Source organism: Sparus aurata, chromosome 5 (assembly GCF_900880675.1).
Source record: "Sparus aurata chromosome 5, fSpaAur1.1, whole genome shotgun sequence".
Taxonomy (NCBI): Eukaryota; Metazoa; Chordata; class Actinopteri; order Spariformes; family Sparidae; genus Sparus; species Sparus aurata.
In genome coordinates, this window is record NC_044191.1 from 27,690,439 (window position 1) to 27,966,519 (window position 276,081).

A 276,081-nucleotide genomic window follows, 5' to 3' on the forward strand; every position below is an offset into this window, starting at 1 on the left:
ACCCAGCCGTTAAGAACAATACTTTTTCACGTTTTATTAGTATCGGTACTCTATGAACTTAGTGCGACAGCGGGTCAGCGTGTCTGTGTGCAGCTTCTCTCTGCTTCCTCACTGCCTGCAGCCACAGTGGGAGTGGTTTCACAGTGACAGACAGTCACAGAGCAGAGCGAGACAGACGTGTTGGCTCCTTTGGTCATTACGGATTTAAAGCATCGTTTACTGGCGGGCTTTGTGGTGTCCGTGGGCTTGCCCTTACTGTCAGCTCCGTGCGTCTGCTTTTTCCACAAGCTTAGGACGGTCGGCAGGAGCACTCATGGCACTTTCAGCTGACAGACATGCGGACTTGTTCAAAGAGTTCAAAGAGCCGCAGGTTAGCGATAGATAACGTTAAATATCCCCCGGATGGAAGTCAAGCGAACTTTTTTCACCATCAGAGTTGCAGGAGGCAGTCAGGGGTAAAGCTAACTGTTTAACAGTCCGATGTGGTTCCACACATCTCTGTATGTAAACACAACGTTCACACTGGTAACATGAACTTCACCAGAACATGCGCTGGTGTTCTCAAGTATGCTGATCAACAACACCACGTATAAATGATCTGTTTTGAGTCCATCAGTACTAGTAATATAATCATAGCATGTACATTTTTGTCAGTAATTTATAATATATATTGTAATTTATATTATTAGAAAATGGTCTGGTTAGCGCACAGACCTCCACCAGGTCTGGGTCATTTGTGTTGTACTTTAGTGCACTAATGTAGTTTGCAGGCTAATTTTATTTATTTATTTATTTATTTATTTTATTTATGTTGTTTGTTTCGGACATGTCAATTCATAAGCATCACATTTCATCATTGTTCAAATAATACAACACACATGGCCGAAAGGGAAAAGCAGGAGAAGCCAAAGCTTATCAAGTCACGCCCCCATTACCCACAGTATAAAATCTTCATTCTGATCTTTTCTTGTCTTTTGCAAATTACTTTTTTCTTTTCTTCTCTTTTTTTTCTTTTGTTATGACCTTTGACAAAACATATTACAGCAGTAGCATATAGAGCTGAATTCAAGCTCTAGACAGTACATACAGATTACATGTGTGTCTGCACATGTGTCCATATTAGTCCATCATGAGTGAACAACAGTCTCATCTTATGGCCTCATCTTATAGCCAGGCTTGCCACAAAGTCAGAATATCCAATTGAGAGAGAGCAAAAGTCCAGTGTATTTATTATTTGTTGAGATGGTGTTGGGATGGTGTAAGAGCCCTTTAATGCATTTTCATGTTATTCATCAGTCTCCTCTGCAGCTTTTATGGCTGCTAGCTTCGCCATGTCCTCCCGATTGGTGGCTACATCAACTCGCATCTGTATCACGAAGTCGCGGATTGTTGAGATGTCAGAGCGTATCCCGACCACAGCACTCCGAGTATTGGCGTTGTCCGCCCTCGCACTGGTCTGCTCAGTAGCGATCTTTCTCATTTTCCAATATTGCATAAAGATTCCAAATCCCAAAGCGATCGTTCCAATTGTCATGAACGTGAACATGTACACGTCCTCGACATCTTCCACATCCAGTGCGGCAAGGCAGATGACTCTCCACTTTCCCCAACCATCCATAACGTAGCCGGACATAAAGGTCCCGTCCGGGCATGTCGGTTCACCAGAACCCGCACGCCGTGTTGAGAACACTCTGTCGATGGCATTCATTGACCAGCTCAGCAACTCCATCGTGGATTGATCGATTGATTGATTGGTTAAGAACGTAGTTGGACAATATTAGACGAATCTCAATCGAATGACTCTTGTGTGCCGATTTACAGGGTTGAGTCCTTCACAGCTCAGAAGAACTTGTGATAACTCACAATAGTGGCACAGTGTTCGTACCTAAGTTATCTCACATTGTTGATGCACATTATAACAACATCCTGCCATGTACAACTGGCATTGGCCTTGGACCATACAATTTTCTCAGGTTCAACTTATTGTTTGGGTACAGAATGGTATTTGTTATGCTCACATGCCGTCTCAACAAAGTGTCTGCCCAGTGTCTGTTGATTCGTGACTCTGACCTTTATCAACCCTCTAGTATTGATCTGTACTAATAATCCAGGGTTTGAACTTTATCAACATGAAATGCAAATTGCAAATTTCCCCTTTGTGGGACGAATAAAGTATTATCTTATTATATGAATTGCCAGACTTACAGTTAATGTCATTGATGTTCATTATTTTTATGCCAAATACAATTGGAGTTAATGTGCTGTTAATTTTTTTCTACTACAAGCACTGAGCTTTTAATGGAAAATCAGGTTATTTAATAATCTGTGAGAGCAAACATGACAAATTACCAAAACAAGAAGACACTTGTCTTCTTGGATACAGAAGCTATAAAGCTCAGCAGCTTTTACAAAATGTATATTTTTATTTTGACTTTTGAAGTGTTTTAATTAATAAAAAGAAATAAATCATTTTAAGTTCCACATTCTGTCATCTGATATTTTATTCCATTACTTGTGATGATGTTTTAGTTTTCCGCCGTGGTATCGTTTCAGTATTGGTATTGAGATATTTCAGGCAGGTATCGTACCGAAGTCATAATTTTGGTATCGTAACAACACTACAGGCAACACAAAGGAAGGCAAAGGGGAATCCAAGAAGAAAATAAAGACAAAAACAAAACTGAGAACGAACTAGAAAGCCGCGGGGACACAAGAGCAGGGACACAGAGAACTCACAAAGAGCATCGCAGGACCTACATTTTCTGGATACCCCCTATTTTCTCCTCACTGCTCAAATGAGTACATACAGGTGTAGTTTCATTTTCACAGCCATTTATCACTCTATTAGGCCTGGACTATATTGTTATGTTTTTGCTAATGGACCCACACACAAGACACTGAGGCAGGCAGGTTCTTAAACGATGTTAACAAAGCTTAAATCTAATCGATCCAAAATGCAGGCAAAACAAGGCAGGCAAAGGAGAACCAAATAAAGAAAAAATAAAGACAAGTACAAAACTTAGAAGGATCCAGAAAGCCAGAAGGAACAAGAGCAGGGACACAGAGGACACACAAAGAGCAAAGAGAAAGTGTGGCATCAACATGACTGAGGCCGGGTCAGAAATGAACAGAGCTTGGAGGAGAAAGTGCCCTGAATGCTAACGAACTTCTTTCATAACCATAACCTCTAACCCTAAACCGTACCCATGGGCCATCCCTCTGGTTAAATATCAACTAATCATCAACTGGTTTTCACCAGAGATCTGTAGGAACCTCAACTGCAGCAATCCTCCAAACATGTCACGCACATTTCTAGCAGGTGGGTGGCCAGGAGCTGAATGCAGAATTAACATTCCGGGAATCAAAAGGCATCAAAACAAAAGACAGTTACACAGAGGGACAGGAAGGAAGACAATGGAAAGGAGGGCGAACGAGTGCAGGAGGAGGGTGGGAAGAAAAGAAGAAAAATCATATCAGTATTCAACACCGAGAATCACACGCTCACACACATTTAAAAGATGATAAAGGAGAGCCAACTCCAATGCAGCATCACAGACTGCCATAGCACTTTTTTGTACCAATCAAGGATTGTGGAGTTCCCGGTGCCTCCTTAACCCGTTTGAACAACAGATATCCAGTTGCAGTGCTGGATGCTGTATGAAAATGCAACGTCCGTACAGTACACACCGCTAAAAATGAGAAATTATTATAATATCCATACATAACAACCTCTATAGACTGACAGTAGCTTTTTGACTTGTGAAGCGATATCTACTTGTGACCCCTCACCAAAGACTAATTGCACCACTGATAGTTTCATCTGGATGATTTTTTAGTTCAGTTCAGTTCAGACTTCCGTCGAGAGCTTAACAGATATGGATAAAGACACAGAATAAAAGAGGACATGGGACATCGCCACAGCATACAACCCAGAGAAAAGAAAATGTATCTGTCCACTGGAGTGGTAGCAGTAATAATGAAGTGCTGCATTTATTATAGGAACATTTAAACTTACCACTCTTTGCATATCTCCGTCCAGATGGGAGGAGAACAAATTCTTCCAAGGTGAGAATATTCTGTACTTCACACACAATAAGAACCAATAACAAAAATATTAAATTAAGCAGAAACATGTACAGTTTTTCTCTCTTATGCCTCTAATAATCTTGGTACCCATCAGACTTGTCTTGGGATCCTTTTGGGCAGGCCATTCATTACTTTTGTGGAACAGTCAGCGCCAAGGGGCCAGATATTGATATTCCCAGTGTCTGACCTGCAAATCTAGAAATTTGAATAAAAAACATAACTTTTTCTTCTCTTGTTTTATTAGTTTAGACAATCTAGAAGGAGATATTATGTATAAAAAATGTGCAGGAAACACAGACCTTTTAATTGTTGGAAGAAGCCATCAGTTTAATTCTCTTACATGAATTAAGAGGACTTCTGTGCCTGGCAACAGACATGAACAGGCCAATTAGCCTACTTTAAAATGATCAAAGGGCCAAAATTACATTGTTAAAGGTTTGCCAGTTGAATGGGTCCACTACAGGGTATTGCTCACCTAAGATTCCTGATGTAAAAGCTTACAGTAAAGTTCAAATCTTGAGGATTATGAGACCGACCTAATGTATCTCAGAGCTCCACAAAGAACATGCACATCAGTATCTTAAACATAATCCACTGTCGAGTGATAAAGAGTTCATACTGTCGTGATGATTTGCATTGACATCATGACAGATTAAATGCAATTTAAGCTTAATAGACACCCCCTACTGTGTGAAACAGGCAGCATAGTGTGCATAATATCATAAGCAAATGCTGCTGCCGATCAAATCCTGTCTTTACTCGTAAATCCCACCATAATGCAAAAATTGAAACCGCAGGCAATCAGGTAATCCAACAAGGTGTTTGGACCTCCGGGGCACTCACAAATCTCTTGTTGAGGATTCCTCCCCATTGTGGGAGTCTGACAGCTGACGTGTGGGAGCTGGAGGCAGCCAACAGTTTTGCGGAGTGCTATTCACTCCGTGTTGAAAATTGGAGGGTTACTGCGCTGTTTCTGATCTTAAAAATAGGGTGAAAATGTGAGCCGCTTCACCGCCGTGCACCGCATTTCATTTCTGTGATTAGACGGGGATCATGATGCATGAGTTGTACCATGTTATAAGCATCATTGTGCACCTATTCGAGAGAAATCCGTGCATAATGTTCACGTGTGCAACCATGTAATCGGTTTCCCGATTACTGAGAAATTATGACAGCATTGCCATCCAATATTAATCAACCACCAGCAGAGAGAGACAGAGATTGAGCAAGATAGAGGGGTCGAAGGGACAGTGGGAAAACACAAGGACGCGGTGTGTGTGCGTGTGTGATGGTGTTACACTCCACTTACTCCACTCTCTGATCACGCACTCCAGTTACAGGTACTTCAGTGAACCTGGAACCACACTGTCAAACATCTGTCAAGAGGCTGACAGCGTGATTATAGCGAGCTGTATCAAACAAGAAAAACCTCACAGCCATCATCTCTCCGCCGTGCCAAGTATTAACACCATCCTATTAAGTGTTGTGAAATTAACCAATGACAATTTTATCTTAGGCTTTAGTGGATGTCACACAGCTAATGACTATCAACACACACACACACGGATAATGAAGTGGAGAGTGAAGCCACGTTTCAGCTACGCCACGACACTCTCGCAGTTGTGGTTTGGAGATGTGCCAGCAAAGTGTTACAGCAGCAGCAGCAACAGCAGCTGAGCGGAACTAGGAAGCAGATAAACCCTCGGCTGACCTGCTGTTTTCTACACGGGGGTGGACACAATAACAGGGACACCTCCGTAGTATAATTCAATCCATTGTATCCAGAGCGCCGCAGATAATAGAAATGCACCAAATGTTCAGTTTTGGTGGCGAAGGTATATTGATTCAAGCTTTATGGTGATTTCTCTCTGAATTGCAGCGGGTTGATTTTATCACATCGCGTAAGATGTTCCAGTAACGGTGTGTGTCCCTAAGATCGGTAGATAAGCATCTGCTCCAGGGTAATTTCATTACTGGTGTAAACATGGGTGGGGAGTTTTGCCACCGAGGTGTCACACTGCCGCCACTGTCCGTATCCAAACACAGAAAATTGCAATTTTTGTGTTTCTGTCACTGTACATAAGATAAGACCTGTTTTGTGAGTGTGTTAGTAAGAAAATGATTCACCGACAGGTTCAAACTATCTTTTCAATTTCTGCTACTGTGTTTATAATTCTGACACGTGTTTCAGTCTGTGTGTCGCTCTGAAAATGTGTTTTCCTGAATTTGACAGTGCTGTCATCTAAAACCCTGTGTTAGACAACAGCAGCACTGTTAGACAGGTACTGTATGTAAGTCCAGTTCTGTGCTGTACTTGTACCTTACTTGAGTATTTCCATTTTTATTTTTTTACTACTTTTTACTCCACTCTACTACATTTTGGAGGCAAATGATGCACTTTTTAGTCCACTGTATTTAGTTGATAACTTGAGTTACCAGCTACTTAACATTTACTTTGCTTTAAGTGCATCAGAGCCAAAGTAGTACATATTTTAATTAATTTATTTGCAGATAAAAAAAGAAAAAACACCCATTCCACTGACTAGAAAATATTGGATCTAATGATATTCCAGATAATCGGTTTGCACATACATTTACTTGTACTTTTGGTACTTAAGTACATTTAGATATTGAAAACTATTAGAATTTTTCTCAAGAGCTTTTGATATGCAAGACTTTTACCAAAGTAATATTTTAACGCTGTGTCTTTACTTTTACTAAAGTAGGACTCTACTTTTTACTTTCTGCATGACACAACATAAAAGAGCAACACGACAAACTTGTTTTATTTGTCTTAAACTGGCTTTAACTCTGACCCAGTAAGATCTATACTGATGATTGCAGCTCTGCAGAGTTTTTTCATATAGACCTTGTAGTTGCAGAGATGCACTCTAGTCATTCTGGGTACAGAATTTTCTGAGATTTCTTTGAGGCCAGATCTTATCGGGATGACCGGACACCTCCATTTACTGTGTGTTTGCTGCTGTATTTGACTCCTGTGTTGTGTACAGCCGGAGATGAGCAGACTAGATTGTTGAAAAAGGGGGAGGTCATTAATCCTGCGACAACAACTTCCTCACATTTACATGCAGGACTGTAATTCTCTTCCAATTTTCCTGTGCTTACGCTCACTTAATTCAAGTGCCTTTTCTCTTAATTCATCTCTTTACTAATAGCCACTCAGTCTTAAATTTACATGAATAACTTGCCCAAACACACACACACACACACACACACACACAATCCTGAGAATCAGTCTTTCATTGTTCCCGCTCTACCTTCTCTGTGCATTCCTTTTTTTTTGCTTTATTCACCTTGCACAGAGTGCCATTAACCACCGCATAACCGATAAGAGGACATTTTAGTTTTATAATACTGCTGATAAGAGGCTGTTGCAGTCCTTTAAGATAGAGGCCTTATCTACTTTCCTTTATGGCTACCGCTTATCAATGATTCCTTTCCAGACATTTCAGAGGATTAGGCCAGATTTACTTTCGGATTATTTCTCTTCCAGAATTCCATCCATTTACACTATCATGTCAGGGACAATATGATAACGCTGGCAGCCTGAAACATCTATTTGCGGGAGGAGGAACTCGGATGGATTTGTGCTTAAGGCAAACACATATCCATTCTATTTCCCGTGTACAGAGAAACCGACTTAACCCCTCATTGCAGAGACGATAACGGTTGGTTTGTCCATCTTTAGAGATCACAGAGATCCGTGGCTTCTCAAACCAAAGCACTCTTGACAGGCTTTTTTAAAGTTGTTTGCATGAGAGATATGCACTTCAAATTGTGAATGACATTTACCCTCTTGTTCTCATTGAGTCATTTTGGACAAGAGCATCTGACAAATATCTGATGATGCACCACACCACCTACACCTTCTCGGCTTCTTTGCTCCTCATACAACAGAACAACACAGCCCAGACTCCAAAGTGCAAAAATCTGTCCAGGTACTGAATCTCCTTATAATTGCTGCTCAATTGCAGTGAATGAAAATTAAGGAAATTAATGTTGTAGAGACTTCACTCATAAGGAGCTTTATAATCAAATTAGTAGCTACTATAATTACCATGCACTGCATGAGCCTGTTTAATTAAAGCCAGACAATTTGCTCATTTGAGCTGAGCCAGGTCTGCACGGACTCAACAACTGACAATCAACCCACGACGCACGGACGGGTTGATTCTGTCTGACTTGAACCTGACGTGTTCTCATGTCATGCAAACACAAACAGCAATTACCCTGCAAGTCCACTGACTGCACAGCCTCAGGGCATGATGGGAAATGTCTGACCCTCCCTTTGCATTAAGAAATGACTGGATTAGATGACAGACAAGATCATGACTTTTCATTTTTTGGTTAATTGGACAAAACTTGATTTTATTAGTCAGATGCTGCACTGTAAGGATTTTTTAAATGTGTGGTCGATGGTGACTTTTCTCAGTCAGAAAGACCAGATAGATTCAGCATTTACACAGATAGTTGTAGTCCATAATGTCACTGTTAACACATGGTATGTGAGGATTCTTGAACTAGCATCTGATGTTAAGCCTCGAGAGTCTAAATGTCTGCAGACCAAAGATGCAGACTGCGCAAAGACACGCCTGAGACAGTCCAGCGCTTAGTGGCAACTGGGTGTAAGATGCTAGAAATGTACACTGAAGGGCGTAACCAGGTGGCTGGGATAGTGTACAGGGTTCAAGACTGACAAGCCGTAATCATCGGCGTAGAAATCCAGAGAAATGGCAACATCGGGAGAAAAGAGCATGAGTGGCAAAGTGAAAACCAGGAGCTCGGGGAAACAATTTGAATGGATGTGGAAAGTGAAAGGAGCAACATCAGAGGTATAAAAGAACTTAGTCACTGCTAAGATACTTGACACCACAAGGGAGACACACACCACCCGAACAAAAGTATACTTAATACATATTACAGATATTTTCACATGTATCAAATAACATTTTTAAGGCACATTTTTTGATACCTTCAGAGTCAGCCGATTCATCGGATAAAGACTTATCGAGACTGATTAAGACTGACTGCTTTGTCAATATCCAATTCAGTCTGGTGGCAGTTTGTTTGACATTAGGACAAAGGAATGGGATTATTGTGTTGAAAGCACAGATCTCTTGTGGCGCTTCAAAGTGATACGGACAATGAGCAACTCAAAAGACCCGGCGATGTGTGCTGCAGAGCAAAAGCGACGGATAATTGGTTTCTGCCTAGAAACATATCAGCGGTCGATGGAAATAAGGGAACACATGGGTCAACAGGACCCTCTCCCCTTATAGAAAATCAATACAGTGGTCAATTCCATACATCACCCTCATATATGGGCCCAAAGCGCAGTAATCTTCACAAAAGCAAATTTTTACTGGCAAGGCTGTGAAGTGAATTATAAGAAAACACACCTTTAGGCATCACTAGGACCGAGTATCAACAACAAATCAAGTGCATTTATATCAGAAACATTTAAAGAAAGAAGAATAAAAAAGGACTAAAATCTGAGTGTTTTCAAAGTTAAGATAATTCTCAAAAGGCGCGCATGGTTGACATCAAGCCGCAGGCACCACCTCGAGAAGTGTTGAGTCACGTCTCGAGAAAACCGGCGCAGGGTTGATAAGAGGAATAAAAAAAATAATAAAATGGGCCAGTAATCTGATGTGTAGTAGCAGCCTGGTTTACATTACATGAGCAGGAGACAGACAGAAAGAGACTTCATTATAAGCCGAGGAACACCAAGTGCCCACCTGTCTGATTAGTATTGGCTGCGCTCCCCACACCCTGCAACACAATAAGTACTGTAATGCTCTGAGATGAGAAGTACATTCAGAGAGCGTCTCCGTCTTCTGCATTCCTGTCCCTCCTCTGCCACAGAATATGAGCAGAATATTTTAGTCGTGTTAACACTCTCTCATCTCCCAGTGGTTTTACTTTTCATCTTGTGTTTATTTGCATTCGGTTAGGCTGACACACCGCTGATGGCGAGCGCAAAAGAACAAGTTGTGTGATAGCTTTTTGGGGTGATGTATGAAAATCGGCTCTGTTAGGAACTGGGGATTCATGTCAAATACTTGCCAGGGAGCCCTCAAGCAATTACATTTTATACCACCGAGAGCAGCAAAGTACGGCTGCACTAATGATTTATCTCTGCGGATTAATCTCCTAATCTTCCTTACATCTTCCTAATCAATAGATTAGACTTGTTGTCTATAAAATGTCAGAAAACAGTAAAAGTTCACATCACAGCTTCCTAAAGCTTAAAGGGGCTGTCTGATTAACATGTAAAAAAAAAAAAAAGAATTTTCAGTTAATTATTAGAGAAGATTGGCACCTCATTATGTTTGTCTGCTGACGGGGCCCTCAGGGGGCACTTTATCACATTTTCTGCACTAGCAGGGCACCCTCAAGGGCATTTTATCCGTTTTCTCCTCTGGAAGGGCCCCCTTGAGGGCACTTCTCAAGTTTTCTCCACTGGACGGACACCTTAAAGAGCCCTTTTTTATGTTTCATCCAGTGGAAAGGTACTTTATCACGCTTTCTTTCTTTTTTAACTTCAAGTAACATCTGGCTTTGTCTGTTAACATTGAAGACACACTCACACACACACACACACACACACACACACTCTCTACATTGTGTCACTTGTGTCTCGTGTCAGTGCTATTCGACTACAGCCACAATAGATTGTACAGTAAGTCGCCTCAATGCAAATGTCTCTCTTAGGCTGTGAAACTCATAAATCAGTGTGACACTTTAATCAGCGGACTTTTCACAGCACGAGAGAGAAGTTGCACGGAAGAAATCGGGTTTACACATGGACATTTAAGCTCGACTTCACTTGGTACACATACACCTACTTGAAGGGACGCTGTAGAGCCACGTAATGATCGCACATGCTCCGAACCTCAGGTTTTAATTACAGGCTTCCACAGAAAGACAAGAGCCGCCACTACTAATCAGAATTGATACACTGAGACAAATAGGCACTTGCCCACGCACTGCCACTGATAGTTTACTGCTACAAAAGCCCTCACACAGTCAGAATGACAGGTAACTGTCACAGCACAGGAAAAGGAGGACACACATGTGGCACACATGGGAATGGCAATTGAAATATTTCATAGACGGGCATCATATTGTTGATGCTGCTCTTTGAATAGCGGTTAAGGAGACAGATGTTGCCGCGGATGTAAGAGGGAAGACAACAGGTCGTTCAACTGAAACAAACAAACAGGATTTAAAGGTTTCAAAACTAATAGTACACACTTTGGACTTAAGTTCAGTCTGTACAGGTATCAGCAGCATTTGGGTGCAAGAAAGTTGCATTGACTTAAAAGGGTTTGTACATTAAAACATTGTATCTACAGAAAAAAAAATGGTGGCAAGCTACCTAGAGCCATGTATCAACATGCCTTAATGGCAAGGAAAAACACTGACAAATGTCCATTAACGCTGGTGCATGAATAAGAAAATCAACAAACTTGGAAACTGATTCAATGAAGAGGGCATGTTAACATTTAAGAGTTCATTGTGCTACTCTCCTTTGTCATGCATTTCACAGGATAATTAATACCTCAGCGTCACTGATGGTCTACCTGTGGCTCTTATCCATCTCGAAAAGAGTGCTGTTAGCAAATGTAATGAGAGTGAGGATGAAAGACAGCTGGAGAAGAAAGTCGTGTGGCAGCACCCCTTGGATTGATGGTGCTGTGGAGCCGGAGATGGTTGCAGCATCCTAATTCACCTCTATAAGCCACTAGAGTCACTAGTTCCTAGAAGTACATTCATTCTCGAGCACTTAAGATAAATAGGTCAACGCTGGCCACTGTTGCCTCTGTTTTGGGGTAGCATTCACATAACAATGCAGATGTTAGTGTTTTGCTCAAAACACAGTCACACTTCTCATATCTCCCAATTATGTAACCGATCATCGTTCTCTGAGGTCACTCCCGTAGCTTGCTTGTCAAGGATAATGCATGCACAACCCGGCAGTATGTTTGTGATGATGTTGCTCTCTCTCTCTCTCTCAGTGCACTGAGATACTCCTCCTCTCCCCCCTGCTATCAGCATTTAACTCCTAAATAGAGCAGTATCTGGGGTAACAGACAGACTTCAAGCCTATCAGTCAGTTATTAACCTTAATAGTAGTGCTAGTGCCATGTTGTCCTGCTCGGCTTGAAATAAATACACACTTCAAATAAGAGGTGAGCAGAAAATACACTTTCCGAGACATTATCGATAGGATTGGCGTTTCCCACTTATAAAACATCCTGAACTCAGTAAATACACAGACTTGTATTTTGGCTGATTACTGCACTTTATTGAAGGCTTTGGAAAAAAAAGCAACAGATTTCTCATCAAAACGTACCCAAACTTATAACTCAAAAACATTTCTCTACTGCGTGTGTTGTGTTCTAAACTTTTTAATGACCATCATAAACAGAGTACAAGTACAGAAATCTTCTACTGTTAAACTAGGTAAGAAATGAACAGAATAGTAAGAAAGGTCTTGAGTTTCAAGGATAGGTAAGGCTGAAAGCATAAGGCCGTAATTCTGACTGCTACTCAACTCTAATCACAGTGTCAAAGGAGCTAGTGTCAGGATTATCTCCCTCTGAGGGAGGTTGACCAACCGGATGAGAGCAAACAAAAAACCACGAGGTCCACATGCCAATAGTGTAAATATATTCAATCAACTATTAGAGCACCAGCCTGTAGGATTTAGTGGCATCTAGAAGTGTCGTTTAAGGTCGCAAGCAACTAAATGCTCGTCTCACCCTACAGTGGCTGCTTAAAACACAACAATAATAAAGGCCCTCCAGTTTGGACTCATGATGGAATCCGTAGAAGAGATTCCGCTCGGTCTTTAGAAAGGCTCAATCTTAGGTGACAAAAACACAATGATTCTTAGTTTCTGGTGATTTTACACTAATGAAACATGTTTATGATTATTATGTTCCTTTTCTGCCCATAAATCCTACACATTGGACCTTTAATGCCAAAATGTAAGTATTTATTTTCTTTCTTTAGCATATAGGTTTGGCAGTCTTCCAAGTTATCTGGAAAAAAATAAATGAATCACAGCTTCATCATCACATTAATTTTCGCGTAGCTGTCCCACTGCCCCGACAGTTTATGGGATTTGACAAGTTATTGATGACTTTATAGTGGTAGAATAAAGTCATCAATGACTTGTCAATTCCGATGAACGGATATGCGAAAAATAATGTATTTTGACTCACAGTGGCACCACATATCAACTCCTTAAACAGCCACTTTGGGTCAGAATTGATCAAATTCTTTTACCAGTTCAAAAGAAACAGTAGAGACGCAAGCTAATGGCATGTCAAGTTTGCAATCAGTCAGTATTTTTATACGAGTTAGCACTGAGACATGAAATACAGCAAGAAAATCAAGATGAGGGTCTTAATGCAACCAATGCCTAATTTTAGCCACAATCCTGCTGACCTACTCCGAGCCCTTCTACCACTGCGTTAAAGTCCAACGATGTGAGGGAAAAAAGATGAGAACATGTGAAACAATTTTTGGTTATTAAAGTGCTCCGACACACACCTTCAATTAGCAGCAGTTTGTATATATATATACACACATATAAATGTGGTTCAGCAATCTTACAAATCAACCATTTAAAAATCACCCATTTTACAGTCATGAAAAATTCCCTCTAAACCAACTCAAATGGAAAAAAAAGAAAAAAAACTCTCTAGTTCTCTCAGTAGTTACTTCAAACTTGACCTCTGACTATGACAAAATTAGATTTTTTTTTAAAAATGGAAGAGAAATTAAGACAAAATAAAAACAAACTAAAAAGTAAAATATCGTCATGCAGAATATCATCCATACTGTACTTTACATACATACAAAATTACATTTCTTTTTTTCATTTTTAAGAATATATTCTGTAAACACTGTTTTAGGTCCTTCAGGTGCATTTTTATCCACATTTCTGCTACAATCTGTATGTTTTCCGTATATAAAATAGTCCGAGGCTCCAGCTGTGGCACCTGCAGGCAATTTTTTTTCCTTTATACTCGTCAACCCCCTCAACTTTCATACCAGCAGTCACATTTTCTACCCACTCCACGTTTAAACCACAGAAAGAGAAGAAACTAGAAGAATTGAGTGGAAGCTCTAAGTGATGTTTTTTTTTTGTGTGGGTTTTTTAAAAATGTGATGGTACTCATTTTGCATTTTTAAGTACCCACATAGACCCCATCTTGATTTAAAAAAAAAGGAAGTAAAAGAATTAGGATAATAGAGAAAGGGATGAAGGGGGGTTAGCTGAGGACAGTAGACAAGGCTAGGTTTGAATATAGATAAGGCATAGCATGGGTAGAGGTTGGGAAAGTTTGGATTAGGAGTCCACACGTCGGGCAGATTCTTAGCTGTTTCAGTACGTGTTCAAAAAGGAGGGAAGGTGTTATACTGGGCAGAGATGTTTGTGTAAGGTAGGGAAGGACTGTAGATGTGATTCAGAGTCCTTGGAGGAACTCCTGGAGCTGCCTGACGAGCTCTGTATCCACGGTCTCCATCAGGACCCCGAAGCCTTGGTCCCCCATCAGGGCCTGCTGAGCCTTCAGCTTCTCATAGACAAACTGCTGGAGAGAAACGCTGTGCACCGGGTCCTCCAGGGCCAGCTGAGGAGGGACAGAGAAAATAAAGAAATTACAGTTAGGATGGCGTCTGAGGGGTCTCCAAGTCAGCTCTCTGAGAGAAAGATCACAGGTTACCAAAGATATTAAATGTAGTGACAGTAAACAAGCTGCTCATATTCTTTATCACAAACTGTCTGTCAAAACTACTTTGTTTTCTTTAAGAGAAGGTGGGAGACACGCAGCAAACGGCCTCGGTTGGAACTGAACTGGGGCCTTTTTGGAATTATCATTTCGCTTATTCCTCCTTGCAGATTTTGCTCATTGAAGCTGGGACATTTTCTGAGGGGACTCTGGTTTAGTTTTGGCTGGGTCAGATTGGGCAGGCAAAGCTCAAGGTGTGCTTCCATATCCATTCTCTACAGGCTGGTTGTCCAAGGTTTTTCCCCAGAGTTCTCGTCTAAGCGGATGACAGAATCTTTTGCCACATGCAATCAGTCATGCCTTTTTTTTTTTTTTTACAAACTCCAGTCTGCTGTTTTTCCTTCATCTGGCCAATCTAACCATTCCAGTAAGATCTTAGATTCAATACATGTGGGTCCAATATTATGAGGGTGAGTAAACACTGACAAATTCAATCAACTACTCCCTGAAATTTCAGGATGATTAAGGAATCCAGTGGTGAAGGTGTAAGGATGACTGAAACTATGCTGATTTAAACAAAATCCCCAAAAATGTAATTTTCTCGGTTGGAAAAATAATGCAAAAGATGCTGAAAAGGGACATTCAATCACTTTTGACAAAAAGGGAAAAGCAAGCCGGACAAGTTACCATTTCCAACTCTGACGAATACTACACAACACAAAACTTGCTCTAGAGGCAATGATTCAGTGCAACTGCTGCCATTCATCTTACACAGAAGACAACACAGGAAAAAATAATCCGTAACAATAGAGTAAAAAAAGAGAGGAAAAGTTGGATGGCTGAGTAGAGCTGACACATTTCTGCAGGCAAAAACACTGTCATTTATTTTCCGTGGAGTGAAGCAGGGGCCGAGTCAAACACAATAGGACGGAAAAGTTTGAAAGCCGGCACAGTTTGCAAACAAATTAGAGGAAAATACTTGTACCAGCAAAACCTTCCTATCGACAGCACAGCAAACTGTTAAAGCTGGTTTGTGTTGAAAATAAATTAAAACTATGACTTTTCGTTTTTTTAAATTATGGAAATGATATTTTCTGATGCACCCAGTTTCATGCAGCCAGGCTTTTAGGCACCCACATACTGCAGCTTGATTCTTGCTCATTCCTCATATATTTGCTTTGATTTCCCCACAGATTAATTATCATTATCATGGGATGCCACGTGACCCTCCCTCCTTCGACCAAGCAGGTCAGTGTCCCTAACCAACACAGACTCCCTCAGTGAGGGAGCCTTCCTTTCTGATCATAAACTAATTTGACATTTGGGCAAGCTTGTGCAGTCCCACAGGAGTCCACACAAACCCCCCAGAAAAAAAGAACAAACTTTGGGTCCTTTGAGAAGGAGAATATTGTAATGACAACTCCTGGTCTCTAGCCAATCACGGGAAAGAATACTTGTCATGCTAATTAGCTCTTTGTCATTGCAGTGCAATCAAACTGGTAAAGAGTGTCTGTTGGAGAGTGGCTTAATCGAAAAGCTGTCGTCTAACCTGCATAATTACCTTCAGCACGAGGACCTGCTAGAGTTGTGTGTGTGTGTGTGTCTATGAAAGCATCGCTGGAGCCCAATATATCCCAGTGATCCTCTTAAATATGTAATCAAACTAGGATAAAACAATGATACACATCTGCATGAATCACAACGAATATGTGGAGAAACTGGCAGTTACAGCCTGTAGCTCTAGTGTGTCTCAACAAAACTAAAATGTCCAATTATAGGGGACAACATCTATATACAATTCTACACAATGCTAGAAAAAACAACATTAAAACAAAGAGACAAAAGTGTCTGCATGAATGAGCATTTCTGACAGTGTTTGCAGAAGTTGTGAGAATTGAAAAAGATTACACGAGAAACAAAACCAGCATAAGACGATTTAAATTAAGAGGAACGGCAAAATGTATACAGGATGTTAGGGTAGACATGAGTTTAAAGGCAATTTGTCTTAGATAGCTGAGGAAACCTGCTGTGCTGAGACTCAGAATCACAGCACTGACATAAATCAATGTGACGAGTGGAAGCATGATCCACTATCATCCTCAGGGAAATACACAGGCAGACAAGAAGAAGGGAAAGAACAAAAGAGGCATGAGGCAAGAAGAGCTGGGGATGTTTGATTGTTCAGCAGAGCAGAAACGTGAAAAGGAACGTAAACAAAATGGAAACAAGGAGAGAAAGTGCAGGAGTGCTGACGATGGTGGGAAGGATGTCAGCAGGAGCTGGCGTGATGACGTCCCGGCAGAGAAAGAAAAAATGACGAAAGCGAGGTGACGTGGGACGGACGCCTAGAGTGGGCAATCACAGCTGTACCTCATTGTTCAGGACAAAGAGGAGCAGCAGGAGGAGGAGGAAAGAGAGGAGCGGGCAACATGAGAGCAGAAAGATGAAGAGGAATAGATGAAATGACAGGACCCTCATCTCTAATGCAATCCCTGCAGCAGACAAAGTAACCCGTGTCTTTACTGTAAAGACATCAGTGTTGTTTAAAATTGGCCTGCACCAGGGACTTTAAAAATCACACACACGCACATATATATATATCCACATGTGTACTGACAACCGCTTGCTGAATGACAAGCCAACACAAAGGCACTTTTGTATGAAAAACCCAGCAACATATTGCTTCTTTTACATCATTACATCTGAGGTTAAACAGCTGCCTTGAACTCACCGATTATCAATTTACAGAATCAACACAAGCACGCCTATTGGGAATCTATCGTCTTAACCTATTGTCAAGTCCTGTTTCCTCACTGATCCATTTCTCTCGCAGTCATTTGCTATCCGCACTCGGCTGCTCTTTTCAGCGAAGAAGCAGGTTTGCAGAAGAGGGACATAAAAGGGGAGCCAAGTCAGGCAGGCTGTAGTTAATGATGAAGCAACCTGCACTTTTTCAGCCTTTATCTCATATCCCGTGGTGCCCCGTCTCTAACTGCAAACACACAATTACGGTGTATGAATGTGTGTGTGTGTGGACCCGTACAGTACACTCACTCACAGTGTGATGTAATGAGCTGTGGGGCCGTATGATGTACTGAAGTGTAAACTAAGGGCTGTATTGTGTAAGGATGCTGACAGTGTGGGGTTCAGAGGAATACACTGCAGGCAGATGTTAATTTCATCAGCTAATTTATGACACATCCACAGGCCTCGCCAGCCGGTCGCCTTCGGCAGTGCTGACTAGACATGCAAGCTGCTCTCCAATGGTCAAATTTGACTGAAAGTATCATGGTTTTTTTTCAACACACGCTGTAATGGCTTCACACTTATGTAAGAAAGTAAATCAAGGTGCTGTTTGAACATGTAATGAGACTTTTTAACAGTTTTGTGTGAAGATTCTGTCCTGGTCATTCAGGAGATTAAAATAATATATACATTTGTGATTTTGAATGACTTGATGCTGCCTGTCATTCTGTTTACAATTATTAAAGACTAATATTCTTCTTCTCTAATTACTGATGAATCATATATTCTATAAAATGTCAAAAAGCCCTTTAAAATAGCTTTTTTTGTCCCATCAACAGTACAAAACCCAATGACTCTGAATCTACGATCAAAAGCAGCAACTCCTCATATCTAAGAAACGGGAATGTTTTTTTCCCCTAAAAAATGAGTGAAACACTTAATCGTTTATCAAAATAGTACACAATTTATTTTACTTACTAATTGATTATTGACTGGCTGAAGACTGTGCACAAATAGCAAACTACAGTGATGTGCCATGAGTGAGAGCACCTGTAATTCTAGGATCCATTAGAGTGAAGAGCCACGATTCACATGAAATTTGCCCTCATCTCTCCGTCCATTACCTCAACCAGTATTCCCCCTGAAGCTTCATGTGGTTTTCCATCAGTATTTTAGAATCAGTAATTAGCAAGTAAAAGCTTTCTTATGAATGACCATGAATTTCTGAGGAATTCCGTTTTGGTAAAGGATTATCAATAATCTGTCAACACCTGTCCCTGTTTCAGCAGTTGCATGGAGGTGCAACCATAACAACATCCTTTCTCTGACTCTATGGGTTTTCTTTAGATGTACTCAGTCGTTGTGCGTGTGCATCTTTTTGACTGTCAAGACAAAAAAAAGAATCAAATCTGTGCGAGTTGGTGGAAAAAGCCTTCAGGGATATTGAAGCTTTGATACAAGGTCAGCTCATGTCAACACATAGCAGTGCCTCAAGTGTTCATCACTTGATTCAGACAGTAAATACTGATGTGATGTTACTTCTTAAAAGATGTAAAAATCTCTACACGCATACAAAGCACCAATCCGATGCAATGATTAATGTTTCATAAAGTGAGCTCCGGGCTGTCTAGGATTTCTCATTCTGTCTTGTAAATGTACTTGTCTTTCTCACGCACAAATCAATTAATCAATAGCCTAATTGAATGACACTGTGACCTATAAAACCTGCTGCTGTCACGCATGGATGTCATGGTTACGATGGTGTCTTCATAGTAATTTCTCCAGTGCTACTTGAGATAAAACAAATACTCGGTCAAGCTCTTTTTCCTGGGACATGAGGTGGATCAATCAATTAACTCTCTGAGATGTAATATAAGGTTAATGTGGTGCACACCACAATGGTCATGTAGACGGCATGCAGCATGCACCGACACATACTGAATTACACCTCTGCTCAAGCCGGGTATTCTCTTATGTAAAAATAAAAAGGTAAGCGTATAAATGAAAATGAAATTTGTGTACAGACGTTTACATTGAGCATGAAACTTAAAAAGAGAGATTAAAAAGTAACATACAATGGTAACGTTTTTTAGGTCACAAATTAAACGCATTAGTTGGATTTCCAGGTAATTTGAGCCTACTCCCTTGGTGGTCGTTCATAAATGTTCTACATTTCTAAATTCTTTATTACCAGGCATGTTAAGCTGACATTTCTGACAGTAAAAGAAGTGACCATGAATCAAAACAATATCAAATTTAAAATCAAAGCAACTCTTAACGGAAAAAACACCACACCTTTGTTCATCAGAAAGCAGTTCCTGTCACTTACTTTTCTGTAACCTATAAATGTCTTTTACAGCAAAAGTAGGCTTCCAGAATTAATGATCTTGGCAGTTGATGCTGATGGCTGATGCTCAGGTGGTAATGGAACAAGAGAAAGACAAAAGCAATATTGCATCTTTACACATTCCATTAGAATACAAATGTTGCAGGATGAAGGGAATTTTATAAACTGAAGGTACATATGTTAATGCAAGTTAACCGTTGAAACATTTTTGTTTCGGGTCACCTGAGGCTAGATGTCCAAGAGAAGTAACATCTTTGCATTTTGGAGTTTAGATTGTCGGGAAGATAAAACAGGAGTAATCAGGGCATGTGGATGTGTGAGGAAAAGATAAAGGCAACAGTAAGACAAAGGGAGGAGTGGACGTTCAATGAACAAAGAGAAGTGAAGAGTGTTTTTCCCTGTAGAGAGCATGTAGTTACATACTGAGTGGACTAAAAACAAGAAAGTGAAAAGATGACCAAGCGATGAATTGAAGGATAAGAGCGATCTGCATGGACTTAAGTAGCAGAGCCTGCCTGATGGTGCACAAACTAAATATTCCTGTCAAGGCAAAAAAAAAAAATGCAGGGGAAGCAAAGATCAGGCCTGTGTTGGCTTGAGGAAGAAGAGAAATGGGACTGATGATGAGAGGAAAGAAGTGATGATGAGAGGAAAGGATAGAGGGAGAGTGACACAACCCCTGCTGTGGCTCAGAGATAAAGAGGCACTGGTCTTCATGCCTCGGAGAGAGTAGAAGATAAATGAGAGGCAGGATGAAAAGAGAGACAGATGACGTGAAGAAAGTGGATGAGGTTTGGACGTTGCCTGGTGAGCAGATGAGGAGAGAGAAAAAGCAGAGAAGACGGAATAGAGAAGTAGGCGAGATAGGCTAAGAAGAAAACTGTAATTATGACAATGATGATAATGATGATGATGATGTTTGTGCCCGCTGCAGTAAACGTCTGGCGGGTTTTACCTTTTGCAAAATGCCCATTATAATAAGCACAGGTTAAAGTTGTTCCATCTGTACTGATATTATTAAGGCTGTCCTGAGGTTGCCAAACATTACTGTGTGCTTGTATTTCTTCTGGCCAGGGTTCTCGCACAAAAAACAATCGTAATATGCAATTTAGTCTTGGATCTTGATTTACATGCAGGGCTACTATAAGTGTGATCTGTTGTCCTTATATTAAGCCTCTTAGTGGCAAATGGCTATCGAGGAACACAGCTTGAGAACATTCTAAGAGTTTGTTTCCAAGAAATTAGGTTTTGAAATGACCACAGTAATTTCAGTCTGTCCCCGTTTTGAAGATTGGTACCAGTATCATACATGCTGGTGTGCTGGTTGGGCTTAAACTGAACAGAGCTTTAATTCATGTTATTAGCTGTACCTGTTCGTTTGGTTGGGAGTAGCTTTTTCCAGGTAGGGGGTTATTGTATCTTCATTAGTTAGACTCATAGGTGCGACAGACCTTCATTGTTGTCCTGTTATTGAGATATTACTTCATAATCATACAAGCAGTTTATTTTGGGTCCATCCCACATGCATCACCACAGCACCAAATCAAGGGCTGAAAATAGCCCCTGATAAACACACTCTTTAGTCTTGTTTGAGCAATAATTACTGATAATTACAGAGCAGAGCTGTTTTAGGATTAAGACTTTTGAAAATTGTACTTGTGACCAGTCATAAAAGATTTATATCTTCCTAGCGCTTTGGTGGTTTTGCTTTATTTATGTGGTTTGTGAACAATGCCAGCCTTATCCTTTGAATACTCTCTATAACCATGACAGCTTAAACATTTGAGGTAGCAAGATAAATTAGAACCTCAGAGGTGTGACTCTGTGATAGCAAACATTGAAGAATCGCTGATGCAATATATTGTTCATAATCACGTATGCTTATACTTATGGCGGCATATGTGAGGACATTATGCCTGACAGTAAAAGTCTCTATGTGTGTATGTGTTGGCAGAGCTGCACTGGCCTAGTGGGAATGGGTCTGCTGAATATCAGAGTTTCATACAAATCCTTTTTCCTCAGGGTTCTCTCCTACTACAACTCATGCAAATGTCAGCCATCTACTGTTCTCCCCAGTTAAAACAGACGTGTCTCAATTTGATATATTTTCATCAATTTGCATGCTATATAAGCAGATATAGATACAGCTATTAAAACATAACTTGAATCGTTGTTCACGTTCAGTTGCAGAGCAATTGACCTTGCACTGCAGACCACAGACTCTTTATGCCCATAAAAACCGAAACATACGGCACAGTATCTTGGCCAAGGAACTTCTCAACTTGGGACCACTCATTCTTGCTCTCTCGCTCTCTCTCTCATAAAATGCAGCACAGTCTCTTCAGCACAAAAATATGCTTCGTCACACTTACAAGGATAGTCTACATGCAATAGATGCATGTTATGTCCAGGATGCATACTGAAATCAACATTTCACACAAACCTTCAAGTGGTGGACAACTTCACCAAAAACATTCCAACGAGATACTGGATGATCTCACTTCTGTGCTTCTGACCACATCTCTAAGGGTAAGCTCAGTCACCATGTGGAGGAAACTCATTTAGGCTGCCTGCATCTGAGATCTTATTCTTTTGGTCACTGCCGACAGCTCATTTTCAAGGTGAAGGTTGAACTCCAGTCCCCAGTGCAAAGAACCACTGCGTCAGAATTGGAGGTGCTGATCCACATCCTAACTGCTTCACACTCTGCTGCAAACTGCCCCAGTGGGTTCTGAAGGTCACCGCCTGGTGTATCAGGACACATGAAGACAGATCAAACTCTCTCCACAACCACACCTGTCTGCCACTTTAGAGGCATTGGTCCCAAACTCCATGCAACACTTAGGAGACATGTCAGCCAAGACAACCCAATAATGTCAAGCACTCTGCATTTCAGGGTGAATCTCATCTACATCTGGCTCCTTGTCACCTAAGAGCTTCTTGAACACCTCAGAGATATCCGCTAAGGATATGAGTGAGGCTTTCCTCAAGTCTTTAAACACTGCATCCTTCACAGAAGTTGTGGAGTAGTGTTTTTTCCACTGCAGGACAATATTCCCAGTCCGGTTCCACAGTTCTCCTCCCCCACTCAACACAGCTAGAGTCATGCCAGGCCTTCCCTTCCTGAGTTAACTAATGGATCGCCAGAACATCCTCAAGGGTAAACAAAAGTACATCTTGATGGCCTCTCATACTTGAGTTATTGCTTTGCCGACTACTGAGGCCACAGCCCTTCTGGCCTCCTGGTAACATCCGCTGCTTCAAAGGATCCCTTGAGCAACCTAGGCCTAAATGGCTTTCTTCTTCAGCTCTATGTTCACCCTCATCACTGGTACGCACCAGTGGGTTCTTAGGTTGCTGCCAAGGACAGGAACCTTCATACCACAACACCTAGCAACTAGGAGTGGTTAATCGGCCCAATTTCCCGATTCGATTCAATTCCGATTATTGAAGTCTCGATTCGATTACAAATCGATTTTCGATTATTAACGATTATCGATTCGATTTTCAATTATTAACGATTATTGATCTTCCATTTAACATCAGTCAGCTGCTGAATTATTTTACTTCTCTTTTGAGTAACACCTCACAGCACCTTCAATATTGTATAGTGTAACTGTAATATCAAAATTATTATTTTTTAATTTGTTTTAAATGTAGTGTTACACTGTTAAAAGAAAGCTGCCAAGCTCAGCAGCCGGACTCATGTTAGAAGCATTGTTGGTGACGAGAACCAGGGCGTGTTTCTCTGTTCCCCACTCGTCTGCCATTGCTCTGAGAAACTCACACATATTTGCGCTTGTGTGGCTATCATCCATAGCTCTCGTCTGAAGTACGTAGGACATTAGCTTCCATTAACTGCTGACATAATGAGCTGTAACGGTCACATATGAGACTGTAGCTCTGGATGTCCAGGCATCGCAGGTTATTGCTACCCTGTGAGCAGAGTTGAGGGACCTTTGCACGGAAATGTTTGTCTCCTTGTAAAGATTTGGAATCGATTTAAGTGTGAAAAAGCTCCGGGATGGAATAACATATCTTGGCTACAGACTGTGGACCATGTAGCGGAAGCCAGTAAGAGGAGGACTCCAGTTTGTATTACTATTTAAAAAAATAAAAAATAAAATATATATATATTTTTTTTTTTAATCGATTTTTGGAAATTTAATAATTGAATCATAATCGTCAATATTATAATCGCGATTAATCAATAATAGATTTTTTTCACCACCCTACTAGCAACCGCTTTTACAATAGTAGTCCAAGTTGGATTACTGACACAGTAAGAAGCACACTTTCAAGACATAAAAATATAAAATCAAAAGTTGTAAGAAGTGCAAGTTGTGATTAGTTCTATTAAGTTAAGAGTATGTTACATATTCACCACGGAAAGTATTGCCCAGTGCCGTTAATAAGATCCCATTATTGCACAACCCGTGTCCCTCGCCAGGGTTAGTAATCTGTGTCAACAATCCATGACTGCACGGTTGGGTATCCAGGGCCATACAGTGCTGGACGGACTATATATGTTAGCCAGCCTGGGAACGCTTTGTGATCCCAAAAAGGAGCTGGAAAGCGATGCTGAAGAGAGGCACATCTGGACTACCTTGCTTAGCCTGTTGTCACCGTATCCAGGATAAGCAGAAGAAAATGGATGGATGGATGGACTGTACTTTAAAAAGCAAAACAAAAAACACAACAAAAAACATCAGCCAGAGGTTTAAAGCAGCACACAATTAATGTAATGTTCTTTGAATAACACTGGGGTCATTTCTTCACACTTAGAAATTCTGAGCTGTAATAGACATTATAAAACTGCATTACAGGACTTTTGAAGTTGTCTCGATTATAACTTAGATTATCATTTCTAAGATGCCAATCACTTAAATGATTGCAGCTCAAACAAATACAGCTTCATGGATATATGTGGCAAATTAAATTTTGTGTGTGTAAATTACTAATTCTCTGTAGATAATTCACAGTCAGACAAGAATGTTGTTTTCTATCACAGAAAGTTGAAAACCAACATTTCCCGTAGTGCTGCTTCATAATAAAAGCTTTGAAATGGCTTTTAATTTTTATTGTGAAGAAATTATAGTAAATTAAACATGTTTGTGACTGAATTAGTGGAGCCACTTTGTTAATCTCAGCAGAATCCCAAAGCAACAGGCACAGTTGTCAGAAAATGGTACAGTCAAAACTTGTACTAGTTGGCTAATGGGCATCTCCCTCCTGTGGCAAAGTAGTACTTCAACCTGATCTAAGTTCACAGCCTCACTCAAAACTCAAGGGCCACTCTGAGATCACAGACTTCTGCATTTTGAGCAACTAAATGTGATAGCTACCCCTGAATATGGATTGTGATATGGAGTCAATTTATCTCTACAATTGGCTTTGACATAGCCACTATATTTAACAACTATCTTTACTACCATCTTCTGGATTTTAACATGTATGCATTTATTTAGCAGAGGCCAAATGTAATGTTTTGAAAGTAAATAAAGATTATTAATGTATTGTCCGCATGATTTGAATCTGTTCAAAAATGTAATTGGTTCTTCCTTTGCTAATGATTTACCCATCCACAGATTTCATGAAAACTGAGCCAGTAGTTTTTCCCCATTTCTGCTGATAAATGAACAAATCAAAAAGGAAAACATACCATCCTTGGCTGAGAAAATTAAGAAGAGGCTATGTTTTCCAGTCTGGGAGAGCCTAGAGCAGCAACTTAACCATGAATAAGCAGACTTTTACTGGCCTCTCTGTTGGTGCATTTCGATTGTGTTTCACCTCTGATCTAAACACAGTATTGTTGGTGTACCCACATCCAACAATGATGTCACAGTATACTTACAATCTGGAGTACACTGCTGTGGTTTCACCACTTTTTGGCAGTAAAATGTTTAACTCATCAAATCACAATTTTATTGTTTGTGCATTTGAGTGTTAAAAAAAAGGAAGACAGAGAGAAACACCCCTTTAAATACGGATGGCTATTTGAATGACAACAATGACAGTAAATCACACAGTTGGATTCGGCAGAACAAAGAAAAACTGGTAGGACCCAGCAGAGAGACCACCCATGTTTGTTAAAACACCCAATCTACCAACCAATGTTTTTTGGCAGATAGTAGCAGTAATAAGAAGCAACACGTTTCAACAAATCTTCCTTTGCTATGGTATTCCAGTGTTGGCAAGTCCTTCACAAACACTGAAAAATGATTTTGTGGATGTTAAATGTTTCAAGTTAATGAACAAAAAGGTTCAAACGTATTCACATAGGTGTGGACATGGGCGAAATATCAAGTGGCTCCTAATCTGCACTGACCAAATAGAACATGAAACAAACAAGGTGAGACCGAACAGTCCGTGAGAGATAAGGTCATGTACATTCATCAGCGTTATTATACGTAGGGTTGAAGATTGATTAACCATACAGAAAATAGACAGTACCATTCAATAGCCATCAAGACGGACACGAGTGGAATTTAAAAAGTCTGAGATAAAGGAGGTCAGATCAACAGTTTTAGAGAAATAAGGGCAAGAACAGAGAGACGGATTACATAAACTGACGCCCCCAAACACAGCCCTCTCTCCTTTTCTGAGGTTTCATTAGTTCATGGTCCCTTGACTTGAGGGAGGATTAAAACTTGATTGCAGTAATTTTCCTCACTAAATGAGGCAGCACCAATTGTAATACCCTAATTAGTATTGTAGTAGAGGGTGTAAATGTAAGAGCTCTTTAGCAGTCTATCATAATGGTGCATATTATCAAACATACACCCTTAAGTGTAGGAGTGTGTTGAGGCATGCATGTACAAACACACACACGGAAAACATGGAGGAGCAGTATATACGCCTTAAGCAAATACCAGCCTCAGAAACTGAGCATTAGTGTTCAGAAGGACAGTATGTTGGGAGGCTTCCAAGAGATTTACAGGATGTTCTTTAATGGCGGTAACAAATTAAGGAAAACAAATAATTCTGAAAATTTTAAGGAATTTTTCTTTTTTTTTTAATAAATGAATTCCCTCGCAGTGCTCTAGTGGATAGAGAGATTGGCGGCGACTGGGGCTATGAGCAAACAAGCTGGGTCTAAACAGCAATACCCAACATCCTGCTTGAAATCTGCTGTGCCATCTGGCAGGCACCGAAAGACCAATTCATGCATGTGTAAGATGGGCTTCCGAAGTGGAACGATGCTGTCAGCGGCTTTTGCAGCATGGACCTTTTGAAAGTGTAATAGTTACGAGGATGGAATGCACAGCAAAAGGGAAGTACTCAAACTGACAAAAAAGTATCCTCAGGTACATTTTAAATCCTTGGTGAAATGAAGGTGATGTAAACTTTAAACTGAGTGTATTGGCCTAAGAAGAGATGTTCCAATATCTTTCACGATTGATACTCAGATTTGTTTTTCTTTTAGACCAACAAGACAGTTTTTTTTTATTTAACTCACTAGTTCTTAAATCAACTTTGCAATGCAGGCAATACATATAAAGGTTAACCAAATTGAGCACAATGAAAAGGTTGCATCATTTTTTCATTAAATCAATATTTCGTGCCTTTGGAAAATCTAAAAAAATGTAAGCATGGTCTTACAGGTATCATCAGTCAATCATTGGTGTCTAACTTTACCCAATAGAAGTCTCTCTAGAAAAGGTCTCTTGGGTGTAGGCTTGCTGCTGTCTGAGAAACGGACCAGTTATTTTGACTGTTTGATGATTTCAAAATGGTGATGAGCGTTCATGTATGTTTCAGGCACTGTAGAAATAATCTATTTCATGTTTTAACATTATTATGCTGATTGACAATTGGTGGCAGCCAAAGCCAGGAAACAACTTGTTGCAAAGTGCTAACAAAGGCAAGGAGGAAGACTGCACATTAACAAACATGGAAATAAATGATAAAATTAAATAGAAATCGTCTGTCATATTTGATTAGGAAGGAAATGCATTCAACATGTTTGTTAGACCCAAAGGATTATTATTTTTGTCCATTTTAAAATACAAAAACTCCCTCCACAACTGACTTTTTTCTGGTGTAACAGTGATCTAAGAGGTGTTAAATTCAATGAGCCAGTCAGATCTGAAAAACTAGTTCATAAGCAGCTGAAGGCTTTCAGTTTACCACCTCAGGTCAAAGTTTGCATTAAGGATTCAACAATGCTGGTGACCAAAACACTTAATGTCAGATAGAGGATGTGTGCAAGTGTCAAAGGTTTGCTCACATATTGCCAAATCTCAAGTCATGACACAGTCTGTGAAAACCCCATATGAATAATTTTGATGGCTTTTATGGATCAAGATCTGAAGAGGAAAAAAAAAGAAAGAAAAAAAGATATGACTGAGGATTTTTTTTCCTTTAACTTCCTTCACTTCCATGCAACATACTGTGAAGGGACATGTTCGGTGGGTAGCACACTGTGCTCAGTGAGGGTTGCTAGCTGTAAAATACACCTCTGTTCCCTCTTGACAAACAACTACTAATAAAAAATAAAAAAATGAAAGGCAAATCAAATGCATGCAGACTCAAGTAGAAACTGTGCAAGTCTGACCTGAACTCATTATTTGGTATCTCACCAAATGTTATGCTTCGTAGTTTTGATCTATTGGATCCATCCGTCTATTGGACAGAATTATTTACAGTGCACACATTTTCAAAGTCTGAAAAATCCAGACTCCCAACTAAATAATCCAATTTTGTCTAAAGTGTGAAAAGTAATCTTCAAAGTCAAGATAAAAGTTTTTTGATTGCCTGCAACACGGAGCTGGTTCGCTCACAATGGCATATTGATGGTATTGTAAACAAAATCAAGAGAACACTGCACGCTTGGACTCCCTCTTCTGATAATACTTATCAGCTGCCAGGAATGTGCCAAGGGCTGATGTACTGTAGATAAACATTTGCTCTACTTGATTAATTAATCCACCTGTCCCGAGCAGAGACAAATACGTTAATCATTTTATCACTTGTCTGACAAGCTTTCAATTTGATTGAATAGGGCTGAGGGTGAGAAAAAAGTAGCTGGAGTAATTTCTTCTCAGCTCTTCCAGCAACCAATCAAAACCACAGAGATTAGTTTCAACTGTAATGAGCCACAAACTGAATGAATACGCTTCACACTGGTAATTAAGATGCATTAAGATCAATTTAACAACTGAGTTGTCAGACCGAAGATCAATTATTCTCATTACTTGAATAAGACTAATTAACTCACAGTAAATCCAAAGAGCTGACAGGTGAAAATCCTGAACACACTTTTGGCTGCATTATCATCTGATCTGCACAGCTGCAACATTAACACAAAGACAGGCAGACGTGTAATAAGGCAAAGTGATTTAGCATTCCCTGTGGTGCATGCTTTACATTTTAATATCTGGCTGCTCTTTATAACAGCAGGTTGCAGTTTTGGTAAAATGCCGATGGGCGGTGCTGTGAAGGAATTACATGAGCTCTATAGACTCAATGTACTTCTTAAGAGTGACAAAAGTATAATTGTCCTGCCCCAACAGTTGAAACAAAATGAAAGAGCATGTCAGGCAGATGTCAATCATGCACAGTCTGTTTACCACTGATGTGAATGGCATTTAATTAAATGTTTCATGCTAGATATCAACATGTCAGAGCAGTAAAAGCACAGGTGTAATGTGCATAGCAATAATGATGACTGCTTTAAACTTGGAGGAGATCCTTGTATGTCTTGGTGTACGATTGCTTTCTCTAACAGCTTACTGCTATATAATCATGCTAGATTTAGACATGTTCACGAACTTCCTGACTCATCCTCTGATGTATTGTCTGATATTTTCCTGGAAGTTATAGCAACCAGTGACTAAATGAAAAGAGGCACTGTTACTTCGAATAAAACTAATGATTTCTCTGGGTTTGGAAGTTGTTGGAAATATATGTGATAATGTAAGCATACAACTCAAGAAAATACATAGCATAGCTCTCATATTTTATAAGACATTTTAATACAGAAATGTTAAATATTTTCTGTTGTCACAAAGTCAAAATCACCATGAAGGAAAGAAAGCTGTCATGTCTGTGAAAACACAACATGGCAAGTTGCTCTTAATTAGTTTTAAAACCAAATCAATCTGAAGATTTGCTTGAATCTTGACACTGAAATATATATTCTTTAAATGACAATGACAAACCTGTATACGTTCAGGATACAAGCTTCAAAGTCCACTCATGCACATTATACAGAGATGTTGTATATTACATCATTTACCTGCTGTGGTCAACTTTTGGTTAATTCTAAGAACCTGCAACTCCTGGTGCTCTCATGGACAAATGGCTGTAAAGCTGAGAAGCGACAGAGATGGAAACTAATTTTGATAGCGCAGTGCACCTTAGGCAGCACAAAGGCAAATCTTTATATCTTGTGCTGCAAAATAACACCGTCAGAGAGGTCTGTTATTCAGGAAAACCAAATTATGCTGACACTGATGGTCTGCTTGAGACTAGGAGCAATAATAAAGCAAGAATGGCAAGTCTTCATTGCTAATGCTTTGTGTTGCCCAGAGTGAATTGATAACACAGCGAAACTCATTTCCTATAAATATATACCTCCAGAGGATCTCTGGACTCAGTATGTTTATTAACATGAAATAATAAAAAACTGTTGAAACAATTTCATGATTAATCGACAGTTCATCAAAGCATATTATTTTCAGTTCACTCTGAGCTATGACAGCCACTGGGTAATAATGTAATAGATATAATTTTCCATAATTTCCTTTATTGAACATCAAAGCATGTGCGTTTAATATAATTGTCGTTCAAGGGAGCTAATTCTTATTTTACTCCTAATCATCACAAAATAATGAAAATGAAGGGATAATTTGATGACTCATAATAAGCGCTGGAGTAATGTTCACATTCACTCTGATCAAGAACAGCCACGGGGCAACAATGTGATGGTAGAATTTTTGATCTTCCTCTTCTCAATTTTCAAGGCATGCACAGTTAATGGGATGCCCTTTCAAAGCCTCCTTCAATCAGCAAAAGTTTTACTGGAGTAGATCCTCTGATTGGAAAATTTACATGAGCCTCATTTGAAATACAGGGGGAACGTATTTGCCATCCTCGACTTGGCTACTGAATAGATTATAGTTATTCTGATACTAATCAAAACCTGTAGCTGATTGTATTTTGTTAGAACATAAAGTAAAATATGTTGAAAATAAGTATCCACTACAAAGAAGAGTGTAAGTTGAATATTTGGTTTCCAACACATTTGCTGATTTCAGGCATACTGTTACGGAAAAAAAGGTCTATATTATTTTTTAGCTTTCATTCTTGTCTCTTAATAAACACAGAAATTCCTGCAACTATAAGTCCAAGAAGTTTTTAGTCTGAGCTGCAGCCAACTTCTGCTGCTCTCAGAATCACCATATGTTCAGTATACAGACTTTTTTTTCTTAATTTCAAAATCAGCACGATCATTAAAATCTGAAAACAACTGTTCTGTGAGCCTGATGTTTCTGATGCCATCATAGGTACCCACTATTACCATTATCAATGGCTGCATGACGCACTTCTGAAAACCAATTCATTAGGCTAATAGCCTGGAACAAAAAAACTCATCAGTTACACATCCTGAGCAAATGCTATAAATGACTAAACCAAGCATTCTGTTTAAATAAATCGAAACTACTTAAACAATAAACAAAGTACACCATATGTGCCTTGTAAAATGAGGGTATGTCGCTGGGAAACATCTATACAGCTGTGATATAATAAACCATAAGGAAGCTGTGTGCCAAGACTTGGAATTACAGAGTGAGTGAGGCTTCTTGGGCGAGGAGAGAGGAAATGGGGAAAACAGAGAAATTACTGTTGCAAAGGTACCTTTTTAAAGCAGATTTTGGGTCGCTTGGACTGCAAGACCTACAAACTATGCTGCAAAATGCTGTGTGTGATGCTAGTGTAATGCTACATGTCGGGCTGGGTGCAGCATCAAAACCTTGACATTGCTGAACAACTTCAGACTGAAAGGATAATTCTGTGCACATTAACATCAATACAGCCCTTCCTTAAAAACTACTATTGCGAGTGCAAGGGTTGTTAATGTGAGTAGTGTGTTGGGGTGGAGATTCAGCTTGGTGGTTTCTAGCTATACAAAACATTTTGTTTTGGATATATCTGCAACCTTTGGACTCAACAGTAAGGTATCTTTTTACAAAAACCAACATGCATAATATATAGACCTGGCTGTCTACGCCTTTCATTTGTTTTTGTTTTTTTAAACAGGAAAGAGTCCCCAATGGAAAGAAGAACAAGGTGTGGGGAGTTATCGAAGAAAAGAGGAACATTGTATTTATAATGACATGCTGCTATTGAGCTCTCGAGAAATGTAATTTTTCAGTGCTTTTTTCCACTTTCACTTTTCACACTTTTTTTTCCCCCAAAATATTTCAGCAAGATAAACAATTAAAAATCTAGAACTGTCTGCATGGCTGTTTATTATCTATTATCGATTCAAATCAACCTATTCAATCAGTAGAGACCTGCCCTCTAGCTTACATACAGGTAGTTTAAACCATGATGCACTAGAGAAGTGTGAATTTGGTCCATATTTGGTCATGATTTAATACATGATACCTTTATACAGCCTCTATCACTATTCAATGATCACATTTAGCGACCCACCCCCTCATTACATCCCATTTCTCCTGTGCAATTGTGTGTAATGGGGCACCTTTGTCTTCTATTTTTATGTTGGAGACTAATCAGTCATTGGCAACTACTCACACAAAGGCTGCACAATAACCTGTATTTGTTGTGCATGTCCTTTAGTGTAAAATAAAGGAGAGCAAAATAGGCGCGAATGGATGTGTGCCATCCACCACAGCACAACAGACGGAGCCCTTGTCATTAGTACCCAGTGGAGAGAGTCTTTGATGTCGCCTATCCTTCTTCTTGTTTGATGGTGCTGGCCTTGTAGATGAAGCACAAGAATCAAATGATGCATTGTGTACTGCAGCCCAAACACAGCATCAGTTAGCCTGGAACACTCAGATCAAAGTGAGGGACCCTTACAAATCCCAGACAAGATAGAGTGGAACAGTCAACAGCTTCCAAAACACAAAACAAACTCACCCTTCATGCGCAGAGAAACATGACAGGTCGAATTTAGGAATAAATCAGAAGACGGTAGCAGGGGTGAGGCAGCTTCTCCTCCCAGAGAGACTATGGAACATGGGGCTGAATATATCCTCTGAATGGATTGATAGTTCAAAAGTAACGCTGACCGGATATTGTAAGGCAAAACTACCACACATAGTTAAAGCCCGACCATTTAGAGTTCCTGCGTTTGAACTGTAATCATGGTTAATAGAAAATGTAGTCATAACTTTCATAGCCAAGGTCAACTGTGGTGCTTACTTACAAATGCACATCAGACTGTTTAGTGCTAGAGGGACACGCTGACACCACGGGAATTCAACAGGCTTTCAAAGATAGCCGCTCGCAGCCCTTTTCTGATCGGAGACAGATGGTTGAATGACCATGTCACTTCTGGGCACGTAACCAAAAGGATACTTTGTCCTCTGCTTAATATGTAGACCATAAAGACATTCGATAACATCTTACGTTTGAATCCAGAGGTTTCACTTGGAATTCAAATGAGGTTTCACTTTGAAACTGAAGCACTTTCAGAGTCAAAGACTCACTGCAAGATATGAGGAGCTTATAGGGTATGATAGGACAGAGTCCCACACACATTTTTCATTCCCATTTATGTAATATTAGACACCCAAATAATCAAATACTGTACACATGTACATATGTATACAATGAGCACCGGATGGGTAGGTTCTAGTCTATGGAGCTAGTGTTGGTTCAGATGCCTAAAAGAGGAACTCCACACTACATTATACATATTTTTTGGCCAGCAATATATACATTTTCTATGGAGAGAAGGTGTTGTACATAAACAAGATTTATTGCTCTTCACCGGTAGTAACACAACACATCAGCCGGCTGACAACTGTGCTATATTTAGAGCTCAACAAGATATTTAGTGCTGATGAACAGTAAGGCCGACCTTGAGAAACAGTGTGGCGATGTCTGTGCTGATCCTCCCTGACAGACACGGCTAGCCTCTCTTTGTAGAACCGCTAGCCAAGCTACAACACAAGAACCTACACAGTGTCTTGCTCAACAAGCCATAATAGTCCTTCTTGAGACTGAAAACACCACCGTACTCCCTGCCTTCTAGCAGAGAGACAGAAGTTCCTCATGGTTGGTTAGCTCTGACTGACAGTTCTACACCACTGTCCATGCTACACTAACCGTTGGTCAATGTCTCTACAACTCTTGTACCACACATACCATGTAGTACATACCCTGTTCAGTACAACACTGCCAACAGTTTCACTTAATGGTTGTCATTCATCATTAGCTTTAATATTGTCATACGTGACTGACTAGAATTAACCAGAGGGGCCATCAGTCATTATAAAAATACAGATGATGTCAATTTTGACTGCCAGGGGGATTATGTTTTTTAATTAAATAATGTCTCTTACACTTCTGTGCTGTCTAAATGATAGCTAACCTATAGCTTAATTAAGATAATTCTACTATCACCATCTCATAAAAAGCCACCAAAACCATTTAAAAAAACTGTAAATAAATATTTGTTCCTATTCATGGACTAATACTGGAGAAACATTAGAGTGCAGTAAAAATGTGTCATTTTGTGAACAAGCTGGTGATAAAATCCTACAATTAGGATACAAAAAATTATATGACTGCCTATACTGCTGTAAAAAATCTCACTGACACATATGATACATTTAAGCCAGCAAGGTTGTAATTAAAACATTTTTTATTACCGTCTTTGCAGCACAAAAATGCTTTAAAACCACTTAATTTCTACCAAAGTCAGCAAAAGAGTTTCTTGTTTTTCTAGAGTCAATTTTAATGCAAAGTACATGCATATGCAATAAGATACATTTGCAACTTTAAAAGTTGGAGGTCACAGCCTTTAAAAAGCTTTACCCTGGAAACATTCAAGTTAGAGTTGTTTGCTGAGGGTTGTGAGCTGCAGTGCAGTCACTGTCGTCTGAAAAGCAAATTATCCTGCACAGTATTTACGAGATACCAGAGAAGCCAGACAAGGTAATAATTGCCGGTGGGGAAAAGATCTCAGAGGTCAAACTGGACATACACTAAATTAAAAGAGAAAATAAAAAAAAGGAAGAGCTAACAGCTAGGAACTGAAATAGTGAGCGGTGAGGGAAAAAAATCTGTGTAATACAAGGACCAGTAATCATGGTAATTTATCCTTATTCCTGGTATCCACTCTATTCATCCGTTGTGCCGTTTTGTCTGGTTGAATTAGATTTTGCAGCACCCTTGCAGGCACCTGCAATCTTGCATAATCATACACATATCACCTGCAGGGAGGCAGACTGTGATGAGACTGCTTGATGAAAGGAGGCTACACAAGTAGACTGTGAGGAGGTAAGATGAGGACAGCTTAGGGGAACATACCAGAAAGTAGATGGATGGGGGTGACAATGTGTGCAGTGTGTGTACCTAGGTGACTTCAGCTTCAGCTTTAGCTTCAGTTGCCCTTTCCTGAGCTTTCAGTCTCATCACAAGATCTTCTTCAGCAGATGAGGGTGTCATGTCCAACAACTAGGCAAACTCTATCTGCATTAGTGATGCCATGGTAACTACAATTATTGACTGGTTATTAATATAGTTTCACCAAATACATTGGTAGGGGTGTCACAATTTCAAAATCGAAAGTGGATGTGGAATCTGATGTGAATGCAGCACATCAGTCAGGCTCTAATTAACATCTTTGTCATTTCTCTCTCAAAGTAACTTTAGCATTCAAAGCAACACAGACAACAAGTAAGTAAGTACTCCACCTTTATTATTCACATGCTCAGTCAGGGAAGTCGAGACTATCCAACACACCTGCCCCCACAGGGACTCTGATTCAAAGAGCAGTACTGTGCAAAAAGGTGAATCCAACTTTATCTATTTGGTATTGCTTCAGCTCCCAGACTAACTCAAACTTCTTCAATCCCAGAGAGGTGACATTTTATGTCTCAAGTGACAGTTTTCAGACCTACTGCCCTGACTGGCAATGCAGCAGACCCAAAGAACTAACCTTGCAGATGGTGGGCATACAAGACAGTTTCTGATGAAACTTGGTTGAACAATGGTTGCCTGCTATTGAGTGCAAGTACACTTAAATATTATACTATTAACGACGAGAAAGAGTGAGTTTCTCATTCGCTCCCTCAGATAAGCACAAACATACACATTTTTATTCACATCAATGCTTTACACAGCCAAGCATTGATTGTTTACAAAGCCAAACAGGAGGAAGGAAGGAAGGAAGGAAGGAAGGAAGGAAGGAAGGAAGAGGAGGAGGAGGAGGAGGAGGAAATGTTCAAAAACGCCACTAGATTCCTCCCTCATTAACTTTCTCCTCAAACTGAGAACCGCTTCATGTGGACACACCCGTCACCCGCACACATGCATACAAGCACACACACCCGCATGCATTAAGAAGCAGAGAGAGGTGCGACTTTAAGTCTCCGCTTTTCAATTCCCTTGAGCAAAAAAGTCTGGGTCTGGGCTGAGGTGATAAGTGCACTGGGACACCGCCCAGCAAATATACACACACTCACACATAGAAAGGAAAAGTCACACAAAGTCACACTAGAAAGTCAATGCAGCTTCTTTACTCATTCAACCAATGAAATTGTGTATGAATCTAATTTTTTTTTGCTGTGGAATCCATTTGTAGAAGGCCACACACAACAACATAATTAAAGAATATGTTTACAATGTAAAGTAGTATTGCAATTTCTGAGCTTCCACAGTGTCACAAGGAAGCAGAGGAATGCACCATAATATGGAATACATGCTCATGCATCACTGTACTGTATAATTAGTATACATCATACACCTGGAGCCTTTTATAGGTCCTCAAAAACATCCATGCTTACCGAAAGTGACTCTAAGCATGTCACAATGACACACGCATGTGTCCACAGGCTGTACTTAAAAGTGATTATGTGGTGCTCAGCATGAAAAGCTGTAGCAACTACTGTAGCTGAGAGGTGGGACTGAATAGGCACTTGACTAACAGGTGTATGAAGTGACCACCTTTTTCTATGCTTACTGGAGAAATGGTTGTTTTTCTAGGCTCTTACTCATGTGGTTTATTTTTGTAGAGTGTTTTAATCTTTCTGCAGTGGCGGTGTAGCATAAAGGATACCACAAAGGAAGGGGACTATTTTTGTGATCACAGTACCGACAGAAAGACATTTCAGTTAAATGATCAGAAAGCATTACTCTATCGAAGCAATTTGTGCAAAACCTAAAAATGAGAATCGAACAAAAAAAAAAAGGCTTTCATGATTGCAAAATTAGATCTTAACTATGTGTGTGTGTGTGTGTTTGACTGACCATTTTTTTCCTCTTGTCCTGCTCAGTTGGTGGCTCCTCATCATCACTAAGCTTGGGCTCCTCAAAATGGCTCATCAGCATGCAGCTGCAAAGACAATAATATTCAACTCAATATTAATAACCACACAAATCTGCACAGTGGGAGACAATTTCAGAAATGGCAGCACACACACACACACACGGAAGCTGAACCGTCTGGCACTCTAGTTCACAGCTCTGCCTGCTATTCATATTGGTTCACCTGCATGCACTAAGAATTAAAAGCAAAACCTTTGTGCTTGGTCCAAAGAATGTGTGTGGTATTTTTATTTATTTTGTCCTTGTTACTTGAGTCAAGATAGTCGTGGGAGTCTTGAATGTCACATTTTGTAACTTTGACCAGCAGAATTTGATAACACGTGATCAGAAATTTTAACTAATTTCTACCCAAACTTCAACATATGACACTTAAACTAAAATATGGGACACACCGTATCCATCTTCAAACTCAGGTCTTTATTATGATTTCAACTACATAACTATACATTTTAATGGCTTCTTCTTAGACAGTTGCGATATTACCACGCTGACAAAAATACGTCCACAAAAAGACAAACACAAACATATTAACATCTAGTAAAGTACTAAAAACCGCTTCTGCGATAGTTCCTGATAAAATACAGTACGTGTCTCCAGGACCATATCTTGTCATAAAGGTGAAAACAATACCAGCTCCTTGCTGTCATTGCTTGTAAATATAATAAACCATTAGAGAATTATAACCTGCATCTGCAGCCCTGGCTTTAGAGAACTTATAGCCAATTCGATCACTCTCACTGATCTCATATTTATGTGTTTGGATGTTTCTGTGCAGGCTGCAGTTTCCAGTAGCCAAACAGGAGACAGATACAGTTAGAGACCAGCTGGTGATAATACTGAAGCTTTTAGCAGCTCAAGAGCCAGGTATTTCCCTCTGCAGTTGTTAAGCCAAAACAGAGCTAAGAGAAGGTGAATGTTAGACTCAAATTCAACCAGTGGCCTAAAACACGACTCCAAATGAATGAAAACATTATACAATATCTACTTCCTTCTACAGCTTTAACTTTGCTGAACTCTAACTTCTGATTCTTCATTCAATTCCTGTCGTTTTAGGAATAAATTGTTGCATATTGGATATGTACAGTTCAGTACAAAAATACATTTAAGCTTTCTTTTGTAGTTGTCAATGGATGGTGATTGAGTTTCTACAATAACAGTGGAGTGCAATGTTGAATTTGCTTGCCAACTGGCATGTTGCTTCACTTATCCATGGCAGCAATGTGTTTCATTCTTATTCCACACCACGCAACAACAATTCTGAACCACTTACGACAGATGAATAAAAGGAAAGTCTGTTTATTTGAAACTTCACTTAATTCTTAAATAAAGGCAGCAAAGTTACACTACACACTGTGGTCTGTCTCAGTTGATCGCATTTACAAAATAACAAATAAAACTCAGAGGAAATGTACATTGACAAATGTGTTTTTTGTCCATTTTAAAGCACAACAGGGAACCAAAACAATTCAACACATCACTGGCAAATAAAGAAACATTTACGCTAACCCCTTGTACCCAACTTTTCAGTTCATTGCACACTGGCACATCTTAGGAGGGTGCCAAGTGTTTTCGACAGCAGAGAAATGGCTTCTGCATGTAGGTTAACATTTGTTAAGAAGTGAGCACCATGCTACTGGGACGGAGAGCCAGAGGGGAGAGTGATGGAGCCCAAGGGGAGGCCGTGGTTAGCGTCTCCTTCCACAGTGAGCAAGTATTTTCTGGCCCATTTCACAGGCCATCATTTTCTAAGAGAAATGTGTCCTGTCCAACACTCCCGCTCAGCCTCCTCCAGCACATCATCATGATCCATGAGTGAGGGATTACTTTTACATCATTAATTTTAAAACTTTCTTCAAAAGGTTTGTTTTTAATAAATTCAAGCTCCAGAAGCAAATCTGCAGTTGCAATGGCTTCAAGTGCTTTCAAAACACATATTTCAACCGCTGTTTCATCATGCACAAATGTTTATGAACTTCATTCACTTGTGAAAGCACTGACTGGAAAGTTTCAACTTTATGATTTAGAAGTACTCATGCATTTGTTTTTTGTGTTTTCAATCAGAACCCCAATTCCTTGTGTAAGACGTAAATAAAACGGTATGCAATCATCTGCAAATGTACTGTTTACAGAAAACAAATACAAAGTATTCCTGAGCATTTTTTGTTGCTCCAGTCCTAACTTAGTTGAGAAGTGTTGCTGTATCAATTCAGAAAAAGCATACATTCAAGTTCATTCAATATATATTTACTCTGTTTTGTTTTTAATTGTGTTTAACTAACAAATCCTCACACACTGTCTTATGATTTACACACCATCCCAACTGTTTTGGACTCGAGCTTGTAGATAGACACATGTATACTTACTCTTTGAATGTGCCCGTTTCGGAATCTTCTGTCATTACATCGTGCAGCGCCTCCACGCAGATGTTGATGATGCCACAGAACTTGTCCTGGATCACACTAATAACACAAAGACAGGGCAGACTCATTACTCATGTATTCATTAGTTCAACAGCTGTGTGTTTGTGAGATACACAGATATGGGTATTTGTCCAAAGGACCAAATGGTCATCGAGAGCATCATCCTCCACAGAAAGCAACAGAGGAGGCTAAATCCTGGCAACACTGAAAGTGATAAATTGTCTGTCAAAGAAACATATGGCCATCCAGAGAAAAGGGTATGCAATCCATCAACGCACGTCATAGAACACATGTCCAGATTGTTCTGTCTTTATACATCTCACCCTCACTATTTCACCTTTAGCTTTTGGGTTCAGTACACCAGATAGAACCATTTTACTACAAAAGAGTGAGAGGAAAATAAAACAAAAAAGGCAGAATCGTCTTGTGGGTAATAATGCATTGAAAACATTTGCTGTTTTTATGATCCTACAAAAAACATGTTCCAAGTCAATCATAAGGGTGATTTTCCAGCTGTTAAGTCACTTGTATTGTCTCCAAGCACACACTCAGGTATGAAAAATAGAAAAATCAACAATCAGTTTTGTCTTAGCACACAGCCTTATAAGCTGAGTGGGTTGTGTGCCACGGATGAAGCATTATAGTCTAGGCTTGCGGGCTTCCTTTACCTGAGATCTTTAAAACATGCCAGCTCACAATATCTGCCACCGAAAGCTTGGAGACATGCATTGATGAATTATATGAGTCATTCTTTGAAAGCACTGGAAAGGAAGTAGGTTTTCCCATGTCAATCAGAATAAAAAGCAGGGAGAGAAAAGAATACAAAGACACAAAGAGTGAGTATGTGTGGGTGTGGGCACTGATGCATCAAAGGGTCTGTCACTTCAACTACTTGGCTAGGTAGACCCCAGGCAATGCAGCATAAAGCTCACTGAGCAAAAAATGGCAAAAAATGAAAAATCGGTGCATGACAGACACATACCCAGACAGTTAGACTTGTCTCTTATTTTTTATGACTGAGAACTGCAACCTTAATATAAACACATGCCTTTAAAATATTGTCATGAAGACTGAAATAATGTGGAATCTGAGCTACAGTGATAGAGGATCCAATCCAGTCAACATGTGACCGTGCACTACAATCCTATTTTCTACACTGTCATTTGAGAACATTTCTCCAACCTACTCGGAAAATGTACATGCACATACCAACACTATAATGAAGTCCCAGGATGAAATTTTTTTTTTAAAGGAAATAGTATACTTAAGGCTAATAAATACTGAGGTGAGTTTTTGATTTGATTTTCACTTAGACTACTAATATGTTAGGAGAATAAAATACAACACTGACAACTTTGCCCTGGATTTCTTAATAATAGTGCCACATTGGCAGCCATAGCAACAACAGGATGCAGGTATTGTATTAAAGATCCCCCGTCACATTTAAAAATGTCTGTCAATTCTAATTCTATCCAGCCCAACACCTCTCCAGAGATTACTTTCTAATGGCTGACTAGTGCTGCTGCTTCGTGCCTGCCATTCAAATCAACACAAGTGGAAACCTGATCTGAAAGCTGACGGGCTGTGTGCTAAGACAAACTCATCGCAGCAACAAAATCCTATGGGAATGAAGTCTCTTTATATCATCCTGACTCCATAAACAAAATGAAGGGCTGCAGGGACCAGTAAAGGCTGCACACATGGGCCCTATTCAGACCCGGTATGTACATCTGTCCTGAGCAATCCGATCACAAGTGGCCAGCTCCAAGTACAGGTGTGAATGCCCCCCTTGATGCACTGAGGTTGCAAGTGATATCCTATCACTCAGACCACATTCAGAGGCGTTCTGGGTCACATGTGACGAAATTCTTCAAGCAGGAGGACTGCCTACTCAACTGATTTCCTTCATCAAAACACGTCCTGTCTGCTACGGTGTGTCTTAAGTGTCTCTTCTCCCAAAATGTATCAGCTTTTTTGGACACACTCTTTCAACCAATTTCACCACTGACACCAAATTTATAGGGACGAAGGATTTCACATTTCCTGCTTGTAGTTTTGTAGTCAGGAGAAACTCTATACACTTTGTGAAATGCTGGCAATGACAAATTCTTGATTATTTTGGGCCTTTTGTTAAATAGCAAATGCTATGCTAGAAGTTATCTATTTTGTGAAGGAAACATTTCATCTGTTTGTCCCAGTGATGTATTTATTTAAATATAGAGCAAGGAAGTAAGATCGATGAAAGGTGGTCTTTAGAGACCTGTGTCAGGACACACTTCAATTCCAGGTGTGAACTGACGTACTTAGAGCTGTTCACTTGTGATAGGATCACTCAGAAGGTATGTCAACACTGCCACAATGACATTTTAATGTGGAATTTCTTCTCCACAGCACATTTATCCAAAACTCAGTGCCTTATTTCCACAGCAATTAAATTTTTCAGCATTTTAGTCACAGACCTTTTACTGTGTTTAGAGGCAATTACAGTTTAATGGCCCATGATAAAAAATCTTCTCTACTTGGCTACTTGGAGAGCCAGTGCCACCCTGCTATAATACTACATCTTGACTCTTATAAAAAGGCACATATACTCAATGTTCCAGTTGAGTTTGGTGCAAATGGATTTCAAATAAGCATCACTGATTACATTTGATGCTGTTGAGCATCATTGATTGGGATCATTAGAGTAGACTCTAAATAGCCTAAGTGCTTTGGTTGTGGAAGTTGTGTGTCACTCATGCCAGGACAAAAAGAAAATGTAAAAATTCAATGTTGCTACAACAGTTGCATAAGCAGATTGAAACCATTGGATATGCACTTTACATTGCAGTTACCAATTATGTTAGGAAATATTCTAATGACAGTACACAGACAGAAAATGAAGACCAATCATAATATATACTCAATCAGTTGTCATTTCCTAAAAAACATATGAATCAATAAAAACAATTAAAGGTTGTTAAAGGCAATGACTTAAAATGGAGAAGAGTTTGATTTACTAAGAATAATTCACTTATAAGAGTAAAGCACACATGTTTGCATGCATATGTGTATGCTACTACCAGGTTTACATTTCAATCTTTATGTGATGAGTGACATCATTTCATTTCAACCTTGTGGTGCCAGAGTGGCAAAAAGGCAAGTTAACAGCGCAAATACAAAAGTCTAAATTAAATATAAAAAATATTTAAGACTTTTGATGAGGGAAAAAGTACTCATCATATGCAAAACAGAGTATCTAATTCCTCTCAACATGAGGTACCAACACGGAGAAAACACTGTTATTATCATGATTACAAATGCTATAAGGAGCGTGGGAGATGCAGATTCACGAAAGAAAGATGTGCATATATTGATTCATTAGGGTCCTTGGCATTGTTGAGTATTGACATTTCTGAACAGAGGCTTTACCTAGGAACAGCAAACTGTCAGTGATGATGAACTGGGACTGAGAAAAGAAAGGCTGAATAAGAGGTTCTGATGATTAAAGCAGTCTCCTATGAAAATGACCTCCTGGCTGTGCATGTTAAATACAAAATGAAACACAAGTGGCATTACTTCGCACAAAAGTTTCACAAAGCTACGAGTACTTTATCTAAGGACAAACAGGACATTAATGCATACTGCAGAAATCAGTAAATGTGACAAAGGTGACAGATTCAATAAAAATCAATCAAAAGTGAAGTAAAAAAAAGTGAGAAGGTAACATCCGTCAAGGGGCTAAGGCAAGATTGCCTGACAACAATGAACAACAACGCAGATCATCTAAGAACAGAAACCATGCTAATGTATTCAATGTCAGCACCTGACAGCACTGTATACTGTGTCACATGATGCTGGGACAGAAACAAAACTATAAAACAAAGTTGATTAATCCAATGTGATATTCTTTTATTGTTTACAAGAGTTTAGCACCCTGTCCAACAATGTGTAGTAAGAAAATGAAAACTTCTGCATATATCACATGCCTGAAGATGTTTCACAGACCTCTAGCAGCGCCTTTTTGCTTTATGCCTTGAAGCACATTTCCAGTGGTGCATTCTAATGTAGCTCTTTTTAAATGCATATTACTGCTTAACATTCTCTCTTAAATGATCATTTGAAAAGCTTAATTAAAATTTACTTTGTAAGCTGTTTTTACTGATTTTCAGTAATGCATGCTACTTTGAAGTCATTTTAACTATTAGGGTGAAAAATCATTTATCAGTTGAAACATTATGATTTGAGGTTCATTTTTTAACGCCTGTAAAGCGTAAAAAGTAAGGCTACTTCCCAATTTAAACTTCAAGTGTGATACCGTCCTACATTTATTAGAAAAATGAAGACTGTTGGATAATGAAAACATGGACCTCTTCTTTTATAAATCATGACTGTATGTGGGAAAGTTGATTTGTCATGCAGCACTTAAACAGCTGAGGCTGTCATAATCAATTGCTGTTGGAGACCAAGGATGGGGGCGTAACAAAGGATTTCATGCCTGTCTACATCTTTGATTACCATATCTGGATTGCTGAAAACTTTGCTTCCCAAAATCTTGATTAAAAAAAAAATAAATAAATCATGCATCACCATAAACTGAAATGGGACAAGTTTATCACTAAACTCCATAGTGACTCATTTGAACAACTTCAAGAGAAGTTTCATCCAGAAAATGAAATGAGAAAGGGCTCTTTTTTGATGGCAAGTGAAGAACATTCATTGGAAATAGTTTGCTAGACCGCCTCTCTGTGAACCTGTCACACTTAGGAGTAGATAAAAGCCTCATGTGTGATGACTGAGGCAAGAGAAGAAAAAAACTGTCTTATAAAATGTCAGTTTACCTTTGGTATTTGATTTAGTCTAGTATAAGGTAACAAAGGTGCGAGCACAGTTTAATGTTTTCACCTTTTAAGGACGTTGCACTGAACTTTTGGAAATAGCTGCCCTTTCAGCCAGTCAAAGGAATTATCAATTTAAACCACTGCCCTTGTCCAAACACCAACCACCATCATCAGCCACCATACATGGATCCTACTTACATACTCTACTTATGGTTACTTTCCACCTCAGATTCAATCTACAGAGCTGAATAAATCTTTTTAAGGAAAGTCACCCTTTCAATGGGAATTAGCCTCTAAGTCTTTTACACTGAACAACACCAGGAGTTTTGATCTAAGAGGGACTGTCTTCTGTGTGTGGGTGCGTATTTGCCTCTTTACTGACATGGCTGAGAGATTTTGGTCCTGATGGTGTTGCCTCTCTGCACAGCAATCAACAACAATTAAACTAGCTGTGGTAAACACCTGTGGTTCCACACACACAAACACTGGCATAAGTGGATGCATTCACTTACCTCACAGAAGCAGCGGCACACACACACGCACAGAGCACTGTCTCATGCCCTCAATATGTCTCTAATGATAGACTTCGGATTTAAGTTCAGAGGTGGAAAGAGTGCATGACGTCATGTACTGCATCCTGCACGGGCCGAACTAAAACCTTGCCCGAGGATGGTGTCTAACATTGTTTAGTCATTCTTATCACAATAATGCACATACAAGTTTTTTTCTGATAACTTTAAAAGTTTTGTCTATTGATAAAAATGGGGTTCCCACTCTTATCTAGAGATCATTTTCCAGGACATTTTTTATCCAGCTGGTATGACAGACAGGGATCACGGCCATACATCAATATGATCCTCTCTGTGGAAGTCTGATTTAATAGATGTCTGACATGCTTAAAAATTATGACAAATTGATCACAGAATAATGCAAATAAACCTGCAGATAAACACTTCACTTTAAATCAGGAACATCAGTGTACAGAGTTATCTGATTGGTTACACTTCACAAGTAAAAGTCAACCAACACTGAAGGCTGTGTCACAGACAGGCAGGCGGCTCCGGTCAGTGACACCATCGGACAATAAACATCCCAATCTCATGATCCGTTTCTGCGATGAAAGGTTTCCCAGCTATACCACTGAAAAAGGCCAAAGTCATAACCTACGGTATTTCACTCAATGGAGGCGAAGGCCTTTTTTTTTCTTTTTTTTTTTTTAATCAGTCGCTGTGCTTTTTTTTTTTTCCTTTTGTAAGACTCCATGAAACACAGTGTTGTCCTTCAGAGTAAAACACAGAGCGCATCCATCTTGTCTTTTCACTGCAACTCTGCAGTAACATTTACCCAATCATTAATATAAAAATAACAACAGTGGTAAATCTGTATTTCACACTATGATGGTCGAAAGCTAGTTGAGTCCAGTTTACTAGAGGTGTTACCTGCCACTGACTCGTATCAGTTCATCACAAGATACATTAGCCCCTTTTCTAGTAATGATGTCTTTAATTAGGCTAAACGCTAACTATGAGACACCACTACAAAGGTTAATCATTTTATTCCATGTTAAGGTCCATTTAACCATAACAGTACAGCATTGTGTAGAGATAATGATAGCAAGGTAAAAAAGTACCGTAGCCAGGATCAAGCCAGTGTTTGAAACGCATTTAATTGGGCTACAGTGGATTGTTTTAACCCCAGCATTCATTAATATCCAACTCCCTCAACATTGCCCAATATACATTTGAAACTATTGGTCCTGGCCAGAGTTGAATCACAAACCTTAAATCTTTGTTAGCAAAGGTTAGCACATAGCCATTACATGGAAATGCGTTGTTCATCTTAATAAACAGTCTTAGGCAGCAAGTGGTCTCTACTTCCCGTTGGCACAATGGAGAGCATTTGTGAAAACTGCCAGCCTTTGACTGTATTTTGCATATATGCATATCACTGTCATCCATAAGGTGTTGAGAGGAAACTGGTGAAGCTGTTGATTTAGTGCAGCATGATATGGCTGTGGGTTAAATATCTGGTATCTTTTTAACAACAGCTCATATTCTCTGTTGTTCGTGACAAACATTCAACAACAAAGACCTCCCAGAGAAAAATGGTTCCCTCAGCTAGTCTATAAGGATAAATAAACACTGAATAAATCATTTGTCTTCCCTGTTCCCTCATTTGCCCTTATGTCAGTCGACAGCTGACAGAATGGATGCTACCCACTTTTTACCAGCTCAAAGACCCATCTGCACATAAATGAATGATAAATGTTTCTCACCTGTTGTCAGATGGTAGGAGGGAAAGCAGGGCCAGTGATGACAGCTTCCTCCTTTCAGGCTGAGTGATGTTGTCCATGCGGTCAACCCACATCTCTATCACATTGCCCAACAACTGGTCCATCTGATGATACAAGATAGATGAGGGAAGAAGGCAGATTGACAAGAAGGAGGGGAGAGAAGGAGAGTTTATATAGAGGAAGACAAACAGAGGAGCATTAAAATGTAGAGACAAGGAAAATAGAGTTGCAAATTAAGATGCAGTACACCGATTTTGTTTTAATGCTTAAAAATGTGTGTCTAGTGCTGTCATAAAAGTCAGCAAAACTGACCTTCCCTGCTTGTTCAGTCTCATTTACCTTACTGCCTTGTCCTCTGTCATCAAAAAAAGAAGATGACTGAGAGACAAATAAGAGACATCTCTGGGCTTTTCATTAATTTAGAAACAATGCCAGAACAAGGCAAAATCAATTTTGCTCTGGGTCAGACAAAAACAGCAATGTCAGAGTCTGAAAGTGAAGAGGGGACGACTCTAAACTTAAGGGGCTTGAGAATGTTACCGTTTGCAATTCCTTGGCTCATTACGTTTAGCCTCATTCAGAGTGATTCCCTTTTAACAGGCACTTTGCAGTTATGTCGCTCACAGACATTCAAAAGCGCCTGTGCTGAGAAGACAGAAAACGAAGGGCGGACAGCGCATCTCACCTTCTGACTGCACTCAGAGGCCATTTGAGTGAGCAGAGAGTAGAAGAAGCTGGAGTTCTGGAGCAGAACACGGCCCAGGATTCCCAGGTAGGTGGACATAACAACGGGATACCTCTGTACAACAAACACAACATTAATGCACAACCACACATGCAGCTACAGCATAGATTTTACATTAAGTAAAGGTCATTAAGCATGATAAGGCAAAAGATGATAGGTCAACTGACACAGCAGAATCCTGGTACGGCAGCCTGATGATCAATAAATGGCACTATATAGTCTCAGTAAGAATTAATTTTTACATGACAGAAAAGGACAAACTGAGAGAACATACAGGAACACCCTTACATTAAGAGAGTATTTAAAGGTTTGATAAGGTTAATTCTTTAAACATCCAGCAAATAAATGAAAAGAATTAGTCTAATCCCAGTCCCAAACTGTCTGAAGCATAAAGGTAAAACTCACCTCGCCGTCCACGATACCTCTGAAGACAGCTGGCAGCAGGGGCTGGAACATGTGGGCTCCCAGTATAGGGCTAACCTTTAAAGCTATCTCTACCACCTGCCGAGACACAAGGAGAGGGAGAATAAGGGACCGTGCTCGGAGAGGGGAGTAAAGAAAAGAAGCAAGGAGAAACAGACAAGGAGGAGATTCTCGTGAGAGAACCAGAGATGGATCAAAGAAGAAGTGTGCACAAAGAGAGACAGTAAGGGTCAGACACAGGATGATGTAAAGACATCAGCAGAGAGGACATACAGGGGCAAAAGGGAGTTAGTAGAAGCTTCTTTTTTGAAAGATAATGAAGTGCAGAAAATCCTCCTTTTAATGAAGAGCCTGACCTACACTATGTGGCAGACAAGGTTAGTCCCTTAAGTTTAGTTTCCCAAGAAATTTGAATGAGCTCTCTGTCAGACGTCTACGCTGAAATTAAAAGAAAACTTGACCTAAAAAAATACCTGCCGCTTAAGTGCGACAACAAAAAAGAAAAAGATAAAAAAAGAGCCATACTAAGATAGATTAGATTGAATAATACAGGTTTACCCTCTCTTTTAACCCTTACCAGCGCTCGTTATACCTAATGAGGTGTCAGTTAATTCAAAGGAAAGCCTGCATTTTCCCTGTCATTTGAAATTTTTAAGCCATGGCTGAGAGGACGGCTTGCTCATTGTATCCCTGACCAAAACAAAGTTTAATGAGGAAATACTTGCCGGAGAAGGGTGTGTGACCAACACCTTAAATTTGCACTACTTTGTTAATTGAGCTAGATTGTGGTCACATACAGTCAGTAAACTCAGACAATTTTTTAAGCAAAAAGGATGTGTCCCAACTGTAATTTAACAAAAACATCTGTTTCTTAACAAAATGTAAAGTAATTCCTGTGGACATTAGATTTTCCTTCAGGTGCCCTTTGAACGGACACTGCAATACTATAAACATAAATTCAGCCAAGAAAAAACTAATCTGACAGAACAAAAGAGCAAATAAAGGATCATTCCTTCCTTATCAGGCTTCTCATGATTGGATGCCAACATAATTACAGACCACACTAATGATTATGTAACACCAACATTAAAAATGGCATTTTCGCAAATTAATGCCTGAAACAAGAATTTTTAACTCAAAGGTCAGCAACCAAACACGAAGCAGGAAGACAGGCACTGAGATGCTATATCTGTTTATATCATGCATATGAACTTTCCAAAGAAAAGCCTACTGATTACTTTGATCCGTCTGTCCTCAGGATGACTATGTGTGGTGAGCGGCATTGTGCTCGTGCTGCGTAAATTGTCAGGTTTATTGTCTGCCTGCTCTCCTTTTCTGAGAACAAAGGATTAGCAGGAGCCAGATGTGCAGGGATGCTGCTGAGTTTTCTAAAGCTCAAGCTCTACAGTCTTATGGCAATTCTGTGTACATATAGTACTCAAGAAGTGCTCTCTTCACATGTGCACACATAACACACCTATTGTAAGTCTGAGAGTCAACCAAGAGAAATGATAATTCAAAGGATGGACCTGAGCATCTGAACCCATCATTCATCATGCCTACTGACACAACAATTGCACAAGCAGAACACAGTCTTAATGCTGCACTAAATGCTGACGGCATCTAATTGAAAATCAAATAAATTTGCCATTAATGAAAATCACAATCACAGCTAATTATCTTTTAGGGAGAAATATGCAAAACTTTCTAAGGCCAGATTTTTATTTTGTATTATTGTATAAAATTGAGCATGGCTGATCACAGAAAAGCCCTAAAACTAAACAACTAAGGAGACTCAAACAGTAATAAGACAATATCTCTAACTAAGGGGGATTTAATGTTCTACAGACACTTAGATCAATCAAAACCAAAGCTGATATCAGCGTTTGGTTGATTGTCGTTAAGAAGATTTATCAGAGCAGTTTTGGTGCCATTATGTGATCAAACTGAAATCTGTCATAAAAAAACATCTGTTGTATAGATATGACTTTCTGAAAAAAAAAACTGATAGTTAACCGTATTGTTTATCTAAAAGCCTAACTATCTTTCTATCCCAAATTGATTTGATGTTCAGATAGAAAAGAAAGCTGGCAAGACAAAGATGAAGAAATTGCCTATTTGAGGTGCCCTCTAGCACGGTCTCAAATAATTTATTAGAACTGAGAATACCAAAGCTCCTCTTGCATTATAATCCAGTGTCAAGTCACAGGCAGCACTGTCTGTGTCTGCTTATGTTCATGTGTCTGAGTATACAGCACTTAATGCCTCTTCTGCCGCACCTGCTACGATCCAGGCCACACAGACAAACCAAACAAACACTGTGGTTGAACTTAAGGAGGGAGTATGAGAGGTGAACGATGAAAAAAGAGAGAAAATAAACACACAGAATTTAACTGTGTGTGAGAGGGATAAAGTGACAGTACCTTGAGTACTTGGACCTGTCCCTCATTCGAGATGTCTTTCAGCAGATCACAGAAGGATCGGCACAATGATTCTGCATAGTTCTGTGAGAAACAAATAAAATAAAAAATATATATATGTATATCTGAATCAATCTTTATAGACAATGGTCAGTTGTATACAACATATGTGTGTTTGTCTCTCACCTGCAGGAACTCTGTGGCAGACAAGTATATGTAGGCATTAACGATCTGAAAGCATGTGCGCATGTTCTCGGAGCTCATCTCTGGAACAGAACATCAGATGTATGTTAGACTTCAACCAAGTTAGAGAAAAGGGTTGACATGATCGATGCATGCAGAAACAGGAATACAGAGGCAGGCAGAGAGGGAGGGCAAAGGGACTTGATAAATGATCCTGCTAAACACATTTAGACTGAATTGCATACTGGATGGATGGTTTTTACTGGCTTTGTTTGCTGGGAGTAATCATCAAACACTTACGCTTTGCCTTTAGAAAGTTTCAGTGTTTATAATTCACTGTGACTGAAAAATGCCTAACTGTATAGTCTGTATAATCTTTAATATCATGATGGAAGACATTAAATGTTGGCACCACACACCAATAAACTAATTAAAAGAAATGTCTAGGAAAAAAGGTGAAGTATCCATTTTGTTTTTCCACCTAAGACAATAAGCTCACTCCATAATGGTATAGTATGGTGTACAAGTTTAGCTAGAGTAAGTATTGTTACAACAATGAAAATACCTTCAAGTACAATCATTTTTTCGTTCTGCAGAGGGAACTTCTGATGTTTTATTAAATCATTCTTTTGAGAGCATGGAGTGTTGCTCTTACATGCTGAACAAAGTTTGACCCAACACAAAAAATTAAACACAACTGACTTATCATGGTGATTTTAAAAAAGCAAAGAATGCTGGAAGAGCTTTTTTTTCCAAGCCATCCCTTTCAACATATCCGTGATGCAACAAATGAACACTTCAGAAAAAGCTTTGTGGCAAATGGCTGCTTATCTGACAGCAATAATGTGAGGTTGTGAGGATCTATCAAAACGAACCACAAGCTAAATTATTAAGCATGCTGCTGCCTCTGGAACATCATTATCCCAGCTTTAAATATTTTCTACTTTGTCTCTGATGTTTTTCTGACCTTTGCTTTCCAAGTTCATTTTAGCACAGACCTAGCACAGCCTCATATATCAAGTGTTAGATGAGACCCATGAATTTGGTGTGTATAAAATGTATATTCTCACATTCTGTGCATTTTTTAGGACTTTAGGGGAAAGAGGTTATGAGGTATGAGGATGCAATCAAACAAGATTCCAATAAAACCATAGCCAAGCGATAAAAGCAATAGTAGAGATGAAGACAACAATGACGTAAAGAAGAAGAAGCTGGGACATTTTATTATAAGAGCTCAGATACGCCCCAACAACCTCAGCAAGTGAAACCTCAAAAACAATTTCGTCTGTAAAAGTTGAGACTTTTTTTAAGAGATACTGTACGGAAATGCATAGAGCATGGAAATGCATAGAGATGAAAAGGTAACATTATCAAACACATTTTGGACCATTTGCAGACAATCATACACTTGAGGCTGGAGTGCAAAGAATTGACTTAGACTTTCAAGTGTGCGTAAATGCAGGAGTATGATGCCACTGATCTACCATGGGTTTAATTGTTAATGGCTTCTTCATCCATGGAGCAGAGAGGCAACAACCCTCACTGACATGATCAGTTGTGTAATTTTGGTGGTAAGTTGGTAAGTTTGGTGATGGAGTCAAAAGTGGAGGTTGAATGAACAAAAGGCACTTCAGAAGTACAGTGGGATGTTCTGCATTGTGTTTATGTGCAAATGTGTTGAGAAGGAGAAAAGACAAAGTTTGCAAGTTTAGCCAAATTCTAAGGTATTGAGAGCAGCTGGCCAGGCTGCCAGCAAACATAGGGTTCAGCATAGAAGAAAAACAAGAAAAGGAGAGGAGTTTTACACCATAACTAACATTTACATGGTAGGAAATCAGTTTGACAGTAATATAAGCTGACACAGTAACAGACCTGGAAGTATATAGGGACACAAACACTTACACATTGGACACAAAGAGATGAGAGGTGAGGAAGAAAAAAGAGGGGACTTCAACACAGTTTCTCGGGGAGAAGGACAAATGGGAACTAAACCCCCAACATACACACACACCTGCACAAACACCCCCCTAACAGTCAGTGACACAGCATCTATACATACACCAAGACCAACATCTACATAAATAGGTTGAGAGTAATATGGGCTGACAGTGTAGCTGACTCCAACACCTAGAATAGTTGTTTACTTCATACAAGTTGACAGGTTAACTAATTCCATCACCCAGGATAGCAGTAGATGCACACAGGGGGCAGATATTATGGATATACAGGCGTTTTATGAATACAAACATGACTTAAACATTATGTTGATGTTTAGTAAAGAAAGATGTTCAAATTCAGCAACTTCTCTTGCAATAACTGTCTTCACAGTGGTCAGGACCCATGGAGATCCAGGAAGAATGAGATTGCCATCAGATGATGATTCAAGGGATATATAAAAATATGTCTAAATGATTTGTAGTGCACTACTGGTGCACTATTTTTTTATATTAAGGCCCTCTAAATATTGTTCAAATGAAACACTTCGGGAAGAGAAAAACTGGTGTTTGATTGATTGCTCACTTAACTCACATCTGGCCATTATTGTGAAGAGAGGTTAATAGTAGACAGTGCTTCATTTTAAGTGATCACAAGAAAAGAGTTTGTGATGTGAACTGTTTTCAAGTCAACCTGATATTTGTTCAAACAAAAGCGACATTCAAAAATAGAAGCTATTAACAAAAACTGGTAACTTGGATCGGAATTGCTGAAGAAGTAAAGAACTTTCAGGAATAAGTGAGTCCCTAAATTAAATAGAGGGACGGAACGTCCACAATGACCACTGGGGTTCAAACAGGTGATATTAACGCTGATGCATGCAATATGTTTTCCCCAGCCATCTGCCAGCTACAGTAAGGTAATGAAGATAATGTATGCTACCATCTGTTATCTGGGCTAGAACATAATGTATTCCAGGGGCCTATTTAGTCAGCATATCAGCCGAGATGAATATTCAACATAACAGAAGACAATGAGTGCATTTTAAAGCCACAAAGATGTGTGCTAAACAGGAATAGGCAAAGAAAATGAAGAGTAATGGACCAATAAGTAGAAGTGACATCACATGTGCAGTAAAGCAATTGTTCTGCTGTTTGCATTCTCATTTTGAGCACCACAATATGGTAGGGGTACTACAATGTAGAGTGTCATGAGGAAACAAATGAAAGCTCCACTACCAAAGAAGGTTCTCCTGTCGTCAGGCCAGGCTGTACGATTTCTAAAGAATAAAGGCAACAGATTGCTTAACAGTGGGTGAACAAGGACACAAAGTGTCATCAGACAAGGAAAACATGACAAGTCCACAGCGCTGCCGAGAGGGTGAATGGATGATAGTGGTTCTTTGTAGTGTGTGCAGACACAGAAATGACTTTAATGGGGTAGATATGGGAGCTGTGAAGAAAGAGTGAGTGCTTCATATTTCTTAAACTTATTTAGAGGCTGCATAATCAGCACCTGAGCTGGATTTAAATTTTTTTCTCCTATGATAGAATTTTAACCCCTTAAAGGAGAACTTCGGTCGATTTAAACATGCAGCTTCATTGCTCAAGCTACCCTTGACTTGCCAGTACCGAAGACGCGAACAAATTTGGTCCAGCCATTACAGAGCTCCGTGAACGGAGACTTCGCATTGAACGCTAACAGCATGGGGTCAGAACTTTACACTGTGTTTTAAGCGTCTTAACATGCTCCACATCTCACACCAAAAGTTATGCAACATCAGCAGACACCTTAGCACACAGCACTGTAGCATGTATGACTCAAACTGAATAAAAAAGTAGTTAAAACAATGTGTTTGTGCAAGGAGCTACTTACCTGTTTGTTGACATCGGCGTCTTCCGGTAGCTGGACCAAGCTAGTCAATACGTCGAGCGTGCACTTACTCCCTCACTGGCGGAGACGGAAACGTAATCCAGCATTTTCGTGTTTATGTTCATAATGTACATGTCCATGTTACAGCCTGTCAGGAGCCATGAGCCTTACAATAGCCTGTTAAACCTGTTAAGTGCACACTCGATGGATATGCTAGTTTGGTCTAGCTACCGGAACACACGGATGTCAACAAACAGGTAAATAGCTCCTTGCACAAACACACTGTTTTAACTACTTTTTTATTCATTTTGAGTCATACACGCTACAGTGCTGTGTGCTAAGGTGTCTGCTGAGATGTGGAGCATGTTAAGACGCTTAAAACACAGTGTAAAGTTCTGACCCCATGCTGTTAGCGTTCAATGCGAAGTCTCCGTTCACGGAGCTCTGTAATGGCTGGACCAAATTTGTTAGGTCTTCGGTACTGGCAAGTCAAGGGTAGCTTGAGCAATGAAGCTGCATGTTTAAATCGACCGAAGTTCTCCTTTAAGGAACACCGTTCCAACATAGGAACACCCTTCACTAAATGAACACCCTTCGTAAAAACTAATAGTTTTTTTGCTAATAGTTTTAAGCATCAGATCTTAACAGTATATACTCACTGTTGGAAAGCTGAGACTGTCGTGATTATTTTAAGCCCAAAAAACAAAGGAAAAAAGTTATTTCCAGACCATGTAATAGCCTTCTAAACTCACCATGACACAACATTAGAAAGAGCCCTCTACCGCAAGAAGCAAGAATGCCTACATACCTTCGGAATGTTCCCTTTTTCCACAGCTATAACGTCATGCCAACAATTTCTTTTTCATAGTTCGCCAAGAGTCCATAGAATGGGAATATCCATGTCATTTTACCCAAAACTAGCTACAAGTGTCGAACAAGCAAGAAACCCCAGGGTCTTAGCTTTCATTTGAGACCGAGATTATGTTTCTAGGTAAAGTGGTTCTCAAGTTATAAGCCTTTGAATCTCAGTAGGCGCTCTTGGAAAAAAAGGACCCAAGCAAAACGCACAGACATGCCTTTAGAAAAAAAATTGTGAAAAATCAGTTTTTTAGTCTTTTGACTACAAATTGGCTGTGGCATGTGGCTATGGCCTAATTGTGTCTGCTGTGTCCATAGACATACCTGAACCCTTATATCTTAGTCAGTTTATTGACATTTGAATTGGACGGAAATCAAAATCTGTGTTCCAACCTCTGTACCTCTGTGTCAGTATGTCATAGAATCACACATCTCAAACTATGTGGGAGCTGTCATGCTTTTAATTTCGGTATGTCGTTTTGGCCACAGCTGGCCACAGCTAGCCACAATCCGTCTTGTTACGTACTCACTTTATACCTGAAGAAGTGATAGTGAGTCACTACAGTGTCCTGCCAGTCCAACAACACCACAGTGGTTTTCTTGCCTAATTTGGTTTCTGGCAGTGCTGGACTGATCCAGCAAAACCCCTGCTCAGGCCTGTCGGTTTACTCCTGTGCTTTCCTGTCATTTCTGGAGTCAGAACCCTTGTACAAGACACTGTAAATCACTTTGTTACTGTATTCACTGTCTTCAGTCCCAGTCAAGCTGTGTTCACAAAGAGGCTGCTGAGCCTCAACGGCCAGACAACCTCCTCCTCACAGCAGAGATACTTTCAGGGGTTTACTGACATTGTAAATAGATAACCAATTAACTTTAGTTCAAATGACTATATAATATGGACATGTGCCTAACACTCTGACACAGCTCTCATAGCTTTTCATCCTGTGCTGCGATTCCTAAATATTTTTTTGCCAGCCTCAAGCGACAGCTTATCAGCATCGAATATCATTGCTTTGAGCATGTTTATGAGTGAGCTACAAGCCAAAATCCCGAGCACATTAGAAACTGTAAGAACCCAAAAGTGCGACCTTTGCATAAGGATCCCCAGGAGACCACCTCAGCCCTAAAGTCATTTTTGTTTTTTAGTTGGTCTATCTCAGTTGTCAAAATTCGTGCTACAGGTTAGCAATGCCCTAGTTTTCAGAGTCTTTTGTGCATTATCTTACTCGATTCCTCCCCTGTATGTTTTCAGGATTTACTGTTAATTCCATTACATCCATTCACCTTTATTTTTTTTCTTTATACAAATGATACAACCGGCATCTTCAAGTGAGTAAGAGGGCCGCAGACCACAAACATTTTGCCGTTTTCAAGTGGCATCTCAAAAAGCACGCATTGACAACTGCTAATCAAGTAGGAAGGACTACAGGAAGCAAACATGTATCTGAGAGCATGTTGTACACTGCTCTGTGGAAGTATTAGCAAAGATTTTATCACATCTGAGTGAGGCAACATGATTACACTCAAAACTACTTCATCTTCTACCTCCAAGTAGAGTTACACTTGCTATACTTGTTTTATTCCAAAGGCAAGGAGGCAAATGCATGCTTATGACAGCTTTCCAATCTCTGGCCTTCAATATCACTACAAGCACAACCACTGTCATTACTTGCCTTGCTGATAAGCTGTGCACATGCTGTAGTAATATCCTCAAAGGGAGAGTTTCGTATAAATAGTAACACAGGGAGGGAGAGGTACAAGTATTCGTATAAAAAGGAAAAAATGAATTGAAATCTCATTCTGGGCTTGAGGTCAGCCAGCTCAGAGGCCAGGACTTGATAAGACCTTTCATCATCTCTTCCTCTCACTGCTGCAAATAAACCAGAGGCTCCCAAAGTGTCCATGTATGATGAATACAAAAACCCTGTCAAAATAACTCTGCGTATGGAAATTGGAAGTAAATCACTCTCATTCCCATACAGTATCCCCCCACTTTTTCAACGTGACAGGAATACGACACAGACAATTGTGGGCTGGATTTACTGTGACTCTACCCAACATCAGCATATCCTCTTCTTTTCAGCTGCACTGTGAAAACCTGATAAATGACCATTGTTATTACAAAGTATTGGAACTAAGCTCTGTGCTGCGACTGGTCTTTCCTTTTCACAATTTAACCATTTTAAACCAAGTGTATTATTACAGACAATATTACAATTTTCAGACCAAAACGTTGTCAAACCTGATTTTTTAATTCCTTTCTCAATACCACCAATTAATTTGAGCAAAATAATGCACATCCCAAAATACACACCCAGCATCCAAAGTAGTAAAGAAAAAGTTTGCGCAATGTACTGCAATATTGCTTTTATTTAGGGCTGGGTATTGTTAAGAACCTCACAATTCGATTCGATTTTGATTCTTTAGGTCGCCATTTGATTCCATATCGATTCGATTCAATATTGACTTAAATGCTTTGATATCGACTCAGTAATAAGTACTAATAAACAAATAATTCATTAGAATACCTGTTGATAATTTTTTTATTTAAAAAAAAATAATCTTAAATTATAAATCTTTCCTCTAGGATGTTCTAGTTCAAACTGAAATGTAAACAAAGGTACTCAGTGTGTTTAGTTATAAAATAGTGCAACCATAGTTAAGCTGAGAAAGTGCCATTGTTTCTGGGACTGCATAGTACTGACTTTAATGACACTTAAATATTGAATCTGTGTCTATAATAACCACACCCTGACATGTAAATGTGACATCTGTCTTGGTTCATTTAATTTAACTTAAAATTTGGACAACTGACTGCATAATATATGAATCAGAAACAGAAATGCTTTACAGCAGATCCCATTCAAAGTCAAGAATATGTAGAAAAATAGTAGTAGTAATAATAATAATAATAATAATAATAATAAACTATATATATGCTGCATATTTATAATAGAAGTCTACTGCAACTGTACTTTTTTGTTACCATTAAATGTTATTTTATACATTATCATATTCTATAATGTTCTGTCATGGAGTACATCACTTCACTGCTAAAAGAAAAGAAAGCTGCTCACTGCCAGTTGCAGCTTCTTATCGTGATCTGCAGTCTGTTAATTTTTTGTCATAATTGTTATTATTAGTTCTTAGATTATCAAAAATCACAGTTACATGTCAGGATGTGGTTATTATAGACATATTCAATATTTAACTGTCATGTATCATCACAGTAACAGCGTTACATACATTAGCAGCTGTAAACACAAACACATTATAAAACACATCATGTGGTCCCCTTTAAGCGCCGGGTGAAGGTGTATATTTTGGTAAATAACCGCCGGTTCCAAATTAATGCAGAGTCTAATTTATTTTTTTTTAAAAAACATCAAGGAAGAAGACGTGACCACTGACACTGCACAACTTTTTACTTCGCCTTTTTCACGTATCGTGCTTGCTTTCCGTCAGTCATCACACTGATGATCGCCATGGCTCCGGTGCAGCAAACTTTCTGTCTTAAAATATGCAGAGGAAAACTCGGGAGAAGCAGCCACTAGATGTTTCTCCGTTGACCCCAAGAGAGGGAGAGATTGGCGTCTGTCTGAGGAGGACAGCAACAGGGCCAGGCTGCCTGCTGGAGGGAGGAAGAAGGCTAGCGAGGAGCCTGAGATAAACATGCGGGAATTAGTTATCAGCAAACAGGCACGCCACGAGAGAGTGTCCCGCAAAATGATCAGGGCGACGGAGAAACAATTGTCCGCCACCTTGAGTGACAGCAGAGATGAGGAGTTTGCAGCGAGTGCTGGTTGGATAAATCGTTTTCTCCGCCGCAACAACCTCACTTGCAGAAGACAACTATTGCCCAGCAGGATGCCGGAGATTTCAGAGAAGCTGGAGAAGTTTGTGACATTTTCATCCCGGATTTTTGTGTGGAGGGAATTAAACGCCTGTCCCAAATAAACACCTGGTCTGTTAAAACCTATTGGTGGTTAATGGCGGCCTGGCGGTCCGCCGGTCCTTCCCCCCCCCCCCCAAAAAAAAGCGGATTTTTCATGATTCACGAGGGTCGCATTTTCATGTCGAAAAATCCGGATTTCCGGAAAAATCACATGCCGGTATTATCTAAAATATTGGAAGACTATTATTATATTAGTGAAAAACAGAATAGTGTTTTGCTGCCACCACACACACACACACACACACACACACACACACACACACACACACACACACCACACACACACACACACACACACACACACACACACACACACACACACACACACACACACACACACATCATTTGTTATAATCAAATAGCCACAAAAACAGCTGCTAAAGCCCTGATTAAGCTTTAGTCAGTACATCCTTCACAGCCCTGGGCATATGCCGCACAATCCGCTTTGGTTATCAACATTAACAGGAAAGCGAGCTCCGCATCCGACTGTGATAACATCCTCTGACGTGCCTCTAATGGTTGTTCGGGAGACTGCTAAAATGTCAGTCATCTCCCAGCCCAATTTTTGCTTCACAGTAGTACTCAAAAAGAAAGCTGTGCCAAAATCTGTACTGGTGCTACAAGGACAAGCCAGTGCTTGTTGATAACATTCAAGCCAGCCAGCGACAAACAGCTTGAGCTCAGTAAAGCTCTAAGGTTGGAGGTTTTACAGCCATAAAATGCATTTAACAAAATGGCAAACTGACTATTCCCATTTTTATTGTTATTCAGAGGACAACCTCTGGAGTGAAGCCAAAGCATGTTTTATTACGGAGTGCTGATGATAGCCGCAGAGCACACCTTATTAAATCGAAACTACTTAAAGACTTCTTTAAGAGAAAGAAAGCATCCCTGCAGCTCGACGGAGCCAGTTTTACTGTCCACAAAGGACTTCCTGTAAAACACAAAAAACAACATGGCCAACTGGAGCCATGGATCCTGTGCAAGATGAGAAGTCCCTTTGCTGCTCAGGTGACTTAGGCTTTGGAAAGTCATGGATGAGTGATCGTGCTTAATAGAAGCGAACAAGCTCAGCAAGGGATTCAATGAAGTGGCAAAAATCAAGTTTACAGAGAGACCCCCATGTATCAGATTACAGCCATGAAAACAGAGCAGAAACCTCACAGCGCCATAGGGAAAATCTTAAATCACTTGAGTTGATGCAATATCAGCTCAAATTTGAACAGATCAAATATTTCTTAAGATTTAGGTGACAAAGCGGAGGGGATAATGCACAGAATCACCATAAATGAAGTGCGATAAATGTCATATAATCTCAGGATGTGTTATTCAATTTTCTTCCATCCCTGTTCTTAATACGGCTAAATATGTCTTAACATCAGTGAGAGCCACAATCAGTCCTTACCTGTAGTTAATAAGCGTGTAATAAAACGGTTGTCCTCCAATGGGGATGTCCAGATTGATAAATGGGGCACATTAGCAGGGCAGTCCACTGCGAGACCACATTCTGAAGAATGTTAGTGATTTCTTCAGAGAGCATTCACAGGCTAACGGTGAGGCTAAAAGCTCTCTCAATACAGTATCACTGATCTTTGTGGGATGGTCTGACAAGTCTGGCTGCACCAGTAATTGCTTCTGATGGGATGTTCATTAAAACAAAGCATTGCACTGTCCAATTTTGTTCTGTTATTACTTAAAAGCAAGGTCATGTAAAAACTGTCTTTTCGCATTTCTCTATCTTAAAATGGAGAGAGTCAGACAATTAGAACAGCAATGAGTGAAGAAAATTAATAACCAATTGTTTAAACACTTGATTTGTCGTTGAGGTCAAGCAAAAAATCCCAAACTTTGACCTGTTCTGGGGTTTATCATTGTTAACGGGTTAACTTTGAAATTGGAACTGCTGTTCACAATTTTGAAGGATTTTATGGACAATGCCATTAATTAAAAAAAAAATCAGCAGATAATAATGCAGACTAAAGGCTATTGAGGGCGACAGACCTTCATTTCTTAACTCCCATGTTTTAGAGTAATATTCATGGTCAATGCTGGATGGAAACCGTAGACTTGAATCATTCATGTGGGATTGGTATCTTTATTGTGCGCCTTGTACAGACTAATTGTGTTTTATAGTGTGACAAGGCTGTGGTTAGGCTCTACTTAGGATGGTAGGGAAAGGGAAAGATCATGGTTTGGGTTAAAATGATCACTCTCAGATCTTTCAGATGCTGGAGTTACTATCTAAACATGATCCTTTATCAAAGTTTAGTAAGAACACGGTTTTCTTATATCTTCCCATTGTAAGCCAACACTACAAGATTCTAGCGCTAATGCTTCACTCGCTGATGGTTCTGGGAGATCGCCACCAAATGGCCCAAGATCACAGGCATCATAATGATCCAAATGTGTGAACTGTTTAAAGACACGATAAAGGAGCTAGCTGACAGCTTGTGGTGCGTCATCAACACCTGCTGGATTTCAAGCAGACTAAATATCCGGTTAAATTCTTGACAGGTCTGGGAACCACGAAAGGGATACAGCCAATGGGAGCAGACATTCTTCTCCTTTCTCCTTCTCTCCTCTCCAGTCATCAGCATTAGCTCTCTGAACCCATTCTTATTGTGCATTTAATTTGATGGAGTGGGCACAATAGGCTATTTTCTAGTTTCTATCTCAATACACACAAGCTTTTCAGTATGTGTAGCACATGTACGTGTACCTAACCCTATCCACAATATGAGTAGGCAGTGATACCTTTTCAGTGGAACAATAATCCTTACTGGATCTTATTCTATCCTCTCACCCCTATTAAATTATTTTTGTACAAACAACTTGGACTCATCTCATGTCTCAGGTGTGCGATCTTGTAATGTCTGAGCTTATGTCGCTGATCAGTGACATAATGTGAAAACCAATGACTGTAAGACTGATTACAAGACAGAAAGTTGTGTAGGTGGTCTGCTGACTATTAAAGTTGTCTAGTCGGAATAAAGCATTGATTTGTCACTGCTGGTCTTTGCTCTGATTGAGCCCCACTAGCAGTTCGGAAACCATCACACAGTTTGTTGAGAAAAACAGCAAAGTAACACGAGATGGCATAGAAATGCATGGATACTTTAGCTAAATAACTTTCATACACTAATCAGTGTAATGGCAAGTAGGTAAGAAACTTCCCTGCTGCCTCTTCATCATCACTAGTCAGTACATCGCACGCGGCTGAATTGTGTCCTAGTTCAGAGTGTGGTGGCAGTGATACAGAGCGTAGAGCTAGTCTAACAATTTAGCCAAAGCGAGGCTCTTGACACTCTAATAAGGGAATTTGCTGCTCCAGTTTAGTAGTGATGGAGCGGGGGTCTTTATCAGGCAGGCCAGGCCATACACCTGGCAAGCTGCGACACCATACTGAGCCAGACTCTCTCAATGGCCCACATCCCTCTACTGCTCTCCACGGACTAAATAAATGAACCACCGGATGTTCTAGTGAAAACCAGCCAAAGATGATGACTGACCAAAGTTTTTAGGAAAGACAAAAGCCAAGTTAATTTGCTCTATGAAATGTTTCATCAATTTATGCAAATAAATGCATGAGTGCTGTATGCAAACTTTTCCTCTACTTATTTTCATGTTCAAAGGACAAAATGTTGTTAAAAGTGTGTGCTCATTTGTTCTGACCTGCAACCGTGCCTCTGAGCTATCATCTTTCATCACAGCAGCTTTGGATTTTTCACTCAAATGCTTGCACTGATAACCTAATTATATTCTATGCAAGTAATGTGCTTAAAATGTGCAATTGTAGCCTTAAGAAAAAGGTGTTTTTCACAAAAACAAGAAAGAGAGGGAGAGGGTACAAAGCGCTGAAAAGTGGATGCATTGCTCAAGGTGAAAACATCCATTGATGTCAATAGATGACAGAATTATGTTTAAATGAGGGATAACAAGAGAAGGATAAATGTGAAGTCACAGAGGTGGATAAAAGGTGAGCTCTGATTCACTGAGGTTCAAAGGTCATTATTGATATGAACCAAAGCTCCAAAACAGCTATGGATGTTTGAATTATCTTTTCATCTGCTTTTCAGAAGACCAAGAATACACTTTGAAACTCGTCTTTTAAGTGAGGAAGGCTGAGAAGTCATAGAAGTCCATAGAAAGGATAAATGAAATGAAAATTACACTTTTATCATCTATAATTCCATGACAATTGTTGATAGAAAAGATAATGTAGTATGATTGAATGCGACTAAATGGGACTTGTTGTGAAAATGTTCCCTCGATTCTGATATAACTTGCATCATTGACATAATTGATGATATTCTAACTAGCACCTGAGATTAAGAAGATGTTAAGGAGCTTAAAATGATTTTGGAGACACGATATCATTTAAATATTAGGAGATGACAAATTTTGTGAGGTTGAAATGACATTGGCAAACAATATTACAGTTATTATGACGCAAGTTAAACATCAGAACATGCTCAATGCATATTCAAGCACTGGACGATGCTGCAGTGAATATGATTAAATGGAGATGACATTTTTTCTAAATGCACCAAACAGACATGCACAAAAAAAAAACGCTGAGAAAAGGGACAAAATATCCCCGACATGCATTTACCTATTACTTCCTGTTTTTTTTTGCTTTACTAATGGAAAACTGTTTGCTTGGACCTGGAGAGGTGTGAAAGCTTTTTCCTTTTCTTTGCGTTAATGTGTCCGTCACAGCCAAAGAGAAAAAACACTTATCTGCACTGAATCAAATACTGTGAAAAGACAGAAATGCGAGATGTCTTTATAGTAAATGCATGAGACGATAACAGTAAGCAAAATCCTGTCACAAAATGAGCCTATTTCTATGATGCTCTGTAGACCAAGCTGGACTTGGGCAGAGGGAGAGCAATATCATGTCTCTGTTGTCGTACCACATAATTCTAAAGGTAAAAGTATTTTCTGAGATTAACTGTTTGGTCTGTAAAGCCTCAGAAAACTTTGAAGCTCCAGGTGACTTCAGCAAATATCTTGTTTTGTCCAGAAAGCAATCAAAAACTCAAACAAAGGAAATAGATCATTATGTTGTCCCAGATTTGAAGAAAGTCCCTCAAAGCATTTCTAATACAAGGTGTTGCCGAGAATGGGACGCCATGAGGTCACAGTGACCACGAGCATTGACAGCAAAAACTTATCGGTTCATCACTGAGTCCAAGTGGATAATGGTGCCAAATTTAAAATATGAACTTCCATCAATGCTTTTCTCAGAGTCAGATGAACGGACTGTCAAATGGGAAAGAGCATGTCTACAGGTAAGGCTATCACCAGCGCAGAGGCATAGAAAAGCAGCCAACGTCCCATTTGAGGAGCCAGAACCAAAGTTTCTTTAACTACATGCAATCTCTAATTTCAGCAGGTGTTAGAATAGCATATCAGACATCTGAGATATATCTTTAGCTGAACTCATCTCTTCTAAACGGCCTTCCAACCCAGATTCTGTGCTTTGCCACTCCAACCTTACATTTTTCTGTTCCTTAATCTTACAATCGTTCATGTTTTACATTTCTTCCTTTGATCCATCATTAAACTATCAACGCACATCGTCTGATCACAGTGCACTAATTACTTGACAGATCTTCATCAATCATGATGAATAAATGAGGACAGAGGTTCCCCCAGTCCAGCTGTCAGACTATGACTGGAAACATAATGCTATTAGTCAAGTTGTGTTTCACTTTTATCTTAATATTTTTTTCCACCATTCTATAGAAACAGAGGAATACTACACAAACCTTAAATTGAAGCAAAAAGTAATAATGTTTTGCCAACACTGGGCTTTCATACATGCCTTTGTGCCGGGGTTACATAGCTGTGGTAGTTATGTTTGATCACCTCTTTTTGATGGTTGTGACTGCTCTGAAATTCAACATGACTGGTTGTACTGCTTTATCTTCTTCTGTTCAACAATAGATAACAGCATGAAGACATCACTTATCCTTCCATGTCCAAGCTCCTCAGAGCAAACCTCTGACATAACATTTCTTTTCATGTCCTTTCTCATTCATTTTCCTGCCATCACTTTCTAAACTTGTTCCGTTTCACCAATCTTCCCCCCTTTGCTTTATCCACCTTAAATCCTTCCTCTTTTATTGCATCCATCCATGACCGTCTTACTGAGTCCTTTACTCCTCTGAGTCTCATGGATTCCGAAACCACACTACATGTGATCAAATGCTCCAGTAAGCCAATCGGGTTACACAAGTGTTCATATTAGTCTGACTCACTCATTAGGTGTAGAGGCACCAAATCAATACTGTTCATCATCACAGCGAAGGCGCCCCACACACGCACACACACACACACACGCGCGCGCATGCGCGCGCACACACGCGCACACACGCACACACACGCACAGGTGTCCCTAATGCTCCAGGCCGGTGATAAATCATCCGGCCAGTTCCATTCAATCTGCCACCACTCACAGCTGCCTGCAGACACGGAGCAGTGGCCACGATGCCTTGAGGCTTCTGCAAAGCTACAACTGTGATCTTTACAAGCTACAAGTGCCTGAAGTGATAAAACTATGAAAATGAAGCCGGTGTCAACGGATTGCATCAACTTTTTACCCTCATTCTCTGAGTTTCTCTGTGATTTGAAAGTATTTGATCATATGATGCTGGCTTGTTCTTTCAGATTTTGCAGTTTTTTTCCCCAACTCAGACTTTTGAAGTGGAATGTTTTCTTTGTCTCTCCTCTGAACCAGTAACACCACAGGCCATCCATTCGACCTCGTGCTAACCAAACCATCCAAAATGCATCAAAGTAGCATTATTCCTGAATCCTGAAATAATGCAAAACACTGTGATATTACAAAAGAGGGAAAACACACACAGAAGTACAAATATGGACACACAAAATTCCAGAGCGACAAGCACACAATGAAATCTGGTGTATGCTCACCCATCAAAGCCGACATGTTCTGGAAAATTCGCAACAGCTCTGGGGTGATGGCTGGGCTGTTCTCCAAAGTCACCAACCTGCACAATGAGAGGGAGTGAAGGATGAGAACAGGAAGAAAGACAAAGTAAAAGAAAAGATGAAGAAGAGAGATTAAAACACAAAAAGGGGAAAGTTTTGAAGGTGGGAGTACAGAAGAAATAGATTAAAGGTGGTAAAGAGAATGGGAGGAGATAGCAGGACAAATTATAGAGACAGGGAGAAGAGAACATGGGCATCACAAAAATGGTAAAATGGGTGTAAAAGAAAAAAGGAGGAGGCAGAGGAAAGCAAAGGAAAATCTGATAAAAGAGACACACTGCAGAAATCTGAACATTCAAATATGATGACATGAGTAGGCCTTCTCTCCCCATCATATGGCGGTGGACTGTCAAAGTACTATGTTCAGCAAGGTATACTCAAATACTTTAAAATTCTTCAAGTAGGTCTGTAAACTGGAACACCTTTATGAGACCTCACATTTAAAAATGACATAGTAGAGCTGAACGCTATGCAATATCTGTCGATATAATCACAACAGTGGGAATGGTATTTTAAGCATTTCACTTGGATCAAACGTACAATATGTAGCTACTGTCACAATCGAATTCTGCTCAGATCATTTACTGACTGGAGGAGAGCTCAGAGGTAACTCTTTAACTTTTAGAAATAAAATGTGGATTTATCTTCATTCCTGTTTATCACCCTGACGGCAGCAGCAACCTCCTACATTGGTGACCTCCAACGTTTGGGATGATGTAAGAACACAACTCATCAATATCTATAACAAAGCTCTAGTCATTGTTGGACATTGAAGAAAAATATTAAAATGATTGATGATTTGATTTTGCTTGGGTCTGTACATTAACTTTGGAGAATACGATTTCTCAGTAGCATCACATTTCTTTTATATCAGTACGTTGTTGACACATCATGGCAACTTCTGTGATATCGTACCGGCCAGTATGTGATTTCAATAATATTCAAATTAATACAATAGTACAACTACTGAAGAATATGAGACTGAATGAATGACTGGATACATGCTCCACAAACAAAAAAGCAAGATAGACAGAAACTGAGAAGGACTTAGAGGGAGGCAGAACCAGCTGATGAAAGATAAATGTCAGGACAAAATTACACTGACAGTGTGAACAAAGCAAACAAAAATATTTAGGGCACAGCTGTTTATCAGGCAGGATAGGACTGGCCTTAACACTGCAGCTCTCCACAGCCAGGAATAAAAAGATTAATGCGGGAGTTGAAAAGCAAAGAGATAATGGGAGAGGAACAAAAGGTAACCTGGCATATTCTCTATGACTAAACCAAAGCGTTTGCTAATTAAATAAATTTGCAAATGCCAGCATGCTTTTTTATAGCAGATTCTTGAGACTGTAGTGTGTCCAAAAAAAAAATTTAAAAATAAAGACAGAATTGTGAGCGACATGAATAATCAGCAGCATTATCACCCACCTAACAGAAGAAGTAAATAATATCATGGTGGGCCCATTTACAACTATTTATCTGCAAACATTTCCGTTTGGTTCCTTTTAGACACCGAGTCATTAAATAAAACTGATGACTAATAATAAAAAAGGATTCATGAGTGAATTGAGCCACAGAGAGGAGGGGGAAAGAGAAGAATAAACACTGCTATAGTCATAGTATGGATGAGTAGATCTTTGCATGAGGGTGCGCTGAAGTTCGAGGAAGGAAATGAGATCACCATGTGCTTCCTAAATGTTCAGGGAGTTTTATCTAAAACTTATAAAAGTGTATATACGTGTGCGTGTATGCAAGTGTAATCATGTGTGTCCGTACCAAAGCTCCAGTCCATCCTCCAGCAAATACACATGCGGCGGCTGTGAAACGTCAGTGCTCAGCTGGATGACAGGAAGAAGGAAAGGGTACAGATTCTTACTCTCTGCCCCCAGGCCCTGCGAGAAAACAGAAGATACAGAAAGTAAATGGCAAATTAGCAAAACCTGACGAAGAATGCAGACAGGGGACTTTAAGGGCTGTACTTAATGTTCTTTAGCTTAATGGGTGTTTCGTGCAGAATATCCGAGTAGAGCGGAGATCGCAGACACGTAGAAAAGTTTAATATGCCACTTCTCTGACTCACCCATTCCGAGTAACTCATACCTTTGTCAGAACACGCTGTCCCCATACTCCACTAATACACTTATAATAGATAGGATGCGTGTGGCAGGGCGAGCACGCTGCAGGGTGGCTTTCAATAACAGCGAGATGTCATGAATAGTTGCTTTTTGGTACTCAAAGGACTTATGTGTGACTATAAAAATACATGCCTCAGGGTGTGATAGATGTTTAGGGATTTTTTTTATGTTCACTTTATGGCACTTTTTGAACAGCATGGGTAGAGAGAAATCTTCAGTATAAGTGCAGGATCCAACTTAACGTCAGTTTAATGGTCATACAGATTTTCATCAGGTGTCATGCGGGGCATGATGGAATTTTCTTTTGGTAACTGATTTGTTACACATGGATATGCACTGTATGAACATGCTCTGTATGTGTCTACTAGGGCTGCACAAATAATCGCAAATTAATAAAAATCACAATATGAATACATGCAATATGTAAATCGCAAAAACCACTGGGTAAAGTAAACGGTCACAAAACAGTGTTTTAATGAAATGTTGTCGTTCTTCAGAGATGCTCTGGCCTACAGAGCTTGCATAGAAGTAGATTGTACTCTTTCAATATGAATTAAGAAAGAGGTACTTTGTAGTGCAGGTTAATGTTACAACAGTTAACATTAACAACGTTATGCCATATATACCCAAAAGTTTTACGCCAAACAGTGCTTAAACATTTTTGAGCAGTCCAGTCTTTGCATCAGTTTGCTCGGGCGCTGGGAGTGACCATTTACAAACGCACTCTATATAGAGATGATGTTCTATTACTCTTTCTTCATAATATCATCATTATTACTGTAAAAACACTGTATTTATTCAGCTACTTAGGAAAAACTCTATACTGTTTTTTAATTAATCTCAAGATAAGTAAGTCTAGAACTCGAGCCACATTTTTTTTCGTTTCCTTAATGTCAGCACGATATTGTATATATTAAAGTCTAAATTAGTATGTGGTTACACGGTTTGCTAATCTAAGCCCTTTCAGCCATACGCCTTCAGTGCCTCCCACTGTTCGCCCAGATGTGAACTTGTGTTACTTTCTCAAAGGGAGAGTTTCTCGATCACCAAGCGTTTCATCTCCCACTGTGAGGTAATGCAGTGGCAGCCACATAGGGGTCTAAATCTTTATACAGGCTGCTTCAATGCTGTGGGGGAATGGAGCTTTCTCTCAGGCTATTTTCCTCTTAACTTCCGTTAGTGATAATCATGATTGATATTCATGCAAATTAGTGAAAATAAAATATCATACACCCCGAACAAGACAGCAACTTCCAACGCTAAAAGGCAAAAAAATATGTTTTAATCCATAGTTTAATCTGGGTGTAATTATGTGAGCAATTTAATTTCAAATGAATATGACCAGGAAAGATTGACAGAACCTCTCTCCGTGTTGATTTATCCGGTGAAATCAGAAGTTTTGGCTGAAAAACAAAAACACTAGATAAAAAAACAAAACAAAAACAAACACACAGATCTGACCCAGGTCTTCATATCAGACATTTTGGAACACAGCCTCAGCAACATGTGGCCGAGCACGCAAACACACACTTGCTGCCAGATCCACTGAAAAGCACCACCTGTCACACTAAAGAGCCCGGCAATAAAACGTAATAAACTCTACATGAATGGAGTATCAATCTTTGCAATAGCTTTGTGTTAATGTTTTGCTTGTTTTAAGTCCAATAGTTTTGTTAATGGGCTATTTTCTTGTGATCCTGAGAAAGAGAGGAGAGCTGGCCCATTGCAAACCAAGGGGAAGAGAGCCAAATCTGTGCTGTGAAGTAGTGACTGGGGAAGTAAGCTGACAGTACACTTCTATCAGAGAACAATCGTATTAAAAGGTCTGGCACAGACAAATATCTAAACATGAGCAGCTCTGCAGTGTTTTGTAGCATAATCAATTGAAGCCCAACACTGAGGCCTTGTTCCACATTTGATTAGAAGGGAAACACTTTTAGTGTTTTACAGCCACTAATGAATGCCATCTTTATTTGTGTATTATTTGTGACAATGATATTAATTCTTTGCATTATTCAATCTTAACAGGTGGTTCAGGTGTGAATCGCACACCTCACACTCACGTATCACATTAACAATACAATATCAAGCTACTGCCCAACCCTGATTAAAACTAGTACATATGTGCCTTCTGTAACATGAAGCAGAAACAGTGGATAGGTTGGTGATGCGTCGTACCTGAACCAGGTGGATGAGTGTGGTGAGTATGGCACATCGAAGCATATTGTGTTCTTCGGATTGCTTCCAGAGCAGAGGCAGGTACTGAACCAGACAGCCTACGTATGGCCGGATCTGAAGCAGAAGGAAAAAGTGACAAATCACCAAATCACTGTGATATTCAGCCTGCATCTTTCACAGATTTACTATGATTAATTACTATAAAACTTATTTTAAGTGACTACTGTGGGGGATGCAGAAGTCCCTTTTAGGAACAGTGACAAGGAAAAAGGTTTTCTTCCTGTCTCAGCAATGACTTAAACCAACAAACTTAGACAACTCAAGTTAGCCTTAGCCCCTATCAACCAAAATCAGCTGGTTCAAAACGTGCTCCAGGAGATTAACTGTGGAAGGAAAATGTTAGACAGGTAGACAATTCAGAAAAGATTTCCTTCAGAACTCTGATGGAAGCAGGATGAGAATGAGCATAGAGCAACTGCAGTTGAAGCAGCAACACTCAGTACTGAACTGATGTGTAAAGTCAAATAATGAAGTCCAGTTGATCTGATGGATTTAGAAATCATCTCAGCTTTGCACATAAGCCTGTCTTAATACTCATGATGTGTCGTCTGGATCACACAATGGACTTAAATTGAACATGGCTTGTTGAAGGGGGAAACAGATGGCCGAGTTATGGTCTCACACTTAACCCACTGCAAACAAAGTTAGGAAGTGTTGCATCTCTTCTGCTCTGACCAAACCACAGCGAATACTTTTCATAGGTATTTTAATAGGTAAAATCTGTCACAGTTGATATTACTCGAAATTACTTTATTTGAACCTGTAATCCAAGATACAGCAAGTACAAAAATTATTGAAAAACTGGGCTGCTCTCTCTAGCCTATGTTACATATTATCTACATTTTTCATTGAAATCAAGTTACAATGGTGTAAAATGCGGGTGGTCTGACACCAAATGGATGCCATCAGTCTCAATCCTGCTTGAATTTGGAAAATGTGATTTTTGGTGCAGTTGCTGTGCAGCCAGCCAACTCTAAGACATCCACTGAATAACAGACCTCAAAAATGTTCCTGCCATTTTCTTGTGTCGATTTGCGCTCACCATTCAGATTCCCTAAAGTGGCTACATGGCCGGGCTGCAAACGCCACACTGAGATTTTTTGCTTGATTACACCTTTGATAAATGAGCTGGTGAGGAGTGGAGGGAACAGTAAAGAGAGAAACATGACATACAGCCTTGAGGATAAATATAAAAAAGTGAGAAAAGCAAACCACAAACAAGCCAAGGATGACATCTGTGGGACTGATCGCAGAAAAAGGCCTCAAATCTCATAATTTCTTTTATCATGTACATTTCAACTCAAGTTGCACTTGTGACTTCATTGACTAGCTTTCTCAGCTGCTGCCACTCTTTGTGGGTTTGAAATCCCTATTGAGAAGCGTTAGAATATTAATGGGACTTCCACTGACTGTAGAAGTTGAGCCAGGGCCGGCGACTTGGGAAGATTTAACCAGACTGACAGTTCACAAGGATGAAAGCTATTTCTGTGACAGATTTAAGTGAAGGGATCGTTTAAGGGAAAAGTGCTTAAAACAGATCTGAAAAGAGCCTGAGGGGGTCTTGAGGAAGGTCAATTTTTGAGGGTTGACAGTTAAGTGGATTAGAACGACTTATTGGATGCTCAGAAAAAAAAAGTAAATCCATATGGTCACAAAAGCCCTGTAGTGGTAGAGGGGAGAGTGTGTCATCATGGTAAATGAGAGCAGACATCAGAACAAGGGCTGCCTTAGGCCTTGAGATTTACAAAGAGTCAAGGATAGGACTCACTGCTGCTCTTGCCAGTGTCTCAGGATCAAAGTGAAAAATAATTAACGCCTATCTTCCATCTTTGAGGGCAGATGGTTGTTTTTCATTGTTGATCTTGGGGCTTGTGCAGGGTGACAGATGTTTTGTGTCCGAGTTATGTTTTTTTTATTAACTTTTTAACATGTTCCCTGAAGAGTATGAAGCACGAGCTAGACACAAGTTTGACTCAACTTCACTTTACATACTGTAGAAAAGGCAATGTGTTCCCAGCTCTTTGTAGTTTGATCGCTCAAATCTTACCTGGATGTTAACTCTCTCGATAACACAGGAGATGACATGGAGAACCTGCATTTTGGTGTCACACTCCGTCACCTGCTGCAACAACTGAAAAAGCAGCCCGAATATCGACTCAAGGTACTACACAGAGGGAAGAGAATTTAAGAGTTAGAAAAGGGGAAATGCAAGGCTTAAAATGTTAATTTAATCAGGGATTATTGTGAAATTTTGATTCTTTTCATTGCATATTTCAGCATTGGTGGTATAATGACTTACTGGGAGGAACTGCTCTGTCCGGAACTCGAAGTCATCAACAGGTGCTCATGAGTTAAGGATGAAATCAAACTGCTTAGGGTAAGTATGAATAGGTATAAATATGACTTGCCATTACTATGGACTGATAGATACAGTGAGGTTAATACAGATAAAAAAAATTATGCCCAATATGATTTAAAAGTGGGGGAAGGATATTGAGCTTCAGAGTTGTAGCTGTCTCAATCCGCACCTATAAGAAAAAAGAAAAGAAGAAGAAGATGAAGATACAGTTTATTTTGAAAAGAAGTTTCGAAATAAGGCATCATTTTAACCTCTCTATCAAGGCATTGGGATTGTTAGCTAATCAAAGCCACAGAGGAGAAATATTTAGTTTGTGAGTATCTAAATAAAAGAAGGAATGTGTAAAAAGATGAACAAGGACAGACGATCGCCAAAGCTGCGCATACAGTGATACAACGAGACACAAAAAAAACTACCATTACATTTTTCTTTAATGCCATCCTCAGAGAGACACGACAACATAGCTTGGTATAACACTGTACTGTAGGAGTGTGCACCTGCAGCAAGTTAGCTAGATACAGGCTGTCTATTGGCATAAACCGAAGCAGCCTCTCAACTCTTATAGACTCTAGCAGTGTAATCTAGCAGTGTCAGAGTGATGGAGGTAGAAAAGCCCATGAGGGAGAAAGTGATCAGATGGAGGAGATTAAAGAAGGTAAACGACTGAAGACTGAGAACTCAATTACAGCCGGCCTTTGCCTCTCAACAGCTTCAAGTCACACAAAGTACAAAAAGGCATGAGTCTCTACATAGGCAGACAAGTGAAGGTGAGTGTTGCGGCAGACACATGTTAGCAACACCATCTAGTCTATGAGGCAAGCTTTGCAATGTTATCTTAATCCAAACAGCAACCATGTATTTGACCATTTGTTTATTTCCTGACACAGCTACGTTATTTCTTTAGGTGCTATGACTCACATCCTGGTCTTTACACACAACATTTTAAAAGTTTATTTCTTCTTAGCCACAAGACTCACATTGACTCTATTATTTACTTTTGTGCTCATTTTCACATCTATATAATATGATAAACCCAATATTTATGTAATTGTGGAGGATGGAATACATTTGTAAAAAGAAAATGTGTTACATATTTTATTTTTAGTTTATAAATCATTAAGACACACACATTTTAAGATCAGTATCTCGGAACACACAAGTTGTCTCCATTGAAGTGGTCTCTCTTTTTGGACTTTTTATGCCAATCAATTCACTTCAAAAAGGTAAGCCAGCGGTCTGGAGGAAGTTAGTTAATTGGCCCTGTGCTTATATTTTTGTGCTTCCGTCCAAAGCATAAGATCAGTAGCATCAAACTTCACTATCAACTGACTGACTTAAATATGCAGCAAGCTTTCAAAAACCTCCCACAAAAACATATTTGATGCACAGGATGATAACAGTAAAGTGATTTCAGCTTTAAGCTGCATGACAACATTCATACCTTTTATGACAAACTAAAAACAGTGCTTGTTTATGAAGGACTGAGAGCTAAACAGACTCGAAGGGTGCCACGATACCATCCGTCTGAAACAACCAATAATACTCGAATACCAAGATTGATTTGGTTTTGGTGAAGGAGTGTAACAATCAATATGCAACACGTTCAACTACAGAATTGATTTCTCTTGTAGTGACTCAATTATTAGTTCCTGGGAACAGAGGAAAAAAAATACAGCCACTTTTCAATGGAAGACAGTATGAAATAGAGTCATTAAAAACGCATTTGAGACATTCACAAGGATTACATTTACCAAAATGATCGATATTGAATGATGTTTCAATTTGTGTAAGACTCTCACATCTAAAAACTTTACAGGCTATGGGTTTGGTAACAATCCTCTCAACCAGCTTTATCTTCTCTCCAAGGCAAAGTCATTCAGAATTCATTCAGAAAGAAGAGAAAAAACAATATTTCAACATATCTATGAATCCATCAAATAGATCCAAACTGACAAATTTTCTTAATCGTCCTCCATTCATAAGAATTTCAAACACTCGTCCTCACATGAAGTGGAGCAAGACTACTGTAAAATCTACATTCAATATGTGAAATTGCTTTAAGTTCAATTTGAGACACAGTTGGATTTAGAGATGTGCAAATGTTCCCCTTGTGTCTCCAAGATCATAAAATACAGAATAATGTTTCAGTAATGCTGCATACATTAACCAGCAACAAAAGGAGACTTATGATGAACGAAGCCCATCAGTTGCCATCAGCACTGGCCTTGTTGGCAATTCAGACACTAATGAGAGAAAATGCATTTCAATTCCACAGCAAAACGTAGAAGATAATAGACTGCTTAATGAAGTACTCGGGCGGGTCTCATAGCATGCACACACGGCCTGACAAAGATTCAGTCAAATACATTTGCTTCCCCTTATCATTCAGTCTCACACCGTCTTTGAGGAATACTGAAAAACAGCAGGTTCAGACTAATTTTCCATCAGTGATTAAGTTTAATCAGTGAAAATTACATTGAACCATCTCACTGAATGAAAACAACCCAAAGAAAAGCTTAAAAATTGGCAACAACTCTGTTAAAAAGCAAAAGCAGATCCCAAAAAATTGATATGCCAGTGGATTACAAACTGATGTATGCAACTATGTCTAGGAATATAGATGCACCGTGCTCTTCCTTCAGGAAAATAATTCAACCAGCGCCCCAGTGGTTATTACTTCAGTTAAATGTAATACAGATGGCATCAGCTATTAGAGCCCAGGAGTGGGTCAAAGTTTTATTATGGCCTCATAGACACCAACCACAAAGGCAGTAAACAAGCATTATCTAGAAATTAGAAGAAGCAGATAATCAACAATAGTTTGCACAATTATAGCTACAGCTATTTTATCACCAGAACCACTTGAAAGAGAGCTATCTTATAATAAGCTTTTTGGAAAACAAAGAAATAATTTGTTGGAATTTACCTGTGTGTTAAATTTAAGTTATCATTTTTCAGAGATTGTAAGAGTCACAACAATGACAATTATGTATGTTTGGCACAAGCAAATGTGATAAACTTTGTCTCAGGCTATGATCTTTTGATTACAGTAGTAATTTATAGTTAAAAAAAATGTCTCTCATAACAATGCATGTACTGTACAGTAACCAGAAACATGATTTCTCAAGAGTCGGAGTCGGATTATAATCATGAGGCACAAATACATACTTAACAAAGGTATAAAGGCTTCCAGCAGTCGAGGGAAAAGTGAGAGGAAATGGGACAAACTGCTGACTGAAACATTACAGCTTGATATCGTTAAAGCTGATTTAACAACATATTTGGGAAAACATTTTTACCTCCCACTGGGCCAAAAGACAGAAGGAGTTAAACTTGCCACCAAGATTATTTTTAGCACTCACTCAGAGTCTGTGAGTAACCGTCAGTGGAGAGTGCAGTTGTAGAGGAGAACATATTAGAGGAAATGTGGATTCAGATCATGAGTGTTATTTATAGATGCCAAAGAACTTTTGATGTGTGTGCAGGCACGTCTTTGTGTCTTTGTTTCGAACATGCAAAGCTTCCATAGGGTGTATGATTGCCATAAAATTGTACATTCATTGTCGACAAATGCATTTCTCAAAAGGCACAATAAAGATAGATATATTAAGACATTTGATAACAACAAACGCATGTATAATGAGTCTGGCTTGCACCTGCCATTCCTTATCTGCCCAGCAAAACCCTCAACAAACTTTAATTAACACAAAATGCAGCAGTCAGGCTCCTCAGGAAGAAAGAGCATAAGACACTAATTTCAGCCACTTAAGGATTTTTTATAAGATTTCACTAATCACGTTTAAGGCACAGGCTTGTCCATCAGTTATATTAACAAGCTCATAACTCCCTTTAAGCCTATTTGTTGCTTAAGGCAGACACACAAAACACCTAAGTCTAATTTAATGAGGCAAGATGACTGCACCTCCATTATTAAGGTGCCAGGCTCTGCTATGATCTTCACAGGTTATTACCTTCAAGACCATTAGGGATTAGGGAAAGGAATTTTGGTGAGTCACTGATGTTTAAGTGAAATATGTTTAAAAGACTGATGATTAAAAAAGAATGTGGAGATGGGGTTGGGGACGGTTACAAAAGTGGATAAGACATCAGAAAATGAAATACAGTAAATCAAAATCAATCCAGCTGTCATAGTGTAATGAAAAGATGTTCTCTCTTACACAAACTATGGATCTCCTTATAAATCAAGACAAATTAAAACCCCAGTTTTAGTTCAAATAACACCCTGTTATAAACTGTCATACACAGTCCCATTAACTGTAACCAATTTAGCCCGCATGCAGTTAAATTACAATTTTAATAAAACAACAATTCTACCCACTCTACAGTTTTCTAATTAGACTACATTACTGAAGATACCCCTCTACCATTTAAAATAAGACAATAAAGCAAGCCTAAGTGGCTGAGCTGACACACAATCACAGGAGCAAATCAATAAGACAGAGAAATAAGCAACAGAAATATCGATAAGCAATTGCACTGATTGATAGGGACAGTTTTCTCCATTAGGACATTAAAAGTTTATGATCAATAATTAATTTGGCCAAGGAGGCTCTAATAGGCCCAGGCAATATTGATCAGGAACCTATGATTGGTGATCTGCTCATTGATGTAAAAACAAGCTTGATTTAAGAAAGACAACTGAAACGAGCAGAACAACTGAAACTGTAAGAGCCATTATTCCACTGGTAAAACTTGAGTTCCAATACATGAGATTAGATTATAAAAACTGTGTGTATTCAATCTAATCTTATCTATTAAAAGTATGATACTAAATCAAATAACTGTTTTAGAATTGTCATCTCCTTCCCTAACTTTATGTATGTGGTTTACCAGTATTATCTGTATTTTTTTCATAATTTCTTCTTTTTTTGATTTTCTTTTTACACTACAAGTATTAAAAATATCTATGAAAATGGTTTGGTGGCCTGCTGGCACACATCGTTATGTCAAACCAACAATATCTCTAAATCATAATATTTGGGGATAAAATAAAGGGAAAAGGAAAAACCCAATGGTGAACATAATTGAGTAAAAATGCCTAATAATTACAGATATATAAAATAAAATTATTTTAAGACTGAGCTACTGAATGTGAAATACAAAGCGAGAAAACTGTGTGAAAGCATAATGCTCATTAGATACATTGTGAGGTGCCTGTTCATCATTTTACTATAAAGCCCGAATAATTAAATGCGAGAGATGCGGCTTTCTGCATTTAACTGGCATCCATAGCAACAGATGGCATTAGGTCCCATAGAAGTATGTATGTGAAAATTAGGAAGCCCATCTATACCATTTCATATCATGTATAATGTGTGCTTCTGAATGTATGTATTTTTTCTTCCATCACATTAATATTAGAGCATAATGTTTGCGTGGGCTCTACCTTACAAATATTATTATCTTAATTATATTTTAATCCTAATTATATCATAATCACATTAGGTATGCATTGCCGTTAAGAGGCCTGCAAATAAACAAACATCTAAAAAGTTCCTGCGCACAAAGATGGATTATGAAATAAGAAAAGCAATTAGACGCGGAGAGACTGAACCCACTGACTCACTAGGGTTCAATCTAATGGTTAGATTATGCTGTATTGCATTATAAATAATGCACTGGATTTTTCACATTCCTTTATATAAATTCTGTTGAAAGAAAACACATCAATCAAGTGCATGGCTCACGAGGCAAGAAAACCAAGGATGGTGAAATGCAATTTGAATTGAGGTCGACTATGGCATAATAACACCTACTTTACCACAAACAGGATCACAAAGGGGTTTATTAAGGTCATGGTGGCTGAATAAAAATGTCAATGAGTAAATAAAAGATTTGGCCTTTTATTCAAAGCTATTCTAAAAGATGACTTCTGTAAAACATACACAGAGTATTTTGAGAAATCAGATGGTAAACCTTCCCACAAACCCTGACTAACTACTTTGGCAGAAGGATGGCAGCATAATAGCCGTGGTTCCATGCTGTTAAGCCGAGAACTGTGTTTATGTAGCTGACTGTGCACTTTCACTTGCATCCCAACTCAGTCATTAGAAATTTAATGTTTTCTGGGAAAGCTGGCACTCCGGCTACGATAAGCAGTTTATGAAAAAAACAATGACTTTGTGTTTTTAGCTGTCTTACCACCAAGTCGGGATCCTGCATGAGGCTCAGGATGACTTCGTAGAGCAAAGGTCGAAGGTCAGATTTGAACTTGACAGAGATCCACTGTCCTATTAGCCAGATGACTCGTCTGCGAATCAACTTGTACCTGGAGAGGGAGAGGGAGAGGGAGAGGGAAGGAGTCAGTTATTCTTGCAGAGAAATACTTTCACAATTTAGAGAAATCAACCAGCTTATCTCCAAAATGTAGCTACAGTGATGGTATCCATTAAAAACAACTTTGCCAGCTATTCAAATGATGAAATCTGTCATTGCTTATGGCTCATCTTGAAATTGCTTTTATCAGTAGTTTACGTATGAGACTGCAGCAAAATGTGTGCTCTGAGGGAGGGAGCCCATATCGCTGTCCGTCTATTGCCCATATCCAACTCAAAGACCAAGTCTAATTCAACCCACACTGTGGTTGGACACATTTCCGTGTGCATCTGCACGCCACCAGATTAAAGTCCCCGGAGAGATAGTTACACAGGATATTGAAGACCATGGCTGTCGCCACGGTTGAGTCAGTTTTTCACATAATGGTCTCAAAACACAATCCAAGGGACAAACTGAGAAAATGGAAAAGAAGGTTAAGAAAGTATTTTGAAATAATTATATAGCAAGGAATCTGTCTGTCTTTCTGCATGTCTGTTATTTGCATATCTCAAGTACCGTTCATCTGATCTACTTTGCAAGAACTAATATGTTTACCATTGTTTGGCAGCACCATCAGTTCCTCCAGGATACCTCACTCATTGGTTGGTGATGTTTGGCTTGAAAAGTACCAATGTAATCATGCAGATTTCAAATTATAAATATCAAACATGTTTGATATTATCTGAGCAGCCCCTAGAGTCTATGAGCAGTTCAGGAGGCTTAAGAGTGGATCTGTGAACACCTGTCATCAGGGCTAAATAGTGTGTGATGTAAATACTGAGCTGCATGTCCCAAAGTGAGGCACTACATGTTTGGACCTGATGATTTTTCAACACTTGTATCAGGCTGGCGAGACATGTCCCTAAGCATCTGCCCTTTTTTCTATCAAGGCAGAAACTGTGTAAGGACTGCCGTGAGAGAAATGAGGGGATGGAGGAACAGAGAAACAAGAGGATAAAGGATAGGGGGATGACACTCTTGTTGGCTTCTTGTCAAAAATCCACAGGGACCCAGAGACCAGTCTGAGGCACTAGCCAGAAGATACTAAACAACGGCATGACTAAGGACTGAGACAAACAAAACTGTGTGCTCTCCGTCTGTGTTTGGGTACGGGTGTCTAAGTAAAGAAGAAAAGAGTTTGCTTGTGTAAATAAGCAAAAAAGCTTGTTCCTGTGTTTGGTACAATTGATTTAATTGATTTTCCCAATAGATCTCAAATAAATGTTAGCCAAAGGAATCTTGTAAATTAAAACTGACCCTGTAGATTACCATCACCATCAACGTTAAGCTAAACACCGTTTGGACCTGAATTCTAATCATCTTAAAAGCACAAGATGGCACTTAGACATTCTTGGACCGAGATACTCAGAAGCAGTGGAGCATGCAAGGAGAATAAACTAGGATCCAATTACTTTTAAAGGCAAACAAAGGCATCCAGAGCAATCTGATTTTCAGAGAGCTTTTACAAAGGCAGCAACATATGGGATAGTTGAAACATGATAGAGCAGGAATAGCAGTCCTAGTGGACAATGGCTGTGGGCAAATTACCAGAGCTCTCTTTGCATTCGGGCTCCAAACAACAGCTTGGCACCAGAATATTGGCACTCAGATAACAAAATGGTGAAGATAAATGATCAAATTACAGATGATTATCTGTTGTCCCACCAATGTTGTAACAGGGTCGATCCACAGCACACTTCCGTGTATCATTCTTATACACATGCCCATTTTTTCTGGCATGGTTTGGATCTACTTGTCCTCTTAGAGGGAAGGGTCACTGCAATCCAATACAAAGTTGCCGTGAGTGATACGCGGCATTAATCTGGAGCCCTGGTCAAGGTACACAGAAGCTAATCTGGCTGTACGTGGTTGCCCAACACCTTTTTAATGTACACTTCATGTTGGTTTTCCTTTAATTTGCTACACATCTGTATGTTTAAGATTTTATGCATGTTCTGACTTGAGTGCACAAAAAAACAATGATGGCAGATGTCAGCATATGGATTATGATGTCAGAAATAATGGCAGCTGCTGAAGTGACTCAAAGATTAGTGTTGCCAACTCTGCATGCTATATAAGAATGATGTATTTGTGCATGACTGTGACTGACAAATGCAGGCTACAGGCTACAGCTGTGACAGTGTGTGCTGGCAAAGTGGTAGAAAAGGATGAAAAGGCAGATGGACAGGCAGGTAGACAGGGGTATTTGTCTGTCAGTCAAAGGTTAGACATGACTCATCCACTCTAAGCCCACTTCCTCCATGCAGCTGTCAGCGAACCCTTCTCATCCTTCTGGCAAACACATGAGAAATCCATGTGAGCAAAATATGAACTAAATGAAAAGCAGAATACCAATTATCTACAAATAAGTCCTAACACACACACATGGAAATTGTTCCATTTCAGGCCAGTGTCGTAAAATATCTAGCTGGGAATGCCGAGGATTTGTTTGTTTGTTTTTTAATGAGAGTATTCAAGATATTCAAGAGTAGATATTATCACCTGGTCATAACTCATAACACTTATGTATAAAAGCATGGAAATTGACAGTTTAAAGTAGGATCTTTGTTTTAGATCAGAAGGTGATGGAGACCTGTTGTAATGTGGTAATTACTGTATAGTTATTCATGCAGATTCTACAACACTTGTGTGTTAATGAGGTCAACCACAGGTGAAAGATCTTGGGAGTCACAAGGGGAGCTACAAGGGGAGCAGATACAAGAGAAAAAGTAGTAAACACTTACACTAGCATAACTGTAAGAGGGAAAGCCAGAAAAAACCCACTGACAAATTGTCTGGGGAGCTCATGAAGCCAGACGTGATAGCAAGCTATCAAAGACAGAGTTGGTGCATCTCTTTGTTTATAAACACTTTAAAATGTGTTCAGAGTATAGAGCCAACATTAATCCATCCCTGGTGCCAGAAAATGAGGGAAAATTAGATGACCAAAGCACATTTTACAGTATCCATTGGCCACCCAGGGAAGGAACCAGCTTTTCTGTCAAAACTCCTCACAAAAGGTCAAGCCACAAAAGACAATGTCAAAATGCCAGAGTGTTTGTGTACAGAGTATGTTCTACCATTTCACTGTCAGACCCTGTCAGCATACAGCAATCTTATACTGTGTTCAGACCAAACGTGACTCAAATTATTCACGCGACTAGATTACATACAAAGTCAATGATAAGACGCTCAGAGCGCAGTGAATGACGAAAATTGTGTCAAGCAATAATCGTGTGAGCTGAAAATATTAAAGTCAAGCACAATTTTTGCGTAACACCATGTCGCGAAAGCCTATTGGCATTTATGTTCGCATTGACATCATGTCATTCACGCAGATGATGTCCGGACTCTGAACATGAACAACAATGGAGGAGAGGATAATAATCACTCAGAGCTGTATGATTACACATCTACTCATGCGGAGACAGAATAAATAAGGAGCTGCCGTGAAGGGAAGTGAACGAGAAGGTCAGGCTACTTGGTAAGTCATGTCAGCACGGTCTAGCTCTCCATTCAGGGAAAAGGCTTTTTAAAAGTTATTTACCTGTCATCAGGCCAACAGACCTGACGAAGCATGAATTTAGGCTTTTTACAAGGTGGCATTATGATGTTATTTCTGTGTCCTTCTGATCAATTTATTGCAGTCGGATGAGAGAAAATGGCTTTTTTATGGTGTCACGCGATTAGCTAGTAACTTCAATTACCTTCAAATTAATAACTCATGACCAAATGCAAGTAACTGAACGCAAATAATTCCATTCTGATTCTTCCAAGTATGCTCAAACTGTGTGCAGTGAGAGCATACCTGGGGCCTGTTGATATTGGGAGTGTGTGCCTGTGTCCAAGTTGGAGTCATGTATTTTGTATGAGTACATGTGTATGTGTGCACAAAGACGACTTGTTGTCATTACAGGTAAGACAACTGTTTTGTTTGAGACAGAGGAGCCTGACAGCAAGTCAGAATCCAACTGTGTGTTCCTGTTAGTGCACAAGACTAAGTGACAAGGAACTCTTTTTTTGGAAGTTACTTACTTATTTACCGATAGCCCGAGGATAAGCCAGAGATGCAAGTCAGCCACAGTAGTTCTGCTGACAGATATGGTTTTTAATATTTAGACTGCTGCTGCTTCATATTGTGTAATAAAGACATATTTACGCGGAGCCCGTCTTAAATCTGTTAAACCATAAAGAAGCTTAATGACACTATCGAAGCCCAATAGAAAAAGTTTACCAAACCTGTGAGCATATAAGTTAACACATACATGGCTTTTGCACGTACAGTAAGGGATAACACTAAACAAATGTTCTATTCTATGACTGTAATGGATGACGCAAATGCTTAGAATCACCAGATGGGAAGTGGAGGATAATTTGCCACTATGATGTACTATCCTGCCCATATCACAGCTAACCGTCAAATTAAGTTTCATAGATTGGATGCTTATGTAAGCAATCATGATACTTATTTTAAACATCAGTAAAAATAGCTCTTAAGCCTGAGAATGTCTTGGTTTTGCATTGCTAGTTAAGATCTTGCTAAATAGCCATTGGGCTCAGAGTAATGGCTTTGAAAACTCTGTTCCACCACAGCTCCTCTTACTGTTAGTTGATTTAGATGTCCAGATTCACAAAAATGCCCCTTTGTTTTGTAGTGTTGGTGGTTGTTCAAATAGCTGCCTCAGCGTTGCTTTCCTAATCAACAGATTACTTATAATAAAAAGCATGAATTTAGAACTGTAAGCAAACACTTGGAGCATCAATTGACAGCTTCCAGCCAACAAAAACACTGAATTTTAAGTGGCAATGGTGTAAACTGCAGGTTACTTAAAGAAACAAACACGAGTTGGTACAAGGAATTCCGTAACTCTAAACGTCATCATACTGATCAGAGACAATTTGAATCAGTCAAGTCACAAGCAAGTCCCTATCCTTAGGGACAGTTCATCAACCAGCCTGTCAACATTGAAGGTCCACAGACAGTTGATGTCATGTGGAGCACCTGGCTCCCCATCTGGACTTACATTAGTCCATTTTATTGTCTCATTGTCTCTTCTAAAACAGAGGTCTGAGGTGTGTGGCAGGACAGCCTGCTGTGGGCCTTCAACAAGACCCACAGCAGATGATGCTTCCTTTCATCTTCTTTGTTATTCTCCCTAAGGCTGAATGGAGACATGAACAGTCACTGCATTGTGATGCACATTTGCAGTGTATGTAGCATAGCCATATGTTTGCATGTCATAACATATCACACTCAGACAAAAATGCAATGCTGAAAAATAGTATTTTTGCAAGTCTGGGACCACCAAGCTTGGGTAAAACAGAATTCAATATATAAACCTTTCCACCCATTGTAACATTTCCTGATTGCTGGTGAGCTCTTGCAACACCGAAGAATATCACAAAAAATGCCCCAGGAATTGATTCAGAAACAGGATTTATGTTCATCAGGATCAATAAAATTAAAATGACACCCCACCACAGGGAAACAACATAGTGACTAAGACAAATTGTGGGCTGAGAGGAAGCAGAAAATCCTGCAGGTGTGGGAGCAGGTGGATGCAAATCTCTAGTCCACACAACAGAGACTGTTGAGGACAAAACTAATTTCGCAGCTTTAAATTACACAGGTTTCTCAAGAAGAAAAGTATTTACTTTTAAACTCTTTTTAAATGTACATATCCTGCTAAGCATATTGCTGATGTTTAGTATTTCATCGCTCTTTGTGATGTGGATCAAGTTCCAGGTAATATAGCTGTATCAAACACTCCACAAACCAAGAAGGCAGGCAGTGCAACTTGATCTGGGAATGCTCTGGTAACAGCGACAAATATGCACTAGGCGAGCATGTCGGACAGAAAATCTGCTCGTAGAATGGATTCTGGCAGATGTCAAAATAGGTATTGCCCTGAGATACTTCTAAGTTGGGAAAACATTTCAGGCATGTCACTTTTGTTTTAGCCAACCCGTCCGGTTTCATGCTCATAAATGAACACACTGACAGCCTCTGTCCCCACTGTTAGATTAAATGTTATACAGAAACTATACAGTGAAGTTGTAGTTTCCTTTTATCACTGGTTTTCTATACTTTTATATAGAAAAACAAATTCTATAACAGCTTGTGATCTCACAGTATCTGCTCACCTTTCGTATGTGCAAACAGCAAAAATGCAAAAGAGTGGCTCCAGCAAAATGCCTACATTAGCTAAGAAATATTGCAAAAATCTCTTCAATAACATAAAGAGATAATGGACAAACAACCAAAAGGTGGAATTTAGATAGAATTTGGACCAGGGCTTCACCCCAGCATACTCAAAAATGCAAAACACACAAAGAAAAAATACATACACATATTTGTTGTTGATTGCTTGCTAACCTTAATTTTCAATATCACTAACAACACACTGTCTGCCCATGGAGTATAGGGTACAGTGCAAGTTTATTTTGCTTTGGCTCCCTTTCCCTTTGGTGTAATCATGGCACTGGCAACCTACCAGCTTCTGTCAATCAAACAAAGACCTTGACATGCCCCACTGGCCAGCATTGCTGATATTTCCTCCACAAGACTTTTTTTCTCTCCTTTCAATAATTAAAACATATTAGCAATTAGATTTAAAAACACATTGACTTTGTGTAAGTGTTATCAAGCGGAAAGTATTGTTGATAAACATTGTTGTGTGCAAGGAAGGCTGATATGAAGACTGAACATTTGTGGCATTTTTATAACTGTACCAGTATAAAGCACTGGACCAAAGCAGAGATAAGTCAGCAGGCACAAGTCTACAATATAACAGTTAACGGTCCCACAATTCCCTGACTTCAATCCACCTGAACACCTTTTAGAATGAACTCGAAAGTGGCATCAGTAAAAATAACATCCACCTATAAACCTTAAGCAGTTGTGCTAAGCACTGATGCTTGCATGGTCAGCTTTGATACCAAATCACTATACAGGTCCCCCTGTTCAGCTCTTTAAAACGAGGTCAGGCACACTGTAGAAAAGGGATTTAGAAATCTCCCCAGCAAATGAAATAGAACTGCAACGCATACAGATAATTTAAGTATACAGACTGCAGCACATGGAGGGGAAATGGGGTGTTACAGTGCTGTGGCTGTGCTGAAAAAAAAATGGCACTTTAAAATAATTTGTTTTAGATGACATACATACTGTCTATATAGACAGGGTCATGAGAGGGACAAGGGTAGTCTTAACTTTACATGAAAGTATTTTTTTCAAACATCAGAGGAAGTATATTCTTGTGCCTGGGGTGTACAGAATGATATATAGAACTGTGACAAGATGTAAAACATGATGACAAACTGACTTGTAGACAAGTACACGTTTGAATCTAGCCTACAAACATATGCACGCAGAAACACATACACAAGGGAAAAAAACAAGCACAAGCCCCTGATTGCTTCAAAAAAAGGAACTCCACTCAGTGATGGACTTCATCAAAAAGCACCCATGCTTTTACATCTATATTCTCCTTACAGAAGCCTCTTCAAAAGACTGTGGGTGAGCAGTGAGAAATCAAAGAGTTGAAAAGTTTATCTGCTGTCATTTATATAACTGACCATGGCTTTACTAAAGTAAAACAAAATCCTCTTAGCAGAAGGCAACAGGTTATCAGCTAAGGACCTCTTTGTTGTCTTTTAAAAGACATTCTTTGGCAGTTTAAGGATAAGGCTGGACTTATCTATTCATGATCAACAACATCACTGGAGACTAAACCAACCATGTATTTATCCTGCTAATATCTATTAGCTGTATGGCCACAGGCTGACAAACAGTTATGTCTGGAGCCAGAGCTCTGCACTGGGTGGCATTTTTCTTTTGCTATTAACACACCAAATGTATTTCAATTCAAAACAAATCCACAAGTACATATTTCTTAATTTTTTGGGTAGAGTTTAGGATAAGAGGTTAAAAAGTTAAAAAGAAACTCTGACTGAAGAAGACAAAGAAGCAGATACAAAAGAACAAGAAGCAAAACAAGAACAAGAAGTAGAAGAAGCAGAACAAGAGAAATGAAAAAACAGAATGACCTGACATCGAGTCTTGGCTAGTTTTATTGGTTTGTTTTTATCTAACTTTTTTTACTTTCATTGTATTCATTTCCATTTTTATTATTTTCTTCTGTTGCTGGGGGAGTTAATAGATGCAAATGTATATACATGTGTGTATGTGTGCGTGTATACGCATAACAAACCAAGAAAGCCCCACATTTGGCATGTCGCTACATCCCTGTGTAGTACTCTCATTTTTATTTCCCAGGATGTTCTATTCATGCACTCCAAGGATGAGGCATGACTGGAATCCTTAATCATTGTCTCAATAAATTGAGTTTGTTTAAATACAAAGAAATTAAGTAAAACTTTGAATGTCAAAAGGAAAACAGGAGTCACGTACAGTGGAGGTGAACTGAACCTTTGAAAAAAGTAATAAAAGGACTCTGGTACAACGTTGAGGGGTTATTCACACCTGCACTGTATGGAAGAGGGGCCACAGTGACATCAGAACGCCGGCATTCTGACGTCAGCACTAACCTAAGAGACCGACCTTTTGAGTGCTGCAGGCTTTTTGTTTTGATTGTCTTGGGGTCTGTGTGCGCAGGGCACTTCCTTTGTTCTTCATATCACTCTCACCACTTCGCCTCTGGCCACTCTCCCATCAATTTTAAAATGCATTCATCCATCAGCTCTCTGTTTATTTTCACTGCATCTGACTGTGTGGAGTTTGAGTTTTGTAAAGTTTATGCTTGCAGTGGTAGTTGGTATTAGTGTTCAGGGATACACCGAATACATTACCTCCCCATTGCTCATGCTGTTGCATTTTGTTTTCTATCAGTCAATGCTTGGTTAGACGAAGGACGCTATAATTATAAACTAAAAGTGTCTGCTCCATGCAGCAGCCGCACCAGCGGCGGATTCAAAGCACAAAGTTGCAGGAGTCATATTTCATTTATAACATGACGATAGTAAGGAGAGGTGACCAACCTTAGTAGAGTTTTCTTTACTGTTTTTCTACTTAAACAACACATTTAATTGCTGCTTGTAGAGTGATGGAGTGAATGAAAGCAGTAGTTGTTAATGTGACCATGACAGACATTGACTTAAATCTGCTGGCTGATTATTAGCCTTTTGGCATCCATTGACTGCGCTGTTGACTGTGATCAATAGCTAGGCAGAGGTTAATAGTCAATTAGCTTGAGTTACAAAGTAAGGAATTCTAACTACGGAATGGATCAGACACCACTTATGTCTACAAGTGAGCTCACACACAGTAAAACAAACCACAGTCTTAGTTTATCAACTATGGTTTCAAGAGTAAATGACATTTTTAAGCAAAATGTGACACTAATGCTTTGCAGTATTAACACTTTCAGAAGGCAATCTGATGCAGTCCAACTCTCACTCTCTGTTTGTCCAGCTAGAGCTGGTTAATTTGATTGGTATAAACCAATACTTAAAAAATTCGTTAGAAATGAAATACGCATACTGAAAAATGTGTGAATGTTTCAAAGGAAATGCAACCCTTGCAGCAATACCTGTGATGGTTGACTTGCAGCTCTCCAAGAAGCTGATTCTTGAACCACTGGTCAAAGTCCACATTGTCAAACAGCTCATAGGCTGCCAGTCCCACTGCATTGTAAACTGTGGACAAAACAATCACAACACAAGTCAAAAAAACGTCATTGTATATTACCAACGTAAAATTTAGTATAGTAACAAGAATAGGACTACTACTATATGAAATACAACAGCTTTATCAAAGAGAAACTATTTCTTATCGTCCCGAAATGAGACACAGAACACCAAAACCAAAGTCATCAACTCCTGCATTTTACTGGATGTTCTTGTTTCAGGGTCTAATAGGGTCTAATAAATCACACTATAAAATGCATCACGTCTCAGTTTTTATTTCAATGTTTAGAATTTTATGTTTCATGTGGCTTTAACTTCTTCAAAACTCGTCTCTCCAGTACAACAAAGCAGTGACAGAACTACAGAGTGCATATTTCTCAAGGGGTGTAATTTGTGTCACCTTGATTTCTACACCATGACAGGGAGTGGGCCATGTTGAATATATGAGGCTGTAAAAAATGCACCTGTTTGTGGTGTCAAAAGGCTACACAGCAGGATAAAAAAAAAAAAGAAGTCACTTTTATGTTATGGCTCCTGACATTTCAGGTCTCTGTTAACACTAGAGTCAAAATGGCAATTGGGTGGCAATCCTTTTACTTTGAGCCTCATACCGCAAAATGTGTCAGTGTGTTTGCTTATAATGATACATTCCTTGAAAAAGGGTGGATTTCTCTAAGTTTTAAAGACATGTTTTATAAAGAGCAGCAATTCTGGGAGTAAGTGTAAGTTTAACAGCACGACCAGACCGTTTAATGTAATCCTCTCTAACACAGAACATTCCCTCTCTTCTTTTGAATCTAAGGTGGTCTTCGTCTAGAAATTGGAAAAAAAAGTAGAGGGGCTTAAAAACTGATAAAATATGAGAATAGAAAAATATGATTGTATAAGAACAATATTATAGATGAGAGGAAAAGAACAAAGACAGAAAAGAGGGGAGACTTAAAGGAGAGAAACATTTTGCCATTGCTATATTTCTCTAGTGTTATGCTAGGCTGGCACTCGGCGTGGGTATATATGACTGTTTGAGAGAGCGAAAGGCCAGAGTAGAGAAAGCTACAAGGAGATGTATAACACTGCACAAGTCTCAGCAGAATTATCTCAAAAGTTATGCTGCGGCTAAACGCCTCTCAGACATATCATCTCTCATTTATCATGAGAGAGAGTTGAGTGGATGGATGGACTCGGCAGAAAAGATGGATGGTTCAAAGCCCCAAAAACCAAAGCTTTGAGGAGTTACAATTTATATATATAACTGACAGGAAACTGGAAACTCAGAGAAACATACATTTTCTTTAGCTGTTAAGAGGCCAATAAGCACTCAGTAATGTGTGGATTGATTGTTCATAAGTACTTTAATCATCATAATTTGTGTTGTTGTCTTATGTCTGTTATCACTTAGCTTCCCTTCGAGGCAAAGCATAATTAGTTCCTGCTCTACAGCTCTGCTATATTATTCTGGTTCCCCTGAAAGAGATGTTCATGAACTTTCAATTGCATTTTAGTGGTCACAAAAGACGGCTCGAAGGGCAAGAGTGCAGCATTATATACTTACTCATTTCTAATGTACAATATTTAATGCCGCTATCAGTGCTGCATTAAAATGACAAATGTGGGACTGATGCAGGGGCTGCAAGAAATATAGGAAATCACAGCTAAAACTTGGTTGAATGCCAGTTAGGAGTGTTTATCAGCTATTGAAATAATCAAAGCATATGGTCTTGATTTTGCAGCAAATATGAGTTTTTCATATTACATATGAAAAATGTGTTTATAGCATAAAAAAGCAAAGCAAACTCACACATATAATTTTGGTTCGGGGGCACAAAAAAACACTAGACCCTCTTCTTACCGTTTTTTTTTTTTTGGGTTTGGTCTATAGTTGCATTAGAACTATCATAATTATTGACGTATCTTTATTTTCTTCAAGGGAAAAATCAGCACCTGCTGTTATCAAGCGCCCCCTTTGGCTCTTCAACCAGCTCTCACAGCCAGAATTATCAGCCACTCCCGCTACCACAGCACAGCTTCATCATCCAGTGATGTCTGCTGTTTTATCAACACTGTCAACAGACTGCTGAGCTCTCTACTGGCATCCAGCTTTAACAGAAGCCCTCTTAGCAGGCAATCCAAACTGTCTGTGATTTACTCGTGTAGGCCATAAAACCAACCGTGTGGCAGCCCTGACCTGCCAGAGAGTTATAAATACTAAAAGGAGGAAGAGAGAGGAACAAGGAGGAAATAGGAAAGATAAAAGAGGGCAAAAACACGATGAGGGAGTAGCATAGCAGGAACTGATCACATTAAAAACAATTCAACAAAATGGGAATCTATGGATACAATTTTCATTTTTATGATCAGATCACCCAGATCAAATGCTAAGAGCTTGTGTGACTTACCTGCATCCTTCATTAGCAACTGAACAGGGTCTTCCACACTGGTTGGACCTACAACAGATACATAAACTTGATATAACAAACTGCATTCATAAAGATAAATGTTATTGCAATATGCATGCACTTGAATGAAATTTCAAAGATAACAAAAGACTTCCAAATTTAATGGACCCAGTGACCGCATAATTGGACAGCTGCAACTTAAAAGAGGTCTTCACAGTATCAGTGTTGTCTCAGTTAACTCACTGGTCTGTCTTCCCCTCTATTAGTCAGCGTTGTGAACTCAAAAATCAATAGCTGCCTCCCTTCAACCATAGTATTACCCAATCTGGCATCTTCTTTGCTCCAGCGGAACCCATCGTGACAGGCTCGAGGCAGAAAGTGTAATCTGCCCGTTTGAGCAACGACGTCGCTAATTCACTCACAGAACAATAACTACACTCCAGTGCCATCAGAGGACCACAGCTAGTGTAGAGTAAAACTTTTATAACGTACAACGCCCACCTATAGACACATCCCACTAAAGTTCTACTTGAGTGATGTGTGTCTGTACTTGACTGACTAGGGAGTTGAGAGTGGTTGTAATGGTGAAGTCCTTCACAAGGGAAATTGAAGGTGCTGTCAAGTATATAGATTGCATGATGCACATTCTTCAATATGAACAAATGCTACATGCTTTGCTTGTTTTTTTTTAAATATTAAATATGTATCGCATACTCTCGGGCAAAGCCTAATTTCAAGACTAGAAATATAGATGATGAAGAAGACATTGCAGGTCAGTTTTGTGTTACAGGAAACTGAGGCAAACTGTATGTGCAGTCTGTGGCGCAGCTTTCACAAACAAAGGCAATTCAAAGTACTTTGCATAAGGTTTATAAGCCAATTTAGAAAACAATAACAAAAATCACAGGTGAGATAGAAGCAACTTTATGATATCATTGGGATAGACTGATATTAGACTGACAAAATAATTCCAAAAGCTCCACAAACAGCCTCCAAAATGGCCATAAAATTGAATCTAAACAGCTTCAACAAAAACTGAATTACTCTGCAGAACAATACTTTTAGCCAGGTGTGAATAATAAACTGAAATGCATGTTTTCCTTGTAGTGAAAGGGTTTGCTGAAAAGGGAGCCGACTGTGCTTTTAACACACAATACATTTTTTATTGACATTTAACTGACCCTGGAGATTCTGAACCATTTCCAGTAGCACCGGTGTCAGTGTCTGGCTGTAGTTGTGGAAGATATCCAGGAACAATACTTCTGTACAGGGCTAAACAGTGGAGAAAGAGCACAGGAGATATGCAGGAAAATGGTTAACTGGTGGAAAAGCTGGTACACTGCATGTGCATTTCATCACAATCATTCTTTTTTTCCTCCCCCATTCTTAGCAGCCTACTGTGTTTCCATTGTGCACTCAGCGGAGTGGAGGAATATCACATGAACAAGTGACATAAGCGGTACCCTCTATAAACACAAAACAGAAAATGTATACAAAGAGGTGTGTGCACAAACGTACACACAAACAATGGCAAACAATGCTTTGAGCTCCCGGTTCAATAAAAAGTCAATGTGACATTGTCAAGGGATTCCCGTGTTTGTGTTTTCAAACAGAGAAATACGAGTCCGCCCACATTCAGTTGTTTATTGGTTTAAGCCATCACAAAAATCTATATTGATAAGAGGTGTAAGAAATCTGACAGCAAAGGCTAAGCCAGTTAATAAACGCACGCTGTGGGCTACAGCATATATCCATGTGTCTGTGACATCTTGCATCATATAGCTTTAACCTTTCTGCTCTAGTGGCAAAAGGTCAGAGGTCAGATGACACTTCTAAATAGCCAATCCAGCGCAAAACCCTTGTACTGTTGGGGAAATATAGACAGATGGTAAAATGGATAGGCAAAGGTCATTTATAATCAGCAATTAGAATTGGTGACCATGTAAGAAATAGATTGCCAGTGACATTAGATCTATGAACTATCCTGAGCTCTGCGAGTCCAGTGCTGCGTTGAAGGTCAAAAGAGGGTTTACACTGTGAGGAAAGGCTTTTGAATTGTTCTATACATAAATGGGCAGATGTGTGTGTGTATTTAGATGCAGTGTTGGTACTGGATGTAATCTACAATTAGCCCTGAAACCTACATAATTAGCACTCTCTGCGTAGACGCTTGCATGCGTCTACGCAAACCTCCAGCCTCAGGGACTGTGCTCATTTCTGAATTATAAACTCTGTTCAATAACATGAACTCATGTCTTTAAAAAGTATGTGAATAAGCAACATGAACTTACACAAAAACACAGTGTTGATTAAAACTCTATTTCTAATTAAATCACATTTAAATTGAACAGCTGGTTGATAGACCAAAGAATTTATCACCGTATTTGTTCTAACAGAAAACAAAAACTGGAGGCTGAGTATCGATAACTAATTGTGAATCAGCTCACTTTAACCTCTAATACATTTCAATAGTTTGCTACAATGCTTGATATACATTAAGAGACTAAGGTCAGATGAAGAAAATGCTTTATTCTACCTTCTAAGAAACAGCAGAGCAGAAGTCTGACATCATCTGAAGTGATTTAAGTAAATAAATGGGGCTCAATGCAATTAGGGAAGGGATGAAAAATAAGGGGTACACAGACGAAAATAAAGACATTGGATTAGAGATTATGTCGTGACTCATAAAATCAGCTGAGGACAAGCCATTGCCAGTTAACTAGATGCAGCCACAGAGCCAGGATCCCTTAGGACCACTCACTGTTTTATGATGCTGCAATGCATACAACCTGCCAGTTATGCCACAACATAAAACAGCGGTTTGATTTTTTGAAAAATACAGCACACACTAAAGAATATTGGTGACAAGAAATACTTTAGAAATTCCATTACACCTAAATCTTCTGCTGTTTCAGCATTTAAATCTACATTTTTATGGTTTCAAGAATAGAATTTCACATAGTTTTTGTTTTTTTGTTCGAAACTTTTACATCTATGTAACTTCACTGTTTCCAATCTAGAGATTTTAAGAATGATGATTTTACCCTTGTTGAAACACAGGTGGAGAGATGATTTAAGATTTAATAACGTTCCTCTCCTCACTGCTTCTAGATGTCGTCAAGCGAGGGGGGTTATCAGAATGGAGCTGCCATAACTGTTTTGTTGGAAGGACTGTGTGTGCAACCATTGTTAGGAGCACTGTCAAACACAGAACAACTTGAAATCCTACTGCTTTTGCGCAGACACATTAAGAACCCCTCTCCAAATCTAAACCCCTCCAAAAAATAAATTTAAAGTTTACATGATTACACTTTGTTAGTTCATAGTTTTAATTTTGAGTCTACTTTTTTGCTTGAGTGAATTCTATTTGCTCTTTAATTATTACTTCTGTTTGGGTTATCATGTTGCCATAAATCTGATTACACCCACACACATACAAGTAATCAATATAAAAATACAACAGGATCATTATTAGGGTCTTTACTTACCCGTAGACTGTATTTCCAGGAGTCACCACCTGTTTCTTCAACAGCTGGGGGAGGAGAGGAGACAAATCAGAATCGAAGAAAACACTATAAGTGCTATTATTTACGTGTAACACCTTGCTGTATGAATTCACTATATACAATAAATTCTGGTGATACTGGCAACCAGAGTGACCCTGCTCGCTCCATGCTATGTGGAACTGGCCAACTCTCACTATTCTCCACTTCCCTAGAACATGCCTTTGTTAACTGCCAGTCTGCAGGTCCAGATAAGTCTCAACATTTGGATTTAGCCCCTGCATCTCTGGGTGCGTTATTACCAAAGCTCTCAGGGTCCTCTTCCCACATTGCCAGCTCTTCCTCGGTGAGAAGGAAGTAGTGTGAGACGAGCCTGCGTCCAATCTCTGTCAGCGTGGGGTGTGTGAAGAATGCTGTCTTTATCTTGTGAGCCTCCAGACTCTCTGGTTTACTGTCTGAGGGAGGGAAGAGGGAGGGAGAGCAGAAGATAGAAAAAAGGATATTTTTTCCATTAATCTGTCAAATAAAAAGTCTAATGGACCACCGGAAATTACCCATACGTTACATTGATATACGCACTACTATATTTTGTTTGCACTGCAGTTCACAGCTTTATAGCAAATTTATAGTGCAATTCCCACCTAACTGTAGATTTATACTGCATCTTTTAATTGCTCGTAGTAAGGTCATATATTGCAGCTCATTTTGATTCTCAGATAAAATGTAGATGATTTAAGAATTCAAGATTAGTCTCAACAAAAAACCTTGATATAAAGATCGCAAGAAGACCCAACTCTACTTCCAGGACTAAACAAATATTCAAAACAACATTATTCAACATCACTCTACTTTCAAATCTTCCCTTTAACTGTGACCCCTGACCCATATACAACTACTGGTTCAGTACTAAGGGCTCTGTTCTAGTATTCAGATACACATGGGTCTAGCTGCCGTCTGTCTAGCTGACTGACAGCATGGGCCTACTAAATAAGTCAGATGGCTGCACTGACCTGAGCTATGTCAGTCAAGGCTCAACTTTACATTTAGCTAGGTAACCTTACTATTCTAAACATATTTTCCTGTTTGGAAAAAGAAAGCAAACGTAGGGTTAGACTGGTACGACAGCAAAATCACACATTCAAATAAAAACTAAGGCCTTAACAGAAGAACCCAAAAAATGGGGCTTCGCTCTTTGACAAGCAACGATGGCTTCAGAGAAGGATGCTCAATAAAGCACACCAAAGACCATGCTAGCTGGCAGAACAAAGACAGTATGCTGTGCTTCACAGCTAATGAAGCACTGGAGGCCTCTGACAGCTTGAAATAAACATGAGCCATGGCCAGGTACAGTGGCGCTGATGGTATTTCAGCATTGTGCTTCTCAAAACACTGTCGATGATTAGCTTTGAAGAGCTGGTGCCGTTTTCCACTGGTCTACGAATCATACACCAACAATTCTAAACTCGATTGTTAAGCTTGCCTTTATATCTCCTTTCTCCTTTTCCATGTCTGCAATTATTATAAACTGTCATTCCTGCCTTTTTATTCCTTTCTGTCATCATTTCATTCATCTTTTATTCCCCGGTGTTCCTGCTTTTCTTTCCCAAAGCCCTCATAACCTACCATCAATGTTCTTGGCAGGTTTGTAGGCATCATTCTTTACAATCATCTTGATGAGGTTCATGCACTGAACAATGAAGCGTTCAAAGGTGACTCCCTCCCCTGCAGGAGTGAACACGTAGCTGACGGCGAACTCCAGGGAGCGCTGGATTAGGGGTATAAATGCACAAGGGTGGTACTCCAAGAAATCTAACAACTACCGGGAGGAAAGAAAAAAGAAGACAGCAATGAAGGAGGAGGAAGAATGGGGGAAAGATTCAAATTAGTCACACACTATAGTTGGTCTGCAAAGTCCAATAAAACAAAGCTAACACCTCTGTTATCTATTATTATACACTAATATACAAGTCAACTCACAACTTTAGTGTACAGTATGATCGTCTTCTCCAGCTTTTCTCTGCATGTACAATCTGGACCAACTTGCCGACCTGAAACACAAAACAACCGTGCAGTGTTGTTACTCAACCACGCAGAACATGTAATAACATAAGGCATCCTCGGGATCATCAATAACATGCACTCTTAAATTATTCTTGCCATTTGGTTGCACAGAGATGGTCCATAGTTATTTAATTGAAATACAAGCAATTCAGTTTGTCAATAACGTAATATAATATAGAGTAATAGAAATAAGGAAATATATTGCTCTAACATTCACACATGATATCAGTGCAAATATTTACAATCACCTCTTTGATCCTTTGTTAAACAAACATTAACGATAGATAATCAGATTGAGCAACTTTTGTATCAAAGAATTTGAGTCCAATGGATGTTAAGTTATGGAATAATTTGACTTTGTGGAAAATATGCTAATTCACTCAACAGGGTTCAACTTTATAGAACCAATCACAGTGTTCATTTACACTTAAAGGTAGAAAACCTCTGCATCACACAGCTAACAAAAAATTTTATTATCTTTTTCACAATGTTATTGAGTGTACATCTGCATCATCTAAAATGTAAGTTTGAGGCTTTTCTTTTTAATAACAATGCGTTCACTAATTTTAGGTCAGAGACATAATTTACCGGGATGGCCAGAGTTTTTAAAACATGACGGCTGAAGTTTACCCAATCCTTGCCGACAATCCGCTCGACGATGAGATGTCTTTGTTGGGTCAATTTGGTTTATCAAACATACTAGCAATGGAGATCAGATAACACTGTTTAACGATATATATCTTTAAACATACATTTAAAGCTCAAAATGACAACTAAAATGTGCCGATTTCACATATCTCTGCAATGCAAATAAACTGCAAGTTGTCTACCTAGAAATTACTGCTGATGTTTGCCTCCATAACAATTATTTGCTGGAAGTTAAAAAAATAAATTCTGAACTTTCAAGTATCAAGCCTACGTCTTCATAAAAAAGTACACTGCATGAAGCCCACATAAGAAACGACTGTGTCAATTGTTGATAATGAGATTTTAGTGAGTCATAATTAATTCAAAGGAAACCTTTTCAGTATAACATGAAGCATTAGATGAGAAATTATCTTAACTTGTGTCTAGTCTTGTCTATTAAATACAATCATGATGGACCTTATGTAAAAGCGGTATTAATGCGTAGGAGCAAGATAAGACGAAAAACAGAAAGAGAAAGGAAATGTGCAGAGAATTAATTTTATCTTGGCCTGAGTTATTACAACAAACTTTATTTAAGGTCAAATGCCCACTTCACCTGGCTGCCTTGTGAGAGTCCCAGGAGCACATTAAAAGCTGTGGTGTTTATAATAAAGTACAGTAATAAAAGAACTCAAAGTGACCATGAATGACTCACTCTATGATTTAAATTTTGGCTCGATAAAACCACCCATGATGCTAGAGCCAATAAAGATGTCCCATGTTGTTTAGTTCCTTGTCAACTTCAATAATGAAATCAATTAAATCTGCAGACACCATAACAACTTCTGGCGTTCCTCCAATCATTTGTGAACAAGGGGACTTCATTTTCTCTCCCCTTATATACACCCATTCATATCTATCAGCAGCTACTAATTGAAAGTGACACTAGACTGATTAAAAAAGGTAAGCTAGTTCAATATTGCTTTGTCGAGGAATATAGAATAATCAAGGATTATGTAAATCAAAACACTGCCGCATTTGAGAGGCTTTTTGTCGATGCCTTTGTTTCCTTGTTTGTATGTGTGCAGCAGCTGGTAATGTAAGCAGACGTTGTGTAAAGTCATCAAAGTCATTGAGGTCAACAGAACCTGGTAACTAAATCCATAGACTCTCTTTCAAGGCAATGACGACAGAAAACAAAGAAAAACTGAAACGAAAGGCCTTTCAATATTTCTCCTGACAGGTATGTAGCCTGGCAAAAAAAAAAAAAAAACTTTAACGCTGTAGTGACTGACAGAAACAGAGGTGACCTCAGTTGGAGGAGAAACATCTAACAGGAAGAGCTAGATATCTCTATGGACCACAAAGACAGCCTGAAAAAAAAAAGTTTATAAAGCTGACCTTATCAGGCTGTGCAGAGCTGATATTTCTCCCCAGCCCACCTGAGCTGCCATGCCGTTTTCTGCTATCTGCCAGGCCAAAACACCAACAGGACCCTGACCCTGTCTCCACTGCCATCAGCAGAGTAAATATTGGAAGTGATAGTTGGGGCTGATATCTCAAATGATATTTTATTTTGTGATGCTAGTATGGCAGCTCATGGAGTTGTGTCTGACATTTATCTATCACTTATTAAGTGTTGTTATGAGGAAGCTCTATGGAAAGAACAAAGGACCACTGCATACCAAGATCAGACAGTGAAAGTAAAGTACGGTAGCACTTTAAGAACGCTCCAAGGTTACTAAGAACTCAGGAACTCAACCAGAGGAACCAGGGATTAAATCAGGTTGCAGTAGTCCCCTGTGCAAAAAACTCCCTGCCCAATAGAGAATGAAACTGGTTCAAGAAACATAAAACAATTTAAGTGTATGTGAGCATCGACCAATTCCTGTTAAAGCAGCTTTTTTCTGAGACTCAATACAGGAGGGGAGCATTTTCAGACCATTGCATATTAGTGGAGGAGACCAACATTAGTTATGACGGAAAGGAAATAAGGGTGAGAAGATTTAATAATGATTTGACTGTTTTATTTCTTGAATTTAATGTTCACACCTTCTGGTGGAGGATGAGATCACCATCAAAGATTTTCCCACAAGACATATTTCAAGGCGTCTTTAAACTGCTCTTTAAAGATTTAACAACTACAAAGATGCTAAGTCCTTGGGTCATATTTTGAAATAATAGTGCAGTGAGAATAAGCTGTTCTCATCGGTTGTTTTCTTTCTTTTTTCAGTCAAACTATCAATTCAAAACTAATCCCCTTAGGATGACACAGCCTGAACTTCAATTTGAAACATACATTATGCTATACCATTGTACGTCTTTGTGTAGCAAAAAGTATCGTAGACTTTTAAGTAGGTGTCTTCAGCATGCACTGGATCAGGCACCGGTAACTGTTTGTTTACTAAAAAGGAGAAGCTTAGGATCAGACATTCAGGACAGAGAAAGAGACGAGTACTCACAGCATTCCAAAAACTGTTTTAGCCTTTCGAACACTGCATTCAGGAAACCCTGGAAAAGGAGGAGATGACGAGAGGGTGAGATAAAGTTTAATCTCTTTGACATTTCTTCAGTAGAATCATTCATGATTGCTTCATCAGTATTGCCCAGAAGCAGATATATTAACAAGAGAATAACTTTTCTACGTGTGTGCATGTTGCGTATGCGCGTGTACAGTAGGCACATTTGCTTCAGTGCTCAGGAGTATAAATAAAAGTGCCAGTTACACAGTATGAAAGAGAATCAATTTTCTGTAGCCTGGTGTAGACGCGTCTTAGCATGGGAAATTAGATGATAGATGGAGATGCAATCTGTTTAGTTCTGCATTAATGTTCAGCCATGAGGTCAACAGCAGTGTCATTAATCACACCACACAGCCCAGCCAGCGACTACAGCTACTAACAGAATTAGTGAAGAAAGAGGGGGGGGGGGGGGTCAGAAGGGGAGCACAGAAGAGGAGGTGGGAGATGACAGGTAACAAAGTTCAAGCAGGCATTTTTGAGGCTAATGATGGGATTTAGAAAATGTGGAGGGGGGGACGAGGTAGATGAAATAAAAGCAGGAGAAAGCATGCGGGAAATTGGAAAGGACTAATGCAAATGGGAGTGCAAAATAGAAATTTTCAGCTGAATCAGTCATGATGAAAAAGGTTTGACAACTAAAGAGGGAGAGAAATGAGGTTCATGGCACTGCCAGGGAAGAATACACAAGGTTGAGGTGAGAAGTAAATTAGTGTCAGCAGTAGCAGATTGAGACAGTAAAACAGAAAAAGATGGAAAAATAGACACGAGTGATGGGCATCAAATGGGTACATGAGCAGTAGTGTGAGAAGTAGTTTGAGTGTCAACACAACTGAGTTGATCTAAGAGGAAGGAGAGGATCTAAGGGATAAACAGGGGTGGCAATTTAAGGATACAATTAGGTGAATGTTTTTGCTGTGTGTGGTCAAGTATATGTGCACAGACGTGCTCCAGTTTTAGGAGTTTGTAGTAGATCGCAATGGCTTAACTGAATGTGGCTTTTTAAATCTGTACTTTACTTTAGGAGTGACACAAATGTGCTTGTTGACTCCTGGATGTTGCAAAGTTACCCACATACTGCATAAGAAGAATCTAATAAAAAATAAAAAAAATGTCTATATATATAAATAAAAAGGATTTAGTGAGATGTCTACACTAGCCTCTCTCTTGTAGAGTTTGCTTAAAAATCAAACAGTAGAATATAAACAGTCATTCAAATATAAGTTTGAAAACGCATCACTGTAGCAGGCTGTGTGAAAACTGACAATGCTCTTCATTCTTTTGTCAGGGGTTTTCCAGCTCGTACTGTTCTCCAGCAGTTCTGCCACTGTGGTGATTAGAACATAAACCCAATCTATTCAGAATACTCACGAGTGTGAAGACAATAGCTGGTTTGGAATCAGAGACTGAATGAAGTAAACCATTGCTTTAAGGCCCTGTCAACTAAACACATTTCAGAGAACTAGCACCAACAAAAACGGATGGCTGTGTCAGCCTCACGTCTTCTGTTGAAACACTGTAAAACTGATTATGCACAATATTGTGCATATTTTTTTTTATTTTATTTTTTTTTTGTTTATCTGTATGTATGTATGTATTTTTATGGTGTTGCACGTGTGCTGGTGTTGCACGTGTGCTGGTGTTAGACGTGTGCTGGTGTCTTTGGAACAGAACTGTGAAAATGAATTTCCCCTCGGGGACAATAAATCATGAATCTGAATCTGAAATGAAATGAAATGCTTGGAAGACAACTTGAGAATATGTCTAATTAAAACCTTTCAACAGGCATTGACATGGGTAAACTAGAAGGCGCTGGGACAAGATTAAAAAAGGACAAGTGTAAAAGGTCCAATTCGTAAAATAGTTAAGTCTCATTCCAAACTTAACTTATATTGACAATATTTAGGTTGGTGGCCAGTCCAACCTACAAACCTAAAGTGTCAGTATTTAATGAGTTGGGAATGAGAATCAATCTTAAAAACTGGACCTTTGAAGTACACAAAAACAGCAACTGGAGTGGCCTCTTCAGAGCAAGACTGCCACTGCAAATAATGCCTATTAAAGAGATATAGGACAGGCTTATTATCAAGACTCAATATTAAAGTTCAGGCCTGCTGTGCTGCAGGCCGTTTACATACACAGCATGACTCAACTGAGTAAAGCCATCTTAAATAGTAACTGGCTAAACTCTCTGCAGGCTGCTTAATAACTTCTAGACATTAAATACTGTAATATAATTTAACAGTTTTTTCAGCATCACACCCATCACGAAATCAGACAAGAAACCTTAATGACATAATATATCTGATAAATGGTTGCAAGCATTTTATCTTTCCAAAAACCATTTAACTGAAAAGAAATCTCCGGAAATATTCAATAACAGCCAAAATGATGTTAATGAGGGTCTCTACACTAGCGATGTAAAAGCTTAACCTGCATAATTAGACATTTTCTATTGAGGAAAAGGGGTTAATGCAAGTGAGATCAATAACTGCATCTATTAATTTAATTTACATCATCACTGTCTGACTCACCACACCTGTTCCTATTAACAACAATCAACTTTCTTTCAGTTTAATCTGATCCATGTCATGAGCGCTAATGCCAAACACATCCAGGTTTAAATCCGAACACTGTTAATGATTCCTTTTAAAACTGCGTTAACCCAGTGAGGGACAACAGCAGATCCACTCCAGGCATTTTCGACAACATGTCTTGTTAAAAAATCTTTCCACTTCAGCAAGAAAAAAAATCCTGAGGCTACAGGACTCGACATGTACACAGAGATAACAGGAGCAAGAATGAATATTAGGAGGAAAATAAGAGAAACAACTGAAGCACAATATGATGTGATATCAGACTGAGATAGGCGAGTTACTGGAAGCGTGATGGCACGATGTTGCTGATTTGTTTCTGTACAGCAGCCAAAGAGACAAGAGAAAGCCAAAATGAAGGTAGTCCACAAAATTCCCACACTCACTGTCTCTTAAGTCATAAAATAGATCTTAACGATGCCTTCCAGATATGTTTTAAAGATAAAAACATACTCAACATACACGGAAAAGGTTTAGAATTAAATACTGTAAAAATTACTATTATGTATGATCCGTCATAAGAAAATGCAAGTAAGTTCAGAAGGGTTTGTCTTGAATTATTATTATGATTATCATTATCATCATTATTATTAGATACAAGATATTTCCTTTCCACTGTAAAGTCTCTTCTCAGCGCATGTGCAGCAGAACTAGTCATGTTGTCATAAATGCTAAATTCAGATTTAAGGTGAACTACAACTCTGCACAGTGAGTGTTAAACAGCCATGTGAAGCAACAATAAGCAAAACAAATTCTTAGCGGAGGGAGCCATTAAGGACAAAACAAGAAACATTATTTTGTATGACGTACAGCCATTATCTGACTCTTGGGAAAGGAGCTTAACTCACATTAAGCATATTTCCAATAGCTGAATAATACAATAAATGAAAAGTGGTATTGAAGTCTGAGATAATAACAGTGTATACATCTATACACATGAAATATTAACTCCAAACCATTATGTCTGCTCATTGAGCTGGAATAAACATGTAGAGCTTGAGGCAAATGATATTTTAATGTGACTATTTCAACTATTATACATCCTTCAGCCTTTAAAACTAAAAGTGGTCTCATTAGTGGATTAATAGAGCAAAGTAAACAGAATAATTTCTCTCATGAAATTATATTATTATAATTCAGCCTATAAACTATAAGGAACGCTGCCACAATGATGTCTTAAGAAATCAAATATTTGTGTCCAACCAAGTCAATATATACTTCTATATTATGATATGGAACTTAATGCCATAACCATGTTTTTGACTTACATGAGTTACATATTGATTATCCAAACTGGAACCAATCATTTTAATTCCCACCAACTGTTATTTCAGAACTAATGAAATTTCAGACACAGGTGCAAAAGCCACTCACAAACATTCTCCTACCAATGCCTGTCCAATGTTTTTGTTGCTGTCATGATGTCACTTTCAAGATCACTTGGACCCGCTCCAACCAGGGTGCCATGTACCCCCCTTTGAATCCACAATAGTGTAGTTCTGCAACCAGTGCCGTTTTTCCAACAGCACTTTTGGCCACGCCATCTGGAATCAGGCCTTTTTTTAATCACCAGCTATACTTTTTTTTTTAGATATCTGCTGTGCTTTACCGTTTCATCATGTTTTTGGTAGTCATGTTTAGTTACTGCTGGTGAAAATGCAATGTTTCCTGAAATGCTGCTTCATAATAAAAGCTTTTAAATTACTAAATAATGGGGGGGGCTTTTATTGAGAAGAAATTATAGAAAGTGTAACTGAATTAGCGGAGTCACTTTGTTAGTGGTGATTCTTTGATAGTACTGCTGGGATTGGGATAAATACGTCATTGGTTTACAACACATCTTCAAGCAGGTTGCCCAGTTGTGGTGAAATTGCAAAATCCCGGCCACACGAGCTGCTGCGTCAAGTCAAACAGAGTAGATGTAATGGAAGAATGGCACAGGTGCTCAGAGTTTTGATGTTTCCCTCCCTTTTAAAAAGTCATTTTAAAGTCTCTTTCCAAACAGTAACAACTTGTTTTACCATTATTAGCCAAAACATTCACTGCCATTTTTTCAGCAGACCATGATTGGCAAAACAGGAAGTATTCAGAATCTGCAGCTGGAGTTCAAAGGACTGGGATATTTTATGCAAATGATTCCATTAACTCTGAGCAATGGAGGCGCCAAAACCCTATCGAGACAGGCACTTGAGATTTCTTTTTAAACCGCAGAGATTTAGACTAAATTAAATCAACAGTTTCATGGAGTTGGACTTTCTTTACACTGAGAGTGGGAGAAGAGCTCATACAGAACTCCTGACTCTTTGAACCGAGACAAGGCTTGAGGCACTTTCAATCTTCACGGCCATCCACATTTTGCACACTGTGATTGGAGTCATTTTCGACTCAAAAACACCAGCAGGAAAAAATACCAGCTTTTCTAAAATATGAGAGGTTCTATAGCAGCCACAGCTGAGATAACTTAAGACTCACCATCACTTCCATATTATGTTGTGGCTCTTGGAATCCATGGACTGTTAACTTGCGAAGAACTGAGAGAGGCAGAGAGGAGAAAGAAAAAAGAAAATCTGTATGCAGGACATTTTTTGACACCCAGCATATAATAACAATAATCACAAAAACACACTTTATTTATATAGCACCTTACCTCACAAAGTTACAAAGTGCTTAACAAGGATAAATAAATGAGGCAAGGAAGATTAAATAATAAAAGTTAACAAGATCAGTTAAAAACCTACAATAGGATGCATTTTCAGCAACATTGCTGGTTTGATTTTTCCTGCCATTTGCTTTTCTGCTTTGAAACATTTTTTGTTCCTTTGGCTGTTAACACATCTTCTATTTCTCTATGAGCAGCAGTTTATATGTTGCCCAAAACTGCCCAAGAGATGCACACTTTGCCCCCACCATTTCAGAGTAGTGTTAACTGCTGTCTAGCCAAAGTGCTGGGCTGTTTCTGGTGTATGTGATTTGTGAATCTCGAGCTACTCTTTAGGCCCACCTGAACTTAGATTTTTTCATCAGGCAGAAATCACTGACAGTGCACTGGGAAGCATTGGGATGAAACAAGGCTGGGGTGAGTACTTAAACATTCTGTGAATCAGTGATGTGTCAACAGTGGGAGCAAAACCAAACATTTACATTAGTGTACAACATATAATCATATTTAGGAGATCTTGGCAATATATCTCATAAGTCACGTTGGGGGTATCAAATATGCTATTAGTATATATATTCATTTATTTGACATGTCTCCCAGTGAACATTTTGGTTGTTGATATTTTTATCTTCCAGACAATTACATGCAATTCTGGCAACAAAAAAAAAGTTGGCATACACAGTAGCTTTTTTTGCAAAGACCTTCATATTTCAATCCTATGCTGAGCCCCTGAAACAAAATTTAGTTCTGTGTTCATTTGTTGCACATTGAATGACAATAAAGTCTGTCCGGGGCACTCTGTTGTTTTGGAGAAGATATTTTAAGCCAAAGAAGAATAATCTGCATTTACTGATTTTTTAATGCCTAAAAAAAACCTAAATAAACTGAATTAACAAATTGAACTTAAAAGGACAACACAATTTCAGAGTTTTCTTTTGTTTGTTTATATTTGGTGGACTGTTCTGGGGACCTTTTTTTTCATCTGAGAACAGAGGACGACAAATATTTTTACAATGTGTTTGTATTATTACCTCATACATATTGCATAAAATTCTCCCAAACTATACAGTGCCACATTAAACCCTACTCCACTTAAGCGGTGTTTCAGCGTGTGTGATTTTTTTAGAAGGTCAGAACTTGTCCGCTTCATTAGCTTTTGTCGATAGGTGAAATCTTGATAATTATCACATTATGTAATATCATGCCATCATTTACTTACCATTTTGCATCAATAGATCACTGCTCCGCTTTGCATGAGAGCACAGTTGTGTCGTGTGTGTGTGTGTGTGTGTGTGTGTGTGTGTATGGGCATGTGTGCAAGCATTGATACCTTTAAGGGAGAGCAGCGTCCTCTCCAGTGAGCTGAGCGCTGCAGCTTCATCTCTGGCGTAGATCTGCTGGAGGAAGCAGTCGGTGTGATGACTCCAAAGGGAGCACGCAAAGCTGTAGATGCCCGACGCCAGCTGCCGATATACACAAACAGCACAGTCAATCACACACAGATAAAATTATTCTGGATCAATGATCATATTCAGCAACAGTTATTCAAGAGGATTCTTATGAACACATTGAATTTATCACAAATGTGTCTTCACACCAGACTTACATGATGACTGACGATGATACAAATACGAAAAAACACACAACACAGAACGAATACACATGCATAAAGAGGGACATTTGAGTAACAGGTCTAATTTAGCTCCAATAGAACTTCCTATTACAGTCACTACCATGACATTATTTGAGCCCAAACCAAATTACATTTTTTTTTCCATAAAAGCATTCTTCTGTTGGGGAAAAACAAGACCATCAAAAAAGGTAGACAAAAGTACTCTCAGTTCCATCAGCTGTGTGGTTTATCGTCTGGCCCAGTAGCCCAGACAATATAACAAATCTACCGCGGCACAATAATAAGCTTTGGATTATTCTTTGGTTGGTGTGTTTTCATAAAAAGACTTAACAGAACAGAAAAGTGGTAAACATTACATCCCTGCAACTATTCAAACATAGTGGCTCAATACTCACGCAATTCACTGTGACTATGATTCAGCAAAACAACACACTCAGATATTCTTACACTGTTAAATGTTCGAAAGACATGTCTCTTGCTGAAATTACTCCGTTTCACAGGGAACACTAAATCTCAAAGAAAGGTACTGAGCAACTCATCAGCTCATGAACTTCATGCAGTGTCAAGTGGGTGAAATCTGAGAACCAGTGCTTCAGTTGTGTTGGTGATGTATGCCTGCTGAAAGTAAAATCCCTACTTTGACAGCACAGCAGAGGCTTTGATAGATTTTTTTTACAGAAACCTGCAAGACTGGCAAGTTTCCACTTTGGAGAGACTTCTTGAGAGCTGTTCCACAGATCCCACACTAATCCAACGCACAGAACCTGAAAATTATTTAGGAAACAATCTCAAATTTTTCTTACGACTTCTTCACCTTTGGCATTCTGTTTTCAGACAATCAATTGATATGCGAGTACGCTATTTGTTTTAACATTTTTCTGTTGGATTTAACTGAATTTTTTTGTGTATTCCACATGGCTAAATGCAGTTCTGACTGCACAACTGGATATGCCTAAAAATAATAAACTGATGGTTAGTACACTGTGTTCTCCTATCCTAACCACCTATTGATGTGGAAGGGGATTTAATCAGTCCACAGGTGTCTATGTTGGAGCTTTAAGAATCTTTATCCTCCAGAGTCCAGGTTTAACTCCAATGTGTCGACATTCTTGTGCACAGAACAGGATCTTCAACCCTATTGTAAACAACTGCAAAAGGAACAGCAATAATGTCCCAAGGTGCATTAATGACGCTCAATAAACATCAAGTCTGCCATAGGTGAAATTTTAACAGAATTTCTAAAAACAACTCTGTCCTCATTCTCAATAACATGTTTAAAACAGCTTTACAGAGCATGTAGTTTTCTTCTCATCTCAGTAAATAAGTCTAATTTAACCTGTTACCCTTTCTCATCCAGCAAATTATCAAACAATATTTGGATAATTAGTTTAAACACTGAATTACTGAAGGGAAAAGATAACATTTATAGGTGCCATAATCAAAACAACTGCCACAATCAAGACTTTTTTCCTCAAATCTAAACCTGAACACAGCAAGACAAACAAGGACTTGTAATAAGTAAGCAGCCATGGTGAATCAACCAACCACACCTGATTACACAATATGGGTCTTTTTCACATGATCGGCATGGCTGAAGGGGAGGTTTTTCTGCACTCTTATGAAAACTTTGTCAAACAGCACAACAAGACCTGAGAGTTACCTGAAAAAGGTTAACCAAAATCCAAACTATTGGAGTTCTCTCACAACATCTCCATAACTACTTCCTACCAGGGAACTGACAGCCTTATACCACTCCCGTGATAATGAAGATAGTGTTTTATTCTTTAACAATTCTGCTGGATAGAGGAAGCATTTGGTTACCTAGCTGGCTGACCGTGATCGGGGAAACCTCAGAATTTCAGTTAATGACTTCAGTGAATTGTTGCTAAATCATTCGAGAGAATTCAGATGCAGCCAAAAATCAATTATTGTTCCCACCCATGAGGTGAATGTGTGTTTATATGTGTCTGTGTTCATATGGTGTGTGTGTGTGTTCTCGTGTGTGCCTGTTCTGGAAAGCTGTGTGCGTGTGTGTGTGTGTGTGCGTCTGTGTGTCTGTGCCTGTATAGACTGTCTGCTCCTTTCTACGAGTGCAGACAGAGATAACAGAGAGGCAAATTTCAATAAAGGCAAACAATTTCATCCATTTGCAGGCAGATTCTCTACTCCAGCAGGAAGAGTAGCAGACCAAAACCATCCGAGAAAAGTGTGGTTCATTTCACTTGAAAATCTGTTTATGAATACCCATCCTTTGGGATATATTGCTCCTCTATTGCTACTCAAAAGCATAAAGCCAGACACTGGTTATCACCCACCCCCATTCATCTCCCAAATCATTGCACATTTGAGAGTCACAAAAAGCAAACAAGTTCTACACTGCAGTAGCTTTACGACAATGCAATGCAGTCTCTACAGATGCCGTGCAAGGTTTTAAATATATGAGTGGAAATGTTCATGTAAAAGTTACTCTGAACAACCTCTGGACAACCTTTAAGAAAAAGCTATTTGTATTAAATTAAGTATCATCTTATTAGGGAAACTATTCTACAGTGTATCAACACCTGAAAAAACGTTTTTGTAAAGAATGCAGTCTCCTCAGAGCTCTGGGTTGATGATTCAAAAAAATACAACTGCTGTGTTTCAAAAGCAAAAGCACAAATACATTTTTGGTTGATTCTCCATGTGCGTGTTTGTGTCTGTGGAGATATTTCTATTAAACCAGGTAGGGCAAAAATATACTCTGTTGCTGCATCCCTCTCAGTGTAGTCTTTACATTTTAAGTAACAAAAAAAACATGGGTCTTACAATGCGCCTGCCCACGCATATGATGCCCCAGCCTCTGGGATGCACCAGGTAATTCAGTACCCATGTACAGCTGATGAGTGACAGCTACTGACATCAACCAGCCTGTTGGGATCCGGCTTGACACAACTGTGTTGAGATCCACTTTGACATGCCTGCCCCCAAGTTATATTCACCTTGATATGTCATGTCGTCTTTCATGCTACTGTCTGGGGCAATATCATCCACAGCTCCACTCTACCACTGAGACTGAACGGTCCTGTTCTGTGACGCTGCAAGTCTGTTTCTCAATAACAATATTTTCAATTGAACGACCACATTATGTGCCATTCGAGCGTGGCCTATTTAGCAATGTGACGTTTTTCTCAAGTACTGACTACGTGTGGTGCCTGTTCATGGATCAATTTTCAAGATGAATGGGGGGTTTTTTTGTATTGTTTTGGTCCCTCGCTTATTCTCAGCTTGTTCTTCTTATCATGCGGGGAGGAATCGGCTCTAGATTTCTGAGAATTTTGCCATGTCATGTTAATTTTTCTATCCAGTATTTAAATTTTTTTTGTTGTTTTTTTTAAAAGATAAAAGGGAGCGGTTCCCTCTGGCTGTCTCAACTTCTTTCTAAAATGTACATGTTTTTTCTAATGCACATTTCAAAACATAAGGAGGCAGAAATCACTTCTAAAAGTGTCCCAGATTCTGTCCTTCTCCTTGAATACGGCTTTTAAAATGATCAGCTTTTTCTTCACTACTCCATAACTTCTTTAGATTATCCCTTCTGTGATCAGCAGCCTCCAATTACTTCAAACACTTTGCCTACTAGGGTTGGGCTGACAGATGATGGTTTTGTACCGGGAGACAGTTTTCTTTTGGGGTTTTTTGTTGGGTAAGAGAAATTGGAGGTTGTTGTCAGAGCGACAGTGGGAAGGGGTTGCATCTACGGTGATTAGCTGCTGAAGAATTTCCCTTCTGACACATCCAAAAACTGAACTTCACCAACAACTCTATCTCCCGCACATCCTGCCTCTGTGTCACCCTCACTTTCCTGTGTCTCCCGCTATCAGTAAGGCTCTTTGTCTTAGTCGATGTCACAGTTTAAACTAGAGCTCGATCAATATTTGGGCTGGCTGACACTCTCGACGGATTTTGCCGTATCATTGATATATCAATATCAGTGTTAGTTGACCTATATGTGCCGATGAGAACCTTTTTAAAGAGATTATAATTGAGAAAATTTTTATAAATTAGCAGTGACATTTGCTGTTTCAGACGACTGCATGTCACTGTAAACAAGAACTTCTATTGCTAATCTGTCAAATATCCTGCCTCTGTTACATCTCCGTGTCAGAAGTGTTTGATAACCACATATTAGTAATCACTGCAACCAATGTGTGTATTTATATAAGTTAATATATCAAGATCAGGCTTTTAACTGCCTAATATGAGATTCGGCACCAGCCCTAAATATCAAGTATTGGCCGGGGTCTAGTCTAAATCCCAACAAGTGCGCCAAAAAAAGCTATTTAATGTACTGCTGTCAATGCATCATCTCCCATGATGCAGTCAAAATGGTCTACAAACTATTTTAGTTGGCGAAGGACTGGAGAGAAGTGCGCACACTCATCGAGTACAAGAAGACACGCTCAACACCCCCACACACACAATAACAGTACTCATGTGCACATTATGTCCGTACTAAACAGAGTGAGAAAAAGAATAGAGTAAACATAGCAGGTAAAGGAGATACTTACTTTCACGAAACCAGTGAATAATCATTGTTCAGAACATACTAATCACGACAAAACTTCAGCTGGTTCACAGTTTTCTTAGGTAATGAAAACAATGGAGCTCATGTGGGGTCATCGTGAGTTTTTGTCCCTGCTGTTAAGCCTTTGATCTAACAGTCAGGTGTGGTGTTAGAGGTGGGGAAAAGAGCCTAACACGAGTAGAGACAGAAAAAGGTGCAGAAATGTGCCAAAATAACCAATATGTAAAACCCATACAGCTACAGAATCGGAGGTCATTCAAGGTTCAACGTCAGTGAAGATGTGCTACAGTCAGATTTCATATTAAAAAACACTTAGACTGGAAGGGTGAAGCATGTGATGGGATGTGAAATTAACTGTGTTGCATTGTCCTTTTGTCTAGTCACCTCTTCACAATGCATGGTGTGTGTGTATATGCGTGGCCATTGATCCACTTGTCATGTCGTGCCAGGGGAGACAAAGCATTGCACGGGCCATTTAGCGTCAAAGTCATCAGTGCATCATTTAAAAAACGCACTGTTAAATGGGGCTCAGACTGCTTTTGTTCCTCGTATTGCCTAAGGGCACACATTTTGGCATGGAGGCTGCCTCTGCACTACATCCAACTATTTGGTCTCAGTCACTGCCTCTGATGTCCACTGGTAGGTCTCTGTCACTCTCTTTCTCCCTCTGTTGGTCTGTTTGATCATCTTACTCCTTTAAACCTCTTCTCTTCTCTCTCTGCTTAAGTCGCATGTTCCTTAAAATGGCAAAAAAGGGAGCAATTTCCTCTAATTCACTGCTTCTTTGAAAGAAACATTAACTCACACAAACAACCCTCCCCTCAAACACAATCTCTCTTAAACACAACTACCAACACAGACAAATCTTTCCCCAAACACATCAATCATGTCCACATCATGCATGAAGACAGACACACATGCATGCACAGACTCTGGCTGCCATAAATCTCAGCTTGTCTCATACAGTAGCTAAACAGCATCTCCCTCAGGCTAAATACATAACTGAAAAATCTGCAATATTTAAGGTAATCTTACTATTCATTAATTCAGATTGAAACAGAGAAAAAGAAGTAAAAGAAAAGAGTAACATGACAATGTCAGAGGGAAGAGCTCAAGAAAAAGAAGAAGGTGACAAACAAGAGCAGCAGTGGACAGAGGTCAAGTTTTGCTTTTCTTTACTTGCTGACTTAAAGTGACCTATATTCAGGTGTTCACAGCTACTGCCTCAAGTACAGTGGATCAAAAGCCAGGGAAGGATAGTGAATGACTCAGAATGATAAGCAATAAGATTAAAGAAAACATTGTTTGTGAGAATAGTGACAAACAACTGATACGTGGCTTATACTATGGACTTACATCCTGGAAAAGCCGCCTGTCCTGTGCCAGTCGTTTGGACGCGAGGGTTTTGGTGACATGATAGAAGGTTAGCAGCGCTCTGTGCTGCTGCAGGCCATCCTGACCCTTCACGGACTCAAGCAGAATGGGAATGAGCTCTGGCCATTGCCTGGGGCAGTCCAGACGGGCCACCTTGGCTATCAGTACTGCAATCTGGGTCGCTATCTGTTGGAATAACACAGAGAGAAAAGAAAAATGACCAAAGGCACAGCAGAAGGTGGTTATGCCAAATGAATTAAACTACATCACTTAAGAAAACAGTGCATGCATAATTTATAGTAGTTTGGACAAGTGGGACTCAGAATAGTGTACACCGCCCTTTAATCATCTCCCTTTAAAAATGGAATCAGTTAAATAGATTAAGTTGCTTTTCATAACATAATGCTTGTACAGTGTGATACATGGTCATAGCCTTTAATACAAGGGCTGAACTATATCTAAAATATATATCATTTGACACTGACACAGCTTCATGTGTCATAATAGTACTTAGACCTACTACACTCAGTTACAAGTTTATCAGAAAAATTGTCCAGACTAGTGTAACAGCCCCTGCAATAAATCCTACCTTCATAAAGGTTCTACTGTTAAGTTTCTGTTTTTAGCATTTCATAGGGGTATTAATCAAAATTTACGGTCGTTATGGAGGCTATGGCTTGCGGTGATGTTACAAACCAGCCACCTAAATACGCCTAAAACTTTTCAACAAGATCCATTCATTATTCCCGGAGAAATTAATGAAAATGTTGACAAACGTTGTCCTGGATCTGTCCTTTTATCCATTAGTTAATGGGATCTGTTCTGGGCTGAGACCCATCCTTCATTCAAGTTTTGTGGAAAAAACATTCAGTAGTTTTTTGTGTAATCCTGCTGTCGAACTGACCACCAAAAAACAAACAGACATGGGTGAAAACATAACCTCTTTGGCGGAGGTAATAACAGGCAAAAAGTGGATGGAACCCTGGAAAGCATACTGTAAATTGTTACATGACACTAACTGGGATGTTGTCCACCAGTAAAAAGTCCATGACATGGTCATTTTCAGTGACTGCAGTTTCATCTAATCAAGTTTTATTTGTATTATTAGTATTCCATAACAAAGTTTAAGGTGGCTATAGTTAGATTTTAGCTTTTTTCAAGCCCCCTTATAATTATACAGTACAATACACAATCAGTTAGAAACAAGAGAATGAGAACTGATTACATGGTCAAAAGAATGCGTGCCCACAGTATGCCTTAAGCTATCTAATGCAAATTTAATTTTCAAGTATCAATGAGCCATTATGTTTTCTAAGAAAGCCACATGAGGTCGTACAATTTGCTTTGGATTGCATCATTTATAAATGTAAACTTTCCCCACAACAGTGGTACACTCACAACTGCAAGTACAACCCCTTCTGGTGCTTTGGTTAGGGAAGGACAGGCTTTGACTGGTGAGACATATGGTGTTTAATTGGCATTCATTGCTTGCCATATGGACACCGTCAGTCCTGATGTTGGAGGGCTCTCCCTTAGGGAAATACAAGCTGTAGAAACCAGGATGGACGACCACTTTTCAAGGCCACCTTCCATTTCCCCTCTGACAGATGTAAAACACTCCGCTTGATTCCTGAATTATTTGTTTGTTGCAGCATTCCCTGAAGAACTGTAAAAACGATGGCTTATCAACAGAATTTCTGACCCTGGCATAAAATCCGAACATGCACATTTATTGTCTTTAATCATCCTTTCTAACCTTCCACTTTAAATGTGTTAATTGCTTAAGCCTTTTTTTGAACATCTTAGGCTCACAGACATGGATATTACTAAATAATATCCTGATGGTGAATGTTATAATAACAGTTATCACTAGAGCTGGTTCATTCATGTAATTAAAAGACATTTTACAGTACATTTATTAGCATAGTCACTATTCTCTTTCTCTACGACTATGAATGTCGAGTTATTTTTCCTATATTCTTGCACTTAATCTCCTGAAGACATGAACAAAAGCTGTGACTTGTCGTTGTTGTGATGAGAACTATTTGTTTAGATGGAACAGCTGGTCCAATCTAACGAAGTCTAGATGCCATCAGGAAAATCATAATAGTTTTGGTCTCAACAGGTGGTTGAAATACATTGGCAGTTTTGAAAACACTGCCAATATATTTCACATCAGCTGCCTTTACACAACTTCCTTAATGAGAACAACTGGGCTTCTAAAGATGTTTGCTCCCTCATACTTCGTTCCTTGAATTAAAAAAAGGCAATGTAGGAAACAAAATCTGGCGAAAGTTTTTTTCTGACTCTGTTTGACCAAATTATACAAACATGACAAACATTCAAAGAAGTTTGAGACCAGTGCAGGTACATTTTCAGTATTTTTTCTGATAAACTTTTTTTTTCAAGCCAATTTAAAAGACTCTGCAAGTAGATCAGGTCATATCATTATGCATTCATTACAGTGCAATACAAAAGTAAATTAAATGTGAAAAGGACTATTAAAGATGCAAAGAGTGGTATAATGATTTAAATCTTTTCTTTTGTATATCATACAGTTAGTAATCTTAATCAAAATCTGGAAATGGCACTTCCCATTTTTCCCACTAACCTGATTAACAGGCTCATTGAAGTTTGTGATGAGACCGGCACGCAATGACGTCTTCTCCTCTTCTGATAAAGCACTGTGAACAAACCAACCAGGAAGAAGTTCAGAGAGGGGGTCAAGAGAGGGTGAATTATATACTTACTAAAGAATAAAATCACAAGAAAAAAATTCACACGCCATCACACACATCTCTAAATATCTATGTTCACCATAACTGGTCTGGAATGATGGGCACCAAATAAAGAGTAAAACACACTTTTCAAGGATTGCCTGTCTGATTAGTTTGTGCGGTTTATTCAACTGTGCACCACTTGTGGCAGCTTTATTTTATGGGTTGTCAGATATTTCTTTTTCCCACAAAGATACAGAGAAAAACACAACTAAATGAAACCGAGAAATGCATAAGGATGCAGGAAGACACTTGCAAATTCATGACAGAGAAAAAAAAAAAAAAAACAGGGCAAAGGTTTTAAACCAGGGCCCTCTTTCTGCAGAGCGAGAGTGCCACTGAGCCATCATGTCGCATTATTGTGAGAGGGTGCCTATCAAGCCTTATAATTTAATTTCAAATTCTGCACATGCAAACTTCCAGCTTTAATATGGTGATGAGATGAATATGACATCACTCTGCCAAGTTGTTGTGGGATCAATTAAATCCCTGCATAACACTCTATAGTGCAGGACCTGCCAGCTGCCTGATTTAATCAGTAAGCTTTGGATAAACTCCCTGCTCTCCTCCAACTCTCATCTTGTCGCCTGCAACATGAGTTGAAGTTTTTGCAACCAGAGTGAGTGCTGTGTTGAAGGAGTAGCTGAGTAAATCTGTGAAAACACTTTTTTACCCTAATTTACCCTGTTCTGTCTAATTCAACTGTAGCCGATCTAGATGGAGTGGGAGAGTGTTTGATGTGAGGAATGAATCACGCTGTAACCTTGGGCAGAGAGAAGAGATATGGGTGGAAGACAAATTATTAGGGGGGAGAGTGTGAATTAGTGAAGCAAGATTTACAACAGACATATTTTGAGAATCTGGGAGCGAGGCAAGCTTAAAAGAAATATGGATGTGAGATTAAAAGATGCATTAACACATGCGAGCGGGTGCCTGAGCCTTGTTTTTGTGTTTGTAAGCAAAAGGAACCAGCAAATCTCATGACTGGGGGAAAATAAAGACAATCAAAGCAGGCACAAAGATGAGAAAAGCTATCCTGACATATGAGACAGAAAAGAGAAAAACCCTTTTTTTTCCAAATTCAGCTACATTTGAAGTAGTGAAATATTTTAAACATAAATACAAATGCACAGCATTATATTTCATCTTAATCCAAGACAGGTTGTCTGAATGTTTTTGATCATCAGAGCCAGGTTTATTTTTGGCAAAACAGTTTAAAATATAACAACCTGTGGTGCTCACATTAAAGTGTGTTTTTTTCCGTTGCATCTTCACAGCTTTTCTTTTCAGGTCATTCTAAGCAATGCAATGGAAAGTATCTAAAATCCCTTTCAAGGAAAAGGCATCTCAGCCAGCAGGAATGAGCATGCTTGTCAGCTTTTTGATAGAATTATGCAAATGCATGCATTCCGGACGTGGCTTATATAAACTTGGTGGTGTCTGGTAAGTCTATGTGGGCTGGGCATGTTTGCGTGCGTGACACATTGACAAAAACACTCAAATGTCAAACTATGGCACTGAGTTGCAAAGCACAACGTTATCGAGTTGAGGAGATGTGCCACATTAGTCAAATCCAAGGCGTGTGCCCCATGAGATTAACTGCAATCAAGTGCAACAACTCTACAATACACACTTCCTAACTCTACATTTCTTAAACAAATACACATTGACCCAATGCCCATAGGTCTCATGAATCCTTGGTTACAGGATATTTGTTCTGGTTGCAGAAGATCAGAACTGTGAAAATTGAGTACTTGCTGACCTGAGAATGACATTCAAAAACCAACTCTCTCTTTAAAAGTTTCCCTTCATAATGTTGCTCTAATTGCTTCCTTTGTGTCTCTCTGTATTGGCTTTATTAGATTATTTTGAAAATATTATATATACACCGAATCACAGTGTTTACTATTATTTCCCGGTAAAAGAACCCCTGAAGATGCAATGTCATTTTTTATTTTCCTGATGTATTTCCCAGTGTATACAGCTGAGTACAGTCCATTAATACAAAGTTATGAGGGGGAGGTTTTTCAATTTATCCAAAATGCACATTTCTCACAGAAGACCTTTTGACTTGTCACAGCAAAAAATGGCAACGGTGGAACTACTACTGTAACATTAATTATAGCGCCACTACTCTTCAGTGAAGCAGTCAGCCATGCCAGTGAGGTAGCAAGCACAACACTGCAACATAATTCTCTGGAGACATCATCTACACTTGGCTCGTTTCTCACAGAAGCTAAAGCAAAAACAATATCAAAATGGAAGAGAATTTGCACTTAAAGTAACGTAAAGAATATTTTAGCATACAAGACCAACACTCTCTTATGGTTTAAATCCGTGTTCTTCAACCCTGGTCCTTGGGCCCCTGACCCACCACACCCAAATCACAGTGGTAATAAATAACAGGGTAAAAATGCTACGTATTCTGACCTATGCTTAGTATATCGACACCACATGCATTGTGCTTCCCACGCAGTGTCCATTTCCTGGAATAATGACAATGGTCAGATGATCAGATCAATAATCCAAGGGTTTATTTACCCCTTGCATAGCACTCTGGCAAATGAAATTCGGTATAACTTTAGAAAAAGGAGAAAACTTTAGACAGAAAATGGAGAATAGCAATAATTTGAAGTGGTCGAATAGTGGCCAAAGAGCGCTGAGGCAGGACTTATTACCTCCGGCCAACCTGCAGATTTAAGAGCAAGTGTTCAATTCAAATCTAACAATAGCCAGCTAGTCAAGTACCCAAAGACAGACTGTAGGCTTTGAATACTCAAAGCTGACCCACCTGACAAAGAGAGACACAAAAGGATAAACTCAGTGTAAAATCAGAACACAATGATATGAATAATCAGGGTGAAAGGTAGAATGAGGGAAGCTGTGAAAAGTGTTAGAGACAAAACTACAGACGTCAGCTATAACTGGTAAAAGAAAACACAATGGGGAAAATGAAGGGAAATATATGTGACAAGAAAGCCTAAAAAAACTGGCAGGGAGATTAAGACTGATGAATGCAGACAGTAAGGAGGAGAGAATGAAGACAAGCAGTGGAAGGGTATAGAAGAAAAATAAAGAAAAAAATGAGACGCTGACAGCAATAGGGAACAAGAAAGAGAAGCAGCCACTTACTGAGGCGCTACTCTCCTCCAGTATCTGTCAATGCCATTTTTGAAGTACAGCACAGCAAGCCACCTGACGTTCACATCCAGCATGTGGTTATTGAAGATATTCTATAGGGGGAAGAACACATACATGCTTAGCTAACATTTATTCCACTTAGTAATACCAGGCAATTTGAAAGATGATGTGTCAGAGCTCAAACTTGATGCAAGAAAAAGGCCAAGTCTAACCATACTGAAGAATGAAGATGCAGACCCTTAATGGCATGCCCCGGCATTGTGCTATACGTAAGTATATACGTTTCTGAGATGTACACACTAATGCAGTTTTATTTCTTGTAAAGTGCTAAAAAAATCCACCTATTCACCACAAAGACAGGAGCTCCAAAGAGAGCAGCCCAGTATTATCAGAGACTGGAATTTTGGCTGTATGGCTGCAACTGACAATTCAAATTTTTGAGTAAATTGACGATAATTTTTCATGACTAATCGATTAGTTGTTTAGTCTACAAAGGCCATAAATTATCAAAAATGCACATCACATTGCTCATCCTCAGAGCCCAAAGGGACGTCTTCAATATGCTTCTTTTATTCAGTCATAGTCAGAAAACCAAACACTCTTCTATCACACATTACAAAGAAAAGCAGCAAATCCCAACATTTAAAAAGCTTGTGCCATCAAATGTTTGACATTTTTGCTTGAAACATATCGACATTTAAAACAGCTGCTAATTCAATTTTCTGTAATTGACTAAGTGCTGCAGCTCTTGTTGCCTCTTACTTTTCAAGTTTAGGAGATGTATAGAGAAAAATTAGTTATCAAATGGTTGATAACGTCCCTCTGTTGTATCAAGGGAATAGAAGACTATTAGCAGGGCTGCACAGTGCAACTATTGAATTGAATCTGAAAGTAAAATTCTGCCCACTTCACTTTTTAAACTTTTATTAGATGCATCAATGCAACTTGATTTTTGCTGGCCTGGCTGACATTTGATTTATTGATGCTGTCCCAGCTGTACCGTCTTCATAGTGATGAACAGAGACATAACTCTCCTGAATTAAAGGAGACAGGGTACATTGCACGCCTTTGGGTTAATTGACATGGACCATGGCAGCACAGGCTAAATTAGAGCAATAACTTTTTTTGCGTGTCTCCAATAACACCATGCCCCACCATTAATGTTTTAAATATGCCTATGGGACATAGTAATGACAAAAGTGGTAATAGTGTAACATAAAATAGTTAATACAAATGGATTGATTAACCCCCAAAGTTTACATGGAGTTAGAGAGTAAGCTGTGGGCTATGATTTCAACCCCATTTATTTAGCCTGTTTGATCACATTTTTGGCAAATTAGCTATTCACATTTCCTGTCTGTAATGCACCCATTAGTGTACAAGAAAATGAACCACTTGGACACTTAAGAAAACTTGACTATCCTTCATACTTCAGACATTTATTCGCTATAATGACATCCTCCAAGAGTGCAAGTCGCATGAATCATGTCTTTGTGTTCAGATTTGATGGAGTTATGCTTCCGAGTAAGATATTGTGGGACACGCAATTGGGTGGTAAGGGTCTATTTTGTCACAGCAGCAGCTCCAACTGCTGATCGGATCTATATAGTAAATCTGATTTTAAAGGAGGTAGGTTTAAAGATGGTAGAGTATAAACAGAAGATCTAACAGCCTCCAAATCCTGAAATGTTATCACTTATTTTATAATATCTTTGTTTTGAAGGTTTGACTTTCTCTCATTCTTGCTTGAAAGGGAATCTCTTCCTCGCTGGATTTCTCTGTTTTAACAGTTCATCTGGAATTGCTTGCTGTGATACTTATTTTAGGATTCAGCTTCATATTTATCCTAATCTGGCCTCAAGGCAGGCACAAGAACTTGACTGACTTACACAAGGTTCCTTATATTGTTCATTTTAAAATGCAGATACTGCATTCAGATTAGATGATGTGCCAGACAAGTCAGACAAATTAATACTACACAAGCCACATCAGTTTTATTGAAAAATGTGTAATTTACGACATACGTTGACTTAAACAGGACATTGTATTGCTTGTAATCTCTAAAATCTAAAAAAGATAAATACAGAAAATACAATTTTGTAGAACAGAATAAATCTTCATGCCTGGCTAGACAAAACACACCCTAGGCCAATTTCTCTACTGAATGCACATGAAACTGAAATTCATCTCCCAATTAAACCCTGGCTGAGACAGAGAAGCAAGCCTATTTTCTTAAAGTGTTTTTTTTTAACCAACATAAGCTTTGTGATAATATATGTACACCAAAAGTTAAGCGCTTGTCAGGGCATAGATGATGACGCAGACTAAGCTTTGTTGAATTCTTCAACACTGAAAAAGATTAAGCACGATTAAAACATGACTAAAGTGAAAAGATGTAAATTTAACTATGAAATGGAGGTTTGTGTATACCTCTTTCTGTCCTTTTCCATACCTTTCGCAATCTTATGATTTGTTTCACTGTGCAGATTTAAAGATATTCTCCTTCTGTTAAAGAACTGAATTACAAATAAATACCCCACAATAGTTGTTTAATTTACAGTTATGCAAACACATGGATGGCGAATGTGACAGCGTAATATCATTCAGCCAAGATACACTCAGATGTACTCGGATCATAATATACAACAATGAATTGCTAGTTTGTCCCCATCTTATCTAAACTTTAATTTAATTTGTAAGAATACATTCAGACAATTTTTTAACAGAATTTTGATTTTAAATACAACTAAATGCTGTTTCCAGTGAGGCAACAGTAAAGTTTACAACAGCAAAGTCACTGTATACACTCAATAATGCTTCACTGGAAACTAATCTAAAATGTCAGTAAAGTAAATTATACTGCTGTCATCAAAATGCAATGTGAACTTTAGAAAGAATGAAGAACACAGACATCAGTCAGTATCAGTCTTTCATCCTGTCCTCAGTCCATCTCCCACTGCTGATGTAATACATTGCCTGCAGATAAGTTACAGCTTGTACAGAAAACAGGGGCTGGTTTGGAGGAGGGGGACTGCCGCCAGCCAGTAGCTAGGTTTACAAGAATTTGCCAAATTTTAAGATTTCTAGCAACCAACCATCAAAAATAAGCAAAACCCTGACAAAGCCCTGATTTTCTTGTAAATTACACTACGTTTTTGATCTCTTTTCATTGCAGTTTGAATAGTTTCCACTCCCGCAGATTTATTCAAGTTATTTGGTATCATCCCTCACCAGAAGGACAGAGTAGAAACCTGGCTGGGTCTCCCACTGTCGGAGCTGCTCCTCCGCAGGCTTCAGCACAGCTGTGTCCTGACTGGTGGCCTGGGTTAAGGCTTGCAGCACCACTGAACTGGCACCGTCCATATCCATAGTTGGATATATCTGCAGGGGGGAATATGAGAGAAGAAGACAAGGGAAGAGTTTCACTGCACTTGTTGTGAAAAGTTCTGGCGGAGAAAAAATATCTTTTAAACTAGTTTTACCTTAGGGAAAAACAGCATTATAAAGCCTCAACTGAAAGCCGAGGCAGTCAAATTACATCTACAAATCTTTTAACAACTTTTTTTGCTTTGTATGGCTTTATCCATCCCCCCAAAGTTATTTTTATAGATCAAGCAGTGCCAAAATCACTGTCAAACACATTGAGAGAGAAACAAATCTTTCGGAATAAGAAAAGCACACCTGACAGAGACACAGGCAGGCATCTCTACTATGGGAAGAGCTGCTCTATGTCCCAGATAATATTCCAGCACCCTAGCTTCAAAGGTCCAAAGGTGTTCTTCAGTTTCAAAAGGAAGTACCTAAGTCACTCAGCCTCCATGCCTTACAGAAAGTATTCTCACATAGAATAATAAACCTTTCCCTGACTAGAGCTGAGGGATAATGAATATTTCCTCATGAGCAACACATTTCCAATGGATTTTGTCAAAAATAGGTAAATATATGAGAAAATATTATGTGACTGATCATTTTTATCTGCTACAAAGCATACACCACTTCTCTTCTTCAGCTCTTAGAACATTCCCAATTCTTTCACAGAACATCTCTTACAAACATGAGATGATACATTTAGAAAACTACAAATACATGTCAGTCAGTTAACTGATCATGTTGTGATGGTACAGTCAGAAGCTATAAGTAGCAGCTCATTCCAGATATAACAATCTTAAACACACAGTCAGATTATCTCAGTAAACAAGTAGGGCCTAATTATCCTGAAAACGTAAAAGTCTGGAGAAACTGTCATCTGTGGAACCGGCAGAGATAGTATGGTGAAGTTGTTAAAATGCTTGGGGAAAAATACTGAGCAAGGCTGCCATCTACAGCTCAGAAAGAAATACCTAGTACCACGATCCATTGTGTGCTTCTGTAAATGGAATGTTAATTATGCTCATTGCCACACAACAATAGAGCGGTAGTGCTTTGGCCACACTACTGTCACATAACAGAGACTGATTCTTTTAATAAAGAATCCATGAATTGTTAATTCGGTTAATGAATCTATAAGGAAGGGGTTAAGGGGCTAAGGTGTGATCATAACTGCAAACCACAACACAGCAGTTATTGCAGTTATTACACATGCACACCATTTAGGATGGAACGGGTGTCCCTGTTATGTTTGTGCACATGTAAACGAAAAATATCCTGCTTATAGGAATTGGATAAGCACTTATCCAAGTTCCGAGATGCCAAAATATGCCTGGAGAACCTGGATAGAAGCCGAGATACTGTGGTATGTAAACACCTCCTCCAGGTTTTTGAAGTATCTGCCATGTGCGCAGATACATCATCAACTCAAGTTACGCATTTGTTGGTCTGTCATTAAAACAAAAATAGCATATGATGCAAACGTCATCTGCATGTCAGACTCATCTTCCATTACTGGTGATCAAACTGTTATATGCAGAAGAGATAGGTATAACTGCAGCGGTCGAGAGAGCCTGAAACCAAACTGTGCTCATTCTTCAAACTCCGCTGGCACAGAAATGAGAGGCTTGATGGCAAATTAAATTTTCACTGTGGAAGTGATACCGCTAGAAATTCCAGTATCTTAACAGTGTTACTGATGACAATGATTGAGGTTGGAACTGAAATAAAAGCCGTTGCTTTGCCTCACTTTAAGTAAAATCCCATAGGTTATGACTGTGCATTTTTGTTGGTGTAACTGGGAAACGAGGCACGCGTGTCCTCACAGAAATAGACCATAAGGAGCCTGTCTGAGAGGCGGTAGTCTACAGTGTTGAAAAGCTACTCTTGACCAATCAGGTAGTGTTGTGAGCAGGACAGAGAGATGATAAAGTGGTGACTACAGAAAGAGAGAGGTGGAGGGTCTGATGTGGAATTTTAAGCTGATGAAAATGCTAAAGCAGCCAAAACCTTTACTTTCATGATTGATTTTTAAGTACATATCATAGCAAATACTTGCAACTCCTTTAAGTTTGTATTCAACATGAAAATACTTTACGATCTCAGCTAAACGTGCTGAAAAGAAACACACAAAGCAATCTATTTATTTTGGCCGGAAGAAAAATGATGCTTGGTCTGTGGATTTTTTCATCTACTAGTCTCCTTTGGGCTGCGAATCAAAAAGATAATTTCAGACACTGGTTGATTAGAAATTGATTGTCAGAGTTTATAAATGAACCCTCGAAGCCACAAATTATTCAGTACCGTGCTGGTGCTAAACTGCATTGTAGGGATGTCAATGTTTAATCGATGAATCGCCGTTAAGAATTTAAGCGATTAAAAATGCATGAACTGACAATCAGATGGGCACAGACACGTCAAAAAGACTCTTCCAACATGTGTCATATATTATTTATGATTAACTGATAATCGATTGTTAAGGCAGCCAACTATCAATTAAAGAAGTTGCTTAAAATGTGCATCCCTACTGCATTGCTTCACTAATGACTAGTAGCCAAGCTGCATTTCTTGGATAATAGCTGGGAGCTAAACAGCATTTCTTGAATAAAGGCTGGGAGCTGAACCTTAATGCTGGCTTAATTTTGTATGAGGAAGCAGCTGAAAGAGTATGAAGTGCAAAGTGGGAAATAGTTTATTTATATGAATGGGATCAGATCAGACTTGTGTTTTAAGACTTCACCAACCATTGGCTGCTGAGGTAATGACGTGGGAGTTAGTAACTGCACAATCTGATGGCTTTCAGATGCAATAACATGAGAAATTACAGCGCTTAATTAATCTCAGTGTGGGAACATTGTCTCCAGAAAGGCAACAAAGTCAAATACAAATTGTGTGATGCTACACGTCAGTTAAATAGTAAAAATTCAACATGCTGTATCTGAGAAGGGCTCACAGACAGGATTACGTTTCAGATAGCCTAGCTTAAGAAAGTGTGAGGCGCATCGGTCTCAGGCCATCACCCAGTTGCTTTGCTCAATGATTAAGATCGATACCCTGCAAGTAAGCATGGTATAGGACAAGTTATTTAAAAAGCTGAAGCTTTGGTACCTCAAGCACGAGAGCTGAAAGTCCAGCTAAACAGGCCAGACTAGCACCTACTGGCCAGCCAGAGTTATTTATGAACCTTGTTGGATTAGTTTATTAGTGAACTCACCTGTCACAAGCTGCTCTACTGACCACCACAGGTAAATTCTCAACTTGTGGGAAATACTGCTCTATAAAATCAGCCCAGGCACCCTCTGGATATGGCAAATTTGGGCTTTCAGTCGGAACAAGGCCTAAATCCTGCATGTATATGGGTGATGTCTAACTAAACTACCACTACTATTATCGCATCTCACACAGCTGCATGTTTCCAGGGGTCATCACATGTTGCCCTGGTGATGGTTGCTACGTTTCTAGCTTCTCAGACTACTTCTCTATAAAGAGTTATGCCAGCAATGCAGTTTAGCTCCCAGCTTTTAGTGAAGAAATACAGTTGGGCTCCACTTTTACAATAATCTGCATCCTTCAGCACACTGCCCCTTCTCCAAATGTTCATATTCCTTCCTACGATTTTTCATGAATTCTCTCTACTTCCAGCAAAAATTACATATTAACCCTTATGTTCCACATCCTCTCGTCCGGTTTAGGAATATGTTTTTTCACAATGTGACATACAAGATGTCCTCTGTAAAAACAAAAATTAACATTGCCAGATTCCAGTTCAATTAAAGCCCATGTCTCACCTGTGCACACGTCATTCCCCAACCAGGTGAGAAATGCATGCACTCTCACCATATATACTAAGAATTCATATCAAGAAACTTGCTTGTTGACATTTATAGGCAATTTGCAGCGCAATTGTGTAAATTGTGTAACAGGTAGCTTGTCAGCATGACGCTAACAGTCGAGTATTGTTGTGTCGTAGCTAACGTTAGCTGGTACACCTGTGCGAACGAACCTCTCGAGTCAACACTGAGCTCACTGAGGGGCTTATCCAGCGTTAGCCAGCTAAGTGTCGGGTGTTTTGCATATGCGATGGCCTCTGCCGCTAACTAGCTTAGTTGTCAAATGCTGGCTGAGCGAACGAGAACGGTGGCTGCGACATAACCATCCTCTGACGTTCATACATGCTAAACATTTAAAGCCTCATCTCTGCCAACAAAAACGTAATTCACGATGCGGCCAAGATTTATTTGACAGAAGCCGAGTTATCATCTGCCTGGCCCTATTACAAAATACAGTTTTGTGCACTCACGGGCCTCTCTCTGCCACAGCATAGGGACGTTGTTAAGATAAAGATTTTAACATTTTGGTTATCAGATCTGGTAAGAGACGTGATTTGAAGTGGGTCAGCTTGTTTTGAAAACGCAAAGGAGGACCAAAACATGTTCAATGGTAAAGGGTCGGAGGGGAGCAGCAGCTGTACCATTCCATAACATGTTTGATTCCCAGATGAGTTTGGTAGTTCAGGTTGCTTTAGTATCGCTCTCTGCCCCGGTCATCCGCTATGAAATTAAGACAACAGCCCATTCACTCGTGAAACGGGCGACACTGAGTCCCCCAAGCGTGCACACCCCAAACACCAAAGCTAACTTTGGGCTAGCCAGCGAGCTAAACTTATCCAGCACGGAACCAAGGGCCGACAACGTCCGTCATTCCAAATAACCTCTTCCTTCAGGCGGATGTCTCAAAACTGAAACTTCAAACCGGACTCACCTAAGAGACTGACGGTAGAAAAGCAGAGTCTGTGCTTGTAACAGTGGCTGCTGAGTGCTCCACCACTGGTAATGTAATGAGAGATGGAAACACACGCTTGTAGGAATGGCGCGAGCCACATAGCAGGCGCGCGCTGATGACGTAGGAGGCTTTGCAGAAATCATCATCGTCATGAATGAACGCAGCCAGCTACTGCTGTTGCTGCAGCTGTGCAGGTGCCTTCATCTCATCAGCATTGTTTATACTTATTTTTAAACAATTTATTTACATGTTACTGTCGTCGACGTCGTCGATGTTATCATTGTTATTATAAAATTACATAAAATCCGAAAACCTGGAACATCATACATAATAAGAAGCCTTAACTCTAACATCATACATACACATCTTTCCTGTTGATAAGTAGAATTGTGTTTTGCTCAAAATATTTTGCTTAATTCAGCAAAATCAATACCCGAAAATCTGAGCACTCAATCATATCAATGCAAAATCCATGTGAAACTCAAGTATTGGCATTAATGCCTTCTGTTCATTGATTTGCATAGTAGCAATCCAAACACATTATGAAATTGAAAGTGACCGAATGAGAAAAAGATAAGAAGATGAAATAGTAAGCAAATTAGTAACATCTCACAGTAGACAACAGCATTATGTCGGCCACCCTTAAGTTATGTGATTAAATAGTGTTTGACCACTAAGGAGCAGAAAGATTCCAAAGGACACTTACAGACACACACCAGTTTATTAAGCGCTAAAAGCTATTGTCCAGGAGACACGCAGCATCATGAAAATCCAAATAGAGATGTGTCTTTGGCAACTTAACAAGTACAATTTTCACTCTTTGCAGCTCTGTTTTCACAGTTAAACAGGCTCTTCAAGAAAATCAGTTTTCCTCAACAGCCACTTATTTACTGTGGCTGTTTTCCAGGAAGTATGCATTCCTCTCCCCACTTCCTGTTCTCTACACACACCTTCTAACACGCTGATCTCACTATCATACTGGTCACATTTAATACAGTGAAATATGGTTCATAGCATGCAAGATATTCTTACTTATCATGCCCCCACCAAAGTGGCTTTTACAGTTTTTTTCGATTGCTAAGACGCATTGGTCAAAACTGAAGCAACATGTTCAAAACTCTTAGCACAGTCTACAAAACAGAAATGCATGTGGGCTAAACTGTGTCTCGCTTTTCATTGCTTTCAGACGAAGTGCATTCAGTGACCACAGTCACCGAAATGGATGAAGTCTTTTCTCGTTCACTAGTTCACACCTGCAAAACACTATGCTTTAACAGCACATTTTTCAAATGCTAACACACTTTGTTCAAAACAGTTTAAAACACACTCAAAACAGAATGGTGAAAGGGGAAAAAACACTGTGAATTTCTGCTGCAGCCACATTGAAATCTATTGAAAATTATATCAAAATATTGACAATAAAAATAAATAAAACGAAGATGCAATTCCAAACAGCTGATGGTAGTTTTCAGCTGAAAACTGATTCAGGTGATCTGCGTTTTGGCCTCATTAGAAAGCATCCAAGGATGTATGTGCTGTTTTTGCCTCCATACTCGCCCTTCTTGAAACCCACTGAAGATTTTTTTTCAGCATGGAGGTGGAAGGTTTATGATCGCTCTCCACACAACCAGCTCTCCTCGCTGGATGCAATGAATGCTGGTTGTGGAGATATTTCTCCCAAAGCCTGCCAGGGATGGATCAGACATTCAAGAAGATTCTACCCTAGGTGCCTTGCCAGAGAAGATATAAGATGTGACGTCGAAGACAACGTGGCCGAATGCAGATGACAGGGTCTGAATATTACAGTATACGTGTGTTGTTTTTTAGTTTTATCTCTAACTGTATTTGTATTCTACCCCTGTAATTCTGAGATTCTGCATTATTCTGTTTACGTAATCTTTATTTTTTGTATGGTCCTGAAGTACTTGTGCAAAAGCACAAATGTTCTTGAATAAATCTCTGCATTCCTGATTCAGTGTTGTTGCAATATATTACAGCATATACAATAATTTAGAACCATTAAAGTGCAAAAGATCCTTTATAAAATACTGATTTACCTGACAAAAATCATTCTAACTTGAAATATAAGATGTATTTGATGTAATGTTCTTTGTTGTTAGTATTTTGTCGTTCAGTTTGTTGAGAGTGATTGTGTGTGTTTCCAAAGTGAGACAATGTGCTAGTGTTTTGTTGAATGAGCTTCTTTTGAGACAAGTATGAAGTGTTTTGTTGGTGAGACACACTTTTGGGCATGAGATTAACTGTTGAGCTGAGCTGCATGATGGAAATGCAGACTGTGTTAAGAGTTTTGAACATGTCACTTCAGTTTCGATCAATGCGTCTTAGCAATCGAAAAAAACTGTAACGGGACAGAAACAAAGAAATCGCTGTTGTTTACATTTATGAACACATCAGTATTCTACGCCATCAATAGAATAGTGATTCTTTTGTTGGCATAAGAAGAAGTTTTTGTTTGTAAAAACAAAAAAGGAGACAATTCCAGTTGAAATGTTTCACACCCTGCTGAACTTCAGTGTGGTTTATTTTGCAGTCACCACACATACGTTGCATCACTCAGGGAAGCGTTGGAGGAAGTGCAAATATTTGGGGCAAATATTTTTTGTATTTTGAGTACAATCGAAGGTGCAGTGGGTGGGCAGAGGATTAGCTTTGATGGGAAGACCGGTTCAGTAAAGTAATCTGGTTGGTTTCATTTACCTGCCACTAGCGTATTGACTTAAGACTCTTTAGGTTCTATATTTTTTAATACCATTCTTTAATAATGCATGCTGAAGTCTCAGTTGTCAGTACTGCTGTTTGTATTTATGAATGACTCATTCTGTGGTTCAGTGGGTCTTTGTGCTACTGGTCAGTTTCCTGGACAACAGTCTGTCTGTGAGACGCAGCTCACACTAAAATGTTCAGCTCTTGGTGATGTTATCATGGACCTCAAAGCTTTTCTTGGCAAGACCTGCCTGACTCTGGCTCTGATTGGTTGCCTTTGTTGGTTGGTGTAAGAATATTAGGGTAAGCCAATCAGAAGCAGAACGAGAAGAATATTTGTTTTTTTGCAGAGTTGCGAAGGCATGACCTGCCCCACCAGCCCCACTCCTCATGCCTAAACATAACAAACCCAAGGCTAAGAGTTCTAGCCAGTCAGAGGCAGAGGAGGGCGTTTTATGACTGACTTCCCACTGTTAGACGAGATAAGATCGCACTTGTGTAATGTTCTGTTGTGACTCTCCCTTTGAAGCCATATGTTCATACTGCTGGAGCAGTTTCTTATAAATGATCATCAACATTATGTATGAATGAATAAACAGTGTGTGAGAGTGTGAGAGAGCCCCCCGTTGCTTGAAATTACTCGGCCTCTGTGTTTGATTAGTTTGACTTTTGTTTAATTTTGGGCTCCTATTTATGAGATTTCCTGCAGAGGCCTATGACTGCTCCTGCTCCTGCTCTGCTCTGGCCCCTGTGTGTGTGTGTGTGTGTGTGTGTGTGTGTGTGTGTTTCTACAATGGGAGTGGCTATTCTCTCTTTCTTTCATTCTTTTTTTGACTTGCTGAATTAAGATCTGTCTCTCAGAGCAGACAGAAACACACAGAGAGGCTGACAGCTGGAGTCTGCTGTTGTCCCGGACAAGCATGGATCTCACGGATTTGTTTTTCATCTCTCTTGGCACTGCGGTCGCTCTCTACTATGGAGTGAAACTGCTGCTTTTCAGTAGGATGCTTTTCCCAAAACTGTGGTTTCCACTTTCAGAGTCCTTTTTCACCTCTATGGGAGAGTGGGCAGGTGAGCAGGCCTATGTGTGTGTGTGTGTGTGCATATATTGTAATGTATGTCAGACCCACAGTCACTGACACTTTGATGGATGGCTCAATTAAGATATAACATGCAATTTAATATGCTTTTGTGATAAAAACACAATTGATTTGTTGTGTGTGCACGTATCAGAATGTGCCTGGGTATGCAAAAAACTGCAGAAACTTGACTTGTCTGAGCTGGTAGATGCATGCAGAATTGTGAAAGAACAATAAGAGCTTGATTAGACTTTTCACTGTTGAACAGAATAAGACTGCGCTTGTGTAATGCTCTGCTGCGACTCTTCCCTTTTGAAGCCATATGTTCATATTGTTGGAGCAGCTTTTTATATTTCATCATCCATGTTTTGTGTGGATTAACAAAACACAAGGCAGCTCAAATTATTTATTTTATTCGAATGTTACACAACATTCAATCTGAGTTTTCTGCAAAATGCTCGCTGCCAATGTGGTTATAGTTTAAGGTTTGTATTGGAATGACAAGGGAGGCAAACTGGTGTCACTGGTCCGTATGATCTGGCCCGTCCTCGGAGAACATTTTGCCGTCAAGTGCCTTTCGGGAAGGGTTGTCAGAAGGAGTAATCAATAATATGAAAGGCACCACTGCCTTCTCTAGAGCTGCTGCAGACAATTATAACTAGAGGACAGTGTAGGTGTTTTAACCTCAATACAACTGGGGCACAGAGTCAACTCTGGCTTGCCCCTCAGACTGTCTCCCAGAATTTACGCAACATTCCTCTGCAGGTCCCAGAGCAGTCTCAAATAACCTACCAGCATCTTGGCATCTCCTGTAGAGGTTATTCATTCTCCCACAGCACTAAAAGAAGCCTGATTAAAAAGGCGCAGAACTGGGCCGATCTGTCTTTTCTTCCCAGAGTCCACTTCCATTCCATTACAGCACAGGGATAACAGCCACCAGAACAGCATGTTCCAGGCTGCAGAAACCCTGTCCCCCTGTGTTCATTTGCATTTGCAGAGTTTGTGTCTCCGCCCAGAGTCTTTTCAATGTCAAGTGGCCTGAGATCAAAGTGGCCACAGCGCTACTACCACGGTCAATTCAGGACCATGCATATGTGAAATGAAAGTTCACAGTGAGTGTATGTGTGCATGTGTTTGCGTCTTTGCCTTTGATTGATTAGAATGTGTATTTGAGGGCAGTTCATAGGTGCCTTTGTCAAGAACTTATTCAGAGGTCTCTGTAATGATTTTTAATCGATATTCCTAAATTTACCATAGTCACACTCTGAAATATCAATTCATGAAACAGGTGTCATTAGAATTATATATACGTATGCTCCATCAGGAGCAATACGTATTGATACAACTCTCCACAGTAATGCTCTGTAGTTGTTGCAGGAAATCAAAATGTGCACTGAAACTGAAAGACTGTGTCAATGTGGCTCAATCATCTCGCTGCGAATCAGTACACAACATGCCATTTTACCTGGAGGCATGGATAAAACAGTGTTTATCACACCAAAAAAAACGCTTCCCTTCGTGTTGTCCTCATTAAAGATAGAATCTCAGCACTCCATTTGCGATCATGGCATAATGAAGCAAAAAGGACAAAAGCTGTTGACAAAACAATGCCTTAAATTGGCGTCAAAATAAAAACAGCCTCTGTGACATAAACAAAATAGAGATATAACAATCCAATGAAACCTACACTATTTGAAACTACAAAAGAAACAGTATGGAGTAATAGCAGCAGAGTGAAGTGGTGTCCACCTTCCAGCTCTCTTCCTAGAGGACACTAATGGGAGGTGTTGCTGGTTCAGGAGGAATTTTTAATATATTATGTGTTGCCATTGGATCTCCTCCAGTTAGACATGCTTCTGGGATGGATCCTGGTTAGAGCTAGGGATTTGATCAAGGTTAGCAAAGGCATTACTCTCCTTACTCAACTCAAACGATTTTGTTGTTCCCTATCTTTACATGAAACATCTAATGATTGACTGTCCATCTTGGGAGAGAGATCCTTCCTCTGTGGCTCTTCCTGAGGTTTCTTTAATTTTTTTCCCCCTGTTTAAAGGGTCGTTTTATGGTGGGGAGTTCTTCCTTATGCGGATCAAGGGGCCGATCACCGATCACCGATCACCGATCACCAAAAGCAGTATCTGCCGATCCCGATATTGCCGATCACCGATCACAGTGTCAAATCCATAAATTCTTCTATATTGTTGTCTTGTGTAACTTTCATATATTTAATTAATGATTCTTCTTAGAAAACATTGACATTGTATAAAAAAGTATAAAGATTAGGAGATGAGAAAGTATCATGAATTGACCACCGTTTTATTGCAGGCTGAGGCAATGTGCAATATTTCACACTCAAGAGACTCTCTTAGAGACAACTTGGACTCAGCTTACATAGAGTAACTGTAGATTACTAGTGGGAATGCATGCAGTCAGGGTGGGAATTTTGTCATTTTAGGGGCAAGTCCATTTGGCCTGCACTTTTGTTTTCAGGGGCACCAAGGCCACATGACAGGGCACAAAGGCCACTGAGTAAAATTTGTTGATTTACCTTTCAGACTGATACCATAACATCCTAATTTATAATAAGACATGGATTATGTATTAACACATTTTCTAATACCAAAATCAAGTTAAAGTTACATTAGAAAGTAGTTTTTGTTAAGTAGGGTTAGGGTGAGGTGATTTTTGTGACACCACACTGAATATTAGTGTTATTGAATATTTCTCCCAATAGAAATTCCCCAAAATTATGGCAAAGCACATTTTTCCAAACAAAAAATGGTAGAATAACAGCAGGAGTATGGGGTGCCGAATGTAAAAATTCAATCACACTTTTGTGGCTGATATATTTAGAATATTTAGCTCAATTTTCTCACATTTAGCTCACTTTTCTCACATTTAGCTCATTTTCCTGACATTTGAGGTACAAATTAAATGGTAAATCTAAATGCTAAATCTAAATGTTAAATCTAAATCTAAATGTTAAATCTAAATCTAAATGCTAAATCTAAATCTAAATGCTAAATCTAAATCTAAATGTTAAATCTAAATCTAAATGCTAAATCTAAATCTAAATGTTAAATCTAAATCTAAATGCTAAATCTAAATCTAAATCTAAATCTAAATGCTTAATCTAAATTCTAAATCTAAATCTAAATGTTAAATCTAAATCTAAATGTTCAATCTAAATCTAAATCTAAATGCTTAATCTAAATGCTAAATCTAAATCTAAATGCTAAATCTAAATCTAAATGTTAAAAGTTAAATCTAAATGTCAAATCTAAATCTAAATGCTAAATCTAAATCTAAATGTTAAATGTTAAATCTAAATGTTAAATCTAAATCTAAATGTTAAATCTAAATCTAAATGTTAAATGCTAAATCTAAATGTTTAGAAAATATGCAAATAGCCCACGCCTGTCAGCGTGCACAGACCCGCCCACACCTCTGACGGACCGACGTGCTGTGGATGCGGAGGCAAAGAGAAGAAGGACCGAACATGGCCGGCTCGCTCCAATTAGGAGCTACTGAGTGGGCAGTTATGGCAGGTGTGCCTGTTGCACTCCAAGGTGCACTTCCGCCGGTACCGTCCACACCGTTAACGGTAAGTTACGTAGTTAAAAGTTGAACTTTTCGCTGTATTCTGGGAGAAGCTATTGTTAGCTAACCGACCTAGCAAGCTAACATTTGCCAGTGTGACTTGGGTGCCAGCTAAGGTTTTGTGATTCACTGAAAGTTACTTTCGACTGTTATTTAGAGTTACCCATAACTTAGTGATTACAGGCAAGAAAGCTGACTGTGCCTCATGAAGCATAAGCTGTGGTAGCTAAATAATGTTATGTAGCTAACTTTCCCAGATTGCTAACGTTAGCGCTATTGCTCGTTACATTAACCGAAGGACCAGGAGTTTTGCCGCCATGAAGGACATTTAATAAAAAACAGGTTGACGTGTTGGCTCTTGTTTCTTGAATCCCTGGATGCGTTTTCTGTCATGAACTAATGTTTCTCAGTTAACTTAGGTAACAAAAGGTTGTAATGCTATATCACAACTTTACTTACTGATCTCAGTGATGTCATAGTGGTAGCAAAGGTGGCAGTGCCTGAGGACACAGCTGTAGGGGCCTGTGGGTTAACCAGGGGTGTGGAGACCTGAAACAAGAGCCAACACGTCAACCTGTTAAAAATCCATGTTAAAGTGTTTAATGACCATAAAGTCCGGTGTACACCACAAACATACTAACAGGACACATCCTTGGAAAGCATAGATTCTTTGATTGCTTTAAAAACAGCTTTCAGCTCATATTGGTTATGCCTTGGAGAAGAGTTTTAAGTATTTTTTTTTTATTAAATGTCCTTCATGGCGGCAAAACTCCTGGTCCTTCGGTTAATGTAACGAGCAATAGCGCTAACGTTAGCAATCTGGGAAAGTTAGCTACATAACATTATTTAGCTACCACAGCTTATGCTTCATGAGGCACAGTCAGCTTTCTTGCCTGTAATCACTAAGTTATGGGTAACTCTAAATAACAGTCGAAAGTAACTTTCAGTGAATCACAAAACCTTAGCTGGCACCCAAGTCACACTGGCAAATGTTAGCTTGCTAGGTCGGTTAGCTAACAATAGCTTCTCCCAGAATACAGCGAAAAGTTCAACTTTTAACTACGTAACTTACCGTTAAAGTCCGTGTAAAGCGGCAAAAAAATTGTGTTATGAGTTTGTCACACCAAAGAAACATGTATCATTGACCACTGAGCCAAATTTGAAAGATTAAAAAAATTGTTAAGTATATAAAATTAGGTCTCTAAATCATGGAAAAACAAGCACTTCTTTCTGCTGTGAAACGCTGGGGGCGTGTCAGTTAGAGGCGCTGGAACCACGCCCATGCGGCGGGGGCTACACGTCATGTTATTGACGTCGGTGTCTCCCCAGGTGTTCCCCAGGTGTTCCCCTTGTCTATCTAAACCCGCGGACAGTTTATAATCATATAGATGCTGTTATAACATGTATTGATTGAGATCCTGACCCACTAAACATCCTGGAAAGTGACGGAGTGAAGTTTTTCGCGCTAAATTACATATATATACATAATCACCATCAGTAAACAGGACGCTGTCTGACTCTGTCACTCAGGGGGACGGAGGCTGTTTTCTGGGGGACAGTTCCCTGTAGTCTCGGTCAGGAGGGCTGGCGGTCGCGGTGATTTATTTTCGTCAAACACTCGGTGAGTTAAACACTCTTGTGACAAGCGTGACAGACGCTGTTTTGTGAGCAGAAATGTGAGGAAGAGTCGGGAGGACAGGGAGGGGACGGACAGGAGGACAGACGCTTCTCCACATACAGCTGTGGGATTTGTTTTCCTCATAAGTTGCTAAAGACAGTTACAGTTACTACGTTACTTTTGTTCGGTCATGTAACGTTGCTTTGTGGGACATTTCTCTGTATTTACTTGAGTGAAGGACCTGTGCAGTTAGACTGTCAGACCGACACGCCCTCGCTCCGCGCCTCCGGATTATCCGTTCACACTGGGACGGCTCACCAATAATGCGGCCCTGATACTACAGCCACATACCGCCGGTGGGACCCGCCGTCAGCAGGACGGAGAGGGTCGGCTGCGGCGCGGCCACATCATGCCGGTGGGACCCGCCGTTAGCGGGACGGAGGGCCGGCTGTGGCGCGGCCACATCATGCCGGTGGGACCCGCCGTCAGCAGGACGGAGAGGGTCGGCTGCGGCGCGGCCACATCATGCCGGTGGGACCCGCCGTTAGCGGGACGGAGGGCCGGCTGTGGCGCGGCCACATCATGCCGGTGGGACCCGCCGTTAGCGGGACGGAGGGCCGGCTGTGGCGCGGCCACATCATGCCGGTGGGACCCGCCGTCAGCAGGACGGAGAGGGTCGGCTGCGGCGCGGCCACATCATGCCGGTGGGACCCGCCGTTAGCGGGACGGAGGGCCGGCTGCGGCGCGGCCACATCATGCCGGTGGGACCCGCCGTCAGCGGGACGGAGGGCATGCTGCGGCGCGGCGGCCACATCATGCCGGTGGGACCCGCCGTTAGCGGGACGGCGCGGCCACATCATGCCGGTGGGACCCGCCGTCAGCAGGACGGAGAGTGTCAGCGGCGGTCAGCAGCTGTCACATCTCCTCGTGGCGGAGGAGAGGATGCAAGCCGGGGACGGAGTTGACCAGCGTCAATGGACTCCCCCGTTTCCTTACGTTTCATCCGAAGGAAACTTAAATAAGATAACAGCGCAGTCACCCTGCACACTGTGGCATCCAGGAAAGATACAGAGCGATGTGGAGGAGACATGGCTGGTTAGCTGACTGGTTGGCTGGTTAGCTAGCTGCAAACTATTGTAAGCAATGCAATCCGAAACTGGAGAGTGAGTGGGAGAACCGCTGAAGCCCATGCGCTGAACGTATTTATACCACTTCCGCAGCAGGGCGGGGTTTATGCAAATCATATGGCCGCGTTACGTAACGCGGCCATGATTTGCATGATTTCTGACCCGCCCATTAAATCCTGAACACAGAAATGTTGAAAAACTGTTTGTGAGCCTAGCTCCAAAATTAAATTCTACATGGCCGAATGGCTTTAACATGTTTTAAGTAAACATATTTATGACCCGTTTAATGTGTTTAGAAGAAAATGGCTGATTTTGGTTTACACGGACTTTAACGGTGTGGACGGTACCGGCGGAAGTGCACCTTGGAGTGCAACAGGCACACCTGCCATAACTGCCCGCTCAGTAGCTCCTAATTGGAGCGAGCCGGCCATGTTCGGTCCTTCTTCTCTTTGCCTCCGCATCCACAGCACGTCGGTCCGTCAGAGGTGTGGGCGGGTCTGTGCACGCTGACAGGCGTGGGCTATTTGCATATTTTCTAAACATTTAGATTTAGCATTTAACATTTAGATTTAACATTTAGATTTAACATTTAACATTTAGATTTAGATTTAACATTTAAATTTAGATTTAGCATTTAGATTTAGATTTAACATTTAACATTAAGATTTAGATTTAGCATTTAGATTTAGATTTAGCATTTAGATTTAACTTTTAACACTTAGATTTAGATTTAGCATTTAGATTTAGATTTAGCATTTAGATTAAGCATTTAGATTTAGATTTAACATTTAGATTTAGATTTAGAATTTAGATTAAGCATTTAGATTTAGATTTAGCATTTAGATTTAACTTTTAACACTTAGATTTAGATTTAGCATTTAGATTTAGATTTAGCATTTAGATTAAGCATTTAGATTTAGATTTAACATTTAGATTTAGATTTAGAATTTAGATTAAGCATTTAGATTTAGATTTAGCATTTAGATTTAGATTTAAGATTTAGATTTAGCATTTAGATTTAGATTAAACATTTAGATTTAGATTTAACATTTAGATTTAGCATTTAGATTTAGATTTAGCATTTAGATTTAGCATTTAGATTTAGATTTAACATTTAGATTTAACTTTTAACATTTAGATTTAGCATTTAGATTTAGATTTAGCATTTAGATTAAGCATTTAGATTTAGATTTAGATTTAACATTTAGATTTAGATTTAACATTTAGATTTAGATTTAGAATTTAGATTAAGCATTTAGATTTAGATTTAGCATTTAGATTTAGATTTAACATTTAGATTTAGATTTAGCATTTAGATTTAGATTTAACATTTAGATTTAGATTTAGCATTTAGATTTAGATTTAACATTTAGATTTAGATTTAGCATTTAGATTTAGATTTAACATTTAGATTTACCATTTAATTTGTACCTCAAATGTCAGGAAAATGAGCTAAATGTGAGAAAAGTGAGGTAAATATTCTAAATATATCAGCCACAAAAGTGTGATTGAATTTTTACATTCGGCACCCCATACAGGAGACCATGGATGGTGTGGAGTGATTTTGGTGGCACTACACTCCAAATAATAGTGAAGTTATGGAATTATTTGTAGTTTCTCTTTTCGGTGTTGCACTTTGTAGACGGTCCCTGCGCCCTCGTAAACGGCTGACCATAGAGACCAGAGTTAATGTCCAGACGCTCGTTTAGATGAAAATACGGTTGTAGCTCGTTGTCTTCCTCACTACGGTAGGAAAGACCCGTCGTTTGGGTTTTAACAAGGTTTCACTTATGAGTTATTGATCCGGGAAGTTCGAATCTGTGAATATATTTCCAACTTTACCAAACTAAATCCTACATAAGTCAGTTACGTATCATGTCAAAACCGGCTGCGCTCGCTCGCTGTGCTGTAAGTTTCGTTCTTCTGTTTTGAGACGCTGCTGCTGTCTGAGAGGCTTTCACGTGAGATCATCGATGAGACTCCACCTGCGCGAACCGCGGACTCACTGAAGTTACTGTGAGTGACTACTGTGCACTCAGGTGGCTGTAATTAAAGGCAAGCCCGCTACGCTGACCGGGCAAGGGGCACAGAGGCCACTGTGGCCGTACGATGAGTTTTTTTTCACGCTGCATCAAGGCCAAAGTGCTGGGTAACAGCGGCCATGGCCGCCGTGAAATTCCCACCCTGTATGCAGTCAATGCACTGTCTCTATATTGAAACGTCATCCGATCGGCCTGATTTGAGCTATTTTGAGAACTCCGATCAAAACCGATAGGGGCATTATCGGCCGATTGCGATCGGTTGCCGATCGATCGGTGCATCTCTACTGTACATACTGTAAAGCTCAGGATGTGATTGAGATTTTGGGCTGTACAAATAAGATTCATTTAATCTGATTTGACATACAAAACAAATGCTTCATTTATTTATCATATTTTGACAGTTCAGCCACAATAGATTTGTGAAACTGTGTATGAATGTTCAGATATGGGTCAAAAATAGTCAATAATCAAACATTCAGCTTGGTATTATCATAAAATGTGGACAGGAAACAGTATTATCATAAAACTGAATTAAATGGGACTAAGTACTGAGCCTTGCAGGGACCCCACATTACACTCACCAATGACTACATTGTTGTAACCCTCGCAAAAAACACTTTTGACCACTGTGCTGGTGGCCGAACAGTGTGGGGGAGTAAAATAAATCACAAAACAGAAACATTGTTTTGTTCACTAACTATTCCCAGTACTCCAGTGCTTATTTGCAGCTGTTTGGCAAACAACCCTTCAATATTTTGTTGGAATAAAGAAGTAACTCAGGACACTGTCATTATGGTGGAATGTTGGCTCAAGGCGAGTGTTTCTACAAGAGAGGACGAATACACACACTTCATGTTATGGTAACAGATCACTTACGCCAACCTGTAGTGGTATCCAGCCAGTAAGAGAGTTAGCAAAAAAATTTTTTTGCAATTTTGTCAATCCATCCATCCATCTTCTTCCGCGTTATCCGGGGCCGGGTTGCAGGGGCAGCTGCCTGAGTAGGGAGACCCAGACTTCCCTCTCCCCGGACACTTCCTCCAGCTCTTCCAGGAGGATCCCAAGGCGTTCCCAGGCCAGCCGATTGACATAGTCACTCCATGACCTGGGTCTTCCTCAGGGTCTCCTCCCGATGGGGCATGCCAGGAACACCTCCAGAGTAAGGCATCCCGGGGGCATCCAAAACAGATGCCCGAGCCACCTCAGCTGGCTCCTCTTGATGTGAAGGAGCAGCGGCTCTACACCGAGCTCCTCCCGGGTGACAGAGCTCCTCACACTATCTCTAAGGGAGCGCCCCGCCACCCTGCGGAGGAAACTCATTTCGGCCGCTTGCATCCAGGATCTTATTCTTTTGGTCATGACCCAAAGCTCATGGCCATAGGTGAGGGTAGGAACGTAGATTGACCGTTAAATCGAGAGCTTTGCCTTTCGGCTCAGCTCTCTCTTCACCGCGACAGACCGATACAACGGCCACATTACTGTGGCCGCTGCACCCATCCACCTGTCAATCTCGCGCTCCATCCTTCCCTCACTCTTGAACAAGACCCCAAGATACTTAAACTCCTCCACTTGAGGCAGGAACTCTTCCCCAACCCAGAGGGAGCAGGCAATTTTGTCAAGTCTATCAAAAATGTATGTTGCCAAAGCGAAGAAAAAGCTCAGTGTCCGAGAGCATCATATGATTTGACAGCTTTTCAGGGAGAGAGCAGTGAAAAAAACCCTGAATGCAGAAAGATTCTGTTGGGTTCTAAGTGCTATAGCGTAGGCAACACAATTTGCTTCAGTTTCTTGAAGACGTTTCACCTCTCATCGAAGAGACTTCTTAAGTTCTAACTACCTGGAGGGGATTTGCAGGCTTTTAAACTCTGTGTGGGAGTGTCCTTACAGAGTCATTAAGGTCATGTGTGAGCTCTGAGTTTCAGCGTCGTTAGGGCCCCTTGTGAGTCGTTGACCTGACCGGCGTGCACCTTGGATGTTAGGGCTATGTGAGCGTGTGAATGGTTGTTAGGCTGTCTGGGGAGGGAACTCAGTACAGCATTGTAGGTGGTTGATAAATATTGTCGTAGACCACCTCCTTTGTTGAAATGATGGTCGTTCCAGTTTGACATGGATGGATATTTTTACTTGTCTTTCAAACCATTTATCTTCTCTGGCCAAGATGTGTACATTGTTGTCCTCAAAGGAATGATTTCTCGCCTTCAGATGTAAGTGGACAGCCGAGTCTTGACCCGAGAAGTTGGCTCTCCTGTGTTGTGCCCTTTGCATCTGGAGAGGTTGTACAGATTTGTGCAGGCCTGGCTTGATTGAGCAGCATAAACTACATTCCTCTGTTTATGCCTGGGTGTTTTGTCCTTAGGATGGACTAGTTTCTGCCTCAGTGTGATGCTGGGTTTGAAGTGAACCAGGAAACCATGTTTATTGGAGATCCTCCTAAATTTTCTCACATGTTCCCGCGACATAAGGAATGACAAGGTTGTTACTTTTTTCTGTCTCTTCCTCACCGTCTGCTCTTGAGCTTTGAGAGGTTTTGACAAAGGTCCAGTTTGGATAGCCACAGGTTTTAAGTGCTCCTTTGATTTGCCTCTGTTTCTTCTCCTTCCCCTCTGTCTTTGTGAGCACAGTCTCGGCCTGATGGTTTAGGGTTCTGATGACCCCCAGCTTGTGCTCCAGTGGGTGGTGAGAGTCGAACAGCAAGGATTCATCTGTGTGTTATCTCACGATATAGCACTTAGAATTACTGTAAACTAGGTGACTGAGAGCGTAATGACATTCTGTTGGTCTGCTGATGTGAATGCAGAAGACAACATGAAAACAATATCTAAAAGGTTTTGTAGCCTCGAGTCATCCGACACTATTGTCATTTGGCCAATTTAACAGCGGCTGCACAATCTTTGTGAGGAGCATTCAGTTTGTTTAAGCAACTGGAAACATGGAATAGAACTGAATGGCTGCTTGCATTTCTGCAGTTACTCGTCTTGCATCACTCATTCGGCCATTCCCATGCTAACAGGAGGCAAAACCAATCTATGCTGTTGCATCCAAAGCCTTCTTTGCTTTACTTCCATCTCAAACAGCTGCCCTAGAAAACCAGGCCTCATCAAATAACTATTCCTATCCTTTTGTGCCTGCAGAAAGTGAGGAAAATAGCCTGTGATCTTTCTAATCTGGGTCAGGGGGAGATGGGAGAGTTGGGAACCACTGGAAACAAGCAGTTCTTGTTTTTTCCTCAGCAAATTCTTTATCAGAACTGGGGAACATGCTGTATCAGTACAGTCCGTAAGAACAGGATAGGTTGGGTTCAGCGTAAATAGAAACAAACACAAACACAGTCCTTGGCTTTCTCTGACAGCAGGGGAGGGGAGATGACATGGTGGAGTTTCGACACAAAGCGCCCCCGGTGTTTAGAATGAAAAATGCATGAGAGTTTGACAAGTGATTGAAGCCATTAATAACACTAGTCCGTGTCCCCATCTCTGTTTTAGTGGTGACCGGTGCTTCAGAAGGCATAGGAAGAGCATATGCATTTGTGGTAAGTGATTGTTTGAATAGCAATAGCTTGTTTGCTTTTATTAAAAACATTTCTGTACTTAAACTGGTTCAAAGTGAAAACACTTTCAAAGATAAGCCACATTTTGTCTCTTAATTTTTTACATTAATCATTTCTCCTACACTACATTACTGCATTATTGCAATCCTCAGCTGGCGGAGCAAGGAATGAACGTGGTAATCATGAGCAGAACCAAAGTAACACTGGACCAGGTGGCCAAAGAAATAAGTAAAAACTTGCATTCTGTATTTACATATTTTATTGTATATGCTTTTAAAACCTTGGATCACATCTACAAATGTGCAGTGTAATGCTGACCCCACATTTTCATTCACCATAGGTGACACCACTGGGCGGAGGGTGAAAGTGATAGTAGTCGACTTCATAGAGGAAAATGTCTTCAGTGAAATTGAGGATGAACTTAAGGACCTCAACATTGGAGTTCTAGGTTGGATTCATTTTTTTTTTTTTAATCCAGTAATATGATGATTGGAGATGCTAATATGCAATAATATACTTATTTCCTTAATAAACAATATGCTGATTTTCTTCCCCCAAATCTGAAACTGGATTTCCTTTCTTTTACGCCCCAGTCAATAATGTAGGCACGCTGCCCAGCCTCATCCCCTGCAGATTCCTCGAGATTCCAGAGCTGGACCAGGTCTGTGCCCCCATTTTCCTTGAAGAGAAACAAAAGTTGTGTTTTTACTTTCACTGTTACTCGCCAAAATGCATTCCCTTCCTGGCACAATACTGCATTTCTCTGCATGTTACCAACACCCGTAGATCAGTGTGCATGAGACAACAAACCCAATGAATCAGCCACTGAAACTAACTAACTCCTCAACCTTCCTTAACCATTAACCCACTGTACAGTCTGTATCCTTTTGCTTTCCAACTTTCACTTTATTAGTGTTTGAGGAAGTTAAGGAGGTTCTTAAATGTATTTTGAAACCTGATTCTGTGTTTATGCTTCCAGACAATTACAAAGGTGATCAACTGCAATGTGAAAACCATGGCGAAGGTAAGAGTATGTTTGCCGTCATTTTCTATTGCAATATCATATCAGCTCTAAGTGATGTGTGCGTACAATCAAAACAGAGAATCCTGCAGACTTTCCACCACTTACTCACTATACAAACAACATTTTAGTCCTCAGACTTTCATCAGGAGAAGTTCATACAGTCTTTTATCTACATGAACTTTGTACGATGAAGGTCTGATGACTGTTTTGGACAGTGTGAGGGATTATTTGTTTTGAATTCTGTCTATGAACTCTATCCAACCTTACATTTGTCTCACATCTGAACTTTTTCCCTTTTTTTTCTCCAGATGTGCAAAATAGTCCTTCCAGGCATGGACAACAGGTTTCCTACCCATGTTTTCTTCATTAGATGTAATGTGTTATAAGAAAAATATGAAACATGCAGATTTAGCATTGAGTTTCTGGATCCGAATGTGAGACAATAATTATTTTCTGCCTCCACAGGAGAAAAGGGGTGATTGTGAATATTTCATCTGGAGCCGCTTCGATTCCGTTCCCTCTGTACACCCTGTACGCTGCATCTAAAGTGAGTCCAGCATCACCAGTACATCTCTTGTGTTCTGAGTTCACATCGTATGATCACCCACGGTCTAATTTGTGCTCTGACAGGTGTTTGTGGAAAGATTTTCTCAAGGTCTTCAAGCTGAATACAAAGACAAAGGGATTATTATACAGGTACTGTGATATACTAAATGAACCGAGTTACTCATAACTTAGAGGTGAGTTAGTCCTTTAAATGTGACTGTGTCTCTGTGGGTCTTGTTTTCTCAGGCAGTAGCTCCCTTCGGCGTCTCCACTCGAATGACAGCTTACCAACCAACCAACATGGTGACTCCGTCCCCGGAAGACTTTGTTAAATTCTCCCAGCAGTACCTCAGAGCTGGGGACAAAACAAACGGCAGTGTCAGCCACACACTTCTGGTAAGCCTCAATGGCACAGTTACACATCTGATATATTGATGTTGAATAATGCCAGGTAACATGGCAACAGACAACTGACTAACCCTTCCACTGTGATTATGGATGTGTGTGTGTGTGTGTGTGTGTGTGTGTGTGTAGGGTTTGTTACTGCAGACTATCCCTCCCAAGCTTCTGTATGCAGAGTCGATGCTACGCAGCGTGCAAGACTATGTCAAGCGCAAAGCAGCAAAGAAGTAGAGCAACTTTTGAAAATGGTAGGAATAAATTAGCAGGAAACGGCAAAGTGTAGACATTTTGATTGAATAGTTCAAATTGTACATAGAAACTAGTATTATTATTGGTTACTGTGTAATAGTACGTTTGTTTATATATTGTGTTACATTATGGGTAAGCCACCCTCAGGAAAGCCCCATTAGTCATGACATTCATTTTCTTTTGCTGTCAATACATAGAAGGACTGATACATCAGTTCTTTTGTTGTTTTTTTTAAAAATGTCAAAAAAAAAAACGTTCTCTCTTTGCATCACTGCTTTATTCCAAATATAGACTCAGTGTTATTAGGTACAACTAAATGTGATCCAATACAACTGTGCTGCAATAAACTTTTGTATAAACTGATAAACTTTTTGCTTTATGGTGTCCGCTGTATGATGGTAATTTTTGACATTGTCATAGAGGTGTTAATCACTGTAAATAATGTGTGTGTAAATATGGAGGGTCTACAATTTAGATACACCTCTAAATTTGACAACAAAACACAAGCTAACTACCACCTCAGCAATAAACATTTATTGTGATTGAATTCACACATTTCCCGTTTCAGTGTCACTAAAACTGAACATTACTGAACATTACTGATTTAATTTACTACAAAGCCATTGTATTGAATAGCAATGGATTGTGCAAGTGTACACAGTGGTGTTGCACTCAGAGACTGTGGGGAGCCAGTTTCTACATACTGTTGCTTGAATATAGGGGACACTGAGTCTAATTTACTGCCATTTAGGGGCACCAAGATCCCAAGGGAACACAGATTTCCCTCAAGAAAAGTTAATGTCACTTTTTAAAATCAATTTAGAGGGGCACTATGTCGTTTTGAGGAAGAAATTTAAAGAGCAGAGAAATATTTTCACTTAAGGATTTACTTTGTCAAAGAACAACACCGTACTGTTGCACACTGTCTATATTAGACTTGATTCTTCTCGAGGTTTGCTTATTCATATGGAAATATATTAAATAACAAACTTTCCTTGTACTATCACCTCATTACTATTGTAAATATGTTCTCTTTCTGAGATTGAATTTTTTTTTGCCCCAAAACAATGTAATGCACCTTCATTTGTAAGAGCTGACATTAATAGCCTACCCTTTTTTAAAAAAAAAATATAATGCTGTCTATGCTCCTTTGTGTATTTGTGTTGTGTTGTGTCTATGTTGTCCGCGCGTCTCCGGATCTCCTCAGACCCGAACAGACTCGGTCAGGGCTCGTTTAGTCTCATTAATCCACAACAGTCACTTTAGATGCACAGAACAGAACGGGACGAACCGCCGGCAAAATCCCGGTCCAGCTCGCGCCGCTGCAGGTATAAATTTGCTTGTTTCTTAACGTGGGGGATCGCGGTGGGCTCTGCAGTGATTGGCTCTGGTGCGCATGTGACTGTGGTGGCTCCGGTAGACAATGCTTGCGAATTGGTAAAGTATTTATGAGATAATTTATTAACAGTATCATTGTAGTCCAAACAAATGCGAAGTCGCACACCACTGAACCACGCAGCAGCCATGTTGAAAGTCTCAGGTCAGTCTGATCCTGATCCGCAGAGATATTTGACAAACACACACCGTAGAGACAGACAGACAGACAGACAGAGATCCCTTGCTTTTATAGAGAGATGAGAAGTTGTTCAGTAATGGTGAGGGTTAGTGTTAGTGAGGGTCATTTAAATCATAAACGGTAAATGATTCAATATATGTAATATTCATACACAAAATGGGAGTAATTCAATCATCATGCATGTCACATCATGCAAGAACATACAGGTTGGTGCACATGTACTTACCCACATATTCACAGACACATACACACACAGCTTTATGTTGAGTAGTACCTAATTCAGAATCATTTGTATGGCTGACAGTGTAGTCCAAACAGGTTATTTATTCGTACTTAATCTGGTAGGTTCAATTTTCTGAGCTGAAACATGAACTTCCATAGCACTGTGTTAAATGGTTTGTTGTCAGAGTGTGTTTACTGTGTCAGCACTTCTGTATAAACGACATTGCTCAGTTTCGCAGTAGCATGATCACCATTCCTACCTTTAAAGTTATGCGATGAGGAGGCATTCCGGATGGGGAGAGTGTATTTAAAAACTCAGTTGGGTACATATGGTGACCTTCAGAATCTGCAGTGTCAACACTGTTGCAAACATGTTCTTCTCCTGGAAATATCTTGGTCATGTACTCATTTACTATGTTGACTTCAGAGTTAGTTGGGCATAAAATGACACGTTCGTATAGCCACGTTGGACTGGAAATGTTGGCCAGCATGTCTTCATACACCCAATAGACAATGTCTTTCAGTTTGTCACCAGGAATTGTCAGTGTGTCATTGAGTTTAATGGCAAACTCACCCTCTTCTGGCACTACTGGAATTTTAGCCTCGCCAAGGTCTAAGAAAAATCTGGAAAATTCTTCTTCAGCTTTTTGATGTTCTGCAGCTTGAGAGATCCTCATGTTTTCTGTTAGACGAAGAGTTTCAACATTTTTCATCCACAGATGCTGATTCCAGTTTGTTGTCCTCGCGGATCCGGATCTCCTCAGACCGGAACAGACTTGGTCCGGACTCGTTTAGTGTAATTTATCCACAACAGTCAGTTTAGATGCACAGAAAGGGAGCGAACCGCTGGCTATATATCGCTCCAGCTCGTGCCGCTGCAGGTACAAATCCGTGAAGCACCGGTGCGTCCGTCGAATCAGGAGGTGGGGGGTGGCGGTGGGCTCTGCAGTGATTGGCTCTGGTGCATACATGGCTAAGGTGTGCAGTGATTGGCTCTGGTGCGCACGTGACTGTGGTGGTTCCGATGGACAATGCTCGTGGAATTTGTAAAGCATTTATGAAATAATTTATTAACGGTATCATTGCAATCCAAACAAATGCGAAGTCGCACACCCTTGAACCACACAGCAGCCATGTTGAAACTCTTAGGTCAGTCTGATCCTGATCCACAGAGATATTTGAGAAATACACACACACACACACACACACACACACACAGACAGAGATTCCTTGCTTTTATAGAGAGATGGGTTAATGGAGAAGATCCAGAGGTTGGCAGGTTGGCATGCAGGTTGGAGGATATGTGAATGGCACCAGGGAGTGGGCAGGTACGCTGGTGAATTTAGCACAGGAAGAAAACAAGAAACAGAGAAAACGAGCGCTCGGTCATGAACGCAACTACCACTGAAGGTGACTGAACAGTCTGACAATTCTAACAATGGCTGAGTGGAAAGCCAAGGTTGAGGCTACACTGACACCTACGCAAATGCAAATGCGTATGTGTGACCCCATTGCCCCGGGGGTGAGAAACTGCTCAGACCATACAGTGTGTTCTCCGAGTACTCAATTAAACAGGTACATAAATGCAGCAATGTAGTTAATGTCTTCCATCTACATTTACAATAATATGATCATTAAATCTGATGTCGTTTAAACCTGAAATTAAAATGACATCCTTGGACTCAACAAAGCGCCGATAGTCAGGGCTGTGTGTGTTTGTGTGTGTGTGTGTGTGTGTGTGTAGGTGTGTGTGTGTGTGTGTTTGTGTGTGTGTGTGTGTGTGTGTGCGCGCGTGTGTGTGTGTGTGTTTGTGTGCGTGTGTATCCAGTTCCCCATAGTCATAAATTTCGTAAAGGAGAATGAGTGATAATGAGTCTGGCGCCTTATCTGCTGAATTGAAGGAACAGTCCTGTCCTGTTATTCACCCACACTCATCATGTTGAAAGACTCACACACACACACACACACACACACACACACAGGCACACACACACACACACACACCTGTAACTGTCATTACCTTTCCCCTGCGAGATGGAGGAAACATTTGATCAGATGAGTACACCACCAGACGACTTCAGGTGTCAGTCACCGTTCTGATATCCACAAAACCAGTCGGGGGCGGAAGAAAACTGATGAGCATCTACGTGGTTCCTGAGAAATGAGAATACACTGGGGACGAGGGGTTTGATAGCCTGCTGCTTACAGAATGATGTACAGTGTTTAAAGCATACACAAACATCCCCCTCGTCCGTGCACGTACGTACGCACAAGCAGCCGTGCACAGCCATTTGAATTAGTACGTGCTACCAAGACATCTTACCTAAAAGAGTCACTAATCATGGGGTGACCCGGCTGTTTAGGCAGACGTGATTAATGGTCCTCCCCATGAGAGATGAGCGCAGGGAACAGGAAAAGGGGCTTTCGAAGAAGAGATGGAGACAGAGTAGGGAGGTCAGAGCGACCTAGATGATCCATGTCTGGCCTGACTGCTTATAAAAAAGGCAAAGAATAACTCACCTTCACATGAGAATAGTATTTGTTTTTCTTCTTGAGACAGGTACAGTGCATGCACACAGAACGAAAGACAACAAATTAAATCTAAAATTGGATAAAGGCAGTTAAAAGTTAGTTTCATAAAGGCAACTATATAGTAACACTGCATTGTTTAACAACTTCTTTTAAAGATAGTTCCAATAGTAATTTAAACTGATGATTTTTTAATGAAAGTAATTATACTGGACCTTTCTGAGGCAATTTAGTCTTTACAATACTTAATAATAATCTGATGTGTTGGTTTTAGATTTTGTCCCTTAGTACTGAAATGTATATAAACATAAAATCCTTAAATGTGCTTTTGTATATTCCTTTAAATTGATAAATGTTTTTTTTTTTTTCCCTGTAACTGTTTAATCTCATAAGTACCAGTTTGATTTAATTTCATGTTGAAATGTTTTAAGGTTTGAAACATAATCTGTGAGAGAAGTTATACGTTCCCTCTCTTTAGATATATGATATCATCTTGTCACATCATTATTCATTTACGATGAAAGGAATATTCAAACCCCAGCCTTTTGAATCGGGACACATTGGAGCGTCCACATCAATTTAAAAATAAAGTCATGCATCCATGACTCAGAACCTGCTTTATCTGTCTCTCTTCCATTCATTATTTTCTGACGGTGGTCCTGGAGTAACGACTTGTGTATCACTTAAACATAATGATGGAGTCCAGGGTCCATTTATGTGTATGTGTATAAAATCTACAAGTTGTCAAGTCAAATCATTGTATTGATTTGTTATTATCGTGTAACAATTTCTGTCCTTGATAAATCAGTGTATTTTAACACAAAGATGTCTGGGAGGGGTTCACACACACACACACACGTCATCTAAAGCACACACACTAAAGACTAAAAAGCACTACTCCTGTGATCATGGTAATTGTCAACACAGCCACTAGAGGGCACAACATGCAAAGGTTTTGGAGTGCCTTCATGGTTTGGGTCTGTAGCAGGCAGAAGACACACACACACACACACACACACACAGAAAGAGACACACACATACACCCCTATAATTCAAACCAATGAATGTTCACGTTATTCCAGACTGAGCCTCACACATTGAAAACGCGCCTGCAGAGCAGATGGGACATCTCTCATTACCAATCATGTCACTTTGAGCAAGGCAGAACTACAGCAAAGATACTCTCAGGAGAAATGAGACTGGCTATATTTTAGGTTTCATAAGTTGCTTCAAAGAAAAAAAATATTCATTTGTAACAGAAATCAGAATCAGAATCAGCTTTTATTGCCAAGTAAGTTTACACATGCGAGGAATTTGCTGTCGTCTGTAGGTGCAAAACAACCAACAGTACTAAAAGTACATAAAAGACATAAAAATATAGATGGAATGTGAATATAAATATAATTACAGTGAGCAAAATGGCTTGGGGACTGGAGAGTGGCCGGTTTTAGACCTACTTGAATGTGGACTGGTAGCTGGAGAGGTGCCAGTTCACCTCCTTGGCACAAGCTTGAGCAAGGCATTGAACCTCTAACTGCTCTGGGCGCCTGATATGGGGCAGCCCCCTCACTCTGACACCTCTCCATACATTAATACATGCATATGGGTCCGGTTCGAACATGTGTGTGTCTTTTGGGCTTATGTTTGTGTAAAAAATAGAAATAAGAGAGTGAAAAAAATAATGAGTATATCTTCTTATTCCTATTCTTCTACTTACTTAATTCAAAATTCGGTCACAATCCAGCAAAAATGTCTTGTAAAAAATGTATTTTTTTTCAAAACAGACAGCTTAATACATTGTAATGACACTCCTCTCCACAAGTGGGAATTTCCAGGAGGATCTGAAGTCTGAGCAGTGTGTGTGTGTGTGTGTGTGTGTGTGTGTCACCTGCAGCTGAAATCAAAAGTTGTTTACTCTGGTTGCTCAAGAGCGGGGACTTTCCTCACCCGAGGTGATCTGCAATTTAGCGGTGCTCACATTTACAACACCTTTTAATTCACCAGTTTTTCAAAGCCTCCCTGACATCAAATGAGCTTCTCAGAGCTGATAAGCCGATATTACCACTGCCGTAATAGCAGGTTATAGGCTGGGCGAGGAAGAAAGATTCCTTTGCAGAGCATCGGCGTGGGAGAGCTTCTTTCCTGCACTCACAGAATGATGGTTTAACCATCAATGGGATCGTATTTTAGCACAAATATTAAGCAGAAGCTGGATTTGACACGTCTGACGCCTCTAGCAGATGAGAGATTCATTAAGAAAGGGGTCAAGGGAGAGTCATCGTTTTTTATTTCACCGGGTGACCAGAGCTTATGTGGGTGGTCAGAAGACAGTCTCGTGTGCATGTGTGTGTGTGTGTGTGTGTGTGAAAGTAAAGGAGAGAGGTGCTGCCTCTGAGGATGCTCCCCCTGTGCGACTCCTCTCTCCTCTCTGGACATTGGCTCGCTTGTTGTCTCAGTAAACACAAGGGTCCAGAGATGATCCAAGACAAGCACACCGCCACCGCAGCCCACCCAGGAGCCAAGGTCAGGACCACTAACCTTTTGACACATACACATAATACACTGAAAAAAATGTCTCACCTAAAGCCGTCCAGGTTGAAGACAGGAACTCGTTCACCCTCACGCTTGACAAAGATCCAGTCCAATGTGGTAATTATTGAATCAAGATCGCCCCTTTTTTCCCCCTCCACACTGGATGAGTCTGTATTCCCAATAAAAATATTATTGCGTGAATTATTGGACAGCTATAACAGACTATGGATTTTTGACTCAATATTTCCTTCAGTGGCTTTCCCTCCCTGAATGTTTTCCACCTCCAGAACGTCAGTGGCCCGCACCCGCGCAAATACTAGAATATTTACAGCGGCTGAAATATTTCTGCGACATAATTACCACCCTCCTCTCGCAGGTTTTGTTGCTGAGCACACGGAGATTCATTCTCGCAGGGCAGCTTTTGAGGGGTGATTATTTCTCGCGGGAGTAATAATACCTACCACTTCTCTCCCTATTTAGGATGGAGGTCTTTGAAACTCAAGACGATAATTCCCAACCCTTCATCTTCCTCGAAAAAGTGGGAGGCTGTCAGGGACGGGCTGCACTGTCAGCGAGGGTGGGTGGGTGGGGGGAAGCAAACAAGGACGAGCGAGAAGAAAGCGAACAGGGAACGAAAGGTAGGGAAGAGAGAGAAAAAGGGGGGAAAAGAAAAAGGCCAGTGACTTCTCCGACGGCCCAGTGCTCACATATGGCCAGGCTTTGCTTGTGTAGCCTCACTTCAAGGCGAAGGGCCCTGCAAACATAAACAGTAGAGAGGCTGCAGCTGGAGCAGGGAGGCAGCCGCTTGCTTACCGAGACCTCTCTACACTAAACAATGGATCAAGTGACGCACGGGCCTTTGGCAGTGCAACAGAGGCCCGGGCAGCTCAGAAAAAGCCTTTCTTCCGTACGTTTATATCTCCGCTCTCTCAATATTTACCCCATGGGAAAACACACAATTTTCCGTTGCTTTTGTTCCGAAAAGGAGAGAAAACAGCGTGACCTCCCTCCATCGCACTCCATCCCGGGTACAGGACAGGACGGGGGGTCAGGGAGGACAAGTGTCGTTTTTCTGTGCAAAAAAAAAAAAAAAAATCGAGACGTGAGACACTCAGTGCTTTCAACACTGCGTCTAGAATTCCATCACTCATTCACTCACTCACTCACTCCTCTCCTCCTCCGTACAGGTGTCGGGGATGAATAGATCTGAGCTCGGCCTCTCCTTCATTGATATTCACACGCACGGTCAATTTCCAAGGCGCGTTGAAGAGAAGCAAACAAAATGAGGATTAGTCTCTCTTACTGCGTGCAATACCGCACTCGAAAAACTCACTTTGTGTGTGTGTCTGCGTGTGTGCATCTGTGTTATATCTCTTTTATGATGGGGCACAATGGGGAACGGAAGGGCCCAGGAGCCAGTGAATTAACCCAAATTACAGCTAACAGTTGCCTGGGTAACTGGACAGGAATGAGGGGCAAATAGTGTGTAATTTCCTAATGAAGGGGGGGGGGGGTAGTTCTTCTTTTTCACATTTAGAGACCTCCTCGGCCTGTTACCGTAACAACAGGAGGACTCTGAACCCCCCCCAATGTAGTTGTTTGCTTGCTGAGTCACCTTAATGTTTTTTTCATGGGCCTTGGATACAAAGTATTTCTCCCGTTCCCTCATAAACACCTATGACGGTCCGTTAAGTACACGTTTTTAATGATAGTCGCATTATTACAGCCGCCCCGAGGAGAATAACAATCCCAGGATAGGCAGAGCATTAAAGGATAAGTTTGCCTAAAATTAAAAACCTGGTCATTATCTTCTCGCCCCCATGCTGACGGAAAGTTTCGTAGTCCACAAAGCATTTCTGGAGCGTTACGGCAAAACCGGTGCTGGAGCTTTTCTCCTGAGCAGTTCCTGGAAGCCCTGCGATTCCCAAAATGGTTTGAGAAGACGTTGTTTACACCCTTTAAAAATGCCTGAAGCTTCACTGTAGCTGGCCGATGTGTCTGAAGTGGATGCACGAGTGTTGAAGGTGAAAATATAGTCTTTCCAATTCAATCTGGAATGTCAGGGCTTCACGGGACGACTTCAGTCATTAAGACGAACACTGTTTTTACTGTGAAGCTCCAGAATTTGTACGATTGTACATCCATACACTGATGGCGGTGGCTGCCTAAGGTGCCGACCTGCACATCAGGAGCAGTTTGGGGTTCAGTATCTTGCCTAAGGACACTTTGACATGCAGAACAGGGGAATCGAACCATCGACCTTCCAAAAAATGTTTAAAGACCAACCAAATGTATCGCCCAATCTCTCTACAACTGAGAAAAGTGCCTCAGCATGATCAAGTTCTTTTTGTTTGTTGGTTGCGTGCTTGGCTCTTGCAGCCCATCAAATCTACCACTGTGAAATTGAATAGTCGCATAATGGAAAGGGTTGAGACTACCTCTGCAGATAGGTGGTGAAAGGGTGCAGGCGATGGTTGGTATCCTCTACAGAATATCTGCAGTTGAGGTAAACAAAATGATAATAATCTTTTACTGTAAACAACAAATTTAGCTATAATGGAACAAATGGGTTTTAACATATATTTAAGAGTTAAAACAGACAGGATAAGGGATTAGGATAAATTTGGGAAATGCTTTTATTTCAGCGGGTTAAGAAATAAAACCTAAAGATGTTTTTTTTGTTTTGTTTCTTTGTGCGTCTTAACTCTTCATGTTGTTTGTTCACAGATATTCAATGTTGCTGACATATACTTGACATTTGAAGCAATACTTCTGGAGGCTTTTTTCTTTTCATTTCTCACGTATTTGTAACGAGAGCTTGCTCTTAATAAGCGATAAGCTTTGCAGGCCTTACTTAACACACTGCAGAGTGAATGCATGGAAACCCGAGCCGGAGAAGACTGGAGGCCTGGGTCAGCATGGGTCAACACTCATTCACAGCTTTTTACAAATCAAATCAAACCAGGTGTCACAGTCTGACTTCTGCAAATAAACCTACATCACCGGGGCTGCCCCGCTGCCGCTCAGGCTCACCGTCCATTCTATAACAGAGCCGCAGACACCCAGGTTGAAGTGGCAGGAAACATAAACAGACTTCTCACGCTGCCCTCAACACAAAGAGACTAATGGGAGAACCTGAAGAACCCTTCCGTTGGTTTTTGTGAAATTGCACCACACAGCATGTAATAAAATAAAATACAATCATGCGACTGACTTGAGACATTGTCACTGATCACTCACGGGGGGTTGTGCGTCTCACTCCACATCCCCGACAGAAACCAGCAGTTAGCATTTCGGATAAGAGAGCTTTGTTTGCCACTGAGCCATGTTAGCTGACCTCCATTAGCCTCCGAGCACTGTCAGTCACTGGGCGCGCTTTTTCTATTGTCAGTGAAATGCTAAGTCTCTCCGCTATCTCACTTGAACCAGACTATGACTTCAAAAAAGACGGATAGGGATCTGCAAATCTCCGTTGTGGGAGAAACAGAAAAAGAAAAGCAGCGAGTGAAGGGTTTGGGGTTGGGTTTAGAAAAAAAAAAATAAAGGCTTTTTTATTCTCCTCTGTTTGTGATTTGAACAGGTGTGACAGATGTGTGGCCTCACTGTGTGGAGATAGTCGAGATCTACCACCCAGAAGGTCTGCATTGCACACACACATGCCATTTGCCAAGCTTCGTGTTCTGTTGAGGCACGCAGTCCTTTTCTCTTGTTTATTGATGGCTATCAGCACTTTCTCATTTCTGCTAAACAAAACACAACACTTGCACAGAGCCACTCTCTTCGGGGTTCAGTGCAACAGCTGAAAGGAGGTCAGGCACAGCTGTGAGGGTTCAGCACATGCGCGTGCGCGCTCGTGCACGTACGCACACATTAAGGGCTGACTTGCTGCGAAGCTAAGAGTTTGATATGACAATAACATTTTGGGGCTTTTTAAGAGTGGTGCAAATCATTTTGTCACCATGAGAGACTTTTAAGTAGGAGAGTGAGAGGAAAGGGTGGATGAACGGGTGTGAAAACTACTCCCCCGTGTACTCCTCTCCCAGCACCACTAAGTCTTCAATTGCTTATTGTTATTTCACTAATAGCGCAGCAGCTTCCACTCCGAGAGGGCGTTTGGGGCACAACCGAGCCGAGTCACAGACTATCAGATTACTGTGCAGAAAGCTGTGCTGTGAAACCACCCGGTCTACACAATATTCACACTCTCATGTGGCGTGCGAGGCGGCCGCGAGGTGCTCAGAGTGACAGAAACGTTAACAGCCCAGCCGTGATGGAGTTTTTAAGTGGGTCTCTCTGCACGGCCACCAACAAGTCCAGCAGCCGTGGTATCCAATAACAGTAATGGCTAAAGCCTGCAGCAGGTTGGGTTTTCTCTGATATCCTGTCAGCTGCAGCGACAGTTTGAGCACCGACACTGACATTTAACTACATATGCACACATGATGAGGCAGTTACATATTGTTCATTTTAGCCACCGTAATATCAAAGTATTCTATAGAATAATGGTGCTTAATCAATTAGTTGTCCACATAAGATAAATTGGCATGATTTTGATAGTTTTCACTATTTTTCAAGCAAATATGCCAAACATTTGAAGGTCAATGTGCTCAGATATGACAAGTAACACTATTACTTCTGCCAAGGAGGTCATGTTTTCGTCCAAGATTGTTTGTTGGTTGTCAGCAGAGTTACACAAAAACTACTCAACAGATTTCCATAAAACTTGAGCGGAGGATGGGTCTCTGCCCAGAATAGTGCCCATTAACTTTTGGTGGGGATCATATAAAAGGACGGATCCAGGAATTTCTTTTTCTCTCACTTTCTTTAACATTGTGAGATAGGGTGTATTTCAACACTTCTATTCATTTGTCTAAGAATTATGCATGGGGCTCAATGAAAAAAAGCAAATCTGGCATGTGGTGGCTCACATCTATGAATGAGTACAATTTGATGCCGATCCAAATGAAGATCCCAATTTAGCAGAATAAGATGCGATTTACTTGATATTGGATTTGGCTTGGTTGAATGAAACGGGGACTGTTGTACCTTGACGGAGGTATGCACTCTTAATATTCAGTCACTTTTTACAGTCTGACGACACATTATAGTGCTCCTCCATAGGATGTGTGTTTTAGGTGAAAAAAACCCCCCATCAGAAATAAAGCAATAAACTGACCAATAAGTTCTATAAAATATACAAAGGTTTCCATTTCCAGAGTGATTAACACCCCATTTATTCCTGTTACAAATCAGCATGACGCTAATCACTCACTAAATCATTGGATAAGTAACATTTTCAAATAATTTACAATGAATAAAAAAGACATTGTACAAAGTTACAAGTAGTGTGTCATTTTTAAAATAAAAAAATAAAATCAGTTCAGAATAATACAAAAAAATCCTGCTTTAAATATACATTCTTGTTTTTTTTTAGAAAATTTTCTGTCAAAAAAAATGTTTTGCTGTAAAAGTACAAAACCATTAAATAAAATTTGACCTGTCTTTCAGTCTCGCCTGTATTATTACTTCCACAGGAATTTGTCATTAGTCTTCCACAGACTCTTGCTCTCCTCTTCTCCAGAATGACTTCTAGCCGCAAACTTGGTGCTGATGCAAACCCTCTTCACTTCTGCCGGGTCTGTTAACCTGTTAATACTCTCCTCATTACCCTCATTCAGGATGTCCCAGAAGTCTTTGCGACTTCGCTTTGATGCTGCCTGCTGTGCAGGTAGTGTGTTGTGTGACTTCGGAGAGGACAGAGAGTCTAAGAGATCTGCTGAACCAGAATCAGAGTTGAGAGTGATCCTGGATGTGCTTGCTGACACTGAAGAGGCTGCGGGGGGTGTTTTTGGTGTTCCCCGATGCTGTTCACCCCTTAATTTGGGTTTTAACAAATCGTCGAGGATTGAGGTGTCTCCTATCAGATCTGTGAGGAAGGAATGGCGACTGGAGGTAGACGGAGCCTGCTCGGGAGGGGAAGGGGTGTGAGGCTTCTCTCTCTGACCTTGAAAGGGTTCACTGGTCTTGGAAGACAATTTTTGCTCCTGCTCCCTTTCCTGTGCTGTGGGTTTGGATAACGTGGTGGACCTGCCATGGCTGAGGTCCGCAGAAGAAGGGGTATCTCTGTCTGTGCGGTTCAGGAAAGCAGCAGCCTCCCCAGACCCCAGACCACTGCTGCTGGCCTTATCCGAGCCAAGACCACCACCAGCTCTGAAGGCTCCAGAACTAGAAACACTACTCTTCTTTGTCCTCTTGTGTCCTCTGGCACTGCAGACCCTCTCCTCCTGCTCCTCTGAATCCAGGCTTGGAACATCACTTAGAGGCTCTTGAACATTCCTTCGTGGGATCTTTTGCTTTTTCTGGGGTTCTTGAACATCATTTTGTGGGTGTCTAGGCTTCTTCTGTGGCATAAAAACATTGTTTTGTGGGGTTTCGGGCTTCTTCTGAGCATATTTATGCCTTTTCTTGGCTTTCAGAACATCCTTTTGTGGGGTTCTGGTATCTACCTCAGATCTTGTGGCAGCTGTTTTGGTGGATGCTGAGGAGGAGGTCTGTGCTGAATCAGGTTGTGGGAAGTTGTTTGTGACTGTATTAGCCAGGTCAGGGTGGTTCAGTGAAGAGTAATACTGTCGTAGCCAGGCCAGTCTCTGGGCTGAGTCTCTTCTCAGAATCTCCACAGCAAACTGATGGACTGAGGGAAATTTTAATTTTTCCGCCATTTCCTCCAGCTGCTGCCTGCACACAAGCACACAAATATCAGAAAGACAGAAATGATGGAGAAAAAGCCATCCATGCATAAAAAATGTGCTTGACAATGAAGAAACAAACCTCTTAGTCACATTTACACCAAATTCACACACATCAGAATTTGGGACATGAAAACATACTGCAAGGTTAAAGTTAAAGCCACAGTTCACCCTAAAATAAAAATACAACATATTTTTCCTCTTACCTATAGTACTATTTCTACAACTAGGCTGTTTTGGGGTGAGCTGACAGCTTTTGGAGATAGAAAGATGCCACTCGGCATGACAGCACAGGATGTAAACATGAACGGCTTCCTCCTCTGAGCTGTAACGCTACATAACTTATCAGAAAGCACCGGACACAGCTGTCAGCATGTGTAAATGCTCTGTGCAATAAAGTGCATAACAACCTTCTTTTTAGCACCCATGTTGCTTGCACAGTCCGACGTGACGCTCAAGAACACACAGAGGTCGGAAGAAAGACTTCCGAACTTGGGAACTGGCACCATCCGAGGAGCACATTAATGCAGCATTGGCTTATTTATCTAGCCTCTCATCCACAAGTAGATGCACGATTCCTTCTATGCAGAGATATGGTTGGCTGGTTCCTAAAGGAAACTGTTCCACAAAAAAGGTCTGCGGCTTATCTTGAGTAACCGGGTCATGATTTCTGTGTAGAGACATTGCTGTTGAGTTTTTTACAAAGCTGTTTTGGCGTTCTGAGCACCACAAGCTGAATGCCATCTAGTTCCATTTAATTGTCTTAGAGATAAGGCAGACATTTCTACAGCCCACATTTCCAAAACACGGCAGCTCCCACCAAAAACAAACAATCTAGATGGAGGAAAGCACTACAGATAAGGTGAAAAGTATGTATTTTCCTATTTTGGGGTGACCTGTTCCTTTAAAAAGCCACAAGGCCTAGGCTATTAATCAAATATTCTGTGGGTCCATCAGGCCTACATTAGGATTAATAGTTGTCCACATATTCAGGCTCACATCCATCAGCCGTGCAGTATGAGGTGTTTTTCCTGAGCTTCTAGGCAGTCATTAAAACTTTGGTCTAACCAAACTCTGGGACAGAAATACTTCAAAGTCACTGGTGGTGCAGCTGCATTATGGTGGTGTTATAACCATTTGTGGCTTTGACTGGAAAAACAATAAATAAAAGTAACGGCAGTAAAAGATGACGTGCATGTGGATTTAAATCATTAAACAGCGAGGTTAATTGAGGGGATATCAATATAACCAGTGTGTGTGTTTTTAATCCCTGGTGAGTCTCTGGGCAGAGATGCAGTCTTCCCCTCGGGGAGTGAGAATGGAGCAACAAAGGTGTCTGTGTGCGTCTGTATACGAGTGTTCGGGAAAAGGTAGAGGCGGAGTTGATGCAGCGGGACAGCGGTGTGTATGTGAGCGCTGTGTTGGTAAATGCTTGTTAGAATGGCCGTGTGTGTGTGTGTGTGTGTGTGTGTGTGTGTGTGTGTGTGGATCAGTGTGGGTTTGGAAGTCCTCGGGCAATCATTTTTGGTCCGTCTCAGGAGGGCTGTGGTTGTGGAAGAGGAAAACTCCTGCACTGTTGGGCCTGAACATAACTGGGTAATCTTTGGCATGATGCTGGGAAATAGGTGGAAGGGAAAGCTCAGAGGTGGTCTCCCGCTAAACACACACACACACACACACACACACACACACACGCACACACACACACACACACACACACACAATTCCTGAGGCCCAGGTGGGGGTGCTCAACACCATATCTGTGGTGAGTTTTGGCCTACTTCCCTACACTGCCAGGAATTCAACTCTTCCTACTAAACTCTTCACACCCCCTTTCCCTCCTTTCATGCACTGGCGTGCTTTAATCCAATTCAAACCCTTTTCTTTTGTTGCAGGCCCCCTTATCTTTAATCATTTGTCCAACCCTACGCTCCTTTATCCTTCTGGTAAATCCATCATCTCATCTTATACAAAGTGCTCCTTTCGTTTTGTGTTATCTTAACTGCTACTGCTTGTTCTTTCCTCTTCACCTCAGCTACCCTGAATACCTTTTTCATTACCTGCTTATGGCCAGGGGAGTCTCTCCGATGATGAAGGTGGTGTGTCTAGTGTTGTGCACACTCTTGTTGGCGAAGGTGACTGGATGGTCCACATTGGGCTTCTCCCGTCTGACAGTAGAAGGGAGAGGCTGACTCTCTGGTGGACTCTCTGACAGGCTCTGTTGAAATCAAACAAGAGTGAAGTTTTACAGAAGCAGTGACCAGTTATTTGTGTCTCTGACTCAATTTTACATGTTTTAAACTTTTTATTTATTTGTAGCTTTTAGCCCTTTTTCCAGATAAAATGGCTTTGATTTTGTGAAAGTAAAAATATGACATGCAACAAAGAGTAACAGGTGGGAGAACCTGTAGAGTGCATACCTACCCCAAGACCCAACAGTCCCCTTTATTTCAATCAAGTTTAATCCAATATCAAACTGGATAATCCTGCATCACCCTAAATTTTAAACCACCCGTAACTGCTTAACCATAATTTATGCTGACCAGATCTAGGATCAGCATAAAATGCACCTGTTTTTTTCATCAAGATCTGTATTTAACTCCCTCAGAAATTAACAAAAATGTAAAAAAAAAAAAAAAAAAAAAAAAAAAGCTGTTAAAGACTTGAGACAAAAAATTCCAGGATGCATCTATTTACGCAAATCTGCACCAAAAGTTAATGGGGTCTATTCCAGGCTGAGGCCCAATCTTCATTCAATTTTCCTGGAAATCCATTCTGTAGTTTTTTTTTTTCCCGATTTTGTTGAAAACCCAACCAACTAGCAAACAGATACGGATGAATTGCATTGCTTCATTGGCGGAGGTAATACATACGATATTCTTACATTATTTAGCAAGCACGAAAAGGAAAATGAAGAATTGAGGGATCCTTTCAGCTCAAATCATCCCAAATCATTCATGTTTAACTTATGTGGTACCGTCTATTTATTAGACTACCACTTCAGAAAGTTTTATTATTACTCTGATTTGGACTTCAGTGAAGATGACAGCTATCAACCCAATAAAACAGAGCTCAGTGATATTTGATCACACTCTGCAAATTGAATCCAAAATCCCAAAATCAAGACAAAATAAACTACACTGAGCCATTTAATGAACCATTTGTTTGAAAATATTTTGCCTGTTTGCTCACCAGCTGTCTCTTTCCACTGATCAGTACTGCTGGCTAAGATGTGCAGGCTAAAATGTCGACCACAGATTTGAATATACCTGACCTACACTGTTGCGCACCGCTGAGTTTAAGTAAAGCTACGAAGAACAGTATCTGTTTACATCCACTCTCGTGTCATAGTGAGCATGTGTGTCTGATACAGTTCTGGCAAGCCACTCTGCACGCCAATATGCAATTGCCAGGCACACTTTTGTAGTAAACAGGTCTAAATGACACTGTTTACAACAAGGTCTGAGGATTACTCAGTAACCCTGTCACAGTTTCTGGAAAAAATATATTCCTGTTAAGTTTTTCCAGTTGTAATTTCATTTCTCTAATGTAATTTGTGATGTCAAGAAGTCATCCCAATTCAACTTCAAAACATAACATGTGACAGGAAAGATTTATTCATGAGGAGTATTTTGGGTGAACTGATCCTTTAACTAGCCATTAGCAAATGGGTACAGTGCTGGATCAGGGCTGTGGATCACTGAGGCAGACCAGGGTAAAGGCAGTACTGTACCTCCATGTCGCCTAGAAGGTGATTGGCCGGGAGCTGAGAGTACATCTGGAGTTTGAACACATCTCGTACAGCCGCTCTACTGATCAGCTCCTCTGCTTTGCTCCCGCCCACCACGCGCTGGTTGGAGTGCATATACATCACTTCCTGTACGCCCCCTTTAAAAAGAAATATACTTAATTACTGTTTAAATTAAGTTAATTAAAATCACTAATATATATAAACAGGTGTTGAATCTGACCTAGCACACTGTCAATGGTGCCTTCCTTTCCTTTTGACGCTTGACTTTTCAGACTGGTGAATGAAACAGCTTTGGATGATCCTGCTCGTCTCTCAGCCCGGTCGGTTGTTGCAGCTCTTTGGCCGTCTTTTGGCAACTCATCTCTGGATCTTTCCGTCTGCGGAGATGTGAATTGACATCCTGCGGGTCTCGCTTTCTTAACAGCAGTGTGTTCATCTTCTGAAGATGTGAATGTCTCTATTTCGTCAGAGTATTTGGATCTGGCCTTGTCCCTGACACTAGAACTTTTCCGCTCTCTGTTACGGTCTAGTCTTCCTCTCCCTTTGTCTCCTCCTTTAGTGTTTGAATCGAAAGGGTCTCTCTTGGGCCCCGTCATCGCCTCTAGGTCCAAATCCTCAGATTCATCGGAGTAACCCTCAAAGTGATGCACTCTTGGAATTGTAGTGTTGAGCTTGTTAGGTTTCTTTTTGACCGGTGAAGAAATTTCATCGCTCTCCTCAAACACAGTAATTTTCTTATTTGTCCATCCTTTCGGGCCCTGTCTCTCGCTCTGTTTCACCAGAGAAACCCCTTCTTGTCTTCCCCCACCTCTTTTCTCCCTTTCTTCCATGTCTGAACCACTGGAGAGGTCCCTGGTTTTCTTTCCCATTTTAGAAAGACAGACTGCACCATTTCCTGTATCGGAGCTCTTGCAGAGGCCAGATGAGGCACCCTCCGTCTTCTGATCCTCAACTTCTTCCTCAAAAGGGCTTTCTTCAACACTGCTGTCCCCTTCTCCTAACTCTTGTTTTCCTTCAACCCCTTCAAGTAGTGTGGAGAAACCATGCTGGAAGAGACTCAATCGACTAGCACCAGTGGCAGCATTCCCACCCCTGTTGCCATCCACTGCACTTGGATTTGACATCCTCCCCTTAAACCCCTGCTCGACCTCATCCTCTTCACTCCCACTGCTGAAGTCCAGAACTCTTTCGGGGACCTTTGCCGCAACTCTGTTCTCCTTTGGTGGCTCATCATTCCGTACAGGGCCATCTCTAGGCAGACAATGTCCAGGTTCCTTAAATAAAACAGTAGAGAGAAAAAGCTGAACAAAGGCAAGGAAGTAGTGTGAGAACGTAAATAAGCCGTGTGCACCAAAGGCTACAAATTCCTCACTTCCCGTCTTCATGCCATCTTTCAGTGGACCGGCCCATGTAAGATTTCAATGTGTAACACAAAACAGATGTTTGTAACAATAAATCATAATCAACACCGATGTGACATCTGCCCTCCATCATGATGTAATGAAGAAAACTAAAGGGGTCATAACATTTCCTGTAGATGTATAAATGGTCCTTTATGAGCGCGACCACCAACACTGATTCTAATTTCACAAAATATGCCAACTTCATGACTTGTGCCCAGTTCTGCTGCTGTACTCGTGTGCATGTTGGTGCTTACATGCCTGGAGCCTCTTTCTGTGCGTGTTAATGCACCCCAGTGTATTCTGTGTTTTTGAAAGAATCTGAATGGCCTCAGCGGAGCAGCAGCAGCCCTGTAAAAAAGGACCTGGCTGGGAACAGGATGATAAGGGGTATCACTGTGTAAATAAATAGCTGAAAAGCAGAAGATAGACTTCAGTGTGGTCTGCTGCTTCCATTAGGACACGTCCGTAATTGCATCCAGCTGTTTCACACAGCATCAGAGAGAAACACAGTGAGAGGCAGACAAAGCCTTGTCCTTCAGTACGGATAAAACACAAAGAATTGAACGTGAAAATGTTTTTGTAAGCTTGTGAAACTAAACCCAAAATATTTTTGCTCTGTGTGCTTGGAAGGTTTCTGTTACAAGTTTGTAGATTTCATACTGACAGAGAAAGAGCGCTTCAATTCAGTCAGCTACAATGGACACCAATTTTGACGGCACGAATGAATGCATGGCAAAGGAAGCATAAAAACTTTCAAACAATATCCCGAAACACTGATCTAATGCAAACATTCATACTTAAAACAAAAACACCACTTCAAGGAAACTTGTCAGATTCAGTCTTGTTTTAGTAGAAGCTGTAACTCTCATAAATGAGGCATGTGTCATTTTGAATAAACCCCTTAAAGAGAATAGGGAGATTATAAAAGAAAGAATGACTGAGGAGGAAGCAATACAGAAAAAAAATTGGAGCGAAGGCGGAAAAAGTTGAATGAGATTCTGTGGGTTGGTTGACCGACAGACAGGAAGGTCCCTGTTTGAGGTATCCCCTCTTTCACATGGGAATGGAGGAATAAGTGGGCCGCCTGGGAAAGAAGACGGAGTGAGGGATGGGAAAGATGGGTGCCCTATGTTCCGGGTCTCTGAGAACGGCAGAGTTACTCACGCCAACTCCCTTTGTCTCCTCCTCCTCTTTCCCTTCGCCTGTGTGTGTGGTGGTTGTCATTACACCGGCCTCTACTTGTCCTTCTCGCTGACAGGGAGAACAAAAGTGAGACATGCATTTAGAAAAACACAAACATTTCATTATAGAACATCAACATTCATCAACAAAAGAGTTTGTTGTCTTCAGTACTCAATATTCGCAGGCAGTATGTGATCATTCAGATGTTCGTAAATTCCAAAGTGCAATAGTTTTGTTGACTGTTTTGTGACACCTTGTATTCTGACTGAGGATACGAGTCAATATCATCAATCAAGCAGTAGAAGGCATGTTGAGTAGGGGCTATCTAACCTCTAGTATCTTGCGGGTGAGGCATGTCCCTTGGGTCTGAAGCCTAAAGAGGTTTTTGATCCCAAACAGCTCCCCCTTATGGACATCTTGCCCCTGCACTGCTTCGAAGTACCGCCGTGCACTCTCCTTGCCCACAACGGAACTCTGTAATTGCTGAAAGTAGAGACATTAAATATGCTCGCTCAGAGCTCTGAGCTCACATTTTAAAGCACCAGTAAATAAATTTCCTTGTGTCATATATTAAAGAAATTCAACCAAGAATAGATAAAATGCCATAATGTAATGAGTATACAAAAAAGAGGACATTGTATCTGGAGGAAGTTTAAACAGGGCTGCCAGCACTGATGCATTGAGACTCGACCAATCAACATTTTTCAAATGCAGTTTTTACACACAGGGTTTTCTTTGTCTTTGTTTGAATATCTGATATTGAATTAACCCCAAAGTAATGGAAAGTAATCTTGTAACTTTAGTTTAATGTTGTGACACTTTAAATTAGGTTAGTGATCACATTTTTAAAACAGGTAATAAGTAACAAAATACATTATTAAAGTAACGCTACTAATGGTTTTACCAATCAAATGGCCTCAATTTAATTACTGTAGAAATAAAATTCCATGGTGAATGTATACAAAACGAGTTTTGTGGCGCTTCAGTATTTTCTGTCACCAACCATCTCATAGGTACTACAGGAGTTATACCAAGACAAGCATCATTTGTGCATTATGATTATATGAATATAATTACCTGTTTGTAAACCTGTCTGAGGTAGATGAGCTCCTCTACAGTCCCCAGTGAGATCAGCCTAAGAACAGTCACATCCCTGCACTGGCCAATACGATACGCCCTGAGGAGGGACACAAACACATCAACACACAGGTACCAAGCATATAAATAGAAGAAAATACCTGTGTTTGTTTATGTTTAGACATCAGATGTGATGCTATGCTGGCAGTGATGGTACTTTTTGAGGCCAGTCAGGAGAAGCAACAACAGACAAGCAAAAGTCTGTCAAGATATGGCAAACAACCTACCTGTCAATAGCCTGAAGGTCACTGGCTGGGTTCCATGTGGGGTCGAATAGCACGACAACATTGGCCCCTACAAAGTTAAGACCAAGACCACCTGCCCTGATGGAACAAAATGTCAGTTATCAGTTCAAGATAAGATTTTAAAGAAACATGTTTAAAACTCTTCTTTTTGTTTGACTTACATGGTGGAGACCAGGCAGAGGTTGGTGTGAGAGGAGCTGTTGAACTCTTTGACGATCTGAAGTCTTTCCTTGGCTTTGGTGTTTCCGTCCAACCTGCTGTAGTCCAGCCCCTCTGCCATGCAGTAGCTCTCCAGCACGTCTAACAGCTGACAGGTTCAAAACACACGACAAACAACTGTGAGGGGTTTCGAGCAAAGGAATCAACTGTGTAGAAATGGCATCTCTACATCACATTGTCAAGGGGGAAGATTTTCTGTGCAATATTCTTCTGTTTCTTCATCTTTCTTAATTTATCTACACTAATTATTACCTGTTGTGATATTGCTCAATATAATCTACACTGTGTATATTTCTGGTGGTATTTCTATTTCTATATGTATATTTATAGTTGTCACATATAGTTTTAATGCACGTCTTTTACAGTTATTTTAATATTTTAGTACTTAATATATTCTATTATTACTCTTATTTCTTATTATTTTTCTCTAATTATATCTTCTTATAATCTTTCCACAGTATATTTCTGTTCTAAAAAGGAGTCACTGTTATGTACCCAGTTTCCCCCGAGGGTATCATTAAATTATTTCTGATTCAGATTCTGAAAATGTGAACGCTTGACAATCAAATGTAATGAAAAATAAACAGAATATCCCCTGGCTTGTATATTTATATATATTCCATAGGGGTAATATTGAGCAGAAATCAAAACTGTATGGATTCCCATAAAAGCAAAACATAGGCCATGAAAATATGACCTCATAGCAGCCAGAAATGTTATCATACTGTCTCAGGTGACAGCAGCCATTAGACTCTACAGAGTCTAATTATCTTAAAAACTCTAATCGCCCTCACTTATAAAAACCCAAGGCTTATATATTAATCTATGTCATGAGAAAATTGTGACTCCTGCTACTATTTTCTCTGTAAATAAATCATCTGCTTTGACAGCGGTGGCAATTAAGAGTGTGTGTTTAAGGCTGTTGCTGTGATGAAATGCTGAATGGATATGTCTGTACATAAAGCTCTAAAACCAACAAGCATACTCGATCCCTGACATCATCTAAAAAATGCCTTGTAGATAACATCACTGCCCTGCTGCTCATCCAACTCTCACAGAATAAATATCTCTGAAATCGCAAGGGCAAACTCTGTGATGCCCGAAAAAAAATCAGATTTCGATAAAAAAAAACACAGCTCTCACCTTGGTTGAGAGAGAAAAAAGAAGCACTTTATCTCTCCTTTGCAGATAAAATTTGAGCAGCTTCTGCAAAACCTGAAAAAGAATACAGATATGTTCAGCAAAAATGAAACAGCCCACAATGAGCAGGTGACTGAGCCTTTGTTCCTAAATTGCACCTTCATCTTTCCACTGTACATCAGGTCCGACAAGGCCTCAAACGCTTCATTTTTGCATCTCTGCACAAAATCTGGAAACTTTTGGAATACCTTCTCACAGATGGCAGAAAGATACTTTTCCTGGAAGACACAAATGAGTTGCAATCAAACACGGATGTGGTATGACATCTGGAAAAGCTGTCAAGGAGCTAGTTCTGAAGTGTATTGTAACCAGTTATAGAGCAACATGTCTCTACCTGCTTCTTGCTGGTGCCTGCAGTGGACTGAAGCAGTGCAACATGGTTGGCAACCTTCCTCAATATGGTTAAGTAGCTGAAGTACAGATTTTTTATTTCCACTCCTTTTGAGTTTGTCTGCAATGAAAGGAAATTACATTACTTAATAGCTCAATCTGAACAACAACAAAAAAAAGACAAAAAAGACAAAAAGTCAGCATATGAAAGCAAACAATGGTAAAACGCGGATAACTTACTTTATAGCAGCAGCCTCTGCGGGTGCGTCTGCTTTGACAGTCACATTTCTCTGAAGACCTGAGCAGTAACGTCACGTCTTCAGTGTCCAGCACTGTCTGATATACCATCTGCTGAAAATCTGTCAGAGAGCAATAAACTACCTAGAAGAAAACACATCACAGAAATTATTTGAGGCTTAAATACATCATACATCTTCAACCTTATAAAATAATAATAATAATAATAATAATAATGACATGAAAAAGTCTGGTTCTACTTCACCAATCGTACCCTGTCATCCTTCTTAGGCAGCTGTTCCTTGATAATAGCTTTGTTCCTCCTGAGGAACCAATGGGAAATTTTCCTCACAAGAGCTTTGACGATCTTCCTCCCTGTAGCCAAGGAACGTTTGGTTGCACTGTGCCTCTGCCCTTGTTCAATCGGATCCGAAATCTTGCTCTTGAAATGTCCTAAGCTGCCAAGACAACCAGGTATGGCCCTAAATAGAGAAGAAAAATGATATGGCATGTTCACAAAAACATGTAAATTTCAACCACATCACTTCCACTACAGAGAACAAAATTATATAAATGTGACTCTAAATATGCAGATGACACATGTAATATAAAAGTCTCTTAACATACCAGTCCATGACACACCACAGCTCCTCAAGGTTGTTCTGTAAGATGGTGCCAGTGAGGCCAATTCTGATCTGATGAAAACACAAGTGCAAAGCTTGCATTAAAAGCATGCTCAAAAATGCAAAGTCAAAATTACCATTCATTAGCAATGGTGGCACCATTCAAAATGTTTTCAACACAGCAGAACATAGGATTATCAGTTCATAATTACACAGGCAGCACACCATCGCAAAAACAAAGCTCTCTGACCTTACATTTCAGATACTTCATGGCCTGAGTGATCTGAGAGTTTGGATTTTTTATCTTGTGGGCTTCATCCACAACTACAGCAGACCAGTCAATGCTGCAGGGAGAGCAAAGTTATATTTTAGTAAAAGGTAGTACCAAAAAAAGAAGTTACTAAAACTAATTTGTCACTTATTTGTTGTCTGTGTGTGTTGAGCACGGTTCTTACTTATTAAACTGATCCAGACAAAGGCGCAGAGTCTCGTAGGTAGTGAGAGCAATCTCAATGCGTCCCTTCTTGATGCGAGCCAGCTCCTCCTCTTTCCTCAACCCGTGGACCACCACACACTGGAAGTGACCCCATGTGTCCAGTTCATCTTTCCAGTTATAAAGCACCGACAGCGGGGCCACAATCAGGAACACCTAAACCAGATCATGGAAACATTAAAACGTGCAGATGAAAACTCAATACTCACTGATATCTGTAGCTTTACACTACAGCTGTACTTGACTGAATGCGACTGGTATTTTGAAAATAAATGTTTTTATTTATCCTTACATTAATGTTCCTTTGTGCACATTGCAATACTCACTTTCTTGGTTTTACTTTGCTTGGAGGGCTGCTGACTCTGCAGAAAGTCCGGCCTGTTTTTCTGGATGTCCTCCCATGTGCCTGTTTTGTGCAGCATAGCTGCAAGGAAACCTATGACCTACGATACAATAAGTAAAAGATCAATAAGGTATTGAAAATAATAGCGAGAAAAATTGTCAAGAAAAATGTCAGGAAAAATGCTTAAAAATTAAAATATTAAAGGTTCCATATTGTAGAAATTGGGATTCTCTGGCTTTTCTGATTATGAAGTATGTCTAGGTGCTATGTAAATACAACTAAGGTATCTAAATGCTAAATCCACAGAGAAGGATTCAGAAACTAGGCCTTTAAATGAGCCAGTTGTGATGACACAGCTATACAGTCACTTACTCAGGCCTGTGAGAACTGACCAATCAGAGCAGACTGGGCCTTTAGCGTGGTGGCCTTAACAAATAATAACTAATACAGATTATTCAAAGGGTAAATAGAGGTTTTTTCTGCGATGCAAAGTATGGGACGTGTTATTTCACCATTACAGCACGTAAACAATCTGTAGTGGACGCCCAAAATAAAAGCATGGACCTGAAAATGTGTAAAAATGGAACCTTTGGAATAATTGTGAGAACAGTTTTACAGTTAGTGTGCTTTGTACCTGTACAGTTTTTCCCAGACCCATGTCATCACCCAGGATACACCCTCTGGACCTTATGTAGTTGTTGTAAATGAACCTGATCCCTTCTCTCTGGTAATCCCTCAGGTATCTGTTGATGGTGTAGGGGACTCTGTCTCCATCAACATCACTCAGCTTTAAGGGGACGCACAGCCTGGGGTCTGTGGTGCTGCTGGGAAACAGAGGTTTCTCCTGGGTGAAGTGATTCGAGCCTGTTCTCATTAGTTTCGAGACAGGTACAGCCTTCTCCTCTTCCTCATCATCGAACAGCACCCACGCTTTAGTGTCATTATTATGAGAGGTGGTCGGTCTCTGAATGGTGGCTTCTCGCAGGGTGCCATCTCTCGGGTCAGGAGCCAGACAGGAGTCACCTGTGCGCATTATTTCTATGAAACAACATACACATTTTATTAGCTAACCGTGCAGCATATCTTTTAAAAACATTCCAATACTTACTTAGAGCACATTAGGCTTATCATTTACTATCTGCTTAGGACTTCAAACCTTTTCCAGCTGAAGACGTTGAAGCCATCAGGGTGTCTTGAAAGCTTCCTCTTCTTCATGTGGAGGAAAAGTCACTGTGGCATGCTAGCTAGCTTGATTAGCTTAGCTTTACAGCAGAAGTAAGGAGGAGCGACTGATATAAAAACGGAAAATTAAGCTTCTGTAAGTCATTTAATTCACAGTGAGTTACTAAATCCTCCGTCTGAGTCCATTTATAAGGCGGGAAAAGGCTCAGAGACACAGAGCAGGAGCAGTTGCAGCTCCTCTGCTGCTGCTGGCTGAATGTTTATGTAGTTTAACAACGAGGGCGGCACTTTCGAAGGATTTCACCGATTTAAAATAAAATAAAAATATCTAAAAGTCTGCTCTAAAAATTTGACACTTGTTTCTTTAAACAATTACAGTCTTCATTTTTCCGGTGGACGTTTTTTTTTGTCGGAAAATTTCACTGTCGGATATTTTGTCGAAAGTGCTGTACAGAATCTACATTACATTTCTAGAAAGTTAAACGATAGATAGATAGATAGATAAATAGATAGATAGATAGATAGATAGATAGATAGATAGATAGATAGATAGATAGATAGGCAATTCCCTTATTCATAACTACAAGTACTATATTTAAAGAGCATTTTTACCTCACTTAAAAAAATCTATAGGCTATCCATAAGATACATGATAATATATCAAAATAACGGATCTGTTCGTTTCATTGACAATGTGAAAATTGTAAAATGTCATCGTCCCATGTATGATTAATATTAATATAGCCTAAATTCACTATTGTAATGTCATGTGTAGTTACAGTCTAGAACGATACTGGTAATCCTGAATGTGTTTGCATATTTCTATTTGCTCTACTTTTTATGCCTGTACATTTGCATGTGTGTTTTTTTTTGTATATACATAATATATATTTTTTAAGTTTTAAGTTTTATTATGTCATAGTGGCTACTGGGTTTTCCAGTGCCAGGTTGCACTTTGAAGAAGACCGTCCGAAACTTTGAGTAAATAGATAATGTATTAATGTTTAAGATATCAGTGAATATCTGAAGCAGTCTTACTTAGTGGTCCTAAATGGCAGGACATGCATTGGAGTTATAAAACATCTGCTGAGATGAATTTATCAATTTACAAACAATCTAATAACAGGACTGTTTTCAATACCTGATCACTATTTCACCACAAAGCTTGATTAACTTTAAAAAAAAAAAAAAAAAGGAAGAAGAATGGTCTGTCGATGAGGCTGCGGTAAAACTCTGGACGGAGAGGAAACACAACGGCATCATCACATCAACCAATACTGATCAGCAGACACGTCACACACATGTTTTGACAGTACATGAAAATAAAGAAATATTTATTGAACGCACATAAAAGACATGAGACTTGGTGATTTGCAGAATTACAGTAAGTGGAGTGTGAACAGACCTGTTTGCTTGTCTTCTGGGTTTGATATGATGGCCATCAATAAGCTCACTTTTGTCTGTTGCTATGCAGAACAGGCTTGTAAACACAAAGTCAAACTGTGTCAGTTCTCCATCCCCGATTAGACTTTCCCTAAACGTTGGCCATGGTGCTCCAGATGAGGCACGACTAGGTCCGCTTCTCGACATGGTACACTGCTATACAAAAATGGAACTTTTTGTTCCTGTTTTCTCAACACTGGGAATTTATAGGGCAGCTGCCACAGATGTTCTCATAAAGAAGGCCCAAACACTGATGTCAAACGGTTTACATACTGCACTAGATCTCACACACACTTGTTCTCTTACTGAACCGCGAGGGCTTTCTCTGGCTTCATTTATAATAATACATTACCACTCAAGCAGATACAGTTGGGATAAATAGATCACTGGCTGCAGTTAAGAAGTTCTCCTCAGCGGTCATTTTCACAGATGAGTAGCTGTTTGTTGAGTGACCGTGGCACATGGACCATGATAGGCTTTGGCTTTTATTTTCTGAAATTGTTTTTGAACTTGAATGTAGCTTTGCACCTTACTGAGTTTGGAGGAAAAGCGGTAGTTTCCATTTTATGAGAACTTTAAACATTTTTCGACTTGTGAGGTGACACAATACTGACAAAATTTCACCAGAACTGTCTAGTTCTGTAGGAATAAGTGGTATCTTGCAGTGTGGTTGCAGATTGCATCCAACAAAATGCCCACTCTCCTACCTTCTCCTACAAAGGCTGCTAAAAACATTTTTAAAAAAAGCAAAAGGTTCTCAGTGTTGGGTGTGTCCATACTGAGCTTCCATAGAAACATTGCAAACTCCATTGAAGAGGACTGCTCGCTCAGTAAATATAAAAGTCCTCATCTAAGGGAACAAAAACACAACGATTCTCATTTCAGATGAATATACGCAAACGAAAACATAGTTTTAATATAATATTCCAAGTAAATTCCAAATATGTTAAAGTTCTAATTAACTACAGGACTAGAATATACGCACTTAGTTACTTTCTACCACTGCTGTTGAGTAATGGTTGTGTATGTAACACAGCTACATCAGCTATGTGGTTTTCTGAGGTGCTTCATGAAGTAAGGTCAGCTTCACCATATTTATATATAATCTCTAAAGACAAAAAGGGAACTGTTTCATAATTTCTTCTAATCAGGTCAGGAGGGTGCATTCTCTCGCATCCGCCATGAAATTTCCCCACTGGCGTTCCTGTGACGCACCTGGGTTGACTTAAGCAAATTTAAAACGTATTTCCCCGGACAAGGTGTTTCCTGCAGCCATCGCTTTCATCTCAGCCGGATTAATTAGGCTGAATCAAGGTTTGATTCTGAATAAAACATAGCGTCGGACCAGTCGTTGCTAAACTCCTGTTGTTGGTCATAATCAGTAGTTGGAGAGGAAGACCTGAATGGAGCTCTTGTCCCGCTACCAGGAGCTTCTGGAAAACACTCGGTCTGTGCTCCACCGCCTCATGAGTCAGAGGGTCCTCCACGGGCCAAAAGCAATTACCGCTATGCCAAAAATGACAGTTTCAACTTCATACGCATTGATTGCAGAGATGGAACATTAGGTTGATAATTCCTGTTTTGTTTTTTTTCTCCTCCCTCTTTTCTTGCTTTCCTTTCCTATCCACTTCATTAGTGTCTTAATAATTCTATATGGGTGTGAGTGTGTCTTCACTTCAAGAAACAATAGATAAATATGACTTAGCATTTCTAAAATCAACATATCACACGTGGTCTACAATCAGAGGGGTTTTGAAGTTTTGGATATGCTGCCCTCCTCTCATCTCTTGCCACTTGACTTCACTAGTTTGGTCATTTTACTGATTGAATGTGGTGATTCAGAAGTGAGTTACACAGGAAGTAACTGATTTTTTATTTATTTTTTAAACATCAATGTAACTTACTGCATGACATTTTTTTTCAACCAGTTACTTCATAGGGCCTGGGCAGTTTGGCATTAAAAAAATATTGGGATATTTTCAGGCTATATTGCAATACACAATATACTGTAGAGGCCTGTACTGTAGAAGATCGTCATAACTGGGCATCAAAATGGAATGTCACAATCTTTATTTACCCAAAACCTCGATATCGATATTGTGAAAATGTAGTAGGGACGACTATCTGTAATCTTTTGATAAATAAGTCATAGGATATGTGGATATAGTGACTAAGCACAGAAAAGGGGAAGTATTTAAAACAAGTAGAGCAGTCTGCCATGTTCAGAACCTTTAAATAATCGAAAAGACAACACCCATGCCTTATCAGGATCACCATCAATTCAAATCTAAAACCACATAGTGTCATATTGCAGTGACCATATAGTATCTGCCCCACTGCAAAGTATGGCCTTTTATTGACTTATTTCTGTTGTTACTTATTTTGTTTATTTGTCTCGTGAGAAGCTTGTTTTTTTGTTCTTTCTTTCTTTCATTTTTTAACCATATTTGAAAATTCATGCTAACATGGCACAAATTTTAGGGGAAAATGGCGGTATTTTTAAACTCTCATGTAGAAATACCAACAAATTTCAAAACAGATTAATTTCCAAAGTGATGGGTGCATTTTCGAATGATTTTGACAATCCAGCAGAGACCTGTGTTTCTGGGTCTACTCAGAGACTCACAATCACACCCTCAGCCTGTGAGTTGCAAAAACAAGCACTTTTAGAGGATGTGACTTTGATGGTCAGAGTTTCCCCAGAGGACTGCATTGCAGCCGTATCGCAGCTGCCAGCTGAGGAGATCTACTGGACCGATTCCAAAACTTTTGGGAAGACTGAATGATTTACACACACACATAAATCATGTAGATGTCAGGCCCTGGTTTAAAAATACTAGAATTCCTCTTTAAGAAATGATTTCCTCATTTTTTTTGTAACAATTTCATAATCATTTGAGTTAATAGAACAGTTTGTGTCCTTGCACTTGTTGACCAGGAGACATTTCCAGACAATAGATCAATGCAGGTAGGAGACCAAAGTGTCTAAAAGGCAAATAAGAGACGTAAGTTGAGACTTATTGTTTTTCAGATACAGCAGTCATCTCGTCTTTGACTTATTTATCATCGTCAACCATTCCATGGATTCTAAGCAAGGGCACGTCGCTATTTAGCGTCTATCCAGCAAGGCAGGAGACAATAAAAGTAACACAATGCTTTTTAATGAGGTTGTACGAATCTTGAATCTCTTCCAAGCAGCTTTGAATACTTTCCAGTTTGTCTCCCCTACACCTCGAGCTATCATACACCGTCTCTTACCTTTTCTCTACTTCTGACCTACTGGAGCCACGTCACAGGGTCCTGACATGTACAAATGAAATACCTGACATTTGAAAAGGCCTTTGTTCATCTTCATCGTTTCCGTCACCTGTTCTTGGGGAATCCCGCTACCTCTGCTGACCGCTTTGGGGCCACAGACGTCCGCGATGACACAACTGATTCTGTTCAGTGAGTTGATTTACAACGTACAAGCCTCTGATGACCCGAATTTGATGGCTTGTCCCTTTTGTCCTGCAGTGAGATGGAAAACTCTGTAGAGCAACATATTTACGATCAAACAGCCCCCTCATTACACTGCAACCCCGTAGAGGAGCCTTTTGTTCGTCAACTTCGGCCACACTAACTACATCAACCAGAAAGTATGACTGACTGTGGCGTCCGTGCATGTGTATACAATGTGTGCATCGTTGTGTTTGTGTGGTTTATGTCTTGCTATCGAAGGCTCAACTGGCCCCCTTGAAACAGCTGATTAAATGGCGGACACCACGGGACAGAAATGCGACGGAGAGAGGGGAAAGCCTCCGATTCCTGTCTCCGCTTTTACTCCATTCTGATCGCAGCCGCCATCCTCCTGCCAGGCACGCTGGACTGGCACACAGCGCTTGTTTTTGGAATGAAATATCTGGCTGCTAGACAATATTCCCCCCCCCCCCCCCCCCCCCCCCACACTCCTCTGAGCCACCCCTAACCCAACATGAGCACCGACAGGGACTCAAAGAGCTGCATGACTGCACGTCCCAACAATGAGGCCAAACAAAAACCACCAACTCAGCAGAACTGGACGTCCGTTTCTCAGGCGTTTAAGCATGCAATTATGTTCCCCTCCACTCCCCACTTCACAATCAGGATCGGGGTGGGGGGGAGCACAACGTGGTGTCTGTAGTAGTTCAGCTCCTACAGGGGAGATGTGGAGACAAGGGTACACTGCCGTCTTGATTAGAAGGATTTTCTTTGCTGTAGCTGCTGTGCGTGAAGAGAGATAAAAGTTGAATGGAGTTCTTGTGTGCGTGGGTGAATGTATGGGTACAGTTCTACGTGACCCGACAGTTTTGTGCCTGGGTGTCTTTGTATTTGGATGAGCTTAATACTATAATACCAAAACGTATATAGTGTTTTTTTTTGTTTTGTTTTTTTACTACAGGTATGCATAATGCCCTCATGTGAGTTTTCATATGTGTGTCAGTGTTTTACGAGATGTTATCCAGTGGGGAGCAGTCCTGCTGAGGGTTAGGCCATGCGTCCATGCATGTAGCGCACACACATCCACCATATGGGGTCCAGAGGGGTTTGCGGGGGCCAGGCCAAGCCGTGCTTATGGACCATTTAGCACACATTGCTTTCTCCTTTCTGCAATGCACTCCCCTTAACACACAAGTCAGGGCTGGAAAACTTCACAGTGAATCACAGAGAAAAGGCCCCATAAAGGCTCAGAGGATCTAACCCGCAGGATATACAGATCTGTGTTTATTGGCATATTTGTCCATTTTTCCATTTTCCTTAATGTTATTTCTTCAATAGTGCGAGTATCACCTGTTTAAATCTGTCAGTGGTGCCGCAGGGTGTAGCATGGCCTGTCAAAGCGGACTCTCGTGAAATACAACCACACAGCCAGTTTAGGGAATAACGGCTGCTATATAGCAGTATGCGGGAATGTGACTTATTTCGTGTCACTTCCTCCCACGCTTTACCTCTGATGACGGTGGGTGGGTAAGTCTCTAAATCACGCACAGGTTGTTTTGACTGATTCCGCAGTCATCCATCCTAGCAAGTAGTTTGTAAAAAGCTAGTCGTATCATGATTTATGTATCTTAGTCTGCTCAGTCATTTCGGTTGATTTTTGGACTTCCATAATCGAACTCTGCTGTCAGCTCAGACCCCGTCACTCACACCTGTCCGCCCTTAAGCCAGTGGAATCATCTCACATGCTTACCATCTCCACTCACCTGTTTCCCATTACCTCATCACCTCTCTAGTATATATATATATATATATATATATATATATATATATATATATATATATATATATATATACACTTTGTCTCTGCCAGATTGTCTTTGTGCTAGAGTCCTATTAACCTGAAAGTTTGATTTTGGTGCCTTAGCCTTGCTCTGTTGGAATTTGTTTGCCTGCCTGGATTTTTGTCGCCTTAAACCATTTTCCAAGTCAATACAATTTGATTTACAATTTTCTCTCTCTCTTGAGTTGTGCATTTGGTTTTCATGATGATCTCTAAAATGTGATAGTACATGTCCGCTATGTGTTCTCCGTGCAAGCAGCCGTGCAATGCATGCTGGTAGCATATTGTCTAATTTCAAAAGACCAGATTTTGCATAAAGTTGAGGTCTACTTTATATAAATCAAGTAATACAACACAGCTGCGCCTTGTAGTCCAGTTTCTAAAATGGTATACATCGTCCATCTGACCCTTTACACGCCCTATTGCACAGGTAATACTGCTGCCTTTGCTAATGGATAAAACTAGCGAGCTGTGGTGAACAGGTAATGCTGACACTTAACCATCTAAGAAGTAATGTGCGGATGATTTGGATTCTACAGCACAGATGGAAAACCATAGCTGAGTCAGCAGGGGCAACAGAAATGAACATTATTTCTGCAATGTAGGCACGTTTAGGCTTTAGATATCTGGGCCATTATTGAAATATCTCATTGACATTGACACGCTAGTGATTTTTGGTCAGGCAGCAAGCTAATTTAGTTCAGACCAAGGCCTAAAAAGAATATGTGTATAATTTAGCTGTCACACTTGGTAATGAACATCGACACATACCATGTACGCACACACTTAATCCTCTGCTATAGTTCACCGACAGTCACAATGCCCAGTGACTTGATATCAGTAGTTACCCAGAGCTTCCACTCATCACTCCCCTTCCATCTATCTCCCTCTTCTGCCTCCTTTTTGCTTCACTTTTCCATATCCTCCCTCCTTCCTTTCATCCCTCCCTCTCTCTGTCTGTCTGTGTGTGGTCCAGAGACACTATAAATCCCAAGCTCACACATGATGCCACCCAACACGACACTCAGGCCTCCTTATCCACAGTATACCATGTCAGACCACATGGGTCAAGGCCATTTATGCCTTGACATGCTCATAGAGGCCTTAATGAACTCTTTCCACTCAGATATAAAGACAATATAACCACTTTGATATGTGATAACTGTTACCTTATGTATTCCCACCCATTGTGAAAGTGGCTCACTGTCTCAAGTGGTTTGTGGGTGTTCTTGTTGTGTGAGAACTGACTGTGGATTACAGTAGCCTCAGAGATAAATCGAAATAAGGGAATCTTATATACCAGTAGATCCCAACTTCTGTTGTTTGGCATAACCTCACTCCTGCCAGATGAGTTCAAGTAGGCTCATCATAGAGGTGAGATTAAAACCTGGTCTCTATTATAAAAGAGGAAATTGCTATGATCGTCTACTTTCTTTTAGCAAGTTAACTATTTCAACTGTTTACAAGTGTTTGACTGTTTTGACTGATTACATAGCTAACTATTCCAACGGCTTATGTATTAAAGCAGGTTAAATCTAGCAAACTGTTATCATTACCTGTTTAGCTAACTATTTCAGCTGGTTAGCCTATTCATTACCGCTAGCTAACTAGCTAACTGTTATCATCACTGAGTTAGCTCGCTATTTCAGCTGGTTAACCTATTCATTACCACTAGCTTACCTTACAGTTATATACCTATTTAGCTGACTATTCTATAAGCTTGTTACTACCGCTAGTGAACTCAGGCTAACCATTACTGATTTTGCAAACTAGCATATTTTCAGCTGGTTAGCCTATTTCAACAGCAAACTCTAACTTACTGTTTTCATAACTGATTAGGCTACTTGACAAACTATTTCAAATGGTTATTCATTAGTTAGTGTTTACTTTCATAAAACATGTTCAGCAGTTCCTTCTTTAACTACTTTTGTGATCAAATGGTTCAATATTCCTTAACATTTGTAGCTAGCTGTTTCAACTGTTTATGTTTTAACTCTTGTGTATATTTCAATCACCTATCCTCACATCACACCCGTTCTCAAATCCCTCCATTGGCTCCCTGTCTCACTCAGGATTGAATACAAGGTCTCCCTACTGACCCACCATTGCCTCTATGGTAATGCTCCAATTTACCTGAAGGAGCTAATCACCCCTCAACCCTCTTCACGACACCTCCGCTCCGGTCAGGCAAACGTCCTGCAGATCCCAAGGACTAAGCTCCGAACCATGGGAGACAGAGCCTTTTGCCACGCTGCTCCCTGTCTTTGGAACGCTCTTCCTGACCACCTGAGAGCACCGCTGACCCTGGACACTTTTAAAAAAGGCCTAAAAACCTACCTTTTTAAGAAAGCCTTTTATTAGTCTAGTTGGAGACATTCTCTCTCCAATTCTTGTTTTATTGATGTAGCACTTTGAGATTGTTTGCTCAATATAAAGTGCATTACAAATAAAATTCATTATTATTATTATTATTATTAGGGTACTAAGTTTTCATGTAGCAACACAATGTTAACAAGTTGCAACTATAAACTATATGCCTGCTGTGAGCTGTTCTTTACTGGTCATTGTCAAAATACTTTGGTTAAGTTCAACATTGCATACATTTGTGAACCTGTTTTCTTATTTAATTGTTCTTTTTCCTTCTTATCAATCGGATAATGATATCTATGTTTCTGAACTAGGTCATGTGCCCCCCGGCTGGCACTTGCAGAAGTAGGCCAAGGCCACCTTGCTCTGGTGTTATTTGTTGTCGTTACCTTGACTTTTCATCCAAAGCCATTGTAGGGACTCGCTTTCACAAATCCAATCTCTCGTGGCTCACACTTGTCTTTCTTTGTCCCTGCTTAATTAATCCAAAAGACACACTCTGTTTGCACATCCTGTCTTTCTCCTGGATGTTACACAACTAACTACAATCCAAACTGTGTCATAATCCCACATAGCCTACTGGTGACAGAGAGGGATTAATCTCATTCAGCCCCGAGGCCCTGGGAACAGTGGAGGCGTTGAAAAATAAAGCTTAAACTCTCCATGTCTTGGCCCGGCCAGCTGGGTGGTCTCAGAGGCATAAATATCATACTAAGTGACCGTCCTCTCTTTAGTTCACATCAGCACATTCAAACAAACAGAGAGTCGGGACACGACGCTAGAGTCGAGATAGAGACATGCAACAGTGGGCACACAACCCGTCTGGTCTGCTACGGTCAGGCTGAGAGGAGGCAAGATGTGGAAAAAGAGAAAACTATGAAGAAAAGGGAATGATAGAGAACGACTCACCATATTTAAAAATAAAAAATAAAAAAAAAAGTGAAAATGAAAATGAGAGAGGAAAGGCAGTAGAAAAAGTGTCAGGGAGAGATCCTCGTGCTGCTCTGTGTGTGGTCTATAGACCTCCAGGCTTGTTCCGGGGTGAGTGTATGAGTGCGCCCTTCCTGGGCTCAGAGAGGAAGGGGGAAAATAAAATGAGGAGAAAGAGAGAAGTCTGCACAATAAAGGGAATGTTTGCCTTTGCTTGTGTATGAGACTGAGTGACTGAGCAGTTCTTTTATGTGGAATAAGCAAGCAAACACTGGCATGTTTGGCTCGCCTCGGGGAGATTACTGTGTTATTTGCAAATATACCAACCAAGCCCGCCCAACAGAGTTGCTTTTCATCGGGCCATCACCCAGCGAGAATGAAGCCCTTTTTCTGCCTGACACATATTGTCACAGGATTCTCAAAATACTTGTGCGACTGCGTATATGCTGGTGTGTGCGCACGCATGGCGTAGGCTTAGGTGTTGAGAAACAGTGCGCATGCATATACAAAATATCAAAACACCCTAACCTTAAGTTGTTTGCGCTTTACAAGAAATGCGCACACTTAGCGCATGTGAACGGACTGGGCTCACAGAGCCAGACCCAGAGTGCCCGCATGCACATACATCAAACGCATGCACATACTTGCGCTCAATTAAAATCAAGTGAGGCCTCAAACCCTGAAACCATTTCCAGAGACATTTTGTGCCCCTGAAAATGTAGCCTGCATCTTGAGTCTAGGGTACTGCGAAGACTTGAAGGTGACGGAGTTACATATGAGCCCAACTGCTCTGTGCCCCAAACACAGAGAGACCCACATACCCTTCTTTAAATAAAGACCCTGATTGGACTCCATCCGTCATCTTGTTAGGGTTGAACTAGAGGTTTTTTCCACCTTTGACCTGGGGGGGGAACAGATGTCAGCATATGTACACAATACACACCCACACTGGCACATAACCATACACAAACATCGGGGGTACAGATATGGGATTACATTTGATTAAGCCTGCTTTTGAACCTTCTTTGGAAAAATATACATGCACAAATACGTTGAGTGTACAATCAGTTTCTCTGCTTTCGGAAGATTTAAACACACAGTGTGTCATTTCTGCCACTAGGGGGTCCCTCAATCAAAACGGTGACAGCTCATGACACAGTTGGATGATTTCTTGAATCGACGTGGGCTCATGGGAGCTGCTGTCTTGATTGCTAAACAACCACCGTCATCTATGAAAATCAACCTGACGTGACTCATAAATTTGATTTGAGTTCATTGATGAGGTCATGTTTTAAAGTTTAACTCCTGGTCTTATTCCTGGAGGTATTACTTATAGCTACAGGCGATAACAAGAAATGCACCATCCCCTTGAATTGGGTCATTTTTAGACATTTAGATGCATAAAAGTTCTGTATCATTTGAAATATCTGAATATGTTAGGTGTGGCTTTTTATGATCTAGTAACAGTGATGTTCATTTGCAACAAAACGTTGTGTTCAGGGGTCTTATGGGGTTCAGTAGAATTGATATAATGCCTGTACCCATGTTGAAGTGATTTGGGATTTTTTTTATTTATTTCTGATGTCACTCCGTAAAACGATGGGAATTATACGGTATGAGCCAAAATGGTTTGTCGAAATTAAGGATGGAAACCGTCAGAGCTGGGTGATTTTTCATTTGGCATCTGGTTTACAGCTTTTTACAGGGTTCGTCTGGCGTAGTTAACTCGGTGGACAAATTATTTTATTTCTCACGGGTCAGCTTCGTGATCGGAGCGCAGCAGTCGCAACACTTGAAATCGAGCCGAGCGGTTAAACATCTTCTTGCAGTGGGTGGATTGAAACACATTCATCTGACATTCACGCAAGGATTGTCGCCCGAAGCCAAACAGTGATGTATGTACTAGGAAGTGTTTATCAAGTCGGGATTCTTTTTCTCAGAATTACAGCATGTGTTGAGGTCATCAGCCGCAGCCCCACATGGCCCTCGGTGCAAGCAGGATGTCTTCGCTGACAGCTAGAAGTAATCAGCTTCATTAGTCACTTTGCTTTGGTGACACGCATATCTGCAAAGACAGAGACATGCACACATACACCAGAGCTAAATACACCAGACACATGATCCATTTATTCCTCAATCCAGAACCAGACCTCCGAACGTCCTATTCTCCTTCTATACCATGCAGACATACAGACAACAGTGGTGGAATCTTACTAAGTACATTTACTTGAGTGCTGTGCTTAAGTACAGTTTCTATGCAACTTAGTACTCTATATCAGAGGCAAATATTGTCTGTTTTACTCCACTGGATTTTTGCTTAAATTACTAGTTACGTTTTAGATTCAAATCTAGGGACCTCCAGATGTGTTGATTCTAAATGTTTGTGGTAATCTGAAGGATGACGTGCTCCTTTCTGTGTTAAGAGAGTTATTCTGCTTCTTAAGATGAATAAACTTTACCGTAACTACACAAGTGAAATGTACTGTAGTAGTAATACTTTTGATACTTGACCTAAATGTTGCCAGTAACACTCACATACTTTTAGAGTATCTTCCCGGTGTGGTATCAGTGCTTTTACTTGACTAAAGGATCTGATTTGCAATTGAAGTTGGAGTGCTAAATGGGCGTCTCTCTAGTAAAAGTTCCATTGATGTTATTCTGTGACACACATACACACACACACACACTTGTTTCAAACAAAACTACAGTCATACACACACACACACACACACACACACACACACAGGCATGTGGTCCTCCTTCAGGGCCTCATCTTAACTGCAGTAACCCATGGAGATGTTTCGGGCTGGTGACGGGTCACTGACTTATCTGCTTCGGTGCTCCAGCTCTAAAACACTCCAAAGAAAAAACAGAATCAGATTAGGTTCACACTTCAGCGCTAACATTAACCAGTTTATGAGCTACACCTGTAAAAACTAATGCAATCCAGCACAATAGCACAGTGTTGAATACTATAATGTTCTTTTGTTAACTGTGTCAGAGTGGTTTGGATTCGATTCTTCTCTCAGGACGTAGTTAGTGGTGGTGGTGTCGTTCTATAGGAGGAGGAGACTTTTTACTGTATATTGCCACAACCACTAAGCTATAATGTTAGATATAGCCTGTGGGTTTCATGAAAATACAAAAGAGAGGAAGGGCTTGTGGAAATATGTTCAGAAGCACATACAGAACATGTCTTATAAAGAAGAGCAGTATGTGGCGTACTACTAATTTGAAAGCTTTTAAGCTTTGAAAGGGCAATTCTGGCATTTTAAAATCTGAACCCTTTATTTACGTCTCTGGGCAAGCAATACCACTGCAAAAGCTGCAACGTTATCCATTGGGGCAACTCAAACCATCACAATTACATCCGTTAAAAGCGTTTTTTACACTCACAGGCTAAGACTGTTATTCTACGTGTCTGACAACATTATGGAAACGATCCCCACAGAGACTACAGAGAAAGTCTTGTTTAAGGCGAAGTCTCGTTCCGAAATTCTGCAGGAGGTTGTTGCAAGAAGACAACGGTGGAAATGTGAGTCACAGCTGGAAAAGAGGAGTTTATAATTTACTTCGAGAAACTGCCAGCGAGAACGTAACTTATTTCTAAAGGCTGAATATTTAACTGATTTCGACAATCTAGATGAGGCAACAACTGTAACTGCTTGCCTCGTGAGATCTCAAAACAAGATGTAATTAAACCAGACTTGTTTTTCTGGTAACAAAACGGATGTCATTATTTAACAAAAAGGTCTGTCTCCATGGGAATTCTTTCTCCAATGTTGTCAGACACTTATAACATATCAAAATATTCAATAATAATGATCAAATCCATGTTTAAGCTGGCTGTTATTCCTATTAAATCCTTGCTTGGACCCAATCTTCCTCGAAAATAGTCTTGGACTTGACTTAAGTGGTTGTATATAACACAGAGAAGGAGAGCGCTGTTTTTACAGGGTAGCCCAAGGTGCATTCCCACCTATGCTTGTGAATCATACAGGTGTGCCCTCCACGGGAGACCTGTGTCTGTGTGTTGCGAGGTCACATCCCCGTGTTTACCCACCCGTCCATCCAACCAGACACATTCACCATTTACATCCAGCATGCAGGAATGTTTATGACACTCTGTTAAATATAGTGATGGCTCGGTGTGTCTCCATGAATTTAGGCCTTTCCTATAAAAAGAAGAAAAGGAGGGTTCCCCTGGGGCACGTTTGGGGCTCCCTCCCCGCAGCACAATAGTTTTTACACACAGCGCCGGAGAGCTATAAGTGAGCTCTGTGTATACGCTGTGACTTCACGTTGTCCGCTAAATACAAGCCAGAAACCCTATCTGACGTTCGCCGTTTTTTTTTTTATTGTGAGAAGTCTAAACAGCGGTCCTGTTCTGTTTCATTTCTCTTTAAAAGGCGTTGCGGCTGGGTTTTTTTTGTGCCACCATACCTCTGGAAATAACAGAAGACAATAAAACCCCAAAAGTTCCTCCGGTCTCTCTGTGAGTAATGGTAAACATGTCGCTGACTGACTGATACCACTGACTTCCTTTTTTACCTTTTAATCAAAATATTTTGTCTGTCAAACCTCATTTGAAGATTGATAAAATTACAAACACATTCAAACATTTCATTCAAAATTCAGACTGCAATGACACCGTGAAAGATACTTGTGGGGTCATTGATAATTGCAACTGCCTTGCTCAGTGTTTTGCCAACGCCCTTGTCTTTCTGGACGAGGATGTAAACCAGCAAATAAATGAGAAAGTTGAGATACTTTTCAGTCAAAGAAAGTTATAAAATATGATCAGGGTTCTATCTACTCAAAAGTTTATGCCATTAATAACTTTTGAATGACTTTTCACGTGTATTGAGTCAGTTCTGGACACATTTAAACCTAGAAAACTAATAACTTGCCCCAGCACAAAAATCTCTTGCGTTACACGTCCATGTGATTCATCTTACTGTGTGATATACATAACAACAATGTTTTACAAAACGGTATTTTTATCAAAATGACTTTATTTACTAAACATTCATTGCACTCATCTCGCTCAATCATCTGTAAAGAAATGAAAATATATTTACCTTCATTTTCTTCCTTTCCTCATCCTGGTCTTTCTTTTTAAATAACAACACTACAAATGAAAAACCATAACATTGAGCCGACAGATATGATTGATAAGAGTCAATATGATTAAATGTTAGAAGTGTAACATAATCCATTCCCCTCTGTTGCTTTCACAAATCTGTACAACTGCTACAGGTTAAACCACAAGGGGAAGCATAAACCTGGTACAAATCTTTAAAACTGCGCTCACCTCTTTGCCAACAGCCACGGGCGCTTTGTTCCACATTACATACGGACTGTGATATGGATATGTTAATAAACATATGTATAAACATGGCTTTTTGACACACCATCATGTTTTTCGTATTTAAAAAGCATTTGTTCTACACCCTGCCAATGTTTTGCATGTCATCCATTTTGTTTTTCTCCTGTGACATGCTACAAAACAACTCGGAGGAAACAATGGAGCCTGCCGGGCCCCTCAATCAGAGTCCAGGCCCGGCCTCGACCAGAGCCAGATGTGGCTCTCGAGATGCTGATTATGTTTGTCTTGTTTACAAATGCAGCTCAGAACAGATTCCTCATTTTCTGGCCTTACTTCCCCCCTCGCTTTCGGATCTATATACACAGGCTCTTATTCTGACATAAACTGCAAACAAAGAGAATTTCGGTTCTGTCATATAAAAGGACGTGTTTGTTAGAAAACGTCGCCCGGAGCTACGGTTTATGGCATCGCTGCAGCAGTGGTGAAGGTTATGTGAGTCTGCTCACATCGCTTGTTTACTCAGGAGAAAAAATATGGCAGAAATCTCCGAGTGACAGTTAAAAGTATGGGGATATTTCCCCGTGTGTCATATTTTTCCGAGAGGATGGAGAAAGACTTGATCATGGCTGACAAAGTGAAGCTGAGACTATCCAGGATATTGTCATCTATTACCACAAAAATTTAAATATCAAGTCATACCAATCTACTTTCTATAAATTTTTTGTCCCTCTGTGTTCACATTGTAAGAATAAGAATAGAATAAATTACAAAATTCTGCGCTCATGCGGTATTTGCGACACAACGTTGTGTAACCCTGCTGGGGTTCGTCCCATATCATCAGGCCCCCCACTGTGCCCCCATTTGAGGTCAACCAATATAGCCCCCTGCACCTCTCACAGTCCCTGTGGCAGGAAATGACTTCACGCACCGAGAATGAACCCACACCATCAGACAACAACCCCCTTCACCCAAGGTCAAATGTCGACAGAGTCATGGGGGAGTCAGGGTGTGTGTGTTTGAAATGTGTGTGAGGGCAGTCTCTGATCAATTGTCAGCGGTGGACAGTTTGAGTGACTCATGTATCTGTGTGAGCGATTCTGTGAAATGTCAGGCATGCGCGACTGTCCGTGTGTATGTGTGTGTGCGTTCCAATATGTTTTGTTTGTGGTGTGTATGTGTGTGTTTGTGTCCTCATGGGCAGGTGGAGACAGTTTTGATCATCCGTCTATGTTGTGTGTTTGTGTATGCCTTTTGAGTGTGTGTGTGTGTGTGTGTGTGTGCGTGTGTGTGTGCGTGTGTGTGATGAAGCTTTTTTGGGTCTCCTTTACAGTCATGCATGACCTCTTGTGGAATGACCACTCAAAACAATGATGGAGTGGGGCCACTCGCTTCATTCAGATGTCACGATAGTTACTGGAAGAACACTTCAGAGCGGATGTGCCCCATTCCCTCCTCTCTGTAGAATGCGTGTGTGTGTGTGTGTGTGTGTGTGTGTGTGTGTGTGTGTGTGTGTGTGTGTGTGTGAGTGTGTGTGTGCGTGTGCGTTCCTGCGGAGAGTTGTGTAACTTCGTGCAGGGGACTGCTAGTGAAGGCTTGTCGAGCGTTGGACATATCTTTATTATCAGCATAACATCGTGTATTACTTCTACCAGGTTTATTGAACAGCTTCACAGCTTCTATTATTGTAAGGCAAAACAATAGTAGAACAAAGAGTGTTGAAATAAGGCATCACCAGTGTTCTCTAAGTGAAGCCAGAGAGTGACGGTGCCAATGGTAACAACTGGGTGCAACTTGGAAAAGACATCAGACATAAATGGTTAGTATCTCACTGATTGACCCTCAACATGTGGAAATTTAAGGGGCATTGACTCAAGAAGACATTGTTGGTTTTTGCTTTAATTATCCTTGAATTCAACAATAAAACCACACAAATATTTGCAAGTCAACCTTAAATTGTTTCAGTGTGACTACAGAGGGTTTTATACTTCCTGAAAAGGATTCCCAGCACTGACTCTTTTCAGAGATTGGTCTCGATCCACATTATTAAACGATTTTATTATTATTTCAGTGGTTTATTATAACTTATTTCATCTAGAAATCTGAGATTATTGATTACAACCATATTATGTGAAGATTGCATATGATTGAAAGCTCCAGAATTGTTTCTAAATGGACCATGTGGGGAGTTTGTTTTCACAACTGCTATTTCCAAGGTCAAGAATGAACCTTGAATTTCAGCTTGAGGCCAACATGGACAAGAAGTTCTTGAAGTGAACAGACAAAAATGGAAATTTCCAAACTCCAACTGTTCATAACGATTGTGTGAAGTGATCGAAAGTTCAAGAACAATTGTATCAACCTTGAAGTTGCTTGTCTTGTCATTTCAGGTTCATGACTGCTCGTCTGATACGTGCATTGAGTTAAAGTCAGTGTATGCAACTCAATCATCAGAATGAATGTAGGTAAAGTGCATTCTTTTCTGAGATTCTTTATGTCGCAACTTCATGCACAGAAAAACAATTGGTTAGGGATAGGAAAATATCACGGTTGTGCAATGAGACCATCCCCCTCTCTCTTGCTTATACAAGCCTGTGGATGATTTCTTTAAGTTGTTTAATGCTGCTGGACTGGAAAGACTCGAGTTGGAGTCTAAAGGATGTGACTTTATGGACATTATCTAGTGCCTCGTCTCAGTGCCTCTCTCCGCTCTGCTAACAGAGAACAGTAGCTAACATTAGTTTACAAATGAAGCCTGCTTACATAAACTAACGACCAGCCTCCAGTGCCACACAGAAGTCCCACAGAACTCCTTTGATATACCTGTTTTCAGGCTGCAGGTGGTCCGACTTGTTGTCAAAAATTTAGTTTTGTACCGCAAACACGGCTGGAAATCTTCCTGAGGTCTCCTTAAAAATACCTACAAATGCTGAAACACAGACTTGGTTCGCGATCGCTGGCATGGCATCCTTGTCGCCTGTTACTCCGCCACTGTTCCCTCCACCTTCTGACATTAAAAGTCAGGTAATAAACATATAATGTGACGAGATATGACCTGTTTTGTGAACATGCAGTATGTAGGTGTATATGCATTAATATATTATGCACACACACATATTTCCGTTTAGTTTATCCAATCCAATCCAATCCACTTTATTTGTATAGCACATTTTAAAAAAACAACAAAGTTACCAAAGTGCTGCACAACAGGTACAAAACAGTCAAATAAAGATAAAACACTGAGAAATATAAAATACAGTAAAAGACAGTTTACTGCTCAGTCCAGACCCTGTTTTTACGGCCATGCAGCGTTCCCCTCTTTTTCGTGTTTTGTTGAATCAGCACATCAGCAGATTTCTGCTTCGTCCAAATGACTTCACGATTACAGATGAGTTAAGCTCACCATTAACAATCATATGTTATGTCCAGATACTTAAGGGGAACCATTTGTCTTTGGTGAATTTAACCAACTGTCTTACAGAATATAGCCGGGTTCTTGTCTCTTTAACGCCTGTTTACATGTACAGCTGCACAGTGTATGTCAGGATCAGGGCGGCTCCGCATTGTGCTGAGTTTCCCATTAAAATGTTATGATGTGAGGACAGAAATTAATGCTGGAACAGCTGGAACTTGGATGAGGCAACAAACGTTCCTAAACTTCGTTTCTGAAATGTTTTGTTGTCTGCGCTTTCTGTCATGGTGTCACTTCTGATAGAACCAAGAACAGCCTTCACTGTGACATTATCCCCATAGCAAGGAGATTTTATTGAAACGAGACAGTCTGTATACAAGCACATGTTGACTTTGCCTCGGAACTGTTTGACATTTCTTTGCTACACACCAGCACGGCGGTGAGAGGACGGACGAATGTGTGTTTATCAGATGCCACCAGATGAGAACCAGCAAACATCTTGTTAGGATGACTGGGTTATATCAGCTCTGAAACAGATCACACTTTTTGAATTCAACAAACTATTTAATACTTTCAGTTCTAACCCCCCTCGACCCGGTCTCCTCTCAGATGGTTGCGGCAGACACCCACAGAGCACAGACGGAATCACACTTGACTTCGCCACAAAAATCCCAAACAATGCTGTTTTTGACTCGAGCAGATGCATCGCTCAGTGCTGCCAAGGCTTCTGCGACTCCCACCTTCCCTGTGAAAAAAAAAAAAGCGCGGCTGGATCGAGATAAGCTGTCAACGGCCCATTCTGTGTATACACAACAGTCCTTGGCAGTCTATGGAAAGTCAAAGCAATAATTAAAATGCGGCCAAAATCACGCTCTTCTATCACATCCAGCTGTGTTTACATCCAACCACTCCATTTGGAAGAGTCGAGTATGTCTCTCTCTTTCTCCTTATACCGACTTTCTCCCCTTCAGCGCTGCTTCAGTCCCGTCACCTATTTACACAATCGCGCACACCTCTTTATCTCGCAGGAGAGTGGGGAAAACGCCATCGCCCATCATCCTGTGGCCCCGCGCATAGCTGTGCAAAGCTCTCAGCAGAGATTATGGTTGAATATTCACCACTAACAACTCTTGGCTGAGGCTCCGAGAGAGTCGGAGCGATAGGAGTGCCCACATCTTGACCAGTGCGCATAAATTTTGCAAGAAGATTGCTAGCAGGCCGTAATTAAGAAACAGGGATTTTAACCGAAAGATACAGGCGTGGATAATTATGACAGCAATTTCCCCCCCCCCAAAATGGTGTCAGACCTCACAGTAAGCCCACCAGCCATTTAACCAAAACAAACCGAGACAGCCCACAGACATAAATGCTGCACACACAGAAAATCCAGGTGTGATGGTAAGATGACAGGGATAAGGTAGGCAGGTTTCATAATCCTCCTTTCGCAGATGTCCCGCGGAGAAACCATAAATTCCCTTCCTCGTCCTAATCTCGCTATCTCTGGAGATGCCCCAGACCCAACTGTGTTTGGGCTAATTGGCCACTTAAGCTATGACCTCATGGTACTGTGGGGGAAAACAAGCAGATGATGACTGCGACGGTGCACTGATGAGCCAGAAAGAGAGTTAATGGAGGTGCAGCGGTCTGGCTGCAGGTGCTGTGAACACATTCAGGCCTGCACCACATCTCCAGAAGCGACACTCACATGATTGAAACCTGTTTTTTTCGTAATCCTCTATCATTTCCCCTTTGTTTTTCCACTCCATAAACATAATTAGGCCATTATGAACATGCACCACACTTGTCAAAATGGGGCAGAAACATGACTCGGAGAAAAGCTATGGCTGCGAAAATTAAAGTTTCCCTGTTGCATCTGCACGTCAACCAGGGAGAAACAACTTATGAATAACGATCCCGTTCCAACATTTCAAGGCTGATGTGTCCCCATGAGCTTTTTCTCAAAATGGTCAAAACAATCCAGAATCCACTGTGGCTGAACAAAAGTGCCTTTTTTACAGCGGCAATATTATCATTCTGTCAGGATGCCTAAATTCCAGCTTGATGCAAATAGCATCGTAATTAAAAGTTTGACGAACATCCCAATCTCTGTAATGAGAGAGTGTTTTTGTCAGAGGAGCACTCAATCACATGCTGTCTGATTCAGTTCGCTGCTGAGTGAAAAACTGCTTTTTATCTGTCACTCTCTCCTCGGTCTTTGTCTCTGTCAAACATAAACATCGTCGAACAGGAGATATTTGCCTTTTTTAAAAACATCTAATCTCATAACAGTTTGGTCCTACTTTGTTTTGTCTAACATGAGAACGGTTTAAATCCATTATTATTGTTTACACATGACTCATTTTTATCTAATGTCCACCGTGGCAAAACCCCAAGAATCTGGAAATATCTTTTTTTTTTACGTTGTTGTAAGACTCTGGATCATATCTGGAGCTAATGTGGAGATCATGCCAGGTCAAACACTGAGACAGGATTTGCCTTATATACTAGTATATTGTATCCAGGCACATTTAATGATGCATAACTAAGCCTCATAACATGTATTGAAACATGTGAACTCAATAATATGATGATATAGACCAAATCTAAAGCATATCATCACTTTTTGTCATTGAAGCATACAGTATACGGTGGAATATGGCATACAGATACAACACTAGATGATATTTTGACATTTACACTGATATGAAATATACTATAAAGACCATATGAAAAGTATGAGTTGGTGGTTAATCATGCGTTTATCTCACAGTATCCAAATATGACCACACGACACAGACTCAGTATTTTAATCTATACGCAACCAGCTGCATCGTCTAATATCAATACACATACTCATTGTGTTATACTGTAAGTTAATTTAATTGTGTTTAAAGGCTGTTTCTGTTTGTTGAGTCTACCTGATAAAAGGTAAATGGGTGCACATGTAGACATTACAGTAACAACACACAGATGAACAGTAGCTTTTACCTTTTTGATGACACCTTCTCTTTGTCACCTCACATCCTTCAAATTGTTAAACTGACACAAAATCTCGCAATTACAGGTTTATTGTGCTATCAAAGGTGCAGCATGTGAAAATTGTAGCTTAAAACATTCGGAAATGAACAACAACTATCAGCAGAATGTAACGAAAAAACAATTTTGACCTTAAGGCAAAGACGTCTCGACATTGTGTTGCAGAGATATCTACTGAAGGTAGCATGCTAACCAGCTAACTCCCTATGCTAGTGATGTAAACACAAACTCTCCCCTGGTAGTACAGCTAGCTGCACCAATAGCACAGCTAATAAGCCGACAACGGCTTTAGGGAGGGATGTATAAACCAAATGCAGTGAGCAGTTACTGCAGTGAATTCAACTCAGGTGGCCAGTTCTTACGTATGACACCTTTAAGCACACCTCTGCTTCATACTATTTAATCTCCATTTATACAACTCTTACTCCAAAACTGTAAACGTGTAAAAGAAGCAGTCACTTTGACGGTAAATAATCATTATTATTTGGAGCATTAATATTATGAGGGAGACATTTTATGGATGCATTGAGGAACACAAGAGATAAACGCCTCGACTCTCTGTGCTGTTGGAATCATTTCTCTTAATGAAGGCTGACGCTGCTTGTTTATGAGCTTGAATTCCATTGAGGAAGGTAACTGTGCCTGCTGTTGTTAAGACTGAACTGAACAGGAGGTCTGGACAGCTTATGGGGTTCTTACCTTTAAGTGTGTCACTTTTTCCAGTCAGCCTCCCACAGAGACCCACCTCAGTTCAAATGGAAGCAAAGCAACTCCTCAACCGGGGCGAAATGTGCGCAGATGTTAGAATTTAAACCAAATATATTTGTTTGTGAGTGTGTGTCTATGAGTCAAAATTTCCCTTCTTTCTTTACACAATTTATAAAAATTTGTTTGAAGAGCCAGCTCCATCTGTTTGACTGCACTCTCTGCCTATTTCAGGTTGTCTCGCTCGCCTTCTTCCTTTTTTCCCCCCAACTTTCTGTGCAGCCACAGCGTTGATATTGTATTAAACTGCTTATTTGTTGAGGCCATGTGTATACATTCAGAGCAGTGCACGTTTCCTGTTAACATTGGAGGCTGAACTTACTTTCAAAAATTGCAGCTTCTCAGGCCAGTTCTGCAGAACAGACCACTGGCTTGTCTAAATATCAGCCAGCTCCAACATTGTCTATCCCAGATCTCAAAGTAAATGTCGGCCAAACAGCGATGTGGACAGAGTCCAAAATAAGACTTAAATGTGCTTATGTGCATATCAAATCATATGAAGTCTACATTCACATTCACACATGTTCCTTTTTTATTTACACTTATTCTATTATTTTTATTTACTTATCTATTTGGGAAACAAAATATAGATTGAAACACACACATACCCACTCTAACCAGTGGTGTTTCCAGACATTTCTCGACTTACTCATTTCGGCTTTCGCTTTTCACTTCTACCTGTGTTTAAAGTCTAATTTTAACAGAACATACCAATCACAGCACAGCAGAGTGGCACCTTAACCTTAGATTTAAAAAGACATTATTTATACCATCGTACTGATGGCCATATTTGTTTCATCCACTTCAGACCGGGTGCGCAATGCTGTTTTGCTGTGAAGCTCCAAAAATGTTGCGTAGACTATGAAACTTCATCCGACTCTCCATTGGCAGGAGCGTGAATAGATAATGACTGAACTTTCACTTTTGGGTGAACTAAAGTGTCCTCCAACAAACATTGTATCTTCAAAAGTAGCTACTTACGAATAAATCATATTGACTATTCTTGTGTTGGCCTTGGACATGTTCATAAAGTCAGAACAGTTGGTTTGAACTAAGGTCCTGCCTCCGATCAGGCAGATTGGCATTCAAAGTTTAGGATAACAGGGTGGCACCTTGGGTTACGCTCCTGCCTGACAAATCAACTTCCTTCTATTTTCTCTCTCTTTCTTCTTCTGTTGTAATAGTGGGTGGAATATTGTGTACTCACATTCAACAAGTTCTTTTCTTGCCATATCAGGATGATTGCATGGAGTCATGTGCTCAAGTGAGCAATGTTCACTGTCTGAAGAGCCAAAAGAAACACAAATCAACTTGAATCATTTAAAACATGTATTTTAAATGAACTGGGGCTGCTTTCTTTCCGTGGAGAGTTTACCTATTCTGATTAAAACAGTCAAACATAAGCATTTTCTGTCTCACGTTATGTTGCCTTTGGTTCTTTTTCTCTGTGTTGCTGCTCAATGGAGAATGGTGGAACTGCCCTCTTGGATCCTCTTGGAGCTGCTCTGATTACGCATTGTGCATAAGCCGGTCGGAAATTGGGAGAGGTAAACAGAGGCCAGGCGGTGCTGCAAGCTGTCAAACAGCTCTGTGTATGATTGAAGACAACCTTGAGCTGGAACATAAACATCCCAGCAGGCTCTCGCCGTGCACTCGGCCCCTACTGCTTCACAGGCAGCCATGATGGACCAGGGGGAGCCAGCAGCTGGGTCAAGATGGAGGAGAGGGGGATAGTTTTATGACTTGGCAGAGATATTTGAAATGGTACCTGTATGGGGCTTTCAAAGAGGGATACTGATGAGGTGCACAGAGAGGGAGATGTTTAGAGTAAAGATAAATGTGAAGCCTTGATGATAGAAACACATACCTCCCTTAAAATTCCAGTTTAATGCAACTTGGCTCTTATTTTCATCGCTTTGTCAATTCATTTGTTTTTACTTACGATAAACTCGTAATAGCTGACATCTGGGAACATGGCAAAATTGCTATGTCATAGTCCTTTAGGGCAAGAAACACAAGCGGTCAGATAGTCAGTCAAGTTGTAAACAAGTCAACAGCTTCACCAGATTCTCTAGAAAATTGTATTTAAACACAAAAATCTTAGTCATTATCCCTGTGCAAGGAAAGCAATCTGTGAGAACAGCTAGATTTCAGTCAGGAGAGTCTAATCGCAACAGGAGAAGCTTTGGAAGTATGACCTCATAGCGACAATGTCCTTACACGCTTTAGGCAGGAATATCCCGTGATGGAGCCTAGCCACTGGTGGCGGCAAAAGAGGGAAGTGCAGCCAAGATGGAGATCTGGATGGATGTGGTGAGGAGCAGGACTTCTGATTAGCTCACTAGTGGACAAAATTACGGGTTAATGAAGATTGGGAAGATTGCATTGATATGACTCTGATATTACAGGTGACAGCAGCCGGGAAATAGGGTTTTCAAGTTTGATGGCAATGATTGTCTTGTAGAGGTTGTGGAAAAATATTTGAATGCGTGAAAAGTCTCAGTCAATCGACAGAGTTGTGCAAAAAGTTTTAACAATAAAACCTGATTTCATCAAGGAAGGTAGGTCAGAGATTAACTTAAACGCTGCTAGTTACAACCAAGCTTCTCTCACTAATTCAACCACCTGTGCAGACCCATATAGACAAGCCTAACCCCATTCTCTCCCATTTGTCTCAAGTTCCCACAACCCCTTAACCCCAACCCTGTTCTTCTCCTCTTATCTGTCCTATCACAGGGTTACATGCCAGTTCAGTAGTTGGAATCAATGCCTCACAGCAAAAAGGTTCCAGAAGTGAACCCCAGCCATCCCAGGTCCTTTTTGCACAGAGCTAGCATTCCAGTGCTCGCATGGGTTTCTTCCCACCATCAAGACAATTCAAGCTTCTTTATTATAGGTACCACAAGTGGATGATGATGAAGACACACGCTCATAGACGTGCCACCACCCTAAATTTCAAACCCTGATCATCCACCGAGCTTGACCACTATTATCCATCGATCTTGACCACAGTTATTCACTGACCTTAACCCTGGTTAACCCTGGTCAGTGTCTGAACTCGACCCCGATCGTCCACCAAACTCAACCCCTATCATCCACCAAACATGACCCCTATCATCCACCGAAGTTGACCTCGATCATCCACCAAACTCGGCCACTATAATCCACCTAACATCCACCAAACTTGACCCTGATCATGCCCTGAAGTCGACCCCGATCATCCACCAAACTTGACCCCTGTCATCCTCTGAAGTCAACCCTGATCATCCACCGAAGTCGACCCCTATCATCCACCGAACTCGACCACTATTATCCACCGAACCTGATGGCATTTATCCACCAGACTCGACACTGATCATCCACTGAACTCGACCGTGATCATCTGTGAGACTCGACCCCTATCATCCAACAAAATCGAGCCCTATCATCCACCGAACTACTTACTTACTAATGCAAAACCCCGATCATTCACCAAACTCAACCCCGATCATCCATCGAACTAAACCCTGATAATCCACCATACTAGACCCCGATCATTCACCAAACTCAACCCTGATCATCCACGGAACTCAACCCCTATCATTTGTCATGTGAATTACCATCAGTGCTGTGCAGCTAAAGCCACATGTGTTCTATGGGAATACATCAATGAAGGGAACCTATCACATGATCTTTTACGCACCAAGAACCCTTCGCTCCAAGGCATCCATATACTTTTTTGTTTTGTTTTGTCTTTGGGATGAAAGAGATACAGAAAGATTAAGAGCAATGGAGAAGGAGAGAGAGAGAGAGAGAGAGAGAGAGAGAGAGGGAGAGAGAGAGGGAGAGGACATTCTTACTTAATTGGGATCTTGAGTACATTTGTTTTTAATAAAGAGGTGTGCTTTGTTTGCATTCTCCCGCTCTCTCTTTCTGCTGTTTGTTTTCCCCCTTTTTATCAATGCCCTTCACTGAAAACTTGACTTTAAAAGTGAGATACTGCCTGATCACCCTGCTACACTTTTCCATCAATCCATCATGGCTAAAAACACATAGGCCCCATCATTTCCATTTATAACTACTAACCTAACCAGCCTGGTGAAGTTGGAAAACAGTAGTTGTAGTTGTTAGACTACATTATCAAGATAAGAAATTGGAAATATCTTAAGTCATTGGATATAAAACTGAAATCTCTAATCGCGTCTCTACATCACGCCCGGCAATGAACCCAAACCTAGAAAGAGACTTTGACTTAAGGATATAAATGTGTTGGCACCCTCCTGCTTTGAACTGTAATCCACCTGCAAATCATAAATAAGCACATGCACTAAACAAGGTTTTCCGCTTTTGACCATGGCTGCTAGCCAGACACAAGCCTTGAGGGGTGTGAAGGGCCCTTCTAGGGGCCTGAAAAGTTGTTTATGAATGAATAGTCCATCTCTTGTCCTCATTAGAGTATCCGTGCAGATCAGGAAAGATAAAAGGATGATTCAATGATCAAAGAAAGGCAAACATTAATCAACAAGGACCTAGGAGCCTGTTTCTAATGTCTGATTCTAACCACTGATATGACGTAACATTTCTTTATGATTTTATTTTTCTGACAAAAGTATGTCACAGGAAATACCGTACACTACCAGGAAACACCGGTAGAACACTGCAGCAAGGTGAGAAATTAAACCTCTGAAAGTCTGCAAATGAGGATATATGGTCTTGCTAGCAGCCCAAAGAATCAGGCGTATTTAGGTGGCTACTATTACTGAGTGAAGACAATTTGATGCAGTTCCTAAATCTGGTGAGCTGAAATCCTGTTAAAGTAGTCATGGGTGTTTTAAAATGTAGTGATACAGGCCTATCAAGTTAGATATTGGATTAGGCTTGACTGAATTGAAAGAGATGCCTTACCTTGGTGGATGTATGCAATCTACTCTTTGGAGTGTCATTCTAGTTTTATTATGAACTAATCTGTTGATTATTTTCTCAATACTGACATAATCACTGGTCACTAAAATGTCCAACTAGAGACCATCACGCAGTGGGATCACACCAGCCGCCACACCCATCGACATTCTGACATGTGTAGTCATTACTACATTATTACATGAGAAGTCGGAACTTATGGGTCAGACCACATCTATCTTTAATCATGGCCTTCATTTGGATCTAAACTACTCACTTTTAAAGATTCTAGACTCCATCTGCCATTGTTGTAACGCTATTGCATTGACATAAACCTGTCCAAAGACACACATATAAACATATAAAGACCTGGCATAGTTCCCATAATGTGTCCCAGTGTAAAGTGGGCCGGGGGATATAACTACTTGCTTTGTGTGACCAACAATGCAAAACACAAAGAAACTCAGTTCATATCACATGAAGAAAACCAGCAAATCATCAAAACTGAGGTTGGAACTTGAGAACAGTTTGTGTAAAAATCAATCAAGTAAGTATTTCAGCTCTGTACAGTACGAGGTTTCAACAAGATGATAGAGCAGATAGATAGATAACCTGACTTGTTGCTGACTTACCATGAATTTAAATACTTTTAATCAACTATTGTGTTGCAGAATCTCATTGCTTTCACTCGGCCTGAATAAACTCCTTGCCCTCTTGGCTCACAAAAATCTGAAATCTAAACTTCTGCCAGTGATGATAAATTAAAAGAATCTGATTTGGAATGAATCCCTCCGTACTTGGTATAATTCCTAAAGTGAACAATTAGTCCATCTGATCCATATTAGCACATGATGGTACATGAAGAAAAAAAAATAAAGGAAATATGCTCATGTTTGGTCAAGGGTGTTTTGGCATCTTATGTGCATACGCATTTCATTAGCTCACACAGATGCTTGCAATATAATCTCCCAGAGCATTTTTACTGGCATATCTTTACAGCCTCTACACTACAGTACTCAAAGGGGAGGACAGTTTTCCACAATGACCTACGGCACTTTGATGGAGTCCTACAGCGTAACCATCATGACTACAACATGAACATGTCTCGCACAGATATGGTGCTCCAGCTATTAACCCTATGTTCCTCTGAGACAGGCCTGGTTCTATTCAGGGGCATCACGGGGAATCACAGCCCACCCTCGCTCCACCTTGACTCCCTTTTGCCACTCAAACACCAAACCATAGACATCTGATGGCCAGTGTAATGATGTGAGCAGTGATTCCAAAGAAAAAATCTAAATGTTGATGGACTGGACAGATAACTTTGTTTAGATAACATGTCAGCATTCACCAGAAATCATCTGAGCATTTCTAAAAAGAAAAACATCTTTTAGGCAGGGTGGCGGTCAATCGAGTTCAATTTATTTAGGCTGCTGACCAATAAAAAGATACAGAAAAACACAGATTTGCTTAAAAATAGCAGTCAGAGAGAAGCAAAATATGTCTCTATTTTTATGTTAGCGTCACTCTGTCAGTTTTCAAAAATATAATATTCAATCTGTGTGTTGTCATGATATTTGTATGTACATTTGTGCGCACACGCCTCCAAATAGTATTAACACAGATTAAGTATGTTGGTGCCGTGTGTGCATGCCTTCAAAAGCATACAAATATGCTTATTTATTCTCGTAACTAAGTGATTTCACTCAGTGATGGAAGTAACTACGTAATAATAATAGTCAAATGTGAACAACATAAACCACCAAGGGAATCTGAGAGGGCGACCACGATCACCACTACAGGAGTACAAGCAGCTGCTTCACCCACTGGTCCCAGACCTGTGTTCTGCAGCACAGAGAGAACTGAGGGTTCTGTCACCTGCAGCACGTTTACACTCTGAATGTACAAGTGTTAGTAAACAGGGCCTTGATTGTTGTGACTGAAACAGTTTGAACTTTGATTTCTGAAAGTTGTGCATGGGGTCATGGAAAGGTGACAGTACACCTGCACGAGAAAGTTTTAGTTCTGTCTGAGATCAATCAGCTCTGTGTGTGTGTCTGTGTTTGTGTGTGTGTGTGTGTGTGTGTGTGTTTTGTAGTCTGTAGTCTGTAACTGACTCTAAAGGCAATATTTCCCTCTTTCTAATGTTGGGGTCAATTAAGGAGAAGTCATAAAATTTCATGTTGAACAACTAACATTTAAAGTGTTTTCTCTGCTGTTGAACACAGTTTTGGGTCATCTTTGACAACAGGAGGGTTAAGTAAAAATTCATATGCAGGATTTTTACTTGTGACAAAGTATTTCTACACTGTGAAAGTCTATTGCTACTTTTACTCACGTACAAGATCTGGGTACTTCTTCCACCTCTGGTCTCAGTGTGTACCTAAATGTGAGCATGCACTTATCTGCATACTTAATGTGCGCGCGCACCTGTGCACACACAGGTGTGTGTTTTACGACAAAGGTGCTGTTGCACAGTGTGTAAATCTCTCCCCCTCTCTCTCCCTCTCTCTCTCTCTCTCTGTGCGCGCGCGTGTGTGTGTGTGTGTGTGTGTGTGTCACTCTCTGACCCGGACACGGGATGCTGCTGTGCTTGGGTTGGTACTGTTTACAAGTTTTAAGGCTAATCACGTGACGGAGTCAGAGCGTCCTGCCTCTGGAGAGAACGGGACCACCCATGTGGCCCGGGAGGGAGCAGCCATGTAATTGTGAGTGAACCTTTTTTTTTTTTTTTTTTTTCCTTTTACACAGAGCAGGATGCCCGCGACCAGGACGGATTACGATGCGCCTTCTTTTTTTCTCCTCGCAACAATAAAGCAGTCCTTTTTATCTTCATCATAACTGACACGTTGCGGACTCGGCGGGGGGCGGATATCACGGATTTGTTCGGGAAAAGCTCTCCCCACCTGGACCGAAGATGGTAAGTGCGCGGCTGGCAGCCAGACGAGTCGTTTGGCTGCCGGGCTCGGACGGCTCAGGTGTGAAGTCTGGGCTGCTGAGAGACGAAGAGACTGTGGTCCATCAAGTGGCGGCACGGGCTAATTACCACTCAGCTCCTTTTGTTGTGTTACAACTGCTTTATTCTCCACATTCGCTAGGCTTTGTTTACTGAAGTTCAATTGGGTGAAATTAGCATGTTAATGGAGAAATGTTTAAATTCTGGCCCTAATTTTTGTCTTGGCCAATTCTGTGGTAAAGATGAAAAGGACATGTGGAGAGGAGAATGTTGTTTTGAATATATTTGAATACGTGTATGTCTATTTCTTTAACCTGGTAAACATTTAAATCCATGTCCGCGCGCTTATTTCTTGCAAGACCTGGCGAAGGCAACAAAATCGTCATGCAAAAAAGTCATCAAATGAATCTTATCTGACTACTGCATAAGGGGACCTGATATAGGGAGAGTGAGGGGACATGATGTGACAGTATAATAACCCCTTGTAGATGATTAATGGTAAAGTTATTGGTGAAAATCACAAGTCTGTGTGACTGAATTTCAGGATTCCGTGTTTTCATCGTTACATGCGTAATTACGCGGAGAGTGCATCTTGGGCATTTGTCTGTGCAGCTGGTCTACAAGGAATATAGTATATACTGTGTGAGGTTCTTCATTTTTCAGGGTAGATCTACATACACGCACAATTGTGATAGTGTGGCACTGTATAATAAAAGGCTCTGTCAATTCATTATGAAGCATATAAAGAGGAAAAGTAAGCGTTTCCATGCGTAATTGCGCGCAAATCACACATCTTTAATACACTGCGTTTCAAGAAGGTCATTCATAACTTACTTCCAGTTGTTTGTGAGTAATAATTTTGCCTATGATATGATATGTATAGTTCGAGATGTGAATGGGCAAAACTAAATTACAAGTTGAGAAGTGCGATCACTTTAAAGGTGCAATCCGTAGTTTTTGGGGAAGAACAAAGGCATTTTTTCTTAAATGCCAAAACAAACTAAATAAAAAAAACAACCTCTCTTTGTTTCATGCCTGAATACACTTAATAATTAAACTTAACCCTTAAAGGACCACACAATTTCATCCTGTGTTACTTTGTTTGTATTTGGCGGACCCTGCCACCTTTCTATCGCTAGGGACGTTATTTTCCTCTGAGAATAGCTTGTTTAATTGTTTGAGGATAAAATAAATATTTCTGAGTTCTCATTAATATTGTAAATATTAAAATTCTGAGTTTTAATTCCTCCTCCAAAACTACACATTGCCCCTCTAACCATTTTTTAAATAAATGAAATCCAATTACACTTTAAATTTTGCCTTTCATTTGCACATAAATCAAGATTATATATATAAAAAAAACACTCATTATTTTTCAATAGCCCTGCACCAAGAGCAGCCTATACACTTCAATGAGTGTGACATTGTAACACCACCGCGCTGTAGGACCTCCCCTTGAACCGCTGTAATTTGAGGCTCAACTACCACCATGATGGTGGTGGTAGGAAAAAAAAAAAAAAAATCAAAGTTAAAAACTGCAGTTCTGACATTCCTCGGCCCCTTCCGACGCACAGACCGTGCACCTCGCCTCAGACTTCCAACTCCTCTCGGGCAAAAACGCTTCTGTCCAGCGACGGGACTCGGTGCGGAAACCCAAAACACCAAACGCGCCGAGCGGGTTTGGCTCTCAGCGAGCCTCCCCTGAAGTTGGAGATGCACACATGAGGTCCCTCGGCCTGGGTGGTCTCTCTACTTTAGTGAGCTGTTGCTAAGCAGCTAATAATAGTCGTGTTTGCTGAGTAATTTTTGCCCTTCTGGAACCAATCAGATGCAAGAAAGTCCTGCAATCTGACAGCCCCAGAGGCGGGATCTCGAGTCTTTTTTTTTTTTTTTTCTATTTTCACCCCTCCTCCTTCTCTGCCTCCAAATGGAGAGAGGTCTTTTTCTCCTCTTCTATTGAATCTCAGAGTTGGCCGTGACGCGCGGCCCAGGGGAAGACCACATAGATCTCACCAGAATGCTACGACCCATCGAGGTTTCTTACCCGACGACTTGTGTATGGGAATCGCTTTGCGCACGTCGCTTTTTGAGAGAAACACACTTTTTTTAAGAGGCACGGTGAATGCGGTGAGAGCGGTGGAGACCTCCGGATCACGAAATGTTGGGATGGAAGGCGCAGACTTTGACTCGCCGTCTCCAACAGGAGTATGAAGTCCTACTTCGCGGGTGTGAGATCTCCGAGAGTGAAACTTTGTTGCCTTGGGATATCGCTACACGCGTTCGGGGAGATACTATAAAGTGGGAAACGGTAACCATCTCGCAGTCCCCGCAACATGGCCTCGGCTGCTAATGCGCCCTCCGAGCAGGAAAACAGAGACCCCGATCGGCCGAGGATAACGCGGAGGAACAGGGGGGACTATACCCGTAGCACACCGCTGGATTTGGAGTATTTGCAGCGGCCGAGCTACTGCGATGCGGGCTTCGCTCTGGAGCAAATAACCGAGGTGCTTATTTCTCATCTTTGGCTTGGGGGGGCGAGGGGGGGGAAAGAGCTTTTTTAAGGTCTTGGTTTCATTGTGTTCACCGACCAAAAAGTGGCCAGAAACTATGTCCAGTCGCTGCTAGGTAACGGGACGGGCTGGGCGAGGGGGACGCAGGGGTAAGGCAAGGTTGTAGCGAGCCCGAGAGTTGTTTTTGTTTCGCTTCGTGCACCATTCACACTCCTCCGGCGCGACCGGCTTGTGTTTTTGTGTGTGTGTGTGTGTGTGTGTTTTAGTTTATTCTTTTATTACGGACGTGGATCGGGGGAGGGGGGGGGAGTTGCATTTGTATTTGCAAAACACACAGCCGGCTCGATTGTCCCCCCCACCCCCCTCCCAACCATCCCCGACACTCTTAACGGTGCGAGACGGGGCAGAACATGGAGCCCCCGGTCACAGGCGAGCACCGCCGCTCGCTGCTTCGTAACATCCAGCCACTGCGTAAAAAGTTTTATTTAAAAAAACCCAAAAGAATAAAGGGTTTGCATGACAGGATCTGATCTGCTGAAGAGATGAGAGGAGAGAAGAAGAAGGGAAAATCCATGTGGCTGCCCCTCTTCCGCTCACAAATACTGTGAGTCCCCCCGTGATGGCTCCTCCGATCCCCCATTGAGGCCGGAACACACGGGCTGCTGCCGGCCGGGGAGTGGAGTGGAGTGGAGTGGAGCGGTGGTGCCGCTGGTGGTGGCATTTGTGGGTTTTTCACCACATGCATGCACCTTTTCAGGGTATTTAACATCGCGGTTGGATGTGTGGGGTGGTGCGTAGGGGGTGGGTGGGTTAATGTAGTCAGCCTCAATGACAGATTACACTGCCTCCCTAAGTATATGTGGACTTTTATTAAGGTATCCTGCAGGATCTTTGGACCCTGCAGGCTATATTTTGTGCATGTGGACGTCTGTGTTTGAGACGCAAAGGGAGGCTTATTATCGCAGAGGCCACCCACTATATAATTCTGCCTTGACAGCTGCCCTCCCTTGTACTTTACTTCCATCCACTCCGGAGGTTCAGCTGCAGCCCCATTTTGGAGACGTTTCAGCACCAGAGTGTCAGTCAAGTCGGCCTGCCCTGCCTCGTCTTTAACGTCTCCACGTCTCCACGACTCCTGGCTGTAGCGGTGAAATGACAGACGTGCATCAGGAGGCTGGGTGTGTGTGTGTGTGTGTGTGTGGGGTGCCCTGCAGGGGAGATGGAGATATCTTCACTCCTGCATGTATCCTGCTAAGGTTACAGTTTATACATGTTACTGATATGACAGAACCTGTGGCTCTCGCTCCAGGCAGTCCTCGGCGGTTCCTAGGCGGTCCTCCGGGCAGATGTGTGCGTTTCATTCAATCGCAGGTTGGCGTGGCGAGACCGTGGATGTGTGTTTTTGTTATTTTGATCACAGTCCCCCCCGGCCCCCCTCGGAGATCAACACTGTTTGACATGAGCACACACCGGGACCACCGGTGGTGTGTCTTTTGCCTGTGTACACTTTCTTCTCTTTAAACCCCCCGCAGGTCTACCTGTCCAGGTAAGTGCTTTTTACATGTGATGTTGTGTTGCAACAGACCAGTAACATCAGGACTCTTGTCTCATCATAGGGGAAGGCGACTGGGAGGAAAGCACCTCTGTGGCTGAGAGCGAAGTTCCAGAGACTTTTATTCAGGCTGGGCTGTTACATACAAAAGAACTGCGGAAAGTTTTTGGTCGTGGGCCTCATGATTTTCGGAGCTTTCGCTGTGGGCTTACGGGCAGCTAATTTGGAGACGGACGTGGAGAAACTGTGGGTGGAAGGTAAGACAAGCTCACTTATTACTGACTGTATTTCTTGTCTGTGTTGTTCCTTCTCTAAAGTTTGATGCTGCATGTTTTGGAAGGGTGCACGCACTGGAAAAACGGGAGTTGTTGGTGGGTGCTGCTAAAACAAGCCAGGGGGATTGTTTATTGTTTAGACCCTGGCGAGAGGCCAAATGAAACTTGTAAACAATTAGATTCATTCCATTTAGTACATCCACGCAGCTTCTCAAAACTGTATCGGATGCGCACACGAGATGTGCAAGGAGGTGACTGTGACTGTGCACTGCAAAGGTGGTAATTAAGTTCATAAGCAGCTTTTGGGGGAGAGGAAATTTTTGTCAAAGCCGCCATTTTGTGAGAGAGTGTGCGAGCGAGTGTGTGCGAGTGTGTGTCTGCCTGCCCCCAGCAGTTGAATGCTCGGAGGCTGTGTGTGGTCCCGTTTTGGACAGCTCTCAACTTTCCAAAAAGATTTGTCTCCGGCTGCAGGGAAAAAGCGGAGCGAGGACAGGAACTGGTGTTTTCTGCGGAGCGGGGGAGGCTGCTCACTTGTTGTTTTTGTCAGAAGCGACTTATGAAGTCCGAAAAATTTGAAGGGCGAGAAAGGGAACCGTGCATATGGGTGGTGCTTTGGTGGTGGTGGGGGTTAAGGGGAAGGGGCTGTGCTTTTTTCCCTTCCCTTTGATCCACATTCCTGCACTTGGGGCTAGAGTTGGCTGCAGGAGTCATGAATGGAGGAGCAGATTTTTGGTGCTGAGTTATTGAGTAGTATTTTTTTAATTTTTTTATTTTTTTGAAGAAAAAACAAAAAAAAAAACCCCCGATGTGTGTTTGTGCCCGGTTGATGTCGTCACATTTGAGCGGCTACCCTTTTCCCGTCTCTCCCGCTCTCCCCTCAAATGAAAAAAAAGACGCGCAGCTCATGAGATCAAACTTGAGAGCAGAGCGGGTCCTGTGCAGATCAAACGCCCCCCCACCTCCTCACCGGGTTGGCTGTTCTCTCCTTGCGTGCTGCTGCAGGGGTCTGACAGACAGCGTGTTGGTCTGATCCGCGGCGCAGGCGCAGTTGGCAGCGGGGTTTAGGCGGAGGGGAGCCTCTTTAGCACGGGGCTCCTGATTGGAGTCGGAGGAACACACTGTTTTTACACCCCCTTTTTTTCCCGCATGTCAGGCCACGGTCATGTGTGCCACAGAGAGGGGGCACCTTATGAAAAACTGAGCGGTAAGGGGCAGATTGAGAATTCGAAGGACGTAACCTTGCACCCTTGTAACTTGTGATTAACTTTATTTACTCCTCCATGTCACAGTGCCCTTCGGAGAGCTCCTCTGGAAACGTTGAATTTAGTCATATTTTGGCAAACCTGTTATTTTTGGAGCTTTCGAGCATGCAGCAGAGAATCATGCCGTCGCAGTTGTTTGAGTTTCTGTGGATGCTTCTCTCAGTGTGAGAGAAAGTTGCCTTTCCATGAGATTTCTATCATCATAAATACTTTTTTTTTAGTGGAAGTACCATGTCAGCACCTTCTCGTGCACTCCCAAGATTAAAACTCTGCTTCCACTCGAGTCGAATCAAACTCGTCCGCACATAACTGATGCTTTCATTGTTGTATAGCCTTGAGTTTTTTTGGGCATCAGTGTTTTGGCGCAGCTTTGTGTTGAACCTGACACGCAGTTGAACCAAGACCAGCGACCTCTTGTAGACGTCTACGCTGTGGGCTCGTGCACGCAGACCTACGCTGACAAAGAGCCTGGGCCGCGGTGGTTTCCTAGGTCCCCGGTACATGAGGGGTTCCAGATGTTGATAGGGAGAGATCTGTTTGTTTAGATTAGACTGCACAGCTGAGGGATAGATTAGTTCTGCCTGGACCGTGGAACGCTGTGCTGGGCCGTGCTGGGGGACTGGCCCATCGTCTGAGAGGAAAAAAGGAGGAGAGAGGAGGAGAGGACAGAGCTGGCTGTTTATGTTTCATTTGGAACTGCCCTCCGCAGGCGACCCGTGGACGACCCCGCCTGGAAGCTGTGTGGCCCGTTGACGCACTCGCATGCACATCCACACACCACAACACGCCCAGCTCGCGTTGGATCCCCCCCCTCCCGCCCGATTCAAGAGCATTTTTTTTTGGTATTTTTTTCTCTCTTGCGTGTCTGTCGTCACCTGCTCTCCGGTCCCCGGACCACCGTTAGCCGCGCACCGGAGCCGGCTCGTGTGTTTATTCTGCACGCCGTCACGTGTGGCAGCTTTCACCGGTATCGTCTCCTCTCACACAGTGCTCACTCAGCTCTGTTTATAAACACTCAGACACAGGAAGTTCTGTTTATTAGACAAAGCGACAGAGACCAATTGGGAGTGAGACGGCGTGCCTGCTCAAAGAGGCGATTGTGGCGACCTCTGAGGACGCATGGCGGCAGAGGGAGGGGGGGAGGGTGTTGTGTTTTGCTCAACATTTCAGGAATGATAGTCGTGTTTTTTCGTTATCCCGCCTCGTATTTGGGATAGATCTCATCCACACACTGTAGATAACCGCTGTGTGTATGTCCACTCTGACACTGAGAGGAAATTATTAGCCCGGACAGGAAGTTGTAGTATTGTGCGCTCCAATCTCCACACAAGCGTGGCTCGCTGCCCCCTTTGTGCTTCCCCTCGATACCCGCGCTCAACTCCGCATACGTCCTCGGTTTCGAACGGAGGATGATTCCAGATGATCTTGCGCTGATTAACCATAAGCCACGTTCAGCGAGCGGAGACCAGAAGAAAAGAATAAGACCCCTTCAAAGGTCCTCCTGGCCACAAATGGAAAACGGAGCCATCCCTTGGCATTCTGGGTTAAGGCAAACATAGGCCAAATTGTAAAGAAAATAGCAGTGCCGGCTGCCTCTAATTAAAACGGTATCGCGTAAACATTGGCCTTCCTGTAGGACGGCCCCTCACTCTTTCGCTCTGTTTCCGTGCTGAGAGAGGGGCTGGAGATGTGGCGGCGGTTGAGGCGCTGCGATGATGGGCAAAGGAGGGTACAGGCAGGAAAGCTCAAGCTCCAGGCTGGAGGTCGAAGTTGAAACTGGGGGTTAAGCAGATGAGCTGGAGCTGTAGTGTGACCTGGTGCTGGGTTGTGGTCCGCCTATAGGTTGAGTGTTGAGCGGAGTGCAGAGGGAGTCTTCATGTGTTTCCGTGGAGGAAGCTACACGGAGAAACATTCGAGTTGGAATAAGTCTATGGCCTGGACCGGGGCACAGGGCTGTGGGTTGGAGACTCAAGGCCATGGACTGAGGGGGAGGCCCCCGGGTCCCGGAGCACTTTCTTGGGGGACATAAGTGTAAAGGCCAGGGGCCACGGGGGTAGACCCCTGGGACCCTGAGGTCATCTCGTAGGGGCCCACGCTATTTAAAACCTCACCTGATACTCACCCTGTGGCCTGGGTGCAGAGTGAAGACTCACAGCAGAGGGAGGTGGTGTGTGGTGGGGTCGGAGGATGGGAGGAGTGGAAGAAATGCAGCAGAGGTCGCAGCTGTCACCAGGCGTTGTTTGTGTCCTGGATCTTTTCACGCGCGTGCATCTGTGTAGGCCTGTATGCATGCATCTCATGAGCCAGATGTTGATAGCTGGAGTGTGTGCATTGTTCTCCTGTGTCAGGGTTTCATCGTGTGATTCTGTGTTTAACCTTTTCGACATCGGTCCTCCAGCAGAGGGCAGTGAATCTGAAATCATTTGTGCTCTAATCTCTGAATCACTGTGTAATGATAACTCTCAATAAAAAAAAAAAAAAAAAATCCAAATCCTTCATTAGTGCGTGACATTATTCCCGCTTTAATGAGTTAATAAATGTCGAATTAACTCCCTGAATGTTTGATTTGTCGTCTGAGGATTGACAGCTTATCACTGATATCAGCGTTGTCACTGTTAAAATGGAGCCAATCCATGTTTGTTAGAATCCCGAGCCTGATTTAAGGTCTCAGAATCCGGCCCCTCCCTCCCCCCTGCGTGTCTGTTTTGTATCTAGTGTGATTAAGAGCCGAGTTGACAGAGTTGGTGGTTGTTTTGTTGTTTTGCTGGTAATGGCAGCGGAGAAGGGGAGCGGTATAATGTATAAAGTGCATGCGGAAGAAGCCTCGACATCCTTTCTTGTGGACTAGGACGAGGAGGAGGAGTGCCCCGAAATGTGGCGTCTCCACTGAGAGGATTGTGGTTTTGCATGATTGAATTATCCAGCTTTTTTTGATGTGCATGGGAGCGCTGATACACGCACACGCGCACTCACACACACACACACACACACACACATACACACACATTCACATGTGCAGAGAGCCTTTTTTTCTGAGTTTTTGGTTCTGTGAATGAGGAGGTGGTTGACCAGGGCTGGCATGGCAGGCTATTTTGATGGGCCTTCTTCTTTTTTTTCTTTTTTTTTGTTGTTGCTATTTTCTCTTCTTCATCTTCTCCTTTTCATCTGTTTTCCTCCTCTCCTCTCGCTCACGATCTCCCGCCGCTTTCATTCGGCAGCCGCAAGCAATCACATACGCGAAACGCGCCCACACCCAATCGCTTTTCCTTGTTTGCACAGAATTCGCTGCATAGAGTCATCCGTCTCTCTCCCTCCATCCATCTCAAACGTGAGCATGCACACACAAACACACACACTCACACGTGCACACCTTTTGCTTTTCTTTCTTTTTTTTTTTTATAGATCTTCCAAACTGGACTCAATTAAGTTTGTGTTTATCAGTTTCACTACAAACAGGATTAAACCTCTATAGAAGGAATAACATTCCAGCGTGTTGTGTTAAACTTTACGAGTTGATGAAAAGTGCAGGCGAGCTGGTGAGGGATTTAGTATGGGGAAACATTGCGCCTCTGGTACTGTACACAGACTTACAGCGTTGTTTTCTCAAGCGGCTCTCCCCTCGCTTGAAGGCCGTTTTGTGTATATTAGCTCGTACTTGGCGAAAGCAAAAAATGCAAAATAACTTTTTCTTTTTTTTTTGGGGGGGGAAATTTTGCTCGTTAACCGTGCCGTGTGTGTGCGCGCGCCTGCCTGCGTGTGTGCGTGTGTGTGTATGTGTGTGCGCGCGCTCCCCCATTCACAAACGACATCCTGAGATGCCTCCAAGCTCTCTGTTTACATTTTGCATTCTTTCAGGCGCTCTTATTCAAAAACCAGAGCCCTGCGAATGACCGACCACAGGAGACTGTGGAGAGAATTACCCTCCCCCTTCTACCTCCTTCTCTCTCTCTCTCTCTCTCTCTCTCTCTCTCTCTCTCTCTCTCTCTCTCTCTCTCTCTCTCTCTCTCTCCCTCTTTTCTATCCCTCTCTTTTCCTCTCTGCCAGAAAGGTCTCTCTCTTTTACCCCAGCCCACCCCCACCTCCACCCTCACCCCTACCTCCTCCTCCTCCTCCTCCTCCTCCTCCTCCTCCTCCTCCTCCTCCTCCACCACTCCCCCGTCCCTGGCTGAAGAGAGTGGCCTCAGAATGCCAGATGTATTACAGAGTGAGCCACGGCAATGTAAACACTCAGCCCTGCCATGAGAGCAGGGTGGTCTGGCCTCCCTCCTTCCCTTCCCTCCCCTCCTGTCCCTCCCTCCCCTCTTCCCCTTTCCTCTCTTCCCTCCCTCACAGCGCTGACTGCCAGAGGGGTGGAGAAAGTACAAAACAGCAGAGGGGAGAGTGTGTGTGTGTGTGTGTGTGTGTGTGTGTGTGTGTTTGGGGGGTGTAAACGGAGCGAGGAAAGAAGCAGGAGCATAGTAGCTGTAGTGTGTTTGTGTTTTGGCTGCGGGTGCCTACTGTACAACCAGGAGGGAGATTGCGGTGCGGAGTGATGCTTTTCAGGCTTACAGCGCCGAGAATTCTTCAGTGCAAACACACTATCAACATCTCAAATCGTGTGTGTCGCTGGTATTTTATATATTTTTTTTTTTCAGCCCCTCTGGCACGCACGGGTTTCGTACGTAGCGGTATAGTTCATTGCCATTCCTGCGGCGCAACGTCACCGGAAAAAATCTGGCAGCGGTGGCGATTACACAAGTACCACACATGCACACACGCAAAGGCACAAAGATAGAGAGATATAAAACATTTCCTCTCTCGGATGATTGAGGGTGTTCGGAGCCTCCAGATTGAGTCAGTATGCGTCAGAGAGGACTAGTCTCAGACCGCCCGGCGAGTCTGACTGAGGACACGACAGGTTGTTGTGTTGCGAAGTGCAGCGGGGCCCGACAGGTGTCTGTCCTTCCCTGTCACTGTCTCACTGTTCTTTCTGTTTGCACGTCGAAAAAAGAGATGAGCATCTGCAGGCTGGATTCAAACTACATTGGATGGAAAAAGGCATTGTTTCAACCCCTCTTGGTCGTCATCAGGCGCGCTGCCCAAAATATCGCCTTTGAATCCAGTTTGTTGATACATTTTTCTAACTCGATAGTAGACTGAGTTTCAGTAGCACTTGGTCAGATTCTCAGGCTTGTTTGCTTGTCAGTGTTTTCAATTTAAAGCTCCTCTTCTTGATCATTTTATGTCGGCAATGGCTCAAATTGTGTAATATGAAAGTGGTTGCTAGAAAGTGACAAACCCACAGAGAATTATTACCTAGTAGTTTAGCGTCTTTGAGCCCAGTGTTTTGGTTTTCTGGCCCGCAACTTTGCTGTTTTAGTTTTGCTATCGCCGCTCTCGCCAGCAAAGTTTTCAGCCACAGTGTGCTGCTCCTTCAGCAAACGAGCTCGGATAAAAACCCGCCGCTCACTGCCTCCCCGACAACAGGCAGCAGACGAAGTTACCGACTAGCTGATTAACCAAGCAGAGCATTTAGTGTCTAAAGATCCGGATAATTCCCAGAGGAGGTGGTGGAGACCAAAACAGAGCTTTAACTTGAACATATTTTAAAGGTTGTAGAAAAATGACACCATCCACATAAAGGCTGGTTCCATGCGATTCGTTCTGCCACGAGACTGGGCTCTATGTTCTGTCTTTACACAACCAAAACTGGAAGTTTTGCTAATAGTTCATAGTTTTGCCCAGTTGCGGTCCCCAGGCAACTGTTGAACAACTGGAATATCTGTGGAAACTTGACGCTGCAAAAGACGAGAACCTCGCTGATGGAGGAGGCAGAGAATGCAAAGAGTAAACCGTGATAGAAACTGAGGTAGAACAAGAATGAACGGACGGGCATTGGCTCAATGAAGAGCCCCGGTGTTGTTGCAAAGGTTGTTGCCTTGTTGATATGTGTTTCCCCTTACCGACCCGCAGCGGTTAAAAAAATGCCATTCTTTCTACTAGATTAATAAGCAACAAAACCTGCCTAATACTGCCGAAGGACAGCCTGTTTGGCTGTTTGTTGCTGGGGACAATAGCCAGGCTGCTAGTGACAGCCATGTTGCTTACACCGATAATGATGCCACACGTAAATGCTTGGTGGGACAATTGAAAACGTAGGTTATTGTCATAATCCCCAAAGTAAGGTATCAAAGTACCGTCTTGATGCCGGCACCATCACTTTCAAATGATACGTGGTCCCAGTGACCATGAAATTATAAGTGAAAAGGTAGCTATAGGAAATTCTCTCTCTCTCTCTCTCTCTCTCTCTCTCTCTCTCTCTCTCTCTCTCTCTCTCTCTCTCTCTCTCTCTCTCTCTCTCTCTCTCTCTCTCTCCGTCTTCTATTCTACACTTCGGAATGTGTGATTTTGGGATACCTGGAATCACGGGGCCATCTTTCCAGGAAATGACAGGGAGATGGCTGGTTGAGATTGGCTGTTCAAGCTCATGTCACGGTCTGTTATGGCTGGGCCGTGGGCCAATCACAGGGCAGTAAAATGCAGCGGGGGGGAGATGGCTCACCTGGCTTACATTGGACAGGCACCGGCAGGAGAGATGGGACGAGATTTTTTTTTTTCCTTTCCAACGGAACTGTAGCTAATTGATGAGGTGATGCAAGGTTTTTTTTTTTTTCCAGAGGGTTTCATGTGTTGCAGCAGCGTCAAATCTCACATGTCTCTCTCGGTCTCATGCACCATTAATATGTCCTTTTTCTTGAGTATTTTTAATTGAACCACAACCGCTGCACACATGCATGCACATGCTACAAACACACTTTCTGTCAGCATTTTCTTTCCCTACTACTCTTTCCACTGCTCTGAGAATCCATTGGCATTGAATAGGATTTTTTTTTTTTTTTTTTTTTTTTTTTTGGGGTGGTGGAGGTGGGGGGTTGGGAGGGGAAAGTGGGACCTGAATGAAGGCAGCAACGTGGAAGAATCTGCCCATTGAGGAGTGTGTGAATGTACACCTCGGGCCCAGGGGAAGCTGCATTGGGAGCCAGCCGACTGCTAAATACACCCATTTTAGGGGCTGCAGGGGCCGGACAGGTGATTAGCATAATCAGGGGCGAGGGGAGCCATACATATGGTAATGCTGGAGTTGGGGGGTGAGGGTTGGTGGTATGGGTGGGGGTTCGGAGAGGAGGGGGGGCAGGGGTTGGCAGCTGGGGTGTCACATTTGTGTCAGGGGTCGGGGTTCTCGGGGGGTGTCTCGCCGCGTGAGGGGACACTCTCTTCTCCAGCTGCACGTCAGAGCACCTCTGCTCCCCGTTTCTTACCTTTTCCCTCTCCTTTCTATCAGCCCTCTTGCTTCTTCCCTATTCTCTCGGCGTCACACACTCTCTTACCTTGCTCGGTGTACCCTTCCTCTGTGTGGCAGCCCCCAGCCCTCCTCTTTGAAAGCTGAAAGGAGAGATCGAAAGAGAGAGAGAGAGAGAGCAAGGGGGGAGAGTGAGGGAAGGCAGACAGGTCAGACAGGGTCTCAGCTCTCAGTGAGGCCTTTCATCACATATTTGTGGCTGTGTGCACACCTGCATTGCAGACCCCGCATTCAAAACTACTATTACTGCTTTGCATACTGCTGCGTATGGTGCCACCACAACCAATGAAACATGTACTTCAAGTACTCTCGCCACTGCTGCTACAACCGAGAGAGAGCGAACGCAAGACACCCTATAAACTCAGTTAAAAATGAGCGGACTCTTAAGAGTATTCACACATGGGAATTTGAATGTTAAACAAATATTGAAATATCCCAAACATAGACAAAACATAAGCATAAAGGAAACCTAACAGCAAAATCAATAAATCATCCATTTTCAAGAATTGCATGTAAACGCTGTGGGCAATATCAAGATCAGCAAAAATTACTGAGGTCATGTCCGCATTGATAAAGTCCAGAAGATAAAATGTGTACAATGCGAGGAGAATCAATAAAATTCAATAGTATAGCTAATGTGAGAAGCTTATAGACAGCAAATGCATTGAGATTGATTCTTCATAGATTTCAAGAAAACCACAATGGTCAAGTGGCCAACATTTTCCTTGGTTGTACCAGTGTGCCTGAAGTCTTGCTGTTTATTTTTCAAACAATGCGATTTGACTGTACTTGCGACGTCATCCCTGTTAACAATCATTTAGGTAATGTGTTTGATAAAATTAAATCAAAATGTATTATTGGGTGCACCCAAATGAAGTGCTGTCGATGTGGATAAAAGTTTGTCTTGAGCCCTGATTCATTAGTGAAAGTGGAAAAAACCCAAAGTTTGATCTGGGCAATCAAACTTTGAAAATGCCAAAGTCACGCTCTTGCTCTTCAACTAATGCAACCCAGCAGACGATAAAAGGCTCGGGATATTCTCCTGATACCAGAAAACGTGAAAGACGTCCAAGTCGTAAGAGAAATTCTGTAAACAATTCAAGCTGATTGTTTCTTTCAAAAGCTGTGGTGCATTACATTTTGTTTTTAAGCAATTGTTGAATATTCATAATTAGTAGTGACAGATGCATCTCGTCAATGGTTGACATTTTCCCAGATCTCGCACAGGAAACTCAAGATGCAGCCGCAGTAATATAACGTGGCAAACTCCAAGATGGAGTTAGGGACGGACACAAAGTGACAGCAGATGGTAGAAGGTAGAAGCAGATGAGTGTTGGAGGAAGGCAACAGGTGGGTTCTTCTAAGTGATCAAAGCGCCTGTCAGGTGATTGGCATCAACAGCTGAGTAGAGGATGAGCAGGAAGGAGGTGGTGGTGACACGAGGAGGGGACTCTGGTGTGGGAAACTTTACTGGAACAGAGTGAGCAGGGAACAAATGAGGCCCAATGAGAGGCATTTGGGAAAAAGATGCCACTTAGATTGGTGATAACACCGACGCATCATTAGTTTATCTTCTGCACATTCTTCTTTTAACTTCAAAAGTCACCTGAATATCTGATTTTCTATATGAATATACTGTATCTGCCTAAGTGAGGTTGGGACTTGCTGTGGAAAAATGGTACTTGAACGACCGACCACCCATGAGGACCAGCATTTGACCGATTGAATGATGGTTTTATCAGGGCTGATACTGATTATAAGTAATAAAGGAGATCACTCATATTTGGTTATATACAAATATGCAAACGTACATTCGCAGTGACAGTGAAAGTCCTTTTCTCCTTCTTTTTCTTCTGGCACAAAATAACACAGACTCCGATGATCGGAAAAATGTTGGTAATCGGCCAGACCGCCTAATCAGTCAGTCCTTATTTATAACAAAGGAAATGCATCTTGACTTTCATTGCTAAAGCTCATAAGTAACTTTAAAATCAGTCTTCGCAGAAGCAGCTGTGTCCGATTTTCCATACGAAGCCTTTAATTTCAGGGTTTTTTTTTTAAGCGATGAAGTGATGGAACTTCTCTCTCAACATTTATCATATCTGAAAACAGCCACATGAAAATACGCATTGATAAAGCAGCATGATCATTTTCACTTGCCGGCATTGTGACATCTCGTGCAACAGGTGTCACTGTGCATGTTCACCGCCATGCGAGTGAGCCCACGGACCGATGCCTACAGCCAGAGAAAGAATGCGGTATCAGAGCATTGATTTGAATGTATTTACTGATACCAGTACAGCATGTGCTTCAAAGTCACTTGTAATTTAGAATAGAGTTGGAAATGATCCGATCCAATTTCAATATTTGGCGCCACTTCTGATGTAATTCGATCATCGAATATAGGACCAACTTCACCGATCCATGTGCCAAACCAGATTCAGTCGTCCATAGCCAAAATGTCTAGCAAACATTAATGTATTAATTAGCATGCGCTGATGTGCTAGCAATTAAACACTTCTACAAAGATATCCAATAGGCTCCATATTTTTGTTTTTCATAGTTTACTAGAATTCTACATTAGAAGCACAAGGCCGAGCTTGTCCTCGACCATTAACCTGCTTTAACATAACATGCCACTGAGTGAGCTACCAGTTGGCTAACTCAACACATCCTTAGATACTCTGGTGTGAGTACTGGCTGGTATCCAAATTCAGGTATCAGAGTTTGACCAGCTTTTTTTTGTGTGTGTTGACTTGACAAGTCGCTTCCTTGAAGAAGCTTTTTGTAGTTTCGGGGAACGTTCTACCAGACCGTATCCTCGCGCCCCTGTCCTGCGTCATCCTCCTTGTCCCTCTGGCAGTATAGAGGCCTCAGGGTACGGGAGGTTGCTGTAGTAGACTTGGTGGTAGAGAGATGACCTGGTTTTGGGGGGCTTCCTCCTCACCACAGGGGGTCCCTGCTGAGAGGGGGCTTAATCCAGCTAATCCTCTCTCTGCACACACACAAGCACACACACAAAGATGTGTTTAGCCACATGCACGTACGTACAGTATATTCACATATGCACACATGAGGTCCCGCACAGTAATGGATCTCTTTTGGCGGCGGTGAAAGTGACGGGGGGGCTTCAGACTGGAAGGAGGGACGCGTTTTATTTTTTTATTTTTATGATTGATCCGTTATATATGTGGATGTGTTAAAGTAGAGATGCGCTGCTATTTTGTTTATGTACAGTACACTATGAGCAAAGTGTGTATGTGTGTGTTTTTAACAGACATATCACACTGGAGAGTTGTAGGAGTCATTTGCCGCCAGTGGTGTGTGTTTTCCTTGAAAGTGCGGGATGCTTCCGTTGTCAGGCGTGAGAGATGTGCAGGGGGTGGGGCCATGCTGTTGTGTGTGTGTGTGTGTGTGTGTGTGTGTGTGTGTGTAGCATGGAAAAGGGAGAAAGTTGGCGAGGGGAAAGGGGGGGAGGTGGGCTGGCTTTGACAGAGGGGCCGGGCTGATTGCCATCATGATCTGGCCAATCGCAGCGTAGAGCTGAATAGAGCAAAGAGAGAGAAAACGAGAGTATAAAGAGGAGGGGGAGTTCTGGACTGAAAGGAGGGAGGGGGTGATGTCAGTTCCTTAGAAACCTACTTTCTCTCCTTTCGTCCCCACCGCCCCCCATTCCCCTACTTTGAGAATAGGGGGGACCAGGGGTTAATGTTATGCAACACACTGAATACCCGCACTGAGCGCTCCAATACAGTGACACATATAGTCTTCTTCTTCTTCTTCTTCTTCTTCTTCTTCTTCTTCTTCTTCTTCTTCTTCTTTGGTTCTGTGCATGTCTGTTTTTGAGAAAGCGCTTAGATTTATAGTATGTAGCGACAGATGCCTACGAATATATACAGATATAACACACATACACAGGTGGTCGTACATGTGACCCCACTCCCCACAGGTGTGGTATAGGGCGAGATGGCTGGTAGAGGGCAGTGGTGACACGATTGATTCACGGCTGCGCCGATTAACCTGAACGTTAATTTTCTCGATTCATTTATCAGTTGTTTGCTCTATGAAACGTCAGACTGATAAACGCCCGTCACAAGTTGGAAGAGCCCAAGTTGGCATATGTGTTGTTTGTTGCTGAGATCAAAGAGTGCTTAATTTGCAGAGAAGACTAAGAAAAAACAGCAAATGTCGACCTTTGAGAAACTCAAACAACTGATGGTATTTACGCTACTATGATACAGTATTTTCATCTCTTTGAATGATAGTGTGGTGGAGGAACTTGTTTTGGTGGAACATCTTCCCGGGAGGAGGCAGGACCCTGGCATTAAAATGCCATTTTCGGCGCGTACGTTGCTAGATCGGAGGTTGTTGTGTCACAGAGGCACTTTGAATGGTAACACGCAGATATAGTCGGCTAGTGGCAGGCTTATGCCAACCGCATACGTCCTGCGGGTCAGCACACTGTGGGTTAATATTATTGCATTTCCGGCCATATCTCAGAGCGATTGAGCCGTTTTTAGGTCTTATTTGGGCTGTAGTGATATCAGGTGGGCATTGTGTGTATGAATAACCCAAAGAATAATTAACAACCACAAAACATTTGTTGAAAGTGATGTCGAGTGAGGAGGAGAGAGGAAGTGAGTGACAAAACGGAGCCGGTATGGGAAGCATGTAAAAGTCAGCGACACTTTGTTTTAGGTCACAGCAGCTGAGCCTGGAGCGGGACACCTCCAAGATATCAACACATGCCGGGGTCAACCAGTTTTCTTAGGGGAAGAAATATGGGAATATGTGTCATTGAAGAAACACAGCTGTGTGTACACACACACTCACACGCACATGCTCGCACGTACACCAGTACGCTCACACACACACACACACACTCGCGCACATTTTCTTGGTCCAGCTGGGGTGTTAATTTCACCCCGAGGCTGCGCGAGTGTTGACCCCAAAACGCTGTAACCTCGTGAAGTGTGGAATTCTCTAAGCCCGAGGCCGTGATGTGCTGTTTCCTGTAGAGAGAGAGTACATTCCTTCGACTTGTCCCATTCCTCGCTGCTCGCTGTAAACTCATGGTCTTTGGGTGGCAGTCCACAATGTGGAATGTGTTCAAAACAGACAGTGAGTCCTTTCTACGCTCGTCCCTCCGTTTGTTTTTTTTTCTTCCAATCAACCTTCCCTCATCTCCTCGCACACGTAGAAGCTGAAAATCGATGCGTCCGTTGCCCCACAATCGTGTTCCCATTTTTCCTCTTGGCACTGTAGCCAAGCCTCGGGGCTAGCTTTGCCTCTGAGCGCTGAGTGTACCAGACAAGTTGACTTGTTAGTGCACTGTCAGTGTGCGTAGGGTCTAAATCAGTTCCATGCGTGCTCTTCTGCAGGCAGGGCTGGTGTAACGTAGCCGTGTAGCTGGCCTAGCAGTGGAAAGCATGTCGCTCCGGTTAGCCGGGGCCTGCTATTAATGATGAGTATTATAAACATGCCTTCAGACAGGATCAGATGGGAATGCCGTTTGGGTCCAGAAAAAAAGAAATCAAGTGTGTTTTCCTAATGCCCCAAGACATGGCCCCCTCCCTCCCTGTTCCATTGGTCTGACTGGGTGGTCCGGCTCAGCAGAACAGGCATGCTTATGTTCAACTTTAATGCCATTACAATGGGCTGAAAATATTCAATCTATGCCTGCTGTTGCACGAATCGAGCGGAATTGTTAAATTGGATTAAGGCATAATAAAATGTTACAGATTTTTCACACAGTCGGCTCTCTCACTGGGCATTTTCCATGTTGTGTATGTGTTTGCGTGAGCGCGCGAGCGTGTTTGTGTGAGCAAGGGAAAAGAAGATGGCTATAAATTGCCCAAGCTTTCACTGAGCTTTCAGTCACTGATGATTGAAGGGCTCTGCTTGTAAATCAGACAAAGATACACTGAAGTGAGGGACGCACTTGCAGGCGCGCACACACAGAACTTTTATACGGCTTTTCATTTTTGCTATTCATTCGTTTCATCTCGTGTTTGACTGAAAATGCGAGACTTTGTCCGCGCTTGCATGACTGCAGTTGCCTGCATTTGTTCGTGTGTGTTTGCGAGGGAGACTTTGCCAGACTTGCCTCGGCTGTACCGGGGTGGAGCAGGGCAGCTAAAGGGCCTGAAAGGCTGCTTTTGTAGCTCGGGCTAGCTGAGAAGCTCAGAGCGCACGCACAGGGCTTAGTCCCACCACGATACTGGGAGCGAAGCCTGGAAGAGAGCCTCCCTCTCTTTATCAAACACACACACACGAACTGTCGCGCACACATGCAGTCAATGTGGTCTGGCGCTGCCGACTTGTTAGCAAATTTGAGTAGAAACGTTGAGCTTGTTTTAGTGAGAGGTGGATTTGTTGAGGTGACGTTGCTGCTGTGGATTCAAAGGAGGCCGGTTTGTTTGGCGCTGTAGCGGTACAAGCTCACTGTTAGCGGAGTGCTTTTGTTCAAGATACAAGTCAGATAGTGCGGTGGCCAGGCTGGGATGACTTTGGGTCTGCTTTGCACAGAGGATCACTTCTTGAGCCACAGATGTTTCAGCGCATGATGCTGCTCGTGTGTTTGAGTGGGACAGCTGTGTTCAGGCTGTCTTACCTTCTGTATTGGAAAAAAATATTTGTACCTGTGATATATATTCTTTTTATGAAAGGGTTTTCATGTTTTAACTGAAGTAAATCTAGTTTTTGAAGCACATATTCAAGGCCAGCCATGTAGTTGATTCCTCTTTGATTGACTTTTGGGCATTTCCCCTTCTTTTTTTCTCAAATTTGTCAGTAAAGATTTTCCAAACGGTTGAATGAGGAATTTATTCACTACAGAATGTGTCAGTTAGTGGCTTCCTGCAGCAGAAACACAACTTTTGTACGATGTGGTTAATGAAACCTAAGTTAATATCTGGTTACACCTGGAGAAAAATGGCATGTTTTGGGGTGAAAGCATGAGCCCTAAATAATCAAATATGCATGTGCAATGTGTGTGGATATATGCACAGAGGGTGAAGTTATGCAACACGTTGGCTCCTCTTTCTGCAGTTGGTGGGCGTGTGAACCAGGAGCTGAGGTACACGCGACAGAAGATTGGCGAGGAGGCCATGTTTAACCCTCAGCTGATGATCCAGACGCCGCGGGAGGAGGGAGCCAATGTTCTAACGGTGGAGGCTCTCCTGCAGCACCTGGAGTCAGCTCTCCGAGCCAGCAGAGTTCATGTTTACCTTTATAACAGGTAACTAAATGTTTCATGTCTTAATGTGTCCCAGTCTGTATTTAAGCGTCCTGTTTTCCATTTCTGGACAATTAGAGTCAGTTTGTTCCTCCAAAACAAAATTGTGTCAAAGGGAAGGTTAATTACAAACAAACACGAACGAAAGCCGAGCAGTGAATATGTGAATCTTGTGTCAAGTTTTCCACAGAGTCAACGTTTGTGACTTTTGAGTTAGTTGTTTCTGGCGTTGTTGTGTTGTATTGCCCTAAATGTGTGATTCAGGGTTCGTATAAAGTCCTGAAAGTTAGGAAAATGCTTCATTTGAACTGTTTCTTTTAAAGGAAAGGAATACATTTAGATATAATCCTCAGTATAATGTGGTGTTTCATCTAACTCATGTAAACGATCGCTTATTCAGACCAAAACATTTTTAGTATTTAAAATGAAACAATCCCATCGTCATATTTGTTTGTCGCCTCCTGGTGTATCACACCACATGTGTGCCGGAGCAGACCAGAGATTGACGAAACGTACAGTCGTAGTTGATGTAAATTGATAAAGTAAACACATTGACGATATACATTGATTGCTGTGGGTATAAAGAATTTTATCATGTGCAGTTTATCCCATCTGTGGTACCTAAATGTACAGCATACCTGTACATCATGTATTCAGCTTTGTTTTTGCAAGCATTGCCTCATAATGATGAAAGGTATTTTAACATGTATAATCGATCAATTCTTTGAAAAGAAACTGAACGGAAACTCTTTTGTTCTCCCTTTTCAGACAATGGAAATTAGAAGACTTATGCTACAAATCAGGAGAACTAGTCACAGAAACTCATGTTATGAATCAGGTAAGATGCACATGTTTTTTCACGCTCACCCTCACAATGAATGTACTTTTTTTCTCTGTATATACTTGCTGTTATCAATGTGTGTCAACCCTGCTGTGTGTGGTCATGTTGTTTGTCCAATTAGATCATAGAAGAGCTACATCCCTGCCTCATCATCACCCCTTTGGACTGTTTCTGGGAGGGAGCCAAGCTCCAGTCTGGAATGGTCTATCTCCCGTAAGCACACGAAACTCCTTTTTTTTTTTAGTGGACAGAATCTGCATTTTATGATGTGTCAGCACAATTGCAACACGGCCAAAACACCATATCATCAGTTTGACTGTTGTCTCTCAAACACATGATCAGATGCAGTTCAAAAAGAATCCTAATTGGGCACATGTAGGGCTTTCCTCTTTGACTGAAGTGATGTTAAGGAATCAGTGTGTATGTTAACAGAATTTTTTCTCAAGAGAGACATGTTGAGGAAAAGGAGGATCTCTGGATCTTGTTTTTGCCCCTTTCGTAGAGGCTGCCCGAACACGCTCAACCCATCCAAAGACACACCACAGAGGAACAAGAGTGTGTATGTGTGTGTATGTGTGTGTGCGTGTTAGTGTGAGTGTGTGTGTGTGTGTGTGTCCTGAACTCGTCCCCTCTGAAGGCTCTATTGTAGTGGTTGCTGGCATGCGTATCGCTGGCGATAGTTTCTCTCCAGCCCTGGGCCTCACACCATTGTCTGGCCCTTCTGTTGCTAATGGCCTGCTGCTACAGTAATACTCAGCAGACCTTTACCTCTGCAAGTGTGTGTGCATGCACATAGTGTGTGCCATTGCCATCGGTGCATACATGTGTTTTGTCGACGTGTGAAGGTGCATCAGCTCGAGCCTGGTTCATCGGAGTATATGAGTGTGTGTGTGCTTGTGTGTGTGCGTGTGTGTGTATGTGTGTGCATTGCCCGTTGGTCTCAGATGGTAAATAAGGTTTTTACTATGTTCTGGTTGGGAGGCTGGGAATAATAACCCAAGCCTGGTTAAGCACATACAATGTAGTCTGAATGACAGAGGGAGAGAGAGAGATTCAGAGAAAGAGAGACTGGAATGTGTGAGGCGAAGAGAGACAAGGACCGGTTCGGAGCAGGAATTCAGAACTGTGCCGTTGCATGATGGGAACTGGTCTCCATTTATTGTGTTCCGTCACCTAGCGAGAAAGAAGAGATCATTTTGTGCTCGGCCGTTTGGTGAGGTCAAGACTTGGAGGCAGTCACCGACGATCTGACAAGTGTTGATCTTCTTTGAACACTTTACAGTTCTGTTAACGACTGGAGTGTCTGATAAAACAGGTTTCATTCAGTGTTGCATTGTGGGTAATGTAAGCATCTGGTTTGGAAAGCAGCCCACTAGTCTAATATCGCAGTAACACTGGTGGACCCATTAGGGACAGTTTAAAAACTAATGATCAAATCGATTCACCAGAGCCAGATATCGCCTTTTTTTTTATTCCACACACTCTTTCTTTGCAAAACCTGGTGCCAACATTACCCAGAATGCAACTTAGCCACTGAGGGACATCCCTGGAGACTATTTATAAGATTACTTTGGTTGCTGTGGTTTTCTCTTCTAAATAAGTTTGACATACTTATTTTTTTTAGTACAATCCTGTTATTGCCAATAAGAAGGATGGCTTCTATGTGTGATGAAAGTATAAATAGACTTTTACTTAGAATCCACTTGAAAAGTGCCTATAAACAGAAACATGGAACCTCAAAGCATGACTAAAGTCACAGTTTAACACTACTCCTTGTTTGACTTGGACTCCACAGAGGTAAAGCCCCTCTCCAGTGGACCAACTTTGACCCGAAGGAGTTCCTCGAGGACTTGCGAAAGGCAAACTTCCCCGTGGAAAGCTTCGAGGACATGTTGGAAAAGGCAGACGTCGGACACGGCTACATGGACAGACCGTGTCTGAACCCCGCTGACCCCGACTGCCCTCTCACCGCGCCCAATAAGAACTCAACTAAGGTAAGGGCTCGAAGTTCTTTTGGCTGTTGAAAAATCTGCGTACACGTGCAACGTTGATACGTTTTGGTAAAACATCAAGCCTTTACTTTGAGGCGAGCTGCTGACAGTTATTTTTCTCGCCCGTTGCTTTTATTGCACCAGCCATTTGACGTGGCGCGGGCCCTGAGCGGCGGCTGCCATGGTCTGTCCAGGAAGTACATGCACTGGCAGGAGGAACTGATCGTAGGAGGGACCACCAAGAACGGCAGCGGACCCCTGCTCAGGTAACATACCCACACTTACACATACACACCCTCATAAACACTGCTGTGATCACTGCAGGGCTTATTCTGGAAAGAGTGTGTGTTTTTTGTTCTTTTATGCTCCCCGAAAGCGGCGCATGCATGCGTGCGTGTGCGCTGTGTGCTGTAAATCTTGCAGTCATTAGCAGATTCCAGTGAAATCTTAGAGCTCCAGCTGTTCCTGCTCAGCTCTGGCTGCTCTGCTTGGACACTACCTACTCACACACACACACACACACACACACACACACACACACACACACACACACACACACACATGCACAGAGTGATCTATTGCTTGGCTAGTTTGTCCAAATATACAGTGGTTTTGGGGTACATGGACCTAATTCCAGCTCGAGTACCAGGACAAAGCTTATAGATTATGTTGTATACCTATGGATATATAATATACACTGTTTTTTGTGTGAATAAGCTGTTTCCCTTCCATGATGGAACACACAGCCTTCAGTCATCTACTATATGAGACACATAAAAATATCATACATTTTATATGTAAATATAAAAACATGAAACGCACACAGGAATTTAAAACATGAACATTTTATTAAGCAACAAGAAGCTGCACAAATTATCTAACACTTTGCTCACGGACCACTTACTTTAATGCGAAATTACCGTTTTGGGTGGTGCACGCACATGCATGTGATACACACAAAGGCATCCCCCCCCCCACACGCACACGCACACACACACACACACACGCATTCACACACATACCGGTCACAGAGTACAGTGGGGTGCGTTGTTTGTTTTGCGGTCGTGTTTTTTCCTGGCAAAGTTGGGTCATTAGGGTGTCTGTGCGTGCCTGCCTGCCTGTTTGTGTGTGTTGTGTGTGTGTGTGTGCGGTTTGGTTTGCTCTATCCGTCGGGCTGTTACTGCTGGCACTCAGTTTCTACATCTTGTTTGCTAACTGCCACCATTACCGTGATTATCACCGCATTACAGGCATCACATTCATAAAGAGAACGACTAGCAAATGTCTGGTCCTTCGCTTCATAAAATTTGACGATTCGAGATCACACGTGGCTGAGTCGACCAGTGTTTCTGGAGCTGCGATCTATTCCGGGGTTATTCCTTAATGACTGATCGGCTGTATTTCTTTACAGCCTTCATCGTGTTTCGCACCGGGACTGTCTTTTGAATTCTTCAGCACACAAAATCTGTCAGGACGTGATCAGGAGGTTTATAGATTGGGACCAGATGTCAGTTATTTTTATGGGATCGGGTTCTCCCTTTGCCACTAAACAAATCCAGTCTATACGTTTTCTGAAGTACAATTTTTCGGCCATTATAACGCGATTTGTTTGATTTGGAATAAGAACAAGAGAAAGCACTGCAGCCGTCCGTAAGGAGCAAACGCAATGTAAAAACAACAACAACACTGTTATCCAGCTCTGCGTGTTTCTTTGGGTGCCTTCCGTCGCCATATCTTGTGATTGCAAGGAATATCAGCAGTGATGCAGCTATGCACCTGAGAGGTATCAACCTGAAGGTCCTAGAGGAGGATTGGAACAACTTGCACATTCAGCCAAACAGTTCAGTTCACTTTGTTACAGATTAGAATGGTTATTTGTAAGTTAGGGATTTTGGAGAATTTTGGGGAATAGTCGCACCCTGGAGCCCTGCGCACACAGGGCAGAGGTAAAAAAGGTTACCAGTGATGTGTCAGTTCATAAATGCATCAGCTTTATCGCCCTGTGTTGTTTCCAAACTGCTGTAAAAGTGAAAGGAGTATCCCCTGAAGCAGGCCGGTAAGCAACCCTGTCCATTACACGGGGCTACCTATGGTTCAAAGTGTACTACACCGAAAGCATGTTGGTGGAAGCGCAGCTTCAGTGAGGAGCTCAGATCAACAGGGAAATGCCTTCTCCATTCTGATGCTATATCATTTGTGTGAATCCGCTGCTCTTAATGTGTGATAGCTCTGTGAATTATGTTTTTTTCCAAGCATTTCAACAGGGTTAGGGTTACGGCTCTGCAAGATTATTATGGACATTTTTCATTATTTTATTTTCATCATATAGAGTAAACGATTCATCTGTTGATCGGAATATAACCAACAGAGTAATTGAAGTGAAAACAATGGTTGTGTGTAGCCCTGGCATCAAAACTGTAGGCGGCTGAAACGAGTGGATGTTTGTGTTGTGTGGTGTATGAGGCAAGTCTCATGGCTGTGGGCATCTGTGTTCTTGGCTCGAACATTCACGTCAGATGGAACAATATTATTCCTATGCAGCAGGTGTGCCCCGAACGCACCATTGTTTATGATGTCTGTCGTCCAATACGCCCCGGGCGCTGTGGTTTGGATGTATTTCTTTTTCACTCTTTCTTTAGTGGTTAAATTAAAAAAACATTTTTGTCTTCTTTGGGTTGATGAGTTTAAGACTTTAAGACCAACTTTTCTGCTTCTCCTGATGTAGTTCTAATAACCAGAGCGTTTAATGCTCATAGTTTGCCTTGTACGTTTTTAAATCTAAGATTCTTCGAAAAACCCAGCTCATCACCTTGTTGATCTTCTTGTGTAAACATGACACATCACTCCTTTCATCCTGCTTCTCACCCCCCCCCCCCCTTCCTTCCCTCCTCTCCAGTGCCCAGGCCTTACAGACCATGTTCCAGCTGATGACTCCCAAGCAGATGTTCGAGCACTTTCGGGCCTACCACGAGGTTTCTCAGATCAACTGGAATGAAGAGAAGGCTGCAGCTATACTGGAAGCCTGGCAGAGGAGATACGCTGAGGTGAGGGCCAAAACACTCGAGAAACAAGAGAGAAAGAGGTAGAGAGAGAGAACCAGAAAAGAGGGCGAGGAAAGAGAGAAGCGAAAAGAAATCTACTCTAAAGCCTCTGCAACCACATTGTAAATCACCAGCCGGAGACAGGTGAACATGGAAAGGCCCCATCCAAAAGCCGGGGCCCCTGATAGATACTAGAACCACTGTTGGTGTGTGGTAAAGGGCTAAAGCTCTCCTCTCACTGCTCTGCAGAGAGGAGCAATCGAGAAACAGGGTGAGCATGTCTGGAATACATTAAGGGAGTGCTGGATATCTCTCGCTCTCTCGCTCTCTCGCTCTCTCGCTCTCTCTTTCTTTACGCATGTACAAACACTCACGCAAACACACACTCAGACGTTCACACACAATCGCTTTCCCAGCTGTGGCCCCATTGGTGGCTCATGTGTGACATCATCTGGTCTTTGTTTTGGGGGCCCCAACCTCTGTTCGACATGGTGTGACCTTGTGTGTGTGTGTGTGTGTGTGTGTGTGTGTGTGTGTGCACCATTTATCTTGAGGCCCCGGCGGATCACTGATGGAAAAGAGGCGTGATTTCCCCGCCATCCAAATACAGTGTTTTTATCAATGGAAAACATAAAAGATGCCAAATAGTGTTAACTGCATGTGTGCGTGTGTATGCGTGCGTGTGTGTGTGTGTGTGTGCCTGTGTTCTGCACGATAAGGCGTGTCTGCGGGAATAGTATGTGCGTGCATGTCGGTATGTGCCGGACACATGTGCGAGTTCACACGTGGGTGCGAGTGTGTGTGTGATCTAGTGCGTGTTTCCTAATGTGTGTCAGCCAGCATTGCTCCCAACTGAGCTGTAACTGCAGTTCAATGTTGAAGCCATCTGTCTGCCCCGAGATAGTGAGAGAGGGAGAGGATGGGTCATGGTACTGTCTGCACATTCTCCCAAATACCTCCCGCTGCAGAGGCAGAGCTCGTTACTCAGGGCTGTGATCCGCCTCTGCTGGGCGAGATGTACTTATTCTACACCCGGTGCGCAACACGTTATTTATCACACGGGCTGGACAACAGGCAGCCAAAGAGGAAGGATCATGTGGACGACGCGATAACACGAGGCTCGATTGCACATTCTGCTGGAAATCGGGCAGTTTGCAAGGGTCAATAATACTCCATTCACATCAGACAAAACCCCACCAACACCTGCTAACTTCAACGTGAATGTGTATAATCGGCATTTACACCTGCATCAACTGACCCTGCAGCAGTCACAGGTATTTATCTGCTACAGCTTCAGTTTGCTGTAATTTAAACAGAACACCCAGGGGTATGCGCTAATATTCGCCCCTGTTCAGGCTCGATGTCGGGATGCGTGTTGACGTTAACGCTTCTGGCTTGTTAATAATTATTAATTTGTCTCTGTCAGGCAGCGCATGAACATCGATCAGTCAGTGCCGAGTTTGAAAGAGAGACTCAATTCAAAGATTTTTTTGAAAATTGCTGTTTTTTGTGGCCTCCATGTTTGTCAGCTGTCTGATCGGTGCAGCTCTCAACAGAGATGCGAAAAAAGCGAGATATCTCACTCCTTTGCAACTTCCATTAACAGCTCTTGAAAAAAACAATGTGTCTCATTCACATTTTACTTGATTAAGAGCTTTTAAAACACGTCGACCGAATGCAATTGGATTATGTAGCTGTACGATCCGCTGCTTTCTACAGTTCCTTGTATTTTCCGGCACATTCGTGATGAAAAATGTGACACACAAGGGGAGAAAAACAAGAAAAACATCTCCTGGCAAGGAATGAAAAGGGAAGCTTACATTTGCTGAGTCCTGATCCTTTATCTTCATGAACTGATTTGATTCACTTCTGTATTGATCTTTCTCTTTTCTCCAGTCACCTTTAGTGTAACTTCCTTCCATCTCCACCTCTTCCTCTCTTACAGGCGGTGCTGCAGAGTGTTGCAGCAAATTCATCTCAGAAGGTCTTGTCTTTCACTACCACCACTCTGGAAGATATCCTCAAGTCTTTCTCTGACATCAGCGTCATCCGTGTGGCCAGTGGATACCTGCTGATGGTGAGAGCAGAGTCAGGGAAAAAGAAAACTTTGTATTTGTGAAGTGCATTTTGTGAACAGCTTTAAAACTGAAGCGGAAGTAGTTAGCAGTCAAAAAGAGGATGTTTAATGGCTTCCGAACACGACAGGTTGATTAATAGACGGATTGCTTGTGTGCTGTTTTTGTGCCCAGCTGGCCTATGCGTGTCTGACCATGCTGCGGTGGGACTGCGCCAAGTCTCAGGGGGCTGTGGGGCTGGCGGGTGTCCTGCTGGTGACATTGTCTGTGGCAGCTGGCCTGGGCCTCTGCTCCCTCCTGGGCATCTCCTTCAATGCTGCAACCACACAGGTAACACACACACACACACACACACACACACACACTCGACAGTTGCCCTCCACTGTCAGTTAGTAAAGGTCAGGATCTACTAATTCAAACTAATAAGACACTAAACATCAGCTAGTGACAGTTTATATGGACAGTCTGTTGGGCAAAATAACATTTCAGGAGATTATAGGCCTACATTTGCAAAATCTAAGTTAAAGGCCCATCTCTGTCATGGCTATGAGGATCTTATGTTAAGTATTAAATTAACATGATGATCGATTAAGTTGCTCAGTTCATAAATGTAAATGAGGTGACGTTAGAAACCAAAAGACTCTTCATTTTGCGATCACAAATGACAAAGAAAAGCTGCAAATCCTTCCGTTTAATTATCCGGAACCTGCATTTTTTTTACATGGAAATTGACTGAAACAATCAATCAGTTATTGAGATAGCAGACAATTTCATCGAATGATCGTGCAGCTCTAATGTAGAATGTCAAAAGGAAAGATTTGCATCAATAAAAGAGTCCACTATTGGCAACATTTCTGGATTAAAGACCGAGTCAAAAGGGTGATGAGTCCTGCCAAATTCTGATTTTAACACTACAAACACATTTCATTCAGCACAGTTACTTTTAATATTGATCAATCTGCCATTATTTTCAAATGTAAAATGTGAAAAGATAATTTCCCAGAGCCAAAAGCTAAACTATGACAGAAATACATACAACATTTAACATACTCAACTAAACACCACTGAAACAGTTTCCCTGGCCCGAGCTCATGAAGTCTGTCTGTGTGGAACAGGTGCTACCCTTCTTGGCTCTGGGCGTCGGAGTGGACGATGTCTTCCTCCTCGCTCATGCCTTCAGCGAGACCGGTCAGAACAAGAGGATCCCGTTCGAGGTGAGGCCAACATCCCACGCTCGCCCGTTCTTCACTCTGCTCACCCTGTGCCTGACACCCCCCCACCCCCACTTCACTGTCTTATCTCCTCCATAGAGGAATGTGTGAAAGCCTGTCTCTGCCTGTGATGTAGCATCAAACAAGCCATGTGCCACACACTCGGCCCGCATATCCGAGCAATGCTCCATATTAAAAAATGTTCCTTTGAAAACGCAAAGCACATGATTATATAGTGTTTCGTGTGACGGAACAACACAACCTCAGATACCTTTCCTTCTGCTTCACACACTTGAATAAATATTAAGTCTTCGGACTAAATATATGCTTTATGAGGTGTTTTTGAATATTTGTCCGATGTGTTTAATGTAGTTTAGTACTCGAATTTGTATATTCTCATCGACTCAAAGAAAAATGGCCCTACAAACAGAAGGGCAAAAGTGTAAATAAAGTGTACGTTTGTGCAACCTCACGAGCCTCACTATACGTGTGCGTGTGTGCGTTTTCTTTTTTGTGGCGCAGGGTAACTTTTCACCTCCAGAGTGGGGAAAACACAGGCATGTATTTGCTTGTGTTTGTTTTCCCCTGCTCTCCTCCCCTCCGAGTCTTTGTCTCTATGCCTCCCTCATCCCCCAGCTTCCTTTGTGTGGCTGAGATGAAAACTAAACAGAGCTGAACCTGATCTCTCCTGTCTGATATGCACACACACACACACACACACAGATTGACACGCCTGCAAACATGCTCCCTGTGTGGTCCTGCACGTCCTCAAATCTTCACACGATTGCCGACAAAAACTTCCAGGGGTTGTTTTGCGTTGCTCACCGCCGCTCCGTTTGTGTGTAAATCAAAGATTGAATCAGTCAATCGGTGGCGATGTGATAAAGTGTATTTGTGTCGTTTGGAGCTTTTTCTCCTTCCAAGTTCGCTTTCTGTTCTTCAAACAGAAGTAGACAGGCCCAGCTGGATGAGAGCACTTCAGGGCCTTCAAAAAAAAACAACGCTGCAATCACTGTCAATCACGTCAGCGTTGGGATAATTGTACACCGTCTCGAGTATTACACGTTCGCCTTCGGCTACAGTCGGATCAAAAGAGTCGAGATTCAGTGCTTTTGCTTTTATCTGCCTCTCTCGTCTCTTGTCAGGATCGTACGGGCGAGTGTCTGAAGAGGACCGGGGCCAGCGTGGCTCTCACCTCCATCAGCAACGTCACAGCATTCTTCATGGCCGCCCTCATCCCCATCCCGGCGCTCAGAGCCTTTTCCCTACAGGTATGCCCGGCAGTGTTTGTGTGTGTGTGTGTGTGTGTGTGTGTGTGTTTTTTGTGTGTGTGTTTTTGTGTGTGAGAGAGAGTTCAGTCGTGTGCGGCCTCACTCTCTCTCACTAATAGTCCTGTTCCAGTCCTCATTGGCTCCAGATTTCTCCAGACCGTTGTTTTATTGATTTCATTCATCAAACTGAAAGTCTGCGTGTGTGTGTGTGAGAGAGAGAGAGACAGAGAGAGAGGAGTGTGTGTTTTGTTAAATCCATCCAGCCCTCTCCCTCCCTCTTTGAGGCTGTTTAGTGGTGGGCCCGGTGTCTGTCCAGATTGTGGCTGAGGTCCATGTAACTGAATCCCTCTGCGCGTATGTGTGTGTGTGTGTGTGTGTGTGTATGCGTGCGTGCGTGTGTTCATATCCTCATGCTCGTGTGTGTGTTGAATGCGGGAGAGTTGTAGTATCTGTGTGGGAGGTTCGAAAAGCACTGGTCGAGCTGTTTTTTTTTTTTCTTCGTGTGTGCGTGTCTCAATCTGCGCGTGTGTGCGTGTAAAGGTGGTGGGGGGTGGGGTGGGGGTTGGGGTGGGGGGGATCCAGAGGGGGAGCGCTGACTTCTCTAACATCTGTCAGTAATTATAGACGTCACCAGAACAGTGAAAACTGGGACAGAGCGAGACGTCTGTCAGTCGGACAAAATGCTTCCAATAAACCACTGAATTGTTAATTCACGGAAACGCTCGAGCTCAGCCGCGGTGATTCAGACTGCGAGGAGGAGACGGTATCAGATTTTTTTTTTTAAAAGCCTCCGGTGGCTCCTGTGGTAGAAGCATAAAGCGAGAAAGTGGAACCTAAATGCAAAAACTGAATTGAAACAGTCGAGTCGGTGGGACTGTTTGATACGTGTCGCACATTTCGTTGGTCTTAACAGTAAAGGATAGAAAGCACAACCATTAAACAAATGAAATAGAGAATATATGTAGATGCTCTTCATGAATAGAAGAACATTTCAGACACAGTTACAAGGGGTGCTGGTTGAAATCTGCCCCTATCGAATGGAAAAAAAAACCCTTCAGGACCCTCACACATCATTAGTTGAGGTCGATTTATGTAAACAGACGGAACATTACCGACATGCCGCCTTCAGCTCCGGTGATTTCTCTTGCGTTATGAGGCAATCCTGGTCTTATCACAGTTGCCGTTTGCCATTCATCTGAAGGAAGATGGAAAAACAAAACGCTCGCAAATCCTTCACAGCTTCACGCCATTGCAACATTGAAATGCATCAAAATGTGGAACTGTCATGCAAAAGTCGGCAACGTTAGCCGGCCAGCTAATCTGCTACCGAGACCATCAGCAAACTAGTAGCAGTTGTTTGGTGTTTGCTATAGATGAAACTGCCAAACTTTGTAACAACAGAGTTGTCTTATGCCTCGATTAGAAGTGTGTCTCCATTCTGAGGGTCATATAGAATGGGGACACCCTACCTCTAGGTGTGAACACCCAAAACGGAGTTGGTGCGCTTGGATTGAGCCACGGTTTGATTATAAAGGCAGGCTGCTGTCAGTATAGTGGATGCAGTGTTCGTGGTCGGGGTGCTGCAACCATCACATCAAATGCTTTTATACGTCTCATTAAATTTGTCTTTGTCAGAAATGTTTTGGTTTCAGCTCTCTGTGTTTGTAACTTCGGGGGAAATTCAAAGACTATTTACCCCTTCCGAATTACCACCTCTGAGGTGTCCTTGAGCAAAGCTGCAGGGGTGTATGAAGTAAATTCTTACTTATGACATATGATGACCTGAAGTTAATTGTGTAGTCCTATTTCAAAGGCTTTCTGATTTTTTTAAATACGTTCTGGGAGACCAACATTGGAAGCTTGCAATTGGTCATATACAAGCAGCTGGGATGCTAAAGTTGTCTTTTTGAAACAAACACAATACGAACACTCAGCATCAAAGTTCAACAGGAAAGTTGATATGAAGACTAGAATTTAGTTTTTGCAGTTACACATGTGACGTTTGCACGGTAAGTACTCTGTACACTGCTGAGCAGAATGGTGATGGTGCTCTCTCTCTCTCTCTCTCTCTCTCTCCCTCCCTCCTCTTTACTCTCTTTCTTACACACCTACACACACACACACACACAGTGAGGCAAGATGTCGCCACAGTGAGTACGATATTAGCATGTGTGGATAGATGGCTCTAGTACAGCGGGTCTGTCAAACATGATCCATTTACCCCATGGGTCTAATCCATGCAGCGCCGCTTAATACACACACATGCGCACACACACACACACACACACACACACACACACGCACATAGCATGCATACTTTACACTTGTGGTTTTTTGTGACTGGTGGAGGGCAGGCTCGCAGCGAGGCAGACGATCATGCTGATACCTATCTTTTTTATTATGGAACACACACGTCCCGACCACAATCGCTGGTACTCATGCGTGCAGGGATGTGCGTTATCGCGCGCGCGCGTGTCTCTTTATCACCATTAACAACTTCCTGCGGTCGACTCCTCCGTGGACTCATCTCCTTCTCTCTCTCACTTTTTCTCTTCCTTCCATCGGTATTGACAAAAAAAAACAAAAAAACGGGAATCTTGCCCGGATAACAACACGAAAAACACACACAGGAACACACACATTCATGCGCGGAGGACAGATGTGATGATAAATCTTCTCACTCCGGGGTCAGCTAGCGGTCGCTATGCGTGTGTGTCTGTGTGTGAGCGCAGTCATACTGTATCTGTCTGGACGTTAGTGGGCCAATTGAGAATTAATTGTTCTCGTCTCCTTGCAGAGCTTTCTTCTCTCTTTTCTCTCACATTATTTCTCTCACTTGTTGACTGAGTAGTGAGCTGAGGAATGAGGGAGGGCGAGGATGTGTGTGTGTGTGTGTGTGTTTGTGTGTTTGTGTGTTTGTGTGTGTGTGAGTGCGTGTGTGTGTGTCTGTTTGGCGTTAAGGTGTGGTTTAAGTAGGAGGCTGCACAGTTTTTTAAGCTGGCAGTAGATGCGTGTGTGTATGTGTGAGTGTGTAAGGGGTGTGTGTTGTCTGTACAGCCACAGCGCCTGCTCATCACCTCAGGCCCCGCGGGCCTCCGGCTCCTTGGGTGGTCTGGCAAACACACAAGATTGTGTGCGTGTGTGTGTGTGTGTCTGCATGTGTGTAGCGGTCTGGCAACTACGCAAGATCCAGATTGTACTCTGGGCAGGGCCCCAACCTTACCCCGAACCCCCACCCTCTGCTCCAGTGCACCAACTTCAAATACTTAACCACAACACTGTACTGGCTTCTATTACACACACACACACACGCACACACACACACACACACACACACACACACACCTTGCTTTTTCCCTGCACACTCAGTGTTTTCGAAAATGTGTTGAAAGGCAATTTCTTCCTCGACGCCAGCTTATTCAGATCGTGTTATTTTAAGAGTATATTTAAGACTTCCTCGTGTTTGTGTTAAGAGACAGTAATTCTTTGAGGCCGTGCAACATCTTCACAATCGTTTTGCTATTTGGAACTTGTGCACGGATGGAAGTGCGGGAATATTTATAGAGAAATACTTTTCATTACGTTGGACAAAATGTCCTTTGTTTTTTTTTTATGTTTTCATTGGATTTGAATCCTTTTATACAGCTGCATACTCGACAGCACCAACCACTTTTTTTCCATAGGTAGCATCATGTTTTCTGTGTTCCCTTCCAGGCCGCAGTGGTGGTAGTGTTCAACTTCGCCATGGTGCTGCTCATCTTCCCCGCCATCCTCAGCATGGACCTCTACCGACGAGAAGACAGGCGTTTCGACATTTTCTGCTGCTTCTACAGGTGTGCTCACACCTACAGACACGTCCTGTTGTTTTCTGATGAAGCTTATTTATCTGCTGATCATTAAGTCTTCCTTTTTTTTTTTACGCTTTCCTCTGATCTCTCATCTGGCGATGAATGACTGTAAAGCACACAGTTATCTCTTGAGATATCTCCACCTCAATCCCCCTAAGTCAAAACCTAATTACTGTTTAAGCTCTCTGTTTTTGTCTGGCTGCTTGGTTGTCTGACTGTCTGTTTATCTGTCACAGTCTTTATTAAACTCTGCCTGTCTGCCTGCCAGTTCGGGCATGCTTGCTGGCACGGCGATCGTACAGATGTGCACACACACTATTAAATTCCCTCGTTGCGTCTCGGCTTTATATTTTTCATGCTGCTGGCAGAGATAAAGGAGATTCACGATAACGGCATTTTTTCTAGCAGGTTTAATGCACTTAACCTTGAAAATGTAGATGCATTTCTACAGAGGCTTTTTCGAGACTAGTACAGCCTCGAAAGTTTTGATTTCTACAACGGATGCTTTTAGACAATCTGATGATTTTCATGGTCCACAATCTGACACTTCCCCACTGTTTATCTCCTCAGCCCGTGTGCCAATCGCGTGATCCAAATCGAGCCTCATGCGTACCTCGACGGGGCGGACGGGAGTCGCTACAGCCCTCCCCCGTCCTACCACACCCCTCCGCCCTCATATCGCACGCCTCCCCCGAGCTACAGCAGCCCCCCTCCCTCCTACAGCAGCCACGGCTTTGCCCAGCAGACCCAGATCACCATGCAGTCCACGGTGCAGCTCAGGACGGAGTACGACCCCCGCACTCAGGCCTTCTACACCACCGCCGAGCCAAGATCCCAGATCTCTGTGCAGCCCATCAACCCGGCCCCGACGAGGGGCAACCCCAACAGCGACTATTACAGCAGCAACGCCGGCAGCAGCAGAAGCGGCAGCAGCAATCGCGGCAATCTCAACAACAACAACAGCGGGAGCAGAGGTAATGGGGGATCTCGCGGCTCCGCCACCTTCTCCCATCACCATCCTGCACCTCCTTCTGCACCTGCCCCAACCTCAAGCACCAGCTCAGTTCCTCAGGGAGACGCGGCCTCAGCGACCGGCCAGAGCCCAGAGAACAACAGCTCCACCCGGGACCTGCTGTCCCAGTACGGAGAAGGCTCGCTGGGCCTGCGCTGCCTCGAGCCTTCCTGCTCCCGCTGGACCCTGGCCTCTTTTGCTGAGAGGCACTACGCTCCATTCCTCCTGAAGCCCACCACCAAGGTGAGTGAAGTTTGTCTGTGTGGGTGTTTCAGAGAGACAAGAGGGGGAAAGCTTCTCTGTGAGGTCAGAGCGCCTGTGCTGACTCACCGTGGTGATAATTTGAATGGGAGGATTAGTCACCAACAGGAATAGTAGGAGGAAATCTCGGCTGGGATTGTGGTCGTGTCCTATCTGAGTCACGCGCAAGTATGCGCACACACTCAGACAGTGTGATCTCAGTCCTGTGGGTGGCCTGCACTTGACATTATTAGAAAAACTTAGTGGTTTCATTACACTGTCAGATGTTTTTCCACTTATTGCTTCATGACTTGAAGGAAAACTCTCTATTACCGCCTACATTTTACTTTCTTATTATTGGCCATGATGGCAACATCAACAAAAGTCTAACAGGGCACGGATCACTGTGTGCACGCACGTTAAAGCAGAACCAGGAAGTCTGTAAACTTTTGATAACAGCCTTTTCCCTGTTTATGTCTTCTGTAACAAAATTTGGCTGATCTCGGAGTTTGTTTAAAACCTGCAAGAACGTCTGAGTGCTTGTTCTCCTTGCAGTGTTAGTAGGGCTTGATGGTATTTTAAAGTAGACTTTAAATTGTAGACTTTCATTCCACCTGTGCAGCTTTTGAAATATGTTACTAAAATGCGCCTAAGATCGTGCGATTTATCCATATTTTTTTCTCTTCAGAAAAAAATGATTAACCTACTGGGCCGTTATCAGTCTCCTTAAACTCACAACCGTTATGGTACTAGAGTCTGAATTTCAACATGTCGTTTGAAGTCAGAATATGCAGCATCGTCTTAAGTAGTAATTATTGCAAGCTGAGGCCGCCCTGCCGTCACCCTGTTACAATGATTTGATTGATGAAGCTTCATCTTCTGTCTCCAGATGGTTGTGATCGGGCTGTTCCTCTGCCTGCTGGGCGTCAGTTTATACGGGACCACCCAGGTGAGGGACGGCCTGGAGCTGACGGACATCGTGCCCAGGGAGACCAGCGAGTACGACTTCATCGGCGCCCAGTTCAAGTTCTTCTCCTTCTACAACATGTATGTGGTGACACAGCGGGCCGATTACGCCCAGAAGCAGCCTCTGCTGCACCAGCTCCACCAGAGGTTTCACACCATCCGCTACGTGCTGAAGGAGGACAACGGACAGCTGCCCCGCATGTGGCTGCACTACTTGAGGGACTGGCTGCAAGGTATACAAAAGCTCAATGCATCAGGGGAAAGCTACCTTCGTCGATAATTGGCGATAATAATATAATTGAGATTCGATGTGAGATCGCTTCAGTCTATCCAACACTGATGTCATGGACGGATTTTGTTACTAGTACCTCATTTAACATCGCTATTCAAGATAGTTCAGGCATGGGAATAATTTACTCTGTCATGAAACAGTTTTGAGATCATATTTATCGTCCGTGTTTTGACATGAATCTGCAGGAAACAAGATGTCGGGCGGGAGTTCAGAAGTAGGTGGGATTGCGAAATGTACACTGACAGTAGCCTGATTAAAATCACTTGTGTCTTCCATAAGTGGGGCTGATAGAGGAGGACGGAGCGGGAGGCCTCGCATGCGAGTGTAGATGTAGTCAGATGTAGCTCTGCTAGTTTCTGCCTTTTTTAATGAAAATCTTGTACTCGACAACGTTAAATATCGTTAAATGGATTCCGTATGATAGCAGGGGCTCACTCTGAGATGTTTGCTGACAGCCCCTGAGAATCTTAAAGCGCCACTGAAGAAGAACATTGTCTCCCGCACGTCAACGGTTTTTTTCGGCGAGGGAGGCGCACACGCTGACTCGCCCCCGACGATAAAACACATTGCGCGAGTCTGCGTGTGAGCCGGCTGCGAGCCACACAGAGAGTGTGTGGGTGAGGGAGAGAGAGAGAGAGAGAGAGAGAGAGAGAACTGTGTCTGATATTGCTCTCTGCAATGGTGGGACAAATTGGAGCCAGACAGGCCAAGGAACGAGACCCAAAACAACATCTCCCACAGACGGACCACAGCGTGGGCCTTGGGGGAGAGCCGAGAGGAGGGGAGTCATGCACATATGGATTAGAAGTGGAGGGGTATAGAGACGGAGACACATGTTGCTGATATTTTCCCTAATGATCGCTTTGAATCGAAAGCAGCAGATTTTTTTTTTTTGGGCTTTTGAAGTCTTGTTTGGTGGTTGAGGATAAAACTGAATTATCTTATTAAATCAATCAGGCTTGTTATAGGGTTAGTGTTAGGTTGCAGTGTTGTGTTATGCTGGGTTGCCCTGTGTTGTGTGTTCTCTCCCTGTAAAGGGCGATGCAGAGGGAGAATGACTGTAACGGTGTACGTAACCTTTTCAAACATCCGCGTCGAACCAATCTGTGTTTGTTGTGCTTCTCCTGCAGGTCTCCAGCAGGCGTTCGACAAGGACTGGGAGGCCGGCCGCATCACCCTCAACAGCTACAGGAACGGCTCTGACGATGGCGTGCTGGCGTACAAGCTTCTGGTGCAGACTGGACGCAGGGACAAGCCCATCAACTTTAACCAGGTACCCATCCGGATTTAAGCCCGTGTTGGTTGTTATTCCCACAATTAGAATGAAAAAGAATGAATTTTCAGATGACCCAGTTGGTATTCAATTGATTATTCGGGCAAAAACATCGAGGCAAGGAATGATATTATGGGAAAGAAGTCAGACCTTTTTTTTTTTATATTAATTTAATGTATTTTGATATGGTCACCTATAAAATACCCATAGATATAAGATTAAAAACTCCCGGAAGGAATCCCATAGGACATGACACCCGGTGCCTATCTGTTTATTCCCATATTGTGTGCGATCGCCGCTGGAAGAGCCACACAAGGCTTAAAAACTGTCGTCTCTCAATCCGTCTTCTTTACCCCCCCCCCCCCCCCCGCGTCTGTCTTCATCTTCTGTCTGTGATGACTTTACCGAGCCCAGGAATTTAAAGCTCTCGCCGGGGCTGCAGCCTGCCTCTGAAAAACCTATTAACTCCTCATTTAAACCATTTGTCCCACTCAGTAGTGCTGTGTGTGAGATGTGCACGCACGCGGAGCCTTGACAGCGAGATGTCTGAGCATCAAGCCTGTCAGTTTGATGCTCTGTCAGTGATTCCAGACACAGTTTGGTAGAATGAATACTTGGAAGGCTTAAAAGAAAACTCCTGCACGTCCCAGTGGGACCATAAATAATTAGCCTGTATTCTGCAGCCTTGCGGTGAATAACGATTAGCATAGTTAGAAATGAACTGGTGTCGCTAAGAAGTACATTTATGAAAACAATTTACAGCATATTTGTTGCATAATTTGACGAATGATGAATTTGAGCTAGTTGGCCCCACAGTGCAGCCGAATGAGTTAGTAGTGTCGATCGTGTGTCAAAAGCACACTGACTGCATTGAAAAATCAGGGCCCTCTGAAAGTAAGTCGATGGTTGCTCTCATAAACTAGAACGGCAGTAGATTGCATACCTCCGCCAAGGCCCACCATTCCCCTTTTAGATAACAGCCGCCTAAATTCACCTGTTTTTTTCATCAAAATCCACAAATACCGTAGTTTGAAATGTTACGGAGAGTGAGCAAAAACGTCTCGGATCCTCGACCCTTTGTCCAGATCCACACCAGAAGTTGAAGGGGTCTATTCTGGGCCGAGACGCATCCTCCATCCAAGTTTCGTGGAAATCCATTCATTACTTTCTGCGTAATCCCAGTGACACATGAACACATGGACACGGGGACAAACATAACCTCCTCGGTGGTAGTAAAAAATGCGACGGGTTGTCTGGAGAAAGAATCCACAGCGTCGTGTAAAAGTAGTGTATTATGTAACACAATACAACAAGCTGTTTACATTACATGCACAAAAAATGCCTGAACCTGGTATTTGCGCTTGTAATTTGCCCATTGTGGTTTGGAAGTCTGCGCGCACATGACTTTTTGTTTGGAAAACGCACCCAGGTTTCATCACACGTTCTAAACAGAGCCACGAGAAGTGCATGGCATTGTGTTTCCACAAAAGGTTCCGCCTGCGTTGGAGCTGTTGACATTGTGCCTAAGCCGAAGTCAGAAGAAGGAAAATAAAAGCGCAGCGTACAACAGAGTCGCTGTAATCTTAATCATCTGACAAACTGCAGTTCAGCTGTTAAAGTGAGGCCTGTCTCCACCGTGGAACTGGAGGAGTGTTTGACATTCAACAATGACATAAGGGGAGCGAGCGGGCCGATAAGGTCTCAGGAGGGGGTCCAGAAAAGAACTTACTGGAAGTTCCGCTCAAGTCCTTCTCTCTAAGTCAGCAGACGGACGCCAATCAGCTGATAATGAGAAAGAGTGAAGGATAAGCAGGAGGAAATGAGGGGAAACGTTGTGTTTTTTGGGAGCCGGGGGAAAGTTGCACAGCTTCAGCAGGGCACCGCAGACTGTTGTTAGTGTAGTATCACCTCCAGAAAACAACATACATGGATGCACGGCTGCATTCTTTGGCAGGAAGCAGCGAAGACGAAAGATAAGGCGCTGGAGAAATATAAAAACAAAATTCTTGGCCAGGATTTGTGCAAACACAAAACAAGCCACACGCTTTTCAGCACTGAGATCATTTTCCTCGAGGATAATTAATGTTGACATGCAGCTCCGCTGTGTTTTGGTACTGTGTTTGTGTTTGCAATTTATAGTGTATGGACTGTGTTCAAGTCGTGCATGTCGCCTTTCCCCCCCCTCAATCTACCCGTAGTTGTTTGTTGTTAAGACCATTTCTCTTCCCACCGGGCTCCACTGCAGCAGCATGCCACTCTTCCCATCCCTTCCACTAGCCCCGCAGGAAGTCAGAGGCAGGCCTGGTGTGCGGCCCTGTGACATCACTTCCTGTGGCTGTGAGGGAAGTGTATTCGCCGTGAGGCGTGGGGGCCGCCGGCAGAGCTGCCTGGGCTTCCTGTGACAGCTTGAAGACATACAGTTGTTGCGTATCCCGCTGTTAAATTCAATCCAGATCCTCTGGAATCCGCCTTGCACCCCCCCCCCCCCCACTCCTCACAGACTCCTGCTTGCACTACCACTCTCTCTCTCTCTCTCTCTCTGTCTCCCCCCTCTCTTTCTTTCTCTCCCTCTGTGCTCCTCTGCTGTGTCCTCTTTCAATGAGGGGAGCTGAAACACGTGGTTTTCTTTGAGGCAGCTCTGTGTGTGCATTTGTATGTTTTGAGTGTGCGTCCTGCTTTTGTCTGTTGTGCGTGCAACTTCACCGCAGTAGCTGTCTTTTGTGTGTGTGTGTGTGTGTGTGTGTGCCTTGAAATGAGGACCAGATCTTTTCCAACCCTGGCAAATTGCAAGCTAGATGTTTTATTTTGATATGCCACTCCATGGATCTGTGCAGAGGTGTTCTTGCCTTTGATCTGTCGCTGCTAACATTTCTCTCCGTGCTGGGCGACCATTCGTTCCTTATGGTCTTATGTCTGGGAGTCATATGGGCGCTGTGTGTGTGTGTGTGTTTGTGTGTGTTTGTGCGTGTGTGTGTGTGGTTTGAAAATGGAAAGATAAAGCTTTGGAGGAGGAGGAGGTGGGTATGGAGAGAAGGAAGGGGTAGAAAGTGCTAAGGGGAGGCCGTGCTAAAGCTATCAAGAGCACTTTTCTTCTCAGGCCTGGGTTGGTCTGTGGCGCCGGGCATTCTGGGTACCCGTAGGGGTCAGGAGAAGCAAGTGTGAGCAACATTTGTACAGATGTTGTGTTATTTTTATAGCTCTCCTCCATTTGCTGGGTGGCATTTCCTTCAGTGTTAACAACCAGGTTAACTGCACACAGACGCGCTCAGGGACTCCAGCCAATTTTTTTATTGTTACGCTAACTCAAGCAAATTTTTTTTTTTACCCCCTCCCCAACCCCCCCCCCAATCACAAAAAAAAAAAAAAGCCCCACTCCTTTCTTCATCCACCTAACCCCATGAGTCCGGCTTCACCCCCGAAAAACTCTCCCTGCCTCCGTGAAGGAGGGATTTATGTTTCCTAGAAGGGAGAGTGGCAGAGCGGTGTGCAGTAATGGTTTTACCTCTCAGGAGGTAGCGAGGCTGGGCTGCAGTCCTCCGTTTCCACATGGGAAGGCGAGACGGCCATTCTTGTCTACCTGCTGACCACAACGCTTGCGGCGAAAAACAACGACTGAAACAGAGCTTGGGAACAATTTGCAAGAAAGACAGAAACACTCAGCCCTGAGCAAAACTCCTGACATCCACCCACTTCACTTTGGCTAACTGAGTCTTTGTAACATATTTTTTTACAACCCAGCTCTGGTTTTCTATCTACTGTCGACTGTGAAGGGAAATTCGAGCAACTTAATATCATGCTTTAAAGTCTGGGGTTGTGAGCTTGAACAAGAGCCGACAGCAATGCTAGCCGCCCCGTGATGCTGTACTTTAACCAGAATTGCTAGTATTTGGCAATCACACACCTAACACGAATACTGACAGGAATCTCATTCGTTTGAAATTTCAACCTGATTACGGAGGGATATTAACAGCGAAAGGATCGCCAAAGTTATTGCAATTCATCCTCAGGGGGACATGAACATCTTCACCAAATTTCGTAGCCAGTCAACCAAAAGTTGTCGAGAAGCTTCGATCCGTAAACACATATTTCAACCTCATATTGGTGCTGGAAGCAAAGTCAGAGGACCACCAAAGACATTAGGATTCATCCTCTAAGCACCATGAATGTCTGTATGAAGAAGTGTCTGTATCCAATAGTTGCCGAGATCACGCTGGACCCTCATAATACGGCTTTTAAGCAACAGCACAGCCACCAGATTGTCCCTCATACCATAAATATCAATATATTGGTTCACTTCCCAGTGTTGGCATTAAGAGGACATTTATCTTCAGCAGCTGCTTCTTGACAGAAAAGTGCTGCAAGGCTTCCTTCATGAATTTATTCAGAGCGGTCAGAACGTCGGGCCCGAGGTTGGCCAGCCAATATCTACTGTATGTAAAGGGAGAAGCTGATTCAACATTTTCCATGTTTTAATGTGGCATGATAATTCTGGGAAGCTGTGATGAGAAGTACGGGAATTTTCAGAAAGGCGACCAGTGTTTGACTTGTTGATTTTTCTTTGGTTGGAAAGGGAGAGAGAGGGACTAATATTTGACTCTTATTTTGAAAGCTGCTCCGTTCTCTTGCACTCATGCATGTGTATAAATAAGCATTTCTGTGGTCGGCTCACCTGTAGAATGTTTTGGTTGAACATGTCCTATTTCCACAATACCTTTTCGTGTCCAACGGCAGCAGTGCGATTTCCAACGCAAGCTCCACCTGATTTTTTTGATCTTAATTGCATTTTTTTTTCTCCATTCGCTACTTATTCCATTTCCAAATTTCCAATGTGTGGCGTGGCCTAATAAAAGTGACGGATGTAATTCTTCCCTCTGAAGTGCATGCAAGTATGTGTCAGAATGTCGTGTTTCATTGGAGTAAAACTGATTCATGGGAACCATCATCCATTTGTCTCCTCTCCTGGTTTTGCAGCTGACTCGTCAGAGGCTGGTGGATGCAGACGGCATCATCAACCCTGGGGCTTTCTACATCTACCTAACCGCCTGGGTCAGCAATGATCCTGTGGCGTACGCCGCCTCGCAGGCCAACATTCGCCCACACCCTCCCGAGTGGCTCCACGACCGTACCGACTCCATGCCCGAGACACGCCTCAGCAGTAAGTCAACACGCCACACAGAATATGCTAGAATAAAAAATAAAAAAAACAAGATGCCTTTTACAGTAATGGAGTGGAGTTTTGCTTCGACGCAAGGAAGGAAATCTCAGTAATAATGTTTGCTCCGACAAATGAAGCTAATTTGGAATGTTAAAGTTCAAACCTGCTACTCGGTGCAGTTCAACAAATTACATTTACTCGCTGTCGACTGAAATCTGAAGCCAAACTTTAGTGGGGTTCACTGGTCTTGGCTGAGACATTTTTTTTTTCAGGTTCCACAAGGCGGCTGCTACATGTGAGCAGTGTTTACCTCTTGTGGTTTGAGTTATTGCTCCTTGTCTGCCTCTTAGCTTTAAGTGAGGTAGTAGACTTTACTGTACCACTGCGGTGTGTGTGTGTGTGTGTGTGTGTGTGTGTGTTTGTGTGTGTGTGAGCTCAGGTTGCAAGGCTGAGGACCAAGACACGGCTCGCTGTGGTTCCTCTAATGGTGCCTGTGGTGAATGCTATAATCCCGACTACCATGGGGCCCAAGCATCACACACACACACACATACACACACGCACATTATTAAAACTCAGTGACCCCAAACACTACACACACCCTGTTCTCATTTCCCCGCCACACACACAGACTGTAACTCACATTAAAAAAAAAAAAAAAAGTACAGTCATGTTGTTGTTTGATTCTAGCCTGTGATTTGGTACAAGTCAGGAAGTGCTCCACGGGGGAGGAAAATGATTGGATAACAAGGAGAGACTGGGTTTGGGTGGGAAGCACAATTGGATAACAAGCAGGAAGTCCTTTACGGGGGGGAATATGATTGGATAAGCAGCGTGAAGTGCTTGGCTGTGCGGGAGTCCCCTGGAGCAGATCTGTGTTGGCCGGGAGCCAACTGGTGTCCTAATGGAAATTTATAGTTGAGATTATAATGGGCCAAAACCATGTTAGCAAGTGCTCCTGTCTGACCCTGCAGGCACTGTGGAATACACACACACACTCACACCAACTCCAGACGGTCCGAAAACAAGTATTTATAAGGTAAAAAGATCAGCGGATAGCGAGATAGATGTGGTGTCTCAGAGCCAGGTCGATCTGCCACATGCAGCAATGTGTCGCTAATTACTCTGCAAGCAAAAAAATCTGAATGAATATGCCGTTTTGTCAGCGCCGAGTATGACTTCATAGCAGAGTGACGGGCAGGTATGCGTGTTTATGCATCTATATTACGCTTTATGTGGCAGCGCTAACTTAAGGGTGTGGTAATGGCGGTGACTCTGACATTGTAATTACCGTGAATCAACGTTAGCTCTGACACTCTGCTGTGTCTGGAACTGATAGGCCCTCATTAGCCAGGCTGGGCCACGGAGCGGCTGGGTTTGAGTCAATGGAGCTCTGTTTCACGCTGCTCCGCCCACCCCCACCCCCACACACACACACACACACACACACACACGCTCGGCCACAGATGTAGCTGCTCTTGGACCAAGGTTGGATTAGGGAGGAAAAGCCTTGATAGTGGTGGTTTGGCTGAGGAGCCTGAAATTATTTCTGCAGATACTCTAAATGTTAAGAAGGTAATGCTTGTTATTCAGAATGGACAAATATCATCTGCAGATGTCATCATTGCCATTGTTGATTTATCTGATTACCCCCTTAACGTTCCTCAGTAATCCTCTTCTCTGAATTAAAGTTTCATCGTCTCGCAAAAAGCCCACGTGCCTTCCGAGGCCCCCGAAGTGCAAAATCGTCATGAATTGCTGCACGAGGTCTAATAAAAAAAAAAAAAAAATGATGTGATGATTACAGCTGAATGTTATCTTCCAACAAATCGACCTTTCTCTCACCGTCTCTCCATCCAGTCCCGGCTGCTGAGCCCATCGAATACGCACAGTTCCCCTTCTACCTCAACGGGCTCCGGGAGACGCCGCAGTTTGTGGAGGCCATCGAGAGCGTGCGGGCTATCTGCAGCAACTACAGCCGACAAGGCCTGCCCTCCTACCCCAACGGCTACCCTTTCCTGTTCTGGGAACAGTATGTTAGTCTGCGCCACTGGCTCCTGCTGTCCATCAGTGTCGTGCTCGCCTGCACCTTCCTGGTCTGTGCCCTCTTCCTGCTCAACCCGTGGACGGCCGGCATCATAGTGAGTGACTCGAACCATGATATGATGAACCTGCCCACTCTTTCTTGCTCTTTATTGGTGTAATATATTGCTGGTTCAAAATGGACTGCGTTATACAAATAGGCCGACTCCTTAATTAAAAAAAACCCAACTTTCAGTTATTAAAAAATCGCTTTTCCTGCTCTCCTCCCTTTATTTCCTGGTTTTTATGTGTGGTCTTCTCAGGCATCTCGGAGAGCAGAGAGTTGGACACGAGAAGGGGCTGCTGTGTGTTATTGTAGCCCCAGTCACCAGTGTTTATCTTGTGCTGTTTTGTTAGGGCCAGTCTGTTTAGTCTAGTCCAACACTCCCAGACACCAATGCTGAAATAAATGGGCAGAGGACACACAAAGTTGCTCAGGCAACTTGCTCCCACTCTAAACCTATAAAAAAAAAAAAAAAGTTTGATTTTATTTCCATCCTGCACACTGCTTCTCTCCCGCTTCCTCACACAAGTTTCCAAGGCTACATGCAAACACGCAGCGCACGCACGCATGCACGCACTTTGCGCACACACACGCAGATATGTATATACTCGCACGCATGAACGTGTAAACATGCAGGTACATAATTCACACAGAAACACATACACAGGGTGCTCTGGTTTTTCTCTCTGGTGGGTTGTATTTTACGACAGGCAGCGGCCAGGCCACCCGAGCCCTTAAACAGAGGAGGAGGGGACCTCGTGTTCATCCTTCAGGCTTTACTAGCACGATCAAAAGACAAGTTATGGAGAGGCGTCGAGTTTAACCATTTGCTCTGTCCAGGAGCAGACCACCGCCAGCCCAACAACGTCAGAAGCTCTCAGCTAACTTGCCCAGAAATCCATCCTAACCACATTCACAGAGGCCTGTTTTAAACCTCATGCCTCATGTTTAGTATTATACAGATGTTTCTATTCCATTTGATATGGACTGTTGTTCACATTTGGCATCACAACCGCATCTACAGTGACTGCTTATGATCTGGCTTTCCCTGTCACGGGACATCTAGAATTACAAAGTCTACAATGATCTTAGACAAGTTTATTTCCCTTAAAGTCCCTAAATCAGGATCAGGACCAAACTTTCCTTTAATTTTATCTGTCCACTTCTGATCAGAGCGCCCCAAGATGCACTTGAAAGTGTAACCCCCCCCGTCATGGACACACATGCACATACTCGCTCATTGTATAGACACCCACCTCCCTCCCCTGCCCACCTCAGCCCTCTTCAAAGGATTCGGGCCCCATGTAACCGGACACCTGTCAGCTGATAATGGCATTTACTCCCAGCTCCTGTCCTACCCCGGACATGCACACACACATATTTAACACACATGTATGATCACTATTTAACACATCAATATGGTGGAGACCCTCCTGTATTATGTCCTTCATCGGTCTTGTGTATATTTAAGTAGCAGGTCAACTGTAAATGTAGTTTATCATAGAACAATAAAGTAGAAGATCATTTCCATTTATGGTCATTTGGTCCACGGTTATTACGCATGTTTTTCAGCTCTGTCAGCTGGCAAATGTGTTTTATAACACCAGGTTGATCTGTATTTTCTTGCCACTTTGCGAAGAAGGTTTTATCATTGCTTTTTCAGCTCAAACACAGAAGAAAAAAACACATTTGTGACATAAAAACTTATACAGAAAATAATGTACTTCTCTCCAAAAGTTTCTGCAAAAAGGAAGAATGGGTATTTTGCTTTTACAAATCGGCTATACTGTCCCAACTGCCTGATTAGATGTATAAAAACACTTCTCATATAGATTTATCAATCACCTTGGTTTCTAACAGAAGCTCCTCCTCTCCCCCTTCAGGTGTTGGTGCTTTCCCTCATGACCGTGGAGCTGTTTGGCTTCATGGGGCTGATGGGAATCAAGCTGAGCGCCGTTCCTGTGGTCATTCTCATCGCTTCTGTCGGCATTGGAGTGGAGTTCACCGTCCATGTGGCCCTGGTAGGTCACCTGTGAAATCATTTTAGGCTTTTTCAGGGCAGCGCTAACTTCTGGTTTAGCTACAAAGAGCACTCAATGCTTATTGTTAATTGTGCTTTTTCTCGTTGAATGAGACATGTATGATGCGTTTGTGTTGTAGGCATTCCTGACAGCCATAGGGGATCGTCACAAGCGGGCAGTGCTGGCGCTGGAGCACATGTTTGCTCCGGTGCTCGATGGAGCCTTCTCCACCTTGTTAGGTGTCCTGATGCTCGCTGGCTCGGAGTTTGACTTCATCGTCAGGTGAGTGCAGACACCAAACCTCATAAAAACAAAAAGGCCGCATTCATTTAGCTGAATATATAAGCACATACATAGGTCATCCTGTGGCGTCTGGGTGGCGTCAGTAGACCGTTGAGACCGTGCCTCAACCTGTATGTCACACAGGAATCTACCTGGGACACCAATCATGCATGACGGCTCTTCGCTTTCTTCCTCGGCTCCCTCCCTCAATCTCTTTCTCATCTTCCACCCACATCTTCATTTCATGTCCTCTCTCTCTTTAAACCTCATCCCTTTTCCAGCTACCAGTGACATACCTGTTTTTTTGGGGTTTTTTTTCTTTCTGGGGGATTGCTCTCTGAGAAACGTCATAAACGAGGCCTTTATCTTCATCCGCCCTCTTCTCTCCCCCCTCGTGTCTTTTCTTTCATCCTCCTCTTCTCCCCCCATAGTGTCTCTCATGCCTGAAATTTTAGGGGAAACCAGGGGAAGGATGAAGAGTTGAAGGTCAGGAGAACAAGAGAAAGAGAGGAGAGTGGATGGAGCGGCAGAGGGGGAAGCAGAGTGAAAGAGAGTCGGGGTGGGGGCGAGGGGGAGCAGAAAAAAAAGTCTTCTGGCTTTTGTAATCTCCTTCAGCCAGTTTAACTGCCCTCGCTAGACATTTATAAGCATGGGAAGGAGTAACGGGGTGGGGGGGCAAGAGGGCAGTTGTGGAAAGACAGGAGAAGTGGAAATTAAAGCAGACACTCTGTGGGGGCTCTGCATCGGTGGCTCCCTTTTATGAAAGAAGAAGACAGAAAGGTAGCGACCGGCTGCCGCACGAGGGAGGAAAATTAATGAATCTATACGTTCTCGAGGCCCGCAGACTTATGAGAAGTTTCCAGTGAGCTCAGTGAATAACTTAAAGTGGCCGAGGTGGCTGTATAATTCGGTCGACCCGCTCCTTTAAGAAAAGGGAGCACTGAAGTCCATGTGATCTGCAACCACACAAACTCTGTCATGTGCACAGGCCCGGCGCTCACACATACACCCCCAGACAGCCACACACCAACCTGCTCCCCGACCTTGTAATCATGGGGGTCAACGATGGCGTGCCTGCCAGCGAGAGCGCACACTCACACACACACACACACACACACACACACATACAGACACACACAAACACAGGGAGGCCTATAGACCTTCTCTCCTCACCTCCAGTGGTGTGCTCTGGTTTCTGGCTCGGTCCCGGGCCTCCATTTAAAGTTTCTGCTGTTGTCTGAGCAAACAAAGCTGCGGCCCAAGACGGAGAAATAACAACAGGCCCGGCTCGTATTTTTCTGCTTGCGCCGAAAGAAATGGTTCCCCGACTTTCCCCCCGTCAGCCCTGTGAATGTTTTCACTCTAAACAGCCCAGCGGGGCACTCGGCCCGGTATGTGGGCCGCACGCGTGCATGAGTACGTGTGTGTGCATATATGTGGGTACAAAGGTGACGTGGCGTTTACCCCTCCTGGTGTGTATGGAAATGCGAAACGTAGTGATGACACCGTTACTTCAGTTCCACTTATAGAAACAGTTCTGATAATCGAATTCAATCGAGTGAAAGAGGGTCTGGCGGGCTGGAAAAACTGTATATTGTATGTATGATGTGTGTATGTGTGGATTGACTCGCTCTGTGGTAAAGCTCAATCATGGGTTGTTACATTCAGGACCCATTTACCACCATGGGCTCCGAGTTTAAAATTACATTTTTTAAACTTTTTTTTAGTATGTAATATATCAGCACATTTCAAGTCAAACATAACATATACATTTCTATTGATTGCCAGTACTTCCTCCATAATCATGGCCAGTGCTAAGTATACCTGTGGGGCTTTTCCGCACACATGCTGCAAGTGCTGGCTTGGCTTGACTCGGTTTTCCTCGGTGCATCATTTCCATTACAACAGGACTACCTGCCTGAGGGAACACACTGGTCTTGAGAAGTGGTCAATGATGCAGCTGCACAGTGCTGATCATGTCCTTCCTGTCACTGTTCTTCAGTGTCTGCCAGAAGTCACCCTTCCCCACAGGTACCTTGGGATCATCTTAGATCCTTGTGCGTTCACATAACTTCTGAAGAGAATTTTTTTTCAAGTATCCTGGAACTGATTCCTTTAGCGACAATCGGTCTGCATCCAATGTACCGTCGGCTTAGAAAAATGTCTTGACATTGGACACCAATGGGTTCACAACCCAAGAAGTTAATCTCACCAGCGTCAGTGAGCCAATAAGCACGCAGCCTGCTTGTTGTGCCAATGTCTAATAGTGCTGGTGATTGGCTGCCTCTAGGCCTGCAGGAAAAAGACGAGGTTACAACCATAAACATGGCTCACCACCTGTATGTGTAAAATTGATTTCATAAAAATGGTATCGTTAAAGTATTATATTGGTGTCCTCGCATAGCCCAGTGTAGTTTGGAGCAGCAGAAGTGTGTCTTAATACTAGCGCTCCCAACTTATCATGAGGGCTAAGTTCCCACAATCAGGCAGAGTGTACCGGTATTGTGAAGGTGAGGCCACCCATGCTGGGAAGACGAGGGCCAGCTCTCCTCACTTGTGGCTCCTCTGTACAATGTCTGCCTCCATGCACACACACACATATTGATATAAACACACATGCACACATTAGTTAGTGCCGGAGTCAGGGCGAAGGGTTTCATGGTTCATCAATGTGTCCTTGATAACCTGAGAGCTTCCACTGGAGGACCAAGAGAGGAGGAAAGCCGCCCCTAATGAAGGGAGCCGGATTGGTGCGAGAGGAGGGGAGGGTTGGGCGGATTTAGAGTGGAGATTGGGGGGTCTTACCTGATACATTGGAGATTTAATTAGACGGAGGGGATTGCGGAGTGGCCGGGAATTTCACAGGGGCTTAGCTGGAAAGGAGGGAGAGAGAAGCGAGGCAGAGGAGAGGGAGAAAAGAAATGAAAGAGAGGGAGAGAGAAAGGCCAGGGAGGGGTGGCGCTCCGAGGGTCCCCTTCTCTTCTTCCTAGACTAAATTGTTTAAATTCTATACCCTTCACTTCATTTGTTTGCCTCTCCCTCTCTCTTTTTTAGAGCCGGAGAAGAGAGAGAGGCCCCTGTCCTCTTGTGCCCCCCCCCCCCCCTCCCTCCAACGCCCCCCTCACTCGCCTGTCCTCTCCTCCCCCCTTCCTTACCCCCCCACCCCTTCACATTCCTCACTGCTTTGTTTTCTCCATGTTTGCTTATACACCACACACCCAAGAGAGAGTACCCTTCCCCAATACCCCTCTCTTCCCCCCCCCCCCCTTCCTCCCATGCCTTTGAATTAACCAGCTCTGGCTAATTATGCTTCCCCTTTTCTTTTCTCTCTGCGGCTTCTTTAAGACTAACCCTCTTTGGCAGGACTTAGAAACACACAAGGTACATTTCTGTTTTGCTCCTCCAAACCACAGTGCATGCCTGCCTGTCTGTGGGGGGTTTACATATATATTTGTGTGTGTGTGTGTGTGTGTGTGATTGGGGAGTGGCCGGGTGTCTTTGTTGGATGGATTATTTTCGGGGCATTGTGTAACGGTTGATCTTGCACATGTCTCCCCACGTCTAAACCTCTGTGGTTTGCGCAGGTATTTTATTTGTTTCTCCACCTGTTTCTCTTCTTGTCTGTCCATGTTGGTGGGTTTTCTTTTGTTATTTTTATCCAGCAATAGAAATATTCCAATTTTACAGTGGTCTCGTTTGCGATATCTGGTATTTTTATTAAGGTTTTTAGAGGATAATTGGCGGTTTTGCACACTGTGTGTTAAATGTCTCCTGAGATTAAAGTTTATTCCCTATATTCAACTTCTTTTGTGTGTGTTGCAGGTATTTCTTTGCAGTGTTGGCCATCCTAACAGTTCTTGGAGTGCTCAATGGATTGGTCCTTCTTCCAGTATTACTGTCATACTTTGGGCCCTACCCAGAGGTAAGATCTCAAAAAATACAACGGCAAGAAAATAGAGTGTGAAATTGTCAATTTTGTTCTTCTCCAGCTCGTGATAAAAAAAGTGACTGTGGAGTCACTCTCTGATGCCATCTGCATTTTCACCCCTCAGGTGACTCCAGTCGATGGCCGTAGCCGGCTACCCACCCCGTCCCCAGAGGCCCCTCCTCACGTGGTCCACTTCTCGGTCCGTCCTCACCACACCACCGCGGCCACCACCACCTCTGGTGCAGCTTCCGACTCATCGGACTCGGAGTACAGCTCTAACACCACAGTATCTGGTATCAGTCAGGAGCTGCAGAACTATAACCTGCCCTCGCACAGAGGACAAACTCGAGCGGAGGAGCAGCAGTACCACCTCCAGACCAGCAGGGGCAGAGCAGCCAGGACAGAGGAGGAAAGGAGAGCAGGATCAGGGCACAGACGCTCAGCCAGACAGCCTGACCCTCCAGCCTATACCATGTCCTCGGTAAGAGATATTACCCGTTATGTTGCATGTATGATTATCGATTGCTTCTTCTAGAAAAAAAAATATCTTATTGTCTTGCTCTACAGTCTGTCCCCTCTCAGGGTTGTGATTCTGGGCCCCAGCCCAGGGCTACTCAGCGCAACAGCAGGGACCCCAAGACCCAGCTGCACTGGCAGGTCCCACCCCCAGCCCGCCCGCGCATGGACGCTTTTGAAACTGCTACTGAGGCTGGGGGCCATTATGGCTCACACTGCCATAGAGAACACTCAGCAGGCCACAGGGCCCGCTCTTCCCACAACCCACAGCCTAATCACCACCTCCCGCACCACCAACCTAACCCCACCCCGTATTGCCAACCCATCACCACGGTAACGGCGTCAGCCTCCGTCACTGTCGCCGTCCACCCAGCCCCCTTGTCCAACCAGAGCCCCCCAGCTTCCTCTTACCCAGGATACACTGCAACAGACAGTTACTGCCCATCAGGGCCGGAGGAGCCGGAGCCTGCCTTCCAGGACCCACATGTGCCACTGGACACCCACAACGGGGCCAGAGGAGACAAGGTGGAGGCCATGGAGCTTCAAGATTTGGAGTTTGAGGCAGCTGAGAGCAACAGTGGCAGACGGGCAAGCTGAGGTGAGCTCTCTACTGCACCAAAAGACACATAGTAAGGTAGTAAAGTAGTCCTTATCGAATAGTCTGTTTCATCATAGAGTGCTGACAATACAATCTTCTTATTTGTTACCAGTTGTGGAGAACGGAAGTACAACGGCCAAAGATGGACTCCTCTGTATTACCAAGCAGCTGACCAGGCCCAGCGCAGCTCAGCCCAGCATAGCCCAGCCCGGCTCGCCGCCGGCCCTAAGCAGCGAGTAACTCGCCAGTGTTGCCGTCATGGTGCTCATTCTTACTGTAACCCAGTGGACTATTGTCTTAGATTTATCTATATTTAAAAAGATGTATACATATGTAAATATGAACAAAAAGTAGCTATAATTTTAGGAGCTGTACAACTCCTCATGTTAACAGACTGGGGCTGCCATTTTATATGGTGTGTGCGTGTGTGCGCGTGTGTGTAAGTGTGTGTGTGTGCGTGTATGAGAAAGAGAGATAGATCTCTGATTACTGTTCACTCATCTGTGGATCTGTGCCATTAGGAAGCTTCATCTAGACAAACATACCTGTCAGCATTCACTGTTGCTGCTCAAAATATTTTTTAAAATAATATACATTTATAACTCTATGCAAATGTCTCTTTAAACAAAAGAAGTGATCTGTCTACATATATGTTTGTTTGTGTGTGTGTGTGTGCGTGCGTGCGTGCGTGCATGCGTGTGTGTGTGTGTGTGCATGTGTGTGTGTGTGTAGTAGTTGTGTGTAGGGCTGTATGATGTGAAACAGCCCCATTATCTTCTGGCTCCTACATCAGATACATCCTCAGAACAGACTAACATTTACACTCATTTTAAAACATGAGGGAAATTGTTAGAATTATCAAACAGGGCTATGGTATATATGTGTGTGCGCGCGTTCGTGTGTGTGTTTATTATTGTATAAAGGTACGCATGTTAAACTATTAATTTTTTATCACAAACCTGTGGTAGTTATGAAACAATTACTGTTTAACTTGACACGCTATGCGTGCTATTTAAGACGAGCAGATATGAAGAAATTTTAAAAGCTGTTTTTTTTTGTTTTTATTTGTTTTGTTGTCTTTTAGTTCTCGCCTCTGCATTGGAACCTGTTTCTGCTCTCAGCTTTGTATCACTGTCTGTTAGGCTGCTCTCTGGTCGTATTTTACTGTAAGAGGTTATGTATTGTTTAACCCTAGCAGGCTCAAAACAGGTTTCTGTCTTGTATTCTGACGTACAAGCAGTGACCCCACCTCAGAAACTCACTTTGCCATTACAGGGACATTCACATTACTGATTCTGGAACAGGGTCAAACACGGGGCACTAACTCTTGTACCCTAAGTGGCTGGTGTCTAGTGGATAAGCTAAAGCTCAGACTGTATACTGTATGACCCGATTCAACGTGGCACTTGACTGCATTTACACTTCATTCACAGGAATATCTCTCCTCAAGTAGCTTTTTTATTTTTTTTATTTCTGTCCAACCAATAAGCTAGCCCACGCAGCCTGCTAAGGGCTAAGCCCTATATGGCCTGACAATGTGCTCTGTATGTATCTCAATGTATTTGTGTGTTTAAACATTTATATGTGTGTGTAGTAGTCCATCCTCTTAAAGACAACTGGCCCCAATTTGGCCTCAGCTGTCCCCACTGACCTCAGCTAATAAAAATCAAAACATAACCGCATGACAGTAATTGGACGCCCCCTCCCCCCCACTTCAACTGCCAAATGGCACAGCTCAGAGCCTCAGGGGTCAAAGTTCACGCTGCCAGTCCCTCTCTCTACCAGCAATGGCCAGTCCATATCTGCATGTCTGTCTGCGTCTGCATGCAAATCTGTAACCTACCCACCCACCCCCCCCAGTTCCAGACCCAGGCCCCTTTGACCCCGTCCACACCTCAGCTTTTACACTCTCACTTCCTGTCGAACACGTGTAGCTCTTCCCAGAAGCCTTTGCAGTCTTCCTCCTACTTCTGTCCTCAATGTTACGTTAGCTGCTTGCATGAAATAGGTTGTTCTGTTTTTTTGTTTTGTTTTTTTGGTTCTCGAGTTTTTTTCTCCCAATGTCACATTGGCAGTAGTGGAGAGAATCATAGCTGGCAACTGTTTTTATTCATTTTTTTAAATGTTTTTTTTTTTGTTTTACTGTTTTGTTTTGTTTTCAACGTTCAATTGCGATATTTATATTTTTGTAATATAAAAGTATGTTATTTTCCTTCATCATTGTCGTGATGCCAGTGGATAACAAATGCAGGGATTTTTATGTCTATTGAAAAAAAAACACTATTACAGTTTTAATGTTTTTACATTAATGGAGTTTGATCTGTATAAAGTGCTTACTAATGTTAAATAGGAAAAAAAAGAGTATATAACATTTTACACTACAGGTCTCATCATAGCTCTTAGAGGATTTTAAAAGGAAAAAAAAAAATCAGTGGTTCTTCCAGACTGTCATTTTGGTCTCAGTTGGCGTGGATGTATGCTGTTTTCAGTTACAAAGATAAATGTATGCCATATAATTTATTTATATGAAAATTTATTTTTGTAGTGTACATAGTAGTTGTCAAGGTATTTGACAGAAGTATATTTTTAAAGAGTTTATATGTAATGATATACCATAACAGAAAAAACCTTAAGGTGCACACTTTCACTGCTAACTGTCTTGTGAGACAACATCGACACCTCCCCTTCAGTATTATGTTCCGATCCTTGGAGAGAGACAGCTGTTTCTATGGGTTTGTCAAAGGCTAGCCATGAAAGTAGAAAATTGTACTAGCTCTCTAAATATTAATGTTCAAACACTGATAGAATTCTAACAAATAAAAATATTATAACTTATTTGTCTCTTTGTTCATAACTTTAATAAATGGAAACTTAAAAAAGATGACTTTGGTCTGATTGTGAGTTGATTTGTTTCAAATGTGTTTTGTGAGTAAAAGGTACAGTTTGACATTTTGTGGGAAAAAATGCTTTTTTGTTTTCTTGCAGAATTGGATGAGAAGCTACACTTTCAGGTCTACACGGTAAATAAGAGGCTACAGCCAGAAGCCAGTTAGCTTTACTTAGCACAAAGAATGAGTAGAGGGGAACGCGTAGCTCGGTTCTGTCTAAAGTTTAAAATATAAGTCTACCGGCACGTCTACAGCTCACTGATTAACGTGTAATATCTACTCTACATCTGTATTTCATTGCAGTATTACAGGCAGTCATTGACAAGTACATTTACTCAAGTAGTTTTGAGGCATTTGTATTTCCACTCCACTACATTTCAGAGGCAAATATTGTTATTATTTTTACACCACTGTATTTACACAACTGACAACTTTAGTTACATGTTTTTACATTTTTATAAATATTTATTTTACTGGCAATTGAATAAAAAAAACATTTAAATGGAAAAACATGATTCCAAACAACACAAAAATGCTGAATATCAGATGTAATATTTGTCCAGGCCTATAATTGGTCAACCCCTAGTATACAGTATGTACAGTACATCTAAAAATATGTATAATTTATTTCTTACTTCTACTTTTGATACTTTAGTATATTTAATGCCAGAAAATGACTTTAGATACTCTGTATATTTAATATCTGATACTCAAAGACTTCCCTTTTACTCATTTACTACTCACAGAATGTAATGGATTACTTCTCTGGTTAGGCGTTTAGTGTCAAGCCACACTTTTAATGTATTGTTTGGATCAAGCCAATGAAATGCAATGTGTTAATTAGTGAGCTTTAGAGTTGCCTGTTTTGTTACCTGTTGTCAAACTACACCTTTAACTTCCAATTAGAAAAATTCCCCATACTACTTACACGCACATTATCTTATATCCCTGTGTTGGTTTTGAGATCATCATAGTTAATGCTGCTCCAGAAGTTTTTCCAACAGCTTGATCTGAACATGGACTGGGTTGCAGTTGCGGTGGTCGTCCTCGAGCAACATTAATTATGTTGTTGTGAATCCCTTTAATGGAAGAAGGCCAGGCACACCGAGCATCACCTCCATGCAAGTCAAAATATGTCTGGTATTCCCTATTAAGCATAGCTAACAGGTAAACATGACCTTTCTCTTCCCACCTCCCTCCCCTCCCTTCCTCCCTCCCTCCCTCCCTCCCTCTGTCCTGTCCTGCAGTGTAAAAAACTCTGACATCTGGTCTGGAGCCCTGCAGCCCTCCCCAACAGCCCACCCAGCTCCGCCCCTGCACCCCCCACCTCCACTCCCTGTTCGGTATGATTTTGATTGACAGCTTTATAGACTGCAAGGAAATTGGTTGTAGTTACAATACAGCTGGCCTGTTCGGAGTAATGAAAAAGGGCATGTGGCCTTGAGCTCGCTGCACTGATGGTGAGAGAGGGAGAGCGCCTTGTCAGCTGCATGGGTGGTAGCTATTTATTCTCAATCTCGAGAGCTGTAAGAGAAAGTCTCAAGTCTCGCCACAAGGCAGGAAATGTGCAATTAAAGCACCTTGATCAGAATCCAATAAAACCTTACGCATCGCGACATGTTGTGCAGTGTAGACGAACACTATCTTTGGCAAACGCCTTTTCTGTTGTTCCTGACAACAAATACAGGTTCCAGATTCAGTTCAGTTTCCCAAAGCCACAAACTCAACCTGAACCTCAAGGAGGCTGAGGAACTCGCTGACCCTGGATCGGCAGTCTGAGGCAGGCTGTAGGCATGTCATTATCTTTTAAAGCCAATAAAGGAACACTACTCTGCAGCGTGCTGTCCAACCAGTGCAAAGACTCAGGCTGACATCCTACAAATGACATGGTGTGTTTGGAAAGCTGGGTGGCAGGGTGTCATGTGTCGTGTTTTTTCTTTTCTAACTGGACTTGACATTTTTAGCATGCAGCTTGATGACAAAACAGAGCAAAGGCAGAGGCTCCTGCAGGTGTTGCCCATTGCAGATCTTAATGTGGCACCCAAAGTACAAATTCAGGATTGATGTTAGTGGAACAGTGTTTGAGGCATTTCTGGAGGGTGAACTTTGTGTGACCACTCCATGGTTGTTTGTGGGTGATATGGTTCATTGAGTTCCTATTTTCATGGGATAAGGATAAGTTCACCCAAAAATAAAAATTAAGTCGTTATCTACAAAAGTCCTTAAGTAAACATACGCTGGTCCAAGTGTCTGGAAGCCTAGAAAACCCATATTAATTTGAAAAGACGTTATTTAAACCCTCGATACACAGACGAGCTCATGGAAACCCACTTCAGACGGGGTGTGTGCTAACACTTTTAGCTTGGTAGCTACAGTGACGATTTTGGCTTTAAAGGTGCAAAATGGAAAAACTGGCCAGCTGTTGTTCAGCATATCAACAGAGTGTCAGCCAACTGCTGGCAACTGTAGCTGGTCATTAGCTAGTCCGCTCAGTTAGCTGTGCAGCGATTGGTTCAGCTGGTGTTTACACAGCTAGGACAGGAAGTTTGGACCAGGACGGGCCAAGGCTAGTTGGTTAGCATGCTAACTTCAGTAGATGCAACACAAAAACGCCATAATGTAAAAGCTGTTTTTCTTCATATTCTGTTGATCATTTTATTTCATTCTTACATACCGCACCTTTAAAAAGAACGTAAAAAGAAAGAAATCAAGTCTTTTCAAAATCAATTTTGGATATCGGTCCTTCCAGTGACTTGGAATATACAAGAGGAGTTCTATGGAGCCATTTTGTGTCTGTTTTTCAGTCGATAAGGAGAATACTGCAACACTGTTGTGGACCACGAAACTCACATTACTTTCCATCGGTGAGTGGGTGAGTAGATAACAATAGAACTTTCATTGTCGGGTGAACTCATTAAATGGGGTGCTCGTGAAAGCTAATTGAGAATTGATCAAAACCAGATAACAGTGTTTGAAGCGTTGCTGAAAGGAGGAAATATGTGAGATCGTCCCATGGGTGATTGTCGGCGACACGGTTCATTGAGTTTTTACGCTCTTAACGTCTCCATGCCAGCACTCCCCTCACTTGCTGGAGCACCCTGGGTCACCAAACCAACATACCCCCCTCCTCTGGCCCTGGCTTACCCTTTAGCCCCCACTCACCTCTAGCCTCCTTAAAAAACACATACAAATATGCAACCATACACACACACACACACACACACACACACACACACACACACACACACACACACACACACACACACACACAACACATACTGTGAAGAGTGCTTCAGTGAACCTAACAAGCTCCAGGTTGTTAATGAATGAGGGTTTCCGGTACCTGTCCTCCAAACAGAAGGGGGGGTGGGAGGGGTGGAGGGAGAGAGAGATGGAGGGACGACAAAAGAGGAATAGAGAGGAGGCAATTAAGAAGTTCCTTCTCTCCTGGACTAATGGACTGTTCCGCCGTGGCTCTCTGCCCAGGCTGGGCGACAATGGAGCGGATACATACTATACATCAAAGCTTTTCTTCACTCTGCCCTCACTCATTCACTTCTTTTTTTAAATTTTCCTTTCTCCCTTCCCATATACCTACATGTGCGAAGGGAATTATGTAAAAGGACATTACTGATTCCTCTGCTCCAGTCCTTCTTTTTCCTCCATCTGTCCTCCCCTCTCCCTCCCTCTTTCCATCCCTCACTCCTTCCCTGAAAGGCTTGTCCATCATCACCTGCCGGCAGAGCTAAACCCTCTGAGTGTATACTCTACATGAATGATTGCTCTGTTGACATGACTGCATGGGACACACACAAAACACACACATGCACCCCTGCCAGACCCAGGGTCAGATTTACACATTCTTTATAAAACCAGAGTTTAAGAATAAATCTGCAGGAAGCGTCACGCGGTGTGTTGATACAACTCCAGATCCAGACAAATGAGGGTTTTACCTTTGAGGCCTTACAGACACCTTGAAAACCATTCAACTTTGGTTGCTTCTGTGCGTGCGTGTGTGTCTGTCCAACAATATGCGTACGAACGAGAACAGTTTGCCAGATTGACGTCAAAGCTGCAAGAGATTTCCAAACACCATCAGATGAATAAGAACTGTACGTCTCAGATTGTAAATATTAGCCTGATCTTACTTATTATGACTTTAACTTTGAAGGCTAGACGTTAATGACAAATGGATCTTAAGTTTGTTGTGGAGATTGAGTTGTGAAGACTGGCACCACTCATAATGTAAAATATAAAATATTAACCAAGAACCAGGAGATGGTTAGTTGAACTTGTCCAGCTCTATCAAAAGATGACAAAATGTGACTTCCAGCACCTTTAAATTGTACGTAAACTCAACATAAAACTACAAATTCTCACTTTTATATCTCTGTTTATGTATTGCTTGACCGCCAGGGTACAAAAAAGAGTGCTGCTCTGGTCGCATTTATCTGTCCAAACCTTTTGGAGAGAATTGTAATTGAGTCCACACATACTAATGCAATCAATCAATCAATAAAATTTTATTTGTATAGCCCTTTACAATAGCCAGACGGTACCCAAAGTGCTTTACATCAAAGCAATAAAATAATACAATAAAAACAATACACACAAGAAAGTGCTACAGTGCTGCAAGAAAACACAAGAAAGTGCTACTAGTGCTGCAGGGTGTTAAAGGCCCTCTAAAAGTGCATAAAGTAAAAAACAGGCAAAATAAGTGCACCTAAGAGCAGGACTACCCTAGTCAGAGTTAAATTCCAATCTAAAAAAGTGTGTCTTCAGCTTCGATTTAAAAAGGCTGAGGTCAGTAGTGGTGCGAATGTCAGGGGGCAGTCTGTTCCACAGCTTGGGAGCTGTGACAGCAATGCAGAACTGGAGCTACATCCAGGCAGTGACTACTGGTGACGTGACCGTCAACCAACCAAAGCTTGGACGTCATTTCTAAATTTTGTTCCAATCCTGGCCTCGTGTTGTGTTTGTGCATGAATGAAACGACATAGAAATGTGGAAAATAGGTTCCATTTTACAAAATAATATTTGCCCATGTTCGCCGTTTCTCCCTGCCTCCAGTTTTCGTGCTAAGCTGAGCTACACTGCTGATGACAAATTCCCATGAAAGTGAGATCGATCAATCTTCATTTATCTCTTGGCAGCTGTATAAGCTTATTTCCTTGCAACTATCCCTGAAATAAAATGTTTACATCTACTCCGAGGCAGAAAAATAACAACTACGATGTCACGTGGGACAGTTCTGCAGCGGCTCTGACATCATAACAACGTATATGTCTTTATTATCTATTCTATTCTGTTCTATTCTGTCAGGAGTCTCTAGGTGGGTGGTTTTGGGCGGGTGTTGGTGCTGGTGTTCAGTCCCACCCAGGGACCAGTTTGACTTGGCTGGCTGTTTTATCTCCCACAGAGGGAGAGCGTTCTTCCTACAAGACGGATCCAGAAGAATGTGAGGTCCAAGTCCCCAGTGGCCGGACTTACATAAGCTGAGTGTTAAAGTGCTATTCTGCAGGCTGCAGTGGTGAATAACAAGAAAATAGCCCTTATGAGAATGACATGTGAGAAATATGCTCGGCATTTGATATACTGGAGAGAGAGCGGCGATGCGCGGTCATCGGGGAACAAATTCTGCGCTGGGTTTTCCTAGCATTGTATGAGGGAGGCCAGCATCTGTCTTCTCCCTCTTTCTCTTAGTCTCTCTTAGTTTTAAAGTTGGACTTCAGCCTTCTTGGAATCAGATATCCAACGACGAGAGAACATTAGATCAGATTAGATTAAGATCATTGAGGAGGACGTGTTCAGAGAAAGTTATTATGTGTGTGTGAGGTTGCCTTTGAAATGCAGTGAGTGCGCACCACATTCTAAAAAATCTATTTACATTTTAACTATTTATATGACAAGACTAAAGCTGCCCTAAATGAAAGTTTACATATGACAATGTCAATCTGTACTGTGCTCCAACTTTGCTGACATATCTTAAAAAATCATGACAGGGGTTGCTTTCAAATTATGTTCAGATATGCATGGTCCCCAGAGGACGAATCCCAATGATTTTGGTGATTCTCTGACTTTTCCTGTAGCGCCACCAGCGGGCCAGGTTTGATTTAACCCGTGTGATATATCTGCAGGATGGATTTGCACAAAAGTTGGCACAGGCATTCATGGCACCCAGATGATGTGTCTGAATGACTCTGGTGATCCTCCTACTTTCCCACCATGAGGTTTATTATTGTAGTTTTGTGTGACACAACTTTGGATTGATTGGTTACCATGAACACTTGGTGGCCCTTTTAATCTAAATTTCAGCTTGTCTGTTTGGTTTATTACCAAAAAAGCTATAGAAATGACAATCCCCATCAGCGTTTGTTGTAGTCCCACCTTGTCTTTACTGCCAATTAACAACATTGTAACCATACTAACACAGCTAAGCTGAGCATGGTCATTCTACCTGTTTGGAATTAGCACGTTAGCATGCTGACCTGATCAGCAAATGTGCTATGCAACAGCGACACCTAGCAACTGCATCAACTGGTATCAAAACGGTTAGATAGCTATCATTCCACCTCTCGTCATTCCCTAATGACTTGACCCATCAAGTTACTGATGCATGGAGGAGAAGAAAAACAGCCCAGTTGCCAGGATATAATGTTAGCAGTTAACATTATTACAGCCAGCAAGGCTGCCAAATGACCGACCAAACTTCAAGTCATACCAGTGGATATTTTAAGGACACCTACATGTATATTTCCATCACTGATCATGGCGATCAAAAAAGGTCTTTTAAGCCAAAAAATTATGTTTTCCTTACCCTAACCAAGTGTTTTTTGTGCCTAAACCTAAGCAGAGCGTAAGCACAGCAACATAAAGATATGTTCAGTTTGAATTTTCCTGTGGTTTTGAAAAAATGCACTTAGCTAACATTTATTCTGGCGATTGGGTTGAATAAATGCAGTTCCAGAGCCTCTCGTAGTTGCCTGTAGCTCGTAGCCAACATGCACTTGCATGTAAACGCAGCTGGGTAGCAAAACAATAAAACAGAAAAGCTCAGATTACAACAAATACAAAGGGACTGTGACTTAATTCGCTGCTCAGGACGCCATTGTTCCACATCTTTATATGGAAATAGTTACTGTATTAATGGTTACAATTCTCATATAGGCTATAGAACCTTTAATCTCAGCCTCAAAGAGTAGTTATGTGGCTTTTCAACTTATGGTTGCATTCCAAAATGGATATATAACATTTTGGATCAGAACAACATATTCCACAGCCATGCATTCTTTCATTCGTCCATGAAATGACTGACTGTTCTCCATAAAAACTTTTTGTTGAACACATTTTCTTACACTCTACGACAGCTCTCCAGGAATCTTCTTAGAGAAAGGGGGAGAGAAGAAGAGCGAAGGAGACGGAGCAGCCTGGAGGTCCAAAACAGCGAGGGGAAGCACATCCAATTCTTGGAAACAGCTGACATGATTCACTATGCATTCAGCAGCTTTCAAAGGCTTCTGCTGCATGAGAGGTCCATCAGCGGAGCCAGAGATCGTATCTCTCTCATAGTCTGCTGAAGAAAGCTCAAGAAATTTGCCAGAATTATTATTACTGTTGGCTGTTGTCGCTGCATTCAGACAAACACACCAAACGAAATGCTTATGTACAGTCATTTGTAGTATTTTACTCCCACAGCCTTTTATTCCTTCCATACGGCGCAGGCTCAGTCCTCAGGCTTGAGATTCAAGACCTGAAACAAGTAGTTTAAATTCAGTGTAGTCAGAGGAAAAGAGGAAACGTGCCTCACCGAGGATGGATAGAAAGAGAAAGTGAGTGGGAGACAATAAAGTAAAAGGTGTAATCAAGTCATTGAGAATAGGCAAAGAAAAGTTTGGGAGTGAAGACAGATGGAAAATGGAGGGAGGACGAGAGTGAGGGGGGGGGGGTTAGAGGATGGTTGCTGGTGGATGGGAGTAGCCGTATGAGAGTAATTAAAATGACTGATGTTGTTTACTCCCATTTCCCCTCGCATCATTTATTCTGTGGAGGTGGAAAACCCACCCACTCTTTCTTTGTGTTACAGACGAGTGCTACAGAGCATTGCCAAGCCATGTCATAATCTCCCCTCTTCCGCTAACACTGGAAGCATTTATCCTGCCCTCGGCTTCTCTCTTTCCACCCTCCTTCACTTCTACTCTGCTTCCATCAGGCTTCTCTCCCATTTTTGTCTTTTTCTCCCGCTTTCTACTTGCCGTTGTCTCGAGCCGATCGCCCTCCCTGCTCCCTCTTTTCCGTTCCTTTTGTTTTCATTGCTGCTGTGTTGACACGGCCGTGTGTGACTGCTGTGATTGGGCCAAGCACATGTAAGATGTTAGCATGATGTACGGCCGTTTACACTGAAGATGACAAACTGAGGTTGGATGCTGTCATCCTTTCTTCCTTTTGTTTAATGTAGCCCTGGTGGCATGCATGCATGCACACACGCCAGATGAACACACACCACCCACTTCTTTGTTGAAACTATGCTGTTTGTGTTTGCCAGCAAACATGCAACAATGTATGGAAACAGATGCGTCATCTTAAGACGCAGAGGGGGGGGCAGAGGAGGGTAAGAGAGAGACAGAAAGAAACCCGCAGCTAAATATTTTCATCTGTGTCTGGGAGTGTTGAGCGAATTTCTTGCTCGCTTCTGCAAAAGCCAAACAAAACTGGAGCATATGATTTCACATGTCTCCAACACTTTCGGAGGACAGTTTTCAACTGCGGCTCGTAAAGGAAACAAAAGGAGTACGTATTGCTAAAAGTACAGTAAAAAAGTTGAGGAGGGTCTTTCCTTGTTGACGACGGTAAACACTTTGGAATTCGCTAATGATCTGCCCATTCACAAAGACGAGAGGAGAGAGATTTTTTATTTTTTTTCTTCTTCCATCTGTGCTTATTGATTCTGGCACCATGACAGATGCCTAATGAGAAACAGGGCTGGAGGAGAGCTCTGAGGACCCCAGAGAGAGGCTCAGACTGAATCGACGCACAGACACGCGCACTGAAAACTTTACATGCAGATATGAGCACGCGCACTCATGCCCGATGTGGGTGCAAAGAAAAAAATGTACATGTGTGCTGTATAGCAGAGAGGATGATGCAGTAGATATTGTTGATATTCACTGACCTCTAACACTGACACTTTCCAAAGCTCTTTAAAGTTCTTTTTTTCCAGATGTGAATGAAGAGTCACGATTCAATACTTCATCATTATATCAGCATGAGTCTTGCTCGGCTCAGTAAGAAAAGGCTAAACAAATGGGAGGTAAACCAGTCAGAGAGAAGTTGAATGGCACTCAGTAGAGTCCATACTGTACCTCCGCCAAGGCCCAGCTGTCCCCTTCTGTACTCATTTTCATCAAGATTAAGGCTTCATTCCCTAAAAAATGAACAAAAATTAGAAAAATCTTGCAATATTATAGAAAGTGAGGAAAGAAATTCCTTGATCCGCCCCTTTATCCAGATCCCAACCGACAGTTAAAACGGGGTCTTGTATGAGCCGAAACCCATCCTCCATCCAAGTTTCATGGAAACCAACCAACAAATGTACAATAACCATATAAAGATACAAAAAACTGACTGCATTTGGACGCTCCTGCTCTCACATCGCTCCTTAAGTCAGCGTTTCAGATTCACAAAACTTGGGAGGTTGCATAAAATGATTGCTATCATGCAACTGTTTACACTGACATCACTGCTTTTCACATATTTCCTGTATTACTGTTCATGAATGTACTTATTGTTTACTGTTTATTCCAATAGTCCAAACAGTGAGTGCTGAAAACTGTACAAGTATTACAGCAAAGTAAGAAAAACTCACTTAATATAAATATTTCTTTATTTCTTGACAGACCCGCAACCCCAACTAGGTTCGAGAGTACAACACTGACACACAAATACTGTACACACACACACACACACACCCACACACACACACACACACACACACACACAGAAACATCTGAAACAGCTCAAATAAGCAGGAGTGCTGAGTTATTTTCTTTCATATCTTGATGCGTGTCATATATTTACTCAGATTACGAGGAGTATCTGTTTCGCCACTGATGAACCAATGCAAGCCTCTGGGTCTGTAAACCTACCCTCACACACACACACAAACACACACACACACACACACACATGCACGCTCAAACTTAAACACAGACATGATTGGAGTCGAAGCTGTCGGAGAAGGATTTTAGAGCAGGAAGTGTGTAATTATCGTGGACAGAGGGGCAGATAGATGGATGTGTGTGTGTTTAACACTCCCCCTCAATTTCCCTGCAATCTACTGGACTAATAGAAAGCAGGTGTGTATGTGTATGTGTGTGTGTGTGCATGTGTATGTGTGTTTCTGTGCATTGCATGTGATTGTATGAATGCACATAGGTATATGTGAGTGATACAGTATGTCACGGTAAAAGGGGACACACAGTTCTGGTATCGGGTTATTGAACTTGGGCGATGGATGAGTGACAGGAACAAAGTTGCGCTGGGGGCCGACTCACTGCTTCTTTTCAGGTCAATTGGAGCCATCAGGGGCCCAGTTTAGCCAGAAGTGAGTCTTGCTTTTGAAATAGTACAAACTGTGTCCCCTTTTTTGCTCTAATGTTCATTAAACTTGTCATCTGAGAGTTATAATTCACATAATAATGAGAGAGAGACCAAACCTTTCTCTGTTTGCTGCAATAACAAATTGAGATACAATGCTCTTTTCTGAATGTTTTGCAATACGGTTCATACTTGAAGTTGATTGCATGGACTTTGAGAGTCCTTGAGAGTCACTAGAAGTTTGTGCTTTTGCTTTACGGTCCCTGGAGCAAGGTTTAGGGCCCTGGCACTACAGGCAGATGGTTGGCCAATGTCAGCGCTGCCAGTGACAACTGTGGCCATAGTTGTTGTGTTGTGTTCCTCACCGTTGGCACTAGTCAACCCTTGTCAGAGGCTTTCTGTCTGTGTGTAGAAAGTCGGTGAGGGAAATCACTGTGTTGTTACCTTTTTAGCTCATTTTTGCCACGGGTCCTGGCCCTCAGTCCTGGTCCCAGCTGACTCCTGATGCTGAACCACTGCTGGTAGTCTGTCCAACACCTGATCCTCGTCCCCAGTCAGTGGTCCGACCAGTAGCTAGACCTCCCTCACCAATAGCCAGCAGATTTCACCTCATGCACGAGTCTCCTGGTGACAGTTTTCCTCCTGGATACCTGGTGGCATGTTGAGGCGTATCCTCTCACACACGCACAGAACGTTTGAGCTAGTTGGCCGTCGGCTGTGGTCTTTTCAACTAATTTTTGTGAATGAATACTACCAGTACGTTGTTTAAATTAATAAGCTAGTGTAATAGACAATTAAAAGTTTATCTGAGCTTAGAGGTTAGATGTGCACAGCTGGAGTTTTATTGTCAGTGAATTTCCTACTGACTGATTGCAAATGTGGAGTCTCAGCTGGTTCTCTTCTTACTGGTTGATTACCAGACTGTGGCAGGCAGCTGTGTTATATGTAACCATCTGTAATCAGAGGGAGGACCAGATTAACCGGTGGAACCGCACAACCGCAGCCACACATACACACATTTAGAAAGCCTGTGTGTGTGTGTGTGTGTGTGTGTGTAAATCCGTCATTTATTTCATATGCAAAATACACATATAAAAACTAAATATAAACAGTTTCCTAATAGTGTTTCGTGATTGTGCATTTGCAGTCCACAATAAAAGTGTGGTGTGGGTCTGTCTGTGTGTGTGCGTGCCGGTGTGTACAGGCTTATGCACGCGGTGCTGTTTCACATTGGTCACAGAAACTCTCTCCCTTTCTCGGCCAATCCCCAGCTTCCTCTCCAAGCAGTAAGGAAACATGTTTTAAAAATGCTTGGAATTGCCATAGAGAGTGTGACTACATGTGTGTTTGTCGGGGTAAAAAAAAGAGAAAAGGCTGCATTAAATATGTGAATTGTTGTAAAGTCATGTGTATTCTACCTTTCCAGACCTCGACGTGATTTGCTTACATGTGAAAGAAAGGGGTTATGTAAGATAAGATCTGTTCCTCCAGGCAGGATTTTTACACACATCTTCTGTGACTGCTCACATCAGACATTATAAGGCAGCTCAGGCCGGGCAGGTCGTGATTTCCTTTTAAGGCTCCTCTGTGTTGCATTTTTGTATTCTGCTTTCATACGTCTTATACTGTCATTCTGGTCGAACGCGGTAACGGCGATAACACAGTAACGGAAACCAAGAAGACAACTACAGACCGAAGAGGATAATAACAACATAGCATATATAGAACTGAAATAATACTTGATCACCACATATGTGTTTGTTTGTTTCTTGAGGAAGAAAGTTATCTGCCAACAATAAATTGCTTATCAATCTTTGGTTTGTTGTCTGATTTAGACTAACTGGTGTCAGCCGTGACCCCCCGGAACTGTTGGGATTCAGCATACTCTGTTGGTCACGAAACATCCAAGAGAGTAAGGAAATGGGCAATATTTTTCCTCTTTTGGACACTTAGATTAAGTTACATTTCCTTCTGAATATACTGTAACCTATCAATAAACTGGAACTGTTGCTGTTGCTTTTATGATTTAACTGAAAAAGGTTTTACAGTGGATCTTAACTCCCACTACTCTACTGTATGCTGTTCATAAAGTAACAGAGATAAATTGATGGATATGCAAAAGAAAACAGAAGAGAAAGTGAATTAGACCACCGTTAAGTTTTAGGTTTGGCCCTCCGGGGAAAAAAAGGTTTTGGCACCCTTGTTCAAACGCTGTCGTTCTGGTTACCGTCTCTGCAAATTGACTCGTTTTCTGACATTTTCTATCACGAACACTGTTCAGCGTCAAACCTTATCTGACAGTAACTGCTGCCGAACTTAACAACTGACTTAAATCAACACGCAAACGCACGCTTGAGCGAATACAGATGCACGCGCACACAGGAAGACCTCCAAAAAACATCTCCTATAAACTTTGTGTGAGAGACAAATCCATTTGTGAGGGAGAGCTGGCCCCTGTCTTGAGACACCTCCGACAGCGCTTCCTTTCTCCTCTGCTCTTTCTCTCTCTCTCTCTCTCCCCTCGTCCTCCTCTCCATCTCGGTGCCCCTCTTCCTCTCTCCTAACAGCCAGACATTCAGAGCTAAGCCCAAACGGATCCGAAGATTTTTAACGGCACATTCCTCTGCTTTAATTTGAAAGTCTCCTTCCTTCTCTCCCCCCTCAGTCGCTTCGACTGTCCCCAGGCTGAGGGACTGCCACTTCGTCCACACAAATACCAGAACAATGAGGCGTTGACTCAGACACATGAACGTATGAATGTTTTTAAAGGCAGACGCTGGTTCAGAGTGATGGAGAAGTGTTTGATGGCTTCCATGGGGAGGTAGGGAAGAGCAACTTTAATGAGAAAAAGGAGAAATGATACTGACGAAGGGATGACAAGTGGATACATCGACGTGTGGTCAGAGAATGCAGGAACCCATCATGTAAGACTGGCATAATAGACTTTTACTTTAAAGGATTTAGTGACATCTGGAGATGAGGCGGCAGATTGCAACCAACTGAACACCCCTCGCCTCAACCTCTCCTATAGTGGAGACATGAAAGGCATTTTTTAGAGACAGTTTTTTGGTTTGTCCGTTCTGGGATACTGTAGAAATATGGCAGTGCAACATAGTGAACTTCTTTGGTAAACGATCTGCTCCCTCTGCAGAACAAAAAAGGGTCATTCTAGGGTAATGAAAACACAATGAGTCTTAATATGAGGCTGTTAGACACTAATGGAAACATAATTATGAATAATATATGACATTTCTGCCAATAGACACACTGCTGAATCCGACACACTGGACCTTTGAAAATAGCTAATGCACTCCCAATAACAGTAAACAGATGCTGCCACTCACTCGCGTTTGTGATCCTTAATCAAATTCCTTATTTTTCATACTGGAGCAATTGTCAGGAATCAGAAACAAAACAATATGTCAGTGGAAACAAATACTGAGAAATAAAAATGGGGATCACAAAGCTTGCTGCAAGTGACAAAACAGACATTCAGCGCCAAGACAAGACGAGAGGGTCAGCTGCACTGTTAGTAAAAGTGAACTACCAATCCAAGCACACTGAATTTGAAACGGTGTCATGACTTCGGCTCCATTTCATTGTTCAGGATGAGCTGGAGGCAACACCAGCACCACTTCCACCAAAAATCAAACTCCTCCTTTTGGTCTTTGTGACCGAGATGTGGAGCTTTTTCATTAAATCAGCACAGAGGTGATAAGTGTGTGCTGCTCATTGGAGTTACGTTTTCATTGTCTGCCAGCCGGTATTACACTGGCCCTTTTCAGATTTTTCTGAATTGGTCTGGATAGCATGGTCAGAATTAATGAGACACCTGATAAATCATGAAAATCGAAATCATTATTGCTTTAAATAATGGCTGGCCTAACCATATTTTCCATACTTTTTTTGGTACGAAGACACTTTCACAGTATAAACAATTCCAAAGCTGCTCAGCTTGAAATGGTGCTGTGCTCAGCTTTAAAGACAATTTGATTAAGTGTTTTTTTGTTGTTGTTGTTTTTTTTATCACTTCAAATTGCAACATCAGAAAACTGAGGGAGCAAGAATAATCTCTGCTGAAGGAAGAATAATCTCTGCAGATCTTCTTTAGGCAGGAGACACAGGGGCATGAATGACAAAACATGTACTGAGGAAAGTCAAACTCTAAACTTGGTAAACTTGTTTCCAACGTTATTCTCTGTACTTTGTATCTCCAGCTATTATTAGTTTTCAGTTCATTGTCTTTTTGTCGTGTGCTTCTGCTTTGATCTGAGCTGCACTGAGACAAATTTCTATCAACTTGTTTAGACTCAAACATTCACGAAAATGTGTGTGCATGGACATGTTAATAGACTCTTAACAAGTGTAAAAAGCTGCAATGGAAAAAGTAGGTTTTGTGGAACAGTTGATGTGCTTTGGGAAAACACCCAATTGGATGCAACAATCAAAAGACATAGAGCACGCAAACAGAGCTTAATGCTGCTTATCGCAGAGCGCAAAATTTTCCACTCGTGGTAACCAGCAGGAGACACCGCACACACGCATACAGCAGTCCGGGCCATCAAACGAAGCAGCATCGGTGTGTGTGGTGCTCAAAGACAGGCGTCAGGTCACGTAGGGCCACAGCGCCAGAGCCAGGATGGTAATGGCTTTGGTCTGGACCAGAACTGGTAATAGGATTGGTCTGGATCAGAACCGACAAATTTGTCAGCAGCTGTGCAGCTCCTGGTCCCAGAGAGCCCGGGATAAGCTCCAGAGGCTGATACCCAAGCTCCCCACCCGGCTCCATCACTCTCTGGCCAAACCAAAAGGTCAAAAAACAACTATACTTCAAAAAATTAGCAATCATGCACTTTGCCTTTTTTCCCCCCACATCTATTTACAGAGTGGTTGGGGTAAGGATTTATAATTTTCAGATGTAAACTGGTAACAACTTCCAGCACCACAGTTTGGCCAGAAAGTGTCATTCAGTGCTTTATATGTGTGTCCTAAATGTTCCAGTTGGACAAAATGAGATGGGTAACAGCACCTGCAAGTTCAAAATTACAATAAAACAAAGAAATACAAAAGCACATGTGGCTCATTAACTGACATAAGGAAGACGATAAGGAGGTCAGCTTGTTCTAATATCATTCAGTATGTTAAAAAGATAAAATCCCTGTAACTCTAATTAGATAAATACATCTATGCCTATCAGTAAATGTCTTCTTTGTGCTTTAATCTTTAATCTCTGCTGGTACAGTTGCCCAGTTGGCAATGTCAAATTTCTGGCTGTGATCAGGCCTCGCCTCTGAGCATGAAAGCATACACACACACACACACACACACACACACATGCAAACACGCTGCGCACACAGACATATGGAAGAGTTGCTGCCCCACTGCGTGACAACCCGTCTCCTGGCTCTGTAATAATCACAGAGTAGCAGTACAGTAAAAACACACGTGGTTTACACTACATTTCTCCTAGCATCCATATGTGTGCCCATGCAAGCATGAGCATAGCAGCACACACACGCACAGCCGCAAGGACAAACACACACATAGACACATGCGTACACACACACACACACACACACACACACACACACACACAAAAACATCAGTGTGTGGGTTTCCACTTTGGGCATCAAACCACACTCTCTCAAGTTTTTGCCGTGGTTTTTCTTTCCTTCTCTCTCTCGTTTTTCGAGTATTGCCAGGGACCTTGTTCCAAACCCATATGCTGATGTTTTTACAAGACTTAGACACACACACACACACACACACACACACACACACACACACACACACACACATAGAGCAAGCACCCATGTGGAGAGACCTAGCCCTGGTTGACCTACATGTTGGCCCAGGCAGGCGGCCATGCAGGGTGGAGCTGATGGTGAACCTGGGCCAGCGCCTTATGATTTTAACTGCTGCCTTCACTGGACATTTACTGATGGAGACACCAACATAAATATGTTAACTTTGAGGCTCATTCATCCGACGTCAGGAACAGTTCTGAAGTTTTTCATAAAATGTGTATGATTAAAGTTAAGTGCGTGTTTATGTGTGCAAGTCAGTTTCAGGTCAGCGATCTAAGTCGTACATTACTATTCGTGTACACTCGAAGAAGTTTTGAAACAGATTACAAGTTATCTTATGTGAAAAAAGACAATCACACTGTGGGCATTTTTTACATTGTTTTTCATGACACTAAAATCCTTTTGCAGACAAGACAAGCCTTTTGATTGTGAAACTTCACCTTTTGGAAAGACTTCACAAATATGGAATTAGAAAATCATCAAGAGGATGATGCGAAGGAAATGTTCTTTTCCATTTAAGCCCAGATTGAACAGCCTAAAATTTTAGATAAAAGCCTGATGGACTGCACAAACAAATCTCAGAAAACTAAAAGTGACTGCTGACAGTTTTTAAGCAGATGTGGTGGAATATTTTTAAAAGGAAAACTTCAGAAAATTAAAAAGAGTTGCATTACACTGACGTTTGTACCCACAATTTTCCATGTTCTATTTGGGACGCTGATGACAAGCACCAAACTAGAAGGGGAATAGCACACACACACACACAATTACCGTACGTGCACACACCTGTATATACACACACACTCCCACCACCTCACGCGCACACATCCACAGGCCCGGGCTTTCCTACCACAGATATTCTGGTGTCTAATGCGGAGCCACAAGACGTCTTTAAACACATTCCCTCGTCTTACAGACTGCACTGCCTCACTGCAACACTCATACTGTGCGCACATACAGCACATACCATGGCTTGTGTGGGTATATTGAGCAGTATTCAAGTGGTACAGGCACACATTAACAGCCATCACCACATCTGACCACGCTCAGACACATGCACAAGAAGGCATATCTGAGACGCAGAAACAAAATGTGTGTGGGTGTGCATGTGTGTGTGTGTGTGCTGTTCAAAGACACACCCACACTTACATGCATTTAATCTCTTTCTCATGCAGGCAAATATGCCCACAAGCACACACACACACACATGCACACGCACATGACATGACGTATGTTTAAACAACCGTTTCCTGGTGCAGTGTGTGGGGCTGCTCGGGGTCTGACTGGAGCCTCTGGGCGATTTGTCAGCTTGAGCCAAACAGGCCCCGGAACCCCTCAAAGTTTGCTTTTGGTTCCAGAGGGACACACTCCGGACCCCTGAATTCCTGGCCAAGGTATGCACTCTGCTTCACCCTCTGGACCCTCACCCCTGAAATGTATGACACACACACTCGCACAGATGAGAACATGAGCACACATATGCTGGGAGAAAGTGTAGATTTTCAAAAAGTGCGTAACGCACACACACAGACACACAGCATGCTCATCGTTCCAAGCATTTCTCAATTCCTTGTAACCTTTGAACCGGTAATGAGCTGGTGACAGGTTTATCTTAAAACCAGGCCAGCTAGATAGGTCCAACTGTTATTTTAATATTCCAACAAAATGAATGGAAATGTGGATTTATTTGACCAATTACAAATTCAAGATTGTTTGCAAAGCATGCGCATGGAAGAGCTGTGGATCTGGATTGCATTTTTTTTGTCCACACCTTTCAAAATTATTTTGTTTTTGTTTTTTTCAGAATGAGACTGTTTAATCAGATCATGTTGGTATCTGAATATTTGAAAGAGTTTTAATACTCATTTTCAACAGTATTAATACAACCGCACCAGCTGCAATTTCCTTGCTTTCTCTGCTCTCCAACAGTGAGTTGAAATATATAAACAATTTTAGACCCTGATTGTTGGCTCAATCTTACATGGTGGTATCAAACGTAGATATTTTTCAAGGTACAGTATCTGGAGTTACACATTTCAAGTATTGTGACAACATTATTATGTGTACTTCCTTCCAATTTGTTAATCCTTGTTACCTCCTCGATGAATTCCAGGGAATCATTTCCAGAATTGATAAAATTGTTTTTTCAAATGAAAACTGCACTTTCGACCAGTTTATATGTGTCACATACTCTGGACATCAATCTAGCAAATCTTCTTTAAAATCATGTTTCACCAGTTTTTCATTTGCCTCTTTTTTTTTTTTTTACAGAAAATGTGGCTATTTATCTATATGGGCTGTTGTGTTTTTTTCCATTATGATTCTGTTTTTATTGAATTTCATCTTATTTCTATCTTTATTCATTCTTCTTATATTCTGTAAGTATTTTATTTTGCCTTGTGTCTCCTTTGTCTTTTTTCTGAATGAATGCTCTATCAATTAATTTTAAAAAGTGTATATTACTGAAAGATAAACAAACCTTAACTTGCATTGCTTTACATTTTGTCCTGACT

The 276,081-nt window shown here is 41.6% G+C and overlaps 4 protein-coding genes across 13 annotated transcripts; 2 read left to right on the top strand and 2 right to left on the bottom strand.

The window, feature by feature from the left end:
- Window positions 1–12,394: 12,394 nt before the first annotated feature.
- On the bottom strand, window positions 12,395–127,253 carry ipo11 (importin 11). Of its 2 annotated transcripts, XM_030417391.1 has the most exons (31): window positions 127,118–127,253; window positions 122,222–122,371; window positions 118,982–119,082; window positions 115,684–115,756; window positions 113,055–113,258; window positions 106,832–106,964; window positions 105,315–105,373; window positions 100,192–100,240; window positions 97,019–97,089; window positions 96,665–96,857; window positions 95,344–95,496; window positions 95,027–95,070; window positions 92,720–92,810; window positions 91,539–91,586; window positions 89,046–89,151; window positions 79,321–79,447; window positions 73,294–73,327; window positions 73,099–73,139; window positions 72,847–72,963; window positions 70,740–70,853; window positions 68,203–68,318; window positions 66,346–66,422; window positions 50,787–50,866; window positions 50,604–50,684; window positions 48,163–48,258; window positions 47,698–47,811; window positions 46,995–47,116; window positions 39,843–39,938; window positions 37,402–37,486; window positions 24,554–24,619; window positions 12,395–14,756 (listed from the first exon to the last, which is right to left on the bottom strand). In XM_030417391.1, the coding sequence occupies exons 2-31, from the start codon at window positions 122,357–122,359 to the stop codon at window positions 14,592–14,594; spliced, it is 2,994 nt and encodes a 997-aa protein (XP_030273251.1). In that variant the 5' UTR covers window positions 122,360–122,371; window positions 127,118–127,253; the 3' UTR covers window positions 12,395–14,591. The 2 variants fall into 2 exon arrangements, with proteins under 2 accessions (XP_030273251.1, XP_030273252.1); XM_030417392.1 differs by lacking the exon at window positions 24,554–24,619.
- Window positions 126,107–145,651, top strand: hsd17b3 (hydroxysteroid (17-beta) dehydrogenase 3). 7 transcript variants are annotated; one of them, XM_030417396.1, is made up of 11 exons: window positions 126,107–126,170; window positions 142,811–142,857; window positions 143,028–143,103; window positions 143,216–143,323; window positions 143,469–143,536; window positions 143,855–143,899; window positions 144,208–144,242; window positions 144,365–144,446; window positions 144,530–144,595; window positions 144,692–144,841; window positions 144,980–145,651. In XM_030417396.1, exons 3-11 carry the CDS (start codon window positions 143,043–143,045, stop codon window positions 145,076–145,078), a joined length of 714 nt encoding a protein of 237 aa, XP_030273256.1. In that variant the 5' UTR covers window positions 126,107–126,170; window positions 142,811–142,857; window positions 143,028–143,042; the 3' UTR covers window positions 145,079–145,651. The 7 variants fall into 7 exon arrangements, with proteins under 7 accessions (XP_030273256.1, XP_030273253.1, XP_030273254.1 ...); XM_030417393.1 differs by lacking the exon at window positions 126,107–126,170 and adding an exon at window positions 130,706–130,933; XM_030417394.1 differs by lacking the exon at window positions 126,107–126,170 and adding an exon at window positions 134,349–134,489.
- An 11,507-nt stretch (window positions 145,652–157,158) lies between these two features.
- Window positions 157,159–171,299, bottom strand: ercc6l2 (excision repair cross-complementation group 6-like 2). 2 transcript variants are annotated; one of them, XM_030418055.1, is made up of 20 exons: window positions 171,021–171,299; window positions 170,499–170,902; window positions 169,848–169,964; window positions 169,484–169,677; window positions 169,279–169,372; window positions 169,033–169,100; window positions 168,680–168,887; window positions 168,409–168,549; window positions 168,173–168,289; window positions 167,937–168,056; window positions 167,782–167,853; window positions 166,581–166,726; window positions 166,402–166,497; window positions 166,115–166,214; window positions 165,368–165,520; window positions 165,020–165,106; window positions 162,673–163,726; window positions 162,435–162,589; window positions 160,762–160,919; window positions 157,159–158,690 (listed from the first exon to the last, which is right to left on the bottom strand). In XM_030418055.1, exons 1-20 carry the CDS (start codon window positions 171,046–171,048, stop codon window positions 157,478–157,480), a joined length of 4,725 nt encoding a protein of 1,574 aa, XP_030273915.1. In that variant the 5' UTR covers window positions 171,049–171,299; the 3' UTR covers window positions 157,159–157,477. The 2 variants fall into 2 exon arrangements, with proteins under 2 accessions (XP_030273915.1, XP_030273916.1); XM_030418056.1 differs by lacking the exons at window positions 169,484–169,677; window positions 169,848–169,964; window positions 170,499–170,902; window positions 171,021–171,299 and having other exon boundaries at window positions 169,284–169,329.
- A 30,039-nt stretch (window positions 171,300–201,338) lies between these two features.
- ptch1 (patched 1) lies at window positions 201,339–257,161 on the top strand. 2 transcript variants are annotated; one of them, XM_030417773.1, is made up of 24 exons: window positions 201,339–201,422; window positions 205,585–205,777; window positions 221,447–221,636; window positions 222,402–222,471; window positions 222,596–222,687; window positions 224,270–224,468; window positions 224,610–224,731; window positions 227,362–227,509; window positions 229,452–229,583; window positions 229,756–229,911; window positions 230,697–230,795; window positions 231,938–232,063; window positions 235,778–235,896; window positions 236,482–237,166; window positions 238,053–238,362; window positions 239,552–239,694; window positions 244,666–244,849; window positions 246,710–246,990; window positions 248,819–248,956; window positions 249,096–249,238; window positions 253,061–253,160; window positions 253,291–253,647; window positions 253,734–254,280; window positions 254,393–257,161. In XM_030417773.1, the coding sequence occupies exons 1-23, from the start codon at window positions 201,420–201,422 to the stop codon at window positions 254,277–254,279; spliced, it is 4,536 nt and encodes a 1,511-aa protein (XP_030273633.1). In that variant the 5' UTR covers window positions 201,339–201,419; the 3' UTR covers window position 254,280; window positions 254,393–257,161. The 2 variants fall into 2 exon arrangements, with proteins under 2 accessions (XP_030273633.1, XP_030273632.1); XM_030417772.1 differs by lacking the exon at window positions 201,339–201,422 and adding an exon at window positions 203,368–203,962.
- Window positions 257,162–276,081: the final 18,920 nt, after the last annotated feature.

Excerpts from the sequence above, each read along its gene's own strand:
- ipo11 (XM_030417391.1), bottom strand. The coding sequence starts at position 122,359 with ATGGATATGGACGGTGCCAGTTCAGTGGTGCTGCAAGCCTTAACCCAG. Across the intron at positions 68,319-70,739 it reads CACTCATCCACCTGGTTCAG|GGCCTGGGGGCAGAGAGTAA; the intron begins GTACGACGCATC and ends GTTTTCTCGCAG. Across the intron at positions 47,117-47,697 it reads CCTCTGAGTGCAGTCAGAAG|ATGGACCAGTTGTTGGGCAA; the intron begins GTGAGATGCGCT and ends TTGTATCATCAG.
- hsd17b3 (XM_030417393.1), top strand. The coding sequence starts at position 130,783 with ATGGATCTCACGGATTTGTTTTTCATCTCTCTTGGCACTGCGGTCGCT. Across the intron at positions 143,324-143,468 it reads CCTCAACATTGGAGTTCTAG|TCAATAATGTAGGCACGCTG; the intron begins GTTGGATTCATT and ends TTTACGCCCCAG. Across the intron at positions 143,537-143,854 it reads AGATTCCAGAGCTGGACCAG|ACAATTACAAAGGTGATCAA; the intron begins GTCTGTGCCCCC and ends TTATGCTTCCAG.
- ercc6l2 (XM_030418055.1), bottom strand. The coding sequence starts at position 171,048 with ATGGCTTCAACGTCTTCAGCTGGAAAAG. Across the intron at positions 170,903-171,020 it reads AACGTCTTCAGCTGGAAAAG|AAATAATGCGCACAGGTGAC; the intron begins GTTTGAAGTCCT and ends GTTGTTTCATAG. Across the intron at positions 165,521-166,114 it reads TCAGACAGGTTTACAAACAG|CAATTACAGAGTTCCGTTGT; the intron begins GTAATTATATTC and ends CTCTACTTTCAG.
- ptch1 (XM_030417772.1), top strand. The coding sequence starts at position 203,792 with ATGGCCTCGGCTGCTAATGCGCCCTCCGAGCAGGAAAACAGAGACCCC. Across the intron at positions 222,688-224,269 it reads TCTGGAATGGTCTATCTCCC|AGGTAAAGCCCCTCTCCAGT; the intron begins GTAAGCACACGA and ends TGGACTCCACAG. Across the intron at positions 229,912-230,696 it reads TCAATGCTGCAACCACACAG|GTGCTACCCTTCTTGGCTCT; the intron begins GTAACACACACA and ends TGTGTGGAACAG.